This window comes from Mustela lutreola, chromosome 8 (genome assembly GCF_030435805.1).
Source record: "Mustela lutreola isolate mMusLut2 chromosome 8, mMusLut2.pri, whole genome shotgun sequence".
Classification (NCBI taxonomy): domain Eukaryota; kingdom Metazoa; phylum Chordata; class Mammalia; order Carnivora; family Mustelidae; genus Mustela; species Mustela lutreola.
In genome coordinates, this window is record NC_081297.1 from 41,147,905 (window position 1) to 41,388,659 (window position 240,755).

Below are 240,755 nucleotides of genomic sequence, written 5' to 3' on the forward strand. Positions count from 1 at the left end.
AGGTTTTGACTTTGAACTCTAAAAAAAACATGGTAGATACCTTCACTCATAGACTTTCTATTTTTGCATAGCTCTAGTCTGTGAAAGAGAAAAGTTGCAAAAGATATAGATAATTGTCAATTTAATTGCAATAATTTCAGTTCCAAATTCTGTGTGGTTATCTAAAACTACCTGGTGAAATATTAGTTGTATATTCCCTTTAGTGAAAATAGTGCTAAATGTTGTGTTATATATTCAGAAATTTACTATAACATATCCCAATAAGAGAATTTGTAGATCAGTTACCACAGTGTACCCACTCCTGCCAATTTTGCAGCAGCAATTTGCCCTGTAGCCAAGAGCAAAAACCTTTCAGTATAATCTGGATTTACAAGGTAAATTTTTAAATAGTCAAAAATAGATCTCCCTTCCACCCCGCCACACCTAACTTTTTCTATAGAGGGATAACAAGTGCTTAAAGGACTTAGATGGGGTATCTGGCTGGTTCAGTTGGTAGAGCATACAACTCTTGATCTCAGGGTCATGAGTTCAAGCCCCATGTTGGGCGTAAAGCTTATTTTAAATGAATGAATGAATGAATGAATGGCTTAGAGAGACTCCAGTCAGTGTTGTACCCAGCTCCACTCTCCCCTACATGTCTTCCCTCTTTTGCTATCTTCTGCCAAGGAAGAAGGGATCCAGCATTAGGCTAGCTTTTCTTGCATTTTACCTTGACAGATCATCAGTAACATCAAGCAGTCTTATCTCACAACCTTGGAAAGTTCTATTACTCTTGCAGATTTTCTTCAGAGATCTCCATCATCCAAGCCCAACCCTCTATGACAACATTACTAAATTCACCTAATCATCTAGTCAGTGCTGAACACTGAACTAAAATGCAAGGATCAGAGGGAAATCAAAGACAGCTTTTCTTTTTCTTTTTAAATATTTTATTTACTTATTTGTCAGAAACAGACAGAGAAAGCACAAGCAGGGGGAGCAGCAGGAAGAGGGAGAAGCAGTTTCCCTGCTGAGCAGGGAACCCGATGCAGGACTCAGTCCCGGGACTCTGGGATCATGACCTGAGCTGAAGACAGACACTTAACCAACTGAGCCACCCAGGCATCCCAAAGGCAGCTTTTTCTGTAACAGGATGGAGCTTAAGCCACCACCAGAGTCAACAGTGAATAAGTTTCAAGTTCCAACATCACTGACATTACAGGAACTTGGAAAGCTTACCACTCTGTCTTAAATTTTTCCTCCCTAAAGTCTAACGTTTTACTATTTCTTGCTTATAGAGTTGTTATTGTTGTTGTTTTTTAACTATGGAATGTTTCATGAATTTGTGGGTCATTCTTGCGCAGGGGCCATGCTACTCATAGAGCATTTTAAAATAATAAAGAGCTATTGAGTTTTTCTGAACAAAATAAGCAAACAAAACAAAACTAAAACTAAAAACAGCTAACTCCAATTTTCCAAAGGATTTATGAAATAATCAACTTCAATGCCAGATGCTAACTGCAGGCACACCAGACACTGGGAAATGTGTAAGTGGAATGGTATTGTGAATGCCTTGTGGAAGGGCCAGTGATTCAGAAATCCCCACTAGAGAAGAGCATTAGAAATTTTTAAAAATGTTTACACCTTACATTAGCATCCCCAAATCTAACAAAATATGTACAAGATCTAATATAAGGAACACTATGAAGCTCTGATGAATGAAATAAAAGGAGAACTAATAAATGCAGAGATATTCCATGTTCATGATTAAGAAGACTCAATACTGTCAAGATTTCAGTTGTTCCCAATTTGATCCACAGACTCAGTGTAATCTCAATCAAAGTCCTAGCAATTTGTAGATATTGACACACTGATTTTAAAGTTTATTTAAAGAAGCGAAAGACCCAGAATAGCCAACACAATATTGATGGAGAACAAAGTCAAAAGATTGACACTACCTGATCTCAAGACTTACTATAAAGCTACAATAATCAAGACAGTATGGTATTGATGAAAGAAAAAACAAATAGATCAAAAGAACTAAGAGAGCCCAAACATAAATTCATGTAAGTATAGTCAACTGATCTGCAACAAAGGAGCAAAGACAATACAATGAACAAAGATAGTCTTTTCAAAAAACAGTGCTAAAACAACTGGATATCCTCATGCAAAAAAAAGAATCTAGACACAGACCTTATACCTTTCACAAAAATCAACTGAAAATAGATAGCAGAGCTAAATGTTAAGATGAAAAACTATAAAACTCCTAGAAGATAATATAAGAGAAAAACCTAGATGATCTTGAGTATGGAAGTAAGTTTTTAGATAAGCACCAAAGGTACAATCCATGAAAGAAATAATTGATATCTTGGAATTCATTAAAATTAAAAACTTCGAATTGCAAAAGAAAGTATCAAGAGAATGAGAAGGCAAGCCATGCACTGGGAGAAAACATTTGCAAAAGACACATCTGATAAAGAATTATCCAAGGGCACGTGGGTGGTTCAGTGATTAGGCGTCTGCCTTCAGCTCGGGTCATGATCCCAGGGTCCTGGGATAGAGCCCCACATCAGGGTCCCGGCTCAGTGGGAAGCCTCATTTCTCTCTCCCACTCCCCTTGTTGTGTTCCTGATCTCGTTGTCTATCTCTGTGTCAAATAAATAAATAAATAAAGACATACAAATGGCTATCAGACACATGAAAAAATGTTCATCATCACTAGCCATCAGGGAGATTCAAATTAAAACCACAGTTAGAATGGCCAAAATTAGCAAGACAGGAAACAACATGTGTTGGAGAGGATGTGGAGAAAGGGGAACCCTCTTCCACTGTTGGTGGGAATGCAAGTTGGTGCAGCCTCTTTGGAGAACAGTGTGGAGATTCCTCAAGAAATTAAAAATAGAACTTCCCTATGACCCTGCCATTGCACTCCTGGGTATTTACCCCAAAGATACAGATGTAGTGAAAAGAAGGGCCATCTGTACCCCAATGTTTATAGCAGCAATGGCCATGGTCGCCAAACTGTGGAAGGAACCAAGATGCCCTTCAACGGATGAATGGATAAGGAAGATGTGGTCCATATATACTATGGAGTATTATGCCTCCATCAGAAAGGACGAATACCCAACTTTTGTAGCAACATGGACGGGACTGGAAGAGATTATGCTGAGTGAAATAAGTCAAGCAGAGAGAGTCAATTATCATATGGTTTCACTTATTTGTGGAGCATAACAAATAGCATGGAGGACATGGGGAGTTAGAGAGAAGGGGGTTGGGGTAAATTGGAAGGGGAGGTGAATCATGAGAGACTGGACTCTGAAAAACATTCTGAGGGGTTTGAAGTGGCAGGGGGGGGTGGGAGATCGGGGTACCAGGTGGTGGGTATTATAGAGGGCACGGATTGCATAGAGCACTGGGTGTGGTGAAAAAATAATGATACTGTTATGCTGAAAATAAATAAATTTAAAACAAACCTAGAAAATCTTTTAAAAAATTATTATCCAAAATATACAAAGAACCCTTATAAAAAGGACTCAAATAAGAAAGAAAACAAATAATTCAGTTAAAAAAAAAAATGGACCATAGACCATAACAGACCCCTCTCAAAGAAGGTATTCAGATGAAAAATAAGCATATGAAAAGATGTTCCACATCATCATCACAGGGAAATTCAAATTAAAACAACAATGATGGGGTGCCTGGGTGGCTCAGTGGGTTAAAGCCTCTGGCTTCAGCTCAGGTCATGATCCCAGGGTCCTGGGATCGAGCCCCACATAGGGCTCTCTGCTCATCAGGGAGCCTGCTTTCCCTTCCTCTCTCTCTGCCTGCCTCTCTGCCTACTTGTGATCTCTGTCTGTCAAATAAATAAATAAAATCTTTAAAAACAAAAACAACAACAACAATGAGGGATGCCTGGATGGCTCAGTCCGTTAAGCATCTGCCTTTGGCTCAAGTCCTGATCCCAGGGTACTAGGATCTAGTCCCACCTTGGGCTCCTCGCTCAGCAGGGAGCCTACTTCTCCCTCTGCCTGGCTGCTCTGCCTACTTGTGCACTCTCTGACAAATAAATAAAATCTTAAAATAAATAAATAAATAAAAGGAGATGCCACTGTACACCTGTAAAAATGGCCAAAATCTTGAACAGTGACAACATCAAATGCCAGCAAGGACGAGGAGCAATAGGAACTCTCATCCACTGTTAGTGGGAATGCAAAATGGTATACCCACTTTAAAAGAGAGTTTGGCATTCTTTTACAAAACTAAATTTACTCTTAGCATATGATCCAGCAATCATGTTCTGTGGTATTTACCCAAAGGTAAATTTATTTACAAAAACCTGTACATGGTTGTTTATAGCAGCTTTATTCACAGTTGGCAAAACTTAGAAGCCACCAATATCTCCTTCAGTAGATGAGTGGATAAATAAAGTGTGGTATATTCGGACAATGGATTACTACTCAGTGCTAAAAAGAGATGAGCTATCAAGTCATGAAAAGACATGAAGGAATCTTAAATGCATATTACTAAGTGAAAGAAGCCAATCTGAAAAGGTTTTATACTATTTTATTCCAACTGTACAACATTCTGAAAAAGGCAAAACTATAGAGACAGTAATCACAATAAAAAGATCTGTGGTTGCCAGGGGTTAGGCGATGAACAAGCAGAGCACAGAGGAGTTTTAGAGCAATGAAAAATATGATACTAGAATGATTGATGCATATCATTATATATTTGTCCAAACCCATAAATATGTAATACCAAGAATGAACTATAGGACAAATTATGTGGGCAACAATGATGTATCAGTGTAGTTATAACAACTGTTATTAACCTTGGCAGGGGATGTTGATGATGGACAGGCTATGCATGTGTAGGGACAGGGAAATCTCTGTACCTTTCCCTCAATTTTAATATGAACCTAAAACTGCTCTAAATAAGTAAAGTCTTACAGTGCCTGGCTGGCTAAGACTGTTAGTCAGTTGGTGGAGCATGCAACTTTTGATCTTGAGGTTGTGAGTTCAAGTCCTGCATTAGATATACAGATGACTTTATTAATTTTTCTAAAATTTATTTGAGAGATGGGGGGCCTGGGTGGCTCAGTCGGTTAAACGTCTGCCTTCAGCTTGGGTCATGGTCCCAAGGTCCTGGGATGGAGCCCCACATCAGGCTCCCTGCTTAGCCGGGAGTCTTCTCCCTCTGTCTGCTGCTCCCCCTGCTTGTGCACGCTCTCTCTCTCTCTCTCTGACAAATAAATGAAATCTTAAAAAAATATTATTTGAGAAAGAGAAAGAGAGCATGAGAGAGCAAACACAAGCAAGGGGGAAAGGCAGGGGGAGAGGGAGGAGCAGGCTCCCTGCTAAGCAAAGAGCCCAACTTGGGGCTCAATCCCAGGACCCAGGATCATGACTGAGTTGAAAGCAGATACCTAACCAACTGAGTCACTCGGATACCCCTAGAGATGATTAAAAAAAAAATAAAATCGTTCATGACTTTAAAAAAAAATCTTTTTTAAAAAAGTAAAGTCTTAATCAAAAGAAAAAAACTCATATCTTTAATCCAGTATTTCCAGTATTTTAAATCAAATATTCACAAACATGGGCAAGACTTATGTAGAAAAATTTTTATTACAGTTATATGAAATCAATAAAAATGGGAAATAACTCAAATATTCCATAAGAAATTATGATACATTCATAAGCTGAAATATTATGTAGTATTTAAAGTAATGTTCTTATTTTTTTTTAAGATTTTATTTATTTATTTGACACAGAGAGAGGCAGAGAGGTAGGCAGAGAGAGAAAAGCAAACTCCCCACAGAGCAGAAAGCCCAATGCAGGCCTTGATCCCAGGACCCTAAGACCATGACCTGAGCCAAAGGCAGAGACTTAACCCACTGAGCCACCTAGGCACCCTAAAATAATGTTTTTAAAGAACTGTAATGGAGGGTAAAATTCTTACAAGGTTATTTTAAATGAAAAGCATACATACACGGTCTTTAATTATACATACATGGTCTTTGTCTTAGTTCATTCGAGCTGCAATAACAGAATAACATAGACTGGGTGGCTTATTAATAACAGAAATTCATTTCTCATAGTTTCTCAGAGTTGGAGAGGTCCAAGATCCCCAAGGATCACGAAGTCCCATGACTGGTGAAGATTCGTAGACAGTAAGCATTCCTCTCCATGAATTCTTACATGGCAAAAGGGGCAGAGAGCTCTCTGAAGTCTCTTTTACAAGGGCATTATTCCCATTCATGAGGGCACAGCGTCCATGACCTAATCACTTTCCAGAGGCCCCACTTCCAAATACCATCACTTGGAGTTTAGATTTCAACATATGAACTTGGTAGTGACACAAACATTCAGTCTATGGAAGTCTTAGTTTAATGATAACAAGAAAAAGACTGGAGAGAGTGCCTGGGTGGCTCAGTCCATTAAGCATCTGCCTTCAGCTCAGGTCATGATCCTGGAGTCCCAGGATAGAGTTCTGCATTGGGCTTCCTGCTTAGCAGAGAGTTTGCTTCTCCCTCTGACCCTCCCCCATCTCATTATCTCTTTCTCACTCTCACTTTCTCAAATAAATAAACAAAATCTTTTAAAAAGACAGGAAAAAATAGGAATATTAATCATAATTTTCTTTGGATGATAGGATTATGGATGATTTTTATTTCTTTATGTTTCTGTATTTTTCAAGGGTTTTTTTTTTTTTTTTTAAGATTTGTTTATTTATTTTAGAGAGAGAGAGAGCATGAGTGGGAGGGGCAGAGGGAAAGGGATAGAGAATCTCAAGCAGACTCCATGCTGAGCTTGGAGCACAACGCTGGGCTCAGTCTCAGGACCCTGAGATCACAATCTGAACCAAAACCAAGAGTTGGATACTCAGCCAACTGTGCCACCTGAGCACCTCTCAAGTTTTCTAAAATAAACACCTTATTTCTTTTTATTGATTTTTATCAAATTTTATTTATTTATTTGACAGAGAGAGCGAGGGAGGGAACACAAGTGGGTGGAGTGGGAGAGGGAGAAGCGGGCTTCCTACTGAGCAGAGAGCCAGATGCGCAGCTAGATCCTAGGAACCTGGGACTATGACCTGAGCTGAAGGTAGACACTTAATGACTGGCGCCCCAGCATCTTATTTCTTTTTAAAAACAATGGAAATAGGGGCGCCTGGGTGGCTCAGTGGGTTAAAGCCTCTGCCTTTAGCTCAGGTCATGATCCCAGGGTCCTGGGATCGAGTCCCACATCGGGCTCTCTGCTTTAGCAGGGAGCCTGCTTCCTCCTCTCTCTCTGCCTGCCTCTGCCTGCTTGTGGTCTCTGTCTGTCAAATAAATAAATAAAATCTTTTAAAAAAATGGAAATAGAAAAAAGTAGTAAATGAGAAGTAGAAGAAATTATCAGTGATTCTGGACATCCCAGGAAGTTTTCCCTAATATCCACTTGGGCCAAACCCTGATGGCCTCATGCCCTCCACTATCATGTCACACAGAACTGGGTGGCAATTCCAGTTTTACCACTTATCTACATGAATAGCCTTGCACAAGCAAGTAACTTATTTTGTGGGCTTTTATGTTCTTAATTTATAAAAGTGATGTAAAATCTTGTAGGTTGACGGGAGGATTAAATGAAATAACCCATGAAAAGCCCAGGAATATTGTCTGAACTCAGTAAAAATGTATACCCTCCCTTATTCTGGAAGTAGAGCAAAACATCTGCAGATAGGTGGGTGGAATAGACATTGATGCAGAGTTCTAGTGAATGAAGGACTCAGGACATCAAGCAGGTACCACCTCTGCACTACAACCCTGATCTTCTCAATAGCCTGATCCTCATATTAAAGACTACGGAAATGAGGGGAACACATTAATGAGGCAGACAATGATATGATTAAGGGATAACCCTTGTGACAAACAAGAGCCCTTTCTTCAAGTCATCAGGCAAGGGTCTGCCCTCTTCCGAGAGTGCTGACAGGAGTCAATCTGCTTTTGACTACAGAGCCAAGATGGATATCATACTGAAGCCAATGGTCCTTGAAGACAAAATAATCTCTAAGGCTTCTTTCTGCTCTAATTATAATGCTATAATTATAATAAGCAAATGCTGGTAGGAATTTATTCAAATCTATCCAGTCTTCCATCTTTAAGTGCTTGGCAGGTTTCTTTCAAGTTCCATGGGCTATGACAATCCAGGGGGCATTGTTTGGGAGTGTGAAATAAGATCACTTTAAACTCCAGCAGCAGGAGCTCTTCTCAGAGTAAAGGAGAAAGGTCTAGGTCCTGAGCCCTTGAGAGGCTTCCTGCAACTGCACCCTTCCCCCAGGGAGTCAAGCACTAATCTCCATTTAGCAGGATTCCCTAGGGCAGGGGGCTTTAAATTATGGCTGGAAATTCCAAGCCTTAAAATGCTAGTGTGTGTGTGTTGAGATGGCCATTGGGGAGCAGGGGAGGGAAAGAATCCCAAAGGAGGAAGGAGGGTTTGGTTTTGGTTTTGGCTGGAGGCTAAAAAACAGACATTCTGGACAGTACCATTCAGGAACTCCACTTCTCTTAGCTCCCTTGTGGTCAGCAGATCCCAGGAGAATCTATCACGTCATCACTCATCTGTTACCTTTTCCCCACTGCCTTCCTCAGCCACCATCAAGCCTCCCGCTCCTGGTCACCATAGCAACCGGGACGAGCCAGCATCCAGCTCTGCCGCACTGACTTCCCCAACCCCAGCTGAGATGCAGCAGTGAGGACAAGAAGCGAGAGGCAGACACACAGGATCTAGGTCCTTCCTTGTTGCCCCGACTGTGAATCCCTGGACCCTGGGAGAGAGTTGCGGAGAAGGGACAAGGGGGAGAAACAGCTGTACCTTGGAGCCTCCCGATGCCGACCTCCGGTGCGGGGTCCAGCGCGAAGGTGGAGTGGGCAGCACTGAACGTGTGTGCTGCCATAGCCGCGGCACCTGTACACCGAGGACCAACCGACTCTGGAGAGCCAGCATCTGTTACTTATCGAGGAGATGCCCTTTGAAGCCCTAATCGGTGAGTACCATCAAGTTTTCCTTTGGGTGAACAATCTCTGAAATGACAAGGTTATATGTTTTGATTACTGCCTTTAAGAAAAAAAAATCATATTTTTAAATTGCTTATGATTGGAAAGCATTTTCCCTTCTGACATCTTTGGGTTTCTGGGAATTGTTATTTCCTTCTCCCTTTAAATGCGCTACTCCCTTAACCAGTGGGAGCTACACTCCAGTCTGTGTCCCCATTACCGCAGAACACCCCACTGGTGCAGATACCAAGTATCACAAATAAACACTCCAAAGGCTATCCGAGAAGCAGCAGGGCTCCGTTTCCCAGCACCTTCATCCCATTTGCTTTGCGTTCTTATCCTACAATCAAAGAAATAACGTCCTCAGGCAAACCGGTGGCATGCCAGATGTCAGAGGAATGCCAGGAAGTCCTTGTTCCTTTCTGGTGAGCTCAAGGAAATGAATCCATTACCTCAGCGAGAAGAAACAATTGTTACACGAGGAGAGAAATCCACTTCATGCCAGTAGGGGGCGCGAGCGCTTGCCTGCGCGGCTAAGTACACAGCCCAAAGGCCACACAGACACAGAGACACGTGTGTACCGGGAGGCTGCGGGGGGATGGAGGGCACTCCTTCTCCTGGAGATTTTTAACAAAAGGATGGGCAAATTCATTCCTTCTTGGAAGCACAGGGAAGCGCCAGATGGCTTCTAGGGGACTGCATCTTGTTTTTAGAATTGAATGATTACGACTCCGTGGCAAAATACTGTGTATTAAGTCCTTTCCTTGCCAGACTACCCTTCCCATTACTCTCCACCCCTCCCTCGAAAAAAAAGCTTTGTTATTGGCCTAGCACTGTAATCAACTACTTAGAGTTTTCATTGTTATTAAGATTCCTTTCAAGGGAAAGGTGAAATCTTGTTAAAAGGTAAACAGAAGGCGGAACTGTTGGGTCCTTGCCTCACTGTTCAGTGGTTCTCCGCTGGCCGCCGGTTGGAACACCTGGGGAACTTGAAAAAAAAAATACTGATTCCTGGGTCTCATCCCCAGAGATTCTGACTTAATTGGTCTGGGACACAGCCTAAGCTGTGGGCTTTTTAGAGGCTACGAGGTGATGCTAATGAACTAAGTTTGCAATCCACCATTCCAATTGATTAGGATGACATTTTTCCAGTTGAATTTGATAGTTAAACTAAGTCTCTCAAAGAAGCTACTTCTGTGGGGCACAGTATATAATTGTTGTGAATGCCTAGAAGCTACAAGCTGAGACAGATGGCAGGGATCTAGCTGCCCAAAGGGCTCAGAATGAAGGTGATATTTCAGATGTGGGTGGGAGCAAGCATCTCTTTCAGAATAGGTTCTGTCACTAACTGAAATGTTCTGATTTATATTCCAGGGCAAGGGGAGAGATGTGTGTTTTTGCAAGTCTGTAGGGTGAAAGCCATGGCTCCCGGTAGATTTATAGGCTTTATGTCTGCTGATACTAATCAGGGTCACATGTGTAAATCTTCCCCCCACTGCAAGGAGAATGGACGTGGAGGGAAGAGGAGGGGTTTAGAATGCAGTGGTCACTCTGAAAAAGGGAGAAACAATAATAAGATCACTTAAGAATCATAAAATCTTATTCTTCTCAGGCTGAAACCCCTTCCAAAGGGCTTGAACTCCTCCTAAGCTTAAGGGGTATCCGAACATCTTAGGTTCCCTGAAAATTCAGGCATCAGCTCTGCAAGTACCACTGCAAACAGGAGGGCAAACCTTGCAGGAGGTTTTTCCAATGCTCACATGGTAATATTATCTCATGAATATTCATAAATTCTGTGAAGCAGGTGGGAGGCAGAAACTACACAGCAATACCTAAGGTCCTCAAGGAGATTAGGTAAGACCTCAAAACTCTGGGCATGAGAAGTTCAGATTTTAAATACTTTATTAAGTATCATTTACCAGCCTGGAGTCAGAAATTCACCCATCATGGCTGTCTTTTGTTCCTGCTTTAATTTTGGTTAGAAAAATGATTACGGCCTCCTTGAGGGATAAAAGTACTATATCTTCTGAAACCCTCAGCAAGCCTCATTCACCAAATAAAAAGGCAAGAGAACTCAGATTCTGTTTAAAGATCATACAAGCTACCTGATGTGGATCACAAAGCCTAATGTGCCAGGGCCACTGAGGGAGTAACTGGGAGGTACTTCCTGACCACAGAAACACCACACTGCTACACGGGATTATTTGTATGCCTGCATTCTCAGGCTCTGCCCTCCACAAGTCCTTCCCTAATACCTCTCTCCAAGCAACCCAAGACAGTTGTAACCACCTCCATCCTGCCCTTTAGTCATTGTTTTTCTAGTCTGTGCACAGCCATATACACAACACTATTTGTTCCCTCTTGGAGTCCATCTGACCACCCCCCTCCCCTGAGACAATGCCTTCCCTTACCTGCCATGGGTCTCCCCCAGGCTTCCTCCAGCATTCACTTGTCAAGTCAGGCCATAGGCATGCTTAACCTTGCCTGCTCTTAGCTCTCTCAGCTGAACTGGAGCTACTTTCCACTAATTCCACATGAGGGACCGCTCCCGGTGGCTTATGCTACCTCAGACCCAAGGCCCTCCCCCAACAGACCACCTTAGAGCTGATTCTAGAAGACCTTTTTATCCCGGGTGTGTTGATACAACTTCTGTTCCTCTTATGTTGTACTGCTCTTTTGAGATTGAACAAAACCTTTAATTTAAAGTATTTTGAATACTACAAAACAAACCTTTGGAACTCAAAAAAAAAAAAGCACACACTAGAATTCCATGCATAGCTATATACTGTATGATTCCATTTACATGACGTTCTGGAAAAGACAAAAAAAAAAAAAAAAAATTTAGCAATTACCAGGAACTGGAGGTGTGGGGGAGAAGTTGACTACAAAGGGGAACAAGGAGAGTTTGAGGATAATAGAGGTATTTTACAGTGGCATATATTTGTTAAAAGCCAGAGCCTTACACTAAAAAGAGTACATTTTTAATATGTAAATTATATCTCCATAAACTTGACGGGGGTGGGGGTGAACTCCTTGGATAAATTCAGGGTCCATAAAAAGAAATTCACTCACTTGAGGAAGTAAATGAGCAAACAAACACATAGATATGTGTTTGTTTTGACAGCGATCAAAAGTGAAAATTATAACACTGTGCTACTCTTTTATTTTTTGCTAATGATTAGCAAATTTTAAAAACTGGGGCACCTGGGTGGCTCAGTTGGTTAAAGGTCTGCCTTCAGCTCTGGTCATGATCCTGAAGTCCCTTAATCTCCCTGTTCAGCCTGTAGTCTGCTTCTCTCTCTCCCTTTGTTCCTCCTCCCCACTCATGCGCGTGCGCTCTCTCTCTCTCTCTCTCTGGCTCACTCTCAAATAAATAAATATACAATCTTAAAAAAAAAAAAGTAACATAATGCCATTGAGGGGGCAATAAGATTGCATTGCTTATTGTGTGTTGCAGTGTAAATTGGTAAAATTAGGGGGGGATGGAAGATGATCATATATAGGAAAAGTTCTAAAAGTACTATATCCTGGAATTTTTCTCAAAACAGTTTTTAAATAAATATTTTAAAAATTCCAAATGCATGAAAGATATCCTCTAGTGTGCTACCTTAAAAAAAAAAAAAAAAAAAAGAAAGAAATAGCTGAAATGTCCAACATTGGAGGAATAATGAAAAAATTCATGGTACATCAACACAATGGAATATTTTGCCTTCATAACAAAAGCTTAAATCCAGAGACAAGTAGAAAGAAACATGGAAGAGATTTATGATTAAATCGATGACAAAATATAAAATAGCAAGCATTCCATGTTTGTAGCTTTTTTTTTTTAAAGATTTTATTTATTTATTTGACAGAGAGAGTGACAGCAAGAGAGGGAACACAAGCAGGGAGAGTGGAAGAGGGAGAAGCACGCTTCCCACAGAGCAGGGAGGCCAATGCAGTACTCAAGCCCACCTGAGATCATGACCTGAGCCGAAGGCAAACACCCAATGACTGAGCCACCCAGGTGTCCCTCATGTTTGTAATTTAAAATAACTGTGTACCTGGAAGCCAAAAATCCTCACGTGCGAGTTACTGTGCTAAACTGAGGTACTATAGATGATTTTTAAGTTTTAAAAATTCATTATTCATTTGCTGTTATACATTGCCATCTCATTAATAAAGAACTCTCAAGGGGCACCTGGGTGGCTCAGTGGGTTAAAGCCTCTGTCTTCGTGTCAGGTCATGATCCCAGGGTTCTGGGATCGAGCCCCTCAAGTCTGCTGAGCAGAGAGCCTGCTTCCCTTCCTCCCTCTCTGCCTGCCTCTCTGCCTACTTGTGATCTCTGTCTGTCAAATAAATAAATAATATCTTAAAAAAAAAAAAAAGAATTCTCAAACCTTCAAGATAGAAAGAAGTACATGTGGAGGAGAAAAAAAATCCCATAAATTATAATATTACAATGTAGAATGTTGTTTTCTTGGCTCTAGAAACCAGAGAAATAATGAGAGTCACAATTATGTTGAATAAGCTCAAGCTGTATAGATTTTTGTTCATTCTTGTTATGAGCTAATGTCAGTTTTGGTAAATTCCTTGCTGATGGCAAGCAGTTTGTCAATATCTGCTTGACTGAATAATTAGGTCTTTTAGTTGTGTTTTTCACCATCTCAAACCTAGGAAAACCTGAATTTATCTCTGAAGAAGCATCAGAAATCTTAGTACAAATAACACTTTTTCCTTATCTATATATTGTGAGAGGACTTTAATTTTTCCAGCATAGTGAATGCCATCTTTGGGTTCCCCCCTCCATTAAAATAATTATAAGATCACTTTAAGGAATGTCTGGTTGGCTTAGTTGGTAGAGCATGCAAGTCTTGATCTTGGGGTTGTGAGTTCGAGCCCCATATTGGATGTAGAGATTACTTAAAAATTTTTAAAAAGAATTATAAACTAATTTTAACTAGGTCACAGCTCTGAAGAGAAAGACAGGGTGTAGCTTGGATAGAAATCTGGAGAAATTTTCTTAGAAATTTGCCTAATGTAGATGTTTAAATGATGGAGCTGTTTTATTTGAGGTGAGAAGGAGAGTGGGGGCAAAAAGAAAACCAACAACTTAGAAAACCTGCTCTTTTGGGGTGCCTGGGTGGCTCAGTCGGTTGTGTCTGCCTTTGGCTCGGGTTGTTATCCTGGGGTCTTGGGATGGAGTCCTTCATCGGGCTCCCCGCTCCATTGGGAGTATGCTTTTCCCTTTCCCTCTGCCCCTCCCCCTGCTCATGGTTTTATATGTGCACTCTCTCTCTCTCTCTCTCTCAAATACATAAAATCTTTAAAAAGAAAGAAAGAAAAAAGAAAAGAAGGAAGGAAGGAAGGAAGGAAAAGAAAACCTGCTCTTTCTCTTCTAGGCTCTAGCACCTTCAGACCAAATGGCCTAGTGTATCATTTCTGCCTCCCCACCTTAACCTTTGGTTTGCTGTGTAACCTAAAGATAGACATTTAGTGTCTCTGTGCCTCATTTCCATATCCTTAAGAGGAATGAAAATTTTTGTCTCTTCCTTTTCCAAAGGCAGGTTGGGTGGAAGATTTAGATTATATGCATATTTATGTACCCCCTCTGCTCTTTTTCCTAAGGGTGTCTGCATTTTCTGATAGACCTTCCACAGACAGGACATCAGGACACAGGTGGAGGACAGAGATATGAGGGAAACCTCCATAAACAAAACTGTGTGTGTGTGTGTGTGTGTGTGTGTGTGTGTGTGTAAAAGAGCGAAGGACAGAGGGAGAGAGAAATTGTACTTGAATCAAGTCAGAAGCAATAATCTTTGGACTAAAAAAAGAATCGATTTGTTGAACTAACCCTACAGAGATAATAATTTTCATTTTTAGGGAAATAACATTAATATGTATTAAGCACATACTCCAGGCCACTGCCTTCGTGTACATTATTTCCATCAACCCTCAACAAATCTCTGAAATAAGCATTATTTTTCCCATTTTTCTGATTTAGAGGGAATTGCTGCAATTTGGAGACATTAATGTAACCGGGGTTTTATGCAGAAAAGTGGGGATTTGAGTTCATTTTTCTCTCAGGACAAAACCTGCTCTATTATGCCTCCATGTCAGATAGACTTGGGCTAAGATAGCTTAGTCCATTCATTAGCTGTGTAACCTTGGGCAAGTTTTTTAACATCTCTGAAGTTCAATTACCTTGTATTAAAATAGAGATAATAATGACACAAAACTAGGTTCTTAAGAAGGTTATCTCATACCTTGTTTTGTTTTGTTTTGTTTTGTGGTTGCAAACATCAGAGATAGAATTTACGGCTAACTTTGGGGAGTGGTGGGAGAAATTTATTGGAAGAAGATGAATTAGCTAACATAAATGAATGAAAAGTATACTACCAGATCTTGCTAAGGATGAGAAACAGGGCTGCTAAGGGGATCTAGAGAGTAGAGAGAGAACCAGTTTCCTTCTTCAGGATATTCACAACGGGATGTAACAGCTTAGGTCAATTTCAGTATTTGTGTCTTTCCATAACACTGAAATTCGAAGAAAAGAAGTCAGCCTGGCCTTGGCTGGGCTGTGTGCTGTCTACCTCACAGGTGAACAAGATGCTTAGGCTGACATGCCCACAGGCCTGCATGCAGCAGGGAAAGGAAATTCCCACAGAAGATATAGGTGTTGTTCCCCGAGAGAGGGCCTGGGTGCTGAGTAGGCACAAGTCAGTGATACCCACCACGGAACTGATCCAGGTCCTGGCACAGAGGAACAGTCTGTGAATGCTTGCTGCTGGCGTTCTCACATCACTTTCTGTAAGATAGCAGTTCCAGATCAGCAAATTGTGGTATAACAGTAATCCTGAAATCTATTTCAGTGTTCTCCATATGTGTGCTATGTTAGGCACATGTAGAAGATGGTATTTGACCAGTACCCTGGGGTGAACTGACAAGGTACTCCTGCAGGAAGAGGCTAGATGGAAGGCTCGGGCCACTGCTGGTCCTACCTGGCAGCCCTGAGAGCTGAGGGCATCACAATGTGGCACCCATTAGTGACACACTGGTAACAAAGCTTAAGCTTATATAATAGAGCTTTCAAACTACCCACCATTACCTAGTCTCAACTCAGCTTACACCACCTTTCCTCCTCCCAATTTTTTTTTTTTTGAAGATTTTATTTATTAATTTGAGAGAGAGAGAGAACGAGAGCATGAGAGCGCATGAGAAGGGGGAGGTCAGGGGGCAGAGGGAAGAGCAGACTCCTCACCAAGCAGGGAGCCCCAAGCAGGGCTTGATCCCAGGACTCCAGGATCAAGACCTGAGCTGGGGGCAGTCACCCAGGCGCCCCCCTTCTTCCCAAATTTCTCATGAGGCTTCCCAGTAGGCAGGCAGGAGTTGAAGTCAATAGTGGTGACCCAGAGTCATCTTCAGTCTCCACTCCTTCCTTAGGGCTTTCACAGTCAGGAATTCAAGATTTGCAGAAAATCAAAGTAACTTCTCTTGCAGATAAGGTTTAGGGATATTTGGCCTAAGGGGCCTAAACTATCTTAGAGATTTTATTTTGCTGAAGCCAATGATTTTGCAATGATATACTCTCTGGGACTGCACTGAGGCACGCTGCAGCTCTTGTTGAAGCAAATAGGCTGGGTTTCCCAGCAGGACAAGACGTTGGCCATACAAAAGATGGCCACGATTGTGGAGGCAGCCAGAGCACGCAAAGACTGTGTAAAGTTGAAAACATGTGATGCCCTTCTCATTCCTTTTTCTCTTTTTTTTTTGGGGGGGGTGCTGTTTGAGGAGGAGGCTGTTGAGGAAGAGGAGGCTGTTGTTTTTATTTTTTCTCATTACAAAAGCATGTTCCATAGTCCATTCTTTCCCAAAATGAAAAAGCACAAATAAGCAAAAAGAAGAAAATCTCATACCCTACCCATCCCTTGCTTTACTTAGATGTTAACATGTTAATATTTATCCTTTCAAATTAGATATCTATAGATAAAGATATCTATATCTATATATCTATATATATAGATAGATATATACACAGAGATATCTATATATCTATATATATAGATGTGTGTGTGTGTAGACATATATATAATTTTTGGTAAATTTTTCTTATATGTGGCTGCATATGAAGCAATTAGTCCAGAAAAATCCTGTTATCAATATTTGCCATGTTTCTAGAGACTTCCAAGAACTTGGTCTGAGTTGGATTAGAGAAGAGCCTTCTTGCACTAGTTTCCTAAAACTCTATTTTGATGATGATTACAATGTGGTAACCATAGATGTTATTTTGCAGCAACTTTAATGATTAGAGATTTCTTCTATAGACTATACTGGTTTCAGTTTGCTTACACGTAGATAGAATTTCTGACCGCAAACGTACGGACCAATGAGCTGGGACAAACACTTCTTAATTTTTTGACATTGTATTATGGAAAATTGATGCAAAAATAGATTTGCAATTTTTCAAGTTGTGTTTAAACTTTTTCCTAGCATGGTGAAACTTGCAAATCAGGAGTTAGTTATATTTAATTAGTTAAAAGATTTCTAACTTTTTAAAACCCCACTATGAAATGTTAGCCTAGGGATAAACCCCAGAACCGAGGATGTATTCCAGTTCTTGGACATCCCAATCTATGATTCCCTTTTCTCCAGAAGACTGGGTTATTTCAAACCAGTCTTTGGTATAGAAGAGGAGAGGAGCAAGGGCATCAAGTTTTTCATCTCATGTCTTCATAGGTCTATATGACAATGCATGTAGCCCAGGAATCAAAATTGTACCAAACCATCCTCTTCTTCCCTCTTGATTCTCTTATCCTATAGAGAGAGAAGAGAGCATTCTGAGTCTGTCCGGCATCCTAGAAAACTTTATGCTACACATAGCTTGGGATTTCCCTGGAGATGGCTTCAAGATAAGTACCTCCTGGAGTCATGATGCACTTAACTAGCAGTGGTAATGGGTGTGATATTTGGACTACAGAATCTCCCCACAACTAGTGTTTCAGTCAGCATTTTTTGCATTGCCAGTGACAGAAAGCTGACAAAATCTGATTTACGCTTAAAAAAAAAGGTGGGGGGAGTATTTACTATTTCATATAACTGGCTTCCCATGAAACTTGATTCAAGGCTCACATACGTGACCAAATCCAACTTTGCTTCTCTCCATTTCTCAGCTCCACTCCTTCAGGTTTTTTCCTCCTGCAGGCAAAGTCTACCTCATGGCCCCAGATGGCTGCCAGCAACTTCCAGTGCTACCTGCATCCCACTTCAAGTTCAGAGAAGGGTTGTGATTACTTCCAGCCAAACTACACTGAAAATGGGGAGAGGTAAATTCTTCCATGAGAAATTAGGCTGTCGATAGCTGGAGAAAAGGACTTTATGTAGGGGCAACCACAAAACAGAAAGCTCAAGGACACGAAAGCTAAGCAGGAGCTGAGAGTCACGTTGAGTGGACTGGTGAACCACTCAGTACTGGAGGATGGGCTGCCAGCTTGGCCTGTCTTGGATTTATCCCCATCACAGAATTGGGTCTTATTGAAGAAGCACAAACTGATTTTAATATTGGCCTGTACTAATGGTGACACATTTTACAGCTGAAAAAATTTCTATGCATGGATTTGTCACCCATTTCAAAGTTATAGTGTATAGATTTATGTGTTATTTTGAGCCATCTGTTCCACTACCATTTTTATTGGTTCAGGTAAAATGACACTGAGTTTATCTGAGCTCTGATCATTTGAACAAATTCTACTCTGATTTTTCTATCATTTTTCAGGGATTTGGGAGAAGGGTTGTTAAATGGAGGAAAAGGGAAACACTCATTTTCCTGTTTAGTTTCAGGGCACTTGGAAGGAAAAATATATATTCACCACTTTTTTTTTTTTTTAAGATTTTTAATTTATTTATCTGACAGACAGAGATCACAAGTAGGCAGAGAGGCAGGCAGAGAGGAAGGGAAGCAGGCTCCCCGCCGAGCACAGAGCCCGATGCAGGGCTCGATCCCAGGACCCCGGGATCATGACCTGAGCCGAAGGCAGAGGCTTCAACCCACTGAGCCACCCAGGTGCCCCTATATTTACCACTTTGATAGGTAAAAATACATTATAATAATTGAAACAACGAGATGTTCTTCATCTGTTCAACTGACAAGGATTACAAAAGAAGAGAAATGCCCAGGATTGGTGAGGGTTCAGAGAAATAGCCCCTTCATAGCTTACTGGTGGGAAAGTAACTGGTGTAAACTTCCTGAAAGACAACTTGCCAATATATATGGAACACTTAAAAATGTGCATGACCTTTGACCAAGGAATTGTGTTTCTAGAAATACTAGGAAATAATCATAGCATATATAAACATTTATATATGTGGATAATCTTTGAAGTTACATATATAATGGAAAATTGGAAATAATCTTTATGACTAAAAAGAAAATCTTGGTTAAATAACTTAAAGTATATTCATTTAAAGTGCAGTCACTTAAAGTCATGTATTAGAATAATATTTATTGGAATGGGAAAATTCCTAGTCTATTGTTATGGAGAAAGTAGACTGCAGAGGAGTTTGATTAAATTTTGTTTAAAAGATACATACAAGGGGCGCCTGGGTGGCTCAGTGGGTTAAGCCGCTGCCTTCGGCTCAGGTCATGATCTCAGGGTCCTGGGATCGAGTCCCGCATCGGGCTCTCTGCTTGGCAGGGAGCCTGCTTCCTCCTCTCTCTCTCTGCCTGCCTCTGTGCCTCTATGCCTACTTGTGATCTCTGTCAAATAAATAAATAAAATCTTAAAAAAAAAAAAGATACATACAAAAAAGACATGCACAAATACACAAAGAAAATACAGGAAAAATACATGGAAATAGTAACAGTGATAAGCTGTTAAGGGTAATGAGTAATTTTAACTTTTTGTAAGTCTCTGTATTAAAAGTTTTTTAACAATGAACATGTATTACTTTTGAAATCAGAATTTTTTTTTCTTAAAAGTAAGACAGAATTTAAAAAAAACTAAGACAGAATACACCATAATTCTTTGGCCAAATCATGGGTTGATATTATCCCCCCCCTACTGTTTGGTACATGTCCTGTTATTTCTGGGTACCCTCCATTTTTCCACCTTCCTCCCCAATACAGAGGCCATCTCCCCCACTCTACCCTTTCCCAGAAGCCTGTCCAGTGCTCTTCATCCTACTCTAAAGGACATGCTTTCCGACATGAGCTTGCAGTCAGCTTGGGAATGGAATCCTGTCACATAATTTGAGGAGTTTGGGCTGACCCATTCCTCACCAAATGAATTTGATGTTTATCTCCCTCTCCACTTGGAGAGTACAGGCTTCATTTGCGATCAGTCAGGAAAACCCCACACAACCTGACAGTCCTTTGCTCCTGGTAGGTGCCCACTAAATGTTAGAGTGCATAAAGGAAACACTTAGATAAACAGAGGTTGTTTTTTTTTTTTAAAGATTTCATTTATTTATTTGACAGAGATCACAAGTAGGCAGAGAGAGGAGGGAAGCAGGCTCCCCGCCGAGCAGAGAGCCCGATGCAGGACTCGATCCCAGGACCCTGAGATCATGACCTGAGCCAAAGGCAGAGGCTTTAACCCACTGAGCCACTGAGCCACCCAGGTGCCCCAGCAGTGGGAGTGAAAATTAACTGGACTGACTAGCCCTGGGCCAGGCAGAGATGGAAACAGAAGTATTGCCTTCAGAATTATCAGGCTTAGTTTTCTTGATGATATTAAAAGTTTACTGGCTCCCACATCATTTTGCGAGGTGGTCCACCCCTGTGAGGATTTCTGCAGTTTAAAAAGAATGAGATCATTAGCCCAGCTTACATTTTCAGGGCTGTGTTACAAGTGTCAGTGGAGCAGAGTACTTTACTAAACAGCAACTAGGAAACTTCCCAGAATCTGTAAGCAGCAGCAGCCCTGCACATAGAAATCCCTTCCTCCTGGGCGCAGGGCTGATTGTATCTCCAGGTACTTCAGGCAGTGGTGGGGGTTACGGGCAGTTTTTGTTGCCCTTTGCTACTGAGTTTGCCAGGTGTGTCAAAGGCATAATCTCAGAGATAGAATATAAACACGACAGTAGAGAGAAAAGCTTAGTGCTTCTCACTACTTGTAGAAGCCTTCCTTGACTTGTTTTCCACCCACTGTCAGCACTGGTGCCCTTCTCCCTGGATTCCATGCTGGGGGGTTTGCTGTTATTTTTTCCCGTGTTGCTTATAAATTGCTCTCTACTGGTTATATGTGAAAAGACTGTGTTCACTCAGGGAGCAGGGATTTCAGTGGGGAGAAAATGACAACTTGGAAAACCAGACTTCATTATTGAACACTCTTGTCACCAGAGTTAAACTGGTCAGCATTTCTGAGCTGAAGTTTTCTCCTCACTGCAGACAAACTGCTCGTAACCTTCCTGACATGGTTATTTTGAGGCTGAAATGGTATTATAGGTATAGACATGTAAAAAATGATATAAGTGTATGACATTATCTTTTGAATGGAATGCTGTAGCTTCTTAAGAAATAGGAGATAGTGGGGTGCCTGGGTGGCTCAGTGGGTTGAGCCTCTGCCTTTGGCTCGGGTCGTGATCTCAGGGTCCTGGGATTGGGCCCCCTCAAGCTCTTTGCTCAGCGGGGAGCCTGCTTCCTCCTCTCTCTCTGGTACGTCTCTGCCTGCTTGTGATCTCTGTCTGTCAAATAAATAAAATCTTAAAAAAAAAATAGGAGATAGTATTGCACTATGGGTTTGTGAAGGTAGAAATGACAGACCTCAACATGTGTACTTGGGCAAATCAGCTTCTTTAAGGCTCATTTTCTCTCCATAAAACAGGAATAATAATAGCACTTCACAGAGTTCATGTGATGGTGAAATGAAATTATACATACAGAGCATTTCCCAATAGTACTTAGCACATAGTAAGCATTTAATGAACGTAAGCAGCTGCTGCTGCTGCTGAAAATGAATGAGAGAGGAAACTATATTAATAAAAATTGCATACTGGGGCAGAAACTCAGGGTTATGGTGGCACTGAGCAGAAATGGGAGCTCTATAAGCTCACAGCTTCTGTTAACTAACCTGGGAGTTCAAGGAGAGACTAGACTTTCTAGAACTCACTGAATAATAGTTGGAAGATGAGTTGGGGGTGGGGTGGGGCCTGGATAGTGGAGCTATTAGAAAAGTATCCCTAACACCTCATATAATTTGGAAGAAGGTTGAGTGGATGTAGGATGAGCAGATGATGGAAGATTGAAAAGTTCTGAAAAATAAAGGTGGAGTTGGTCTGAAGTTTGGTGGCCAAAATGTTGGTCTAGCTGCTGGTATAAAGCTCTAAAATTGAGCAGAATAGGCCCCCAAGGGCTGTTTTCAAGTCTTGAATTTGACGTGTAGTGTGACTAAAAACAGAATTAGCCATGAATAGTTGAATGGTATGCCAGACACTTCAGATAGTGCTTCAGCCACTCTAATGAGAACTGCCCAGTGAGCTGTGTTGCTAAAAGTATGGATTCTGGACGCTTCAACAGGTGTAGTAATTACGAATTGAAACTTTTATACTGTGGAGGAAGAGAGAAGGAAGAAGAAAAGGTGACTCTTGTAAGAGTAGAAATTATGAGATATTTGTAGGGGGGAGTAGAGAGTTGGGGTGTTCACCACATATAAGAAAAATGCTTTGCTTTAAGAGAGGAGGGACAAAGAATATTGAATGTGTCTTTACACAAGATGGAGTCTATAGTGTTTGTATAATGTGTACTTTCAACTAGAAAGTGTATGTTCAACCAACGTTTTTTAAGATGGGGGAACATACCGAAAATTGAAGAATATATATAAATACTGGCAATCCCACGCAAAGGATTATAGGACCACAAAATATGAAAGGACCATCAAAGATCATTTCTAGTTCAATATTGTCATTGGATTAGATGAGGAAACGGAGGCCGAGAGATACAGAGTAACCTATCCAAAGTCACACACATATATCTGGTGCAATTCTCTCCATATCTTGTTTTAACTCTCTTACCCCCAAATTTGAGGAGCCCTTAAATTGTTTCCCGTCTGGATAAGATCAGGAAGAAAATTCTGGGTTTGTTTTGTGGCGGCTTTTGAGGGAAACAAACAAGTTCCCTTTAAACGCATCCTCTCTTCTCCCCATCTGGCAGGTTTGATATGCCCACCGCGTTTTTCCATTGGCCATTTTGTGTGGTTCCTTGCGCCCTTCCAGGATTCCCAACCAATCAACTCCTCCCTTTCTCACTTGGGCTGTGCTTTGAGGAATGTACCATATGGACCGTGCGGGGGGATAGAGAGGAGGAAGGGAGTGGCGACAGTCTATTTCTTTACCTTTTGCATATACCATTGAGGTTCTGGCAAAGCCTGAGCCTGCAGGTAGCAACAACGCCCTGAGGACGGGAACCACGTACCAGTTTCAGAGGCGCACTTAGATCTGTCGCCCCTGAGACTGGGGTCCTATAGCAAGGGCTGAAGGGCCGCAGCCCCCGCCCTCCCATGTGCCCGCCCAGCCTCCGGCGGCGGCGCCGCTGCTTCAGCTGCGGCCGCTGCTGTTGCCCGCGCGGACGCTGCGGCTGGCGCGCGGGGGCTGCGGCGCTGCGGGGCTGCGCGCCGGGAGCGGGGCTTGGCGACCCGGGCCGGCCAGGGGACGCCGGCGCCGGGGGACACACCAGCATGAGGCGAAGGTGAGGACCGGGGTTCGAGACCTAGACCGGCCCCAACCGTTCCGTGGGGGCCGCATCCCACCCGCGCCCTGAGCGCAGGGTTTCCGGGGTCCCCAAGGGTGACTCCAGAGCCGGCGAGAACCGCGACCAGACCTGTGGCTGAAGACCTTACCCGGGGTAGCCGGGAGGGCTCGGGACCCGCCGTGGACGCCTGGCGCCTCCTTCTGGCGGCCCCTTCGAGCCCTTTTCCTAGCGGGGCGGCGGAGTGGACGAGGAAGCTCCTCCTCGCGCTTCTCCGGCTCTCCCGACCCCTGTCCTTGACCTCCAGGAGTTGGATGTTCGGTCAAGTGTGGCCTCGCGTGCCCAGGAGTTCCAGGGGAGGCTGGCATTGGGGAAGCCAGGGGATTGGGGAGGCTTCCAGCGTCTGTGGGAGTGGGAAGGAGAGTGGCTGGGACTGAATTTTCTGAGGAAGCTTTGGGGGTGGGGGCGAAGATCTCTTATCTTAACCCAGGAGTGGTGGGGTCCCGAGGCTTGGAGATGGGGTGCGTTCTGCCCTGGCGCCCAGGCCCAGCCTCCGGGCCATTGGCCTTCCACTCGAGCTGGGGTATGGGACTCCTCTGTTGCATCGTGGCCGGGCTAGTGCTGGCTTCCAGGGCGGTAGGTCCTGTCTTGATCTGGAGTCTAACAGATGCTGAGTGTGGATTTCTGGGTCGCTCTGGGCAGGTGGCCATGAGAACCATGAAGTGCTTTTGCCTTTTGTTTTCTTAGGGTAGTGGTGGACTGGGTGAGATGATGGCAGCCACGTACGTCACTTATCTATGAGCCATTCCCCCTTGCCTAACTGCCTTACAAGGTGATAGTGTTATTGGAGGTCTGTGTGATACAACTGTGAATTCCTAGTTTAAAAACCACCTGGAGGAGCCCTTACACACATCAGAGACTTGCCTTGTGTTAGCAGAAAACCAGACGTAGTGATAGTCTTTGCAGGTTCTGGCATGGATGGTAAACTAGTCATCACAATTGTTTGTTGGGCCCCTCAGGCAAGGCCTCTACCTTATCCCATTAAGGGGCATGGATTAGCCCTATGTCTTGGCTGGTTTTTTCTCCGGAGGTTTAATTCAGGGAAAGCGTTTCCAAGAATCCATGCAGATCACAGTTACTTTCTTTTAATGTTGGTGTTTAACACAGACATTAATTAAGGTTAACATGAAGTGCATTAATGCAGAGAATTGTGAACATCAGAACATCAGTATTTGGTCCCATTTGACACTTTGCTGTGTGGGCAATCATGTAGGATGATGGTTTGTACCCCAAGGGTGAGAATGAGTTGGATTTTTTTTTTATTTATTTTTTATTTTATTATTTTTTTAAGATTTTATTTATTTATTTGTTTGACAGAGAGAGAAATCACAAGTAGGCAGAGAGGCAGGCAGAGAGGGGGGGGGGGGAAGCAGGCTCCCTGCCGAGCAGAGAGCCCGATGCGGGACTCGATCCCAGGACTCCGGGATCATGACCTGAGCCGAAGGCAGCGGCTTAACCCACTGAGCCACCCAGGCGCCCCAATGAGTTGGGTTTTATAGTGAGAAAGATATCTTATTTTGCATTGTTGCTGCTAGCAGGGAGGCTTTGCCCTCTCATTACCTGACCACCCAGATGCCAACTCATTATTGTGGTTGCTTTCTTCCTGTGAGCACATCTGTAAAGAGCCTGGAAGAGAGTAGTATACATTCTGGGTTTGATTGTCAAATGTACTCTCAGGTCAGAAATTTGGCTCAGATTGTTTTAGCCCTTAGTGAATTCTTTCTTTCTTTCTTTCTTTTTTTAAGTTCTTTTTCTTTTTTAGAAAAGAAAAAAATTATTTTGACAGACAGAGATCACAAGTCGTCAGAGAGGCAGGCAGAGAGAGAGGGGGAAGCAGGCTCTCGACCCAGGGATCATGACCTGAGCTGAAGGCAGAGTCTTTAACCCACTGAGCCACCCAGGTGCCCCCCCTTAGTGAATTCTTATTGTGCTCTATGTTTTAAACATTTTTGAGCTTTTTTTGATAGTATATTAAATAACTGCAGTTAATTCCAGAATTATAGGAAAAACGTGGTTTGAGTATTCCTCTTGCAAAGAATCTTTAGGAATGTGGACCTGGTTCCTATCCAATTTACAGAGAAGGAACTAGGGTTTGGTAGGACCCTAAGTCGAAGGAGTGAGAGCAAGGCTGGCACTCAAACCTGGGCTGTCAGATCTCGAAGTGTGTGCTCTTAAATCCCAAGCTTTAGTGGTGACTAAAGGGCAGATGTCAGTCCCTAACTCTTGTTGCTGGTGCCTCCCTGGGGCCTGATGGCGCTGTGATCGTACTGGGCCTTTATTTTTCATTGATGTAAAGTTTTCACACCCTGGAATTTTTCTCGAGCCGGGGGCATTCTTCTAGCCAGGTGTAGGGTTGCTACTTTAGAAAAAATATTCAGAGCCAAAAAGGCATCTATATTTGGAGAGTAGGAAATACTTAATAAGACCAGAAGGTAAGAATAGGGACAGAGAGAATCAAGGTGGTTTGTGGGCAGGAAATTTGTGATTTTCTAACCCCGGGAATATCTTTACTACCCAGGCTTTTTAAACTTAGGCTGTGCATTGAAATTGTAAACTTGGAGACAGGGCAGCACTGGGCTAAAATCTGTGTAGTAAGGCTCTCAGTTTCTCGTTTAGATGGCAGAGTTGAAATTCTGATTCCTTTCCAGGCTTTAGCTTCTACAAATAATGCAGTAAGTTATGGGAATGATGGGGATATTGTTTGGAAATTCACCTAAACTCTTTGTGGACTTCCCCTTCCTTTCATGCTTCGCTCGCCCATCTTCAGTTCCACTTTTTCAGAATTCAGCTCTGATCCTATGGAGTTGGAATGGTGGAGGGTGTCAGGCTCTGTGATGTTTGGGATATACCAGTGGATAGAACATCCCTACCCCCGTGGGCTCTCTCTGCTGTACATGACTTGCTGTTGTCATGGTTTGGGCTTTAGCTGTCTTTGGATAAAAACTGGGGATGGAGGACAGGGAAACCATCACCACAAACCCTACAGTTCATTGATTTGTCATTGTGGAGTCAGAATTTCACAGAGAAAACTGCCAACTGCCACAATTTACAGAAAATGAACAGTGGTGATAATCAGATTACAGAAGGGTGGTGAAGTAGGACTGTTGGTTTGTACCTTGCTGAAAAGGAGAAGAAAGGCAGGAGTTTTTGGTAAGTATTAAGTTTTGTGATAAGAACAACTGGGTCTCCCTGCATCCTTCTTGCGTGGCTTGCTCAGTGTCTATCACAAGAAGGGAGAAACGAGCATGTCTTGGTGTGTGAATGGAAGTCAGGAAAGGAGTCTTTCTGCATTATATAGGTCTACAGAGGTCTCTTTAATTCTATCTCCAATGAAGGATCTGGTTTGGTTAACTCTGGAAGGAGAGAGACAGCCGAGTGGTTAACTAGTGGCTTTATTGACTTCTTTACTATTTTAAATAATAACTGAAAGGCACAGTGAAACTTTAGTTCCAGCCTTGTCCTCTCTTCTTCCCTGCTTTTTTTCCGTTGTTGATTTACATAAGTATGAAGGAAGGCTGAGTTTGGGGAAGTCTTCTCTTTGTCAGTGTTGGAACCTGAGAAGAGAGGAGGGGCAGAGTATCCATCTGAGGGAAGATCAAGAGTAGCAATACTTCTAGCTTCTGTAGCCCCTCTGGATTACACAACAAACCTTCAGCACAGACTGCTCCCAGCCTACAAAACTCTGACTTGTGAAGGTCCCAGCTGCACTCTTCCCTGTCTTCCCCCCAAGCTTCACCCACCTTCACCACCAAAGCTGCCTTTGATTGAGAATTGTTGGGTTTGTGAGTGGAAAAGGAAGAGAAGCAGGGAGAGTAACACAAGGATGATAATGATGTTGGCACTGGTAGCAGCAGCAGACACTTAGAGACAATTGACTGTGTACCAGGCTCTGCGTGGATGAACTCATTCAGTCCTCATAGCAGCTGTGGAGGGTAGATGCTGTTCCAATCCCAGCTTTCTGCATGAGGAATTCAAGGCCCAGGGAGTAGTGACTTATTGAATGTCTCACTTAGTGGTGGAGACGGACTGCGTATTTAGGTATTTGGTTCCAGATTTGTGCTCTCATGGACCAGTTAAGGGCAGCTGACTTGGGTAGACTTGTACCTAAGAGTTTTCTCTGGCCTGAAGGTCGCCTTTTCTCTCTTACAACCTGCCTTCCATTTTTATATTTAACCCCCTCTTTAATAATCTGAAATGCTATAGGAGAGATGCATTTAGGTTAAGTGGTATATTCCTTTAAAATTCGGACAGAGACAGAGAAGGTAATTCTGAAGCATGTAGAGGGGCCTAGGTGGGCTTCCAAAAAGGATACCTAAGACAGTGTACAGAGTCTTCAGGGACCCAGAGGCTGGACGATGGGATCTAGAAAGAGTACTCATTATAGCACTGCTCCCAGAAAAGATGAGGAACCTTTCCTTTCCCACCTCTACCTTTTTGCTTGGCATGGGTTGCTGATTCCCGAGACCTAGAACGTGAGCAAATCCTCTCACTGCCCTAGCTCAACTACTTTATGGATGATTTTAGTTTCATTTTCTAACTTAATTAAATAAACTAGTCTTGGGTCTTCACCATGTTTGGAACAGAACCTTTTACCCAGTTTGGTCATAACTGGTTAGGGTCATTTATTTCCCTGTGAAAAAGGAAAAGGGAAGTATTGTGACTAGTGGCAAGGACATGTGTCATTTTGTTTCCAAACAGGTTTTTCTCAAAACCAGACTTGCAGAGGAAGGGGGAAAAAAAATCAACCTCTGCCTTTGGCATTTTAAGCATCTTTAGACAAGTGAGTCCTGTGCACAGTTAGGTAGTAATACTTACTGAGTGTTACTGTGGGCCAAATACTGTGCCAAATGCTTTAATACACACACACATCATATCTAGTCTTCAGGTAGACACTCCTATTTTATCATAGGAAAAATGTTCCAGAGAGGGTAAGGTCCATAAACCCAGTAACTTGCAGAGGCTTGATGACTCTGAATCACCTCGTTGTAAGGAGCGAAAGGAAGAGAAAATGGCGAAGAAAAAGACAGTATTGGGCAGGGGAAAGAAATTCATAAGATGGCATCATGAATCAGCCCCCAGTATTTACTGTATACCTCAATGTACAGTAGGTGTACTGGATGGGGCACCAAGAAGCCTATGAATTCCAACCACCCTTGGGGAGCCAGGGAACAAAGAAGTTTCAGAACCTAAGAGTATTAGGTTACACTCTGGGACTTGGTTTTAGTATGGATTTATTGAGTGATTACTATATAATAAAGCAAGTGCCAGGTATTAAAACAATGTCTACCTCCGAGAGGTCACCAGATTTCTTAAGGCAAGCTGACTTGAATCCAGAAAACCATAGTGTGTTATTATAAGTGAATTCACTGGCCAGAGAGCCCTGCATGTGGAGTGGTGGGGAAAATTTATACTTACTGGCAAAATATTTCTTCTTGATTCAGTTTTGTTTATTTCATGCACATAAGATTGAGAATTTCTGAAATTTATCCACCCCTGTGGCTATTGTTTCTGGAATGTTTGTGTTTTAGCAAACAGAGGATCTTTTTGCAGGTCCTCTCTTGAGGATCAGCTCTACACCTTGGTTGCAGGAAAGACTGGGGCCACCTCCCTTTCCTGCAGGTTGCCCTTAGATCCATCACTACTGCAGATCTGTTGGGTTTGGTGCGCTTGTCCTTGCACAATCACTGCTCACTTGGAGGTATAGGTCTACTCCAACACACCAGTAGCCTTGCTAAAAGAGCATATTGCTGGGCTGTGCCCTTTCCAGGTGTTCTAACAGGTGTGAGAGCAGTCCTGAGCACGATGATGCTTTACCAATGCTTTGGGAATTAGATCAGACCATCTATTACCATCTACTACTGTGGCTCCTTTCTAACTCTAAGACCATATTACTGTGCCAGCAGTGACCTGGGCACCCAGTGGTAGCCTTGTAGTGATTGGTATCCGCCAGCCCTCCTACTCCTCCTCTTCCTTCCATATCTTCTTGTCATGTGCTATATTTGAAAGCTGATATATTGTGGAAAAGGCCTAAAGGGGCTTCTTATTGCTTGATATGCTTAGTGAGATTGTTTTTGTTCGTGTTTTAATCTTTTATAAGGCCTTTGGATCACTATGATCAGGTCCATTCAAGTAGAAAGTACATACATCTCCTGGACATTAAGTTGACCCAGTTTGGTAATAACACTTAGCATCCTTCACATGCTGCTCATGAAAAGCTCTCTCTGTCCATGACCAGTGGCTCAGAGAAGGGTTCATCAGTTTAAAGGTATCCCTTGCGTTAGGCATACTTGATGTATGGAAATTGTATTGACCTCCAAAATATAATAGTGTGTGTCTGTACTTCTTAGCTTCAAATTTAATTCTTCACAGTAAAGGAATTTTGCAACAGAATTCTCTCTCTAGGAATTTAAAATTTTACTTTTTCTGTGTACAACTTTTTCACGCAGTCTGATCTTCCACCATTGGTGGAAATAACTGCATCACTTACCTGCTGGGACCCTCCCCAACCCCCAGTATGCATGCAGCTGCAGAGCCACGGAAGTTACTGGGCTCGCCTTTACAGGTTCCCAGGCCTATCACCCCGGCTCGGTGTGACAGACAGAACCAGATGCTGTTATGGCCATCAGTCAGGGCATATCCTGGCACTGCCTGGATGGCCAGCTTTGGCTTATGCACAATTCAGTTGCACACCAGGATTCATCTGGACCATCTCTGTCTGTGCTGCCTCACTCGACTCCATGCGCACTTTTCTATCATGCTTGTCTCCAGGTTATTTCTGCAGGCTTTCATGAGGCCCAAATGCTTGGCCAAAGGTGATAGGCAAGAAAATGCAAAGTGAAGTGTAGATTGTTCCTGGCTAATGGGCCAAGGGCTTTTGGCTAAAAACCTTGCATACATTGAAGTATGGGACAAGTGGGAAAGGAACTAATATATCAGGAGTCTACTTCATAAAAACACTTGATGACATAATCTCCTTTGATTCTTAAACAACAGTTAAGTATATGGTACCCATTTAACAGGTTGGGAAATGTGAGACTCAAGGAAGTGAGATGACTTGCCTGATCGATATCTCTCATTTGGTGAATGGTGGAGCTAAATTAGATTAAAAAGACCAAAATGTGGAGTGGTTAAGATCATGAACACTGGAGGGGCACCTAGGTGGCTCAGTCAATTAAGCATTTGCCATCAGCCCAAGTCATCCTGGGGTCCTGGGATCGAGCCCCACATTGGGCTCTCTGCAGAGCGGGGAGTTTCCCTCACTCTCTCTTTCCCTCTTCCTGCCACTCTGCCTACTTGTGCCCTCTCTCTCTGTCAAATAAATAAATCTTAAAAAAAAAAAAATGAACATTGGAACTAGACTGTTCTACAACATTTACTAGGGTGTGTGACTTTGGGTGTGTACTTTAACCTCCTTGGGGCTCAGTTTCTTAATCTGTGCAGGGGCACAACAATCCTATTCACTTTATTTGGTCATAAGCATGTGGAATTCTGCCAGGTACCTATTGAGCATCCTATTTATTAGCTGTACGGTTAGTGACTGTTGCTTATGAAACTTGGAGCTAAATACTGAGACACTGGGTTTCTTCTCCTCCAGGGACAGAGCCTGTGTGGGTTCATGCTTAATATCAAAGTACCCCCAAATGCCCCCTGCTCTCAACCATTAGCAACTATTTAGACTTCCTGGAATAATTTGTTCATTAATTTGTCATCTGCTGGGCTCTTCTTCCTCCTGTTGCACTATGCTGGGTATTAGGGCAGGGCACAGATTTGTGGAAATGTATGAACTTACCCTGTTCTTGATGAATGCATCTGCTTCAGAAGATACGGTATAATTGTTAAAAAAAAAAAACGTCTGGGGGAAGAGGAAAGAAAAGCAATGACGTACCAAAGTGGCACAGGCAGGTGACTCCAATTGTAAGGACAATAACCACAGCTGACACTTGAATAACATGGTTTTGAACCGTGTAGGTCCACTTACATGCAGCTTTTTTTTTCTTTTCCTTTTTTTTTTTTTTTTTCTGTAAGTGCATTCTGGTACTACAGATGTATTTTTCCTAGGATTTTCTTCATAACATTTTCTCTGGTTTATTTTATTCTAAGAATATAGTGCATAATGCATATAATATACAAAATATGTCTTAACTGTTTATCAGTAAAGCTTCTGGTCAACAGTAGGACACTATTGGCTAAGTTTTGGGAGAGTCAAAAGTTATACACAGATTTTCAACTGTAGGGAGATTAGCACCCTCAACCTTCCATTGTTAAGAGTCAGCTGTATTGTCCATCCTGCAAGTTAGATGGTACTGTATCGTCCCTGCTTTGTAGATGAGGACTCAGAGATACAAGTGTCTTGTCCAAGGGCACACAGCAGGTGAGTGGGAAGAGCCTGGGGTTGGTACCCTAGTTGACACTGACTCACCTGGGCCCGGTCATTGGTAAGATCGTCCAGGTGCTGCTGTGAGCAAAGCTTGGGTTGAGAGTGAGCAGGATGCCTTCCCAGCAGTGAGGAGGCCAGCCTGACTGGCTTGCAGTTGAGTTCAGGGTTTGTGGACTGCTGTGCCACGTTCTGTCTGGGTGTTGGGAGATGAGTAAGACATGTTCTTTGCCCTCTTAGAATTGTGCTGTAGCTGGGGAGACAGACACACAAATAGATGATTTCAGTGTAGTGTGGTAAGAGCTGTGATGAGGGTAAGTATAGGGTGCTGTGGAAGCCAAGGGAAGGGAACCAGGAAATGCTTCCAGAGTCTTGAAAAGGTACGCTTAGCAGCTGAAGGCAAGAAGAGTTTTCTAAAAGGCAGAGGGCGGCATGAACAAAGGCATGGCCTTTGTGGGATTTTCTTGCTAAAAGCAAGTTTATTCACCTGTTCTGATGGATACCACGGGACCAGGTGAAGTTTACAGGCAACACTAGAGGTGTTGGAACGCAGAGTAATAGTGTGGAAATAGTGTTTTGTGTCCATTAATCTGGTGGAGGCAGGAAAGATGAAAGTCAAGCAAGACCACCTGTGGGAGGAGTCGGCAAACTTATCTGCAAAGGGTCAGAGAGTAAGTATTTTAGGTTTCAGTGGGCCATGTGGTCTCTGATGCAGCTACTTAGCTGCTGTCATAGTAGGAAAGCAGCCTGGTGGGAAAGCAGCCGCAGACAGTTAGTAAACAAATCCGCATGGCTATGTGCCAACAAAGCTTTACTTGTGACCCTCCAAATTGAATTTCATAAAATGCTCACATGTCTCAAAATAGTCTTTGATTTTTCTCCCCTGAGCCATTTAAAAATATAAAACCCTTCTTTGTTTGCAGGTTGGATTTGTCCCACAAGTCCTGGTTTGCCCACCCTGAGTGATTGGTAGTAATTCAGGTGTGACAGGACAGGGAACTGAAATAGGTAGTTGGCAATAGAAATAGAGAGGAAGGGACTTGGTGCCAAAGACATTTTGGAAAGAGGACATTGATTAGATGGAAGAGATAAGGGAAGAGAAGAGCCCCAGATGAGGCTGAAGCTTCAGGTTTTGTGGCTTCCCACCCTCTTTGGTAAAATTGGCCCCATTTTTCATGTGCTGAGAATATGACTTGATTCGGGAGAAAAACCCGAGAGCTTGACTTGATGATGCTAGAGAAGAGCCCAGAGATAGCGGCTGCCTTATGTGATCCCTAACTTCTGTCAGCATTGTTAATTGTTCCAGTTTTTTCCCCAAGAGCGTCACTGTGCCAGACTCCTCTGCTGCCTTGGCCTCTGGGTGCTTTAGGTGAGAGATGGCTCCAGCTATAACTGGGAGAGCATGGGCACCTGTTTGACGGGGCACAGGTGAAGTTCCTTTGTTGGAGAACTTCCTTTTATATACTTTCACACAGAGAAGTTGCAAGAGCAGCCACCTTCTATCTGTTACCTAGGTCTATTAAATGAGATTTTAATAATTATTTACATTCTGTCCCATTCGCTGTTTTATTCTCTCCCCACTCTTCTCCCACTTTTTCCTGACCCATTTGAAAGTTGGTGACATTCTGCCCCCTTTGCCACTAAATACTTCAGCATGAATTTATCAAAGAAAAGGTAACCACAGTGTGGTGGTCAACATCTAATGGTGGTTTCTGGAGCTAACACACCTCTAATAGCTGTTACTCATAGACTATCTGCCATATGTAAGGAATGATGCTGTCATTCCCCTGACAGTTGCAGACACAGACACCTACCTGGCTTTGGGGACCCACACTCCCTGCAGTAGCAGTTCTCTAGGACTCATGCTTGGGCTGGTCCCTGGGTTTCTCCAAAAGGAGAAGCAGCCCCAGGGCTGCAAGGTCACTTGGTGTCTTGAGCTGCTGAGCTGCCGGAGGGCAGGCACTTTACTCCTGCCATTTCCTGATGCCTTCATGAGAAAGCTCTTCTCTGAAATGGAGCACAGCTGCCACAGCACCCAAACTCTCACTTACGGTTACAAACATATTCTTTTTCTTGGCTTTTTTCTCTTCCATTGCTCCCCAGCCTATGGAAAATGATTCTTTTAGAGTGGATTTTGTTTCAGGCTTGATTGGGGTGGAGTGGGGGAGGAATTAAATTGGAGTCATTTATTTTGGGAATAAAATGGGAGGGAAAACTATATTATCTTTTCTGGCTTAGAGCAAAAGGGGATTTTCTTTTTTCCAGACTGAAACCAGAAATAGGGAAATACTTGATGCATACTCTTTAGTTCCTTATCAGTAGTGATAGCTTGTTGAGTTCCATGGGAACTATGGAAAAAGGAATCTGGAAATTCTGCCCCCAATGAGAAAGGAATAAAGGGAAGGCTTTTATCTTAGTGTAACATGGGTGTCTCATTCCATTTACCCAAGTTCTGTATGACTTAACTGAATGCTTGGTCTTTGCCAGTGTGGATGTGATTGGGACCCTTCACTGTGTTCAGTCATTACTGACCTTCAGAGAGCCCATTCTTGAAATCCAGGACATCTGAAATCTGAGAGTCAGGAGTCTTCAGAGCCTTAGATCTGCGAGGCCTTGTGCTGGCCTTGGGGTGGGGGGCGGGTCACAAAGGAGGATGAAGGTGTCAGGTGCCTCTGCATTCCCTCATCTCCCAATCTACACGAGAAAACCTTGACTCAGCTGTTGTGCAGTTAGCTCAAGTGAATCACTTAATGGTTCTGTGTCACGGTTTTGCCATTTGTAAAGTGGAGAGATACTGTCTCTTAGCCATTTAGAGGGACACCCTGGAGGGGCACCGGGATGGCTCAGTTAATTAAGTGTCTGCTTTCGGCTCAGGTCATGATCCTAGGGTCCTGGGAACAGAGCCCCTTGTCAGGCTCCCCCCCTCTGGAGGGTGAGGGGGTTGGAGGGAGAAGCCTGCTTCTCCCTCTCCCTTTGCTCCTCCCCCTGCTTGTGCTCTCTCTTGCTCTCAAATAATTAAATCAAAATTTTAAAGGAGCATCCTGGAGATAAAATTTGAGTATAACATTTGCAGGTTTGCTTGGAAACAAACTACGAGTACTATTTACATGCTGACATTTTCATAGGAGCACCCTTACTTAACACAGGTGGAGGTTACTGCTTACCACTAGTATAGGAGGACTGATGGTCACAGATGTCCAAAGCTGCCCTCACGGGATCTGCTTGTCTTCTTTGTGGTTTATGGAATCCACAAAGGCAAGGCAGGCAGATTCAGTAAACAGTCATTTAAAAGTACTAGGGACATACAAAGAGGGTAGAAGTCACAGGCTCTGTTTGTGGAGTTCACAGTTCATCTGGGAAGTCAAGATAAATAGTAAAAGAGCAGTTAGTGAACAGCAAGCAAATACAGAGAATCCATGTATGTAAACCATATATTCTGCTGCTCAAAAAGCAGTGGGTATTATTCCCTTTGCTCCCTGTGCTCTAGCTTCTCTGGGTGTCGTGCTGTTCCTTGGACATCCCAGGCATGCCCTGCCTCAGACCTTTCCCCAGACTGTTTGTTCTCTGTGAAGCAGGCTTCCCTACGATGTACACAGTTGACCTCCTTAGTCTCTGCCTGCCTTTGGTCACATGTTACCTTCTTTATGAAAGCTACTCATGCCACCCAGTCTGAAATTTCAGTGTGTCCCCAGTATTCTAAATTCCTTTCATCCTGTTTTTTCTTTTTTACCAGAGTACTTAAACCACCCTCTAGCATGTTTTACTTCTGTTTATGGAGAGGCACAGTAGCCTGGGCTCTGGGACCAGACCGCTTTGGTATAAGTCTTGGCTTCACCACTTATTTCTTATGTGAACTTGGGTAGATTATGGAACCCTTTTAGTCTTAGTTTCCTCATTTGTAAGAATAATACCTAACTCAGAGAATTTTTTTGAGCATCAAATGAATTAATATTTATTGAATGCTTAGCCTAACACCTGTCATGGAGTAAGCACTATATGAGTGTTTGATGAATACAGTTTTTATTGTCAAATGAAATTGCATGAGGTCACAGGGCTTCATCTGTTTTGTCCTCTAATGTATCCCTAGCATTTAGAATAGGGCCAGGCAGGAAGAAGGCAGTACGTGCATGTTCAGTGAATGAAGAGGTTGTGGAGAAGTTGGTCTGGAAAGGGGAGTAGTGAGGTGTGGGCAGCGTTGTGGATGACAGGCCAACCTGGGATCCCATTCCAGCCAGCTCTGCACTCTGTAATCTTGGACCAGGGTCTTAATCTCTCCAAGGCTTGAGCTCTCATTTCCCTTGCAGAGTTGTTAGCAGAATTAAATGAAAGAATATGCATTTAAGGGCCAAGCACGATACTGGCCTGGCTGGTAGCAGATGGTCCATAAATGTTCTTTTCCTTCCTCAGCACCCCTGGAAGAAGTGAGTCAGTGAAGGAAGCTGGTTGTTAGGGAGGAGCAGGGGAAATCCTGAGTTTAGGTGCAGAGAAGAGGAACAAAAACAAGATATTCGATAAAGATGTGACCATCACCAACACGCTGGACTGAAGTGCTTAGTTAGAAGGGGCTGTTCCTTGTCAAGCTTTGATGTTAAGATGAGAAGTGTAGGGTTTTGTTTGTTTTGTTTTGTTTTTTGTAACTTTGTTTTGCTGCAATTTCAGAAAAGTGCAAGCATAGTGTAAGGAACTCTTTTTTACGCAGAACCATCAGTTTTCATTTTGTACCATTTGCCTTTCACATTTTTCTTTCTCTCCATATGAATTAAAGACATTGTATTCCTTGTCCACTAAATAGTTAAGTCTTTATCTCCTAGGAAGAGGAATATTCTCTTAGATTTTTGATAGGAAGCTTTAGGTTCTTAAATAGGGTAGTGGCACTCTGAAAAGTACCTGGGGAAGATGGGCTAGAGCCTGATGAGCAGGCAGTTTAGGGTAACTTCCCCTGGTGGATAATGAAGACATATTGATGAACAGAAATGTGAAAAGGGAGATAGACCTAGGAGATATATAGGGAGTCTTGGGTATGTTACAGCTGGGGACGAGGTGAAAATGATAACCAAGGGGAAAGGAGGGCTCATATGTAGCAGGGCTGCTGTCTGGGGAGGAGAGCAGCATGCATAATATGAAAAAGCAAATTCAGCTTTATTTTATGCTTGGGAAAATGAAACCTCACTCCTGGCTTTGTTCATGTTATTCAGTCTACAGAAGATAAAGGTCCACCAAATCCTGGCTGATGCAGTAGAGTCTATCTCCTACAGACTTAGAGGAGCAGCTGTGACAGGCTTGTATTGTCAAAGGCATAGAGATACACAGTGTGATCTGAAGGACACTGCAGTTGCTGAGAGCTGGGGAAGTACTTTAGGCTTTGTTTGCCATGAAAATAGTAAGTAGAGATGAGCATTCAGATAGTCCGATGGAGATCTAGGAGTTATTAGTGACAAAGACAGTTGATATTGTGTGGGGACAATGATGAGAAGCCAGGGACCAAAACCAGCTTTGGTGAAGTGATCTACAGCGAACCAAGGAGAGGGACGATGACCAGAGAAAGAAACTTAAAGGGAGGGTAACAACATTGATGTAAAAAGAAGTAGCATTTAGGAGGACCCAAACTGAGCTAAAAGAGATCCAGGGAGTCGGTGAGTAAGCTCCCAACAGTTCCCAATGCCAGCCCAGTACCTTCTGGGGCCTGGAGATACTTGCTGGACTGTTTTTTCCAGAGTAGGAGCCAGAACTCATGAGCTTTAAGGAACACCCTGTGAATAATGCCACCCAGGGTGCTAAACCAAATTAGACTGTTAAAGGATTTTAAATTAACTTCCCAGTGCCTAAGTGTGTTGTGGAAGAAATCTCAGGGAGAATTTATCAAAAATATCTTACTTCTGGGCGCCTGGGTGGCTCAGTGGGTTAAGCCGCTGCCTTCGGCTCAGGTCATGATCTCAGGGTCCTGGGATCGAGTCCCGCATCGGGCTCTCTGCTCAGCAGGGAGCCTGCTTCCCTTCCTCTCTCTCTACCTGCCTCTCCATCTACTTGTGATTTCTCTCTGTCAAATAAATAAATAAAATCTTTAAAAAAAAAAAATATCTTACTTCTGAGCTTATACTAAGTATTAAAAGATCTCCTTGAAGATAATGTGTTACATGGAGCATTCTGCTACTCTCTCTGGCATTCAGAATTCTCAGGTACAGTAAAATCTTGTTATAGGAAAGTCTTGATTCCCTCTAGAAAAGCAGACTCTTAAGTAACTATTAGAGATCATGCTTTGTTTCCATGAATATGCATGAGTGCCTTTTGTGTACTAAACACTGGGAATATAGTAGGATCATGGCCTGCCTTTTCAGGAATTTTGCAGGTTGGTTGATAAGTACAGCCATTATTAAAAATTTTATAAACTTACAATTGAATATATTAAAAACAAGGGTAATAAATACTCAACATTCATCTCTTCCTCATTAATTTAGCACAAACAATGCTCTGTGTTTCTTCTATCCATATGGTTGAGATACTCTGTAATAGGTGAGCTATGGTGCATTTCTTCCCAGCTCAGCGCCCATGCTAAGAGATGTCAAGTTGGTAGCTTGAAATTGACCATGATGGGAGTATATATTCCATGGAAACAAACAGCACTAAAAACCAGGGCCTGATTTATTATTTTGTTCATTGCCTAAGAAAGTGATGGAGAAAATGTTAACATTTGCTGTTCAAACCTAGTGTTGTTTTTTTCCTAAGATTTTATTTTATTTTATTTTTTAAAAGATTTTATTTATTTATTTATTTATTTGACAGACAGAGATCATAAGTAGGCAGAGAGGCAGGCAGAGAGAGAGGAGGAAGCAGGCTCCCTGCTGAGCTGAGAGCCTGATGCGATGTGGGGCTCGATCCCAGGACCCCGGGATCATGACCTGAGCTGAAGGTAGAGGCTTTAACCCACTGAGCCACCCAGGTACCCCCTAAGATTTTATTTTTAAGTCATCTCAGCACCCAGTGTGGGGCTCAGACTCACAGCCTCAAGATTGAGAGTTCCATGCTCTACCGACTGAGCCAGCCAAACTTAGTGTTCCATGTCTAGAGCTATTTTACTGTGAATTAATATGAGAAATTGATGAAATATTCATCTAGTGTTTGAAAGCTAGGGTCCAGTTCAGCAAGGAAGTTGCTCATATCCTGTTTGATATACATACATCTTTCTTGTATTGTTCCAATTTTATTTTACTCCTTAAAGTAAAAGAAAATATCAACATTCACCTATTAGTTGAATCCATGAGTTGGTTATAGATATATGAATTAGACAAAAATCTGTGACAGCAATCTGTAAGAATCAATTGGCTATATGGAATTTACAGTAGAGAGTATTATATATTTTATTACTATATACTTTAGTATATATTTATTACTATTCTGTATATTTTGTTGTATGCTATACATTTTTATATCAGTAAAATTTATTATTAAAATTATTGAAATTTATTATAAATGTAAATATATGTTCACATAAATATACCTGTAAAGACATGAGCATGTTTTGGGGAATAGGCGGTTAAGCAATTACCAGCACCCCACCCTAGTCAGTTAAATAAACACTGCCTTCATGGTGTTCGCAGTTTAGTGGGAGAGACAAGTGTAGTCACAGAGATACTTAAGTCTGTGAAGGACCTGCAGGAAGGATCAGTGCAGGGTCCAGGGAAAGTGTGGGACAGAGTACTTCATCAGGGCTGGAGTAGGGAGGTGGAAAAGGCCTTCCAGGGAAAAGGATACAGAAGTTGAGCACAGACAGCTGGCAGCTGGGGAGTGGAGGAGGGCCTGGGGCAGAGTGAACAGTTTAGGCCTGCAGGAGGTTTGTGGGCTTGAAGAGTAAACTTGAGACTGAAGCAGAATGATAAGAAAGAAGGAGAGGGCAGTTCTGGAAAGAAAGGTGGGTGTGGACCACATTGTGTGGGTGCTTGCTGTAGATCATGTGAAAGTCGTGGTAACAATTTAAGGATTCTGCTTTTAGGCTGTTTGGCAACTGAGATGCCAACATTATTTTGGCAGACTAATGTGGTTTAAGAAATAAGAAAAAGAGGCATTAATAATATTTTTATTATTCTTAATAATATATGCATTATAAAAATAATATATAATATATTTTAAATATTTTTTTGTGACTAAATACTTAAAGTTGACAAATATGAATTATCCACTTATTATATGTAGGACTTGGTGCTAATGGTTTTCTTTTTTTTTTTTTTTTTAATTTTTTTTATTAACATGTAATAAATTATTTGCTTCAGGGATACAGGTCTGTGAATCATCAGGCTTACACAGTTAACAGCCCTCACCATAGACACATACCCTCCCCAATGTCCATAACCCCATCCCTTTCCCCCCATCCCCCAGCAACCCTCAGTTCATTTCCTGAGATTGAGTCTTTTATGGTTTGTCTCCCTCCCCAGTCCCATCTGTTTCATTTTTTTCCCCTCCCTACCCTCCCATCACCCCCCCAAATTCCTCAGGTGCTAATGGTTTTCAAGGAGACAAATCATTAACACTGTCCTTACCTACCAGGAGTGTGTTGCAGGTGGGGACGAGCAGAAACACCTACAATTAACTGTAGTATAAGGTGGCTTTAAATAAATGCTGTGGAGGAAGCAATTAATTCTGATTGTAGGATAGGGAAGGCCATATGGACAAGGCAGGATAGTTAGTTTTGCAATAATTTATTTGGGGGACCCCAGGAGAATATCCTGCTTTTGACCAAAGACTTTTACTGTCTCTATTTCCTGATTTATCCCCATTACCCACTGCCCTGGAGTTTCAGCTTACATCATGAATGCCAGTTCTGCCTCCAACCAGGCTGCTAGAGAGGGACCACATCCCAGACTTCCCTCCCATTACTTGGAGCATCTGACCAGGAGCTCATGTTATGTGCTTTCAGAAATATTTGTTGGCTTTGTATGTTCATCAGCAAAGCATCTTAGAATCCAGGTTTAGAAGAAACTTTAGACTGAAAATATCAGCTTCATGTGCAGGGGCTGTCCTGGGCTGGAGAAGGTGGTACGGCAGGGCTCCTGGCTTCTCTAGGCTGGGACTTGTCTCACGGAAGTCACTGAATGCAGTGGCGAATTCCTCTAATGAAATCTTTGGTGAAAGACTCAACATTTCTTTCTTTTCTTTTTAAGATTTTATTTATTTGACAGACAGAGATCACAAGCAGGAAAGAGAGGCAGGCAGAGAGGGAGAGGAGGGAGCAGGCTCTCCGCGGAGCAGAGAGCCTGATGTGGGGCTCGATCCCAGGACCTGATCATGACCTGAGCCAAAAGCAGAGGCTTTAACCCACTGAGCCACCCAGGCACCCCAAGACCCAACATTTCTATTATCTTTATTTAACCAACATTTATTGATTACCTACTGTGTGCCAGGACCTTGAGCTAATAACCCTTGTTCTCAGTTGGGTTTTTTTCTTTTTTTTTTTTTAACAGCTTTATTATATAATTCACATACCATTCATTTCATTCATTCAGATTATACAATTCAGTGGTTGCTAGTGTAATCAGAGAGTTTATAACCATCATTCCAATCAATGCTAGAACATTTTTGTCATCCCCCAAAGAGGCCGTCTACCCATAGCACTGACTGTTTACTTATCTCCAGTGCCCCTCCTTCTAGGCAGCCACTAGTCAACTTTGCTGTCTCTGTAAATTTGTTATTCTGGATATTTCATATAAATGGAATCACACAATATGTGGTCTTTTGTGAATAGCTTCTTTCATTTAGTATAGTGTTTTAAAGTTCATCCTTGTTGTAGCATGCATGAGAATTTTATTCCTTTTTATGGCCAAACATTCCATTTTATGGATAGACTCCATTTATCCATTCAGCAGTTCTGCTATGGGCTATTTTGAGTAATGCTGCAGTGAATGTTCATGTACGAGTTTTTGTGTGGACATATGTTTTCATTTCTCTTGTTTATTTATGTACCTAGGGGTGAAATTGCTGGATCAGATGGTAACTCTGTGTTTAACATTTTGAGAAAGTGCCTACCTATTTCCAAAAGTAGTTGCACTATTTTGCATTCCTACCAGAAATGTGTAAGGGTTCCAGTCTCACCACATCTCATCCCCACTTTCTATTATCTGTCTTTTTTAGTATAGCCATCGGGGTGGATGTGAAGCCCTATTTCATTGTCGTTTTGATTTGCATTTCCGTAGTGGTTAATGATTTTGAGTGTCTTTTCATGTGCTTATTGGCCATTTGTGTATCTTCTTTGGAAAACTACCTATTCAAATCCTTTTCCCATTTTAAAATTTAGATTACTTTTTATTATTGAGTTGTAAGAGTTTTTTATATATTCTAGATAAAGTTCCTTATCTGATACACAATTTACAAATATTTTACCCCATTCTGTGGGTTGTCTTTTCAGTTTCTTAATGGTATTCTTCTTGCTTTGAAGCATAAAAGTTTAATTAATTTTGGTGAGTCAAATTTGCCCTCAGTTCTTGAGTAAACCCAGATTTATATGACAGATTTCTATGCTTTCAGGTATTTGTTATATTTAACAAGTCTTTGTTGAATAGTTTATAGCCAGTTTTATAACCTTTAATACTTGCAACTTCTTAACGTGGTGAGATTTATAGCTTTTATTTATTTTTTAAATTTTTAAAGATTTATTTATTTGAGAGAGAACGCGCACAAAGAGTGAACATGTGAGCACGTGCTCATGAGCTGGGGGGTGGGGCAGAATGAGAAGGAGAGAGAGAGAGAGAGAGAGAGTCCAGGCAGGCTCCGTGCTCATGGGGCTCCATCTCACAACCCTGAGGTTAATGACCTAGCCAAAATCAAAAGAATTGGTAGCTTAGCCAACTGAGCCACCCAGGTACCCCTGTTTTAGCTTTTAGAAACTTAAAACCCTCTGAAAGCAAAGACTAAGGCATATAGACTGTTTATAGCATTTTAATCACCATATCGCTGGTAAAAATACAGCCATAGGCTGATGACTACTGAACCCATTGGGGCCAGGCTTCTGGGAGTAGTTGGATGTTGAACCGAAGAATATTGAGATTGTATTTAAGCACAGGCCAGGAAAATGGAGCATTGTTATTTCCTATTGTAATTTTAACTCCTTTGTGTTATCTAACAAGATTTTCGGCTATATTTACTCTATAAGGCAAGGCATTTAATAATAAGAAGTCCATCTGGGTTATGTAAATATGTTAACAGAGTGAAATACTTAAACTACCTTCTACCTGCTTCCCTACAGAATATTTTAGTTGTCTACCTTCTGCTTATATCGTTCAGACAGGACTAAAGACGTTTTACTTTCATAATAATGTTAGTTCTGTTGCCTGTTTTATTTGTTACCTCCTCTGAGCCACCTAGCACTTCCAGGATGGTATATACTGTCTCCTGTCAATGAGGGAGCAAGCTCAGGGGGCATGCAGCAGGTGCTGTTTCTTGTCCAAGATCACATTCCTCCTAGTAGGTAGGAATGCTGGGGTCCCTTTGGGGGGACATACTGGGGATTACTTGCAAATATGGTATTTCAGAGCCTCATTTGTTTTGTATCCCTTTAGCTCTCTTTATAAGGTATTTCCCTTTCTAAGTTTGGATAAATGAATGTGTGAAGTTTCTTCCTTTGCATGTAATCTGAATAAGTAGGTATAAATCATGCAGCTGGGGGCTGGGAGTGTGTGGAACATAAGAACAAAAATATGAGAGGGAGAGGACACCTGATTAATAATCAGGAATAGTGGAGAAGACAAGAAGTTCTGTCTTCCCATCTTCAAGAAAGTAGTGGGAATTTATGAACTAGGAAGTGAATCAAGTAGGCTGTAAGGCAATTTAGATTCTTAGGCTTGTTCACTTCTTGTTACCCTGAGGTATCAGAATGCTTGGGTGTCTTTAGCAAGTGCAATTTTGAAACAAAGCCTGGTTCCATATTCCTACTTTGAATTGGGCTGCCTGGGATCAAGTGGATTATAGTGGGTGATGATACTATCTTAGATTGCTCTAGCCTTTGTCTTCCATAGAACCATGCCATATGGTTTTGTGATTACAAGGTCAACCTGAGACTGACAGTTCTTTCAAAGAAGTCACTCTCGGAATGTTTTTGAACCTGTGACACTTTGGCCTCTTTGCCTACTTCATTCTTAGTGAGGGCAGATACTTTGATGATGGACATGATGTGGTTAAGACTCCAAATTTGGACTGCCTGGATTAAGTTCCATCTTTTACTACTTAGAACTATGTGACCTTGGGGCGCCTGGGTGGCTCAGTGGGTTAAGCTGCTGCCTTCGGCTCAGGTCATGATCTCAGAGTCCTGGGATCGAGTCCCGCATCGGGCTCTCTGCTCAGCAGAGAGCCTGCTTCCCTCTCTCTCTCTCTGCCTGCCTCTCCATCTACTTGTGATTTCTCTCTGTCAAATAAACAAATAAAATCTTTAAAAAAAAAAAAAAAAAAAACTATGTGACCTTGAGTATATTACTACATTTCTATCTCTTCACCTATAAAATGTGTATATTAGTACCTATCTCATGGAACTTTGGAGAATTAAAGGAAATCCTGTGTGATGTTCAGAGAACAGCATACAGTATAGTGCTCATCACATAGTAAGCACACATTAAATGTTAGCTGCTATTACTTGTCTTTGCTGTTGCTGTGAAATGACCAAAACGTTAATTTGGACCCAGCTTTTGTAAATAAAGTGGGCAGTTAGGTTGGGTAGCAGTATTTTTGGTAAAACATGAAGTGTGAAAATAAATAGCAATCTCTGTAGTTCCTATTTATTAAGCACCTCCTGTCTGTTAGGCCCTATAGTGTAGGCTCTTACTCATACTTCCTCAGTTAGTTCTGATGGTGGTCATGCAGGGTGGTTGATCAGCATTGTTGAGGGACATGGTCACAGTTCGACAGCTGCTCAGTGTGGAGCAGCTAGTCTTGGTCACACAGCTCTCAGAAGCCGGGCTTTCTCTTGACTATACTGTATTGCTTCCCTTGTCTCTGTTCACCTTGGCAGCCAAAGTAACAGGAAAGTCTTTATTTTCCATGAGCCTGTAATTTTGGTTATGCACACAAGCCATAGCCCAGAGGGAGGTAAGATTTCCAGGGTATAACTTTTTTTAGGTGAGTCTTTTCCATTGTGATGATTGAACAGTGAGGAGAGGAGGACCTCGGTCGATCTGTCTTTTAAAAAGGCCCATGGTCATCCATTTCAAGCCAGGTGGCTATTAGTTCTCCTGGCACTCACAGCCTTAATTAACTGCCACCACTGGCTGGGGGATGAATGTGGAAGGGGGTTCTTGCCCCATCCTCCATGGTCATAACATATAGGTCTCAGGATGAGTGCAGGGTCTGGATGACCCTTCCTGTGTCCTGTCTCTCTTTGGAAGGAACATGGGCTCAGTTACATATTCCCTAGAAATAAGTCTCTTATCAGATATATGATTTGCAGAAATCTTTTCCCATTCTCTAGATTGTCTTTTCACTTTTTTGATGGATGTCCTTTGAAACCCAGCATTCCCTTGCCACCCCTCCATTTCTTGTCCACCCCCTGCCCTGTTTCCCATAAGGTGAGGCTTTGCAAGCGTTGGGATGCCACAACATGCAAAAGAAGGTAGTAGCACCCACTCCCTGCCACCCACATACACTTCCTTTCATTTTAAAATAACACAACCAAAGAAGAGTTAAGATTAAAGACCCATTGTTAAGTAGGCATGGAATAAGAGTGAAGTTCTGCCCCAAAGAATCCGAGACTGCAGAGAGTGGTCGAGGGCCCAGCGCCGCCTGATGTGGGCAGTCCAGGTGAGCTGTGAGCTGAGCGCAGGCGCAGCCTCCCTGGCGCTAAGGGGCGGGGCCACAGGGCGGTTGAGCCGCAGGTATGTGCTGGTGGCACAGGGGCTGCCCGGGGAGTGGAGCATGGTAGGTTGCTTTGGGTCTGGCACTGCCAAAGACTACATGGGCTGGTGGTTCAGGTTACAGTTGCTGTGGGAACTGTGACCTTTGAGTTTCCTGGCTTATGCATGGAATTTCAGTTGCATAATACTACAACAACTTGGATTTTTTCCCCCCTTCTTGCCGTTCTTGACATTTAATTTTTTTATCCCAGTGAATGGGATCCATAGCTCTTTGCCTCTCCTTCCCTTGGGGCAGACAGTTTCACTCACTTTACTTCTCCTGCTTCCTCTGAGTGTGCCAGGGAAGAGAGTAGCCTTGGCCCTTGGCCTGTGAGAATCTTCCTCTTGTCTCCAAGCAAGGCCCTGAGGTTGGGGTGAGCCGGCCTGGAGCAGCCTGTGTGGGGGACTGCTGTATGTTTTAGGGTGGGCTCAGTTGTCCCTGTGTGCTTATTTCTCTCAAATGGACTTTGCTCGTTTCTACTTCTGCACCTCCATTTACACTATTCCCCATGCCTCGAGTATCCTCTGCAGGTGGCTTAGTTAGATACTCCATAGACTTCAGTTTCTACTTGAGTCCCACTCTCTTTTGGAAACCTGTTGTCACAGTAGCCTAAAATTATGCCACTTTCCAGTGAACTGTATATGACTTGAATGTTTCATTTGGCATTTAATCAGATATTGCCTTCGGATATTTTTCTTATCTCGAGAACATTTGTCATTTGGGGTGAAGTAGTCTGGTTTCTTTTTTCTACAAACCAGATTATAAGATTCTTGAGGGCCAAGATTTTAAGTCATTGCATTGCTTATTAAATGGTCACTGGTTTATATGTGATTTGGTGAATTAAGTGTGTATTTTCTTAATGTTTGAGAATGGAGAATGGAGCTGGTAGCTACAAAGGGAGAAAAACAAGGTCCTTACATCCAGAGTCTTCAAGATGCCTAGCCTTGCCTGGGGTGGTATGGCTGGCCACATTTTCCTTGCCAACCTCTTATTTCTCTCCCAGTGAACTCTAAGCCCAGTTACAGAAAGTAAATGGCCTTGGTTCGTGGAAGGCCCAAGTCGGTTGTCACCAGACAACCGGTGCACATGTGCTTCCTTCTGCCCCCAGAGAAAGTGCCTAAATTCACTTAGCACCATCCTTCTGGGCTCGAGTAGGATAATACTTCCTTTCCTGACCACCTCAGCCAGGGAGGTCCCTTCTGTTATTCTCCCTTACATTCACTTTTGTTTTCCACCACAGACTTTTTTGTAGTACATAAGTATAAACTTACTTGTTTATGTGTTGACACTTCTCTTTTGATGGTTATGTCCACCACTGTATTTCCATTTCTGGCGCATAGGAGACCTAGCACTTTGCTCACATTCTATACTCATTCAGACCCAGTACAATGCCTCATGTTTGATAGCCTCATTGGAAATGCTTAAATGATTGGGCATTCTTACAGAAATGTATGTACTTTTTTTTTAAGGGAAAGAAAGGGGAAAATGGTGATTTATCCTGTGATCTATCAGCTTTGGTTGGTCTGCAGTAGACAGGCCTTAGGACCTACCCAGGATCCCTCTCTTGAGATAAAAATAGGAACATCTTTGATCCTGGCAAAGTGTATTTGCTTTTTTTCCTTTCTTTCTCTTTTTCTGTCATCTTCCCTCCCTCCTTTTTTGACTTGTCTAATAAATGAGTTAAGGCAGCTTTGGCTGTCTATCTGTTCTGTACTGTGAGGAGGGAGAGGCAGGACTGTTATTCTATTCCCTATTCTGTGGAATTCAGGACACTTTTTGCGGGGGACCTTTGGGATGCTAACTTTTTTCTAAGCTCTTAGAATTGAATTTGAGAAGCAGCCTTTACTATGCACCAGAACGGCTATGAGAAGGCGCTGCTCGTCCACTTTCTTCAGATTTCCCTGCGGCAAATTGGTGTGGGTATGTGTGCTTTTCCTAATCTGTTAGGGTGGATTTAACATCTTCACTTTCCCAGGTATTGGATCCTGTATATGACTTGCCTTTGAAAATGTTTAAGTAAAGAACCTAATGTCTCCAAAGTACTAGTACTTCAAGTTCTTCAGGAAAGAAAGAAGTGCTCTGTAATCTCCGAGTATAATTATTAATCAGACTTTCCTTTGGTCCACTTCTCTGCCCTGGGTTTGCCTTCTGCTGCTGCTTAGGCTGCCAGGATTAACATACGGAAAGTAACTGGATCATCTTTCCCAACCCCCCTCCTGGCATGGTGGCACAGACTGTGGATAAACATTCTGAGTGACTGTCCTCAGTTTGAGGAGTGGCAGCGGTCTGAGTGAATGCTCTGGCACAGAGTCTTTGGTTCCTCTGGATGGCTGTCTCTGCCTCTGCCCGCCTTCAGTCCTGCATGCCATTTTCAGCTGCCTCTGACACCCACTTTTCTCAGCCAGACAAGAAGAGAGGGGACTAGTTCTCCTTCAGTAGGCCCTCTTGTGTTGTTGAATATAAGCTGGGAGTGGGTACCAAGTTCTAAACCTGTTTTTCAGTCCATCCTTCAGTGAGCAATTAACCCAATCAACTGACCATGGGTCCTACACCTCAAGGGTCTCCATTCTCCACCCCAGCCTGCACTGGGCAGGATCCCTCTAGGAGTCAGATAAAGAAGCTTCTGCAATTGGAACTGTGTCCCTTTTATTGTAGCAGACTGTCTTATTTGTTTTTAAACTTTAGTTTTCACTTCTTTTTTTTTTTTTTTAAAGATTTTATTTTATTTATTTGACAGACAGATCACAAGAAGTCAGAGAGGCAGGCAGAGAGAGAGAAGGGAGGAAGCAGGCTCCCTGCTGAGCAGAGAGCCCGATGCGATGCAGGGCTCGATCCTGAGCCAAAGGCAGATGCTTTAACCCACTGAGCCACCCAGGCGCCCCTAGTTTTCACTTCTTAAAAAGCATCAGATTTCAGTAAGATCATACATATATTTTTATTTATTTATTTATTTTTTTAAGTAATCTCTACACCCAATGCGGGCTTGAACTCATGACCCCGAGATCAAGAGTCATTCGCTCCACCAACTGGGCCAGCCAGGCACCCCCCTCGTAGATGTATTTTTTAAATTTCAGATATATGTATTTTAATGCAGGCTGCATGCCTAGCACTGAGCCCAGTGAAGGGCGTGAACTCACTACCCTGCGACTGAGATCGGAGCAGAAATTAAAAAAATGGGACGCTCAACTGACTGAGCCACTCAGGCACCCACCTCCTTGTACATATACTTTTTAAACAATCCAAATTCAGAAGCAGAATTTGATCACTTCCCCTTCATTGGCTTTTCCTGTGTCCCTTCCTCCCTCTTACAAAGTCCTATTGCGTAGTGCTTATTATGTTCCTAGCACACAGTAGGTGCTTTAATAGTTCTTAAGTTGGAGGTGGTGGGAAGAGGTACCATATAATTTAGCAGGATTCACCAAAATGTAGGAAAAAGTTTTATTTACTGTTTTCCCTGTTTGTTTTTTATCTTGTCCTCTATTTCAGCACTGTTCTCTACTTTGAGGCAGTGAGTCCTAAACTGTGTTCCATAGACTGTTAAGATGTGTTCTAGAGAAAATTAAAACATTTCTTAATAAGATAATTTTACTTATTTTGTAGTGGTGAGAATTTTGTTTATGAAGTTTTAAAAACAGATTGTTTTCTGCAACAGTTAATTTATCTATGAGACCTTTTGATTTGTGGTTAATAGAATACAACTTTATCCAAAATGTGGTTGAATTCATAGTTTGGATCACTAGGCACTTAAATTTGTTGTCCCTTGCTAATCTAAGTGCCCCTAAGACCTCTTGAGCTCCTTTAGTATTCTTTTTTAAGTTTTAGTGTGGAACTGTTCTGTGGCCAAATCTGCTTGAAAAATGGTGGACCAGCATGGAACCAGCCTTACCTTTAAGATTACCTTGTGGGTTTTGAATAGTCATGGTGATCACTGAATTCTCTGGTCTGTGTTGGAAATGTCCTAGGCACTTCAAAGAGGTTGCCTCTTTTGAGCCTTACCTCAAAATATTTATGTTCCAGGAGTTAAATAGTATTGGATCTCTGTTTCACAGTGGGGAAATGTAGGCTTAGGAAGCCTTGACTATCCAAGGGTATAGTAAATGGTGGATCCCAGATTCCAGGATTAACATCCAGATCTATGGGATTCCAAAGCCTGTTTCCACAGTAGCCTCTGACATCTATACTGCTCATATTTTGAGAAGCTCTGTCTCTTCAGTATTGAGAGTCTAAACTTTGTGCTAAGGTTACTGTCCTTCCCTCCATTTTCCCACATCACCATTCCCAGAAAGGCAGGCTTCACTACTTTGATTTGTTGCTGTATCTCTCCTTTGCCCATCATGCTGATTTTCTTATGTTCCTTCCTGTCCCCTTCTCTCTGCCCATCTCCCCCTTACTCATCCTTCAGGATCTCCTCAGATCTGTCTTTCTTTCTATGAAACTTGCTTGGATCTACTTACTTTTACAAGCACTATTTTTTATTATCATAGTTAAATGTTTATTGTAATTAAGTTAGTTGCATGTTTATTGAATTGAATCTATTAGAAGTTTGTAGTCCAATCTCTACCCTGCTTCTGAACTCCTGTTGTCAGTAATCCACATGCTGTAGGCAGTGACCATTTGTGTGTGTTAATGGCCTGAGCTTGGTTTGAGTTAGTGCCATCTCAAACATACATATTCTGCTTTTTTTGCAATATGTAGTTGCTGTTGTGATTAACAACATGTAAATTCATTGGAAAATGTTGAATTCATGGTGCATTTTTCATGGTAGGTTTTTTTGTATTGTTAGGCATTTTTTTTTTTAATCGGCAGGTTATAAAGAATAGCCTATATTGCATAACAACAATAACAAAATAGTTGATGATAAAAAGGAGTCATCATGCCTCCCACCCTCCGCCACCAGAACTGGGAACTGCTGGCTATCCTCTCCATTTGGCATGTATGTATTTTTTTTTGTATTTTTAGTTATTTTATGTGTTGCCTTACCTGCTTAGCTAGATTATAAGCCCTCTGAGTATGGGCCCTTGGAGCACTTGCACATAATTAGTGTCCAGGAAATATATACAGGTTTGATTTAATCTTGAAATCTTATTTTCCTTGTTTCTCTACCCATCTCACTGTATTTTATTTTCTTGAGCTCCCTCTTCTCGTCCAGTTGGTTTTTTAAAAAGTTTTTATTTATTTATTTGACAGAGATCACAAGTAGGTAGAGAGGCAGGCAGAGAGGGAGGGAGGGAAGCAGGCTCCCCACTGAGCAGAGAGCCCGATGTTGGTCTCCATCCCAGAACCCTGAGATCATGACCCGAGCCAAAGGCAGGGGCTTAACCCACTGAGCCACCCAGGCGCCCCTTGTCCAGTTTTTATAAAGAATCCCTAACCTCTAATAACTTCCCATCACTGCATTGCAATTACTTGTTGAGCTCCAACTGCACATTCAGCAGGCGTTTGGCTAGGCTGCGGGCAGATGCATTATCATTTACATAATTATTTGTGGAGCATTTTGCAGGCATCGTGGAAAATACCTTAGAAATGCATTCTCTCATTTACTTGGTAGAAATACCCTATTACGTAGGCACTGTTTCTGTATGCATTTTACAAGTGACTTATGTAAGAATTGGATAGCCGAGGGTGCAGCAGTCCGCATCCAATCTCACTCAGACTCCCAACCCAGTACTTGGAGGCCTTCTAACATCTGCATCTCCCAAGGATCCGGCATGGCTGTTCCCCTAAGGAATTTTCCACTGGGGAAATAGAAACAATGGCAAGCTATACTGCTTGGTTAAGAGTAAGTATCAAATTGTCTAGAACTGTGAAGGAGCTCAGAGGCGGAGGGACGCAGGCAGAACCGGAGGAGCTGAGGAGCTGCACAGAGGGGCCCGTTTTCTGCTAGGGTCTGAATATGGTGGAATTTGGGTGCGGGACTGCCATGAGCCAAGGCCTGAGGAAAATGTGCTGAGCGGCAGCGGGGGCAGGGATGGGCATGGGGCTGGCCCAGCTGGAGGGCACAGTATCTCAGAGAAAGTGGGAGAGGAGACTGGGTGACTAGAGCCAGCAAATCTGTTGATTTTTGAGCAGGAAGTGACAGGGTGAATTTTCTGTTTTAGAGCCACAAGGTTGGCAGCAGATGGCAGATTGCTCATGGCACAATTGTTGCCTTCATTCTCTTGTATAGTTCTCCTTTCTTAAGGCTTCCTTCCCTGTGTGCCCCTGGGACCTAGGGTCACCTCTTCTGGTCCCAAGAGTAGGGTCACCTCTTCTGGTCCCATGCTGGTTGATTAAACAGTCTCAGAGTGAAAAGGTACTGAACACGGAGGTCAGAGACCTAGATTTGACTGCTGGGCAGTAGTTCACTGGCTAGACAAATTATCTAACTTTTTTTCATTCTCTTTTCTCCCTCCATCTGTGATCTGCAGATAATAGTAACAACTAAGAGTTGTTCCAGGATCAAGAGACTAACAGATATAAATACAGAGGCTGTTTAATAGTCTAGTGGTTCCAGAATTTCTGGGATCAAGTGCCAACTCTGTCAACTTACTGTGTGACTTTGGGCAAATTTCTGAACCTCTCTGTGTCTTCCTTTCGTTATCTATAAAATCAGGCTACTTCACAATGAGAATTAAATGTGGAAAGCTAGGTCAGTGGATAGTATCTAGCTCTTATACAATACTGGCACGTGGTGATGTGATTAATAAAGCAGAGCTGCTGTCATTATTATCATCTTCATCACCACTGTCACCACAGTAGTCAATATGGAGTATGTGCTTTCTTTACAGCAGGAAACCAATGAAGAAAGCCTCTAAAATATATAGTAAGAAACTCCCTCTAATTAAACTGGAGAAATATATGTCTTTCATTCTGATTATAGAGATATATGTCTTCATCACTTCTCTCCTTTTTTTTTTTTTTTTTTTTTTCAAGAAAGATTTTTATTTGAGAGAGAGGGCACACATGAGAGAGAGAAAGAGCATGAGCCGGGGATGGGCAAAGGGAGAGGGACAAGCAGAGTTCCAGCTGAGCAGGGAGCCCGATGTAAGATTCGATCCCAGGACCCTGAGATAATGACCTGACCCAAAGACAGATACTTAACCATCTGAGCCACCCAGGTGCCCCCAGTGCTTCTCTTAAGCAGTACCATATATCCATCTTCCCCCAATTTTGGGATCTTTTGGAGATTCCAGGTATTACTGAAATTCTTTAAGAAGTCACAACTTGCAAAGTTGGAATCACAACTTTTTCTCAGACATAGAATTATTTCCTTCTTTTTTAAATAAAAAGAGGGGAGGAGGGAAAGGAGAGAGGAGAATGCCTGGATTTGCTTGGGCCACACAGTTCTCTCTCTGTCAGAGGTCTTCCTACCTCTGAGTGAGAGGCAGGGGCCGTCATGGGACAAGGCCAGCCCTGCTGGATCTGTCCTGGGACTGAGTGGCACTGAGGCGCCCATAGGGAGTTCAGGGCCTGCTTTGTAACCCTTGAGCTACAGTGTTTTTGCTTAGGAATCTTTCCCCTCCCTTTGTCCCAGACCTAGACTAGCACGTGGAGCTTTAGCAGTGCAGTTACATTCAGCAGCCAAGGCCAGTACATTCTGGCTGCAGCTTCTAAAAGACCCCAACCCCTTGGTCTTGAATCAGCAATTATGTCTGAGTCTTGACTATATCTGTGTGGAGCAATTCTTTCCCTTTTTTTTTTTTTTTTTTTTTTTTAAATACCCAAAACTCAAATTGTTGGACCTTGTCCTTTGCAGATGAAGTGAGAGTTGTTTTCTGAGGACTGGTTCATACCAGAAACCAGCTGCTTTTAAATTGCTATAGATCTTTAAAAAGACAGTTTATTTGTGGACCAAATTCCCTACCCACAGAACCTTGATGTCTGTAGGATTCTCGTGAAGACTGTGACACTGTTGAGGTGGGTGACAGCTGGCAAAGGTACATGAGTTTGGTTTTAAGACTATAATCTCATGTAGGGTCAGAACCTTGTGGAGCTAATCCCTTTGACCCCCCCCCCCCCCACACACACACACATTATAGTTGGTAAAATGTGTGGATTTGTGCCATGGACTGAAATGGTGAACAAAACCCAAATGCATACATTAGGCATATGGGCAGATGATCAAACGAAAGTAAAGACTTATCATTTGGGAGCCTCTGGCATTGGCAGTGGTGTCTTACATGGAACGATGCCCTTGATTAGCAGTTACTTTGTAAAGGGCCAAAAGACTGGGCTGTGTATACTTGGCCTCAACTGTGCAAGATAAAAATGCAATCAGAAGGATATGATAGGAGAACAGCCTTTTGGAGGGAGTGCTGGGTGCTGAAGAAAGCAGGGTGACAGAATGATAGCAACAGGCTTTGCCTCCAACTTTGCCTTTCTTGGATTTGCACTGGCTCTGAGGGGGGGAGGCTGATTTTTTTTGGGTAACGACTGGCTCTTTTCTTCATTCTTGTTAGAACATGGAATTCCAACTCCAATAATAATAATACTATTTGAATTAATTTCATTTATGTCCTATAGATTTGGATTAGAAAGTACATAGATCTCCATCTGGTTTTGGGGAAGTCTAGAAGAAAGTCTCTTTTATACTATGTTGGCTATAATTGCCTTTGCATTAAAAAAAATCTGTGACGGGGTCAGATTTTGCCATGTATTATAAATGCAGTAAAGATGGGGATAGTGTCTTTAAAAATGTCCCCAGGACATTTTTAGGGGTGCCTGTGTGGCTCCCCAGCCATTCTTAATGTCCCAACTCTTGAACTAAGCTCGGGTCTTGATCCCAGCCAGGGTGGTGAGTTCAAGCCCTGCCTTGGCCTCCATGCTGGGCAAGGAACCTACTTAAAAAAAAAAAAGAAGTGTCCATAAAACCTTCTAGATATTTGACCCTCAGCTAGTTAGTTAGTAGGTGAAGAGGTTACTTGTCTGAAGCTAGGACCGTCTTATCTTGAAAGGCTGATAATGGAGTGTGTGGTATTTTATTTGGGTGTGGGTTAGGATGGGATGGGAGGTGGCAAATAAGACGGTCCTAGCTCTACTGTGGCCCCTTCAGTGTGTGTGGCTATGTCCTCAGTAGAGCACAACTTGCCAGGTTTGTGGATACTCCTGAGGTTCAAGGGGCGGGGAGGGAGCTGGGGTGAGTGAAGAGTTTTCCTTAGTGCCAGTGGAGTGATAGGTATCCTTCAAGCTCCAGCCCACTGTCCTCATCTCTTCGGGTTGCCACAGAGGGAAGATGGTGCTTGGCCATAGTGAGGTAAAAGGATGGGGAAAGTAGGCCCATCAAATGTTAACAACTGTTGTGTTTTACTGTTTGGGAAATAGGAATTTTAAGATCTTTTCCTCCATATTTATGTAAATGGAGCAGACAGACTAATTGCTGTGAAAGTGTGGAGATGGCTGTCATTCGGTCTCATGCATAGAAGACTAATGGAGTCTTCCTTTAAACATTCTGTTTTTAGGGGATGTTTGGGTGGCTCAGTCTGTTAAGCATCTGCCTTTGGCTCAGGTCGTGACCCCAGGGTCCTGGGATTGAGCCCCTCATCAGGTTCCTTGCTCAGCGGGGAGCCTGTTTCTCCCAATGCCTGCTGCTCCCCTTATTTGTGCTCTCTCCCTCTCTCTGACAAGTAAATAAATAAAATCTTTAAAAAATAAAAAAATAAAACATTCACATTTAGGACAGTTGTAGGTAAAGTTAAGGCATTGACTGGAATATGGACGTATTTGTCAGCCTTCCTGCCTTTGAATAGGATGCAGATGATAAAGTCAGCAGTTGATTTGTATAACCTCTATATCTTATCTGCTTTGTTATTTCTTTCTTCAGAATGTCTTTGGAAACTGCTTATCTCTAGCACCTAAAACTATATCTGCATAATTTGTTCTCAGTATTTGTTAAATGACCTTCCCTTTTAAAATTTCGGTTCCCACTGCCACAGCTCCAATCCGGTTCCCATCTATTAGGTGCCCAAGAGATTGCATGGGCTCCTGGACATTGCTTGGCTGAGGTTCCATCTTGCTTCTTACCACCCTCCTGGCTGTGGCCAGGCCATTCTGCTGCTTTGAGGCTGGGCTGCTCCTCTATGGCCCCTGTCATATGGCTCCTCTCTTACATGGCTTCAGACGCTCATAGGGAACTTCTCACCCTCCTCCTAGTCTCCTGCATGTGTTCTGCTAAGTCCTTCTTCTAATCCTGTCTCTGCCTTCTCTTCCCAGTCTTCCCGAATCATAACCATCCTAACCCTGATAGCCTGGCCATACAGTTTTAGGATGTGTTTGCTTGTTTGCTGGGGTACATGTGTTAGTTTTTCTCTGACTGGATTGTAAGCTTCTTGAGGGTAGGGATATTGTCTTGTATGTACTACTTTTTTTTTTTTTTTTTTTTTTTTTTGTATGTACTACTTTCATCAGCCAGCATACATTGGTCACATTGTGAGCATTATGAACACTTAAACTTACCACTTTCGTAGTCATTGGCCTAGAAAATAATCAGCAAGAAGCACTGTCCTACCTTTGCCCCGTTTTAAATTCTTTTTATTTATTTATTTATTTATTTATTTATATTTATTTATTTTTTTAAAAGATTTTATTTATTTATCAGAGGTGGGGGGAGAGCGAGCACAGGCAGACAGAATGGCAGGCAGAGGCAGAGGGAGAAGCAGGCTCCCTGCTGAGCAAGGAGCCCGATGCGGGACTCGATCCCAGGACACTGGGATCATGACCTGAGCCGAAGGCAGCTGCTTAACCAACTGAGCCACCCAGGCGTCCCTTATTTATTTATTTTTTGTATGGCTTGTCTTTCTCAGGTTGAATATTCAGGACATAGCTTATGTGGATTTGTAAGAAACCCCAAATAGTATGTTTTTATTTTTTATTATTATTTTTTTCCAAACAGTTTTTAAACAGCTTTTTAGGGGTGCCTGGGTGGCTCAGTGGTTAAAGCCTCTGCCTTCAGCTCAGGTCATGATCTTAGGGTCCTGGGATCGAGCCCCGTATTGGGCTTTCTGCTCAGCAGGGAGCCTGCTTCCTCCTCTCTCTCTGCCTGCCTCTCTGCCTACTTGTGATCTCTATCTGTCAAATGAATAAATAAAATCTTTAAAAAAATAAACAGCTTTTTAAGGATGAATCTCACAGAAATGCAAAGTACCCTTTTGGTCTTTGGAAGGTGAGGGGGTAGAGGAGAGGAGTAGCTCTAGATGAGTGATACAGTGGTATTAGTGGTGGCAGCAGGGGTGGCCTGGGAGGCCTTCGTTTGAGCAGGAGATGCTCTAGAATATCTGAGGGCAGGCACAGCCTGAGTGAGAGTGGGTTTGGGGTACAGACCCTCAACCTGTCTCTTGACTTACCCTTCTTATCTCCTGTTATTTCCTACCTCCACCCCCAATTCTGTACCACCTCCTGCCATTATTGCCTCCTCAAGTAACACAAAGTGTGGGGAAAAGACCCTAGTAGTTGGGTATGTACTAAGAATATGGGTTTCTGCTTTATTTGGAGCTCCATTGAGCTGTCCTGGGCCCATTCGGGATTGGTAAGGAGTTCCAGGAGCAGATTTGAGGATGTGAGACCGTGTGCCCGTCCACCTAGGGAGGGTTCCTGGTTTTGAGAATGCAGGAGGCAAAGTTGGGGGTGAGAGGCTGGATCTGGAGAGGATGCCCTGTGGTCAGATCTGGAGCATGGGAGAGGATCTCTGCCAGGTGACCTTCTTCCCCTTCAGGGGACACACACAGTGAGAATGGCCACGGGATTATTTCCCTATTTCACTGCCTCTACTAGGACCCAGAAGGGGTGAGCTTTATATGTTGTCCTTTTGTTAGGTGGTTCTTCATTTATCTTTTTAGTTCTTCGTGCCCAAGCTCTTTGGATGCTCCATTAGCAAGTCCTGTCAACTCCACTTTCCTGTTTGGACTCAGAACCTAACTACAACCTGCACTGATACTTCTTTAGGCCAAGCCACTATCACCTAGTTCCTGGAGTTTCGCAGTAACCTCTAAATCAGTTTCCCTGCTCCCCGCTTTTTACCCCTAGACGTGTTGTCAACACAGCAGCCAGAGGGTTCCTCTGAAGATCTGACTGCACTCTCATCATTCTTCCTTGCTCACACCTCTGCAGTGTCTCCCCCTGGTGCCCCAGTAGAAGCTGAACCCCTCGCTGTGGCCAACAAGGCTTCACACAGCCAGATTGCCTCTTGTATGTCATGACCCCCTCTTCAGTCCATATGCTGCTCCCTTGCCTCCAAGGCTGCCCCACCCCCAGGTGATCCGGGATTTGCCCCTTTCTTTCTTTGCTGTGCTCTGTTTCCTCACAGGCTTCCCAAACCGAATGGTTAACCATGCCACCTCCTACCCAACCCACCCCCAGGGCTTTCTAGCCTCCTTCATACTCTCTTCTTCCTCCCTAGCGTGTCTTTCCGTCCAATATATCAGGGTCCACCTGCATGTTGTCTGTCCCCCTGTAGAATGAAAGCTCCACAAGGGCAGGAATGTTTTCTTGTTCACTGTTCTGTCCCCAGTGCCAGGCGCACAGGGAGTGAACAGTACATATTTGGTGGCTTCATTCAGTTATTCTGCACCCATTAGGCACTAGGCCCACACATACACACAGACACACACACATAGACGCTACGCACACAGGAATAAGACAGGAATTTTGTTACCCTCCCCTTCCCCTAATGAGCTCACCGCCTGGTGAGGAGCAAACAGTGAAGTAATACCAGTGAAGTGAAAGTAATACTGAAGGAGAGATAAATAAATTTCTATGAGGATAAGGAGGAAACTGGCTGGGGTGGGGGAGGGAGAGGGGCTGGGAGAGCGGCACAGATTCTCTCAACTCTGAGGCTAGCTTACCTAAACACATTCTGCTGTTCTTTGTGCACATCTGCTTTCCCCCTTCCCCCTTCTCAGCTTCCATTTGCTAATCAATCAACAAATACTAAATGCTTTTTTGTGTTCATTTGTGCACTTGTAAACACTGGAATACTACTAGATCTTGAAAGCAGGGAAGGTAGCATGAGTTTTTTCATCTTTATGCCAAATGAGTCCAATTCCTTTAACCTTCCCTTATAAGGTCGGTCTTCTAACCAGTTAATCTTTTTTTTTTTTTTTCCTGTACCCTTTCCAGTTTTGTTTTTTTTTTTTCCATCTTTGTTTATCTTTGTTTTTCTGTCCTAGAAGGATCACATCCCTACCAGGAGGAATTTTACCTTCTTATGCTACCTAGTATTTTACTAGCAAAACCCCCCTCCTGCCTTCTCCAAACAGTAGGTAGTCATTGTAAATCACTATTGGTGCCAGCTGCATTTAGGGCCATACCTTCATGTAAAACAGGCCCCAGGGCTTGGGCTTCTACCACCTAAGCCCCATTCTTATGGCCAGTTCTGGCCCTACTGGCTGCAGCCATGGTATGATCTACTCGCCCAAGGACAGTTCCATTTTACCTGTTGAGGGTTATCTTTGGCTCTTGGGGTGGAGAAGCACATCTGTTTCAGCTTTAACAAAAGAGGGTGGGGTGTCAGGCTGGTAGGAGACACCTTTGGAAGGAGGACAGAGCTGAGCTGTAGCTCTGTTTTCCTTTCTTCTGTAACCACCTCCGGCCATTTGTTACCATCATCAGCACTGTAGAGAGTATTCATTCAACTGAGGCTCTGTCAGGCATTTCATTTGCGGGAGCATAATACAATTAACAACATGTCCTGAAAAGTGAACCCTAATAAGGGTGAGTCTTGGTTGGTGAGTTAATGAACTGAAGGTTTTGAAATTCACTGAGATTTGGATTGGTAGGGCTTTTCTGCAGGAGGTAATATTAGAAGATAAACTAGCCTAAAACTGTTAGAAATTGATTATAATGGGGTTTGCATTATTTTAATTGGTGAGGAAAATCTAGTTTTGTATCATCTAGGGTTCACTGCAGAGATCAGATCATGCCACCTTAGTGAATCAGTTTTTTCTGAGATTTCGGTTATGGATAATGTGGAATATTTAGTTCCTTGGGGGTGAATCTTCCTTCATCTTAGCTTCCCAGGAAAAGCTCTGCTCTTACTAGATGAAACTGCAGCCAAAGCTGTGTTTTTGTAAGCAGGTACCAGTTGAAAAGATGCCAGGTAGAGTCTGTTCTGTCTCCATATGCAAAACTGTATACCATTTTATCTCCTTTGGAGCTTCCTTTGGTAAGTAAAGGGCTTCTTTTAAGGTCAGTGGTGTCAGTTAGGATTAGTTTCAGTTGGGAATTGCAAAATATGGCTGAAACGTGAAGGTTTTCTCCATTATGTAAAAGAAGCCTAGAGGTAGGAAGCCCAGAGCCAGTATGGCCAGTTCCATGGGCATCAGGACTTTAGCTAGGATAATAGAAGTTCTTCTGTGTTAGCTACAATATGTGGGTCCACTCCATGGATACATAGGTGAGAATTTAACTTGACCTAACTCTACTATCCTGGTGCATGATTTCCATCATTTAGGTTACTCATGGTCAAATGTAGCTGCTGGAGCTCCAGCCATCATATTTCTGTTTCCAGGGAAAACACAAAAGGGAAGAAATGAAGAAAGACAAAAAGTTGTTCTCCCATGTGAGAAAACACCTTGAAAGGAGTCTTTCTGGAAGGCTCACACATTTCTACTTGTATCTCCTTAGCCAACACTTAAGAAAACGTGATATAGTTGGCTTTAAGGAAGGCTGTAAAGTGTGACTTTGTAACATTGCTAATAAAACTGTAGTTCTACTTTTTTTTTTTTTTTTTAAGATTTTGTATTTACTCATTTGAGACAGCACAAGCAGGAGGGAGGGTCAGAAGGAGAAAGAGAAGCAAACTTCTCACTGGGCAGGGAGCCCAACAGAGGGCTTGATCCCAAGACCCCAGGATCACAACTCCAGACGAAGGCAGACACTTAACCAAGTGAGACACCAGGCGCCCCTGGAGTTATGTTATTAAAAAAGAAATCTTGGGGTGCCTGGGTGGCTCAGTGGGTTAAGCCACTGCCTTTGGCTCAGTTCATGATCCCAGCATCCTGGGATCGAGCCCCATATCGGGCTCTCTGCTCAGCAGGGAGCTTGCTTCCCTTCCTCTCCCTCTGCCTGCCTCTCTGCCTACTTCTTATCTCTGTCAAATAAATAAATAAAATCTTAAAAAAAAGAAAAAAAGAAAGAAATCTTTGCCCTAGTCGGTATGTCTAACTTTTCTGCCCTGTCTCCCATGGACACGGAGAACTGAACATATAAGTACATAGTGGTCCTTTCTCCTGATTCTGTACTTGCATCTCTCCTTTTAGCCAAATAATAATGTAATTGCAGGAGTTGGTTGGAAGCTGGTTGGGTGAAAGAATATGAGTATTTCTGTGGGTAACCGCTCAGTTAGTAGCTGTGGTAGCAGTGCAGGCTGGGGCATACTGGGGAGGTAGCTTTTCTTATGTCTCTGGGTTCTTCCTGTTCTCTCTCAATTTTGCTTTGTTTAGAAGTTGTGATCTTGACGTGAAACCTTTTTAGCTCCTTTTCTTAGCTTACAATCACAGGACCTCCGGGGGATTGGGCACTAGCTAGGTGAGCACACAGCGCTTTGGATCATGTGGATTAAGCCAGTGCAGAACACGAGAGGGTGGTGTGTGTATTTGTGTGCTTTCCTTGCAAATTCTCTCTGCAGCTGCATCTCCTGAAGAGATCAGGGATTACAGAAGATGCATTCTCAAAGGTCCTTCTTCCTGCTTATTTTCTCCCCTTTTGTACATAAATACTCACAAATGCTGGTTAATGGGCCAGGATTTGGGTTTATGGCTAAAAATCTGAAATCCTGAAATTCTCTGGACCCAAGTCCTCAGGAAACCTGGATCATATACTCAGCTAAGTGAGCGAGTTGAGATCTTTTGGGTCTTTTCCAGATTGAATCCTCAGCAGTTCTGTGATGTCAACTCGGGGCTTTTGGGGCATGAGATCTATTTCCACGTTCCAGGCCTAACTGGAAGTTGTCCGGAAATTGTCACTGACACATTGAGATGCATAGCAAATGGGGCTGTCAGGGGAAATGTGGGGTTCATCTTAGAAAGCACTGGTCCCAGCAGCAGCTTGGCAAAGTGTTAATTTGTGAGAATTAAGTTGGTGTATTATGGGACGGTAGTAGGTGGGACTAAGTGTGTGAGTGAGTGGAGGAGACTGGCTTGGCTCTTAGATTTTCATTGGTTCTCAGCTGGCAGCCTTTTAAGAAACCGTCTGTTTCCCCTGCTGTGCACAGTCTTTCAGTGGTAGGTCTGTCTTGGGTGAGCAAGTCACTGCTAATTCCTCAGCATACTGTTATTTACATCCCCTCCTGAGCATGACAGAAAGAAGCTTCTCTGTAGAGAGGATGGGTGAGCATGGATTTGACAGGAACAAAGGGATGGGGGGTGAGGCAGACGCATCTATAGCTTAGGTTAGGGTTGGGATGGAACAGGGCTGTACTCCAGTCTGATCCTTTGATTCTGTGTGGTCCTTGCCTCTATGCTGTCCCAAACCAGGGGGATTTTGAAGAATGGGCAGGGAGAGAAAATGATTATAGCTAATAGCCACCATTTGTTGAGAGCTTACTATAGGCTAGGCATTAAATAAATAAGTAAGTAAGTAAATAGGCATTAAGTAAATAAATACATTGTCATTAAATCCTTAACAAGAATCTTATGATGGGATTTAATTTGAGAGAGCTGGAGTGACTTGATTAGTCACATAGCTTAATAAGTAGCAGAACTGGGATTTCAGTCTCATTCTGTTTGATTCAAAGCTTGTGCCCTTAACCGTATCAGGTTTTTGCTTCCCCCTCTTTCTTTCATTTATTCAGCAAGTGTTTGAGTGCTCATTCTGTTCCAAGCACTGTTCTAGGTGCTGCAGAATAGCAGTGAGCCAAACAGCTAACAGTCCTTGCTCTCACAGAGCTTCTGATTCCGCAAGGGGTTATTTCCCACCTTCTTTCACAAGTAGTTTCCTGTATTCCATCTTTTCATCCCCATATATTCTATAAATATCACACACACAGGATGTTCCTTAAGTGACTCTTCTTTTTCTCAAATACTAGAACAAGGGTTTTCTTGTTTGTTAGATATTGGGATATTGATCCCTACTCCCGCCTCCACCTGTTATCAAAGCCCATCATTGGGACAGTGAGCACTTTCGGGAGGCCTGGGGGTGCTCAGGAGTTTATCTGTGCCTGGGATCTGGCTTTGCCTGTCAGGTCAGTTCCTTTCTTTTCCAGGGAAAGGTATGCCTGACTTAGGTGGATAGAGTTCTTTGTCTTCCCTCCCCTCCCCCACCCCCAGAAATTGTTTTTTGAGGTGGCTAAGAGTGAAAGTCAAGAAATCAGTGATAAAAATAAATAAAAAAATAAAATCAGTGATAATGTTGATTCTTGCTGTGAGCTGCCCTTTGGGCTGATCTCAGAGGTTCTTGTGTTCAATTTATTTTAGCTAGTCAGTCCCCCACCCCATCCCCAGCATCTGCTTTAGGCCTTATGGATATAAGCTGGAAAAAAGAGAAGGTTAGCTGGATGTTTTTATCTGCCTTCAGATCAGATTCAGGTACCTAGAGACAGACGACTTCTTGATTCAGGAGAAAGAGGAGGGAAGATAACAGGAGATTAATTTATACCTGCAGTATAAACAATGCAGTTATGGGCTTAGAGTAAGTATATTCATCTTGTGTTCATGAGATCTAGTGAATGAAGAATTTTGAATTTGACATTGCCATCAATTTTCTGATGTTAGGCATACACAACAGGGAAACTCCAAATTCACAGGGAAACTCCAAATTCCTCTGTGGACTGTGTTTGGATCCAGCTGGGTAGAAAATGGACAGGAGACCTCTCAGAGCCTTAGCTGGGACTGTCCTGGCTACAGAGTACTAAGAGGACCTTGAAGAAAGTCAGTTGTCTCTTTCTTTAGGAGTTACAAATGAGTATTAATGTATTCCCATTAGAAAAAAGAGCTTCCTAGAAATTATAAGAATGTTCTCTCCCAAAAAAAAAAAAAAAAAAAAAAAAAAAAATGCTCTCTCCCTTCCCTGGTCCCTCTGAAACCATCAAGACCTGACTGAGATCACATCTCGGAATTGGTATCTGAGGACCAGGGCATAGGCCTGTAGCAGGAGGGGAGCTTTGGGACACTCACACCTAAAGCAAGTTTGGGGAATGCAGTGGCTTCCATGGCTATTGCTTAGTAAAGCCACCTGAGACAATGGAGGGGTTCCCTGGAAATAGGAACACACTGATGTTGCTGCCCCCAATGTGCTGAATATCATCCATGTGGGTGAATTGGAATGTAGATCCAGGAAAGAGGGTAAGTCGTGGCCAGCTGGCCCATCAGGCACAGGTGGTGTGACAGTGGGGCAAGGCTGTGCCCAGTTCCCACTCCCCCCAAATGCATACAGGTTGGCTTAGTTCTCCCTCCTCATCTCCAGAATTGAAGCACATTTTAAAAGCCTGGGAGAGTGGAATGTGATAAGAGATTTGAAGAGGAGGCATGCTACCTTTGCATGTCAGAGCTGGTCACTTAACTCCGGACATTTATAATCTGGATGCTGGAGTTTCCTTGATGGTGCCACAAAGAAATGAAAACACAAGATTGTTGGAAGAGTCTGGAAAGAAGTGCATGGGGTATTGGGGTGGCTGGGGGCCACCCACCCCTATTTCAGTCAGAGAAGTTGTTACCTGTTATAGATAGATGTCGGGCACTAGCCGCTAACAAAATCTTTAATTGCTTAGCTAGTACAGTCCTGTCTTTTTACAAAAAAGGAATCTGAATCTTTCCCCAAATGAGTGTTTTATCCAAGGTTTTACAGTCTAATGAGCCACTGAGTCAGTGTTGGAATCCTGTTGCTGTGCTTGCAATCAATTTGTGCTTGGGTTTTCATGTGTCAGATAACACAAGTAGAGAGCGAAGTGTTTTGACTCCTATAGGGCTTCTTTAGAAAATATTACAATATTGATTCTCATGAAGTGAATTAGTAGATTGCTTTCTTATTTTCCCGTAACAGAGAAATGTTTGACTTCATGGCAACCTTTAGTGGTCATTTTATTCCTCAAAAGTCATGTACAGGTGGTACTATATTCTTAAAATAAAGTCATCTAGAAGAAAGAAAATCATAAGAATGAGTACCTGGGTGGCTCAGTTCGTTAAGCATCCGGCTCCTGATTTTGGCTCAGGTCATGATCTCAGGGTCGTGAGATCAGGCCGTACATTGGGCTCCTCCCTCAGTGGGGAGTCTGCTTGAGATTCTCTTCCTCACCCCCACCCCCACCCAAATAAATAAATAAATCTTTTTTTAAAAAGAAAATTGTAAAGAAACAAAAATAAATTTACAGCACTGTATTGTAAAAAATCCACATTATGAACCCACATAGTTCAAACCCATGTTATTCAAGAATCAAACTGTTATTTAGTATTTGACCTTAAACAAGGCCATGGTTTCTTCTTTGTGCTTTGAGTGTCTCCTTTTTTTTTTTTTTTTAAGATTTTATTTGTTTATTTTGGAGAGAGAGTGCGAGTGCTTGCATACACATACATGAGCGTGGAAGGGGCAGAGGGAGAGAAAGAATCTCAGGCAGACTCTGCTGAGTGCAAGCCCCATGCAGGACTCAGTCCCATGACCCTGAGATCACAACCCGAGCTGAGACCAAGAGTCAGTTGCTTAATTGAGTGAGCCACCGAGGCAGCCCATTTTTCCTTTCGTAAAAAAAAAAGGGATAGTAAACACTAGATAGATACAATGGAGTACTGACATAAAAGGAAGAGTGTCATAAAGGGTCTCTTATTTTTCAGAACTCTAGGAGTAAGGAATTGGGTTTTTATAGTGCTTTACAACTTATGAAGCATTTTCACATACATTGCCAAATTTGACTCCTAATAGCTTGGATTATAATTTCTGTTTTGTAAACGTGAAAATGGCTTTAGGGAGGTTATAGAGCTTAGTAAATGACAGAACCCTGATTCAGATCCCTGTTTCTAATTCTGAATACAGTGCTTCCCTGCCACACTACCCTGCCTCTTCCCAAACACAATGTGCACACTGTGTGACCTTTCCTTACATCTGGGCATTCATTTCTGTTTGCTGAGGAATTCATTGGGAAAAGGCAGTGCCACTTTGTCTGAAACAGCAGAGGAAATGACCCAGCCAGGAAGCTGGGCCACATCACCAGATGGCATAGTTGGAGAGACCACTATTCTAGCCCTTCTCTTGGGAGATCTGTGTTAGGAGGCCAACATAGGGTGGGGCTGACAGTGGGGTTTGCTTTCCTGTTCATTATGGGATGGTAAGTATTTAAAACTGTCTTGTGAAACATTCTTTGGCTAGTGGCTGAGTGTGTGCCAAAGTTCATGGCTCTAAACTTCTGAGCATCACCAAGTAGCTGAGTAGTTGGGGCTGCCTTCTGTAAGATATTTATCTTGGTGTTACCTTTATTAGATCAACAAACTAAAGTCATTCCCTACCTCGAACTTATTCTCAGGCCAGTCAGTAAGAAGCTCAGGGTTCTTCAAAGAGAATGAAGGCTCGTAATTCCTAGGAATTAAGTGGTGATACAGTTTAGGAGTTTTTTATCTTTTTTTAAAATAGACATCTGTACCCTGAATGACCTGTGTGTCTGTGCTTCTTCTTTCCTGGAGTTTGTTTCGTTTTTCCCTCCATCTTAAATATCATTTTGGGGGACACCTGGGTGGCACCAACTGTTAAGTGTCTGACTCTTGATCTCAGCTGAGGTCTTGATCTCAGGGTCATGAGGTCAAACCCTGCATTTGGCTGCACGCAGGTATGGGGCATACTTAAAAAATATTTATATTTATACATATATATATATATATATATATATATATATATATAATGCACATTTTCTTTCTTCCCAACACTCCACCCTAGACTTCTCCAATTTTTTTTTAAGAGTTTATTTATTTATTTGACAAATAGAGATCACAAGTAGGCAGAGAGGCAGGCAGAGAGCGAGAGGGAAGCAGGCTCCCCGCTAAGCAGAGAGCCCAATGCGGGGCTTGATCCCATGACCTGAGCCTAAGGCAGAGGCTTTAACCCACTGAGCCACCCAGGCGCCCCAGACTTCTCCAGTTCTACTCAGTCCTTTAAGGGCTCTGTTTCTAATTTACTTCTTTACCTTTTCTAGACCACGCCAGCCCAGAAAGACCTTTGAAATACTCTAGCTCCTTGATCACAGCATGTTAGAAACATAGCGCCAGGGGTGCCCCCTCTCAGTCTATTATGTGTCTGCCTTTGGCTCAGGTTGTGATCTCAGGGTCCTGGGATCAAGCCCTGCACCAGGCTTCTTGCTCAGCGGGGAGTCTGCTTCTGCCTCTCCCCTCTAGTTGTACTTGCTCACGCTCATAAATATATTCATATCAATATAGAAAATTTGTCAGAGCCTGTATGGATCATATAAGAGATGTGACATGCGTACTCATAAAAATTTACTGCTAAAGGTTAAAAAAATGTGAGCGAGGACACAAATTTGAGTCCACCAGGTGAAGCAGTATTTGCGGAAGAGGCATATAGGCATTGGAGCCAGCCATGTTTCTGTAGGTGGAGTCTCCCAACTTCATCACTTGCTGTCTGTGTGTGTCCTGGGGGAGTTTGTCCCTTCATTGGATTCTTGTTCATCTTTGAATTATCTTCTGTTTTATAAAAGGGATAAAACAGAGATAACTTTCTTAAGAGTCATGTTACAACTACGCTCCCTTGTATTGTTTTATGATTTCCAGGATAGGTCATAAGCTCCTGAGAAATAAGGTTCCAGTCTTGTGTATTTGACTTCCCTAAGAATGCTCGTCCCAGGAAGGAATGCCTGGTATTAAATGCTATTCAGCTGGTGTGTGAGGACGTGGGAGGAGCAGGAGCTTGACAAGGGAGAACACTGCTGCTTGCTAGCCCTGCCTTGGAATACCATGCCCATCCCATCTCCCCCTCTCCCACCTAGTAGTTATTCTTTTACAGATCCATGCACAAAGCAGACTACTGAAAGGTGAACTCTGGTCTAAATAGCTGTCTTGGGAGCTCTCAGAAATAGATATAGAGGGGTGCCTGGGTGGCTCAGTGGGTTAAAGCCTCTGCCTTCAGCTCAAGTCGTGATCCCAGCGTCCTGGGATCGAGCCCCACATAGGGCTCTCTGCCCAGCCGGGAGCCTGCTTCCCCGCCTCTCTCTGCCTGCCTCTCCGCCTACTTGTGATCTCTCTCTTTGTGTCTGTCAAATAAACAAAATCTTTTTAAAAAAAAATAGGTATAGGGGGCGCCTGGGTGGCTCAGTGGGGTAAGCCTCTGCCTTCGGCTCAGGTCATGATCCCAGGGGTCTGGGATCGAGTCCCGCATTGGGCTCTCTGCTCGGCAGGGAGCCTGCTTCTCCTCATCTCTCTCTCTGTCTGTCTCTCTGCCTATTTGTGATCTCTCTCTCTGTCAAATAAATAAATAAAATCTTAAAAAAAAATAGGTATAGAAAGCCAACAAGATTGTGGCAACACAAAACGTCTTCCTGCAAGCTCTTATATATACTTCTGCACAGGGCAGGGAGGGGAGTAAGGGCTTGTCAGATTTCCAACTAATTTGTCCTTCAATGGCAAGCAGCAGAAGGAGAGATGGATGGTATAAGCATCTGGTAGATCAGCTTGGGACCTGTTAAGCTATTGTGCATTTACTTTGTTAGAGCAGAGACTTGGGGACTTCAGAGACCTTAGAGCTGATGGCCGAGATCCACATTGACAGGTTGTGTTTTACTTTTTGCTGTTGAACACGTGGTATCTGTCTGGAGCCAGGCAGGGTGTATGTGAATGTGTCACAAATACGCTTCTGGCTCTTTGAAGGTGAAAATCATTAAGGTTACCAGGGGGACCATCATAATCTTTTACTCTTGATTCAAAATAAAACAGAGGAAATGCCTTGTTTTCAGCATTGAATGTCTGGCCTTGTTACAAATCATGTTAAAAACTTTTAATTTTGAAGGGATTGAGACAGCTTCCTAATACTTGTAATTTTACAACGACAAGCCAATGAAAATTGACATTTCTCTTCACATTGGTGATTTTTGTAACAGCTGTGTGTATATGATACCCTGAGGTTTAGTAGAAGGAGGGCCTTATCTTGGAGTTAGCATGAGGCTGCTGTATCAGAGTGTCTCCCTGTTACCTCAAAGGATTTCTTTCCTCTGAATTAGCTGCTTGTTAAGGGTGAGGCTGACTGTGTGATTGGAGTAGTTAGGTTGGTGGGCGGCCTTCAGGTTGAGTAGTTGTCTTGGCTGCTTCAGCCTTGCCCACCGGGGTGCGGATTGCAAGATTACTGTGTGCAGGAGCTGTGGGCTGGCCTGAGAGAACAAAGAGGAGAATGTCGGCCAATCGAGCTGTGTGGTACAGCAAGGGTTGTTCTGCTCTTAGATGGACAACAAACAACTTACGTACAGTCTTTCTCTTCTGAAGTCATATTCCTACTTTCTTTGTGATTTAAAAAATTTCTCCTCTCCCACTTTTACTCCAGGCTCCTCAGTCCGTATTCTTTAAAGTCTGAAGGGTGGGGAGGTGGTATCAGGGCTGCCACAGCCTCACCTTCCCACATGGTGTCAGGAGCCTGTGCTCCAGCCAGAGCCGTTTGCTGGAGCGCAGAGAGCGGGGCGCCCCTAGGGAAGAAGGAAGGAAGGACCAGAGGCTAAAAATAGGCAGCTTGGAAGAACCTGCTTACTGTTCTTTCAGGTCAGATGTGGTCCTCCCATGACAACCTAGCTTGGAGTATAGTGATGGTTTTGGAATAAAGAAGAGGAAATAAATCACCTCTCATTGAAAGAAAGAGAGAGAGAGAAGGAGGGAAGGGAGAGAGAGATAAAGGGAGGGAGGGAAGGAAGAAAGGAAGGAAGGAAGGAAAGAAAGAAATAATCATAAAATACAAGCTTTTGCAAGAAAGGAAAAGGAAAGAAAAAAGAAAAGAAAGAAACATCACCACAAAGTATAGACTTTTACTGTATGTTCCAGATAAAAGGAACTTTCCCAAATGGCCTGATGGTTTTGGATGTGTGTCCCCTGAAGTTCTGGGGATATATGTGTTTGGGAATGTGTGCGTGCACGTGTCCATGCGTGCCTGGCACTAAAAGGGTTCATTGTGTCAGATGCTGAGACATTCTGGGACTGTGGGTAGGTGTTCTCACAGAGGTTTTTCTCAAGAGATCTTTTGCACATATAAAGAAAGATGTGTCCCATTTATAAGGCAACTCTCCTTATACTGAATGGAAGAAACTCCCCTGGGTTGTGTTTGTACCGTAAATACACAGTCTGGGTCATTGTTTCTTTCACACAGGAGGCATACCAGATGCAGAACAGAGGATCAAAAAGCGAGCTGTGTCAGCTACTCCCGTCCCTCCCTTTTCAGTCCTTTTAAAAAATGGTGGTCTCCTCCCCGCACCACCCCTGGCCTCCCCCCACCCCCCACCCCCAACCATAGAAAACGAAATCTTCCCTGAACTCCCTCCCAGACTATCTAGCAGGTGCAAAAGTTGCTGATTCAAGCTGGTGAGAGTCCCTTCTACTCTCCCTGGGATAGCTGAAGGGGACTTCAAGGGAAACAATAGAAAGTCCTTGAGATGCTTTAGGTCATTTATACCTGCTTGCCATATCTTCCTTCTAAATAAACGGTACCGTTTTTCTGAGGGAGAATTTTCTATCCTGACTTTCAGACCAGATTTCTAATAACTTAAAAATAAGGCTATTGCTTGTATATGCCCTTCTGCTCTTGTTTCTGCCTTTTCCTGTAACCTGAGAAAGTAGCTGTACTCTTCAGCAAACTGACCCCAGCCCTGATCCTACCCTGACATGGCTCGTGGCCCGACCTTCCACTGGGCTGGGCACTAATGAAGTCCTTGTGTGGTGTTGGCCTCTATGACTCATTTCATTCCTTTTATCTTTGTCTGTTAGCTAAATATATCTGTTTCTTTCTCTCACCCTTTCTCTGATCTCTGGGCAGAAGATGAACTTTGTCTATGGTCTTCGATGTAGGGGGGCTGGACTAGAAAGGCATTCTTGGTAGGTGTGGGAGCATGTGGTAGAACTGGGGCACATTGATGCTGCTGGCAGGCTTGCGGCAGGGGAACCCCACTGCTCTCACAGAACTCCTCTCCCTGGGTGTTGTGGTCCACATTACCCCATGACATCCAAGTCACAAGGCATAGCTTCTCTGGTAAAAGAAAGCATTTCCTCCTGTGAATTTTGCTGTTTTACTTGGGGGGAAATGTGGGAATATCAATGATTGAGGATCTTCTTAAGGGTCGGCTTTTTTTCTGCCACAGGTGACTGTCCTGCGGTGGGTGGGGATGCACTTGGGACTCACAGAAGATGGTGGTACTACCGTCTGTGGGGTAAGCTAGCCAAGGACCCTGCTTTCACATTGGGCCAGGGTGAACCTCAGTGTGAGCCCAGAGCCCACAGCGTCCTTGAATGCAGACTTTCATGTATATTAGTGGCTGAGGAAAAGGAAGCACAAGCCATTGGGTAGTTTTAAGACCTAGGCTATCAGCTGGCAGTTCTGAGCCCAACCGGGGAAGGAAGTACGGAGACAAATGGAACTCTCACCCAGCAAGAGAAACAACTTTTGGAAGAAAGTAAAGACAGAAATGGCAATGTGAGAGAAAAGCTGAATGTTCTCTTCTGGAAGTCAGGGAGAATCACAGTTGACAGCAGTCATCCCTAAAAGGCTAGAGTAAGTCTAGCCTGAACCTAATATTAGATTATATCGACTGACTTAATCTTATCTAGTCATACTGTTTAAAAAAATGGAGTCCCATTGAGACATTTATATTTAATGGCATTCGATACTATATTTATCATAGAGTAAGTTTTAAGAGCTCAGAGGGGTGTAGTGATATTATCAGAAATAAATAGGGCAGTGATTTCCCAGTAACTCCTCCCCCTTCTACCAGCATGGTGTGCCTGGCTCTCAGAGGGCTATTTGAGGGCCCAGCAGCCTCTGCTTCTCTTAATATGTTCAGTTGTACCCTATTTTCATTTAAAAATGCAGTTCCTCCTACATGCTTTCTCATACAGAGTCATGTGAACGTAGTGCCCATCTCTTGCAACCTAGTCGCTCTGGCCTTTAATCAGAGTTGAGTGCTTGTTCTCCTTGCTGCTTGGCTGTGTCCAGCAGTCTCAGCTTGTAGAGTCCCAGGAGAGCTGGCGCACACGTTGCTGGGCAGACTTTGCATGGAATGTTGCCCTCGTGCCATTAGCCAAAGCGGAGGCTGCTCTCTCTGCCTCCAACCTTATTGTTCAGGACTTAATGTAATAATATGCTTGAACAGGCGGAGAGACTGCATTAGCTTGGCTCTGCAATTGTAAACAATATTTGCTCTGTGAGTTTTCTCCTTCACCCTGTACTCTCCTGGATCCCTGTGCCCCCTACCACCAACACCCCCTCTCTTCTTGCATATTCTAACCTTGGCTAAACAGCTTCATTCATAAGATGGTCAGTGTTTTCTGGGAGGAAAATGTACTGAAAATAACCAGGTCCCCAGAACCTCCAGCTGTCATGCACCGCTAAGAACAGCTTTGTTTCTGGGTAGAGATTTAATTAATGTCTAGATAAGCAAAGTATTTTCCTTATATTTCCCACTCCCTTTGCTACTTTGAAATCCTGCTTGAAAACACATACATATGCACTCGCGCACTCTCAGGTAACAACAAACAACTTTCCTAAAACTGACAGCCTCCTTGGCAGGGAGCACTGGGAAGATTCCATTCAGTGCCTCCCAGAACAAAGGCTTCTGTGTCAGTCTTGCCAGGAGTGGAAGGTGGAGAGGGACAGGTATAGGGGCCTAGATGGTCTTTACTTACACGTAGGGAATTGCGGAGTTTCTATATTTTTTCCATAGACAAGTTTTTCTCCCTCTACTTCTCACTTTCTCCTGTAGTTTAACACAAAAACAGGGTAAAAGAAAACCCTTCCTCACACCTGCACCATCTTTGACAGTCATTATGGTTGGCTTCCTTCACAGAACCTGCTCCACCTTCTCTGTGTTGATTGGTGGCTGATGATGTCATGGCATAAAACTCAAACTGATTGTTTTCTCTGTGGGCCAGGACGAAAAACAGCAGACAGCAGAGCTCTTGCTCTGTTGTCTCCTCCAGTTCATGCTCTCAAATGAGATGGAAAAAGGTGGGAGCAGAGCCATGGCAACAGATCACTTTGATTTACTCATCAAGCTCAGTCTCCAGCACGTGGAATAGGGAAGCTTCTCATATATGGAAAGAGCCTTTGTTTTTTCCCAAGAGGACCTACTGCTTTTTGCACAGAAGAGATTTTGATCCTTTTTGCTTTAAATCTGTTTAAGGGATGGATAGAGGTATTTTCAAGGAAACTATATTGGCCAAAGAAAGGATAGTAATAGGAGTTAATTTCAGGAAAATAAATAATAATTGGAAAAATTTCACTTGGTTCCTCACAGAACTTGGCAACTCTTGCTGTCAGCATGCTTCTGTCATGGAAGTAAACTTCAGCTCTATAACGACAACTCTAGTATGTGAATTAAGGGGATGGTACAACCTCAGAGTGTTACATCTGATCTGAAGAGCCCAAGGAAGAGAAGTTACATGTGATTCTAGTCTTGAATGGACTTGATGAGATTCACTTTCACCTTGGACCTTCCTGGGCCTACTGTGGTACAGGCAGAGCAGTTAGGCCTGGCCTGAATCTGGGGTGGGACCCATCAGACTTGAACCTTCAGGACTGCCTTGGTTGACATCAGGGGTTGGGCTCACCTTATACTGTGCAGCAGAATTACCAGCATTAATAGACCCTTGTCATCTATAGCTGCTCAAAACATCTGGAAGCCTAGGGGAGAGTCTAGGCTCCTTCAGGGGCTTCTGCCACAGATAGCACCAATGAGTGAAGCATCTAAACAAAGCTCTGTCTTTCGTCAGGTATCCACTGACGACGGTCTTCAGACTTGGTAAGGTCGCTGAGCATGTGAAAGCCTTTCCCCTTAGATTTTACACATTACCTCAGGACATATTTTTTCAACCTACCTTTCTTTTTTCAGAGTTGTGGTCATACTTGAATTACCACTAACCTTAATGACCATTTCCAAAAAGATTGACCGGAAAAGTCACACCACTCTGGTAAGTGGAGGAGGTGAGGCATATCTGACAGGAGGCATCATTGGTAGGACAGAGGCCTGGATAGGAGTCCCTCCCAACCCACAGAGCTGTCCTTGGTGGGGGCAGTCTATATTTACTCTCACTGAAGCACCCAGGACTTTGATTTGTTGATTTGTTGGACAAAAGGAAACTCTAAAGCTGGCCTGGCAACCACAGTCACTCACATACAGTCTTCTTCACCCACTTGGATTGTGCTTAATTCTGTGCTTCCCTGCAAACATACAATCACTGGGCTATCTTTAGATACGTTGCAGTGTAACTTCACCCCAGGAGAGACAGAACATTACAGCTGGTTTACATTTTCCTGAACAAAACATACACACTGAAAGATTAGGCACACCATTTCCTTGAGCTGTGTGGAATATTACTCATTTCTTTGCTGGGAAGCTCCCTTTTTGTTAATGTTATTTTAAGTTTGGGGATAGTAGAGATTTTTCAAATATGTGATTGACATGAATGTAAGGGAGAAGGCCTACTCGAAGGTAGATAAGCCTTTCATTATTCAGCCAGATGTGTGTTGCATTCCTAAATTTGCCTTCTGTTTCCTTTCTTCTCAACTTTGGTGGCTCAGCAGAATCATGGTGTGGGGAGAGTGACATATACCTACCCATCCCACCACAGAGATTCAGATTGGATTGATCCGGGATAGGGCCTGAACGTTGGTAAATGTTGTCAAGTTTCTTGATGAGTCTAATGAATAAATAGCTGATCTGAAGAGTATAGTAAAATGTACCCCCAGAATGGTACATTTGAAGTACGTGGTAGTTTCTTTCCCATCATCAAATTCTTAATCATCAAATAATTCTTTCTAATAGTTGAGAATTGCCTACATTTTCTGAGCAGTGACACCTGTTGCTCTGGTGTGGCATTTGACGGCTCAACTTACTTCTTCTTTCCTTCTTTTAACTTCCATCTTTGCAAGGGAACCCCTTGTCTTCTGGGAGGAACCCAGTCATAGTCTGCTGAGGGCATCTCTCTGAGCCCCAGATTTCTCCAGAAAAACTGCGAATGGGGAAGTGCTTTAAATGCTCAAGGCTCTGGCCTGCTGTTACCACTCTCCACTGATGGAAGGCTTTGTCTCCCCTCCTGGGAATGGCTGGGTTTTCAACTTGGCTAAGTAGACAGTGTTTTTGTTCACTTCTTCAGGCCAGAGAAAAATGGTGTAGAACAGCTCTTTGCCTCATTTTACCCCACAGTAACCAAAATGAAGACTCAATATATAAGTCTAAGAGAACCAGAATTGTGGGGAACAGTCAGTGTTGAGTACAAGCACCTGCTGTACCTGTGATCAAGTGGGGGGAAGAAGTGCTCTACCTGGTTCAGTTGTCTGGTGGCCTCTGAGCACAGTTGGGTGTCTTGTACACTTTTAGTGTGCAGGTGGGAGGGAGTAGGTTGGCCCATCATTCTTTCAGAGTTCTGACCTGATTGTGGGAGTTTGCATGGCTTTTGGCTGGTTTTGTGTAATTTATTACACTGTGATTTAATAGCTCTCTGAGCATTTGGCACTAACCTGTTGGAGGCAGAATTTATGGCTTTTTCTTGGAGAAGAAATTAGCCCATTGTTTGAGAAAATGTTCTTTAACTCCTTAAGTATTCACTACCTCATTTCTATGCCTTTCTCTACCTAGTTTCCCTTTCTGAGCCCCTCTGTAGCTGCCACTGCTCTTGTATTTATACAGATTTGAGTTTATACTACCTTTGCCTCTTTCCTGTGATAAGCAATTTTTTTTTCTTTTATTCCCAGGTATGTTATGTTCTTTGTATCTTCTACCACTGGACTTGACTGTTTCATGGAACTAGTCCTTTGCTGTTCCCTTTGATCTTCAGGTTTGATTTGCCTTTTCTAATGTTGTGTTGTACAGATTAACAACCTTCATCAGGATCAGTTCTCTTCTTTGTGGGCTGATTCACAAATACTTTTCACCTGTGTGAAATCTTGTTTTTGAAGTGGTGTTCAACTGGCCCAGAAAGACCAAATATTAAAATGGCAGCTAATGAGGGGTACCTGGGTGGCTCATTCAGTTAATCATCCGAGTCTTGATTTTGGCTCAGGTCATGATCTCAGGGTTGTGAGATTGAGCCCCACATCAGGCTCCACACTGGGTATGGAGGCTGTTTAAGATTCTTCTCCCTCTACCCTCCCTCACCCAAATTCTGTCCCTCTCCCTCTGCCTTGCCCACCCCCGTGCAGTTAATAGAAAAAATCCGACCTTGGGAGTCGCATGGTTGGCACAGTGTGTTAAGGCTCTGCCTTCAGCTCAGGTCATGATCTCAGGATCCTGGGATCAAGCCCCATGTTGGGCTCTCTGCTCAGCGGAGAACCTGCTTCCCCCTCCCTCTCTGCCTGTCTCTCTGCCTGCTTGTGATCTCTCTCTCTCTCTCTCTGTGTCATATAAATAAATAAAATCTTAAAAGAAAAAAAGAAAAAAATCAGACCTTGGTTCTGAAATGTCCAGGTATCCTATAAGATGGTAGACAGGTGAAATCTGGAAGACACCATGGAAATCAGTGGACTCCAAGCATATTGCCTCTTAATAAGTACCTACTTGGAAAGACTACAGAGGATATGCCTTAGGAGAAAGTTCAGTTCAAGCAAGAATAGGGAGAAAGCTCTGGGAAATGAGGCTGTATATGTAGGGGAGTTGGTTGGGTATGGAGTGATAGTTATAGAATGCACAATGGCCAGATTTGAGGCTTGAAGGTAAGAGAAGGAACAAGGAAGTTCAGGGCATTATGGGAAGAAAAGTTTGGTAACATAAGAAGCACAGGAGTATTCCCCATTTGGTGTTGACTATTGAAAGTAAGGTATTCAGTAAATTTTGTATCAGTTCCATTGAGGAAGAGTGAGCACTAGCCCTACTGATAATCTTTATTTATTTTTTTTATAAACATGTATTTTTATCCCCAGGGGTACAGGTCTGTGAATCACCAGGTTTACACACTTCACAGCACTCACCAAAGCACATACCCTCCCCAATGTCCATAACCTCACCCCCCTTCTCCTAACCCCCCTCCCCCCAGCAACCCTCAGTTTGTTTTGTAAGATTAAGAGTCACTTACGGTTTGTCTCCCTCCCAATCCCATCTTGTTTCATTGATTCTTCTCCTACCCACTTAAGCCCCCATGTTGCATCCCCACTTCCTCATCTACGGCCATGCCACCCTGAACGCGCCCGATCTCATCTGATCTCGGAAGCTAAGCAGGGTCGGGCCTGGTTAGTACTTGGATGGGAGCCTTACTGATAATCTTGATGACTTTTTATTCCCTTTATTCAAATCCAACCATAGTAATCGAGTGATCATCAGTATTAACAATCCCTTATTGAATAGAGATATATAGGATTTGAAATTTTTAATATTAGAAAGATATAATGTGATCAATTTTAGATCATTGGTTTATCATTAAATGTAACATTTCATTCTCATCAAATAAATTATGTAGCTCAGTTTAACTAGAGCAACAATCCTAACATTTAAACTTTTTTAAATTTAATTTTATTTATTTATTTGACAGAGAGAGATTAGGCAGAGAGGCAGGCAGAGAGGAAGGAGGAAGCAGGCTCTCTGCTGAGCCAAAAGCCCAACGCGGGGCTCAATCCCAGGACGCCAAGACCATGACCAGAGCCAAAGGCTTAACCCACTGAGCCATGCAGGCGCCCCCCCTCAACATTTTAAAAATTTAAAAAATTTAAAAAATTTTTAAATATTACATGCTTTTTATTGAAATATAGTTGACATACAATGTTATATTTAGTTTCACATAGTGATTCAACAGTTCAGTACATTACTCAGTGCTCACCAAGATAAGTAATAATCACCATCTGTCATCATACAACATTATGACAATATTATTGACAATATTCCCTATGCTGTGCTTTTCATCTCCATGACTTATTTCATTTTTAAAATTTCTTAGCTCATTTCAGTACCTATTTTCAGTAATCAAATAATATATTAACATATTAGTCTTTTAAGAGAATACAAAGGAAGCCTGATTATTTGCTTTTGGGGTCCTAATCTGGAGTGTGTAGGTTCCTTCCAGGAAAAGGAAGTTCATGACATGGTTTAGCCCAAATTAATATTGGCATTTGGATGCAAAATATGTTAATAAAGATGATTAGCTTCTCAGTCATTGGATACCTCTCATATATGGTCTTTGGGAACTTTTTGAATATGGTGGCTGGGAGCAGAAAGAATTCCAATGTTTATAGGCTTCCTGGAAAAATGTCATCTCAATATTACTTATTAACATATTTACAATGTTATGGAAGACAGTGCAGAAAATTTCAATATCATGTGTTATCACATTCTTTATAAACTTCATCTGTCCCAGGCTTTTTTTGCTAATTAATGATTTGAGGATATTCAGTTGGGTCCTTTTGCCCAGAAGTCAGGTTAATGTATAGATTTAAACATCTTTTGAAATAACATTAACTATTTTATTTTCCCTGTAACTCTATTTTGATAATTGACAAAGTCAGTGATTGTAATCAGGAATAGGTTACTTAGGTGGTGACTTACTGGTTTTGTAATTGGAAGTTTGTATTTCTTAATTCCCTTCACCTATTTTGCTTGTCATCTGTACCTCGCTGCCCCTACAACCACCACTTTCTTTTCTTTATTCAAGCATCTGTGTGTTTGTTCATTTATTTTATTTTTATTCTTCACATATAAGTGAAATCATCTGGTATTTGTCTCTGACTTAATTCATCTACCATAATACCCTCTTAGGTCCATTGTCACAAATGGCAAGACTTCATTTTTATGGCTGAGTAGTACATATATTTTTATAACTTGTGATTAAGTAAATTTACTATTTCCTTTGTCTTGAAAATATAGCATATATGTATACTTTATTTAAAAGGCAAAGGTGAGACGCGCCTGGGTGGTTCAGTGGGTTAAAACCTCTGCTTTTGGCTCAGGTCATGATCCCAGGGTCTTGGGATCGAGCCCCATATCAGGCTCTCTGCTTAGCGGGAAGCCTGCTTCCTCCTCTCTCTCTCTGCCTGCCTCTCTGCCTACTTGTGATTTCTGTCTGTCAAATAAATAAATAAAATCTTTTAAAAATTTTTTTAAAAAGGCAAAGGTGAAAATCTTTAAAGATTTTGCAAATAATATATTTATAATTTGATTATTTCATTTTGCCAATAAAGGAAGAAAAATTCATTGTATGTTTGGTAGTGGGGGTTGGAGAAGAACCTTTAGACCTTGGCATTTCTTTGCCAGCCTTTTGTCCTTGGCCTCCGAGTTATAAAGCCCAGGGCCTTCTGTAGTGATCTTATAGGCATGTTCTGACCTAGGAGCAGAACAGGATTGCTGATAGTGATGACATGACTTCTAGGGCTACTTGGAGGAGTATTAGTATCTTCAGTAAATATAATAACATGTTCCTATGTTTCCTTAAAGTGTGTTCAGATGTTTTCTGAACGGGTGTCACCTGTTTCCAAGGTGCCTTGAGTGAGGTAACTTTCTGATAGTAGACAAGGCAGTAGTGGGTAGGACTGTTTGACTTCGGAGAGGGCAGTCGCTCTAATTTAATATAAAGATAGGAGCCTAGTTTCTCAAGTCTCTCTCCAGCCAGGAAGTAGTTCTCATTTCTAATTATGATTAGAAGTGAAGTGATTACAATTTCAGAATTGTAGAGACAGATGGGTCTGTCCTTGACAAGGTACACAGAGTTGAATCTGAGCCCTTTTACCTGGCGAATTTGCTGCCCATAGTCCAGATCGGCACTCATGGGCTTCATGGCCTATCTCATGGTGTTTGCTCTCCTTGATGTAAGTCAGGGGTGCGTGGCCATCACTGGCTCCGAGAGGGCCTTTGTGTGAGTAGTGTGTGCATGCCGCTCCTTACCAGGTGTATATTTTTCTGAGTGGGGTTGTAGCCACATTTCAGCCCCATCCATTCCCCTCTTTAACTGGGGAGCTCGCAGTGTTCCACGCGGTGGCCAGGGGTTGGGGAGCAGGAGCCCGGTATTTACTTGGAATCATGATCTGTAGTGACTGTATGGATGGATATTTATCCTTCATTAACTTGTTACCCAAATGGTTTTTGCTGTAAGTGCTTAATGTCCTTGAGATTTCAGCTAGAGCCAGGAGCACTGGTGGGAACACAAGGCAGAAGTGGCCTCACTCTCTGCTCAGCTTCCATTTAGTCAGTTAGTCTCCAGTCATCTGATTATCAAAGCATCGTCTTAGAGCAAGGGATTCCTAATTCATCTTGACATCCAAATCTTTTGTCTAAAACTGTATTTGGCACCAGAGTATAGCACAGTTAGCTCTCGGGTTTGATGTCGTTAGGGGCCTCATTGTAAGGAAACTACCTCCCACCCCCCATCCCCCATCTTTCCCTCAGCAGTGGTTGGAGCTGAACCCTGCTGTGCTTGGTGGTATAATAAATCATGATATCAAATGTCTAAGGTTTGGAACGACTTCCTTTCCCATTGGGTGCTCTGGTCGCCCTTCAGAGGTCTATGTTTGTATTCCATTTTTGACGCATTAGACTTCTTGGGGAAGAGATGGGATAATTTGGGCTTCAGAGTAATGCACTCCTGGGTTTGAATGTTACCATTTTCAGCTTATTAGCTGGACAGGTTAATTATCCTCTGATTTTCAGTTTTCTCATGTGCAAAGTGAGAATCATAAGAGGTCTTGTAGGGCTCTTGTGAAGATCAAATTAAAAGATTTCTGTGAAGTGCCAGCATACAATGTTTGGCACATAGGAAAGTTCAGTAAATGGTGACAGTTGTTATAATCAACAAGAAATAGGCCAATAAACCTCTTAAGCCTCATCCTTCCAAAGCACAGAGTATTTGTAAAATCTTACTCTTGGCTTGAAATCTGATTGCTGCGACCATTTATAAGAGGGAGAAGAGAATATATGAGTTTTGGTTTTTAAAGTTTGTTTGGTTTACTCCTATCTTAACTGCTTTAATGCTGGGAATAGGACATGCTCCTTGTCCCTGGGAACTTAGAGATCTGGGAGACAGTCATAAACTGGTTATACTGGAGTATAACTAACCTTATAGGTACCATGATAGAAGTCATTGTGGGATACGGCAAAGTAAGCAATCCATCTTTGATAGTGAGCATCCTTTTTTTTTTCCCCTGCTTTGGGCTAAACTTGTCTTCTTACAGTAAGTAAGTACAGGACTGAAGTAGATGGGGAAGGCTACTTTGATATTATCTAATTTAAATTGTTGTCCTTGGAGGGTTGATGAGTCCTTGGAAGGACCTTGGGCTTGCTTAAAAGTATGATATAAAGAAGCAGAGGGAGAATAATGGAGAGACTTTAACCTTTAAATTGCAGTGGTATTGGTAGCTTTTTGTGTGACTCAGGACAACTTATTTCATCTTTAACAACTATTTTCTCTGGCCGTCAAGAGGAGGACATTAGCATCTGCCTTCCATACTCAACTGTGCAGGGAGTAAGTAGTGTAATATATGTGAAAGTGCTTTAAGAAGCAGGAAATGCTACCTATATGGTGGTGTGGTTGAGAGCAGTATATAGACAGACATCACTCCCGTGTTGTATTGTATTGTGTTGTATTTTTTCAGTGTTCCAAGACTCCATTTTCTTTGTAGAGGAAGATGGCACTGAGAATCAGCTAGAGAGAGAGAGAGGAAAAAAAAAAAAGAATTAGAGAGGAAACCTGTGGAAATGTTCAAGACTGAGCACATGGTGTTCCCTCTTCTTGTCCTTTAGACCTCTGCTTTAAGTTACCTACTCAGAAGAGCTTCCATGACCAACTTATTTTAGGGCCCCTCCTATTATTCTGAGTCAGAGAATCTGCATCTCCTTCCTGGCACTCATATTTTGTAATGATATGCTTGTTTGCTTACTTGTTTTCTGTCCATATGCTCCATAGGCAGTAAACTTCCTCTGCTGAGGTGGGAGCCCAGTGTGGGGCTCAATCCCAGGCTCATGATCTGAGCCAAAGGCAGATGCTTAACCAGCTGATCCACCCAGGCACCCTGTATTTAAATTTTCATAACAGTAAACTTCCTCGGCCTGACATACACTGCAAACTCAACAAATAATTTGATGAATGAGGTGAAAGGGGGCAAGACCTCTTGGTCTTCTGCCTGGAAAATAGCTGCTTTGGGAATGCCCGGGTAGACATCTCATTCTTTTGTAGGTACAACCAGAGGCAGGGTGTCTGTGCCTGAGACTGCTGTTGCACCTCCCGATTGCAGGTTCTAAATGCCACAGGCTGGATTTGTGACTCATCTCTCCCCTTCTCCCACATGTCCCTTTCTACCCATTTAGAGACCCCTAAACTCATGTGCACATTGAATTTGGTGACTCTCCCTTGGAAAGTGAAAACTTACTCTGAACTGTGGAACTTGGTTCCAGGGAGTTGAGAGCTTGCCAGGCAGGGAGCATGTGTCCTATTTACTATTTATAAAGTGTACCACCCTGGCTCTTGGTCAGAGGCCGCACCCCTTGGGTTCCCAGCTGTCTATCCCCATCTTATGCCAAGTAGCATTGTGTCAAGTTCTTCCTTGGTATGTGAGGCATAGTGTAAGTTTCATTCATGTATGCTGCTGGATGCCCCTCAGATTGCAGTTCTCTTAGGACCCTGAAGAGATGCCCTTTTTTGGTTTATTTTTTGACTTTTTTAAAAAATTAATTATTTTTATTAACTATAATGTATCATTTGCCCCAGGGGTGCAGGTCTGTGAATCATCAGGCTTACACATTGCACAGCACTCACCATATCACGTACCTTCCCCAATGTCCATCACCCAGCCACCCTATACCTACCGCCACCCCAGCAACCCTCAGTTTGTTTTGTGAGTTTAAGAGTCTCTTGTGATGAGGCACCTGGATAGCTCAATGGGTTAAAGCCTCTGCCTTTGGCTCAGGTCATGATCCCAGGGTACTGGGATCGAGCCCTTTCAGGCTCTCTGCTCAGCAGGGAGCCTGCTTCCTCCTCTCTCTCTCTGCCTGCCAAATAAATAAATAAAACCTTTTTAAAAAAATTTTTTTAAAGAGTCTCTTATGGTTTGTCTCCCTCCCAATCCCTTCGTTTTGACTTTTTTTTTTTTTTTTTTTTAATTTGCACTCAAAGGCAGACGCTCCATGATCGAACCACCCAGGCACCCCTGCAACTAAAATTTTTATATATGTAAATATCTGTATGTGTCTGACTGGGTTCAGTTGGAAGTTGAGCTACTGTGAATTTGGGTTATAAAGGATTTATTACAGAAATTCATGAAATTAGACCTTACTCGATTGAGGGAAGAGCTAGGAAAGCGAAGGTCCAAAGTGGGGCATTGGAATCAGAGAAGAGTCACTAGCGAGTCTGCCTGAAGCATCAGCATAAGAGGACAAGTCAGAGGCTACAGGGAAGTCTGAGAAGTCTGCCGCATCTGTTTCTGGGGTGGAGCCACCTACAGAGCTTTGTGGGAAGCCATAGCCTCTAGGCAGCTACTATCCATTCTGGTCTACAGCCAGTTGTCTGGTGGTGGATCAGAGGGTCAACAGTGAGACGGAAGAACAGTATAGGGGAGAACAAGGACCTGCTGGAACCTGCCAGGGATCTCTGTCTCTGTCCATTACCACATTTGACTGCTAAGACCTTCAGAGAGTAATGGCCACTGATTCAGTACCATTTTCCAAATCTCATGCAAGTTCCTTTTTTGGCCATCTCTAACTTGGAACCCTAACTGGGGATTCTGGGGAACATAGTTCCCAGCTTAACTAAGCTGACACAGCACTGTCCAGCACACCATCCAGATCAGGATTCTAAAGGCCCCCTCCTGCCCCTTCCCAGACTGTAATACCACCCCATCACTTACAGTCATTTTTTAAAAATTATTTATTTATTTATTTATTCATTCATTCATGAAAGACAGAGAGGGGCAGAGGGAGAAGCAGGCTCCACGCAGAGCAGGGAACCCAATGTGGGACTTGATCCCAGGACCGTGGGGTCAGGACCTGAGCTGAAGGCAGACGCCTTAGCCAACTGAGCCACCCAGGCACCCTGCAGTCATTATTTTGACTGACTTCTGCACATAGATTTGAATTGCATTTGCTTATGATTGTTATATAAATGGAGTCGTGCAGTATGATCCTTTTGTGTGTCTGCCTTCTTTGCTCACCATTAATCTGTGAGTTCATCTGTGTTGTTACACGTTGCAGTGGTTCGTTCTTTTTCACTGCTGCATAGTATTCTAGTATAGGAGTATAACTGCTGCTTATTTCTCATTTTGCTATTTTTGGTCATTTGGGTGGTTTCCAGTTTGGGGGTATTATGAATAAAGCTGCTATAAACATTCTTATATTTATCTTTTGATCAACATAGACATTTTATTTTTTTTGGATGTATTTCCAAGAATAGAATTTCAGAGGCTTATATGATTAAAGGGATGTTTAGCTTCAGGAACTACTGCTGAACAGTCTGCAAGGTGGTTGTGCCAGTTCACACTGAGTATCTGAGAGTTCAGGTGTTCCATATCCTTTTCTACCCCTGGTATTATCTGTCTTTGATTTTAGTCATTCTAATGGATGTGTGATAGTATCTCATTGTGGTTTTGCTTGATCTCTTCCGGATAACTAATGATATTGGGTGCCTGTTCATATGCTTTTTGGCAACTCGGATATCTTCTTTTGTGAAGTACCTGGTCAGATCTTAGCTCCTTCTTCACTGGATGTCTACATCTTTCTTATTCGTTTGTACAAATCCTTTGCATCTTCTGGATATGAGATTTTTCTGTTACAGGTAGCCCTTTAGTTTTAAGGAGGCATGTTCCTTCTGAAACAGTGAATAGGTGGGGCTTCAGGCATGTTTGAAGAGGGAAGCCTTTGGAAAAAATGTGTTTATTTATTGCTCTTTTCTCAGGGAATTAATACAGTTCAGGACTGGAAATTAGCAACCCAACCTACATGTGGTTTTAAAAATAAAATATAGGACCCACAGATATTTCTGTTGCTTTTTAAAAATACAGTTTATCTTGAGCACTCAAAATACATACACACAAGCCAAAAATTTAATTCATTCCATAAAGCTTTGAATGTTACTTGTGGATCTGACTCAGCTAAAAGCTGAGGATAGAAACCTGGCTATGAAACTCGCTATCCCCTAGGAGCTTAGAATCCAGTGGTAGGTATTTGAGGAGTAGAGGAGAGATCTATACCTAGGAAGAAGGGAAGAGCAAAAAAGTTGGGCAGAGAAGCGCTCAGAGAAAATGTGGAAAGGGAGCCCTGATGGACTAGTAGGTTCATATTTATCATCAACCTCGGTTTAGAGAAGATTGAAGGAGGTCAAATGTGTGTGCATGGGTGGGCATGCATGTTGTAAGCTCTGAAAACAAAATGTACAGGAAAGAGCATAGCATGTTTCTGGAGCAGCCAGCAGATGTGAATGCCTGAAGCATGGGGCACATGAAGGCAGATGTAGAGAGTGATGAGGATGAGGTTGAAGCCGGGGCTAGCATGGGGGGGCAGCCAAGGAGTTTAGTCTTTCAGGAAGATGGTGTCTTTCAGAGTATGAAAACAAGAGAGTGGCATGATTCGATTTGTTTAGGAAGATCACTTTGAAAGAAATGTGGTATATGAACTGGAATTTCAAACTTGAGACAGGGTCTGTAAACTTGTACAGCTGTGTTCATAGCAGCATTATTGACAATAACCAAAAGATAGAAACAACCCAAGTGTCTAAGGATGGATGAATGTACACAGATGGTAGAACATTATTCAGCCATAAAAAGGAATGAAGTTCTGGTACATGCTACATTGTCAATAAACATTTGAAAATGTTATGCTGAGTGAAGCAAACCAGGAAGAGGAGGGCAAATATATCTTCTACTTATATATGAGGTAACTTTGAATAGGCAGATCCGTAGAGAAAGCTGAATAGAGATTACCAGGGGGTGGAGGGGAGGGAACATGGGGAGTCACTGTTTAATGCATTACAGAGTTTCTGTTGGGGGTGATGAGAGGAGTTCTGAAAATAGCGGTAATTGTTATTCAACTTTGTGAATTTACTTAATGCCGCTGAATTGTATACCTTATAAAATGGCTAAAGTGATCAATTTTATGAGACACACACACATGCACGCACCTTCCCACAAAAAATAAAAAACCTACCTTGAGGCAGGATCTGCATCTAGGAGATCTAAAGGTGTGTTTTGACTGTTGTAGGAATTAATGTAGAGATAATGAACTTCAAGGCAATGAATTTGAATAGGAAGGGATATGTGAGAGTAATTTAGGAAGACCAAATGGGAATGAATGTATTTTGTACTGTCCTGTGTTCCCTCCAGTACTTAGTATAGTATAATCCTCATCTCCCTTTTTTTCGCCAATGAGAACTTGGGAAGACAGATATGGAGGCTGACACCTGGATTCTGGCTTTGCTGGGTGGCAGTTTTATACGAGGATTACAATTCAGGGTTGGGGGCGGGTGGACAAGTTTGGAAGAGACAATGAAGAGTTCTGTTTCGAGTACTTGAGTTGGAGCGCCCTGACATATTCTGATGGAGATGTCCAGGAGGGAGTTACAAAATTGGTGCAGAATGAAATAAAAGAAAAAGTCAAGGGTAGAGTCCTGGGAGCTCTCATTATTTCTCGGTGTGGCAGAAGTCAGAGGAGCAACCCGAGAGAAACCAGGGGAGGAGAGTTCAGTTGTGTAGTCCTCTGTCTTTTGCTGGATTAGCCTTCTGATTGTTCTCAATAGAGTCATACTTCTCTCTTGGGGTATTCCCTCAGCAAGCCTGATTGTTCTTTGGAGGGCCCGCACCTCTAGAGTGCTGAAGATGAGTATAGTAAAATGCACTCAGGGAAGTGTATTCATGTCTAAGCAATTCAGTTGTGTATTTGGGAGTTGTGGACCTGTAGCCTTCTAACCTTTCCTGATTTTCTGATTCAGTTGTCCCTTCACTGCTTCTTTTTTTTTTTTTTAACCCTGCATATGAAGAAAAATTGATGGCTTTTGACCAACATCAATCTCAGGATAAAAGACATCTGTAAAACCCTACAATCCCATGGATAAAATTAAGATGCCTGTATGTTTATGGTTTTCAAAAAGGTTAATGCATTTTTTTCATAAATTTCAATTATTTTGTTTGATCAGTGGTTTGGAAAATTATTGGGTTTGGGATTCAAGACCTCTTGTTTTACACTGTGCTTTTGAAAGCACACAGCTTTCAGGAGGGAAGTGATAGTGTCTCCTTCAAGATTTAATTGAGATCTGTTTGATTCTTTTGCCCTAGTACTCAAAATCTGTCCGATGAAAAGAGATTTGTGTAATAGTACTACTGATACATCACTGGGGAAGGGTGCCAGAAAATGTAAACAGATTAAGGTAGTCTTCCTTTTAGTTTGGGAACCACTATTCGCAGCATTTGTTACTTCTTTAAAAAAAAAAAAAAAATTGTGTAAGGTTCCACGTCCCTCAAACTAAGCCCAGCCAAGTGCTTTTCAGACAAGACGGCTGTGATTTCTCTTCTGTGGCTTGCTCTGAGTTCCTTTCCAGATGCTGAATTGGCAGCAATAGCAAATGGATACTAACATCTTTCTTCATATTCTTTAGCCTCTTAAACTAAGCCATAATCATCTTCAGGTTTGGGAGTTATTAAAAAGCCTCCCTGAAGTGATGGAAATGTTCTGAAACTAAGTTTAGTGGTGATGGTTGCATAGCTTGGTAAATTTACTAAAAATCATTGAATTGTACACTTAAAGCAAGTGATTCTTTGTGTATGTAAGTTATACCTCACCAAAGTTGTTTAGAAAAACATCCCTTCCAATCCTGAGCACTGCAACCATTTCTCCTGCCTAAATGCTACTCTTTTCAGGCAACCAAAGCCCTACTCAAAGTCCTCTTGGCTCTTGGCCAAGTACTGGAGGGTTCTCTCAGGACTCTGGCACAGGTTGTGGCTCTTGCCTGGCTCCTCTCCACTTGCTCTGCCCAGTGCATCCAGCACCTAACCTGGTTGAACTACCAGCCAATTCTGTTTCTTTTGTGAGGCTAAAAGGTGAGCAGTTCAGGCTCTCTAGGGCCAGTTACTCAGTTTGTGGTTTATTCTGAACTGATGCCTCTTGTTTTCCCTTGCTGCTTGATCTTTTTACTGCTGTTAACACCTAGGTTACAGGGTAAGCAGACTATTTCAGTGCAACTAGAACCTTGCAATATGGCCCTTCTCAGCGGTTCCATTTGAAGGTTCAGTGGGAAGAAAGGTTAAGTAATGTTTCCAGTTGTCTGTATATTTTCTAACCTCTTTATCCTCTTCTGCTTTCCTCCCCAAGTTGTCTAGATGACTGAAAATGAGGTGAAAACATTTTCCTGCCTTCACCCCAAATTTCACTCTACCTAGTTGAATTGCAGCAAAGTTTGTTTCATATTGGGTGATTACTGACTTTCTCTTCCAGAGCCATAAGTTATGAGGGCAGGGGTCCTATGTACCTTCACTGTTACGAGTGGGAATTGAGGCTTTAATACAAACAGGTGGGTTAAATTGCCACACAGGAAGTGGGCAGCCAGAGCACAAAGCAAGACTGCCCAGTTTGATGTCATCCTACTGTGAAAATTATTGAGTTCCTGCCATCCTCACACTGTACTTGGAGGTTCTCTGGTGCTTCCGGTCAGGTGTCTTTGGAAATATAAGGTTGTTAGTTAAGGGTCTTTTTTTAACACTTAGTGTTTATGTCTGTCGTGCCCAGTATTTGGATCAAATACAGATTTAAGTTAGAATGCTTTCTTTTTTCTGTCCCAAAGTGAGTGATATTTCTTCAGGTGGTATACCTAATACTCAAAAGGGGAACTTTAGAGGGTGAGATGCACCCCCTTCAGCTTGTAATGCTTGCTGTTGAGTAGTCTTGACTCGTGACTACATGCATAGAAGTCTCAGTTTGTGAAAGGGCAGGTGGCATCCTTTGGTGCCTTCCTCCCAAGGATGGCTTCCCTGGAGTCTGCCTAAGCCACAATGGTGAGAGGGTCAAGTAGTAAGTAACACTTTATAATAGCCCCTAGGGAGCATTTGGGTTCTCTCAGTTTCTAGATTTCAGTCCATGGAGCAAGCCAAAGTGTTTACCTTCTAAATGCCAGAGCCAGCAGGTCAATTAGCAGTTGTCCTATGTCTGTAATAAATTAGGCAAGGATTTTAGAAAATCAGGCAGTGGGCAAGGAATAGCTTTTAACCTCATACTGTGCTGCTGCCAAACCAGAGAAGACTGCCTGGTGGCAGCCCTGTGCCTCTTGGCGGTGTTGGAGTTTTAGGACAGGAATGGATGGGGAATATAGTTTTTAGGCCCTTTCAGGGCTATATCACCTCAACTCTAAACTCATTGGCACTAAAGTAAGTAAAGATTAATTAATACTCTGTAGAAAAACTTCATAGGTTGCTGGCTTTGAGCTCTAAGTAGTGGAATTTTGGAGCCTAAAGGCCCTGTGTCAGTTGGTTTTTGATGATTGGTCTTTGGGAGAGTAGAAACTAATGTGTCAGCAGTACTTCAGCACCCCCTTGGACAGGGTGGGGGGGTCATTCCCAGGGGCTGGGGGTGGTGCAAGTAGGTAGTAGCTGTGGGCTATACACTTTGAAGACCCTGCCAGAGTGTTGCTTAGGGAATTTTTAATATTGCTGAAACATAAAAAAGAATTTTGTTACTCCCTTTCTTTGGATGTTTCATTTCTAATCAAATAGACTCTTTCCCATGTGAAGGAGTTAGAGATACAGCTGTGGGAGTGATCATCTGATGTCAGAGCTCAACAAGACTCAGAGTAGAGTAGGGGTTAGCCTTGAGCATTTGATACAGAGAAGACTGTCTCGCTGGGAAAATTATGCCTCAGTTCCATACCCTTTTAAGCTAATTCAGAAGGGAAAGTATATTTTATAGAGATGGTTTAAAATTAGCCCTCTCGGTTTATTTCTGCTTTGGAGAGAACAACTGCAGTTTTTTCTAATGAAAGTGGTTGAAGAAACCATGGCCTTAGAGCCAGGTAGCCCCATCTCCTGTGGCCCAGAGCCGAGGCAGATCTAGTTGGTTGGCTTGGTTCAGGGATTTGAGGTGGAGGGGGCACACCTAACTTGCTGGGAAATCAGGATCTCTTTTTTGCTGTCAGCCTCCTGAAACAGCTTCTCTTAGCACTCCTGAGTTACAGCCACTCTTCTCATACTTCACTTGCTTTGTCTTTCCCTTCCTTCCCCTTTCCCATCTCCAAGAACCCTAGGGGGCATCGTTTTTTCTTTAAATGCTTTAATTTGAGAGCTTCAAAGCCACAATTCCAGTAACTTAGGGATCATTTGTATCTGAAAAAGGGTAATACCATTCTGGAATGTGAATTGAAAGTAGTGATCCTTTTTATAATCAGGAACTGTCCAGAGATGGCCACTTGTCTTTCTCTCACACCCTAAATCAATAACAAGTCAATAACAAACAAATCGTCACACAAATACCTTTTTCCCTTTTCTATACTTCTGTGACATTAAACACTGTGGCCCAAGTAAGCCTTTCATTTATGTTTTTTCTGCTTTTCCACAAACATGTGTACTAAGTGCAATAAAAATGAATTACTCTTCCTCCTAACTAACATCGCATGAGTAATAAGTAGACAGAAATGGACATAATTCCAGAGCCATTGGTAAGTGTTGAAAGAGATGTATGTACCAAGGTGAGAAGAGACACAGAGGAGGAAGTGATGAACTTTGACAGGGGGTGGGTGGGTAGGTTGGGTCATTTCAAGTGGACAGGGAGAAAGGGCATACTAGGCAAAGGGGAATGACATAAACAAAGTTCAAGAAGTTTGTAAGAGTGTGGTACATCCCAGTAACTGCAAGTATGACTGAAGAAAATGGTTTGTGTTTGGAAGCGTAGGAAAGAAGGCTGGTGTTACATCTTGGTGGACCTTCTGAACCTTGCTGATGGTTTGGATTATTTCCTAAATATAGTGGAGGGTTGTAATATCACATCAGAGGCAAAGAATCACACTTGCTCTTAAACAAGAACACTTTGGCACTCGTGGAGGGTGGATCGGAAGGGAATTAAGATTCAAAGGCTGGGGCACCTGGGTGGCTCAGTCAGTTAAATGTCTGCCTTTAGCTCCGGTCATGATCCCAGGGTCCTGGGATCAAGCCCTGCTCAGCAAGGAGTCTGCTCCCCTCCGCACTTTTGCTTGCCCTCTCACTCTCCGTCTCTCAAATAAATAAATAAATAAATAAAATCTTTTTTTTTTTTTTTTTTTTTTTAAGATTTTACTTATTTATTTGACCGAAAGAGAAAGCAAGTAGGCAGAGAGGGGGAAGCAGGTTCCCTACTGAGCAGAGAGCCCGATGCGGGGCTCGATTCCAGGACCCTGAGACCATGACCTGAGCCAAAGGCAGAGGCTTAACCCACTGAGCCACCCAGGCGACCCTAAAGTCTTAAAAAACAAACAAACAAAAAAAAAAAAAGATTAAATAGCTATTATAATACAGTCCAAGCTAGACATTGTGGATGCTTTTACCACCATAATGGTAGTGAGTATTAACTCTATAAATAGAAGTCCTAGAGAGTTAGAATCAGTGGGACTTTGCTTTTGGTTGATTGGATTGAGAGGTGAAGACAGAGAAGGGTCTGAGATGATTTCCATTTGATTTGTGGATGGTTGTAGCGTTAGTCTGTATAAGATGGTGTAAATTGGGGGAGGAGAGCAGAAATTTGGATTCCTCAGTCTGAGGTAATACGGGATATCTAGGTGAGGATACTTAGCATTTGGACCTCAGCAAGGTCACAAAAGATAAAAGTTTAGGGGTCATCCAATTTTATGAAAGACAGGAACACATGATGAAATCATTAGAGCCATTTGAGAGAGATGAGCAGCAGTGAGAATAGTAGTAGGAGAAGCAGGAGATAGAGCCAGGGGAGGGGCAGTTTCTAAGAAGAGCTACTGAGAGGGAACAAGTAAGATAAGGATTGAAGTGTCTGAGCCTTTCACAATTAGGAAGCTATTGTCAATCTCGGTGGAGTGATGGAGACAGAAGCCAGATTGAAGAGGGAATGAAAAGATGGACAGAGGAGTCACTAAGAAGTCATGAAGTGGTAACAGAAAAGTCGACTGCTTTTCCAGGAACCTCAGTTATGAAAGCAGGTGGGAGAGATTGGTAGGTTGGCGGGCATACTGGTTTCATGGCCGGAGTGGGGGGTGGGGGTGTCTATGTCTGCGTGTAAGATGGAGAGACTCCAGCATATTGGCAGGCTAACGGAGAAGTAAGCTGGTAGTGAAGAAGTTTAAAATGTGACACATGGATGGTGGTGATGGTTTATAAACATATGGGTGTACTTAATGCTACCAAGCTGTACACTTACAAATGCTTAAAATGGGGAAATGTGCGCCAGTAGATGGACCCAGATTCAGAGGAGAACCACGTGGATGGGCTGGGCAGCCTCTGGCTGGTGGGACTTTTCTCTGAGATAGGGGAGCAGGAGGGTGAGGGCATCCTTTACTCTTTTCTTGACCATGTGAGAGGCAAGAGCATTGAGAGTGGAAGGGGTTATGGAGTGGGGGACCTGAGAACACAGAGCCAGGGGTACAGGAACCAGAGTGGGTGCCACGAAAGAATTGCTGGATAGGATTGAGGCCCTACCTGTGGTTGGATGTGATGGTGTGGTATGGCCACATCAGGCTGCATGGCTGACTTTTTAATTTTTTCTCTCCAGCAGCTTAGAAAAGTTTTTATCCCATCTCTATTCCACTTCTGAAGCTGGTATTTCAAGTGTCACACTATCTGTCTGTGTTTGCCTCCCTACCTCTCCACCTAATCTCTGGGCAGCCTTATCAGAAAAGCTGGTGAATAGTGAAACGCATTATCACCCTTGGCTCCCCTTTGTTATCCTGCCTTAAGTGAAAAAGTGCTGCCTTTTCAGACACCCTGGGCTTAAGACAGGTTGGTGGTTTTCTGATGCAGATTTAAAAACTACACGCGGCAACTTGGATTTAGAAATATTATGGCTGCTTCCCTTATCTCTCGGGAAGTGGGCTGGGGCCTGTTGTATAGCATTTCATGCCACTGATACCACTCTTCTAAAACCCAGTTTCTTTTTATAGGGGACTGTGGCTTTGAACCTGTTTGGCTGTTGAAAGAAAGCTGTCTCTAGGTCTTGGCTCCTGTCCTGCTCTCCTCTACACCTTGCAGGTCCTGAGCTGGGTGCAGTGGCCTCCTGGGCAGGGCCTGGATAAGGCAGGTCTAGTGGTCATGTGGAAGGACCAAATCATCAGAGCAGAGGGTAAAAACCATCTGGATTTCTCCTTGTGGGATTGATTCCCTGATCTCTGTATGTGTATTCCTCCTCCTACCCTGATGGCATTTGCCCAAAGATACTCAATCCGTTTTCATTTGATATGATTTACATCTCAAATCTTAACAGAATTCTGCCTTGGCAGGCTGGAGAAGTGTATTTACCTATTCACTTACAGTGAAGGCCACGCTAGAGAGGTGACATTTGAATAAATACCCAAGGGTAGTGAAGGAGTTAACTGTGTTCCTGTCAGCTCCATCAGAAGACTTCTGCCCTTGAAGGTGAGAGTGTTTTTCCCTCTGTTCACTGTATTATTTCAAGAACCTAGAAAAGTTCTCAGCACATAACGGCTGCTCAGTTCTTTTTGTATGCATGAATGGTCTGAGGGAAGAGTATTTCAGACAAAGGGAGCAGCTAGTGCAACGATTGAGGTGTGTGTCTGATGTGTATGAGGGACAGCAAAGGGGCTAGTCTGGCTGAGGGAGTGTGCACGATGGGTAGCAAGAAGAGGTTAGGAGAGGGGTAAGGTGTGTCTGGGGTGTAGATTTTAGGGCTCCCTGAGACCTTTTCAGGGCATCCATTAGGTGTTTTACAAGAATTCTAAGATGATATTATTTGCCTTTTCTACTCTTTTATACTCCTGAGTGTACAGTGGAGTTTTCTGGAGGCTACATGATATGTGTGTGTTGCAACAGATGGAATGTAATATGGGAATCCAGCTATCTTCATTAGACAGACATTAAGGAGCTTTGCAAAAATGTAAAAACATCACTAAATTTTGTTTTGGAAAATATTTTTTGTTTTGTATAAAATATGTTAATTATGTGGCTATATAATGGATTGTTATTTTTTAATGAATTAATAACTATTGAAATTATTTTTTCTTTTAACCTTAAATACATTAAATATAGATAGATCTTTGGGCCCTCAATATTTTTAAGAGTATAAAGGAACCTTGAGACCAAAATTATGTGAAATACTGCTACAAGGTCTTGTAGGCCATTATAAAAATAGTTGTTTTTTCCCCAAGATGGCAGCTATAGCCATGGCTCTGGCTGAGTCAAACAAAATGAAATTCATTGAAAGTAGTTAAAAGGTTCTGAGGGGTCTTGAAAACAAAGCACATAAGTATAGGGTTAGGGAGACACATTTTAGAATAATAAGAATTTGGAGATGTACTATACAGTATATATCAACAGTTCAGGGTACATTTCAGTCAAGCTCTTTACTTTTTTTTTATTGGGCCTCCATTCCGCTGGAGGAGGTAGACAGTAACCAAATAAACCACATACTATGTCAAGTGATAACAAATGCCAGAGGAAAAATAAAGCAAGGGTGATAGGAGATTGGTGTTCTTTCATGTAGGTGGTCAGGAAAGGTTTGATTAAGTAGGTGGTATTTGAGCAAAGATCTGAAGAAAGTAGGGAAGAAAGCGTGTAGCTGTCTGGGTGGAGATCACCAGGCAAGAGACAAGGAAGGTCAGAGACTCGGGTGCACAGCCTGCTGAGGGTGCTTGATGAACAGGAAGAGGCCAGTCTAGCTAGAGCCCAAGGAATGTAAGGGAGAGTGATAGGACATAAACAAGGAGATACGGAAGTGGGGACAGGCTGCTCAAGGCCTTAGAGGCCATTGTAAGGACTTTGGATTTAGCTATAGGGTGGGAAGCCATTGGAGCATCTGAGCAGAGGTGTATCACCTGATTTGACTCACGTTTAAGTGAAAGCTAGGGCTGCTGTGTAGAAAATATTCGGGGTTGGGGAGCAGAATTTGGACAGTGGAAGGGGAGAGAGGCTATTGCAGTAATCCAAGTAAGAGATGATCATGACTTTGGTAAAGGTGGTAAAAGAAGAGATGGTGAAAAGTGGTTGGATTGGCTCTGTGTTTTGAAGATAGGCCAAAGTTACTGAGAAACTGAACATGAAATGTGACAGAAATTAGGATAATTTTAAGGTTTTTGGATTGAGTGAGTAGGTAGAAGGTGGTATCATTTGCTAAGATGCAGAATACTGAGGAAGAAGCACATTGAGGGTAGGAATGGGAACCAAGTACTTGGTTTTGTGTATGTTAAGTTTGAGATGCCTGTCATATATCCAGGTAAAAGGTGTCAAATAAACAATTGGTTATACAAGTTCAGAAGAGCAAAATAAATATTGGAGCACCATCAACTATCTCTACTATGAAATGGTGCTTAAAGCCATGGGACTGGAGGGTTTTCAAAGTGAATTGTGTCTCCTTAATGGGTCATGAAATCAATACAGTGGGGATCAGTAATTTTTTTTAAGTGAAATAGAATACAAAACATCAGAATATCTCAGTAGTAAGGGTAAACTGTGAAAGTTTAAAAAATAATACCTACAGAGAGATAACTGTGTGTACAATTTAAAAATTTTAAGCCATCAATGATCTTTAGGGAGTAGATGTAGATTGAGAAGAGTACCCAAAACGAGGTGATCCTGTGGCTCTTTCAACATGCAGCAGATGGCAGTGTGTGAGGGACCAGCAGAGGACACAGGGAAGTGGCTAGTGAGGCAGGAGGAGAACCAAGAGAGTGGTGTCCTAGAGGCAAAGAAGAGGGTTGATCAGCTGTGACTCACACTGCAGATAGGTTGCGGACACAAGGATTGAGAATTGGCTGTTAGATTTGACAGTAGGGAAATGATGCACTTCCTTGATGAGACATTTCCATGGAGTGGTCGGGATCAAGCTAATTGCTGTAGGTTCAAAAGAAAGTGGAGAAGAAAAAGTGACCACATGCAGTTCTTTCTGGGAGTGGAGTAAGCTAGTCAGAGGACATGGGAATAGGGGATGGTTTTTAAAAATGAGAGAGAGGTGTTATGTTGACGGAGATTTTGGGGGAGGAGGTTAATGTGGGTGAGAGGGACCAGTGTAGGAGGCCATGTAGTTGATAGGAGGGGATGGGATTGGGTGCACAGATGGAGGGTTGCTTCAGGTCAGCATGTAGATAATGGTCTGCTCACTGTTACAGGACGAAATGCAGATGAGATGGGTATAGACATTAATGATGGGAGTTTGTCAAAGAATGCTAAAGAAGGTAAACTGAAAACCATGTCAAAATTTATTTATTTATTTTTTTAAAGATTTTATTTATTTATTTGATAGACAAGAGATCACAAGTAGGCAGAGAAGCAGGCAGAGAGAGAGGAAGAAGCAGGCTCCCTGCAGAGCAGAGAGCCCGATGTGAGGCTCGATCCCAGGACCCTGGGATCATGACCTGAGCCGAAGACAGAGGCTTTAACCCACTGAGCCACCCAGGTGCCCCTCCATGTCAAAATTTAAACAGTTGACGGAGAATGTGTAGATAGCAAATATTTGGAAGGTTGTTGCGTAAAAGAGAGGAACTAGTTTTGTTCTGGATGTCGCTTAGGGGGACATTTTGGATCACTGGGTAAAAAAAATGATGGGCAGAATGATTTTGGTCTTCTACATAGAAATTGAGTCCTTGGGAAATTAGCATTTCAAGCAGATAGAAGATGGTGAAGACTACTTCCTAAGATAGAAAGTTGCCTGTCATTGGAGGTGTTTCTGTGTTGTGGCTGTTGTACAGAAGATGCAAGTGTGGGATGGCTGGCTAGGTTAGATGATCTTTCAGATCCTACCCAGCCTTGACCATTGTGTATTTTGTGATTCGTGGTAACTGGTAGTAGGCAGACTGTACAACTGCGAAACCCCAAATTCTGTTCCAGGTTAATCTCTTGCCAGTTGTTTGTATGTTCTGGGAATGGTCTGGCTGCAGGTCTGCCCCTGGGGGAGGCAGATCATTAAGATGTGACAGAGTGAGTGCCTTTACAGGACCTCGAATTTTTCCCAGCAGCTCTACAGTCATCTTTATGGGGGTGTTTGTGTCCCTTTGGACATAAACACAACGTTGGTGTTGTCTGAGCCCCTGTGCTTAGTTGACCCTACCCAGCACTCTGCCCAGGTGTCAGCCAGATTATTTCCTGAGTCTGCAGAGGGTGTACCTGGCTTGGTGTCCCCTTTAGTCAGCAAAACCTCATTGAACATCTGTTGTGTTCCTAGAACTGGTGCATAGAACTGAACAAAGTAGATGCGAGTGCACCCCCTTGTAGAAGAGCAGCTTTTGGGTTGTGCTTTCCTACAACCTCAGTGAGCCTTTCTCCCGGCCAGAGGCCCTTCATCACCCTGAGAGCCCGGGTCTTTGTAACTCAGTGCTGTCCTCTTAGTAGTGGGTAGGTTGAGGTTCACCTTCTGTAGTGCCCTGAATTCTTACAATGCATGGGATGGCAGTAGAGGATTCAAACATTCTTTGTAATGGGCTTCTCAAAGGTGTTGCTGTTGGCTGGGGTGGGAGAGCCTCCTGAAGAATGCAGACTGATAAGAACTCTGCTAGTACTATTTTAGTTGCTTTGCCCTTCAGCAGCCAATGGGAAGAATTGCTGGAAACCAGACCGCCCTTACTGCCATTTATGAAAGGGCTCCATTTCAAAGGAGCAGATGCAGCGATAACTTGTGAGAAGAAAAAGAATCGTGCATTGTGTATCCTTACTAAATTTGCTTGAAACTGCCTGCCGGTAGCTGAGCAGTGACCTTCGTAACAGGCAGGGTCTGTCTGTGATCTGTGTGTACACCTGCAGGTTCTGGCTCTTGGGCAGCAAGGGGCTGGGAGCATGCTTTCCAATGCGCCTTTATTTCTCCAGCTGTGTTCTCAGGTGGTTTCTCATAGAGGTGAGGCTTTGGGCTCTGAAGTAGACAGCTCAGGATGCAAAATACAGCTGCATTACTTTCTTGCCGTGTGGCCTTTAAAGCTCTTCAACTTGAGGGGCGCCTGGGTGGCTAAGAGGGTTAAGCCTCTGCCTTCAGCCCAGGTCATGATCTCAGGGTCCTGGGATCAAGCCCTGCATTGGGTTCTCTGCTCGGCGGGGAGCCTGCTTCCCCTCTTCTTTCTGCTTGCTGCTCTACCTACTTGTGATCTCTCTCCCTCTGTCAAATAAATAAAATCTTTAAAATAAATAAATAAATAAAGCTCTTCAACTTGAAGTTTCCCCATCTGTAAATGGAGGGAATGGATTCTACCTCAGAGGATTGAGGTGAAGATGCAAATACCTGACAGCTAGTAACTGTTCGTGCAGTTCGTTAGCTATTTTTACCGTTATTGATGGAAATCCATCTTTCTTGTTTTAATACTTAAGTTTGGTAGGAACTTACACAGATCTTATCTAGCCCTCCACCATTATCATACCTTCCAGAACAGATGGAATGGAGAGGGTGCAGAGCAATGATGGAACAAAGAAAGTTTTGAAACATTTTTCTTTTCAAAAAACAAAGCTGTCTGAGCACTCGAGTCCTAGTATGTGAGCCATTTATTTAGCTGGAGTATAACCTTTTGTTGCCGGGATTGTAAACAACTGGTTAATAATAACTACTGCCACTTACAGGGTCCTGCCGTGTGCCTGGCACTGCTGAACATTTCACATTCATTACTTCAGTTCCTGCAAAACTCTGTGATCTCGTGGGTATTACTTCATTTTGTAGATGAGGAAACTATTAATTATAAGAAACCAGCCTCAGGGATTGTTCTTTTTAGACTGGAGGGGGGCATTGTTCTTTTTAACTCCTTGTTTTTCTGGTGTAAAATAAAGTTAGAGAAGGTGTAACACCAAAGATAGGGCCTTAACCATGTCTTCAGAATTAGAGACTTAAAGAGAGCACAGAGATCACATTGTCCAGGCTCTTTCTCAGATCTCTCTAGAGAGGGTCATAACAAAGGATAAAGTGGTATGAGAATTCATAACAAAAGTGCTACATTTTTTTTTTTACTTAAAAATTTTTTTGAATTCATTTTTTCCTATTTATTTTTTAAGAGATATATTTATTTATTCATTTGCGAGAGAGTGTGCAAGCCTGAATGGGGGTTGGGTCAGAGGGAGAGGGAGAAGCAGGCTCCCACTGAGCAGGGATCCCCAACGCAGAACTTGATCCCAAGACCTCGGGATCATGACCTGAGACAAAGGCAGACTCTTAACCAACTGAACCACCTAGGTGCCCCTCCTATTTATTTTATTTATTTTTATATCATGATAAATGTTCTCTTTAATCCCTACCCCCTACTTCCTTATCTCCCCACCTCCCCTCTGGAAAAAAAAATTACTAAACATAATAAAAACATGAGTGACAGTCAATAGAAAAAAAATAGCACATGTACAAACCCAGGAATTATAATAGAGTATAATATAACTTAGTGTAATAAACTTAATAGGCAAAATACTGAATAAATACTGGTTTTTAGAGCAAGAGACGATAAAAAAATGGGCAAGAAAATATGAGAAAACTTTCAGAAATGAGTTCTAAAAATGTTGAAATTAAAAACTAAACAACTGGGCGCCTGGGTGGCTCAGTGGGTTAAGCCGCTGCCTTCGGCTCAGGTCATGATCTCAGGGTCCTGGGATCGAGTCCCACATCGGGTTCTCTGCTCAGCAGGGGCCTGCTTCCCTCTCTCTCTCTCTGCCTGCCTCTCCATCTACTTGTGATTTCTCTCTGTCAAATAAATAAATAAAATCTTTAAAAAAAAAAAAAAAAAAAAAAAAAAAAAAAAAAAAAAAACTAAACAACTGATTAGAGAAAATGAATAAATCTAAGCATTAAGGGATTATCTAGAATACAGTATATTGAACAAGGGGAAAATATTTTTTTTATTCAAGTAGAATTAACATACAATGTTACATTAGTTTCAGGTATACAGTATAATTTAGCAGTTCTATGCATTTCTCAGTGTTCGTCAAGATAAGGGTAGTCTTAATTTCCTTTATCTGTTTCACCCACACAGCTCCCCTGTTGCAACCACTAGTTTGTTCTCTGTATTTGAGTCTCTTTTTTTTTTTTGTCTTTTTTGTTTGTTCATTTGTTTTGTTTCTTAAATTCCGCATATGAGTGAAAGCATATAGTATTTGTCTTTCTCTCACTTATGTCACTTAGCATTATACCTTCTAGAACCATCCATCTTGCTGCAAATGACAAGATTTAATTATTTTTTATGGTTGAGTTATACTTCCTGGTATATATCCCTCACATCATCTTGATCCAGCCATCTATGGATGGATACTTGGGTTGCTTCCATATCTTGAAAAGTGCTACATTCTTGCTAGTGTCTCTTAGGACATCACTCTCTGTCCAGGCTGACCTTTGCATTTTTAGATACAACTTTTTTGGTAGCAAGGTAGAAGTCTCTGTAACATGTATCCAGTTCTCTTCCACCTTCCCCAGACATGCAGGCCAAGGCCAGTGCTTTTCCCCAGGACTGGTCCTTCCAGTGTGGAGTTTCTGGGCTCCCATACTGAATCCCTTGAGGAGATTCTGTTCCCCTCATCAGCTCCAAAGAAACTGTGTTTCCACTACAGGTCAGGCTCTAGCTACAAAGACCTGGGCCCTACCATAAGGAAGCTCTTAGTGGAGGAGGGAGCCATTTATGTAATGACTTTGTGAACTGAGTGTTGCAGGTGAGTAATACAGTATGACTAAAGAGTAGATCTAGGGTTTGGGGAAGGGCACGAGGTAGGGTGGAGACTGGTTTCATGTGTCCTCAGCATCTTGCTGAGTGTCAGTTTGATGCTAAATAGGACGGGAAGTCAGAAACAAGCTGAGGACAGACTAGTGCAGAAACAACAATGGAGGAGAAAGACCACTTTCCCAATTGTATTTTGGGCTTGCTTCCTAGGTACCTGCAGAACTTTAGATAAGGCTGTGAGAGAGAAGCCACTGGTTCCCGAGATGAGAAATAGTAGGAAGCGACAAGGAGTCTCATTCCCAGACTGTCTGGTTCAGTCAGCTCATTGCCTCCTGAGGTGACGGCCTCAGTGTTCCCATCCACAGATTATAGTAGCCTGAGTGGTCTTTGTTGCAGAAAGACTGATGAAGAGCTCAAGGCACTTGGAAACTTTGGTCTTTTGTTTCTGAGACAAAACACACAGGAATCTCTATAATCTGAAGCGCAGTTTTCATCCAAGTTTCCTCCTAATCACATTCCAAAACCTGCCTTCCTGTAGATCTACTTACTGCTAAGATCCTTTCAGACAAGTCACAGCTCTGACTGAATGGGTTAGGGAAAGAAGCATTTCTTAGATTCCTTAATAAGATTCAGAGATTTACACATCTGCTGGTATAGTGATGCTGCAGTGGCTAGGGAGAAAATTAAACTTGACTCGGGTTTCATACTCTTTTTTTTTTTTTTTTTTTTTTTTTTTTTTTTTTTTTTTAAGAGAGGGAGAGGGAGATTCCTAAGCAGTCTCCACACGGGGTATGGAGCCCGACGCGGGGTCCAGTCCCAAGACCCTATATCGTGACCTGAGCCAAAACCAAGAGTCAGACACTTAACTAACTGAGCCACCCAGGCGTCCCTGGTTTCATACTCTTAAAGTGTAATTCCTACTTTATTGTTTTGTTTCTCTTTCCCTTACCTATTTTTTTAAGGATTTTATTTATTTATTTGAGCAAGAGAGAGAGAGAATGAGTGGGAGATCGGGAGGGGCAGAGGGTGGGGGAGAAGGAGACTCCCCGCTGAGCATGGAGTCTGAAACGGGACTCAATCTCAGGACCCTGGGGTCAGGACTGGAGCCAGAGGCAGCTGCATAACCAAGTGAGCCACCCAGGATGCCCCTCCCTTTTCTTTCTTTCTTCCTGTTTTTTTTTTTTTTTTTTTAAGATTTTATTCATTTATTTGACAGAGTTCACAAGTAGGCAGAGAGGCAGGCAGGGGCGGGGGTGGGAGAAGCAGGCTCCCTGCTGAGCAGAGGATGTGGGACTCAATCCCAGGACCCTGAGATCATGACCTGAGCTAAAGGCAGAGGCTTAACCCACTGAGCCACCCAGGCGCCTGCTCCCTTTTCTATCTTTAAAGATAGTTCTCCCCTCCTACAAATACTCATCCACCTACTCGAAGTTAAAGATTGAGTGTTCTCATAACCAGCCATGAGTCAGTGACAGCTTTTTACTCTTGTAAATAGAAACATAAATTCTGTTCTGCATGCACTTCATATGCTGCCTCTCCAGCATTTTCCTCCACAGCCAAGGAATGTGGAAGGTTTCTGAGTCAGCAGTCAGCTGCCACGGGACAAAATATGCAGGATATAGTCCACTGGCAGAAATTGTACCAGTGCCCTGGAAACCTGGCATCATCTCCTCTTCCTCTTCCCTCCTCAGATTCCTCACTTCCCATTTCCCTTCCTTCTACACCTTGGCTTTTCAGTCCCCAGGATTTCTGGCCCCCTCTGGCCAGGTTTCCTGGTCTTTAGGTTCCTGTAATTACGAATACAGAATTTTCCCAGGATACTAGGATGTTTGGCACACAGGGATGGTCCAGGAGAGGCCAGGAGAAGCAGGATCTGAGTTGACCTTCAGGAATGAGGGAAATGAGGGTGACAACAGGAATGGCCCTTTTGCAGTTCTCCCCAGCTGCTCTCAGAATGAATCAGAATGCCAAATTCCCCTTGCTAAGTGACACAGTCCCAGTCCAACAGAGGTACAGAGTAATGCTGTAGCACTTGGGAGTATCTTCCTGCTGTGGTCATTTGGCTTGCAAAGTAGGAAAAGTGAGGCAACCCAGGGGAATTAATCTTGTGTACTCTTACCTTGGGTGCTTGTCGCATTGTTCCAGGAACCAACTTACCTCTATTTATCTGTTGTCATTAGTGACCTGCAGGTCGAAATCCCTTAGACTGTGCATTTAATACTTGACTGCTGCTTGTGAGCAGACTGTGTGCAGCTGTCTGGGAGCTGTGGCTGAAACCCGAAAGTCAACAGAAGGATTGGGGGCCAGTTATTAATGAAGGTGTTCATCTGGGGTGGAGGTTGGTTTGGAAACTCTCTGTGGTGGTTAGTGGCTCTGTGGAAGTGAATATTTCAGAGTGGGCGACAGCCAACCAAGGAGGTATTAGTGTACAAAGCAAAATTTTTCTTTGAAAATAAATGCCCAAGACACTTTAGGGAGTTGTAAGCTTAAGATAGGCATTATGACAGAGGAAAGGCTTTTAGAAATAATGTTGCAGGAATTTTTTTAAAGATTTTATTTGTTTGAGTGGGAGAGAAAGAGCGCCTGCATGCATGCAAGCGAGGGGTTGGGGGCAGTGGGAGAGGAAGAGAATCTCCAGCAGACTCCACACTCAACGTGGAGCCAAACTCGGGACTTGATCTCAGGACCCTGGGATCACGACCCAAGCCAAAACCAAGACACAGATGCTTAACCAACTGAGCCACCCAGGTGCCCCATAGTTGCAGGATTTTTAATGTGTTGGTTTCAGCAAGAACATCCTGCTACTGAGTGCTCCAAATGCTGGCAAGGAGTGGGAGGTGACTGCTTTTTAGGAACAAAAAGAAATCATTTTCTTCTTTGACAAGAGGCAGAGTGATCAGACCAGGTGTTTTCAAGGCTTTCCAAATATTATGACTCTGGTGGAGTCAAAGTCGACTATGAACAGAGGTCGGGCATGCAGGTTCAGGATTGCAAAATGCTGTCTGTTTGCCAGAAATGCAAATAAAGCCACAGAAATCTACACAAGGAAGGCAAGAGGCAGTCACTCTGGGACCTTTGTTTCCAGTCATCAGTTGTTACCTGTTACCCTTCTGCCTTTGGATAGACATGTCTTTTTTCTGCTCTTGCAAGACCTCTTTTTACTACGTACCATTTCTAAGATAAGCCTTGGCATGTAAGAAAAAGAATGGGCTCTTTGTAGGAATTTTAAAATACTTCTCTTGATGCATATTGTTTCCTAGAATAAACTTTTATTTAGGAGGACCTGGAGGTTAGTTCCAGTTAATTCCGTTTCTTGATGGACTCTTGGCCAAGTGGCTATTGAGACAAGCTGTGTTTTGTAGCAGTGTAGTTTTCCTATCGAGAGCCAGGAGAGGTTGTTGAGTAAGTATATATCTGAGATGAGAAGTCAAGTCAGTGTGTTCTGGGTGAAGAGTGCCGGGTCTGACATAAAGGGAGAGTGTCTGTTCTCAGTGGATAGCTATTGTTTTCTCCCACGAAGCTTAAGACAGGTCTCTTCTTGATGTGGTTTAGCCTTATAATATCATGGTAAAGAATAGAGACGAAGGATGTTACTTCTTCACAAGGGGGGATTCTGTTGCACAGACGCTTACCCAGTGTAAGAGCTTTGGGACAGAACATGGTCTCATCCACGTCCAGAGCTTGGTGCCTTCTTCTGACAGTTGATTTCTTCAGCACATACAGTTTGATGGTTCCCAGTACTCTTGGGTTGCTTCTCTAAAAACTGAGTGAGTCACTTCTTACCTCTGTATCCCTCCTGACCACAGTGGATCTGTTCTGTTTCTCCCCATCTCCAAGAGTGAGTCTTCTTTAAAGCAAAGTTTTAGTGCAGCCCTGTTTGTCACACTAGTAGCAAGTGTGACACTAGTGTCACACACTAGTGTGCCTATGATGGAGCTAGTTCAGACCAGAACACCAGGAGTGAGCACTGTGACCGTGAGGATTTTCTTAGTACTAAATTCGGAGAACTTCAGAATTGGAAGAAGAGTTTAGGGACCATCCAGTGTAACCCCCTTGTCACACCAGGGAAAATCGAGACCTGGTAAGGCAAAGTAACTTGCCCAAGGTCATGCAACCAATATCTGGCACAGGGGGCTCGGAGCTATATAAGTGCTCATCTCCTTGCTCTCACCTGCTTCTCTGTTCTTACTGTGCCTTAGTTTTCACTCTTGGCCCTTTGCCTCCTACCTCCCAGTAGGAGTTCTAAGTTGTGATGATACATGCGTGAAACGTGTTACAAAAATGATGAAACAGACTCAAGGGAGTGAGTGCATTAGAGGAGCATGTAAAGTGCCTTCTCCCATCTTAAAGCTTCTGTCCAGCAAACATAGGGTGGTTGATGTGTAGGTGTTTTTGATAAGTGGAAAGTGTAGACATTATCATTACTTTCAGATATGTTTGTGGGCAAAATGAAATGGCTGTAAAGTCTGCCCACCCTGCTATGTACCACACACAGGGGCAGGACTTTAAAACCCTTGGCAGCTTCTGAACTTTGTGCTTCTTAGACTGATATGACACTGCCCTTTTCTTCTCCTCAGACCTCTCTCCACTGTGCCTCACAATCTTGTTTAGAGAGCTCATCTTTCTCTACCAATTTCTTACAAGTTGACGAGTCCCAGATCTCACCCAGGGCCCACGGGCTCTCTCTTCCCATTGGCTCTCCTTGTGTGATTGTACCACTTTTGAAGATGCAACTACCATCTGTATGCTAATGACTTCTGAATCTGGGCCTGGGTTCCCGGCTCCTCCCCGAGCTTCAAATACTGCCTAGCAAGTACCTCTCTTAAGGCAGCTCAGACATAATAAGCCAAAGGGTACTCACTACTCTCCCCTCATAAATGAGTTCTTCTATTTTCTGCTATTTTTAATTCATTGGCTTGGTGTCATTATTTACTCTGTGGCCTAAGCTGGAAACCCAAAAATCATTCTTGAGTCTTTCATCTGTAAAAGTCACTCACTCACAAGCCTTCCTACTTTATTTCTTTTCTTTTTTTTTTTTAGATTTTATTTATTTATTTGTAAGAGAGAGAGAGAGTGAGAGCGAGCACAGGCAGACAGAGTGGAAGGCAGAGTCAGAGGGAGAAGCAGGCTCCCCGCGGAGCAAGGAGCCCGACGTGGGACTCGATCCCAGGATGCCGGGATCATGACCCAAGCCGAAGGCAGCTGCTTAACCAACTGAGCCACCCAGGCGTCCCTCTACTTTATTTCTTTTCCTACCTTCCACACTTCTTCCCTGCCTGGCTAACACTGACTTACCCTGAAAGACTCACCTGTCACCTTTCAGAGGTTCATCTTCAGCGAGGACCCACTACAATTAGGTACTCATCATCTTCGTTCCGAAATCCCTTACACCTCTCTCTCTAATGACACTTAGCAAAGTACGTTTAACATTGTATTTATGAGTCTGTCTCACCCACTAAGCTGTAAGACCCTTGAAAGCAACATTGTCTTACTCATCTTTCCATCCCTAGTGTCACAGATAGTGCCTGGAATTCAGAAGATATAGGATATACATTTGTTGAATAAATGACTGTGATACTTCAGAACTTCATCTGAGAAGGAGCTATCTCTCCTAAAAAAACGTTTATAGGTAGAAATTTGGATTTGCTAACGATTCCTTTTTATTTCTTTATTTTTGTTAGATTAATGTGACAGAATCAAGTGGATCAACAGCCATCCCACTGCCCCCTTTGTTGGGGGGTGCTGAGAGTGGGGAAGGATGGAGGACAGTAAGAACGAGACGATGAATCGCGCTCACATCCTCTTTGACCGGTTTGTGCAGGCCACCACCTGCAAGGGGACCCTCAAGGCCTTCCAAGAGCTCTGTGACCACCTAGAACTGAAGCCTAAGGACTACCGCTCCTTTTATCACAAGCTCAAGTCCAAGCTTAACTACTGGAAAGCCAAAGCGCTGTGGGCAAAGTTGGACAAGCGGGGCAGCCACAAAGACTACAAAAAGGGAAAAGCGTGCACTAACACCAAGGTAAGGGTTCGGTTTCTCCCAGACCTTGGGGTCACTGACCTAAGGATTTAGCCACAAGAGAAAAGATTGTGAGGACAAGTAGGCCAAAGAAAGGGATTGAGTAGTGGTAGACCAGGTGAGAACTAGATAGTCTAGCAGAGACTTAGTACAGAAAGTCAGACTCACAGAGTCTGTGTTCAGTTGACTGTTCCATATCCCAGACCCTGTTCTTATTTCATGTATTCACATTGAACAGAGTTTTAGCTATTTAAGTACAACCCTGAAGTCAAGTGATATAGGAACTTTTTTTCCCCCGCTGAGAGCTCTGTTTTGAATTTCACACTGTTAGGAGGATGCAGGTTGCTTAGCAAAGAAAAAGCCATGCCATGTTAGCATCCTGTCTGAACATGGTTTCGTGGTGCCTGGCATGTCATCTTTATAAAGTCGTCATTCCATACTCAGTGACTAATATGGTCTAGATAGTATTTGCTAACTTGGGGATCTGCCACAATCTTCAGACCTCTTTTCATCCATATTCCAAAGGTTTGTTTTGATAAACAAGGGCTTTGTGAGCCAAAATATTTCTTTTGCTTTCTTCATGATCTAGGGAAATAGAGTTTTCATGAAATAGCTGAGGTATTCAGTCACCTGTGCAGGGGGTAGGAACAGGGAAGTGAGAAGGGACAGTCTATTTCCTGCTTTCCTCCTTATGTGAAAACACCTTCTTTTGAGAAATTTGGAAAAAACTAGCAGAGAAACGAAATTGCAAATGAAACGAATAGACTTCATGACTAGATTATTAATGTCCTTTGATGAGCTTTAATTTGCCCTGTGTGGAGACCTAGAGACCCTTCCCCTGCGGGTTTGCCTCTAGTAGATACTCATCAGCAAAATCCAAGAAATTCAGAGACGCATGATTGAGTGCGGTGTTTTATTAAGAATAATACAAATTAGTTAAGTGTCCATTCTCACCTTGAGTACTCCTCTAGAATATGGGTTTTTAACATCATTTCCCTGGATTTTCAATCCTAAGATGGTGATTTTAGAACTCTTTTTAGCATATAAAACTTGGGCTCTTGGAAGTTGCCTTCTGGGAATCCTTGAGTGGTAGATTCATTTCAGGACTCTGAGCTATGTATTTAATAATCTGTGTCTCCTTGGACAGAAATCTGCTTGACTTAGAAACCCTTCAGAATGTCCTCTCCTGTTAATAAAAGGTGACATGTGATTTTTCGAGTCATTCATTGAAACGATGACCACTTCAGTATATTGCAGACCTACAAGGTGAACCCATGCTGGGTTTATGTGAAGCACTAACAGTTAACAGTCTCCTCTGTCCATAACATTCACCAGCTTTCCTCTCAAGCCACTGCTCTCCTGTGACCCAGACAGGTCTGAAGATTTCTTAGGTGAATAGCCTAACTTGGAGGCTCTAGGGAATGATGGTTATCAGATCATGAAACTGTTACAGAAATGTGAGCTTTCCTAAGAGGTTCTGCCTTTGCCCTGAAATCAGATGTGTTTTTCAGTGTCTCATCATTGGAGCTGGGCCCTGTGGTCTTCGTACAGCCATTGATTTATCCTTATTGGGAGCTAAGGTGGTTGTTATTGAGAAACGAGATGCCTTCTCCCGCAACAATGTCTTGCATCTCTGGCCATTCACCATACATGATCTGCGAGGTCTGGGTGCCAAGAAGTTCTATGGCAAGTTCTGTGCTGGAGCTATCGACCATATCAGTAAGTAAAACTAGTCCTCCTGCAGGATCCCACGCCTGCCCCCTACCCACTTGTTCAATAGAAAGAGCTTATTTGAGGAATTCATACTCAATAGCCCAATTTGTTTTGGTATCATTAACGTCCACTGTGCTTGGAATCAAAATACCTGTGATGCGGTGGTTTATAACCTAGGACTCTTACCTGCAGCACAAGTGTTATCTCCTATGACATGAACTTAACTTAAGAATTTCTAAAGTTAGGTCTTGAATGCTTCCTGAGCACTTGCAGTGGGTGGGATGGGCATTGGTCCAGCCTAGGAAACACTACCAGTTTGAGCCTTGACCCTCTGGTGGTTCTTAGGCCATTGGAAAAAGCACAAAGCATGAGGCTCTCTCTAACGTGATATGATAGATACTCTACTAATGTAAGGACAAAATGCTGTGGCATCAGTACTGGGGAAAGCACAGTTTTAGAAGCAACCTCCTAGTTTAGTCACCAATGGCAAATCAGTAATGAGATTCATTTGGTTAGGTGATTCTCGTGAGGTCTACAGTGTGGATAACTCTGGCTGAAATTTTGTCATCTCCAAGCTCAACTTGGACCTGTGCTTCTCTGAGATCCTATAGAGTAGATACAGGTCAGTGCAGACAGTGGTTTTCTCTCCATGACTGTCAAGTGGCGTGTCTGAAAGGTGATGGAGAATAGACGATGTCTACATTATGAAGTTTTGAGTCTTGTTTATTAATCATTGTAAATGATTCCAGGAGATTCTTATCAAGGAACTTTTGTTCTGAGCTCCTCCAGATGTGTCCTGCAAATACATCAAACCGTTGGACTGTTTGCTCTTCGTAGTGGTTGTGCCAGTTCACCAAACATTGGCCGGCAGCTGCCACAGTCCATTGACAGAGGAAGCACTCTGCCCATCTGTTGGGCTATAATATGTAAAGCATCTTGGAATCTAGTTGTCTGCAAATATTAAATGTGTGCTAGAAGGGGATTTAATGAGCCTTTAGGAGTGTGACTCAGAAGGGTGGTGGTTGTGATAAGCTGGGACAGAAAACCAAGATGACTTAGGTGAGGACCTGTACGCACCACATTAGTCAGAGGCTGCAGGTGAGATTGGTCTTAAGAGAGGACCAAGGTCATTTGATTTGTCTGGATTTGTCTGCCTTATGTGGAATTTGTTTCGGAGCTGAGAGAGTCCTACATCGGGGACTAAATTTTTATCTCAGTAGACCTGGGGCTGCTACCATGTCTGACACTTAGTAGTCACTCATTAGACACAGAATAAATAAATCTTGCTGTGATAAGGAGCAAGATTTTCACTCATTTTGAGCCTCAGTTTCTGTGCCTGTAAAACAGTGGTGGGAGAGGGAATGGTAAAAGACTAAGGCTGGATGAAGGTTTCCCCTTCTCACTTTATAAGAGAGTATTAGATCAGGATGAAAGGGAGATGCTGTGGGAATCTCAGGAAGTCATGCAGCCCTTTTGTATCAAACTGGAAAACCCACTGCAGGGCGCACACATTTTGCCTTCTATGGTAAATCCCTTGTCCTGTCAGGATAGTGGATTCCGCTAGATGACTGTGGCTCTGATGGATTCGGGGGAAGATGGAAAAGAAGGTCTCTGGTTGGCCACAATCTGTGTTGTCTCAGAGCTTTAGGTTGTTTTGAACACCCAGCCCAAAAGGTCGGCGTGGCCTTGCATGTCTTTTTAGAACATCTCTTGCACTGAATTGTATTTGCCCTTAAAAAAAAAAGAAAGAAAGAAAGAAAGAAGCTATAGACTGTGGCTTGGAAAATATCTCCAGCTACGGGAGGCTTTGAGAATCTGGATAAACTGTGTTGGTGGGCGGGTAAGAATCCAAGCAGTAATTGCTGACTAATACTCTCCTTTTAGTGTGCCCTCACTGGTATCATCTTTTTGTTCCTGCAGGTATCCGTCAGCTTCAACTAATACTTTTGAAAGTCGCCCTGATCCTGGGCATTGAGATCCATGTCAATGTGGAATTCCAAGGTCTTGTACAGCCTCCTGAGGACCAAGAAAATGAACGTGAGTTAGGTTGAACAAATGAAGGAAAGATAAAAGGGCATGGAGTGTGTGAGAAAAAGATGAGCTCAATGGAGAAAAGTATAAGAATCTGTGGGTTGTTTTCAGAACTAGTTAAAGAGGTTTCTTCAGTTGTACAGCCTATCTCTTTCAAGGAACTTTTGGCTTAATGAGGAGGCTTTTGACATAGTATTAGATGTTGCAAGCACTTGTATTCATTATAACAAATTATGTTGTGGGGAATATTCTTTTGTGAGCCTTTTCCAAGGCTTTTTTCCCTGTGTTTTGTATCCCATGCTTTTACTCCTAGTGTTTTCACTTTGGGGTTTTGTGCAGTTTGTATCTAGAGGTGTCTTAGGTGTATGAATATAGTCTGGGTAATGACCTTCATTTTGGTCCACAGGGATAGGTTGGCGGGCACTGGTCCACCCCAAAACCCATCCTGTGTCAGAATATGAGTTTGAAGTGATCATCGGAGGGGATGGCCGTAGGAACACCTTGGAAGGTATTGGTCAATGCTGCTTTACCTGGTTCACAGCAGAGTGAAGGATGACCCCCACCCACCACCCAGCCCTGTGGGGAGAGTTTGTATCATCAAAGAATCCACATTCCTTAGTATCTGTTTATGTGTGCTATCTATTCTCACTGAATGATAGACCCAGCCTTGCACTAGCCAACTAGTATTTGGGTTCTCTTCTTACAGGGCACCCTTGTTAGGGCACTAAGAGGTAATTAATTGGTTGACACTGCAGGATTATATCTGTGTTTAGAAAACTGGTGTCTTCCTTTTCTTTCTCTTCTTTTTTTTTTTTTTTTTTTTTCTTTTCTTTCTTTCTTTCTTTCTTTCTTTCATTGGAATCCATTGCACTGAGTAGTATTCTGGTCAGTTAGATTTCACATTGTTAGTGCGTGGGAGACTTTGACTTCCTTCCTGAAATTCATGTATTTTTTGGCAGGTAAACACCTTATTTTCAGATAGAGAAGAATTGCCCTAAAATTTTCCCATTGATTCCCATCCCAAATGTTCCCCGATGTCTTCATCAACACCTGTTCCTGTTTGAGGTGATTGTCCTTCTTCTCTAGAGAGCCTTGGTCTCCTCTGAAAATTTCTTTCCTTCCAGGATTTCGCCGGAAGGAATTTCGTGGCAAGCTGGCCATTGCCATTACAGCAAATTTTATTAACCGAAATACAACAGCAGAAGCCAAAGTGGAGGAGATCAGTGGAGTGGCTTTTATATTCAACCAAAAATTTTTCCAGGAACTGAGGGAAGCCACAGGTTGGTGTAGATATCTCCAAAGCAATAGGGATAGAATTTTTTTTTTTTTTTTTTTTTTTAAAGATTTATTTATTTATTTATTTGACAGAGAGAGATTACAAGTAGGCAGAGAGAGAGAGAGAGAGAGAGAAGGAAGCAGGCTCCCTGCTGAGCAGAGAGCCCGATGCGGGACTCGATCCCAGGACCCTGAGATCATGACCTGAGCCGAAGGCAGCGGCTTAACCCACTGAGCCACCCAGGCGCCCTAGGGATAGAATTTAAATAACTACTTGTGATCTTTCTCTCAGAGGGTTTGGTAGAGTGGGTGGTCATTGGCATTATTGCTATTGTTTGCCCCGCTGCTCGCTCTTTCTCTAGTGCTTTCCTTACCACTGTCTCCTCTTCTAGTGTTCTTTATCCTCTTTACAGTGACAGGGCTGCTCGGGGCTTAGTTTCTATTTATTCGTTTGTTTTTAAGGGGCTGTTCTGCCTTTTGCCAACTCTTCTCCAACCCTCTCCACTATACTGTGGCTCTAAGTGATGGTGCTCGATGCAGTAAGCTACTGATGGGTAGTTCTCTGGTTTTCTAGAACCTGACTTTAGATACTGAGTATACAGTCTCCTGGAGTTCCAGTTTGGGCATGAAGTAAACCACGTGCTAGATAGGAATGAGATTATTGTATGATAGCTTTTGAATAAATTAACTTATTTTGCTGCTGCAAAACTGTGCATCAGATTTCATTTCTCTGTTTTCTCGAACATGATTGCTTTCCATTATATCTGTTTTTTAGATTATTGAATTATTATTGAATTAAAAACATCAGTAGTTCACGCTCTGCTTCCAGACAGAAGAGCAGAGGTGATTCTCGCTGTTGCTTTGATGACTATCAAGATGTTTAACTTGAAAACTAACCCTGACCTCTTACTGGAAGTTGACCTTTCTTTTTCTTCCAGTCCTTCTATTTCTGCTTACTATTGATCATGGTTTTTAGGATAACTTAGGGTATCAAGTGAATTACAGAGCAGTGCAGGTATAAACATAGCTCCCCCTCTTCTCATGAACAGAATATGCAGGAAGAAAGAATCTGGGCTCAGACATCTTTTTATTTTCACTTTCTCTGCCTAGAGTGTTACAGCCTGGTCTCTGTGGACACGTATAAACATTCTGGCTGCCCTAACGTACCTTCATTTCAGCAAGCCCATATGTGACAGATTTGCTTTCTGGTTGCAGGTATCGACTTGGAGAATATTGTCTACTACAAAGATGACACACACTATTTTGTTATGACAGCCAAAAAGCAGAGTTTGCTAGACAAAGGGGTGATACTGCATGTGAGTAATGGATTTCTTTCAAATCTCTTTTTATGTTGTACTAGGTAATGTGACCACTAAGAGAAAGAATTTTATTGTCTGATGAGTTTTTCCTGCAAGGGAAGGAAAATGAGCACCCAGTTCATCTCCTGGAAACATGTACTCCTCTAATGTTTTTTAGTTTAACTTCTAAAAATTCTTTTGTTATGGAGAATTTCAGATGTAAACAAAAGTAGAGAGAATCATATAGTGAACCCCCCCCCACCTTGCCCACTATCTCGCTTTAACAATTGTCAACACATGGCCAGTTTTATTTCAGTAGTACCTCACCCACTCCCCATTCCTGCCATTGGATTGTTCTAAAGCAAATCTCAGATCTCAGTTATTTTGGATACCCAGTTAAATTTTAGGAGATTTGGTATGTCATTATAACTAATTCTGCATATGACTGATTAGTAGTTGGTTAATAGGTCATCTTTTGGGATAGGGTAGTAGGGGGAAGGGAGTTTGACTTGGAAGTCTGAGAATGGTTCTGGTTTTACTGCAGTTATGTCTCAGAAGTCTAGGGAACACTGGCTGGATCAAGGTATATTTAGACCTCTTCTTGACCTAACAATCATGAGAGGTCTGCTTCAGCCTTTTTTCCAGGTGGATTATTGTATGACATTCCCTGAGGTGATGAACAGAATATGAAATCACAGAACCACAGGATAGGTGGTTCTTTAAGGAGAGTCTCTTAAGTCTTCTATGGTGCTCAGTCTGAATCAGAATTACTATTCCCATGTGATGACTTGGAAGGAAGAGGCACCAGATGTGCTGATTCAGGCCTCTACAGGTCTTACCACAGACTCCTGGCTGAAGTTCAGGGTGCCTTTGTCTCTGCAGCACTGAGTTATACTGTTGCCATATCTGAGAGCAGCATTGGGGGCAAGCCAGTGAACACGTGCCTGCTGCACAGCCTCTTCCCAGTCACAGACCTCATTATCTGTTTCTCAGCCTTGAGCTCCTTTATGTACGTGAGGAGAAGCAGGACAGAACAGTTCATGCAGCCCATTCTGCCAAAAGCATAAGCAAGATGGCAAGATGTACTTGGTTTAAAGCTGTATCAGTAAGAAATAGCCAGTAAACCCGGGGGTAAGCTGTGGACTAAATTAAGACAAATCTATCATCTTAGGCAAAATAGTGGTTATTAGTTGAAATTATTGTTTTATTGTGCTTCACAGTTAGTGCTTTTTATTTATTTGTTTTTACAAAATTGAGGGTTTGTGGCATCCTCGCACTGAACAAGAGAATTGGTGCAATTTTTCCAAAAGCACTTGCTCATTTCATGTTTCTGTGTTATATTTTGGTAATTCTTGACAGTACTTCAGGCATTTTCATTATTATATTTGTTATGGTGCTCTGTGATCAGAGATTATAACTTGCTGAAAACTCCAATAATGGTTAGCATTTTTTAGCAATAAAGTATTTTTTAGTTAAGGTAGGTTCATTGTATTTTTACACATAATGCTACTGCACACTTTTTACAGCATAGTATAAATATAACTTATATTTACTGGGAAACAAAAAAAACTCATTTGACTGCAAGTTCTGACATTCACTTTATTGTGACATTCACATTGTGGTGATCTGACACTGAACTTGCAGTATCTTGAAGGCATACCGATATACAGGAACAGTCTAGAATGCCCAGACCTGATACACTTTTGCTTTTTGTTTATTCTTCTAGAAGGCAGGGACCATGTTTCTATGTGTGCTGCTAATACTAAACCAGTTGTAGTCACTTACTCGATGTTGAACAAACATGGTTTCAAGGACCAACTTGAGTATTTGTGTTTTGACTGTTAACATCTTGTAGTGGTAGCTGGAAGTACCATCAGGGACACTTGGAAACAAACCATAGGCCCCACTTTAGGAGAATAGAGATCTGGCTCAGTTAGCCAGGAAATCTCCAAAACCAAAAAGGAATTTTTCACTCCTTTATGTGGAAAGCCCATTTTCCTCTCATCATTGTTTTTCTTTGTTGGTGGGTTTCTATGGAGTCTTTCAGAATCTTATTTTGAAAACCTCTGTTCCATTTTCAGTGTATTTCTTCTCACCCCCTGGCTACTGTTGCTCCCACCTCACATCTTTTTGGCACTAGAGCTTTCAGGTGCATCCTTTGGGTTTGATGAATTACACAATGCTGAGTATTTCATATGTTCCCATTTGCCCGAAGCTATTTGCTATCCAGAAGATAACAATTGCCAATATAACATAAATTATAAAATACGTTTTCAATTTAGAAAGTACCATCACATAAATTATTTTATTTGGTATTCAAAACAACCCCATGAGTTGAATTAGGCAAGATTAAAGAAGTATGACATGCCCAAAGGAAATGGAAACACCAGGCAGCAAACCTGTGCTCTTTTAGAAACAGTCTCCCCCATGGGGCACCCAGGTGGCTCAGTTGGTTGAGCATCTGACTCTTGATTTTGGCTTAGGTCACAATCTTAGGGTAGTGGGGTCATCAGTTTTCATGCTCAGCAGGGAGTCTACTTGGGATTCTGTCTCTCTCCCTCTCGCCCTCCCCATCCCCACCAGGCTCTCTATCTCTCTCAAATAAATAAATAAATAAATATTTTTTATAAATTTATTTATTTATTTACTTATTTATTTATTAAAAGAAAGTCACCTGGGTGGCTAAGACAGTCAAACATTTACCTTCAGCTCAGCTCAGGTCATGATCCCAAGGTCCTAGCCTACCCAGTGGGGAGCCTGCTTCTCCTCCTCCCTCTGTACCCGCCCCTTCCTGTGCTGTCTCTCTGCTTTCTCTCTCTCAAATAAATAAATAATCTTTTTTTAAAAATAAATAAATAAAAAATTTTTCAAAGGAAACAGCCTCCCCTTTTGTCTTTCATTTATGTAGAAGACTTGTTTTGGAATATGAAATCACTTTAGGAAGAAGGGAAAGGCTGTGAAACTAGCTTACATCTGACATGTATAGTGTGGCTCTAGCGGGGCTTTTCCTTTGACCCTCTTCTCTCTCTGGAGACAGGACTACGCTGACACAGAGCTCTTGCTTTCCCGGGAGAATGTGGACCAAGAGGCTCTGCTGAACTATGCCAGGGAGGCGGCTGACTTCTCCACTCAGCAGCAGCTGCCATCTCTGGATTTTGCCATCAATCACTACGGGCAGCCTGATGTGGCCATGTTCGACTTCACTTGTATGTATGCCTCTGAGAATGCTGCCTTGGTGCGGGAGCAGAATGGACACCAGTTACTAGTGGCCCTGGTTGGGGACAGCCTCCTAGAGGTGAGTGGTAAGGACGGCAGCACTTTATAGTAGAGGCAGTAGTAAGGAAGCAGTGATAATGAGGAACAACGGGAGTATCCCAGGTTGCAGAGCAAGTGCCTATAGCATGGTGCAGCAGAGGTAGACTCCCTGCAGAGATACCCCAGGAAGTAAGGAGGTTGCTCACTATGGATGGAAGCTCTGCAGCTTTTGTGATTTGTTCTGCCGGCTTATGAACAGTTGCTAAATAGTACCGTCAACAACAGACTTTCTCTCTTAGTTTAGTTTCCCTCTATTAAAAGGTAATTTATTTTTATTCTTTGTTTTCTGTTCCTTCATAGCCTTTTTGGCCAATGGGGACAGGAATAGCCCGAGGATTTCTAGCTGCTATGGACTCAGCCTGGATGGTACGAAGTTGGTCTCTAGGAACAAGCCCCTTGGAGGTCCTGGCCGAGAGGTAATGGGAAGTAGCCACAGGTCCCTTTCCTGGGAGTGATGATTGGTTTGCTCCTCAAGCAGAATACAGGTTTTCTTCCTTCTCTCTCTCTCTCTCTCCTGCTTTCTTAATTAAAGATGTTTTCATATTTAAGAGAAGAAAAGCAAGATAATGATTAAAGTCATAGATATGTAAAGACTATCTAATTTAAGTGCTCTTATTTCTTTCCAAATTAAATTCATTACTGACAGATGGTATCTGAATCTTTGTATTCCTTTAAGGAATAGTATTTGTTACCTTTATGGCAGTCACACGAACAAATACATAAGCATAGTACATTAAATCTTCCCATCCTTAAAGTAGAAAGACTTGCACTAATGAAATCAGTGTGGTAGCAGGGGACATACCAGGGGGACATAAGAAAAGAAATACGAAGTGACTTTGGATTCAAAAGAAAATCCCAAATTGCTTGCAAATATTTCTTAAACTTTCAAATGTCAGATATGTTGAAGCAGATTATTGCATATGAGGTAAGAATCCTAGGATTTGTTTGCTAATAAAGAACAAATGCCCTGACCAGAAAAACTAGAGAAATAAGATTTCCTGGGTGTAGTCTGTGGTTGATAGCATTTTAAGTCTGTTATCTAAGGTACTCTGGGCAAGTTTAGTGGCAAGTTCTTTTTTCATCTGTGGTTTTCTTAAATATTGGCCTACTTGAAAAAACAAAAGAGTAAATTATTTGCCTTTTAAATTAGAATCAGGCTTTTTATCCCAACCCACCATGATGTACTTGCTCTTGCTACTGGTCCTCAACCAGTCCAGTGCCTGTGGAATCACTGGAGTAGTGGAATGGGAGCAAGGGCTGATGTAGGTTTGGATAAAAATGGCCAATGATGAAGACTTGTCATATCCTTCAGATTATTTGGGATATTGACAGAAAATAGGAATATTATCAAAGGAGAAGGAGATATGTATGGTGCTTGTCACTGCTCTGAGTAAATTGTTGTATGTTCTTGCAGAGAAAGCATTTATAGGTTGCTGCCTCAGACCACCCCTGAGAATGTGAGTAAAAACTTCAGCCAATACAGCATTGACCCTGTCACCAGATACCCCAACATTAACGTCAACTTCCTCCGCCCGAGCCAGGTAAGAGCCTTCTAGTCAGTTATCTACATCTAAGCCCATATTCAGGACGGATCAGACCTCTGAAACACTGAAATATGTCTGTTAATACCGTATACATACACTCCGTTCATAATCCAAGTAGATGTCTCCCTGGAATGGTATCACTTTCCCTCAGTGGATTGAGCAGCTAAGGGAGGGAGTTGGTGAATGACTTGCCAGAAGATCCCATGTTACCAAATCCAGGATCCAGGACTTTGTCCAGGGCTTTCTCATTCAAGCTGCATGTTGTAAGGGAGAGAGTACTTGCTCACTACTCAGGAAATGGGACTTCTTGCATTATTGCTGCCCATCACTTTGATGTGGATTTGTCATCCCGTCTTCTCTGAACCCCAGTTTCTTCATCAATAAAGTGGAGGTGATAGTCCTGCTATTCACGAGACCATTGTGAGGGCAAATGAGATTGTTCACTTGAACAGACTTTGAAAATTAGTACCTTCTGTGCAAGTTAAAGATACTATTGGTCAGTTCTGTTACACTGCTGAGTCATTTCTCACAATCTCTAAAGCCTTAAAATTGCATTGAGAATGACATTTGACAAAGCGCTATAATCCCAAAGAACCCAACTGTTTTTAGAAAGCGGCCCGTTCAACATATTTGCCTCTGTACTTGTATAATTTTTTATTTACTTTCTAGCTGAAGTTTATGGCTCTAAGCCTTCTGTATACCTCTATTTAAGGGGCCTGTGAGACCTGCTATCAATGGGCAGTATTAATGGTTCAATAGTGACTATCAAGGGGCCCTCCTTGGCTGAGTAGCTAATTTTTAGCACAACTTTTTTACACTAACCTGTATTTGTTTACATGTAACCCCACCACATTCCAGAAAGGATTTAAAGGTCATTGTCTTAGCTTTTATCTGAACTTTGCCCAACCTGCTATCTTAGTCTTTCATTTTGCTCTCAGGTGGGAACTTGTTAAGTGGTGTTTGATTTTCCTTCTTAACTTTCTGCCAGGTGCGCCATTTATACGATACTGGGGAAACAAAAGATATTCATCTGGAAATGGAGAACCTGGTGAATTCTCGAACTACCCCAAAGTTGACTCGCAATGGTGAGTTCTGGCAATGGCCTATTAAATGCGAGTACCCTATTCAGAGAAGTCTGTACTTACTGAGCTGGTAGTGCACACAGTACTGTATAAGGCCATGAATCTCAACTGGGGTGATTTTGGCCCCCGGGGAACATATGGTAGCATTTGCAGACATTTTAGATTGTCATGACTGGGGGAGGGTGCTAAACCTCCTACAGTGCACAGGTCAGCTCCCCACAACAAAGAATTGCCTAGCCAGAAATGTCGGGAATATCAGGGCAGAACCCAGAGAAATCAGGTATAAATGCTGTTGAGAGAGAGGAAGTGAGCACACATCCACACCAACTAAGGTTTCTCGGGGAGACTTTAGGAAAAAGCAGTGGTGTTTTAGCTGAGTACTACAACATTGCCAGGATACAGTTATGAGGGATAAAAGCCATTCCATATTTTGTGTTCACTGAAGGGCCCCTGTAGATTTTTTTAAAAGGAGAGCAAAATGAATGTACCTAGTCAGCTACATGGAAGATGGGATGGAGAAGGGAAATGCGAGAGGCAGGGCCACTAGTTAGAAGTACATTGTAGCAGTCAAGCTAACGGCGGTGAAGGCCTGAATCTGATGCTCATGTCGAGGATGGACAAGGGAGTGGAGCGTAGTTAGAACTCTGACTTTGGAGCCAGGTGCAACTGTGTCACAATTTAAGCTTTGCCATTTGTGAAATTTGTGGGCCAGAACAGGTTATTTTGCACTTCTGAACTTTGGTTTTCTTGTCTGTTAAATGGGTGTAAGAAATAGCTACTTCCACCATGCTCACAAATGGCAGCCATTTTGTCATTGTCGTTATTCATTATGCAAGTGAGAGTATATTCAAGAGCCAGAAACAATAGGCATCAGCAGTTTGGTTGCATGGGCAAGAGATGGTTGCAGGTGGTGCCGCCATCAGTTTGGACAAGGAAGCAGGAGGATAGAAGGTTTGAGTCTGTTTTAAGTTTGACATGTTATTGCAATATCAGGGTGGATTTCACAACTAACAGGCAGTTGGAAGCATTTTTGTCTATGTCCACTCAGGTGTCATCTACTTGAAAGCAGGCAGTAAACCTTTGTCACTATCATTTTAGAGCCTGGAATGTTGAAGTTGCCCAGTACCTGTTGGGTTGGTGTTAAAACAGATTTGGGAGACATCTGAACAAAGTTAATTTCTGAAGTAAATTTCTGATTTATGATGATAACAGCAGGAGTGTTTCTCTATATAGTTTTAGAATACATTTTCACTGAAAGATTTAAATGAAACAGGGTTTTTATGATACACAGTTTTTTGTTTTGTTTTGTTTTGTTTTTTATAAAGATTTTATTTATTTATTTGACAGAGAGAGATCACAAGTAGGCAGAGAGGCAGGCAGAGAGAGAGGAGGAAGCAGACTCCCTGCTGAGCAGAGAGCCCGATGCAGGACTCGATTCCAGGACCCTGAGATCATGACCTGAGCCGAAGGCAGCGGCTTAACCCACCGAGCCACCCAGGCGCCCCCACAGTTTTTATCTTATGTTCCCAAGTCACTAAATGACTTCATACAAGGTTAGATATTTCCAGCTGCCAAAGGTAAGAGAGCAGACATTCTTGGACACAGATAGGAATTCACAGATTGTTCTAAATGCTCCATATCAGAGCTCCTCTGATGCAGTTAAGAAAAATGGACTTTTAGAAATGCCATCCATGTTCAAGAAGACACAGCAGTGAACTGGAAAACATTCAAGTGTATGTGTTGATGTGTTCACTTTTTCAAGTTGTGATCATTTATAATATGGAGTGCCAGTCCTGGCCTGGGGGACTGTTCTGGTCCAGGGTCTTTGGCCTTGCCATTGTAATCCTACGGAGTTTGTTCATTTGCCAAATCACTCTATACCCTGGAACATGTAAGAGTGGGCTTTGTGCATTATTGATTTAACGTATTGCTAGAGAGAACAGACTCTTTACTGCTGTATTCCTCCCAATATAATTTGAAGGGAAGGAGCTTCTTCAGCTAGCTGCCAAGCCGCGCTTCTAGACCTTCTTTAGGTGGGGGTAACAGGTCAGTAGATGGTGATCTTCCAGCTAAGTCAGTATCCAAGAGTGCTGCAGGGACCCTGGGCTTCAGGACCAGCAGATCCAGATCATTCCTCTTGTGACTTATCATTCTATTAGAGGGACTGGTGTTGACATCAGATACTGGGTAAATTTGGTAGTTTCTTATCTACCTAAAATTCCACTATTATGATACCAATTACGTAGCTTTTTACTTTTGAAAAACAGTGATAACTGTTTCGTTCCTGCCTTTAGTAAGTTTTTAAACTGGTATGTGTACTACAAGGAGGATCCTACATCAATACTACCAGGTGACCACACTTCTGATGGTTTTTTTGTTGTTGTTTTAGAGTCTGTAGCTCGTTCAAGCAAACTGCTGGGTTGGTGCCAAAGGCAGACAGATGGCTATGCAGGGGTAAATGTGACAGATCTCACTATGTCTTGGAAAAGTGGACTGGCCTTATGTGCGATCATCCATAGATACCGCCCTGATCTGATGTAAGTTGTGACAAACTTTGTGTTTCATTTTGTATTTGCTCAGGATCTCAGAGTGTTTTGCTATCAGGTAACCAAATTTTGCATTTCTTCCTAGAATGAGATACATAGCAAGATACTTTTTTCTAGGAGGCAGTGATTAATTTCAAGTTAGTTATATTTAAAACTTGTGTCAAGCATCGTGTAGCTGAATCCAGCTGAAGTTTTAAGAATCACAGCACTCAGAAGGTCAAAAACTAGTTTTAATACCCACCTGGGCCTATTAACATCACACAAAGGAAAACTCTGTTTATTGGCCCCAGGTTGAACTCTTCATTTCGGCCAGCTATTTCCCAGATGCTGGTGGTCATAAGGAAAACCTCACTAGAACATTTGGCTGGCTGAAGGCAAGTATGTCACTACCAAGAAACTCGAAAGCAGTGAATACTTACCAATTTATCATGGTTCATTGGTATTTTCTCTGTTAAGAATTGTGCCTTTTGCAAATATACTATGCCCAGGCCCATAAGATTCAGGCCACCTTAACTCGCTTATATCAGTGACACCCTCTTTTTTGGCCATTCTTTACTCACCTAAATGCAAAATCACTACAGTAGGATGACCCCAGGTCAATTACAGAGACCAGTGCCTTCAGATTTCTCCCATAGGCATTCGTTACCATGGAAGCCAAACAGAAAGATCCAGAAACAGGAGAAAAGACTGTTGAATTATTTTGGCTGCCTGTCCTTTTCATTAGGGCCCAAATTTGTGCATTTGCTTTAATGATTGCTTAAGGAAACCTAAGAAACATAGTTCCTGTTTATATTAGGTTATAAATTAATAAGGCCAGAGCTACTAGAAACTGCTTTACATATATGGTTTTGGAATAAGAATTTCTGATTTATTTAGATAAAGCTAAGTGATCTCCAGTGCTCCTGTCCCATAGGTAATGCAAAGGTTGGTAAATGAATGTAGGGTTCCCCCCTCCCCCATCAAGAAAGGACAGGAGAAGAAAAAGGAGTACTTTCAGAAGGATTGTGATGAATGGCAGAAGACTGGGTGAATCTGTTCTCTTCCAAAGGGAAGGCAGGAAAGAAAAGGAGGTGGAGGCAAAAGGAGCTGAAGGGAAGCTAGCAGGTGAGGTTAGGGGGTGGTAGAGGGAGAAGGCTGCCTGCAGAAGGTCTAGGGAAGTTCCATGTAACAGATACAAAGCAGCGGGGGTAGGTGATTTGGCACCGTTTAGACTACAATAAGGTCATTCAGGATGAGGCCTTCCTGGTTTGATAGACTTAATCTATAAAGAAAAAGCATTTAGAAAAATGAAAACCTTGCTACAGAGTCAGTAGTAAGTTAACACAAAATAAGGCCTGCCAGTTGATCTGAAATCACCCCTTAAAGAAGAATGGTCTCCGTCTTTACTTCATTGAATGGCAAGAAGTTTGAGACACAGCGGAAAGTGTTTATTCATTTAAGTACTTGGGAAAACGGGAAATTTAGCCTCAGAAACATCTTTTGAGGAAGGTTTTGGAATTTCCCTTCATATAGAAGGCTGAATAAGATTTACCAGAGCTGATTGAGTGCATCAACAGCTCGTCTGGTCCAAATGACACAGCGAGTGATAGTCCTAAGCCTTTAGAAGCAGTCTGATCCAAATAGGATATCATCATTATCGAGCATTAGTGTAATATGTACAGATCACATACAAGGGACAAGAGGATACATATTAAAGATAGTTCCTATTCTTGGGCTTACCTATTAGTAAGAAGTTTACATTATTGGGAAAATGAGAGTAGTTCTTCAACTTTTCCCTCCTTTTTTACTTTCTGGGTAGATCTTTAGTCATCACCCTCCTTGAGGGTGATTTGCATTTTATTGGTGTAAGGGAGGAGACCAAAAGGGGAGAAGAGCAGGTTGGCTCTCAAATTGCAGTAAACCCCGCACCCTGGATTTTAGCTGGAAGACGAAGAAAATGATGATGACTCTACTGATACTGTGTTTTCTGGCCTGAGGATAAGCAACCCTTCTTATGTTTTTCTCCTTCTGTTTTTCTTAGAGATTTTGATTCTTTGGATGAGCAAAATGTGGAGAAGAATAACCAGCTGGCCTTTGATATTGCTGAGAAGGAATTGGGCATTTCTCCCATTATGACAGGCAAAGAAATGGCCTCGGTGGGGGAGCCTGACAAGCTTTCTATGGTGATGTACCTGACTCAGTTCTATGAGATGTTCAAGGACTCACTCCCGTCCAGTGGTAAGGGCTGGCGGGCACGGATATGGAAGGCCTCCATTTTTTCTGTTTTTCCTGGCTTTTCTTTTTTCCCTTCTAACCACGTCCTTCATTAGTACCACCAGAAGCAAACCTGCACTTACTCTGTATTATTATTGGTTGGCAGTCTGGGTAAGGCCCTGGAACTTTGCTCCATTATTTTTTCCTTCTTGACTAGTGTGTTCTCAGCCATTATTTCTTTCCCCAAATCTTTCTCACTAAGTCTATGGGTTTGCAAAAATCATTCCTTTGCAAAATGTTTTCCTTGACTCTGCTACTTCCTTACACCCTTCCTCTCAGAGCCAGCCTTTTTTAAAAAAGTGGTTTGTTCTTAGTAGGACCTCTGCCTCCTAAGGCCTAAACTTCGCAACACTTTGAGACCTGGCTTCTTCTTCTTTTTTTTTTTTAAGATTTTATTTGGCAGATCACAAGTAGGCAGAGAGGCAGGTAGAGAGAGACGGGGGAAGCAGGCTCCCTACTGAGGAGAGAGCCTGAACATGACCTGAGCTGAAGGCAGAGGCTTTAACCCACTGAGCCACCCAGGCACCCCCCGGCTTCTGTTTTAACTGCTCTTCCAAAAACTATTTACAGTCGTGAAGAATCATCGAATTTGCATTCTTTTCTCCTTTTTGCTTCTCTCACTCACTTGGCTTTTCTGCATTATTCAGCACTATGGAATGGTATTCTTTTTCTTGAAATTCTCTCTTCTCATTGGCCTCTGTGGTCCTGTACTTGTTTTAGCTTCATTCTCTTTCTTCTGTAACTGTTCCTTTTCTGGCTTCTCTCTCTTCTCCAACCTTTTAGTGTTTTTCCAAGTCTTTGGCCCTTAGCCTGCTGCCTCAGTCTACCAAAATGCTACCAAAAATATTCCTGTTATCATTTATTGTCCCTTGAAGTAAGTCAGTACACATATTGCTTTAGAGTGTTGACCATGGTACCCAACCTGGATTTACTTCCCAGTACTTGCACCTGTTTGACCTTAGGCAAGTTACTAAATTTCCCTGTGCCTCAGTTTCGCCATCCATAAACTGGATTTTATGTACATATAACATGAAACTGATGAGCTAAAGAGAGTGTTTGGCAAACAGGCATTTAATATCAGCAGTATATTATTCATTTTGATTACTTTTTAAATTACTGTTATTACTAATAAAATATTGCAATCCATAGAGTTTGTGGTTCCACAGTGTCTTCTAGCCTGTGTACTCTTACAGATGTCCGTAGCTTTTTCTGATCAGATATGCAGTTCTTACAACAGGAATCCACAACTCTCAAATCAAATCCCTGTTTAGGGAGAGCCTTCCTCTTATGTGTGCCTGTGTACATGGTTGCCTGCATCATCAAAGCCAATGACCCTGAGCTATGTACCCTTCCTCCCTTTCTCCCTCTACCTTGAAGTTTTTATCACAACAGTGAGGCTTTAGCAGTCTTTTGTAACTAACAATCATAGGCAGATTCCAATGTTTGAAAAGCGAAAAGTGGAGGGTTTTGTGACTGTAGTGGATTGGAAAAAAGAGTTGGTTTTGTTAACATGGATGGAGAAGAAAGCTCAACATTCAGACCATAGTGTGCATTTCTTTACTGAGTTCCTTTTGCTTTTGTCAGAGCAGATGAACCTTTATTTATTTTTTTTTTAAGATTTTTTATTTATTTCTTTGTCAGAGAGCGAGCGAGAGCGAGCACAGGCAGACAGAGTGGAAGGCAGAGTCAGAGGGAGAAGCAGGAAGCAGGCTCCCCACGGAGCAAGGAGCCTGATGTGGGACTCGATCCCAGGACGCTGGGATCATGACCTGAGCCGAAGGCAGCTGCTTAACCAACTGAGCCACCCAGGCATCCCGCAGATGAACCTTTAAAGTTTTCTGGGGTTCTGTGAGCCACCTGCAAGGAGTGTAGTTCTGGTCAGTACTTTGAAGCCCCCTCCAGGGCTGTGCTCAACATTACTTCCTGTTCACAGATGCCCTGGACCTAAATGCCGAGGACAAAGCAGTTCTTATAGCCAGCACCAAATCCCCCATCTCCTTCCTCAGCAAACTTGGGCAGACCATCTCTCGGAAGCGTTCTCCCAAGGTAAATAGAGGAGGGTTTTGACCTGCTACAAAGCTATAGGTGAGATATGGTGACTAGGATAATGCAGTCTCCCTCCTCTCTTGATATAGGATAAAAAGGAAAAGGACTTGGATGGTGCTGGAAAGAGGAGAAAGACTAGTCAATCAGAAGAGGTAAGATTTAGCTGGGATTTGCTAGAATGGTCATACTGAATTGCCCATTGGGGCTGAAATTAATTTCCAAATTGATATTGCTAGATCTTTTCATATTCATTTTTATGAGAATTTCTGAGAGCAGCTGCTTTTTCAGCAGGCTCTTGCCTTTGTACAGCGTTTTGGAGAGCATCTAAGGAAGCATACACACACGTGTGTGCACTAGTGCTTTCCTCTCTCTTCAGAATTTTACATTTTGCTGGGGGCAGTGGCTTTCTTGAGATAGGACAACACCAGCCCAAGTCCAGGTACCTCTTTATACTGCCCCATGCACCAAAAGTCTTGCTGACTGCCTCTGGAGTTTAGAACCTTGAAGAGAGCTGTTAAGCTTAACTAAAGCAAAAATAGCAGCTGCCATGCCAGGCACTGGCTGTACTCCTTTGAGGGAAGGGCATCTGTGGAGGACTTCTTAACCAAGGCCAGTTCTTGGGTGTTGGTGTTTGTCAGGAGGATGTGCCCCGTGGTTACAGAGGAGGAAGGCCCACACTGGTGAGCACCCTGACGGACAGGAGGATGGATGTGGCCCTTGGCAATCAGAACAAAGTGAAGTACATGGCGACCCAGTTGTTGGCCAAATTTGAAGAGAATGCACCCCCACAGTCCACTGGCATGAGGAGACAGGTAAGCCCCACTTCGTATCTCACCCATCCATGCTTGGTCTGGCCATATAAGAAGGAGGGATCTTAGTCAAATGAAGTGGGACAGGGTGTGTCTCAGCCGAGCGTTCACACCCTCATGACTGTGTCTGGTTTTCTCCTTGTCTGACTGTGGCCGAGAAAAGCTTTTGATAAGCTCCTCCCATGCTTTCAGCACTGCTTTCTCCTCACCATTCATGTCTGAGGTGTCTGTGGCAAAAATCCAGAAGAGGGATTTGAAGTTTTATAAATGTCTATACATATTTATATGCTCACATATGTGCACAATTCGAATTATTAAAGAGATAGATGCTTACTGAGGAAAATGCTGGAGAAAATAATAAAGGTAATCAAAACACCTCTAATTCTGTTAACATTTTTTTATATTTCTTTCTTGTCTGTTTTCAGTGCATTTTTGTTTTTATAGTTGAGGTCATTTGGAAGATACACTTTCTGTTCTGCTTTGTTCACGTAACTTTGGGCATATTCCCATGTTGTTCCAAACTCTACAAGCATCTTCCAATACATGTGTGTCCGTGCTTTTCTTAACTCTTCCTCTGGTGTTGGATGTTTTTGATGTTGTTCATCTTTCATGATGAAGTATAAAGATAAAAAATGTTCTTGTGAGAAATCTTCTTTTGTGTGTTGTGGATGGTTTTCATAGGCTATCCTTGAACTAGGTCAGGAATTATGAACATTTTAAAGAGTCATCATGGATACTAACTTGAGAGTGCTAGACAGGAGCATTTGACTTGAGATGTCTTTGTTAGGTCATCCCTCCCCTCTTGCTTGTTTGAAAGTCACTGAGACTTCTTATAAGAGGAGGTGCTGGGATTTGGAGATAAGCACAGGAAGTTTCTGACAGAGCTCCCAGTGACCTGAGAGAACATCCAAAGGAAAGGGAGCCCATTCTTTTTATTGTTTTACTCTCTTTCTTCAGCTTTTTCCATACATATCAGCCATTGTTCCAAGGTTCAGGGGTGAGGGGGGTACTGACTTTGCTTGGAGTCTGGCCAGAATTAACTTCTTCCCACATTTAGCCTTTGGTTATTAATTTTTACACTCCAGTCGTATGTATTGTGGCTCATAGAGAGGAATAAATACTGTTCATTGGTAGACATCTGAGGTTGCAGCTCTGGCAACTGTGGGATCTGCCCCATCTCAGGAGGTCTGGAAAGCTCTCCTTGGGAGGAAGTTTGCCCCTAAGAGAAGGTTGTGTTCCTCATTTTGAGTAGAAAGTTTAGTTTTCCAAACCAGAATTAGTAGTTTAGGTTCAGAGCTTTGAGCTAGGGAAGAGGAGAGTGAAAATTACAGCTTCTGATTTCATTTTTTTCCTTTTGCATTTGCTTTTGGTTTGTGGGGTGGGGTATTTTATTTCCTTTGTAAATGTAACTTTCTAAGAATTAATTCTGTGTCTGTTCCCACTCCCTCCTCATAGATGTGTGTCTGTCCACCATTATCTTTTTTGTGTCTTCTCCTACCTTAATGTATTTTATTTTGTTTTGTCTCCATGTCCTGTCCCCCACCCATACTTGGCCTGTGTGTCACAGCCGACACAAGAGCGTGGGGTCAGCCAGCCGTCCTGCTGCCTACCTGAGCAGGGTCACCCTGCTCCCACCCCCCAGTGGAAACAGGTAAAGGAGCTGTCCAGGGGCCAAAATGGGTGCTGCTTCCCTGGGCCTTCCCAACCTGCTCATCCCTCAGAGCCAGCCAGGGCTGAGGCCTACACTTTAGAATCCTAGCTCCCAAGGACAGGAAGCTTTTGTACTCATTTGAGTAGCAGCTTTGGGGAACGGTTTAACAGACAGTGCTAATTGTATTGCTTGATTTGTTTAACTCCTTGGGATTTGAGAAATTAGTTAAAAGAGTGGGGGTAATTTGGTGTTGAAATTAGCTGAAGCTCTGTGGGAAGTTGTTCCAGGTACCTTAGCTTCTCCACTTTACCACTGTAACCTTTGACCCAAGTTGACTTTTTGCTTACATGTGTCCTTGTAACTAATGGAGGGAGAATCCTGAACTCAGCAAGGCTGAGAATTGGGGCAGTAGAGCCTTTCATGTTAAATAGGGAAATGTTAGCCAAGAAATATCTTGAACTATGATTTTTATTTGTTTCAGACCCTCAACAGAGATGATCATGGGCATTTTCTTGGCGTTTTATCTCCATTTAACATATACCTTGAAAATTTTCAGTAAAGTTTTTACAGGATCTCCTAGAAGGCTGCGTCTAAGCAGTATTGGATAGGACAGAAGAAGTGAGTGGAGGGATGTCAGCTGGTTGATAATAGGAAACCCTTTAGTAGCATTGGGGCCTCTACTGTATTTTCTCCCAAGTCACAGTTGAGCAAAGTCCTGCTCTAGTAAGTATAGCCTGGATTCTCTGTCTTGTGGTTTGGTATCATCTAGGACTAAGATTCTGAGAGCTCAGGTGAGCTGACTCTTGATTTCTTCTTGTGCTATAGAGTGCCAGCTATTGCTGGGAGGTGCTGGGGAGTGGCAAATGGATTTTATTTGAATTACATTCAGGGCAAAAGTTCCTTTCTAACCTCTTTTAAATAATATGCCACATTGAAGGCAGGCTCCAGGAGGCTGAGATGGAAGCTGGGGAACAATGTTCATACTCACAACAGAAGCCAAGCTGCTTCTTCCTCTGTGTTTGGAGGACGTCTTCTGGAAAACAAACAAAACTCATTGGAAAACCCGTTTTATTTTCTTACCCTTTGCCTTGAAGTCTAGGTGGAATGTATGATTGGAAAGGTAATTTTTAGTTGAGGATCTGCTAAAGGAGAAAGTGAACTCTAGATACCCCCAAACTCTGGATTCTGACAGTATTTATCAAGGTCACCTGACATAGGAAGAGCAAAGGGGAAGGGAAGTCAGTTGTAACACGTGTAGTGGATGAACAGATGACTTTAAATGTCACATGCCCAGAGCAGCTTTGGGTTGGCTTGCTGGGAAGTCTCGAGGGTAGTAAGTGTGACCAAGGAGCCTGGCTCAGCCAAGCCTCTGTCCCCGTGAAGAGCGGCATGTCAGCTCATCACCTGATGGAGCTGTACTGAAGGGGCATCAGGAGCTTGGTGTTGGTGGGCCTGCTTGTGTTTCTCCTATTCATGAAGTATCTGATGGCCTCTGACCTTGTGCACGGTGCTACATGGAGACATAACAGCTAGGTTATGGGTAATTTATGAAGTAAAATATTGCTCAGCTCTACAAGCAGCAGAATAGAGCCCTTGAAGTCAAACCTGGCTTCTCTGGAGTGGGCACCAGAGATTACAGTTGGAAGGAGTATCTGGGTAGATCTTGGTAAGTGAAAAACGATGAGCCATGAAAATCCTATTAGATCGTTGCTGGATAGAGTTGGGAATTGTAAATTTACTTCATTATGAAAGAACTGTAACTCACAGTTACATGTAATTTTTCCTCAACACTAAATCAGGGATGGCATTATGAGTCTTGGCGCTGTCAGTTTATCTCCTGAGAGAACAGGAACATGCTGGTGTTCCAGAAACATGGGAACAGAGGAACTCCGGTGGGGTGCTCCAGTGGCCCTCTGCTTCTGACTCATCCTGATGATGGCCTTCATTAGCTCCCTTTAGGAATGAGGGGCTTACCAGCCAGACCTTACAGTGACTCACTTTCTGTTTCTCTTGAAGAGATTTTACTTGAGGCAGGAGGTTGTGGCAAAGCAATCACTGGTGGCTGAGGTGGCATGAGGATCAGTTTTAACTTCAGTCATGGTATAGAAGAGGGAAAATGAATAATAGTTGGCTTGCCAGTGGCTTCTCTTTTTTACCTTCCTATATAAATAAACACTTTGGCTCTTCCCTCCCCACCCCTCTGCCATTTGTTCTCAGAAATGGGTCCAGCAGGCAAACTCTGCATATTAACCAGTCTTGATTTGGAAGTAAATTGTCGTGAGAGGTGGGAACAAACCGGGGAGGAGGGGTCTGTTTCCCCGGGCCCTACAAGTTCCACACCTTCTTCTCCCTCCTGGGCTCCCCCTGTGTGCTGCCCCACGTGGTCATTGTGGGCATGAGGAAATGGAGGATTCCTCTGGTCTGGAAATAAGTAACTGTTTCTTAAGCACCGAAAAGTTCTGTAAGTCACAGATGTATAAGGGAATACAATGGAGAGGGGGAGAATGGGGAAATAATCCATGGATATATATAGTGTTCAGTTAGTGACAGATATACTTATTTTCTTATATTCTGTTTCCTGTACTTTCTTCTATCTCCCTGGTGGTTTTCCAGAACCTTTTAAGTGCACTCCAGAGGCTGAGGAGAGGGAAGCCATGGCAGGGTGTTGTCTCAGTTGGCACTCAGGGAGCATGCTGCTTTGCTGCTGGTGGGTGTACAGGTGACCGAGCCCTCAGGGGCGGGTCTACACACTCCCCTCGTGATGGTCGGCCTGTGTGCCCTTTCTCTCTACCTACATCTGAGCTCATTTCTTCTATCCTCAACTTCCCTGATAAAACCAACAAAGGATATATCCTTGATCCCTGGCATTTAGAAAGTATTACATGCAAGTTCTGTCCCAAGACCAGCTGCAGAGATGACCCATGTGATCTGCACTTACCAGATAGCACAGTCACTGACTGTGACTAGCCATCTTCCCTGACCACACAGCAATTGTCATGGAGGACAGAGAGGCACGGGAGGGATGTCTTTGGTAAATGCTCTTAATCCTTCTAGAACCAGCCTAAATGTGGCCCCTGTTTCACCAATGTTCTCTCTATTTGTGTCTGTTGGTGTAAAAGCGACTGGAAAAGGAGCATTCTCGGACCTGCCCCAAAAAAGTGATCACGCTCTCTCCTTCCCCTACTCCACCTCCCTGTGGGGCGCGTGGCAGCCAGCAGGTGATCTTCTCTGCATGCTCCGTGGTCCTCGTTTCTGTCTTCCTGCCTGCCTGCCTGTGTAGGTGGCTAGGGTGGAGACCAAATCAGGATTCCATCTTTTCAGAACTAACAATTAAAAAACAGAAAGAGCATTTGTAGCAGAAGCAACCTTATTACTACAAATGAGCAATTCCAGATCAGACCCCAGGATGGCACATAATACATTCAAACCCTGGCTGGTTGAATCTAGTCCCATATCATAGGAAAACAATTATGCAAGCACAGACTAAAACTATATTTGTCGCAGATGCAAAGTCCAAAAGCCCTGAAGAGCAGCACATTTTTATGTAACCTCATTTAAAGCAGCCACTTTTGTCTTGCTACCCAAGGAGGTATATTTAGATGGTCTTTTGGAAGGCTTTTATAGGGCCTCACTTTATGAGTTTTGTTCTTTCTGATTTTGAGAGCCCTGCTTCTTGCTTATCCAACTTGTGCTAGCAAACACCTGCCCTTCCTGTCTACCCTACTCACACTCCGGGAAGTTCACTTTAAAAATGCTTTCAGAGCAGTTAACCACAGACATGATTAAAGGGGACAACAAGGATACTTATATAAAGTACATTTATAGAATATATATTGACCTTTGTAGGATATCTGTATAAAATAAAATACTAATTTTAAAGGCAGGAGCTATGGAAAGACATTTTCTCAACTAAGGTGGCTTATTTAAAAGGTGATCCCTAGTAATGTGTCTGAAAAGACCCATACTGTGTTCCTGGGTCTAAGAACTGAGCCACTATATGTTTAGCGATTTTGCTGTGCCTTATCTCTACTAAGAACTAACACTTAGATCCAGGTGGTAGTCTCAGCCCTTCCTGTGTTATCTCATCCAATTCTCACAGTAACCCTACAAGGCAGGTACTATTATCACTTCCATTTTACAGATGAGGAGACTGAGGCATAGGATAGGGAGGCCAAAGCCCTTGGTACAAGTTCATACAGTAAGTAATGGAGCCAGGAGTCGAATCTGGGGTGTGACTTGAGCCCAAGCTCTGGCCTCATCCTGCCTGTGGAGACAACGTGCTCATGGCCCCCATTACCAGCTTTGGATTAGTTTTTCCACCAGCACACGGCCATAAGCTGAATCCTCAGAAGTAATCCAAAGAGTGATAAGAGTAGCCTTTCTTTTCTCTGTGTGATTGCTGATAGTGGTTTCCTCAGGTTGGTGGTAGCAGCCATATGCCTGTCTTCCGGATTTCCATCCCTGTCACGTACATATTCCTGTTGACTGAAAATGCTTCCAGTCATTGTCCATGTCTCCCTTTAACAAATAATGCTCTGGTCCCGTATTCCTATTCAGGGACCACTCCCCACCCTGGAGTTTCCTCTGGACTGTTGTAATGGCCATTTGTTCCAGCCAGTTTCCATCTCCCCACCTTTCCTTTCTAATGTCTTGTTGTGGAAAACTTCACCCTCCTAACCAGCCTCTCCTATTGAGCCTTCTATTTAATGCCTCTGATCTTGTGCCACTGTGTGAAAGAAATACGTTTGTCCCACTTTGGTACTAACCATAGTTCTTTATATCTGTGGCTGACCTCACTGGAGGCCAGTTGGACAGAGTGCTGGACAAGGGGTTGTCCTAGGGTTATGGGATTTGATATAGATGGGATTGTAGTTACCTGGGGTGGGGATATGTCAGGTGCAGGGAATATGTGTTGAAATGAATTCTGAATTTCTGGCACTGTCACTTAGTAGGTCCACATAGAACATGTGGATGGAGCTTAAGTTTCTACTTTGTTGCCAACAGACATACAGGGATCTTGATGCTGACAGCCGTGGCAAGCAGAGTCCCCATCAGGAGAGGGTAAAAGAGCATGAACTATGGCATGGGATGCTGAGGGCCAAACAGATGGGGCACGCTGTGGGGGGTGGGCAGAGGGAAGGTGGGGATGGTCCCTGCTCCCCTTGCTTTCTGCACATTCTTGTCACCCAGCCAAGAGCAAGAATTCTTGTTGCTAACCACATTGACCTGTGTAAATAGCATTCACAGGAGAGCATTCATCTGCCCAGTATTCAGATCAATAAGCAGATGGCATTTGCTTCTATCTTTTGACATTCTGGGGTCTAGAAGTAGAAATACTGAGAGAGCCAAAGCTCTTACTGGTGTGGGGATTTTCTAAGTATGAAGAGGGTGGAGAGGAAGGAAGGCGGTGACAAGATGGGGTACGTAGTGAAAAGCTTCAGCTATTCTTTTCTGAAAAACTGAAGGGGCAATTACTGATGACCCCTGGACATCGTATCATTTGACAAACAGCAGAGATACCCCTTTTAAAAAGCCTGCTTATTTTATGAAGCTTTGGGGGTTGTTGTTACCCTTAAACCCAGTCCCTGAGTTGGTATAGCTCTGCAGCAAAAGTGAAGAATCATCTTTTAATTTCGCATGGGCCTTTTTCTTTTATTTTTGCCACTCTTTCTGCTTTTGCTCTCTGAGAAATAGAGTCACAGCTAAGGAAGCTAGTACTATCTCCTTAGGCCCTGTCACCAGGCGAGAAGCAGATAGGCTGTGTGTTGTCAGGACCACGCAGGGATTGGTGCTGGGTGAGAGAGAAGAGGCCGGAGTGGAGGTGGAAAGAGGACATCCCTTTCACCTCCTCACACACAGCCTTGCTCTGCCTCCTTCTCTTCTGCTGGGGCTGCTTCCTTCCACAAGCACTGCGTGCGCCCGGCCTCTTTCTTTCTTCTTCCTAGGCTATATTCCTCTCAAAAAAGAAAAGTAGGCATTTCCTGGGGACGGGCAAGCCCTACATTTCAGGGAATTCATACTTAAAGGAGGTCCTGATGATTTTTCATGAAACAGAGCCTAAGCAAAGAAGAACAGAGGGAAGTGTGTCAAGGAAAAGGAGAGATGGGCAGGGAGAAGCTATCAGACGTCTGGGGCTGCAGTGCCCAGAGGAAAGGTCGCATTTTCCCAATGAGCTGATTTCCAGATTCTTCACGGCAGCATTCCTGTCTAGATACCTTTAAGAGTTACGTTTATGTTCTCTTCCAGGATTTTCTCTCCACTGTTCCATAATCTTGCCTGTGCACTCATCTGCTCCCTCACCCTCCCGCCCCAGTCTTCTCATCACCTTCACTGCTTTGCCTTCTTTGGGGGAGCAACCTTCTGTCTTGTTTCTCTGTGGTGGGTGGTGCTCTTCTACAGAGATCGCCAACACCCCCCCCCCCCAACCCCTGCCTTGGGTTTATGTTTCTGAGCCTGCCCTGCATGTTGAGTGAGCTGGCAGAGCATATGGAGCAGGGGTGGTTACACTCTATGTTGCCACCCATTCAAGCTATGAAGTTAGTGGGGAGCACTGAACTGGGGGTGCCATGGATCTGCTTGGAGCTAGAGGGCAGAGGGCGTGATATCTACCGTGATAGTACCTCTTTCCTCTACCCTGCACATACTTTATCCTGAACCTGTTAGGAAACTAAGCAGTTATCACTTGCCAGAGCTTTTAGCCCTCTTCTTCCTCTTCTGGCGACTGGATGGCTCTTGGCTGCACAGGTCATGGAGGATCGTGGCTTACTTTTGTTACACATGCTGCATGCAGTCTGTAGGAAACTTGGGATCTTTTCTCCTGATCACTGCTGGGATTTGGCTGGCTCGCTGGCAGGCAGAGTTTCTCTGAGCACTGGCAGTAGGAAGAGGCAAAGCCACCTTTCTGGCCTTTATGGAGAAGGAGTCAGCTTCACTCGAGATTTGCTATCTCTGTTCACTGTTTATAAGATGGTAGAATCTCCTTCTGCCCAGGAGAGTTTCCAGCTCACGCCAGTGAGGGGCCCTGCAGAGCATAAAGAGTGTGTGTGTGAGCAGGACACCACCTTTGCCCTCTCCCCGCCTCCTGGCTGGTAGTGTTTTCCACTTGGGGTGGATTGAGTAAAAACCACCAAACAGGAGAAGACAAGGCTTTCAGAGGAAGCTCACAACTAGAGTGACCGTGTTCCAGAGTGAGCTTCACTTTAAGCACGAGGCGAGGGTGAGCTAAAAGCAGAATGGAAGGCTTGAATGCGCCATTAATGCTTTTGGGAGCTAAGAATATTTCTTTACTTCATTTACTATTTAGATAAAGGTCTAAAACTCCCGAATTCCGTACACTCAGGTCAGTATGTAACTTTTTATTTAATATTTCCTTTGATTTTTTTTTTCTCCATCTTGTATTTTGTAGCCAGAGCCTGAACCTTCTCGTCGATTTTTTGTTGACCAGTGGGAGCTTTCTCTTAGTCTCCGCTCTTCCAACCGCCCTGCCTCTCCCTCCTCTGACTCCCTCCGACAGGTAGCACAGCCTGGAACTTGGCAATGCTCTTTCTTCTTCAGCCTCTCCTCAGTTCATCTACACAAATGTTGTGTAGCCCAATGAGGTTGCAGTGCTATTAACTTTGGCCTGTCTTCTGTGGGAATCCACGTGTGTGTGTGTGTGTCCGTCTCTCTGTTTTGCATATGAGGTCTGTAGGCATACACCAAAGTTACAGAGGCTGCTAGCTTTCATTGCATCAAATTCTGTCAAATAAACCCACTTTTATAATATTTTAGGTATATCAAATAAAAATAAATATTTTTTAGCCATTAGCTTTTTAAATTCCAGGTGTCCTCATATTAATACGTATGACAAAATATGAGCCATAGTGTAATTAAATCTCTTCCATGGAGTGGTGATTATGCAGTATTGTGGGTGCCTCTTGAATTGTAATTGTTTGAAAAATGAGCCCTGCTATTTCCTACAATGGAACTGATCCAACTATAGAGTAGTTTAGAGAGCAATTGGCGGGTCTTTTTGCCCTTTCTGTTTATGTTTCCTGTTCTCGAGCAGTCTATGCAGTACGTGTGCGGAAGCATATGCATGTGTGGTGGCAAAAGTGTAAGTCCAACAATTGCTACAGTTAATCTATTTCTTAAGAGAGGGGAGAAGGAACCCATCTGTTTTTCGTGCCAGAAAAAATAGAACTTGAGTCTCCACCTCTTTTGAGGGGATGCTTGTCAATATTACCACATCGCTGAGAACTGAATGTGACCAGTACCTTTGTACGCGGGCAGCCCTGGGCTGTATTTGCTGAATATGCCGGTTCCTGGTGGGAGGAAAGGGTCCTGGCTGAACAGTGAGGACCCTGGGCTTGCTTGGCATTCCAGCCTCGTGTGTGACATCTGGTCTGTGCTCTCACTTACTTTCTGCAGAATGAAGTGCAATTTCCCGTACCCTCAGTGTCAGCTAACTATCAGCTCAGCTCTGCCTGGTGCCAGTCCGTTCCAGGCACGAGCTTCCCTGATAGCTCTCAGCAAAAGAAGATTTAGATTTTAGAGCCACTTGTTTTTCTCGACTACTAATCGGTATAAGCTGTGGAGTTAATGAGCAAGTGGCACCAGTCCTTGGAAACCTCCCTTATTTTAAATTGAAAAACAGAATTGACTCCTTGGTTCCAACAGAACCTTGGAGAATTGTTTGCTCACTTGGGCTTATTCTCGTAGAGTTCACACGGAGTTAGTTTTCCCCCAGAGTGCTTCTCTTCTTTGTCCCTGCCCAGCCTTGGCCATGCCGTTGCTCAGGCTAGCAGTTCTCGTACATATGGGTTGGTGTGTATTGTCTATTCACACCACTTCCTAATGGGGTTGTGGACATCCCCAAGACAACGGACCTGGTGTGTTTCTCAGTCAGAATGAGAGGACTCCTCAAACCCGGCCTGCAGCTGTCCTATTGCACATAATTTACGAGAGGGAGTATCACACACACAGCGTGTCCTGACCATCTCCACGTGGAAGGGTGGCTGTGGAGCCTCTAAAGGATGGCCGGCAAGGCTTTGACCTCATTCTCTCGGGACAGGCTCAAAGCGAGGCTGCCTAGCAGGAAGGCTTACAATCGAAATTTGGTAGGTTCTTGTTACTTCTTCCACATTGCTAGAAAGAGGACTGAATTGGTTGGATATTTTCTTTTCTCTTTTTTTCAACCTATGAAAAAATAATCCCTCCTGGACTAAAATGCATTCTGATTTCCCAAAACTATACCGAGCCACTTGTCTGCATGGCTGCGCATGTTAGATTCCTGAAGCCGAGTTTAAGAAGCCCAGCCCAGTAGTGTGTAGTGCCCGGATAGAACACATACATGTCAACAGGAAGAATGGGCCAAGAAGGATTCTACAGATGAATTTCAGGAATATTTGATGCATGTGACAGGTTATGAGTGAAACAGTAATAGAAGGAAGGTGATCATCACTAATAATACTAGGCTGTTGGCATCTTTTACCCAAGTGGAGAGTCAGCCTTGCAGGAGTGAGCTTGGTTTCTTTCTAAATGAGGAAATAACTTCCCAAGCCCTCCCCAGACCCAGCTTGAAACATGCTGTTCATCTGGACATTTGCCGTCTTGGTAGGAGTTGTTCCTCTTGCATTCTTTATATGTAATTTGAGTCACTAGGATATAGGCCCTTCTTATTCCATTCTATATTTGTTTCCTTCCTGTCTTCCCACCTCCCTGAACTATATATTCCAAAAAGACATGAAAGACTATTCTCCCTTATTGAATTTAATTATTCCTGCAGCCATTATTCTTACCAATGCTGCTATATCTGTGTGGACAAGGACACCCGTTTTTCTTAACACCAAGTTTCCCTGCTTGTGGGCACTGTGTTGGCATGGTTTGCTGCTGCACCTTGTATTCATTTTATACCTTTCAAAGATTTTTTTTCCCTGTCTTCTTAATTTATTTATTTTTTTCCTTCTCATTTCCCTTCATTCTGGTCATTTTATAATCTCCAACCAATAGAAGTATATAAAGATGTACACGGGCGGAGTGAGCTCATTGGCTGAGCAGATAGCCAATCAGCTTCAAAGGAAAGAACAGCCCAAAACCCTTCTAGACAAGAAGGAACTGGTAAGAGATGTATTAAGGGCACTGTCTGTCTAGATATAGCACAGCTGTGGCAAATAAACCTGGTTAATTCTAAGTAGCTTAGTAACATATCTAGCCAATATCTGCCATGTGGTAATTTTTTTTTTTAAGGTTGTCGGAATTTTGTAACTAAATTTCTAGGACTGAGTGGTTGTTTAGAATGTCGTGTGGAAAAACGTACTTAGTATCTCTAAAAGTGATTGCTCTAGAGTCCAGGGGACCCAGATTGCTGTAGAACCATGTGAACACTGAAGAGGTATTTTTATGCTACCTTCTAAACAGAGTTCTGTCAAAATAATTTGGTTTGATTGTTGTGCAGTTCTGTAAAACCAACTGGGGTTCCCTCTGAACTGTTGGTTAACATCAATTCAGAGTCTGCCTTCTGCAGCTTGCTGCATAGAAGGCACATGTAACAGTCACAGCTATAGCTCTGCTGTGTTGTGGAAGAGCCAGTAGCAGAGGGAGCCAGCTTAGTCTGTTTCAAAGCACAGTTGCACAGTGAGGGTTGGTTTCACATTTGGAGAAGTCATGCACCTCCTGGAGGTGAGCCTGAGAAGTGTTGCCCTGACATGCCTCCCACCGCCCCCTGTTACAGGGCTCGATAAAGAAGGAGTTCCCACAGAACTTGGGAGGCAGTGACACGTGCTATTTCTGCCGGAAGCGGGTCTACGTGATGGAGAGGCTGAGTGCTGAGGGCAAGTTCTTCCATCGGAGCTGCTTCAAATGCGAGTACTGCGCCACCACCCTGCGCCTCTCTGCCTATGCCTATGACATCGAGGACGGTAAGTTCATTTGCACTTGAGGCCATACTTAGAAACTGGGCCTAGGGACGCTATTTTCCACGTGAGCTGATCTTAGGGCCTCTTTACTGCGTTCTTATATATATACATTTTTCTGCCTCTCTTAACCCTTCCCATCCATCTCCCTCTACTCTTTCTTTTTTCTCTGAGACTCCTTCTTATAAATATTTCCCTAAAGTCACCAGGCCGTAGCATAGAATTACTCAGCAGTGGTGGTAATGAGAATGGCATGTGTTTACCTAAATCACTTCCCTGGCTTCATAGACACTTGTTCTTACTTCAGGGTGGGATCTTAAAATAAAAGGGACACAAAGAGGATAAGGCTTTTTTTTTTTTTTTTTTAATATTTTATAAACATATATTTTTAACCCCAGGGGTACAGGTCTGTGAATCGCCAGGTTTACACACTTCACAGCACTCAGCAAAGCACATACCCTCCCCAATGTCCATAACCCCACCCCGCCTTCTCCCAACCCCCCCTCCCCCCAGCAACCCTCTGTTTTGTGAGATTAAGAGTCACTTGTGGTTTATCTCCCTTCCAATCCCATCTTGTTTCATTTATTCTTCTCCTACCCCCTTAAGCCCCCATGTTGCATCACCACTTCCTCATATCAGGGAGATCATATGATAGTTGTCTTTCTCCACTTGATTTATTTCGCTAAGCATGATACGCTCTAGTTCCATCCACGTCGTCGCAAATGGCAAGATTTCATTTCTTTTGATGGCTGCATAGTATTCCATTGTGTGTATATACCACATCTTCTTTAGAGGATAAGGCTTTTCTTGTCTTTACTTTAGGGAAGGGGAAATCACAGATCTGTCAGAGTCCTATCTCTTGTCACAGATCAGTGACAGCCTGGATCTCATGCCGCCTGGATTCTCACACTTTGCTTCTGAAGGATGTCGCTCTCTAGCATCAGTGTATCTCTGATGAATTGAGAGCTTGTTGAACAGGATCTAAATCTAATTTACCAGAGTGTTCAAGCCCTCGCCTTTTGTGGCATGTATTGTTTTTATAATGAAAGACCTTAATGGAGCAGAAAGTGGGGAATTATGCAAATGGATGACAAAGCCTGACAGACAGATAGAGGCAGACTGGCATGCCTGTCATTTGAAAACTCTTTAAGATTAATTGAACTGGTCACCAAAGACATTGATGATTACTGTACTCCTGCCTGTGGAGTGCTGAAGGAACTTCATGAGAGGCAGTCTTACTGATTCAAAAGTAATGAAAACACCTAGATTAACAGGAGTCCTCACAGAGGTGGCATTATATGACCCCTTTTTGGAATCTCTGACCCGATTCCAATCTAGGAGTGGGGGGAGTCCCCTACCCCCCAAGCCCCATAACACCAGGCAATTCTCTGACACCAACAGAGTGTATGAGAGTTCAGCTCAATTCTGACCCTATCAACTCTGCCCAGCGATAGTATCGCATTCCACAGGTTAAGCAGGCCTGGAAGACTGCACCTCACTCCCCACTTAAGACACCAGTCACAAGGGGCGCCTGGGTGGCTCAGTGGGTTAAGCCGCTGCCTTCGGCTCAGGTCATGATCTCAGGGTCCTGGGATCGAGTCCCGCATCGGGCTCTCTGCTCGGCGGGGAGTCTGCTTTCTCCTCTCTCTCTCTCTGCCTGGCTCTCTGCCTACTTGTGATCTCTCTCTATCAAATAAATAAATAGAATCTTTAAAAAAAAAAAAAAAAAAAAAGACACCAGTCACAAGCCCCAGGCTGTTACTTGTGCTTCTGACCCATCAACTGCAGATTGGAGGTTCCAGTGACCTCTTCCCTAGGTTCTTTTCATTTGCTAGAGCAGCTCACAGAACTCAGGAAAACACTTAGGTTTACCAGTTTGCTAAAGACTATGATAAAAGCTATAAATCAATAGCCACATGGAAAGATACATAGGGCAAGGTTTGGAAAAAGGGCATAGAGCTTTCATGGGGCACCTTTCCAGGGACGCACTACTCTCCCTGCAGCTCAGCGTGTTCACCAACCCAGAAATTCTCTGAACCCCATCCTCTTGGGTTTTTACAGAGGTTTCATTGCAGTCATGTTTGACTAAATTATTGGGCATTGTTTGATTCAAACTCCAGTCTTCTCCCCTGGAGAGTTGGGGTACCCTCTAATCCCACGGTTCGTCCTTCTGGCAACCAACCCCTGCCCTTGGGTGGGGTCTAAAGGTCACCTTAATTATTACAGCAAAAGATGCCTTTATCTAGGAAATTTCAAGTATTTGGAACTGAGTCAGGAACTGTGGACCTTGACCAAATGTATATGAGAAATATATTTGGTTTTCTGATACGTGTGTCTTATAAATTACAGTATTGTACATCCATTACTACGTTGGTAGGTAATTTTTGACTGAGGAGATAGTAAGATGGTGTCACATAGGAGAGGGAGTCACCTATGAGTCACCTCAGTCATCCAGGCTCTGCTAATAATGGATAAATAGGTAGCTCTGTCAGAAGGAGCAGTAAAGGAGCCAAAGTGATGAACTGAGAAAAGCCAACTCTTTCCATGATGATACCTGCCTTTTGTAACATTAGTAAAAAGCACCACCTTGTGAGGGAAGAGTTCAGACAGTTACCTAAATAACAAAAGTATATCCTTAGGTATCAGATTTTCTCTGGCACCATTCCACACACACATGTGCTCTTTCGGTAATGCCTTTGACCTCCAAGGATAGGGGTTGGCAGGTGGAGCCCACCAGTGTCTTTTAACTGTCCTTAATGCTCAGGTTATTTTAGTTAGCCTTTTACTGAAGTCTGTCTGGAAAGAAGATTCTTCAAGGTCCAGCCAATAGATCCCCATTGATTGTGTACTCATCTCTGCCACATTCTCTTGAGGATGCAGACAAAAGGTAAAATGTTCCCCAAGGAGCTTACATTCTGATGGGCCTGATAAGACAAGGGCACACGGAGCAACAACAAATGATGAAGAGTATATAATTAAGGGCTCAGAGACAAAATACAGATTCTAACTTTGCAGAAGTTCAAAGGAAGAAGAAATCACTGAAGCTTCCCAGTTTTTAGGAATGACTGAACTGACCTTAGGCTAGACTCTGAGAGACAATAAGTAAATATAAAATGTCTCAGTGGAGGAAGAGAGGGCATGCCAGACAAGAGAACGACAGAATGACAGGAGCACAGATGGGAATGAGCGTGACATTGGGAGCAGATGAGGCAGGCCAGGTTGGTTGAGTGCATTGTTCACACTGGCGGGGAGGACAACAGATCTAAACCAATTCCCCAAATTCTAACCCCAGCCCCTCCACAGAGGACAGGTGAACTAGAGAAAAGAATGGAATTTTAGGGATCCTGAAATTTTAGTCTGTTCTTTATCTACATTACTGTGTGACTCAGAAATCTAACTGAAGCGCCTCAGATAAGAAAAAGACGGGGAAGTCATAGGTCATTTATAGGAGAAAAGAAGTAACCCAGGCACTGTGGTGGCCCCTCTAACACATACCATGTCCTTCCATCCTCACAACAACCCTATACAGTATCACAGTAACCCTATATAGTAACTAGTTACATTTGCAATTTTACAAATCCAGAAAGCAAATTTGGAGAAGTCATAAGTTCCTTGTTCAAGTTCACCCAAAACTAGTAAGTGCTGGTTTACACTAAATGACCTCTGGGATCCCTCCAGGTCAGATGTTCTGGAATTAGTGACTCTGTGCCTGTGTCAGCTCCACACTGGCAAATTGAGAATCATTTCAGCTCTTTTAAAAGGATGCAGTCTGCCCTAAAACTAAGCTCCTCTTTCTCTTGCCAAATACTAGTTTATTTCCAACTGCTTCCAAGTCTTAAGACAATGACTCTAAATCAGACAGTGTTTCAGGTCTTAAACTTCCATCTCAAGGAGAGAAAACCCACTATCTGCTAAGGTGGTCCGAGAAGGGCCAGCATCGGTAGCGACAAGCCTGAAATAGTCCACTGCTCTCTGTCTCTTCGAGTACCAACTGCCCTGATCACCCTTTGCATCTTCCTCCGGGACTACCGGTCTCCCTGCCTCCACCATTGCCTGCTATGGCCTGCTTCCACAAAGCAACTGAGGGATCTTAAAAGATATAAATCAGATCTTTCCAGCCTCCTGCTTTATACCCTTACCATCTGCTGTAGTCCAAATAGAATCCGTTTAGGCTGAGAGCTTTGCTTGTCTACCCCAGCCTACATTTCCTCTCTGCTACCAGCTATCCCCTAGCTCGCTCTACTCCTGCCACATTGGTTTCTTTCCATTTCATAAACCTGATTAGGCTGCTGCTACCTTGGAACTTTGCTCTAGCTGTCTCTTCTCCTGGAATGCACTTCCTCCTAATCTTCACAGGATGGGCTTCTTGTCCTTCACAGCTTCGCTTACATAGTCCCTCCCCAGAGAGGCATTTGCAGACCTCCCAATCTGTGGTACTCATCACTACCTGGTGCTTATTTACACATTTTCAGCTCTTCTGAGCAGAGACTAGTCTGTCTTCTTGACTGAACATTCTCGGTGTTTAGATTAGTACCAGTCCTATGATGGCATTCAGTGAGCTGTTGAATGAATGAGTCATGGCCCATTATGCCTTAATCTTGCCCTTTAGCCATTTGTTTCCTCTAATTTCTTTTTCCAGTCACTCCCATATTTAATTACCAAGATTTAATTTATTTAGACCATCTAAAATCAATGGCTTGGCAGAATCAACCATAATTTGCGGTTAGTTTATAACATTAGTGTGGCCGTATTCACTGATAGAGACGGACATCATAGAGTAGTGACTAAATGTACAGATTTTGGAGCCAGGCTTCCCAGGTTCAAATCTTCTGTGAAGTTCAGAGTGGGGGCACTTGGGGCAGGTTGCTTAACCCTTCTGTGCCTCACCTGGAAAAAGGTGGAGAGTAACAATATCTACCTTATTGTGTTCTGAGGACTAAATGTGTTGGCAGATGTTACAATAGTTATGATATTATCTGGCACACGGTAAATATTAGATAAAATTAGCTCTTTTTGTTATTAATCAAAGAAGCAAAAAGTACCATCAAATTGAGCTTCAGAAAGGGTTTGAGGAGATATTGAGTACCTGCACATAATATGATTTCTCATTTACTTATCTCATTCTATGAGTATTATCTTCATATTCTACGTGAAGAGACATGTTTCAAAGTGCTAAATAGTTCACATGGCTATTGAGTGGTTGAGACAGTATTTAAACTGAGATCTGACTTCAGTGCTCATGTTCCTTCCATCACATGATACTACCTTTTTAGAGAAAACAATTTTCTGGACTTTTCCTGAAAATTAGCTTTTGGTTAGGTTTGGGACTTGCTTTGAAACCTAAACGTCTTTTCTTTATTAATTTAGGATACTCTAGCAGAATTCAGTGAGGACTCCCTGGAGTTCAGCCTATTGAGTTGTATTTTAAAACCTAGGATTCTGGGGCACCTGGGTGGTTCAGTCATTGGGCGTCTGCCTTCGGCTCATGATCTTTGGGTCATGATCCCAGGGTCCTGGGATTGAGCCCTGCATTGGGCTCCCTGCTCAGCAGAAAGCCTGCTTCTCCCTCTCGCACTCCACCAGCTTGTGTTCCCTCTCTTGTGTGTCTCTCTCTGTCAAATAATAAATAAAATCTTAAAAAAATATAATAAAATAAAACCTAGGATTCTACTTTAGTAGAAGAAAGCAAACTAATGCAGGAAAAAAAAATAGAAGAAAGGAATGAAAGTAACTATAACTGTAGTTATCTGATACTGTAATAAAACAAGACTATGCCACCCAGGCACCCCAGGAGCATTCTTTAAAAAGAATAAGGTACAGGCGCCTGGGTGGCTCAGTCAGTTAGTTGAGCATCTGCCTTCAGCTAAAATCATGACCCTGGAGTCCTGGGATTAAATCCCTCATCGGGCTCCCTGCTTGGCAGGGAGTTTGCTTCTCCCTCTGCCCCTTGCCCTACTCATGTTCTCTCTCTCATGCTCTGTCTCTCTCTCAAATAAGTAAAATTTTAAAAAGAAAGACAAAACAGACAAAAAAGTAGTCTGTGATCCAAGCACTAATAAATTCTGTCTTGCCCTTACTAAATTTTATCTTCCCCAAAATTCACAAAAGGGAGAGGTGCCTGGGTGGCTCAGTCAGTTAAGCATCTGCTTTAGGCTTAGGTCATGATCCCAGTGTCCTGGGATCATGCCCAGCATCAGGCTCCCTACTCACTGGAGAGCCTGCTTTTCCTTCTCCCTCTGCCACTCTCCTTACTTAAGCTCTCTCTCTTAAAAATTCTAATAAAAACTTATAAAAATTAAAATCTTTCTTAAAATTCACAAAAGTGAAATGGTTTATTACAGATTATAAGAGATTTTTGTCTAAGCTGAAAAAAATAACTCATAATTCAACAACCCTTGTAGAGAAATCAGTAGTGAGACTGATGGTCCTTTGGCCATCAGTGTTCCTGACAATAGATGTAGTGTCTCTGAGTTCTGGTTGTGTGCCAAGAGCTGATAGGAAATTCTATTTCAGAAAGCATGCTATATAATGAATATTATTTGAAATTATGAAATCCATAAACTACATTTTTCTAAAATATTTAATCAGTGTTGGGAGGCAGGGTACAGGTAAAAGAAGACAGAAGTCAGTTACTTTGAAGGAAAAGAGGAATGATACAGTAATCAGAGCACCAGCTCTGGAAAAGAAAGGCCATCTCACCTTTATTTCTTTTGACTTTTATGTCCTCCCCCTTTTTTCCCTAGATTTATTGAGCTATAGTTGACACATAACAGTATTTAAGTCTGAGGTATACAGTGTGTTGATTTATACTTTTATAAACTGTAAAATTATTACCATCATAGTATTAGGTACCATCTGCATTGTATCACATAGTTCCTAATTCTTTTTTGTGGTGACAATCTTCTCTTTTTTAAAAGATTTGTTTGTTTTGTTTGTTTATTTATTTATTGAGAAAGAGCAAGCAAACAAGCATGCATGTACACACACGTACCCACAGGTCAGTGGGGGAGGGAGAGAGAGAATCTCAAGCAGACACTCCACTCCCTCTAACCACCCCCCCACCACCATGCTCCTCTGAGCATAGAGCCTAGCACAGGGCTCAATCTAACCCTGAGATCACAACCCAAGCCAAAACCAAGAGTTAGATGCCCAAGTGACTGAGCCACTCATGTGCCCCTATGGTGAGAACTTTTAAGGTCCATTTCCTTAGCAACATTCAAGTATATAATACTGTATGATTAACTATAACCACTATGCTGTGCATTGGATCCCTGAGCTTATTAATCTTATAACTGGAAGTTTCTACTCTTTGACCAATATCTCATCATATTCCCCACCCCTTAACCCCTGGCATCCTCCGTTCTGCTCTCTGTTTCTTGGAGTTTGTCTTCTTTAGATTCTTCATTTAAGTGAGGTCACACAGTGTTTGTCTTTCACTGTCTGACTTCACTCAGCATAGTGCCTTCAGGGTCTATCCAAGTTATTAAAAATGACAGGATTTCCTTCTTTCTCATAGCTGGATAATATTCTTTTGTGTCCATGTACCACATCTTTGTTATCCATTCACTCATTGACAGACACTTAAGTTTATTTCTATATTTTGGCCGTTGTAATGCTGTAATGAACATCAGAGTGCAGATAGCTCAATAAGATTCTGATTTTCAGTTTCTTTATCTACCCAGAAGTAGATTTCTTTTGACTTTTATGTCCTTCCCCTTTTTTCATTTATTGAGGAACTTCCATACTGCCGTCTGTAAGGGCCGCACCAGTTTACATTCCCACCAGAAGTTCATGAAGATTCCCTTTTCTCCACACCTTCACTAACACTTAACTCTTCTCTTTTTAATGATGGCCATTATGACTGGTTTGAGGGGATATCCTGTGGTTTTGATTTGCATTTCCCTAATGACTAGTGATGTTGAGCACCTTTTAATCTACCTGTTGGACATTTGCAAGCCTTTTTTGGAAAGCTATCTCTTCAATTCTGCCCATTTTTTAAAATCAGGTTGTTAGTTTTTTTGTTGTTGAGTCGTAGGAGTTCTTTATATATTTGGATATTAACCACTTGTTGGATATATGATTTGAATTTTCTCTCATTCTGTAAGGAGAAATACTGCCTTTTCATTTTGTTGATTGTTTCCTTAACTGTGCAGAAGCTTTTTATTTTGATGTAGTCCCACTTGTAGAGATTTTACTTCTATTGCTTGTGCTTTTGCTGTCATATCTAAGAAATCATTCCTGAAACCAGTGTCAAGTTTCTTTTCCCGTTTTCTTGTGGTTTTGTGGTTTCAGGCCTTACACTTAAATCTTTAATCCATTTCAAGTTCGTTTTTGTAAGCGGTATAATATAGAGATACACTTACATTCTTCTGCATGTGGTTGTCCAGTTTTCCCAACACCATTTATAGAAGAGACCATCCTTGTCCCATCAAGTATGCTTGGCTCTTTTCTCAAACTGGGGTTTATTTCTGCATGTTCCATTGGTCTGTGTGTCTGTTTTTATGCCAATAAAAACATGTTGATTACTATAGCTTTGTGATAGAGTTTGAAATCAAGAATTATGATGCTTCTGGCTTTGTTCTCAATATTGCCTTAGCTGTTGAGGGTCTTTTGTAGCTCCATATAAATTTTAAGATTTTTTTCTACCTCTGTGAAAAATGGCCTTGGAATTTTGATGGAAATTGCATTGAATCTCTAGATGGTTTGGGGTATTATGGACATTTTAATATTAATTCATCCAGTCCACAAACATGGATATTTTTCCATTTGTTTGTGTCCTCTTCAGTCTCTCTTATCAAGGTCTTGTAGTTTTCAGTGTGTTGATCTTTTACTTCCTTGATTACATTTATTCCTAAGTATTTTATTTTTTTGATGCTAGTGTGAAAGAGATTGTTCTCTTTACTTTTTCAGATATTTGGTTGTTAATGTGTAGAAACAATTGCTTTCTTTGTGTTGATTTTTTATCCTGCAATTTTACTGAGTTATTGATTAGTTCTGGTGGTATTTTGCTGGGGTCTAGGCTAGGATTTTCTACATACAAGATCATATCATCCTCAAACAAAGACAGTTTTATTCTTTCCTTTCTTACTTGGATGCCTTTTATTTCTTTCTCTTACATGATTACTCCGGCTAGGACTTTTAGCACTTTGTTGAATAGGAGTGGTGAGAATGGGCATCCTTGTGTTCCAAATCTGAGAGGAAAGGTTTTCAGCCCTTCAGCTTTGAGAATGATGTTGGCTATGGGTTTGTTGTATATGGTCTTTATTGTACTGAGGTGTGTGTTACTTCTATAACCCAGTCTGTTGAGTGTTTTTATCATGAAAAGGTGTTACACTTTGTCAAATGCTTTTTCTGCATCTGTTGAGATCACATGGTTTTTATCTTTCATTCTGTTCATGTGGTATATCACGTTTACTGATCTGTGTGTATTCAAACGTCCTTGTATTCCAGGGATAAATCCCACTTTGTTGTGGTGAGTGATTGTTTTACTGTGCTGCCGAACTGGGTTTGCTAGTATTTTGTTGAGAATTTTTGCATCTGTGTTCATCAGGGATATTTGTCTGTGATTTTCTTGTTGTGTCCTTATCTATTGTGGTATCAGGGTAATGCTTTCATTGTAAAATAAGTTTGGGAGTATTCCTTCCTGTTTGATATTTTGGAAGAGTTTGAGAAAGATTGCTGTTAATTGTTCTTTAAATATTCGGTGGAATTCACCAGTGAAGCCATCTGGTCCTGAACTTTTCTGTTTGGGAAGGATTTTGATTACTGATTCACTCTCCTCACTCAGTATTGGTCTATTCAGATCTTCTCTGTCTTCATGATTTTGTCTTGGTATGTTATATGTTTTTAGAACTCTGTTCATTTCTTATAGGTTATCCAGCTTTTGGTGTATAATTATACATAGTAGCTTCTCACAATCCTTTGTATTTCTGTGGTATCAGTTGTAATGCCTCCTCTTTCATTGCTGATTTTACTTTTTTGAGTCTTCTGTTTTCTGAATTAGTATAGTAAAGTCTTGTGAATTTTGCTTATCTTTTCAAAAAGCCAGCCCTTAGTTTCCATCAATCTTTTTTCCTGATTTTCTGGTTAGTTTCTCTTATTTTAACTTTGAGAACAAGAAAGTTCATTTGTCAAAGGAGTAACCTCTGCAAATGAAAAGGATAAATGGGATTACTTCTGTTTCAACAGTTTCTATAGTAGGGTCTATCCTTTAATTTTCATAAGCCTTGGCTCTTTAAAGTGGGAGTAAGGAAAGAGCCAGGAAAAAAATGACCCTTTGTGACTGACTCCCACTACCGGTGTCATGGGAAAAGCCAAGATCATTGTTTTTCAAACTTTAGACCACACCTGCAAAAGAAAATGCATGTTTCATTAGGGCTCAGTAAACACATATAGACACAACTAAAAGCTGTCGGGACTGATACTTAACTCTGATTAGGCTGCTGTGCACTTGACTGCCTGTTACTGCTTCATTCTATTCGTAGTCCATCGCAGGATTGTTTGGTTTGGTTTGGTATTGTTTTTTAATGCTGGTTGTGACCCACTATGGGGTCATAAGGCTGGCTTGTGGATGGTTGCAGCAGAGGGGGTCCTGTCAGAGCCAGTGCTCCATGCTGCCCCACCCCCTGCAGCCTTCACGCCTCCACCCTGCGCTTATGTTCATTCTTGGTTTCCCCAGAAATGCTACTCCCAGCTTTCCATGTGACCACATCTTTGTTCTGCACACACTGCCACTTTGTTCACTGGCCCTGCCATGCAAGCTTCACATCTTTCCTCTGGACGCTGATTGGGTGATAGCTCAATGGCCTTCACATATCCAAAAGAAATCCCCTCCCCCTTCAGGCAAAGGGGAGAGGAGGGCTGAAATCAAAGTTTATGGGGAGGGTTTGGCCTCCCTGGACAAGAAGCCTAGGCAGTGGTGACAGTAACCTGTGGCTAGAGGAGATAGACAGGAGTGTGCTGAGACAAAGGAATCAAGTTCAGAATTAAGAGTCTCGCTCACTTCCTTTTCCCCCTGCGTCTTGCTGCCTACAGGTAAATTCTACTGCAAACCACACTACTGTTATCGACTCTCCGGCTCCGCACAGAGGAAGAGACCGGCAGTGGCTCCTCTCTCTGGAAAGGTAATGGTGATCCATCAGTAGGTGGGGGAAAAGCAGCAGGTGCATTTTAGCATGGTGACAGGTGAGGGTGTGGTTAGCTGGGCCTGCGAAACAGCCACTAACTTGCCCTTCTTGTGAATGGGAAGGGCCTGAGAGACGGTCACAGTCCAATTGGGGAGGAAACCCACTTTTCAAGTATAATCTTGATACTGCATTTCACTAAGGTGATGTTCCATCCACCACCTGAGTTGGATTTATTTGAGAGATTGTGTTAGGCCCTCCTTTTTACACTCTATAAAGAAGACTTCAGGGCGCCTGGGTGGCTCAGTGGGTTAAGCCGCTGCCTTCAGCTCAGGTCATGATCTCAGGGTCCTGGGATCGAGTCCCACATCGGGCTCTCTGCTCAGCAGGGAGCCTGCTTCCTCCTCTCTCTCTCTGACTACTTGTGATCTCTCTCTGTCAAATACATAAAATCTTTGAAAAAAAAAAAGAAAAGAAGACTTCAGTCATTGTAAAAAGCCTCCTTCTGAGAGAAGGACACCCTGCAAAGGAACTTGGCTGTAAATAATCTGCTCTGCTGGTCAATTCCTTTCACTTTCTTTATTCTGTGAATTACTTATCTAAGTTCCTTTATCCTTCTTACTTTTTTCTCTCTTTTTTTTTTTTTTTGACCGAGAGTAGCTCCTCCACTTGTCATTGTCCAAGTGAACCGGCTATTCCCTTCATAACAAGATGTTCCCTTGTCAGCATGCAGGCTGACTAACCCGTCCTGGAGGGGCTTTTGTTGACTGCAGAGGGACCTGTGGGGAAGGGAAACTTATTCCAAGATGGACCTAGATTTTGACTCCTGGTGATTTCTCCATGAATTATGTCCTGGGTTTTTAAAGAAAGACTGTGAGAAATACGGTCTGGATTGACTGGTGAGAGCAGCGAACTAGCCAGGCAGGGGCCATTGTCTTCTGAGATTTGAGTGCTTCGGTCAGTCACTCTTCTTCTTCTCGTGGACTTTCCTAGGAAGCCAGAGAAGCCCTACAGGATGGCCCCACTGTGGACACAAGTGGACAGGCCAGCACCATCGCCAGCCCTGCTGAGAGAACTCCAGGTAGCCTCACTTCCTTGTTTGGCTGGGTGGTGCGTCACTCTCTCGGCCTCTGTGACAAGGCCAAGGGGATGAGCCAGCACCTCCAAAGCAACATTTCTTCGATTGGGCATCAAGTGGCCCAAAACCCTTTGGACTCCTTTTTCATGTGCCAGCTGCTTGCATTCGGAGTCCCCTTTCTCTATGGCCTGTCGGAGGTGCTGGTACAAATCAGAGGGGAGTTTCACTTGCAGGCCGTGAGCCAGTAGGGGCGCCATCTGGTAAGCGGGATCACCTGAACTTCAGGAATGTCTGTTCACAACCTCAGAGTATTGTTGCCAGAGCTTGGGAGGCTGCCCACACCTCTTAAGTGTGTCTTAACACTGAGGTGGTTGGTCCAGGCCCTGCCCAGATAGACAGGAATTCAGAACAGACTGCTTGCCAGAGTCTCAGGGCCTTCTTATTTTGGACTCCTTGGACAGCATGGAATTGTAATAAGGCCACATGATCTAGATTTATGTTCACCTAAACTTGAAATTCTTGCATCCTGTCCCCTATTTGGGTATCTACATAAGCTGACACTATACTTCTATTTGATGTGTAACCACTATAGGCCATGCCCTGTCCTAATCACTTTGGGGCATTTGAACTTGTAATGAGGACCAAACCCTAATTTGTTCAATTTCCCCTAATCATTTCCTTGTGTCAGGAAGTGAATGACACTATCCCTACCTCTGAAAACGTTTATTCTGGTTTTCAGCTCATGGGCTCATGGACATTAGGCTTATTGTGAAGAATTGTAGTTTTTCCCTTAAAATTGCCTCTCTCTCTGCTCCATGTCAAGCCAGCCCATGAGATATGTCCCCAGTTCCACAAACTGCTGGAACTGGTCCCAGTACCCCCCAGTGAAGCCACAGACTGTATACAATCCAGGGTCTTCGTGTAGGTGAGAGAGGAAGTCAGTGGGCCATGTTTCTGCTTCTCACACCTTCTGTGTCTTTCACAACAGATAGAGCTCAAGCAGCCATTTACAAACTTGAAAATTACCATATAAAAACTAAAGATCATCCCAATTTCTAATGCTAGAACCTGTGGAGCAGGAGTTGGCAGTGAAATTTCCATAATGGGAAAAGAGAATGATCCACTCCACTTTCAGATGACAGGTTTTCAGAGTTGCTTCCCTCCCTGTGCTTAAGAATTAGAGAAAGGGAGAATGTGCCCAGGGAGGGCAGTGATTTGGAGGGTAAGACCCAGCAAACCCCAGCTGAGCTAGGTGAATTCAGCTTCTGCTCCCATGTGTGCCCTTTTTAAAATCTGGGGAAGCTTTTTTTTTTTTTTTTTTTCCGGGAAGCTTTTTAAGTGCCCTGCAATTTGGACCAACATTTTATAGCAATGTTTAAGCCACAAATGACTTTGAAATGTATAGCTTCAAAGCCCTTTACAATCTGTCTTTTCCATGAAATGCTGGCAGCCTTTTGCAGTTGACACTCTCAGAGCACCAGGGGGAAGTACTGGTAGCGAAGACAGAGTCTTCAACTGTGGGGTCTAGAATGTGCATTTGACCAGGTGAGAACACCCTCTCATCAATCTGGGCCTTGTTCCAGCAGAGATGGATTTCCCAAGGAACTTGGCTACTCAGTAAAACAACTCAGAGAAATGAAACTTTCCTTTTGGGTATCAAGTACAGAACATTCTTTTTAAAAAAATCTAAACACAATGAAGTTCAGGTTGTTTCTGAGCATGCCAAGTTTGTTCACTTTCCCATGTGGTTCAGTTTGCCATTCTTACTGTCTAGTTTGAAAGCGTAATGGATTTAGAGTTGCTATAGAGAAGAATATTCTGTAAAGCAAGGAGAGAAGGTAAGAGTCTGACAGTGTCATTAAAGACTCAGCCAAGAAAGAATCAAGTCCCTGAGGATGTCTCAGCCCCTATGGTTCATGATTCTGAAGGTGACTTGCCTGTTCTAGCACAAGGGGTTCAAGTTGTGCATCCCAAAGGAAACCCTGCTCGAACCCTAACATGAATGAGGCACGCACTGTCCTCCCACTTGAAGGCAGCTGAGGGTTAATGGGGTTCAGTTCGTATCTGCCTCTGGGGACTTTTGGAAATGACAGTGCTGAGTCTGAACGTGCTCCAAAGCCCCAGCACTTCCCCTATGAGGTATCTAATTCTTGCTAGCCTCTATAGAAAAGGAACAGAATTATGGGTGGTATTTTATAGTTGGCATGAAGTAGGTTTCTTTTTTTCTTTTGATAGGGATGTCTTTCTCTAAATCCCACACTAAACCTTTGATTGATTTGGGATTTCCTTTTGAAAAGCTTCAGAAAAACTCAGGTATTTCAGGGTTTCAGAATATGTCCTTGATAAGTCATTAACCCAGATCCATGGTACATCTCCTCTCCTGTACTATAGACAAGAAGAAGCTGCGAATGAATGAACTTGATTTCACTGTGTATAAATAGGCCATCCTCCTAGATGCATATCCTCCAGAAGGCAGAGCTGGAAAAGCTATGGCCAAAGCTGGCACTTAAGCCTACTGTGCATTATCTCTGGGCCACCTCTGTATTTGTGGCAATGCCTTCTTTTCCCTTATGTGCTTGTCCCCTTATGCCAAAATTACTGCTGTTGCCAAAAAATCCCAGACAACTCACAAGTTGAAAGAACCTATTCCAGCCTGCTTTGCAGTGTTGTCTCTCTCTGATAACCTAATCTGTAACTGCTGCTAATTTAGTGTTTGGAGGAGGACATGGTTTACAGTACTGTTGTATATATTGTGCTTTTAATATAGAAACCCTCCTTTCTGTTCCCCAAATCTGTAAATGCTTTTTTTCCAAGATTCTTCTACTTAACTACTATAAATTAATGGACCTGGCACAGATTTTCTACCCTGGCCTCCTGGTACCTACTCTGACTTTAAGTAAAGTTGGGAAAACAACAGGTAGAGAAAAAAAAATCCCAAATTATATATTTTCTCCTTGGACATAAGACCCTCAATTGCAGAATCCCCTTTACATTTCATATAGAGAATAATAAAAAATGAAACATAAAGATTATGGGGAATCATAAGGGAAGAGAAGAAAGCTTTTCTTGTAGTACAGGTTAGAGAGTGGGATGGAAAGGACGATCTTAACTTGAAAAGCTGCCTAATAATTAACAAGAGGCAAGCATCTGCTCCCTGTCCCTAGACAGCCCTTGTATGATCACTTTTAAGTTCTATAGTTTGGGTGCTAAATGGACCAGAATAGCCATGCGATACAAGGAATGTCATGCAATCCTGGGGTTCCTGCCTGTCAGGACGAAGTTAGAGAGTCTCACTGCTTCCCAAGCCCTCTTCCCTTATAGGCATTTCTGGAAAACCTCTCAGTAGAGCAAAGAGAATTGTGCAGTCCAGCGTAACTCCCCAGCCCTCCCCCAAGAGTCATAGTTTGATGGTAATGTGCAAATATTTATACATATACACATGTATGTTTATATAGGTATAATTTCATAAGACAAGTAGATATTTATCTATCATGGCCTAAATAATTATAACCATACTAATGAAGCTGTTTCTGAAGCTTCTTTTTCCTGGGTTCTGGAAACCAAGGGAGCTTTTACAATGGGGAATCATGCCACTGGCCTGGCTTAGAGTCAGGTCAGGGTTTGGAGGGAACAGAGCAGGCCAGCACATGTGTGGAGGTGGAGACTTTGGGGACAGGGCATGGGTATCTCAGAAAAGGAGCAGTACCCGGCCCCAACCTCAGAAAGTTGACTTACAAGCAGACTAGGAAAGCAGGGGTTCTGTTGCTCATGGACTACCACAGAGAGGCAGACCCCCTGCCACTCCCGTTTTGCTTCCAGGCTTCTCTATCAGTTCCCCTGGCTTAGTTACTGCAGCTTCCTTCTGTCTCTTGGTGTTTGGTGTGTCTCTGTAGGGAAGTGGATCGTTCTTAGTCCCTCCTAAATGGGCCTCAGCATGGCCTGGAATGCCCGCCCAGTGGATTAAGGGCTTCCCTTTTTTCTGGGCCATTCAGCTTGAGGGTGGAGGTCAGGATAGAGGTGGGGGGTGGCAGCCAGCCGGTTCCCACGGCCGTGGTACAAAGAGGCCATAGCGAGGGAGGATGCACTGTGCCAAGGAACACATCACCTGTCTGCTTCTGGCCTTCCCTGTAGCCTTTACGTTTGCCCTTGTTTTTAATCTGTGCTGTGAGTTTTTGGTGTGTTTCTTTGTGAGTTTTTTAATTTAATTGTGTAACTTTGTTTTTGCCATTACTGTGAAACTAAGGTGTTGTGCTTTTAATTTTTTTTAACAAATGTTACCATTCTTATTTAAGAGAATAAATTCCAAACAATCTTCGGGTTTCTGAGTTTTTCTTTTCCTTCCCTTTCTCCTGTTTGGAGGGTGGGAAAGGGGTTAGCTTAGGCAGATCTCAAGAGTGGGCCTGAAGGCCATTGTGCCTAAGGACTGTCGCTTCTGAGGTAGAGTCAGGAGAGAGTGTGGATGTAGTAAAAATGGGGGAATGGGGTGTTTACACCTAAAATACAGATGGTCGTTAACAGAAGGGCCTCTGTCCATGGGGGTTGGCATGGTGGAAGACATTTTGTTCTGTAGCAGCTGCAGGTAGAAGAGACCGAAAAGGTGCCACCTGTGCCCCATAGGCAGGCAGGCAGCATGAGGGACTTGAGGGCTAGAGCAGGTGGAGGGATAGAAATTCATGTGGAGCCCATGTCTGCCATGGGGACACGGAACCAGAAGCTTGCCCTTCCTGTTCCTGCCTCTGGCAGGCCACTTGGGGAACTGGGAGCAGTTATGTGTCTCTCCTCTGCTTTGAGGCTTTTGCCTAAGGCACAGTGACCTCACTCCTGGTGACACTGAAGGTTTTCTGTTCTCTCCAACTGATGTCCCTCTCATGCTGTCTCTGCTGTCACCTGCACACTGAGCTAGGATATCCAGTTCTGCTTAGCCACTCACCCTCAAGCCAGGAGAGATGAGCCTGTTGCCTTCTCCCACACATTGCTCTGACCTTAGCAGTGGTTGCTTCTTGTGTCGTGTTAGCACGCCAGCCACAGTGGCACAGCCCAGCTTTGGTGCCACATTGGGCCAAAAAAGGGCACCAGGTAGGGGAGCACTCCGCACCAACTCTGCTCCCACTGACTCTAGGAAATTGGGTATCTATTGTTAAAAAGGCTGCGGAGCCTCCTCTACTCAGAAGCAGCCCACTTAGGACTCTGGGTTCTCAGGCTTACCCACAGAATAGAGAAACCGAGTGCTGGGTTCTCTTGATATCTAGATTATCAGATTCCCCTGTCAGGGAGGGTCTGTATCCTTCCATAGCTTCCAGTTCTGTCAGAACACTGTTTGTACCATTTTAATCCTCAAAGCATTCCTGCAACAGAGAATTTGAGCCCTCATTCCCACTCCCCACCCAAGTCTATAGTCTTTTGCACCCCTGTCTCTGAAATAAGTCTCTCAGTATCCTGGTGCCTACAAAAGGCTAAGAGGAAAAGAACTGGGATGTGGGGGATGCAATAAGTGACAGTGAATAATTGACTAAGAATCGATAAGGCTAGATCTACATATATAATTGAAGAATTTTAGACCTTTGCTTCTGTTGTCTGTCCCATGCCCCAGTAATAAAAGGGGAGGAAAGCCAAGATTGTTTAGAACAGGATACTGAAGCATCTAACAGGAAGGCAGTGACAATGAATGTGATTCTGTGCCACCCATTGTGAAGACCCTGGACGAGTCCCTTTGGGTCCCAGTTTCTTTCTGAAACTTCTTAAAATCCATCCCCCTGCTTCTCTTTAATAAGTTCCCTGGAGATGTCCGTAATTGAGATACTCCCTAGGAGAATCCTGTGGTGTAGACGTGGAAGCAGTACAGGCAATGAAAATGGGCCACTCTCTATTTTCATACTGAAAAATAGGGCAAGATAAGGCCATGTAGGACCCAGGTCCTACAAGTGTCCCCCTTGAAGTACAAATAAAAGAAAAATGCCCAGGTGGGGCTGTCTTAAATGTAACAGCCAGGCATAGATGTCAGGAAGAAGCCTCCCTGAATCCCATCCCCTTTCACAAAGCTTCAGAACCTTATCCAGACTCCAAAACCAGTCTTTACCTTGGAACTCCGATCCAGCCAAGCACCCAGCAAGTGCCAACAAGTAGATTCGTCATAATGAAATGAGGGGGAGGGACATCAGATTGGCGCTCCCTATCTTGGTTAAGCCATAGGGTTGCTGTGTTCTTTGCTGTGTTCTTCTCTAACTCCTCTCTCTCTCTCTCTCTCTCTCTTTCTTTCTCTTTCTCTCATCACTGCCCACAATTCTCAGCTGTGTGTTGGCTGCTGATGCCTCTTTCTTCACAATTGCTCCTTGTCTCTTCAACATGTACATTCTGGAGGGGGTAGGCTTTTGGGCAGAAATACCTTCCATACACCTGAGAAGAGAGGCGGGGCTCCAGCATATGTGACTCTCCTTCAATTACTTCCAGGTTTCACTAGCCACGTGAGCACCATTTCCTTTTTTACTTCCTGTGGATCAACTGCCGCATAACTTTGTGTAGTTAATGAACATTTTGAATATTTCTAAGGCAGTTCTGTGGCCCTTCAAGAAGGACAATGGGCAAAAGTTTGAGTCACTGCCAACACCCAAACCCTAACTCAGGCTAACTAAACTCAACCTTGCCTTTGATGTTGTTCTTTTCCTCCAAATCTATATGTACACGTGTAGCCAGAGGGCTCCCAAAATGTGAAGAAGACTCCCAGCCCTCAGAGAGGGCCCTTATTGACATGAAAGGGGGAGTTTGGGGAACATACTTCAACAGAAAGGGAGTCTAGGGCCCCAGCTCTGCCTGGCTACAGAACAGAGTCTCTTGGGGCCATGCTAGGAGAATTACTAGAAAAATTCTTACAATTGAGTCAGAATTTCTATTGGCCTCTTAGGTTTCCTTTACCTCTTCTTGCTTATTTACCCAGCTTGTGTGATTATGCATTAATCACATGAAACTGTTCCAAGTGTGCCTATTAAGTGATTGAATTCCTTATTCTGTACTTTTGTAAAATATCAGGGTTATTGCCATTTTATCACTTATTTCGTAGTTTAGCCTTATTTTGTTTAGGTCCTTGCCTGACATTATAGGTCTTTCGTAATTATTTCATAGTAAGTCACCCTGTTACCAGAAGAACTTTATACCCAGGGCCACCTGCTTCTCTTAAGGTTCAAGAGCTGTCTTCCCTGTACCCTGTGTCCTAGTGTTCCTGGGCCTCTACCAAAGACACCTCCCTGAAAAAAGAGTTCAGTTACTAAAGACCACCACTACCAGGCAAGGTCCTACAGGTACCAGAGGAACTCAGGACCTCGATGAGTTTTGGTTTCCTCAACAAATAGGACAAAATCAGAGCTGTTTCACTGGTGAGACCTAAATAAATATGTTTTCCTTCCGTCCTCATGTTCTTTCAAGGTTAATAAAACCAGGAATACTATGAAAATAAATTCCAGGGAGGGTAATCCTCTTTTTTTTTTTTTTTTTTTTTTTTTTTAAAGATTTTATTTATTTATTTATTTGACAGAGAGAGAGATCACAAGTAGGCGGAGAGTCAGGCAGAGAGAGAGAGAGAGAAGCAGGCTCCCACTGAGCAAAGAGCCCGATGCGGGGCTCGATCCCAGGACCCTGAGATCATGACCTGAGCCGAAGGCAGCGGCTTAATCCACTGAGCCACCCAGGCGCCCCAATCCTCTTGACATTAAGTAGCTGCTCAGAGATCAGACCTGACACTAAAAAGTGGGATTAGGCAACCTTAGGGAGAAGAGTTTGTCTCCAAAAAGCTAAACCACAGTGTGTTTCTTTTTTTTTTTTTTAAAGATTTTATTTATTTATTTGACAGGCAGAGATCACAAGTAGGCAGAGAGGCAGGCAGAGAGAGAGAGAGGGAAGCAGGCTCCCTGCTGAGCAGAGAGCCCGATGCGGGACTCGATCCCAGGACCCTGAGATCATGACCAGAGCCGAAGGCAGCGGCTTAACCCACTGAGCCACCCAGGCGCCCCCACAGTGTGTTTCTTAGACTGAGTTCAACCCCTTAACCAAAGAATAGCTGATATTGACTGTAATAGGATTATAACAGCTTATTTATTCATGTTTCCCTGTTTTCTAGAAATAAATCAGGATCTAGAAAGATCAGATTAGAGAGGGACCAGCTATAAAATCCCTCCAAACAGTTTACCAACAAGAGACATATTTGAGTTAGTAGGTTCTTCTTTTAGAAGTAAATATTCTCAGGGCACCTGGGCGGCTCAGTTAGTTAAGCTTCCAACTATTGGTTTCAGCTCAGGTCATGTCATGATCTCATGGTTGTGAGATCGAGCCCTATGTTGGGCTCTGCGCTTAGCGCTGAGGCTGCTTGAGATGCTTTCTCCCTCTCCCCCTGCCCCCTGCTGTGCTCATGCTCACTTTCTTGCTCTCTTTCTTCTTGTTCCCTCTCAAATAAGTAAATCTTTATTTAAAAAAAAAAAAAAAGTACATATTCTCTCCTAGAGTTTAGTCTAAAGTGAGTTACTCTAAACCAGCTATTTGCTTGTCTTTTACCTGTTTCACCTTTCTTGGGAATTAATATTGGTAGAGAAGCCTAGGAACATGGGGACACAGAGTGCAGGGAAGACAGCTCCAGGGCTGTCCAAATCTCAGTGAAGGGTTTTGTAACCTCAGAGAAGTAGGTGGCACTGGATATCTGGGGTAACTGGTAACAGGGAATTGATGGCCTGCAGGAGTTAACAGCTGAAGTCTTAAGGGCTTTGCCATACTGCTGAGAGCTGGCAACCATCCAGCTCTGGAACCATCCTCCATGCTGCTGGAAATACAGTGCCAAAGGGTCGTCTATATTTATAGTCAAGGGAGCCCCCTTGTCTCCGAAGTCTTTTCCTCAAATAAAAATAGAAATTAAAACTCATAGTATGCTAACTCCTGTCATTTCCTCCCTGTGATTACTACCAGCCAGTTTACCATCATAGTGTTTGTTGTATACTAACTCATAGTCGTGATGTAATAACCAGTTTACCATCATAGTGTTTGTTGTATACTAACACATAGTCGTGATGTAATAACACAGCACCTCCTGTGTCCTGGGCACTGTCCAGGAGCTTTCTGTGTAGCCGTCATGTAATCTGCACAGGAGCTTGTGAGGGAAGTGTCATTTTACAGATGAGGAAACAGGCAGACAGAAGTCAAGCAAACTTGGTCAAGGCTGCATAGCTAATCAGTACAAAGTCAGGATAGAATCATACGAAAGATATGAGAGCATTGTTCATGCACTGTGCCCTACAGCTGCCCTTCTTCTGCTCTCGAACCTCTCCTGTCAGTACTTGGTAAGAGGCAAAAACACTGTTTAGCTACACAAATAAGATTAAAAAAAAAAAAAAAAAAAGGTGAATTCCCTGTATAAATCAGTGTATGCATTTGATTATTTCTGAAAAACATGCCCCCTGCCCCCAGTTTCCTGGGCAGTAATCCCAGGGCTAGGAATGTGTCTTTGGACATATATTAGTTGGGGGCACCTCGTGGCTCATTCAGTTGAGTGTCTGACTCTTGATTTCTGCTGCTGTGATCTCAGGGTTATGGGATCAGGCCCCTCATGGGGCTCTGTGCTCAGTATGGAGTCTGCTTGTCCTGCTCCCCCATCCCAACCTGTGCATGCACTTTCTCTTTCTCTTAAATAAATAAATACAATCTAAAAAATAAAAAAAGATACTAAAGAGAAAGTTGTTTCATCACTGATGTGTAAGGAGAGAAAGTCATCAAAAGAAATTGAGGGGCGCCTGGGTGGCTCAGTGGGTTAAGCCGCTGCCTTCGGCTCAGGTCATGATCTCAGGGTCCTGGGATCGAGGCCCGCATCGGGCTCTCTGCTCAGCAGGGAGCCTGCTTCCCTCTCTCTCTCTCTCTGCCTGCCTCTCCATCTACTTGTGATTTCTCTCTGTCAAATAAATAAATAAAATCTTTAAAAAAAAAAAAAAAAAAGAAATTGAGGAAGAGAATAATAATCACTGAATCAACTATAAGTAATACAAAATGGACTCCCTCTTCATTTTCCCCATGTCAGCTCTCATTGCTCGTCACAAATAGAATCAAGCCTAAAGCTGATTATTAAGAGTAAGCCCAGAACTGGAATGTATCCCTCCAAATGGAACGTACCCTGCCAACAGCCTAGAGGAGATGGGATTCTGTTCAGGGGGGATGTTTCTTGTTCTCTGGGCCCCAGTGTAACTGCTTCTAACTTATAAATCTTTCAGCTTATCCTCTGTCTCTGCTGGCTCGTTTGATTGTCCTTTTTAAAAAGGCCTCATGATGTTTGAGCTGCCTGACATGTTTATTATAATTGTCATTCATTGTCCCCATAGGAAAACACCTGCCTGGCCCTGGGTGGAGTTAAGGCTCATCAGTGTTGACATTTGGGTCTGGATAACTCTTTTTATGTGGAGGGCTGGCCTATGTATTGTGGGATATTTGGCAATATATCTGGCCTCTTCCCATTAGATGTCAGAACACACCACCTCCCAAGGGTGTGATGACCAAAGCTGTCTCCAGCCATTGCTAAATCATCACTGAGGAAAAAAGGGTGTGACACTGACATGCAATTAATGTCAAATTTATTGTTTCCAGTAGGAGATCAGGAAAGAGGGTGAGCGAGAATAATGAAAGTGATACAGAACCATTTTGGAGCCTTACAGGAGTGCCTCTAAACCTTACTGCCTCCCCCTGTGAAAATCATGAGCACCTGTGTCCCAACAGTGTACTTATTTACATGAGGGTACCCCACTAATACTGCATGTGCTATTGGACATTTACAAGACATTTTAGAAAGCAGGGTAAAAAATTAAGAATGAAGATCTAGTGTTTCTCTTCTCTACCCCAATGAATTAATTGTCCCTGTACCCTCAGAATGTACTCATCCTTCTGTGGAGATCATAGCCTCAGAGCATTGGCCTGGGTCTAAGTGGAACAAAAAGAGTTCTTAATAACAGAAAATGCTAATTTGAGTTCCAGCTCTGCAGCCTGTTGTCCTTGTCATCTTTGGTCATTAACTTCTCTGAGCCTCCATTTCCCTAACTTAACGAAATTATAAAATGAAAAAAATGCAACCTTTTTCTTTCTACTCCATAAGATTGTTGTGAATCTCAAATAAGCTAAAATATATAGAAATTTGTTTATTCAAAAGCATTACAAGAACATCAAGTATTATTACCATTGGTAGGGATCCCAGAAAATTCTGGAGTAATCAGAGTGAGAAAGTGAGTTAGGACTGTTCTCTATTCTCTGACTAAGGGTCTCCTGCTCTGGTCTGTGCATCCTTTGGGATTAGCACAAGAAGCTCCACTGGGTTGTATTCTAACTGGCAGAGGCTTAGGGGAACGGAACAGTAAGAAGGGCTTGGCTCTCTATAGTCTTCAGCAGAATGATCTGGGGGGAGTTGACCTGCACTGAATGCCAGGTTTTTTGAAGTATTGTTAAGACTCTACAAATGGGGCGCCTGGGTGGCTCAGTGGGTTAAGCCGCTGCCTTCGGCTCAGGTCATGATCTCAGGGTCCTGGGATCGAGTCCCGCATCGGGCTCTCTGCTCAGCAGGGAGCCTGCTTCCTCCTCTCTCTCTCTCTGCCTGCCTCTCTGCCTGCTTGTGATCTCTCTCTGTCAAATAAATAAATAAAATATTTAAAAAAAAAAAAAAAAAAAAAGACTCTACAAGTGCTTGGCTAAATTTGGCATTGCTTTTTTTCTTAGCCTGCATGGATGGGATGTGAAGTCACCTACTAATTCCATGATACCCTGGGGGCTCTTCACTATAGTAACGAAAGTAAAAACAATCCTAGATAGGGTTTACATTTTGAACTAAATTTTGAACATCTAACCCAAAAGTCAGGACTGACCAGGAGTCAGTTAGCCGTATCTTGGGCAGAACTAGGGTTATACATGGTCCTAGGCATGTCTGCCTCTGTGTTGCTTTGACCCACAGCCCCTGCCCCTACCCCCCCACCACAGGCCTCATTGCTTACGTTGTGACCCTTTTGCAGAAGATATGAGAAGAGGGCGTCTGATTTCTTCTAGGAATCAGTGCATGGAAGGGCATTTTATGGGTGACCAGAGAGCACTGGTCATTAGTAGGGGCTATCTGACCCTCTCTGAGCACTGGCTCAGTGCTCAGTGCCCCTATTCCATCAGCCTTTTATGGCCCTGTCCCCAGGCATGAAGGTTTTCCAGGCCAGGTCTCTGTGACCTTCAAACAGATGAAAAGAAAAGTGTAACTGTTATAGATATGAGTATCAAGTGGTAGTTGCAGGCATTGCTGGAGGAGATTTTAATTACTTTCCAAAAATGTATCTTCAGCTAAGAGAATGCTGTGTATGAGGTTTTGTGTCCTTACGGAGGAACCTATTTGAGAGAGGCTTTTGTGGGGATGTGGGTTTGTCCTTACTGATAGTCTGATGATAGACAGAGCCCCCGGAAGTTGAAAATCACTTTCCTGGCTGAGCAGCTGGCCATGTGTAGGCCACCTCGGAGCCAGCTTTGGACACAGTCTTGACTGAAGGGCTCTGGCACTGTGCTCTGGAGAGGAGGAAGGACTGGAATTTCAACCTGGCATCTTGGAAAAAGCACACCCAGTTTGGAATGCCTCGCCTGCAAACTCATGGTCCTTCTCTGCCTTCCACCTTTCCTCTCTGCCTCTTGTTCTTAGGTCTGCTCTTCTGGTAAGCAAGCTGCTGCCTCTAACTAGACTACTCTCTACTGGGAAGTACAGCCATCAGTTTTGGACATCAGATTCTTTGAGGTAGACTCTTCAAACAGCCTTAACGCATGGTCTTCTAAAACGCTGGCGACCTTGTAGGAATTTCTCTTTTTCTCTGGTGCTAAGGGAAGAGTTGCTGTTTTACACGTTTACCCCTTTCACTGGTTCTATCTCTTGTTTGTTCATGGGGCCTTGCACAGCATCCAGCTGCTTGGGAGCCAGAGGCCTTAAAGTTTCTGCATTAGGTTGAGGAAACAGACCGTACATAATATATTCAACTAACTTCCTAAATTATATTGTGATATTCTAGTTTAGGCCTTTTATGCTGGTCATTTATTCAAAACATGTTATTGACATACCCACAGGCATCAGAAACACAAAGATGACTGGAATAATTCCCGTCCGTAGCAGAGCCTCTGGTTTCTGGGTGCATTCAGACCAGTGAACAGGAGATAGATACATGAAAGAGTCCTTCAGGAGGACAGAAGTAGAGCCTATAGGCAGAATTGGGAAGCAATAGGCAGAAGTAGGAGAGAAGGGATGGTCTTAGCTTACCTTGTTGAACCATCCTTCTCTTTACCTGCCTCAGGATTTCAGAGGTCAGCCCCACAGCTGGATTGATTTCACAGCTTATATATACTTAATTATACAGAATCTCATGGGTTATGAGGCACGTATATAAACTAATAGGTTAAAATATTCTGCTCAAGGCCCATTGCACAACAGTTAACCCTTCTGAGATTTTACCCTCAGGAATGTGAAGGTGGGCAGCCAGAGAAGGAAGGTAGAATATTGCTAGAGCACAGCTCTCCTGAGACTTAAGAGAAAAGACAGCCAGAGCTCTGTGCTTTGGACATGCCCACCACTTCCCAACACCCAAGAGGTCACCAGTTAGTAGGCTGACCCCACTGATTATGAAGGAGCAAGTCGAGTTTCATCTGTGAGATAGTACAACAAATGAGAAGTACATTGTCAAGAGAGCTACATGATACACTGGTAAGAACTTTTGTAATAAAAACTAGGGTATATACTTTAAGATAAACCCCTTTGCCTTGGCCAGATGTACCAGGATTTCCATCTGCCAAAAAGGTGCCTTTGGAACATACCCTAATAGTAGCAGGAAAAACAATTTAACATTAGTAAATGAACTTAAGGGTAAAAGTTTCATGGGATCACACAGATCAAGAGCAGAGGCTATGGACGGTGGAGAAAGGGCCACTCAGTAGCCTGCTAAAGGGAGGGAAGTGCCCTTAGCATTCCTGAGAGACTGTCCCAGTCTGCAGGAGTCCCCATTCTCATGTGGATGGTTATCTCTGGTGCTGTTCTGATTTGTTCCTTGTTGGGTTTTTCCCTTACTGATTTTTGTCGTGTAATATTTAGCACAGAATTTCCCAACTCTTGGTCATTAAATATCTCCAAAGCAATTGAGCTTCCCCTTGAATCCACATAATCTACTTTTCTCTGTACCCCACATAAAAATACAGTTACCCCATGAAGAATAAATTGTTCATGAGTAAAGGGCAATTAACAATTCCGTCCCACATGGTTTAGTGGAACAAGCTCAAGCTTTGGCGTAATAGAGCCCTGGGTTTAGTCTTGGGTCTGCCTCCTTTGAACCTCTGAGCATGTTACTCACCATCACAGAGACTCAGGTGTCATAGTGGTAACAACCGTGACTGGCTAGCATGATGTGACAGGCACTGCCAGCGTGTGCAGCATAGCTGTCGCGGTGATTGACACAGGCAGCTCTCTTTATTCCTCCATCACCCCTGCTCCACAAGTAGATTCTGTAAACTCCTCTTCCCTGTCAGCAGGAAGCCAGAGAAGAGTCTATCGGAGGGTGAGTGTTTACGGGTAGAAGCCCTCCTTTCTTTGGTCTCCAAAGCAAGGGGATCCCTTTCCACAGACAGCTGCGGTGCTTGTAGAATGGTTAGTGCCCCCTCAGAATGAGAAATCTCTGCAAAAAGTATAAAAAACCATGAGCCCAGTCAAGCAGGGTCTGATAAGACAAATGACCTGAGGGGCTAAAGAGGGAGAGAGCCCAAACGGGTAGTTCCAAGCACCAACAAACATGCAAAGAAAGGCCTTTTATCAGCCCTAGTAAATCTTTACTCCCTAAATGGGGTTCTAGGCTGGGAGTGACCTCCTGATCCTCTCAGAGGTACCAGATCGAGCAGTAAGGAGGTCTCTGAGGCAGGTGACCTATTCCGTTATTTTGTTTCTAAGCCAGGATGACACTGAATTGGCGTGGTGCGTGCTCTGCCTGCCTTTCAGGCCACTGAGCAAAAACACATAGAGGAACTATAGCTCAAAACAAGATGGACGGAGTGGGTTAATATCCACGGTGACTTCTAATTAGGACCAGCCTGGCTCAAGTTACCAGGGTCCAACTGCAGCCTAATACATTCCAAAAGGAAGCAGGGCCCAGGCCCCAGGCTTTGTCCCACATAGGAAAACGTGTCTGGGCTGGACGGTGGTGGTTCTGTTTTAGACTAGCCACCACTTCAGATGGCTTCATCCTCCTTTCCCAGTGGATGAAGAAGCATGGGAGAATATAGTTTCAGTATCGTTTCTAACAAGAGCAGGGAGAAAACATAATTAGGACACAAATTCCCCCTCATAGCCTTGTAAGGATTAGGGTTCTGTGTGAGGAGGGGTATGCTAATTTCCCAGGGTGATTTTGTGAATGTTTCTGAGACCAGTGAACAAGGCAACATAAAAGTCACTTTGACCAGTTTTGCAGTGGGTCCAGGAATTTTGATTTATACTGCCAGCCTGGTAATTCTTTCTTCAGGAGGCTTCATCTTCCTTAACACCTCCTTGAGACCTTGTAGCTCAGACCTAGTTCATGGTCTGGTGCTTTCTTTTATGCCAGATCATGGACAGGCCAGGCTTTGCACGGATGTGTGAGGAGGCCATCTGAAATGATTTTCGTTCATCCTTCTTAAAAAAGAAATCGCAACAAAAATATCCAGTAACTTGTTCAGGGAAACAGAAGTAAAAATGAGCAACCTTAAGGGAGAATCTCTATATTCCAAAATGGCAAAGGGTGCTTTTCTTCTCAAATGGTACCAATCATTTCAAATCACAGGGCCATCTCTTATTAGAACATGGCCACAGTTGACACCTTTTGATACCCTGGGTCATTGGTCTCTCCCAGCAGATAGGTGACACCCATAGTCCATCAGAGTACAGGCTCTTCAAAGGCAGAAATCTTGCCTATGTTGCCTGATGTACGCCCAAGTGCCTAGCACGGTGCCTGGCTGGAAATAGCTATTCCATAAATAATTGTTTAATGTACAGTTGAGTGAATGAATCCGAGCATCCATTCAGTTTACGGGTGTGGGAAATATGATGAAAATCCATCCTGAATCTCAGTTCACTGTGCCTTTTCCTAAAGTCCTTTTTAGACTTTCAGATTCCATTCAAGCTTTCCCAAGCTTATAGAGAAGGAAAGGAAAAAAGAAGGGGAAGCAGGCCAGACATGAACATGGTGCAGGGCGAGAAGCCCTCATATGTTCCAGTCTCTTAGCTGACATCCTTCACGATCACCTGAAGTCCTTCAGTGTGCTGGGCTGCTGGCCACCACCGCAGGAGGGAAAGGGGGAAGAAGAGCCTCCCGGGGAGGATTGGGAGGGCTCGCCTCTTCGGTGTCATCGTGTCCCTCTCATCCCTTCAGGAATCGGACAGACACAAACAACTGCTTTTGGCGGCTCTTGCACATCAGCTGAGAGCAGGTTGTTCTGTTAGGAAAAATATTTCTTTCAGGATGATGTATGGTCCTCGTGCCGGCAGTGACTGTTCCAAAACAGAGAGTCCTGGGGTCAGACCCAGAGCCTTTTTCCTATTTAGGAGACGACCCAGATCCTGGGAGCCGTTTCCTTCTGGTATGTGTGAAGCTGGAATTGGCCTCCCGTGACCTGAGATCTGACTTAGTGAGGACGCGGCCTTGGAAATCATTTCAAAACTTTCACCCGTGTTGAGCTGGAAAGTCCCTGTGTAGTTGCTGTTGCGCTGAAGCGTGTGAAGTGGAGGCCAGGTGGGCCCTGGCCAGGCAGCCTGACCCCACTGCTTTGCCTCTCACTTGCCAAACCCACATCTGTCAGCTATTTTTACAGCTGCGCTCCGATAGCCTTTGCTTCCACGTGCCCTTCATAGAGAGGGGGAGGTCCTGTGTCTGTCACTGTTATAGCCACTGCCTGGGCCCCCTCCACTCTTCCTTCCTTTGATACTGTAGTTTATCATTGCCACCTGGTTAATGCAGCACGTAGCCCCTTGCCATATCACAGAGAACCAAACATGCTGCTTTTGTTGATTTTTTTTTTTTTTTTTAATCCCTGTGGCGTTTTGAGGTTATGGGCTAGGAATGTTAAGCATATTTTGGCAGTTGGTGAATTTTGGATACTTGCCGAGTATCCTCTGAGGTGCCACATTCCCTTTGGGAAAACAGAACCTCCCTGGAGCCTCGGCCCTCAGGGAGATGTAATGCCATGCTCATGTTGCTCAAAGCTCTGGGTGTGTCTAGCTCCATGTGGACATGGACCCAGTGGGCATAGGAAGACTGGAACAATGAGGCGACTCTCTTCCTTCCACCTCAGTTCTTACCAATTCTCCAGTGGGACCCTTCTAACAGTTTTCATGAAAAAGCATTTTTTCTCTGTAGGACTGATATATGAATGATCTGAATAGTTCTGAGAGCCTCTCGTTTCGCTTTTGTTGATTGTGGCCAAGGCCAGAATTAAGTCAACATTTCCCCTCCCTAAAGCCCTAGACTCTGCGTTTGGTCTGCCAAGTTCTGTTACTTGATGATTACTCCACAGAGCTTATAGAAACCCCAGAGAAATAACTTTGGAAGGAGGACAGAATGTCATTGCAAATGCCAGATCCTGTGCTCTAAGATGCTTTCATATAGTTCTGTGTCCCTCATGTTGAAAATTATAGTGGGGAACAGATAACGGTGAGGAGTCCCAAAGGGGAAAGCAGAACAGGACTGTGTGGATTAACGCTGCCCTCCTTGGATTCAGATCTTGGCTCCACTGCCCACTAGCTTTGTGACCTTGGGCAGGTTGGTTAATGTCTCTGAATTTCAGTTACCTCATTTGCAAACTACTACCTAGCTCCTCGGATTTTCTTTAAAGCTGGTTAGGCTAACACCATATTCCTCCACAAAGTCTTTCTTGACTCCCCTGGGGGGTGGAGCTGCCCTTTTAGGCGCTCCCGTAGTTCCACCGTGCGGCATGAGCTGTGGTATGGGATACAGCATACTGCCAAGACCCCTGAGCGAGACTGTCTCTTCTGTGACTAGTCTACAGCTCTTTAAGAGTAGAGAGTGTTTTAAATCTGCTTTGTTTCCCAAGGTTCTAGTTGAATTTCTGGCAAACGGTATGGTTTTTACCTGCTAAAAACAGGCGTCACTTCTGGAGTGTTTCTTTCCGTGAGTATATTTGTTCAGTCCACCTTGATATCACTTGTATCTGAGTTGATGAGTGTTAGTTGTTTGTTACTCCTGAAGTGATCATTCTTGTTCTTTCTTCTTTCCCTAGGTAAAAGATATACTGGTTTTTACTCTTTATCTGTGGAGTTCCCCAAAATTTTATACTTGGGTAGTGGCTTCACATTTATTTCACTTTCTTATTTGCTTTCTGTTTAAGGGCATTTGTCAAAAATACATGATGGGAAGGAAAATATCAAATGATACTCTAGTCAGGGAATCCTTAGCCTTCTCGTGTTTGTCATGCTGGGTTTTGCTGAGGGGAAGGAGCAAAAGACAACAGGGAGACGGCTATTTGGAAACGATGAGCTGATTCGGGTAGAGCTGGGGGCCAGATGTGGGGAATGCTATAGGGGCTTCCACCTGCTCTGCTCCCTTGCCTCCCTACCTATTCTTCCAGATGCCCTGATCCTGCATCATAGCTTATACTTCAGGGGCCCTGAGGTCTGCGTTGAAGAATGGACCAGGGATGTATAAAATGTCCCAATGGGGTTTATAAAAACTAGGACAGGTGGGCATTGCACAGGGCCCTAGGGAGCCCAAGGATTCATTTCATGACCCCATCATTAGAAGTTTCGTAGATAAATGTTTCCTGGGTCTTATTTATAGTAAAGGCTGTCTAGTAAATTTGAAAGATGCTATTTGGTGGAAGATCCAGGTAAATCTGACAGATATGCTAAGACTTTATTCTGTGACTGCTTGGACACACAGAAAGTTCTTTCTAATGACAATATAGAGAGATCCAGAACATTGTACACAACAAAAGTGCCAGGCTTCCAGAAGATTTTCTGTGGACCTGTTGTGTCCCAAAAACTACTAACTCAATAGTCCCACCGCTTTCCTTTAGTCCTACATTACAGAGATTCTGGCTTTCCCCTGATAGCCCATCTGTTACCCAACACCAGGTCAATATGATGTCGCCTGCTAAAGCCCAGTGTCCTCTCTCAGAGCTTAGAATGTCATCAAAGGCCACATGGGCCCTATTCCCACCCCGGTCTCTTCTCTTCCTTACCGCGTTAAGAATACTGCCACTAGAAGATCTAATAATACCAACCGGCCATTACAGGCCATTGTACCTTAACTGTCGCTGTACCCTCTGCCCAAAACTCTCTTCCCATCTTTGTCACGTGACTCTTGCTCACAATCCAGAGCAAATGGACACAACCTACCTACACAAAAATACACACTAAGAATGTTACTGGACATCAGTTATAGCACTTAACCTGTAGTTGCTGGATTCTGCCCAAGTGCAGGGTTTAAGTAGAAGAGAAAGATGATGGGTTCGGGTGCATGAGAGTCGGCACACACACGTACTTACGTATATATGTATATAATTCCATCCTGCATTTATAATAATCTAGTAGGAGTTGAGGGTTGTCCTCATTTATAGATCAGGAAATGAGCTCTTGGAAGTTACGTAATTTTCTTAAGATCCTTCAGGTCACTCGTGGTCACAGGTGTCTAGCCTGGATTTGTCTGATGCTAAATATAAACCTACGTCATATTACAGTGAAGACATAGAGTAAAGAATAAATACAGTGGGCCTCTTCTGACCCAATCTGGGATAAAAAGGCACATCAAAAAAAAATAATGATGGATATTAAGGAGGGCACGTGTTGTGATGAGCACTGGGTGTTATATGCAACTAATGAATTGTTGAACACATCAAAAACTAAGGTACTACTATATGCTGGCTAACTGAACATAATAAAAAAAATAATGATGAAGGAGTTAATAAGGAGGGAGACAGGGAAATTTCCAGATTAAGGGAGATGAAGAAAACACGGCAAATACAACACTTAAGTTTTTGAAAATCCGTAAGTCATGTTGGTACTCAAAAAAAAAGAAATGGGAAAAGTTCTTTGCAAAGAATGACAATGGAGAAGGAATGATACAATTTTTAAAATCCCTGTTCATCAATCGGTACTAAAACTCCTGGGTGGAAGGATAGTGGGGTAGGATAGTCCCATGGTTTGTACGTATCAACTCCATGGATTACTTATTAATTACAAAAGGGGAAAATACCTCTTTACAACGGAAAGATGGTTGGGCACCACTTTAACCAAGCAGTCAAGCTGATGTCACCAAGAATGAGACAACCTGGGTGCCTGGGTGGCTCAGTCATTAAGTGTCTGCCTTTGGTTCAGGTCATGATCTCCGGGTCTTGGGATCAAGCCTCACATTGGGCTCCTTGTTCAGTGGGGAGCCTGCTTCTCCTTTTGCCACTCCCCCTGCTTGTACTCTCTCTCTCTCATTTCTGTCTCTGTCTCTCTCTCAATAAATAAATAAATATGGGGGGGGGTTAAAGAAGTGTGAGGCAACCGGACCATATTCCTTCTGTGTGCCGTGGAAGGGGCACAGGATCACCCACGTGGTGTTCTTCCTAGATGGGAAGTGTTTACCATGAATCTAATCACAAGGAGATAGACAAACCCACTACGTGACAAGTTCTGCAAGCAGCTAGCCCGGACGCCTCCATGGATCAGCCAGAAGCAGTGCATGAACCTTGACTGGGTCCTGGGTCATCAGGGGGTGGGCAGCTGGCAGGACCCCCCCTTCTCAGTGGAAGCTGAGGTGGGCGTGGTCGGTGAGAAGCTCCTCCTTAGGGTCCAACCCAAGTCCCCTTTCCTCCTCCTCCCCAGTCACCATCACCTCTTCCCTCCGCTGTGCATGGATTCAGGGCTGATGGAGAAGAGTCAGCCTGGGGCAGCCATCTCGGAGCATGACTGGGACAGTCATCTCAGGGCAGATGTGCTGTCTTCCTGTTTCTCCTGCTCAGGGAAGGGTTGCCGCTCTCACCCTGCAGTCCTTTCCTGGCCTGTGTGACCTCATGGACTCCCTGTCTGGCCCCCATCCCTCCTTTCACTGAAATGAGCGGTGACTGCCATGGATGCCTTAGATATCCTTCTGTTGGCGCCTCCTCCTTCCCCGCATACCCCCTCCATCCCTCACCACTTGTGGTCATTTCCCACTTTGCTTGTCTTATAGGTTCAAGTGTGAATGGTCTGGAAGAGCCTAGCATTGCCAAGAGACTCAGGGGCACTCCTGAACGGATCGAGCTGGAGAACTACCGCCTGTCTGTGAAACAGGCCGTGGAGCTGGAGGAGGTGCCCGAGGAGACACAGGCCGAGCACAACCTGAGCAGCGCGCTGGACAAAGGTGCAGAGGAAGACGTGGCCAGCAGGTCAGCCTGTGCCCGGGGGCTGCAGCCCGTTTTCTTGTGTGTTGCTTCATACCTGTGGTTTGTCCTGGCAGCCCCTTCCCCAGATGAATGTACCTACGGGGTGAGGCAGCACCGTATCCCCGGCAGGGGACCTGGGTGCCACCTACCAGCTATGTGACAATAGGCAAGTCATATAACCTCTCTGTGCCTCCATTTCCTCATCTGTGAAATGAAGGCAGTGCTAGGAGTTGCCTCACACAGTTGCTGTGAGGGTTAAATAGTAAGAAGCGTTGGAAACAGTATGTGGCATGCCTGTTGATGGCAGTTGCCTTTATTACCCCTTTGCATGGCACCAGACCATTTCCAGAGGACTTCTGTATCCATTATCTCACTTGGTCATCACCTCCCTTGGTCATCCTTGCCAAAGTCCTGTGAAGTAGGCCAGAGCATACATCTTACCACTCCATAATTACGGAGACTGCTGGTGACTAATACTAGGATCGAGGGTTGACTAAGACTCAGACTCAGGTTTCCTGGATCCAAGTTCAGGATTCTTCCTGTTTTCCCTACTGCCTGCTAATCTCCCCCTTTCCATGCAGTCCCCTGTCTCTTTATCTCATTAGCCAGTAAGAATCACAACCCATGGGACGTAATTCAGAGATTTCAATAAGTATTTCTTGGACACCTACCATGGGCTTAACACTTTGCCATTCATTGAGAAGGTAACAGAACAAAAATGACAGTCCCCGCTCCTGCCCTTGGGCTGTTGACAGGTTCACTGGAGGGACAAACCATGCGCAGAGGGACAACCAGAGGCCTGAAGCAGTGCGCTGGGTCAGTGGCAGGGGTGTCAGGGTTGGAATGAGGGGCTCCTGCTATGACCCCAGGTCGCCCGGCAATCTTAGGGAAGCCACCTCACCTCTCCAGGCTTCTTCCTTCCTCCTCTAGCTGAGATGGAAGGTAAGTAAGGTAAAGAGGTAAAGAGTAGAGCAGAGAGCCTGTGTCCCAAGGCCGTAGACACAGCCAGTGGTTTTTTGGCGTGGCCATGCCAGTGTTTTCGTGATGTTTCAGTGAGTGATGCCTGAAGGGAACATGCGCCCTGCAGCCCCCACAGGCCTCCTGAGTCCACTGTCTTTGCCCCAGGGCCTCACATTCATTACTACCCAGGTCTGCCAGAGTCAGTACAGGATTCAGAGTGCTCCATGGAAGATGATCAGGGCCACCAATAGAGAACAAGATGAAAGATGGTGTAAAATCACTATCAGTCAGACTGTCCTGCAGGGCTTCTGGGATGAGAGCACCCATGGTGTCTCCCAGACTGGTGGAGGCTTTCCATTAACACTGAGACACACACTGGGTAATGTATAGCCAAGATTTGCATTCCTAAAAAGTTCCCAGGTGATGTTGTTGTCTAGGGACCACACTTTTCAAACCACTGCTCTAAATCTCCCAAATTTCCCTGATGATAAGGGCCACCTGGGACACTTGGTACCAAAGTAAATCCTGGACCCTCCCCTGGAGTAACTGAGTCGGTGGGCTTGAGGTAGGAACCAGGAGTACCTGTTTTGAACACACACACTGCGTGAGTCTTATGGGTGTCCTGATTTAGTTTACCTAAGCAGGCACTACTGGCCCAGACCTGATTAGCTCCATGACCCTTCCTTGAAGTAGGGGAGGGAGGAACATCTTCCAAAGGACACCCTAGAAATAGTACTTTTATTTTCTCTGGGAGAGAACAGGTGCCTAAAGACAAAAGAAAACTAGGGGTTTTCTTTGTTTATTATAAGATATTACTTATTTATTTGAGAGAGAGAGAAGGGGAGAGTACAGAAGGAGAGACAGAGGAAGAAATAGACTCCCTGCTGAGCAGAGAGCCCAATGCGGGGCTCAATCCTAGGACCCTGAGATCATGACCTGAGCTGAAGGCAGATGCCTAATGGTCTAGGCCACCCAGGTGCCTGGAAAACTAGCTTTATGATTTTAGTTGCTGGGCAACTTCATCCCAGGCGATGAAGATGGCTTGGGCGGCACCCATCTGGTGAGAGCCTCAAGTCAGTGAGGGCTAGAGCAAACAGGTGCCCTTTACAGATGGGGCAGCCAGATCACAGAGGACTCCCCAAAAGTCCATGACAGGCAAGTGCTAGTTTTGTGACGGCTAGTTGTGGTGGAAGAGGCTTGGCCCTCCATTGGAGTAACGCGATAAGGAGAAGCCCCTTCTTCAAGGTTGACATAAATAAGTGGAAATTCCTGACTGGTCCTCTCTCTCCCTCACCCTTCCCAGTGGTCTTCTCTCTCCCTCACCGCTTCTCCAGCAGAGGCAGTAATGGGAGCCGTCGCTGAGCAGGATGCTGCTTTCAGCACGGATTAAGTTTCCATCGTGCCACGATAGCTGGACAACATCCATCTTCTCAAGCAGTGTGCCGAGCGGTGGAGTGTGTATACAGTTGTCAGAGCGGATGAGATCTAGGAGTGGGTACTCGGATATCTAGAGAGGATTCATTTAAAAATGAAAAACCACGATTTCCTATTTTCCCTTGAAAACCACCCAAGAACTTCAAGTGGTATTTCGCACAGCAGTCTGCCTCAGTCACCGTAGGGCCTGCCCAGATTTCCAGTCTCCACTTTCTGAAGTTGGACCCAGGCAAGCAGGAGATGGTCATGGTCTTTTTCCAGGGTTTGGCATCCTGACAGCTGCCAGTGGCTGAAGAACTCTTGGGTTCTTGGCGAACCATCCAAGAGGGCGCAGTGTGACAAGGGTGTGGACACTGGTGGGAATCTTGACCTCTCACCCAACCTCTTTAAGGTTCACTGGCCTCATTTGTGACAGTGGGGATGTTAATATGTCCTAGAGTCCTAGAGTTATCGTGTCCTAGGGTTAATGGGTAATTAAATGACCTAATTCATGTGAAGTGTTTTGTGCCACATGGCACTTTTTAGAGCTCAGGGGGCATTCACCATCACTGTTACTATCCTTGGCCCTTCCCTCCTGGCATGGCAGACTCTCTATTCAGCACATTTAAGTGTGGAGCAAATCTTGTTTTTTTAGAATCTTGTCCACATGCCTGCTGGTCTGGCTTCCTCCTTCCAGGCTCCATCATAGCCTCAATGAGAAGAAACTCAGGGAAAGTGCTTTAAGATCAGGGATTGGAAGTACCATAGCAGGGAGGATTTTTGCAAGATGTTCTTCTAACTGAAAGGGTCTACTCCTTTTGATGGACTTCAGAGGTCTCATCTCCATGACACCTGTGAATTTAGGCAGCAGCTTGCCCTGGCTTTGCCTCTTTGGACTGTGCAAGGCCGCGTGGTAAGCCCTGCAGCGAGCCAAGCAGACCTGTCCCTGCTCTCAGAGAGCATGCAGTCCAGGGGGACCCACCCACATCGAATAGTCACACAAAGCAATTGACTGTTTCAAATGCAGAAACAGACACCTGTCATGATGGAATGCTGATCTCGAGGACTGCATTTTCTGGCCCTCATCTCTCCTAGGAAACTATAAATTGAGAGGTCGCCCCCTCTTCCCAAAAGGACAGAGAAGTTGGTTGACTGTGTTGTATTTTGTTCTGGTGTGTAGCAGCAGTTCTCCACACTTAAAAAGTTTCTAGGCTGACTCCAGGTGGTCGGGGGTGGTCTACCTCACTACACATTCCTTCTCTTCCCCCTTTCTCCTCGCCTTTTCAAAGTCCAGACCCAGAAATTCAGGCACTGATGACAGCCAGAAAATGAGACTGGGCCTACTGAATTTGCGCTATGAATCTTGCATGACTTAAGGAGCCTATTAAGACTCAGAGAACGGCTCCAGGGCCCCAGGGAGATGATGGCCTAGGAAGGAACATTTGGCAACACCTGTCCATCTTCACAAAGGGAGCAAGTCTGGTTGCCTATCTCAGATTTCCAGAAGCAATGTAGCCAGGCCTCTCAGAAATGGACTGAGAGCTGGTAGCTTTTGAAGAGAGGCAAGTGTTGGCCTTCCCACCTGATTTTTTATGCTCTGTGCCTCACTCACTATTTTCCTGTGGTCTTTGAGCTATCATAAAACTAGCCAGTGTGGCACTCAGAGCTGTATGTGGGGCCCCATTGTCTCATCATGGAGCCCAGTGCCACCACCCTCATGACAGGGCACAGTACAAGGAGCCGGGAAGCTGCAGTGAGGGCCCGTTGAGTCTGCTGACTCCTGGGGTAACCTTCTGACTGTGAAGGAAGGGCAAGCTGGCCTGCCTTCTGCCCAAGTGAATTTTTAATACATTTACATAAGATTTAAGATGAGCATAGGAGGCATTCTTATCTTTATTTCATGTTGGAAAGATGTTAGGTGATCTATGTCGGGTTATACGTTGTTAAGTAGTAAGAAAGTAAACAAGTGAGGACACAAAAGTAAGGCAAAAATAATACTTAAGTAAGTCGTGAAAAAGAGTCAAAGTCCAGATGCCAAGCTTTCTATGGCCCAATTTCTTATATTTACTCACCTTGAACTACCTCCTCTCAACCCTTCATCCCCCTACAGTAATGTTGTACCTTCTTTTATCATTGCCGTGTTTGCATCTTATCTCCCCTGAAGAATGAGGCTCTTTTCTTTGTTTTTCTTTCTTTCTTTTTTTTTTTTTTTTTTTTTTTAATTTATTTGTCAGAGAGAGAGCACAGGCAGACAGAGTGGCAGGCAGAGTCAGAGGGAGAAGCAGGCTCCCTGCCGAGCAAGGAGCCCGATGCAGGACTCGATCCCAGGATGCCAGGATCATGACCTGAGCCGAAGGCAGCCGCTTAACCAACTGAACCACCCAGGCGTCCCTGAGGCTCTTTTCTATGTCACCCTTGTATCCTCTGCAATGTCTAGGAAGTGCATTACAAGTAGAAGATGCTCAGTAAGTTTTCAAGGGGGCTGAATGAATGAGTGAACAAAGTAGCATTCACTAAAGGGAGCTGCTTGCAGTAAGGAACAGACTCCCTTTATTTTTGTACCTAACTTTAATAGGTGAACTTTAATAGGCACTCAGAAATGTTCATTGAATGAATGAAGGAACGAGTAAACAGAGTAAACGAGTAAACAGATACAGATACGTGAATAGCCAGAATCCCAGAGTGTAACACAAACATGAAAATCAGGAAAGTGCCTGACCTTCACAACATTTCTCTGAGGCAGGTATTAACATTCCCGCCTTACTGACAAGGATGCTGAAGCTCAGCTATAGTCAGCTCAAGGTCATACAGCTGGTGAGGAGCAGAGCCAGTGTAGGCCTGTGAGAATCAGCCACCTGAGAAGTCATGGGCACACAGCCTCCTGGACTGACCTCCCTTCTGACCCGGCCAGAGTATGGGCATTCCCAAAACCACCCTCGAGTTCATTAACTTGTTAGAAGGATGCCCAGAACCTGCCAAAAGGCTTATACTCATGGTTATGATTTAATTATAGGGAAGGATACTGATTGAAGTCAGCCAGGTGAAGAAGTACACAGAGCAGAGTCCGAGAAAGTATGGACATGGAGCTCCCATCAGCCTCTCCCTGTGGAGTCAGGGCTGTGTTACTTTCTTGGTATTAATGTGTGACAAATCCCATGTAGTATTACTCACCCAAGCCTCGATATTCAGAGATTTATTGGGGCTCCATTACCTAGGCATTGATGGACTGATTTTCTACGTGGTATGATTGATTTCAGTCTCCAGGCCAACTAGTACCGCATGACTCAAACCTCCATCCTAAATCATACGTCTTTCGGATGTGGTCAGCCCTCCCCCTAAATCACATTATTAGACTGTCCACCATGACCCAAGGATTCCAGGGAAATAAATACATTCCCATCAGGCAGGACCTCCCAGGGGCTTAGAGTTGACCTCCCAGGCCCCAAGACAAAGGCCAGACCATCTGTTTAAGCAAGGTGAAATTCTTTACTGCACAGGTACGACTAGTGCTGGGGGTGGGGTATTATGGACCTTATCGCACTATATTCACTGATGCCCTCTCCACGTGCACTGTCCCGCTCCAGGCAGGGAGAGAGCAGCCCACTGTCACAGGAAGACGGGACCAGACCTCAGCCTCATGTGCAATGCCTCTGGGGTTTGGCTTTCTCGTGCCAGAGGTTGGCACATGCCACATTTTTCCCAGCCCAGTCAACTACACATTTCTCACTGAGGGCAGAGCCTCTCCCGAAAAAGACTTGGGGAATTATCGGACCGTGAAATAGGTCTGAGGAGCTTCATTTGTGTGGTGCTGATTGGGTTTTTCTCCTGCTCTGCAGCCCCGTGGTAGGGCATTGAATTTTATTCTTGTACCACCTGTTGACAGCTCACTCTGCCGGCCAGGGAAGAGGGTACAGATGCTCCGGGGCCATGGCTCTGAGGGCAGTGGTCCAGGATTTGGGCTTGCATAAGTCACAGCTAGTGTCTCGCAGCATTTAGTGCTCCTTCCCTTTTCCAGCTGAGCTCTAGACTGCGTGCCATCAAGGGAGAATGGCTGGTGGTCAAGGGTGATGACCCCAGGGATGTGATGTTTTTTTCCATGCCCTCCCCATACCCCCTGTTCTGTAACTTCAGCGGACAGTGCCTTTGCTGCCTTGTTATGCTGCCTTGTTAACTGCGTGTTCACCATGGTATCGTACTCTGGGCATGGCATGTCAGGAACACTGTGGAACTGAATGCACAGCCTTCACTCCAGCACACACACCTTGATGGCTAACCCGTCTGTGGCTAAGACTTCAGTTCACGCCTCTTGGAAGCAGCTCTTTCTCACCGTGGTTCCCACGAGAGCCTTCCAACCCTGAGTCAAGTAGAATTGAGGTCCTCAATAAATAAAAATTTATTTAAACCAAAAAGTAGGTCATGATGAAAGTACACTTTCTCTCCATTCTTGATTCCCTTGGGTCATGGGTTCATATCAAAATGAGCCCATGCCCCTACTATCTCTGAGGGCCTCTAAGACTAAACTTGTTGGAGTTGCTATTCACTGAACAGAGCGCACCGCCAGACTGGGCTGTTGGCTCATGTGGCTTTATGTCGGGGTTACCCATACGTGTGTGTTTTCTCTGGCCCTCTACTCACTCTCCTTCCCCTCGTGTGTCTTACCTGGGCAGGGAAGCACGCTGCACCCCTCCGTGCCTGTCCTCTCCCCCTTCCTGCCCAGCAGTTGCTTTGCTGGGACAGTTTGCCTCTGGTTGTGACTTTTTTTTTTTTTTTTTTAAGATTTTATGTATTTATTTGACAGAGAGAGATCACAGTAGGTAGAGAGGCAGGCAGAGAGAGGGGAAGGGAAGGAAGCAGGCCCCCGCTGAGCAGAGAGCCTGATGCGGGACTCGATCCCAGGACCCTGAGATCATGACCTGAGCCGAAGGCAGCGGCTCAACCCACTGAGCCACCCAGGCGCCCCTGGTTGTGACTTTTAACTGTCTACTCACTTTGGTTGTGTGGTTGTTTCCCCTACAGCAGTTCTGAGTCCGAGATGGAGGAAGAGGAGGAGGAGGAGGAAGAGGAGCCCCCTCTGCCCCCCTCAGATCTGGGCGGTGTTCCTTGGAAGGAGGCTGTGAGGATCCATGCTCTTCTGAAAGGAAAGAGTGAAGAGGAACTAGAGGCCTCAAAGAGCTACGGCCCTGGGAATGAAGAGGAGGAGGAGGAAGAGGAATATGAAGAGGAGGAGGAGGAGGAGGAAGAATATGAGGAGGAAGAGGAAGAATCTAGTGAAGGTCAGAAAAAAAAATCTCTTCTCCTAACTCTGACCCTGTCCCACCCCTGAGGCAGCCTGTTCTGTTCTTGAGTAAGGTTTCTGTTGCACATGGACTGGAGTCTGACACACAGATCTGCCTCCCCCAGCCCCAGAGATCATCCTTCCTGCCTCTCTCTGACCTTAGTTTCGGGGGGCAGAGGAGGCCATTGACAGTGGAAATAATGTCCATTGTGCACATTCTGGGGAGAAATTGGAAGTGGAAGGCAGAGGGTCAGCAGATGGACTTCGTCCAAAATAGGTTACTCATTCTCCTGTCCTCATTTTTGCTCTTTTTTTCCCTTTAGTTTCTGCTAAAAGAAATTTATTTTAATAAAGAAAAGGAATTTGCTTTCAAGAGGTTTCCTGGACTCAGAGTCCAGGACACTGGAGGCTGCAGAGCATTGACTCTCACTCTGCTCGGAGCTGTTGTCACTGAGGAGGGGCTAGGAGCCCACTAGACAGGGTTCAGTTCATGGCAGGTAGTAACGTGTTTGGATCAGTGTCCTGAGAAGGAGCATCTGTTCCAGCACTTGGTCTGGTTGGCTCTGAAATGTTCTCTTGCCTTGAACTTGAAATGTTTCAATTCTGCCCCCATCTCTGGCTGTGTGTGTCCTTGAGTGATGAGGAAGAACTTGGTGGGCCTCCTTTTCTTGCCTCTGTAAGAGAGAGGCTCATTCTTTCCCTTCCTTGGCTGCCCAGAAGTCTGGTGGGTGGTGAAGAAGAAACTAGGGCAGATAGAGACCTGAGCTCCCCTGACAGCAGTGCCTATCATCTCACAGCTGTGCTCTCTCCAGAGCACATGGGGGAAGGGAAGGACATGGGCCTTTAAAGCACCCATCCCTCCCAGCCATTGTTAGAGGAGCGCATTAATTTGGGACAGCTCTGGGCCTCTTCGAGTTGGCAATAGATTTCTCTGCCGCTCTTCTGCTTACCTCTGCTCCTCCTGGAATTCATGTCCTTCGCGGCCCAGACCCCATCCCCCAGTCTGGCCCAGGGAAGGTCCGAGTGCTAACCAGATGCAGAGCCCTTCCCAGACAGGGTGCATGGTACTGAGATGGTCCTGAGAGCTGTGTAACTCCGAGACCCTAGTGAGGCAGGGCAGGCAAGAGGAAAGACAGCCTCCTCCTGCCCCCAAGCTGCCTGATGCCAGTGGGAATGGTCAGAGGCCAGGTACTTCCTCAGGTCCCTGAGGGGCTTCTCTAGACCTAGTTCTCCTGCACTCTTCCCTCCAAAGACAGAGGGTGGGGGAGGCCCACAGAGGCAGCCCTTGGTGGCCTGACCCTCTCTCCCTCCTTCTGATGAGAAATGAATAAGATCTGTGGAAGAAGGAGGTAGGCCCTGGGCCAGGAAGCCAGTGTCTTGAGTTCTCCAGTCTGCCATGTCTGCAGAACCATGGTTGGCTCAGTCTCAGGGCTGTCCCCTCGTCCCTGTTCATCACAGGGGCCATCAGGCTCACAGGACATCCGGGAAAAAGATATTTTGTTTGTATCATTTCAGACATCATTCTCTTCATCTGGTGATTCATATGCTTAGTGGCTTTAGCCCCAGACACAGCTTAAGTCAAAGTCTGTACCCTTTGCAGGAGAGTTTAGCTGTGCTTTCGTCCCTGCAGACTTAATTTCCTGCATCTGGAACTAGCGTCAAGACCCAGCCCGCAGGGATGTGCTTTAACTGGAGAAATACCTACCGACAAATTCACCCCAACCCTGGGGCCTGTGTTCCTAGCCCATGGTGTTTGTATCTTCTGAGCAGTGGACTTCGATGGCTGTGTAGACAGTAACAGAATGGTCTTGCCTTGCACCTGAAGATAACTCTTCTCTATTCTCTTTCCTCCCTTCCATGCTCTCTTCTCTGTTTATCCCCATGCGGGGTTCTTGATGCTGTGTTTTTGGGTGTCTGGCTCCCCCTGCTGTAAAAGGGGAGTACTGCCCCTGGGACAGAGAACTCCTGCAAGGCCAGTGGCTCCAGCAGCTGTCAAAGGAAGAAGCTACGGGTACACGTAAAGGTACCCGCTCTGCCCATTGCCCACCTTCTACCCTGGCTCCCTAACAGCCATCCAGAATCTGCCTTCAAGAGCAGGTCCCACATGAAAAGATCTGTGCTTTATAAAGCTGTGCTGACAGACTTTGGCATATGCCTAGCTTGGCACCTGTCCCTGGGCCCAGCCTTCATGGATGGTCACCTGCACAATAGCATGTAAGACAGAGGAGAAGCGAGGGGCAGTCAGAGGAGAAGATTCCAGAAGATCCTTATTGAATGTGGCCCCATTTGTGCCCCTCGTATGCTTTGCTATAAGCCCTCTGCTTTAGCGAACACCTTCTAACGTAGAGAACCTCCCGTTGCAGTCATAGTGGCCATAAGTGGCAGAGCCGGCACAGCAGAGGGGCCCAGAACCCCCCGCCATTGTGCCTTGTCACATTTCCCCTAAAATCCGGCTCCTGTGTCCCCAAGGCTACATTTATGACAGGAAGCAGCACACTATCTGGGGAGAAGACTCACTGTCTTCTCTTTGTTGCTTAGAAGATGAAGACGGGGTCCACGTTTTTCTCTGACTGACCTTCCTTAGTCGTCTGCCATTCGAGCTGTTGGGTGACTTTGCTGTGATTCAGTGCCATCCAACACCGTAAAGGCCGGTTGACCTGAGGAAACAAATCTGTGGAGACCAGCAGGTTCAAAGGGAGCATGCATGCAGGCCTACCACCCCACATTTAACATAGCACACTGCCTGCACCACATTCGCTGCTCTTAGTGTTACTTCCTGTCCAGACCACATTCTCCATTGTTTAAAAATGAAGAGGTTGTGTGGTAGGGAAGCCAAAGCCAAACTGTCCAGGTAGACTGTTGAGAGTGGGCTCCCATCAGGAGTCCCAGAGTCCTTCAGATCAGGTGGCACCTGCTCTTGCTGCCTGAATAGCCACCCTCCCTCCTGAAGCATCCCCTCTCCAAGTTGCTGGCTATCCCTTTATTCTCACCCTGCTGTATGGCATGGTCCAAGCTCTGAAGACAGGCAGTTTACAGGGCAGGGGCTGCATGTATAGTCCTTGGGCTCTGGCAGCAAGAATCAGTGGAAGGGCTGCTGGTCAATTCTCCTTTAGCTGAAAAGGCAGGTCTTATGTCCAGAGAGGAGCAGTGGGGCACCAAATGGAGTTTTAAGGAAAAGGGCCTTGACCTCAGAAAAAGCAAAGAGGTATTGTTTTATTCCTGCCCACGAGCTCCCAAAACTTTGGGGATTTACAGGATAGAGCTCTGCTTCGTCTCCCAGCCATTGCCTCCCCAAACTCCATTTCTTCCCTATAGCCGTGTCCCTGCCACAGACCAGCATGCAGCATGAGACCTATTATGGAAGGGGGATTTTTTTTTCTCTCTCTCTAACTGCAAAAGATAAACACTAAAGGACCAACAAAGTAAGTTTCTGTCCTGTGTGAGTTAGCTGGTTCCTGACAGAACGATACTGTCCCATCCCACTTTTCTCTTGTCACTTGGCTTGAATCTCAAAGAAGAAGCTGTCAGCATGACAGGTGGCGGTAAGCACCACGCTGTGTGACACAGAAGGGACATGAATGGTGCATTCTCTAGGATCTCACACTGTGCTGGGTGACAGAGCTGAGTACTCAGGACCTGGAGGGATGGCCCTTCGGAGGGCAGTTGTAACCTTCCTTTTTTTCTGACTTGGCATTTGGGTCTCTCAAATGCAGAGAAGATGAAAAGAGCATCAGAAAGGAGAGTTCTTTTTGGAGTTGTAATGTATGGTTCTCTTTATTGAAATTACAGTATAAGTGAAGCTTAAAACAACTAAATCAAGTTGAACAAGTGGAAATCGTGTGTGTGTGTGTGTGTGTGTGTGTGTGTACACGCACATGTGTTCTCAGTTTTTGCCTCTTTCTGATTCAAACTGATCCTGGCAAATACAGTAACTTTTCTTTCTGTTTCCTTTCCTGTGGTATTCCATCCCCTCCTTTCCTTGATTGTTTATTTTCTGCTTCCTTCCTCCATCATCTCTCCCTTCCTCATTTCTCCCACTTCTGACCCTGGTATACTAGTCGGGAGCCAGAGGCTACAGCAGATCATAAATCCGGCCGACCCCTTGGAGATCCAGGCTGATGTGCACTGGACACATATTCGAGAGAAAGAGGAGGAGGAGCGAATGGTACCAACCTCTGAGTCCTCCACTTCTAGAGGTAACTGTTTCAAAATCCAAGGTCCCAATGCCCCTCAGAGCACCTTCCCCTCATTGTTGTAGAGGACTCTTCTGTCAGGACCAAAGCCTTCAGTTTGATAAAAACGTAAGAGCCAATGAACCATTTTATTTTCCTGATGTTAATTGTGACCACTACCCTTAGCTATTGTTTGAGGATATGTAAAGTTCTCTGTAGGTTAAGAGGTTATGAGCTCTTTCTTCATGGTTGCAAAATAGTAAAATGAACTTGACCTTGGGAAAACCAAGACTTTGCTTTCTGTCCCTGTATGACCAGACAGGATTACTCTGTCCACTTGGTAAAATGTTCTGGTGCTTTCCTTGTGTGGTGTGTGTCTGAGTGTGAATGTACATTGGTAGGACAGGGTGGGGCAGTATATTTTGAACTGAAATGAAGTTTGTTTTTTTTTTTAAAGATTTTATTTATTTATTGGACAGAGAGAGGGATCACAAGTAGACAGAGAGGCAGGCAGAGAGAGGAGGAAGCAGGCTCCCCGCTGAGCAGAGAGCCCGATGTGGGGCTCCATCCCAGCACCCTGGGATCATGACCCGAGCCGAAGGCAGAGGCCCAACCCACTGAGCCACCCAGGCGCCCCTGAAATGAAGTTTTAAGAAGAGATTTAGATCCAGGAGGCCTTTAGAGTAGATAGTATAATGTCCAGCTCTAGGTCTCAGGTGAGATGGTCTGTGTTCTACAGTAGGGTGAAGACGAACTTTAACCTCACTTCTTCAAGGAATAGCAAGCAATAAAAGGGGAACATGGAGACTGGTGAGAGCTATGTCAGCTGCCATGTCATTCTCCACACCTTCCCACCTCAGCATACCCACTGTCCAAATATGGAACCTTGGTGTCATCAACCTCTGTCTCTCACTCACTTGTCTTCATGCTTCCATTCAGCGCCTGACGGGGCCACACACCCTGTAAGGCTAAATAGATAAAACGGGTGCTCCCTGCCTTCCTGAAGTTTAGCCCTTTGGGACATGTGATCCTCCCCAGCCCCAAGTCTTCACCTATAGACAAGACCAACCTCTGTTAACTACTCTGCAGCAGCATAAATACTCAGCGGGAGTGACAAGAGAGACCCTGCTGACCAGAGACATCAGACTGGCCTGCAGCCATGGGCTCTGCAGCCTTGAGCCGCCGTTGACCCTCCCTGTGTTTTCTCTCCTTTTCTCATCCCGAATACCCATCTTGTAGGCTTACAACAGGACTCTGACCCCTCGTCATTGGCTGACAGGCCTCTGGCTTGTAATGTCTCTCAGTTTCTCTTCTGTTTGGGGGCTCTAGGATGACCTCAGTTCTCCTCACGGGGACCACACATTCCTGTGTAACTTTGTATCTATCGTCTGTTTTAAATTCAGTGCCTGACCTTCCCTCCATACGCCGCGCAGCCGTGCAGGCCTGGCTGGAGACAGTCTCCGGAGGTAGTCTGGTGATGTTTGTTCGCTCTCCATTCAACATAACCACTCTCTCTCGGCAGCTCTGCTGGTACCTTAACACTAGAATTCTGGTCCTGCTGCTCGTGCATGCCAAGGTTGGCGGGGTGGGGGGGGGCACATGCATGCCTCACTCAGGAAGCCCGTCCTTGCATGGACCAGATGCGCACCCCACACCCTTCAAGGAAGATCTGGAGGAGAGCGATAGCATAGACAGAACTAACTAAACTTTCATTGTTATTACTATTAATAAAGGTTGAGTAAAGGCCACATCCGAGGGAACATTTTTAGCAGTGATTTTTAAAGTCTGTAGGAATTAAGTTATGTAGCAATTGGGTATGAAAGTGGAGGAATCAGTTAATATTCCACAAACCCACAGAAGTCCAGAGAAGGAGACAGTCAGTAGTCAGGGATGGGGGGCTGGGGAACAGAGGATTGGTGGATATTATCCAGCTCAAAGTAGAGGGACAAGCTGGGTATAACTAGACGTAGTGCCCCCTGGGTCTGCCTACTGAGATGTGGGGTCTCTTTAAATACTTAGACCAAGAGATAGCTCAGAAACCTCAGTTGTCCTTCCTGACCTTTGCTGGAGAGGTGTTTCTCAACACAGACGATACCAGTGTTCAGCGAGGGCAGGACTATTCTCTCTCATTGTGGGACATTTAACTTCCTTGGTCTTGGCTCTCAAAACGTCAGCCGTGCAGCCCCAGCCATCCAGACAACAACAAAAAAAAGCCCTACACACTCTCAAATTCCACTTGAAGAAGGGCAGCATGGCCCCCCGGTTGAGAACTCGGGTCCTGGTGGTTGCTTCTGGGGTGGGTAGGATTGGTGCTCATGGATCTCTACCAGCAGCCCAGCCCATTGTCCTCACTCTCAGCAGGAGAAGTGGACACAGGCATGCAAGTCACAGAGCCACAGGGAGAGCTGGGCCTGTGCACAGAGCTGCTGCACGTCCCTCCTAGTTAGTCAGGTCTCCCAGGATGCTCAGAGAAGGCCGAGGTGTCAGGACTTCCTCCCTAGCAGCTGAAATAAAGCAAAAGCTACATATGTCTATGATTCTCAGCTTCCATAGTGTGTGGCAGCTTCTAGCACTCTGCTCTCCATCTTAACCTGGGTTTAATCTCCCAATTCCATCCCTCCAGCTGCGTTTCTCCACTATCTTCTGCTGCTGCGTTGATATTTCTCACTTGTTTGTTTTTTAATATATGTGACAATTGTTCCTTTCAAGGTGCTCCCAAGGACTGTAGACTTAGTAACTTTCTGACTCTACAACAGACATTTCTTAGTAGCAGCTCTGAGTCGGAGAACCACTGGGGCTGGAGTCAGGCTAACATGGGGCATTGTGACTGGAGTCCTATCGTGGTCTCCTTTGTGCTCACATCTGGTGCACTTGCCGACAGAAATATAAATTACCATCTTGAGGTCCCAGCACTCATAGATTCATTTGAGCATGCATGTTGGGCACATTGGGCCCTAATGGGATGAGCCCCAGTTCCATTTCCACTGGGTTGGGTGACAGCCAAAGGAGAAAAAGGCTGGGTGAAGAGAGGTGTCTGTGTCCCCACCTTTTCAGAAATGGGGTCATGAAACCATGAGCTTGTTATCCACGCAGGAAGCTCAGGTTTGAGGAGGCATAGACTTTTGTGATCCTCAGAAATCCCACTTCTTAGTGTTTGATGAACTGAAACAGCAATGTTACCCCACAAAGCTTTTCAACCTGTGGAAATAACTGAGTAGTTTTACCCCCAGTATTTTTCCCAACAAATACCACCGTCACAGGAAAGCATCGTGGGATTACCAGATCTACCGGCTGCCCTGGTATCTCAAACTAGGAACGTAACATTAACTATTTGCTAGCTTAGAACTTATTCTGGAACTCTCTCATCTTTCCCCATAGTCCATTCTGAATGGTTCTCCGGAATTAGATGGAAGTCACACCTTATTTTTAATAAGTGTACGAAAGCTCTTATATAGCTTAAGGAATTCTTTTCATTGTTGTTGTTTTTTGAGAAAGTGTGTGTCTGCAACTGTGCCAGCAAGCGAAGGTGGGGGGCACTTGCAAGACGGGGAGAGAGAATCTTGAACAGGCTCCATGCCCAGTGTGGAGCAAAATGTGGGGCTCGATCTCACCACCCTGAGATCATACCTGAGCCGAAATCAAGAGTCAGACATTCAACTGACTAAGCCACCCAGGTGCCCCAAAGAGTTATGTATATAATATCTTTAACAAAAACTCCTATGACTAGGGCAAGTCAGCATCATCTTCAGAGTGCCCCTTTCCTTGTCTTCCCCACGCCACCTCCAGATAGTCTCTTGATTTTTTTCACACTGAGACCTTGGTGTCTGCACTCACCGTGCACATGCCATAGCAGGGGTACAGATTCATGAGGCTGGACAGTGAGGAGACCAGTGACTTGAGAGGACCTGGTCCTTGCACAGCCTCTCGTGGCACCACCTTTGAAGAAATCTCCCCAGCTCTACCACAGCCAGTGTCCCTGCTGCCCACCCAACCCCCTTGGGATTAGATCTCCAGCTCTTGGATTTGCAGATCTAAGCATAACCCCTGTTTCTGAAGCGAGAACCATTAGGATTGTTTGGAGAGTGGCTGTGCTTCAGACCCTAGAAGAAGCCCTTAGGACCCCTGCTGGATGGGCAGTGTCAGTCTCGGGGAGCATGGGGATCTCAGGGCACCCTTTAAAGGAGCCCATGTTGCTTTCTTAATTGCTTTTCTTACTCCAGACTGTTAGTGTGAGTTCCAAGTGTGCAGAGTTTGTGTGTGTGTGTGTGTGTATTTAGGGGCTGGTTCCTCCTGAGGAAAATGAAGTCAACGAGTGCTTTGCTTCATTCTGCAGCACCAAAAGGCTACTCTTGAGTCTAGAAAATGAACTTTACATATCCCCTCAACCTCTCCCTCATGCTTAAAAAAAAAAAAAAAAAAAATCATTTCTCTGAATGATCCCAGAGCTGCAACCTCTGCTGTTGGAGAGGGAAGGTAGGTGTCCTCAGAGGACTTGGTGGTCACTCGGGATTTCACCTAACAGCACTGCGGCTGTTAGATGGGGCCATGTGGCCATGAGCAGGTAGTCTCCGTTTCCCCCAGTCCCTCTAGAGTATCAGTGTGAGGACTCAGTGCCTTGTGCCATGTAATGCAGTCCAGAGAGTGCTGTTGCTGCTGGATCTGCAGCCGGGTATCTGCTGGGCCTGGAGAAGCAGTGTCTCCCCCCTGACCTCACACCGAGGAGCTTACAGCAGCCCTGGGGAGGAGGATTGATGCCCAGACCTGGCAGTGCTAGTCCCAGGTGTTCAGGAAGGGCTCCGGGGCCTCGCCAGCACCCAAACTGCTTTTAGCTCCCCCAAGTCTGGCTGATGTCTGCTGTGGGGTTCAAATCCAGACACTTGAGAATCCATCTCCTCGCTTCTTGAGGTCTTTGCATTGCAGCCCTGGGAAGACCAGCACTCATTTACACCGGCATAGGCAGTTTCTCTGTTCGTCTGTCTGTCCTTTTCTTCCTTCCTTTGAACGTTTCTGCTTTACAGTCCCATTTGATGAGAATGACCTGGAGGAAGATGTGGACTCGGAGCCGGCAGAGATAGAAGGGGAGGCAGCGGAGAATGGGGACACAGGGGACACTGGTGCTGAGCTGGATGATGGTACGGGGGACCCCAGAGCCTCCCCTCTCCACTGTGCTGACCACCCTCTTCCCCACTGTGTGATTGCAACTCAGGAAGGATAATATACGTTAAAGCAATAGCAAGGCAGTCAGTCTCCTGGTCACGTTCTTTGTTCTGGCAGTAACTGGGATGTGTGTCATTCCGCCCCTAAGCCAGCAGCCAGCAGAGCCTGCATCAGTAAGTTGTGGTTGAGAAGCTGAACAGACTAGGTGCTTTAGACAAGGGCCTCCAATTCAGTGGATGTCCTCTGAAAGGTAGCTACAAGAGGATGGTGTTTTAAGAATTATAGTCTGGTTGGCTGGGGAAGAAGAGGCAGGGACTAGCCTGGGAGAAATGAGGTGAATCCAGGCAAGACTGTGAAGGAACATGGTCATTGCAGTGGTGTTGGAGGAAACACAGACCATTGGTGAGTTCACAAAGCAAGGCCTGCCCTTCACAGGCACGTGCCCTATGTTTCTTTCTGTTCTGGTCCATCGGATGCCATCTTGGGCAATTAAAAAGAAAATGGAGCACCGCAGGCTTTGATGAGAGCACCATGTTGCAGAGACTTTGGGCCGAGTCTCTCAGAAGCTTGGCAGGGACCAGCAGGCAGGGCCCAGCCAGGGCACAGAGCCAGGACTAGACCTTAAGCCGAGATGTTGGTTTGGCTGCTTTCTGGGGATGATAGGAGACTCAGAAAGAAGCGGAACCTCACTCAGGTGGGCTATGCTCTCCCTTCCCTCCGGCAGATCAGCACTGGTCTGATGAGATCCCATCGGATGCTGAAACGGAGCTTCGCATGCAACACCGGGCAGCCTTGGAGGCAGAGCTGGAGCTGAGAGTATCAGAAAACGAGGACGAACAACCTGCCCCCACACCAGGGTACCAGGAGAGAAGTAAGTCCCTGTCTCAGGAAAAGCTGCTTCCAGAATTCCCACTGCAAGGATGAGAACAGCCCCCAGGACACAGGTCACCAGAGTAGAGCCAGAGCAGACCTGGAGCAGAGCCTGCAAATGGCAAACAGCTCTGCTTGCTGTCCTCCTGCCCCATGCATGGACCCTGCATGTAGCTTTGGCCTTTCTATGTGTGCTGTGGAGCCGGGAAAGGGTAGGAGGTACACCTCCAAGCTGGACACAGATCACACACACAGGAACAAAAGTCCACACTTCCAGCGTGAGCAGAGGTGGCATCCAGGGACTCTGTGGGAATGCACTTTCCTGCTGCTGGCAGACAGTGTCGCCCCCCCCCCACCCCACCCCCCGCTCCGCAGAGCTGGCTGGGAGAGGAACCCTCAGGGGAGGCAGGGAGTACTTCCTGTTTAACCCTCTGTCTGTTCTGTTCAGGTCCTGCCCAGGTCCCCAGCCCTACCCCGTCCCCAGAGGAGCAAGCTGGTCTGCTCTCCCCAGGCCACAACCCTGTGGCAGAGGTAAGGGCTCAGGGCTCATTGTCCGGGACAGAACTGATTGGGACCCTGAGTGGATATAGTAAGTCTTCGTTTTAGGGCCCTTGCTGTGAACCCATATTTTGGCTTCTTGTGCTTAGTGGAGCTGCTAAAAACAGGAGTGGCCTTGGGGATCCAGCTTAGTCCTCACCATGAGGACAAGGCAGTCTAGGCAGCATCTCCCTAACCCAGCGCTATACCAGTCCCAGATCTGAGTCATCCCACCACTGTGTCAGTCTTCTGTCATACCATACCATTTCAAAAGTAAATTTAGGTTAACACAGTAATTTGGGTGGAATCATCAGTTTGATAGGACAGATGTGTTTGTTTCTTAGTATAAAATGAATGTCTGACTGAGTTTTAAAATTGAAAACATCCACCCAGATTACCAGTGGTACATGAACCACACATTGGAGAATGGTACGTAAAAGGATTGCCACAGTGTCCTGTGGAATAGGTTTTGGGAAATGCTATCTGGAGGACAGATTTGGGAAGGAGGCCAAACTCAAGACCTGGGTTGGCCTGATTTGGTCTTTGAGATTCTAAAAAGCAGGTGAATTTGGTGATTTCATTCGTGAAATTGGGGGAACTTTGCTGAGACTAACGGGTGGGTGATAGAAGAATTTGTGCTGGAATATATGGATCTTTGAGTTTCCTGGGAAGGACAATTTGTAGTATAGACTATAAAAATATATATATATAGCTGTTTTAAATCTTACCATGTGGGCCTCTGTCTTCATACATCAGAGTTCTTGGGGTCCATAGTCAGGAGAGCTGGCTCCTTCAGTGTGCTTTGGGCAGTGTCCATTTCAGTGCACAAGGAATGTAGGATGTGTATGTGTTTGAGATGAACCAAACCCTGAAAGCTGAGTCTGTTGAGCAAAGTAGAGTGGCTTTAAAGATTGAACAAATAGAGCGGAGAGTGAGAGAGTGTGTCCTGGAGCCATTTCAATGACAGCCTAAAGGAGAGGGAGAGGAATTTACTTCATAAACACAGGCCCTTTGAGAGAGAACTTGCCAGTGGGTTTCTTCTGACCATTGAACCCTTCCTTCTAAGCAGCTTCTATCTTCCTTTTCTGTAGGGGGCCCAAATCCCACCTGTCTCTGTTGCTACCAAGGTGAAATTGCCTGAGGACAGCCTTTTCCCTGAACCTTTGCTCCCCAAAGTGAAGCCCAAAGCGGAATTGCCCACTGACCAGAGGGCTATGCGCTCTCCTATCCGATTGCAGCCGGTGGCTCTGCCGGAAGCCAGGACACCTACCTCCCCAGTTAGCACACAGCGCCTGTCACCATTGGCCACCTCCACCCCCACCACCACCCAGCTCCCCATTTGTTCCCAGCCTCAGCCTTCCTCTGAGGCCACTGTCCCATCCCCCACCAATTCCCCCATATGTTTCCAGCCTGTTCCAGCCAAAACAGCCATCCCTGTGGCTTCCCTCCCCTTGAAGAACCAAGGGGACACCAAGGATAGACTGGGTTGCCCTCTAGCTGTGGATGAGGCCCTGAAACGGAATGACCTGGTGGCAGAGTTCTGGATGAAGAGCGCTGAGATCCGCCGCAGCCTCGGGCTTACCCCTATAGATCGGAGCAAGGTGTCTGAGTCCAGCTTCCCCTCACCTACCTTTAAACCAGTGTCCCTAAAATCCTATTCAGTTGAGAAGTCTCCTCAGAGTGAGGGGCTCCAGCTTCTAAAACTTCCACCTGTTCCTAAGAGGCTAGGCCTGCCGAAGCCTGATGGTGACCAGCCCTCCCTACCAACCCCCAAGTCCCCATCTGACAGAGAGCTGAAAAGCTCCCATGAAGAGAAAAGAGATCTGTCAAGCAGCTCTGGGCTGGGCCTTCATGGGAGCTCCTCCAACATGAAAACCTTGGGCAGCCAGAGCTTCAACACCTCGGACTCCACCATGCTCACTCCACCTTCAAGCCCACCCCCACCCCCACCCCAGGATGAGGAGCCTGCAACTCTTCGAAGGAAGCTATATCAGACTTATGAGCATAAGGAGACCAAGCCCAAGGCCTCAGTGATCCCACCCTCACCACCTGCCTCCTTTATGCGGACCCCCCGAGAGCCTGCCCAGCCCCCTCGAGAGGAGGTGCGGAAGTCGTTTGTGGAGAGTGTGGACGAGATCCCCTTTGCCGATGATGTGGAGGATACCTATGATGACAAGACAGAGGACTCGAGTCTACAGGAGAAGTTCTTCACACCCCCTTCCTACTGGCCCCGCACGGAGAGGCCCCTCAACCCACCCCTAGCCAAGGAGAATGGTAGGTTGCCTACTCTGGAGAGTGGGATCCAACCACAGAAGAGGGGCCTGCCCGTAGTCTCTCCAGAAGCCAAGGAACTGGCTGAGGAGCGCATGCGAGCCAGGGAGAAGTCTGTGAAGAGCCAGGCGTTGAGAGACGCTATGGCCAAGCAGCTGAGTAGGATGAAGGAGATGGAGATGGCAGCTGGGACCTCCAGGCCCCCAGGAGGCACCTCCCGCAAAGCTTCCTCAGTTCCCTCCAAAGGAAAAGATCTCCGCCCCGAGTCCCCTAAACGCCCAGTTCTCAAAGGTCCCAGGGAGCCCACCCTGAAGCACGAAGCCACTTGTGAGGAGGTCCTCTCCCCGCCATCGGACTCAGGGGGTCTCGATGGTTCAGTCACCTCATCCGAGGGCTCCAGTGGGAAGAGCAAGAAGAGATCGTCACTCTTCTCCCCCCGCAGAAACAAGAAAGAGAAGAAGTCCAAAGGTGAGGGCCGGCCCCCAGAGAAGCCCAGCCCAAACCTCCTCGAGGAAGCCACTGCCAAGCCCAAGTCCTTGTGGAAGTCAGTCTTTTCTGGGTACAAAAAGGACAAGAAGAAGAAGGGCGATGACAAGTCCTGTTCCAGCACCCCTTCCAGTGGTGCCACTGTGGACTCGGGCAAGCATAGGATGTCTCCCATCGTGAAAGCAGGTATGTCAGCACCAGGGGACCCCTCCTGGGGCAGGAAGTAAGGGGTGTGTCCTCCATCACCAGTTCTTCTCAGAAGATCCATTTCTCCTGCTGCTTGCCTGAGGGTTCTTAGGAGCGATGCTAACGGGGTAAATAAGAAGGAAGCCGAACCATGGGCTCACAGGGCATATTCCACATGATGGAATCATTGTAAAACCCAGCTTGGCACTGAGTAAGGGAGATTTGGGCAGTGTGCACCCGTCACCCGGTCCCAGAGCAGGGCCTGATTCTGAGCACAGTGGAGCGTGGCACTGCAGGGAGGCTCCAGGTGGGCTGTCCTCCAGACACTGTATATTCAGTGGTCGCACTGCCCCTGCCGGCACAGGGGTCAGCTTCCAAGCTCCTGGCTCCCTAGCCTAGGTTAAGAGCTCCTCAAACTGGGAAGAAGTCCACCCTCTCCTTGATTCCTCTGGGCGACACGTGCATGCAGAATTTGGGAAAGCACCGTGGTGTCCTTGGTTTGCCTCTTCTCTCCATCCCCTTAGAGCTGCAGCTGCGGCACCAGCTGAGCTTCTCGGAGGACTCAGACCTCTCCAGTGACGACATCCTCGAGAGGTCCTCCCAGAAGTCCAGGCGAGAGGTATGTAGGGTCAAGCTCAGCCCAAACCTCTGGGTAGTCTTGGTGGGCATTCCAGCCCAGGGTGGAACCCAGTGGCCTCCTCGGATTGCCCAGTGGACCCCGGGCTGAATGCTCATAAAGGGAGTGCTTCTCTTGGGCTTCTTTTAACAGCTGGGGCTTATTTGTTTCAATGGCAAGAGTTCCTGTGTTTCTTTCTTGGGAAGAAGACAGAGACATTCATGCTCAAAGATTCACTCGATTTTTAGCAAGCTGCTGGTGTCATCCATTTGTTCTTTTGTCCTCAGAATTCCCATGGGGAGTAGCATCCGCCAGTGTCCAGAGTGACAGCAGAAGGGTTTTCTGCCTAGATCTGGTGGAGGTTGGGACACGGACGATGGGTTTAGGCAGTAGATGGAGGCTGAGTCACTAAGGAGTGCACCCTGTCATCCTGCCTGCTTTGTACATTTGTGGGTTAGAGAGGAATTTTTGCTATTAAAGAACCAGTCCAGGAAACTGACCTGGATTCTGTGCTGAATAGGACACTCTGGATTTGACTTGGTTCCTCTTACTGCCCCAGGAATGGGAGCTGAGGTGGCTGCTCAGCTCTCCTCAGAGCGAACCTGCAAGGTGGAGGCCTCTTGGATATTTATCCAATCTTCTGATTTCTAAGGGCTCTTGTAGCTCTGTTGTAGATCCATGAAGTTGGAGGAGGGAGTGGGATTAGAGAAAGTTCTAGCAGGGCATCAGCATCACTGAGACAGTGATGGGGTGGGGAGGACAGTCTAGAAAGGCCTGGGCAGCACAGAGGGGCAGTTGACGCTGCACCGTCTCCACTGTCCAGTCTGGGACACACTCTCAGCCTCCTGTCCCAGGCGACAGCCCAGCTATCTTCAGCTCCCTTTCCTGAATGACAGGTGTCCCCAGAGTGTTATATAGCCTTCTTTATAAGGCTTTCCAGGACTTGAATTTGAGTCTGCTTCTCTGTTGGCTTCCAAGGAGTTGCCACGGCAGATCTGAGCCTCACACATGTCTGGTCAGTAAAGATGGCTTTAGCTAGTCCCCTCCCCCCATCCCGCTTCACCTTCAACAACTTGGCACACTGGAGGAAACCCATCTTTTAGTTCTCCTCTCATACTTGGTCTGTTGGCCTCCCTGGCTATGCCAGCTATTTAGCTGTCCACTCCCTTAGGACACCTGAACAGTCAGGCCTCCAATCCCACCTGTCCCTGCCAGGCCAGCACTGAGTTAGGGTAGGGACCCTGTATGCTGGCTCTCTCCCAGGAGCCTAGCTTCGTGGGTCTCCTATCAAGTGCTCCCCATTGTACTTTCCCAGGCAGCAGCATTACTATGACATTGGGACTAAGAACTGCTTCTGGATATGTACATGGGTCCCCCAACATGTGCCAATACTGGAGACTGGTGCTGCCTACTGATCAGAAACTCCCATCCATGGTTGCTTTTGTGGTCAGTTTCTCCACTGTTTCTCAGTTAAATGAAACATCCCAGCAGAACGCAGAATGGCAGGCTGCCCAAGCTGGCCATGCCCAGGCTTTCTTCCTGGTGATATGTGTCACTGAGGACAGCCTCCCCTTGGGGCCCTGCTGACCTGAGGCACACAGGGAGCTCTTCCCTTCTATGTGACCAACAAGTCATGGCCCCCACTCCTAGACTCCCAGAATCAGAGGCATGGGGGCTTCACATTGCGTGTGTGCCCCTACAGGACCTTTTGCTGGAGGCTGAGCAAGGAATACTAAAGACAAAGCTGAGCCTAGGACGTGTTGACTTGAATCCTACCAAAGTGTGGGGTCGGCCTGGGGGAGAGTGGACACTGTATTCTCAAGGATGGACACTAAAACAGGAAAACAAAAATAGCCATGCTGGACACTTTGGAATAATTAAGTGAATTTGGTCACAGATGGTATAGTATGTGTAGATATGCAGTGTTACCACATCCGTGCTAAGTTGCTTGTAAGACATTAAGGTACTGTAGTCATGTAGGAAAATGTCTCTGTTCTCAAGAAGTACATGCTAAAATTTGTAGGCACAAAAAATGCCTACAAATGACTGCCCCCATAAAAAGATTATATATAAATATATACAAAAAGATATGTATAATATCAAGTATGTAGCAAAATGGTCAAGTTTAGCAAATCTAAGCAAAGGTGTTCATTGTTCTCTTCCAACTTTTCCTAGGTTTGGAAATTTTCAGAGCAGGAAGTGAAGGGAGTGGGGACCCCTAAAGGGACCACGGGGTCAGGAGAGAGCATCTGCGGGAAGTGGTTCCCCTTGCCTCACAGACCCATCTCTGAGTCAGGCATCTGGGAAACAAGTGCCTGAGTTTTGCTTCACAGTACATCATTAGTTTCTGACGTAGTGTTCAGTGATTCATTATTTCCGTGTAACACCCAATGCTCATTATAACACGTGTGGTGACTAACATAACACAACAACAAAAATAATAATAACATAAAATAAAATACAAACAACAAAAAAACACCTAAAATTGAAAATAACTTACTTTTATTTAAAATGTTAACTTAGAAAAATTAAGATAATACAGACAAAATCTATATATCACCTGTTACACTACCAACAAAAGATCATTCACATTTGTCTCTTTTCTTTGCCTGAGGCTAACTTTAAATATAAGTGATGCATGCGTCTTAACATCTGTGGCACAGCCACAGGCATGTGCCTTTGCTCTGGGACAGGCCCTAGTCCCCGTGTCGCAGCAGAAGCAGCAGCTTCTCTCAGTACACCACAGATGTGTCATGATTTCTCTCCTCGAGTCGCTGCCTCTGCTGAGTTGGTACCTGCCCTCCTCTGCCAGAGGCCAGTCAGGGACTGTCCCCACTCCCTTTACTTTTTACAACAGCCGCAGGTGCTACTCCTTAGGTCATGGTTACATAGTTCCTATGGAGTGATTCACATGTGGTTTGGGGAACTCATCCATCTTCTGTTCATTTAGCTGATTTGTTCTAATAATGAGATTCATCCTCTCACTCTGTTTGTGGGAGACATGAGTCAGTCTGAGGCAGATATATGTGCCTGAGATATTTTTGGCTATTATCAGTGCCCTTTCACTGGGCATAATCAAGAAATGGTCCCCACCCCCACCCAGGATTTCTGGGGGGCCCACTAGGAACCCACCTGGCCCACACTGCCAGGAGAGAGCCTTTTGGAAGAGAACATCAGGTTTGCTTTGTATCTTTGTCTCTGTGTGCCCAGCAACGGAATTTCCCATCACCAGTGCCCCACCCTCCCACTGGGCTGAAAGAAGTCGTCTGAATTTCCACAGGCAGATGGGTTACTGAAGGAGAAATGGCATCTGTAACCATACATTTATACAGCTTTAGTTTATGCTGTACAAGGGAGAGTGAAGAGAGAAGAGAAGTTTAGGGCATAGTGAGGATGAAGCTGTCTTCTCAATAGAAAAGTGAACCCAATCCTTTTCTCAAAACCCGGGTTCACAGAGACTCTGCTGCAGGATCTGTATCCCCAGGTCCCTCACTTACGCAGTCCTGTGTGACATTGTGAAAAATAATCACATGTTTTAGTCTTTAGTCTCGCCTGTTTGTTTTAAACTTCTAACTGATTTTGCTCCATTTCTGTGTTCTATTTTTAATTTTTTAATTGTTATTATTACTATTCTGTTTTGTTTTCCGTTGCCATCCCCTTAAAAGTCGATTTATGTACCACTCGCCTTGGCATTCAGGAGATCCTATGCATCAAAGGTAGTATCTCATGGCCATGGCTGGTCATTGTTGCATGCGTGTCTGTGATTAACCACCCGGAGCTGCGCCCAGCCCTGGCCCTCCGGCCACATCCTCACTAACTGTTCACACATGCATGGAGCAGTAGCCAACACTGGCAGCAGAACTTTCTTTAGCTGTGTCATGGCAGAGGAAGGGAAGACGCCCTACTCTTGACTGGCTGGAGTGCATGTGGTCATTTCACTCCAGGGCTGCCCCCTTGGGGACTGGGCACCACAGGGTTGGGGAGTTCGTGAGCCCTCAGCTCCATGAACTGCAAGGGGAAGTGCTTAGGGCACTAGAACAGCACAATGTTCCTTGAGGACTTAGCTGCTCAGTTGGCCCTCCACTGTCCTTGAGCTCTTAAAATAAAGATTAGTAGACTACACTCCTGAGTTGAATTTGGAAGTCTCTTTTCAAATCTATCAAAGTCTCTCTCTTTTTTTTCCTCGGAGGAAATGAAGATGTTAGGAATAGAGGCAAACCCCTCAGCATTTGCCTCTTGGTGGTTGCTCAGTGTTAACACAAGGCATCTGACCCTGCCTTGCACCCTCAGTGCCCACATTTGCAGGTGGAGCTGCTCAGGCGGTTGTGTCCGTGAATTGGCCCTGGGTTTGGCCTGTTGCCTCCTGAGGGCTCATTAGCAGGGGCTGAAATTGCCCTGCCAGACCACCTCCTCCCTTCTCTCAGCAGCTGACTGCTGCCCCTGGGCAGACCCTGGGGGCGTTCCTAGTTCACCTCCGGATATCCCTTCTTCAGACCACATTAGTTAGCTTGGGGTGCACTCAGACTTAAAAATAGAAGCATCCCCATTTTCTCTACTTTTTTAAATGTTACTTCCTAGAGAACCTTATAAATATCACTCGTCTGAAGGAATTGGCATTTGATGTTAAACAAGAAAATAAAAGGATCCTGATTTTTCTTTTTCCTTTCCCTGAATGCCTTCAAGAAGCAGGAGGCTTGTGGGAACTAATTATATTTTTACCTCCAGAAAGTCTTAAAAAGAGCCGACATCCTTCCATTGGAAATAGGTGATCTCTGTGATAAAGGAGCATATGACCCTCGGTCCCTTTAACTTCCTAGCTGTTGGTCCCCACTGAGCCTCCTGTCCCTGCCACAGTGGGGAGGTATCTCATTTGTGGTGCTTTAGCTGTACCCTGTAGCAGTTAGGGCTCCAGCAAGGACAAGCGTCAGTGAAGCCTCTGGCCAAGCTGCAGCCCGGGAGTCTGCCCATGGGCATTCTGCTGAAAGGCAGCTCCAACCAAGGGGAAGTGCTCTCCATGCCCAGGCCTGCTGCATATCACTGAGGAAATCTCTCTCATTTTCTCCAGCCAAGAACTTACACAGAGGAGGAACTGAACGCCAAGCTGACCCGGCGTGTGCAGAAGGCAGCTCGGAGACAAGCCAAGCAAGAGGAGCTGAAGCGGCTACACCGAGCCCAGGTAAGATCACTGGAGGGGCCACAGCTCCTGGGTGGGAAAGAGCCTCTCTCCAACATGCTTGTCTTCGCCCATGACTCGGGAGGGTAAAGAGGACAGAACAGAGGTAGACGGGGTGTCCCTGATATCTGAGAGGACAGCCCCAATGTGTCAGGTCACAAGCCTCTGGCTTGATGAAACTACAGAAGCCTTATTTTTATGGAGTTCTTGATAGAAAAGGAAGAGCTGGGCTTTGAGTTTCTTCCTAAATTCCTTGCTCTGGTGTCATCCTTGTGAAGTCAACTAGTTCAGTTGTGAGGATTGTCCTTGAGAGGCCATCTATGACCTGTCAGCCTCTGCTGGGCCTGGGATTTCCAGGTCAGAGCTGTCCTCCAGGCCTCAGCCTCTGTCTTCAGGCCTCACAGAACCTAGACCATTCCAGATTTTCTTTCTGAAACAAAAAATAATTCCTTTTATAAAGTATTAAAGAGCATTACAGGGGTGCCTGGGTGGCTCAGTGGGCTAAGTCTCTGCCTTCAGCTCAGGTCATGTTCTCAGGGTCCTGGGATCGAGCCCCGCATCGGGCTCTCTGCTCAGCAGGGAGCCTGCTTCCTCCTCTCTGACTACTTGTGATCTCTGTCTGTCAAATAAATAAATAAAATCTTAAAAAAAAAAGAATATTACAATAAGGTTTTGTAATAAGTTTGTGTATATATAGTTGTATTCATATCAGTACACTAATCAAAAGCTATAAACAACGAAAAACATTAACAGCAAACCCAAATACCAAGGTATTTCTCTGAATTTTCATGTTTAGCAAGCATCAGAAACCACCAGTATTTTAGTCCTTTTCTTGAACATTCTTCTGTATCCACATTCTCTGCACTGATTGGATCCTTGGATTTTACTTCATTTTGTGTGTGCCATTTTCCAGATATATGTCATGGGCTGCTGCTTTGGGGGTTGAATGTCCTTCTAGTATCCATGATTAGTTCCCCCATAGCACAGGGAAATTTCTCACTGTATGCTTCCCCACAGATTCTAGCACACTGCTCCATTCTGGATTTTTCTTTTAATCTTCTAGATTTTTTTAACCTTTTTTTTTTTACCTTTTTTTTTTTAATCTTGCAGTGTGCTCTAGGAACCCCTACAAGTGCTTTAGCAACCTCACTGTTGGCAGTACTTAGGATGCAGTACCTCAGTCCCTGCTGCAGGGGCTGACATCACCTCCAGGGTCTGAGCTGCCTGCCGAGACACGGACACCACACGCTGTGTGCTTACTAACGACAGGCCCTGGGGGATTCGACGCAGGGGGGCTTCCCTCCCCACTCCGGGCTTAATGCCTGTGGACCAAAGCCTTTCCAGCTTTCAGACCTAATTTGTTTCTCTTCCTGTTTGTGTTTGTACAGTTTAGTTGTCCTCCTGAAAGCTAGGAGATGAGAGAAAGAGGGGCGCTCACACTGTTCTGTTTTCCTGTAGATTATCCAGCGGCAGCTGGAGCAGGTGGAGGAGAAGCAGAGGCAGCTGGAGGAAAGAGGGGTTGCCGTGGAGAAGGCGCTCCGTGGTGAAGCAGGTATTGTCTGGGTCTCCTTTGTGAGGGGGTTTGTTCCTAAAGGAAAGGCCCTGCCCCCACCCACCCATGGTAGGCTACTCTTTTGTCACCTGTGTAGAATTCAGCTGGGTTCAGCAGGGTTCTCTGGGGCCCTTCATCACTGAGACTGGGGCTTCCTATTAAGCAAAAGAAAAGGAAAGCCTCTCCATTTGGGACTGCCCCAAGGCCTGGACTTGTTCTTCTGCCCTCTTGGAGGGTTTGCTGTTTATCTATAGAACCAACTCTCAGTCCGCTTCACATGTTGATGGCAAGCACTGGGCCGCCTCCTCTCTTCTTCCTCCTTTCGCCCTCCCTGCCTTCGTTTCCTCTAGAAGAAAAGAGCTGGGTATGAGGGACACTGTACCACAAGGAGCCATCACAGAACTGCATGAGTGGGTCCCCCAGCCGGTTTCCCATACCACCTCCTGTGTTTAGTTTTGTGGGCTCCCTCTCCCACTCAGACTCAGAGAATGGGAGGACACATGCCCCGCAGAGCCCTCACCACCTCCTCCAGTGTGAATCCGGGCTCTGTATCTCCCAGAAGCTGGTCACTCGGAGCAAGGGACAGGCTCGGGGGATGGTGGTGAGCCAGCACAAGGTAGACACGGGAATGGCTTTGAGGGTCACACACTCAGTGGCTTCCGTGCCCAGGGAAGAGCTGCGAATGTAGTGCTCTGTGGTGAAGCACTGTTCATCCAAGAAGCCTGTGAGGTGGGTTCAGCACAGTGGGGCCCACGGAAGCAAGAAGTACCTGAGTCATCCCTGGTCCCAAGGGTCAGGAAGAAGCCCTGTTGGTTCAGGACCTTCAAACCAGTGGGCCAACCCCAACTACAGGCCCAACTCAGGCACGGAGTGACTGATCTCTGCTTTCTCAAGAGTTCATGAGTCTTGGTCCAACCTCAGGATGGGGAAACCTCCCTGTCTTTGTAGAAAGCACAGGCCTCCAGGGTCAGCAATCAATTTGTGAGGCTGGGGGTAAAGAAAGGAGGTGACCTGACTTTGCAAGTAACCCCTTATCCCTTAACCTAGCGTGGCAGAGGGACAGGGCGCTACATCTCCTGGCAGGCAGGCTCTCTGTAAACTGAAGAACCAGTAGGAGGCAGCAGGAATGGGGCCAGTTGCTGCCCCATCTCGGATCTTACTGAGCTGACCTCACAGGAAGTGCCAGATGTCCAGATGAATTCGTAGAGTTCTATGGATGGGTGGGAGCAAAGGTGCGGGCATAGAAGAAGATCTTTCCGGGCCCTTCAAGGCCTAGGTATTGCAGCTGAACAGTTGACTCAGTGATAACCTTCAGGTGAAGAGATGGCATGGGGAGAAAGATGAGGATGTGATGTTCTTGGTTTTGTGCCTTACCTGATGCCGGAGTTACTGCTTGAAGCCACCAAATGAGATGCAAAAAGTTGAACCACTGAGCAGCCTGTAAGCCAGAAGCCTGGGACGTGTGACTGCAAGGCAAGCACTGGCCCATGTTGATGAGTGGAGATTCGGGTTCACCTCAGAGGGTCTCCAGGCTTCCAGATGAAGCTGTGATGTCCCCCGCCATCCCTGTTTTGACTCCCTGCCCCGCATGCGCTTCCTTGGCCTCCTGAGTTAAGCCTCACCACCCAGAGGGAGTTAGCCTAAGCTCAGCAGGGATGCCCTCCCCAACTGTAATAGGACTCACAGGGTCCTACCCCCGTGGCTTTCTCTTCTTGCAGATGTCAGGAGGGAGCCTTCTTATCCTTCCCCACAGATTACTTCTGTGAAATGGAAAATGAGGGATAGATCTTCCAACACATAGTCAGAGTAACTCAGTAGGCTTGTGTACCTCCATTTCATTATTAGTCCTCCATTTCATTCAAGTCCTCAAGGAAGACAGCCTGCGCTGCCTCTTCATGGGGTTCTGAGGTTCAGGTGGGCCACCCCAGGGCTAATGGTTTCCGCAAAGCACTTCTGTACTTGTTGGAGGCTGTGCGGTTCGAGACTGTGGCCTTGCTTCAGTGTGTCTAGAACAGGCCATGTTACTCAAGCTGCTGACTGCCAGGGGGTCATAGAAACTTCCTTTGAAGACTGGTATGCGAGCTTGCCAAAATTCCCCTTTCTAGTTGTTTAGATAATTACCTTGCCATAAAAATAAACAACCAGGACTTCATTTAAGTCAGTGGTTTTCCAACTTGTTTCAAACTGTGAGTTTAAGTTTAAATCAAAAAGAACCACTCTGGAATGTTGATGAGCACCAATTTGGAAACACAGGTTAGAGTAGAGAACTGCATGTGATAATGGGCCTCAGCCTCTGGTCCATCCCCAGGGCCAGCGTAGAGAACATCCTGACACAGGGAGTTGCGGAAATGGCAACAGTGTTTGAACAGTTCACTCGGAGATCTCAGGATACATGTGGTTTAAGTCGCCTCCATCTCAGAAGCCGAAGGTGGGAGCAGTAGGAATTGTTTACACAGTTGACTCACTACTAAATCAAGCAGTAGTTCATATTCCTTATAAAGAGTAGATCTAGAGAAAGTCTCCCAAGCGTGCAGTAAACCCAAATGCCAGCTCTGCTGTGCTATCACGGCCTGGATGTTACCCTCCTCCAGGACCGCAATGTGACAGGAGCTGCTCCGACAGGCTGGGTTTCCCTGCACAATGGTTCCCCAGGATGCTGCCCCGTACAGCTGTTTGCTCCTTGCAAGGCAGAACTTAAATAAATACATAACGATAGCCTCTTCCCTAACACATTTTCAGGGAGTACAGATCCTTGCATGTGCAGGGCAGAGGAAACTTGGTCCTGAGAGCCTCAGAAAAGCGAGTTTCCCTGATAGCACAGATGGACATGTTGATGGTCTTTAGTGGGTTAACATCGGCATAGCAGACTTCTGAATGTGATGTGTCTTATGTAAGAATTAAAGGAGTTCAATGTATTTGCAAGTCAGGTAGTTGGGAGATCACTGGAATAGCACTCAAAGAGCCCAAAGGTCTCGCAGAACAGTTTGAAAACCACTGTTCTAGTCCGAATTCTTATAAGCAAAGCTATATCAAAACACCTTCATCCATTGCTTCTCGGCCTTTTGGCTAAGATCAAGTGTTGTAACAAGTTCTTATCAGTTTAATATCTGATACATCCTCTATCCGAGGACAATGTATTAAATGGATTTTTAGAGCAGGGAGATGGAATAGGAGCTTGCTCCATCCACTCTACTCATTGACCTGGTATTGCCATATTTCCAGGAATGGTAAAAAAACAAAACAAAAAAAAAACCCTTCATCCAGATACAGATTTGCCCTGTTTTTAAAGACAGACTTTGGTGGCTCCGTTAAATTTCCCCATGAGGCATTTGGGAAATTCTCAGGATATAGCAGCTCTTACCATAAGAATGTATTTCCAGACATACTTTTTTCCTTTTCTTATTCTAAGTACCTCCCTTGTAAGATTTGCCTCTTGTCAGTAGTCCCAGTGGCCCTGTTCCTACTTGGCCAAGTTCATCTTTGAGGATGAACTGTGACCACTGGCTGTCCTTTCTCTCCTGCTTCTGCATTCTGTTCCTCTTGTTAGTCTGGTTGCTCCTGGCTGAGTCCTTAAGGAGATAATCTCAGCTGAGCATGGCAGTTTGGAGTCTCCAGCCATGCTGGCTGGCCCCTTTCCTGAGGGTGCACAGTTGACTGAGCCTGCCATCCTGCCTCGCTCAAGGCACCCCAGTTTCCGTAGCTCTCTGAGGGGCCAGTCTGTTTGGCCAGGCTGCCCTTCCAGATGAGAAATCTGATGCAGACCTGCCATCCATTGAGAGATTGCTCTCAATCTGTCTAAAGCTCATGTGTATCTGGACCATAGTGGTTAGGTTCAGAGCCTGCAAGCCTAGGGCAGCGGGGATTTCTGGGCTAGAGTACCGGAGAAGCCCTTTTTATTTCTGGAACCACGTTGCAAGTTTTATCTACTGCATCAGCCTTGAGCACCAGTTGAAAAACCATTCCAGAATTACATTCTACTTTGTGGTATGGCCATTCTTAAAGGGGGATCCCTCATGTGGAACAGAAAGCTGTCAGAATCAGCATGCACACTGAGAGATCTGGAGGCAAAGGGTAATGAGGTGCAGCTGCCTTTTGTTGTACTCTGCATTTGCTTATGATTCTGGGAGGACGAGGACTGCCCAACCAAGCCCAGCCCCTCAGCAGTGCCCAAGCTCTGCATCTCAAGAAGGCAGCCTCCTTGCTGAGCAGCCCCGTGGAGCTGAAAGGCAAGGAGAGCCTGAGGCCGGCAGACCTCCAAGAGCCTTAGGGCAAATAGTGACTTCTGCTTTTAAAGAGAAGTTGACTGAATTTGGAGCCTAACCTCAGAAGAAACAGGATCTCCTTCATCTCAAACCTGTTCAATAAAAGCGGTTCCGCAAGGAGTTTGACAGCTGAGCCGTGGGGTCCCTGGTGAATTCTTGGGAGAGCTCTGACTGCTTTTAAACCTAAGGCTTGGTGACCTTGCAGAGCTTTCCTACAGTGTTCACATCTCGCCTTCGGCCCCTCAGCCTGGGGCTGCTAATATTCAAAAGTAGTAAGTAGCCCCTGATGTGCCCTTGAATTTTTAAAAAGTCTTCGTTAGATACAGTTAACTTCCAGCAGGCCAGGACTCCCAGCAAAGCCAAGGCCTCTGTCCTGTCCTAACTGCTCAGAGGTACGGACAGCAGCCACGTGGTTAATTGGTGGTTTACTATATCACCTATGGGTTTAGCCAGCTCTCTGTTCCACCACCAGAGAGTTTACAGCCGCAGCACGTGTGTGTGTGTGTGTGTGTGTGTGTGTGTGTGTGTGTGTAGTGCACTGCCAGAGAGATGCATGCTTTCCAGCTGTCTCTCCTCGCCCTCTTGCTGCATCTCCGTGTTTTCTATGCCTCATGTCATTGATTGCTTTGGGTCTGGGGGCACAAGAGGGTTATCTGATCCAGTAACTCTCTCTTCACCAATTCCTTGTTGTAGACTATTGGGGAGAGTCTTATTACAGTGACCTCATCGACTTGCATCTGGGTGGTATGTATAGCGGCGGCGTCTGTTGCTGGCACTAACCCTGCTGACCCCCTTCCCACCCACGGTCCCCGGTCCCTGCTCACAAACAACAAGAAGAAATCAACCCGATAACCAACTGGCAAAAGCACAGGCCCTTTTCCAGCACATTTAGAGCAGCATGCTGGATCTTCCGCATTGTCCAGAGGGAGATTTGAGAGTGCCTTTGCTTCCCCACAGTATTTTAGTTTTTTATCATGGAAGTTCACCTGCCCTTACCCATCTGTGTCTCATCTGCATCCCGGTCCCTCTGATACTGTTTAGTCATCTGACAGTAACACACATGCACACGCACTCACATGCACTCATTCTGGTTTTCCCTCTCTCTCTGTCCGCACCCTGCCCCCACTGAAACATGGCCTCTGCCCTGATCTCATTCCCATTCCTTATAACTTGTAGAAATCACATCCAGTAGGACTCTCCCTGCCACTCATAACTCAGAAGCCAAACATGTAGAGAATTCAGCCTCACCTGTTTTCATGAGGGTGTGTTCATGTTTCCCCTAAAAGATCCAAGTGTGTGGGAAACATGTCAGTTATGATTTATGCCCAAATTCACTGAACTTGAGGCTGTGTTGACAGATGGCTATAATAATGTCCCTCCCTCCTTTTTGTGTCATGGAACTTACTTGCTGTTCTTTTCAGTGAACATATGAAAATTCTAAGGCAGTAGTTCTCAAAGTGTGGGCTCTGGGCCAGCAGCATCAACAACATTACTTGGTAGCTTACTAGAAAGGCAAATTCCCCAGCCTTACCCCAGATCTTCTGAATCAGAAACTCTAGAGGTGAGGCCTGGTTCTCTGTGTTTTAACAGACCTTCCAGGTGATTCTCATGCCCCCTAAAGCAGGAGAACCACTACCTTAAAGGAATTCACCATTTTTGAAGTCTTGGCTGTACAGAGCTCACCACTTGTTTTAGATTAGAGTGGTAATGAAGCCATGAGTCTCATTTCTAGACTTTGGGCAGTTTTGTCAAGAGGAGAGCCATGCCGCTGCTCCTGAGGTTAGCCAGGGGAGCTGCGGGCTCCTGGGATGAGCGGCCCGACCTCTTCACCTCCCATTACAGGCTCCTTGCCTAGAAGTGGTCTTAAAACAGAAGAACCAGCAAAGATTATTCTCTGCCATTTTTTGCCATAATCCCATCCTTTTAAGAGTCACTCTCATTTACAAGCAAAGGGCCTAATTCTGTGATCCCTACTGTATGACAGTGCCATATTCTTAGAGAACCTCAAGCACTAAGGGAACAGGCTCTTGGCCTCAGGTAGGTTGGGTTGCTCATCTCTGCTCTCTGTTTTCCATCCCCAGGTTGCCACAGATTCCCACCCCTCTGCAAACCCCCTCAGTGCCCAGGGCTTCTGGTGTGTTCAGAGACTTCATACTCGTGGCCACTGATGTTGTAAAAGGGCCGCTGCTTGCATTCCACTTAACAAATCCTGTTTCCTCTCTAATAGCCTCAACTCCCTTCCCCATCTCCTCCTAACATGCCCTGGGGTTGGGGGGCAGTGTTCATGTCAATCCAAAAGGAATCTCCTGTGTCTGAAAGAGAGTCTCATTAATTCAGAATCTCCTGGAAAAAACTGTCAAAACCCATTTCTTTACAATTATATTCATCTTCCCTCCAGCTCAAGATCTGTTGCCACACTGATCACCTCATGTGCCTAAAGTTTTGTTTTCTTTACCCCATGCTTGAGGGAGGAAATGTACTTGGCTGTTTTCAGTTCTCTGCCTTGATAGCTACTAGCCTCTCAGATTTATAATTCCAACAGATTTCAGGGGAAAAGGAAATAAGTAGAAAAAAGAAACCCTGGGGTATCTTCTGAGTTATAAAATATGTCACCATCAAATGCCTTCTAGCCCCTGCTACTTGGTTCTCATCAACTCAGTACTTCCTCTTTTGCCAGCTCAGTATGATTTCAGTGTTAAATTTAGACTTCTCTGTAGTTCCACTCACCACACAGAGGCTGTTACTATCCAGCCAATGAAGCAGGAAAGAACCGTCCATTCTGAAGGTAGTCCTTTATAACCCAGGCACAGATCAAGGACCCTCTGGCCCCTGTTCCTGCCGAGCTCCAAGAGGAAAACAGATGCCAGAGTTAGGTCCCTTTTTGGTTTCTGCTGATGCTTCATTCTTAAAATACTTGGTAATATTCGTTGTTGGGGGGATGGAGGGTTGCCCTTTTAAAATCTGGTGCCTGGGGGCGCCTGGGTGGCTCAGTGGGTTAAGCCGCTGCCTTCGGCTCAGGTCATGATCTCAGGGTCCTGGGATCGAGTCCCGCATCGGGCTCTCTGCTCAGCAGAGAGCCTGCTTCCCTCTCTCTCTCTCTGCCTGCTTCTCCGACTACTTGTGATTTCTCTCTGTCAAATAAATAAATAAAATCTTTAAAAAAAAAAAAAAAAAAAAAATAAAATCTGGTGCCTGAATTGTAGAGCCTGATTGCTTCTCTCCTCTTACATCCCCACAAGGCCACAGGGCAACCCATTGCTGGACCCAGCACCAATCTTAGTTCTCAAGTTGAATGAGACAAAGCTCCAGGCAGTGTCCAGGTGTTGAAAATTCCATACCCTGCCCAGAGGAGACCAGACTACTGATCCCTGCCCTACATTCTGCCCAGTAAACTCTGTCGCTTTAGTAGGATCTTTCAGTGGCTCTCAGCTAACTATTTTAAGGTTCCAGACTTATATTAAAAGTCTTTTGGGGGCACGTGCGTGGCTCAGTCAGTTAAGTGTCCAACTCCTGATTTCAGCTTAGGTCATGATCTCAGGGTCGTGAGGTCAAGCCCCACATTGGGCTCTATGCTAGGCCTAGAGCCTGCTTAAGCTTCTCCCCCTTGCCCTCTGCCCTTTCCTACCCTCGCATGCACGTGCACTCTCTCTTTTCCAAATGAACAAAAAAAATCACTTTTTGAGCCACAGAGTATAGAAAATAAAGATATCTTCTTCACATAGTTGAATCTTGGTGATTTCAAAAGACACCATTAGAAAAACACATAGTGAACCCTGGACCAGAGAGGTGACCCCAGGTGACCTCACTCCCCTTCCCTTTTCTTCTCCAGACACTGAGCAGGCTCTCCCTAACTGGTCCACCCACCACGTTTTGTTGCAGCACTAGGACAGATAGATGACTGGAAATCCTTAGATAAAAATGGCCTCTCTCCAAAAGAACTTTCAATTTAAAATATATACCTAATTTCTCATTTTTGAAGATTTCCCCACCTGTATGTGTCAAAGGGAAATTGAAAGAATAGGAACAGTTTAGAAATGTAACAGAAAGGCCTGAAGGTCTTTCATTGTTGCTGATGAGAGGCACAGGGAGGCCTAGCCCAGGCCTACTCACTTCCCTCCCTTCCTGTTTTATTTGCTTTCCTTAATTTGATGTTGGTACATTTTTTTATTTGTCTGTTTGGTCTGCTCATTATTAGCCTTGCTGTTTTTGCTTAGGAACTTTAAAATTCTTAAGATTTCAAATCCAGCATTTTAGCGTGTGTGTGTGTGTGTGTGTGTGTGTTTCTAAGTGTACATATTAGATCTCCATCCTTACCTGTTTTTTTCCTTTTCTTTGGTGGGGAGCTTCAGTTATTCCCCAACCTAGAGATTCATTCTACACTGAGTTTTTATAACACAAGGCACATCTTAGGCCTGGCTATGTATGTAGACTGGGGCTACTAGACCAGAAGGCTTCCACCCTATTATGTTGCGTGCTTACAACTCAGCAGCATTGCAAACTAGCCAACTTGATTCCCTCTGGGTTTGGAATTGGCCGCGTCATCCTTGCTGTGCAAAAGCTGCCTGCCTCAAGTCAGGAGCGTGGCATTGATACCGAGGAGTTAGAATAGGCAACCAAACATCTGGTCAGTCTTACCTTGCTTCAGGCTACATAACCTCAACTACACAGAAAAGAACATCAATGAAAGCCTCATTCCTTATACCTGAATCACCAAGAAATTCTCCCAGTCTTGGACTCTCTAGAAGTTTAATCTGGTAGATTGAGCTTGGAAATGAAAGATGATGCCCCTGATGATCCTTACCAAAAGATAAAAAACATTCTGGTTGTATCTGTAAGCATGAATTGTAAAAAAAAAGTTATGCTACAGTGCTAGGGAAGCTATCCACAGATAGAGTGGCATTACTGTCAAAAACCAGGCTGAGAAATGAGAGCCCCACCCAGGCAAGATGACGGCCGCAAAGCCTGGCCCACAGAGACAGGCCCAGGGCTACCATAGCAGGAAAATGGAACCACGAAATAGGACCAAGAAATAAGCATTCCTGTGTCCTATCCAGGACACCTTGGAGCTTGTTCAAAGGCCAAAAGGAAGTGGAAAAGGATCTCTTCCTTTATGTGGGATTTTCCAAAAAATGTAGCTGAAAGGAGGTAGTCTAACCCAGGGCTACTTTATGGATTTTCATACGTGAAAAAGCTATCAAAAAGTGTATCAAAAGGTGTTGGAATGGGGAGACTATTTTGAGTCTATGAGAGGATGATATTCCTATGGTGTTTGTGAGGTAATTGTTTGGAATTCTGCCTTTTCCTGTGAAAATGCAGTTGTAAGTGATGGCTCAGCTTATAAAAAGCCCATTTTCCTCATAATGTCTCTAGTGCACAGTACAAGGCTATCACTTTCTAGACTATAACCATAATCCCATGGGGAAATACAGCAGTCCATGCTGGTACTTCTGGAATGTACATTTGTCCCTATCCCATCTGTCTAGACCCTCATCCTCGTCTACCAAGTGCTGTCAGTAGAGACTCAAGCTTTAACCCTGGGGTGAGGGCTCCTTTGTCCAACAATAGGAACTGGGAGCCTGTATGGTAGGAGGAGATAAGTACCTGGGTTGAGGCAGATGCCCACAGCTGTTCCTGAGCTCCAGAACAGACCTAAACATCCCCTTTATTTTTGTCCAGGAATCCTTGAGACTGACCCACCAGCTTGCTCCCAGACCAGCCCTGGACCACATGAGAGGCAGGGCCTAGAGTGAGGTGTCCTGGCAGGTCAGGGCCAAGTGATAGTATGGGGAACACCCCCAACCTAGGATTCAGGTCCTAGCTTCACCGCGTGCCCAGCAAGGTCACTTATCTCTCTGAGCCTCTGCAGAATGACGGAAGGAAAGGCTGATGCTGCCGCCTTCCCAGGCCTGGCCTTCTGAGTAGGGTCTACATGGGACTCCTCCATCTCCTGGTTGCTTCCAGGAGCTACCATTTGTTAGCTTTGCCTCGAGCCTTTGTGGGCCATTTCCAGAAGGCAGACAGACTCTTGGTTCAGAATGGGAAAGGAGGATGTGGGCTTTAGTCAGGCAGTGCCACATTTAACTGCTCAGAGCCTCAGAGCCCTCTTTTGGAAATAGAGCTGGTACACCTGGCCAGGTAGCCACCCGGAAGCAGGGTAAGGCTCAGACGAAGTAGCACTTGTGAGCATGTTTTGAAATGAAAGCAGGATTCATGTGTATCACATGCAGCACACTGACTCTACATTGTGCTGTCAGTGGCCATCTGCACTGCCCCCACGTCAAGATGAGTGGCACTAAAGAACGTACCAAAAGGAAACCTGTGGTGTTCAGTTTGCTGCCAAGATAGAAGGTGGGGCAGGCTAGCTTGCAGCATCTAGAGGGCAGGCAGAGCAGTCAAGGATGAGAGTGTAGAACTGATGGTGAGAAGCCTCCAACCAGGACCAGATTCTGGGTTTGCTCAGATGGTCTGACTTGAGGTCCAGGGAACACAGGGATATCTGGAGAAGTGATCACTGTGGTACCCATTGCAAAGACACAGAAACCTACTGCCCTGACATCTTAAAATAATCATAACAAAAGTTTTAAAGACTTGTGTTTGCCACAAGCTTGACAACATCTTTGTTCTTAGAACTAGTGGACCAAATCATCTATTTCTCACATCTCCAAAAAAGGCAAACAAAATACACTCAAAATCAGCACCTCTGTGTTTCCCTGGTGTGCTCATTTCAGATTCAAGTCCTAGCAGAACTCCCCTCATTTAAATGATTTTTTCTCCTTGATTTCTTATTTTTAAAACAATATTTATTGGGTATTTTTTCTGATTATAAAAGTAGTATACATTACTACTTGGACTTTGGAGCACAGAGGAAAGTCTGGAGAAGATAGTCCTAACCATGCATCCTGTCTGCTCAGCCCAGCTCCTCTCAGAGGGGTGGCCCACTCCCATTCTGCATTCTGTCTATTACTATGACAATGCCTTCTCCTTTTTTATACTTTTTTTAACACTTCCTTTCCCTGATGTCCCCCTTACTAATTTCATTTTCAAATTTCTGTTCTGAATATCCTGTTATCTCGTATTGTCTTCTGTATTGGAAAGGGTGTATGAGGATGTGGTCTACATAAAAGGAACTAAAAGTTACATTTTGTGATATCCAGAAAGTACATATGTGCAAGTACATGGGCTCCACTATGCTGGCTGTGCATCATGTCCCCATCCCTTGCTAACAGCTGCGGACACCATTCCACCCCACACCAGTCTATCTGCATAACACCAGTACCAGGAAGCCACAGACATTGTTCATCGCCATTGTCTTAGTTGTCCAGGTGTTCTGAGCGCCATAGAGTCTACACTTTGAAACAAGGAAGGTTGGATATGGATCAGCCCTGAGCAGAGAAAGGAGCCCTTCTCCCTTCCCCTAGCCACATTTGTTTAGAACCCTGGATGTGATCAACATTGTAGACATGCATGCACACCCACAAACAAGTCTCTGGCTTTAGTTTTGAAGTTTTACCCGACACCAGATTCACTGTTCACAAAGCACTATGAGGAAGGGTTAAAAAGAAAGGGAAAATGTGGTACCTGCGTTTGCAAAGCAGAAGGGCTCCTTGGCCAGTAGGTTGTCTATTGGGCCTTCCTGTTGACTGAAACAGAGCTATTTCTTAAACTCTGCTTCAATCCTAAAACCACCCCTGCTCTCTCCAGTCCTGAGGCCATTTCTCTGAGCCTGTGTCTCCTGTGTGCCCTGGTGGTTCTGTGATGGTCCCTTGCTGGGCTCCTCCCCTTCTCCCTCTCCCTGAGTAACTGTCAGGTCTCCCTCAGTCCTAGGCATGTCTCTCTGCGCCCTGTCTTCTCTCAGTTGCCCCGTCCATGACTCTTACCAGCATTGTTACTGTGAGTTTTCGATATGTCCTGTCAGCTCACCCCCTTTGGTTTTCCAGTCCAAAGTGTGACAGCCTTCCCCCAGCTGTGCTATTGGAGATTTCTGGAGATTCTGGAGATTCTGGAGATGGAGGGGCAGAAGAAAAGAGGGTGGTTGGCTCTCCCTGGTACATGGTGGGGGGATATGATGCGGACCAGGGGAAGTCGTTTCTGTGTGGATATGTTTCCCTCAATTTGTCCTGGCTCAGAATTCACAGCACTGTAGAGTGGGCCCTGGAAGCCTTCCCCAGATGAGGCACTACCTCCATAGACTCAGAGCTGCTTTCTGGGGGCCTGGTAATCTAGTGGTGGCAGACCCCTCCTCACCTGTTACATTCTCCAAGGCCAGTTGTATGTGGAGCGCAATGCGTCTATGGTGACATCGTAGAATGTTTCACACGGGTTTGGTTGGTGACATGAAATTATCACCGGCAAACCTAGGAGCAGTGTTGGGCACAGATTTAATCATGGACTCTTCCACAGAGGTAGGCTGACCAGTCCCAGGGGCTTTGGGCATTTTTGAGGAGGGAACCCAACACCCAAAACCCAAAGGCTACCATATGATGGTATCCCAATGTCTCCACCCTCACAGTAAGGAACAGAGGAAGAAGGAGCAACCCACTCAACCCCAGAGCCTCCCACCATTGCCAGGAAGCACATGCATTCTTTTTTTAAGCCACACACCTGATGCCTGGGTCTGCCCTTGTTCAGTTTCCATGCTGAAAAAAGGACTTAATTCATTTGTAGACTTTGTTTCCCTTGTTTCTGCTTTTCCATTTCTTGTATTTTTTTTCTTTTCCTCCTGTTGTTCCTTTCTCACTTCTTATGCTTTTTGTCCTCTGCTTGTTTTTTATTTCACCTTCTCCCTGTCCCTCTCCACTTCCAAACTCCTCTTCCTCCTCTTCCTTTTTGTCTTTCTTCGTCTCCTTCTCCTCCTTTTCCTTGTTTGGTCCTTTTTGAAGTTGAGCCCAGTGGCGGGACTCCACGGCGTAGACCTCTCTCCTTCTGCCCTTGCTGTGTCCAGGAAGGTAACGTAACTCCCCCAACCTCATCCCCACTGCCTCTCAGCGGTCATAGCAACACTAGCCAAACAGGGACCCAAAACCCAGCTATTTCTCTTTTTCTCTGACACTCGATAGCCTTGTTACAAAATTCCATGAGTATGTGGCAGTTTCTTACAAGGTACAGTATCCCTTTGACTGTCTTGGGGAGGACTGGGGTACAGAGGGAAACCAGAGAGCCTCCAGGTACTGGCCTTTCAGGCTATAGCTGAAGCATCCCATGATGTTGTGCCACCATTCATGGTGGGACTTCTCAGACTCAAATCGAGCAGATAGAGGGGACACACGGGTGAGGAACCTCCTACCTGTGTGGCAGAGATTTGTATCGGTGGAGTCGAGGAATACTGTCCTTACAAAGACTGGTCTACAAATGCCCCCAAGTTCTTTTCCCAAAAACAACAAAAACAAACAAACAAAACCACTAAATGCAAACTTTTCTACCCTGTGTCTTGCTGAGTGTGTGTGTGTATTTTCTTTTTAAGTTTGTCTGATTTAAAGTCTGTTGTGGTGATAAGATTGTTGTTGAAAAGGCATGTGGGAAGGGGAAAGGGGAGTGTGGTCGTGACTAACCCTTGCTAACCTCTTAACCCTGCTCTTCATGGCGCTCACATTTGACTTTCACCCACCCCGCCATATACCTTTGCTCATCAGCTGTGAACAGTCTCTACCATAGCTCATGAGCAGTGTTCAGATGTCTCCCAGTGGAATTTTTGTCCCTGCTCATGGGGAGGCGGGAAGGAGGGAGAGACTTCCCAGTGCATTCCCAGCTTGCCGCACTGGACAGCTTGCATGCCTCAGGGCTCCATCTTCCATGCCATGTGGGCACACTGTGCAGAGACGCTCAGAAAGGAATGCATGGAACTGAGCTGTGGGCTGCTCTGAAAGCCAAAGGACCAAGTCTATTGGGTCGGGTAAGGAGAACTTGTGTCCCCAGACACTCCAGCACTCCACAGAGGCAGGCTCGGCTGGTCAGGAGGGAGTTTCTGCCTTGCAGAGTAGGACTCAGGGACAGGCCTCCACCTTGGGAGCACAGCCACACGTGTACCTGGGCTCTGCATACACTAACCCCCGCTTGTGTGAGTGCTATTCGTTTCTGCCTCTCCAGAATGTGGCCCCATTGAAAGACTAACTGGCTTGGGCCTCCTGCGTGTCAAGCAAACAACACAGCAGAGAGTTGTCTTTGAACAGTGTGCAAGGAAGTCAGGTGGGAAGAATATAGGAAAACAGTGAGTAAGGAGCTTGACAGAGGAGCGTTGTCCCACCTGAGGGTGTATTCCATATGTTTCTGGGTCTGGTCTTAACAGGATAGGACATCCACCCAAGTGAGTCATAAAACGGAAGGCACTTGGAAAGATCTCCCAGTCCAGTGCCTCTTAACCTGGGACCCACAGGGGAACTTCAGGGAGCCCACGAACACCCTGAAGTTCTGTATAAAATTGTTGGACATGTAGACATGTATTTTTCTAGGAAGAGTGTCCCTGGATTTCCTGAGATTCCCAGAATGGTTTGAAATCCAAAAATATTGAAGACCACTGATAGAGTCTGTCTTTTGCTTTAGGCAGGACCACACTATTGCCGTGAGTTTCTTTGTGTTCCAAGGAAAAGGAGTTTGTTCTCTCCTTGGGTGGTCTGATTCCTTGGAAAGTTCTTCCTACTGTTCTGCTGCCTCAGTTAAGCCCCACAGGGTCAGGCTGCCACTGATGGAGATGGAGTTTTCAGCTATGTGTGAGTGCAGAGCACTAGCCCCAGAAACTGCTGGGTCAGAGCAGAGGGCACTGCCTGATTTCCTAGTGGCTGTTCTCTCTGCCCTTGGTGAGAAGCCTGACAGCCATCCTGGGAGGTACTACTGCATTTACCATGCAGGATTCCTCAGGGGAGCGTTTGTCAGGAAGCCCAATAAAGCCACAATTTGAGAAAAGCCATCTCCCTAACCAGGAACTAAAGAAACAGGCAGACATCAGTACCAGTGGCCCAGACAGGGGCAGGAGCTGGGTCAGTGAGGGTACTTTCAAAGGAGGGGTAAGTGCAGTTTATAAACTTGCATTTGCCTGGTTCACGAGACTGCTTTTCTTAAAGCAGATCTAGTACCCAGCTAGTACCATACAGATAGGAAATGAGTGGGGAAAAAGGGTAAAGAGAGGACAAAGCACTTCAGACCTACCAAGAGCAATCCATTGAGCAGGAGGGGTCCAGACAGGCTGGAATCAGGTTCCTGGGGGGGTGTGGGCTGGGCCTGGGAAGGAGAGGTGGAGAGCACAGACTCTATTAGACTCTGGGGCACCGCGCCCCCCTTCCATGGCTGTAGGCAAACTTTGGACCTGGCTTGGGAGTGTTCCGGCAGCATCCTGTTCGGCTCTCTTTGCACATTTGCCCCTGTGTGATGACTCCTGCCGGCCGGGGAAGACGGCAGACGCTTGCTGCACCTGACGCACCCTCTCTCTTGGCAGGCATGGGCAAGAAAGATGACCCCAAGCTGATGCAGGAGTGGTTCAAGTTGGTGCAAGAGAAAAATGCCATGGTGCGCTATGAGTCGGAGTTGATGATCTTGTGAGTAGCCTTTGGGTGGGGACCCAGCCAAGGGGGGCCATCAGCTCAGCCCCTGTCACAGCAGGAGTGCAGCTTCTTCCTAATTTAGGGGATGAGGAGATATGGCCCCCAAGTCAACGTGCTTATCTCCTTCTCTCCTCTCCTCCTCTCCTCTCCCGCCCCCCTCCCTTCCCCAATGCCAGTGCCCGGGAGCTGGAACTGGAAGACCGGCAGAGCCGACTGCAGCAGGAACTACGGGAGCGGATGGCAGTGGAAGGTAAGCGGGGAGCAGGACTCGGGACCACCGGGGAAAGCTGGGTGTGGGCCTGCTGCCTCCTGGCCCTAGAGACCTAATGTCTTTGGCCACTGCCCAGATCACCTGAAAACTGAGGAGGAGTTGTCAGAGGAGAAGAAGATCTTGAACGAGATGCTGGAGGTGGTGGAACAGAGAGATGCCCTCGTGGCCCTGCTCGAGGAGCAGCGACTCCGGGAAAAAGAAGAGGACAAGGACCTGGAAGCCGTCATGTTGTCCAAGGGCTTCAGCCTGAACTGGTCCTGAGCTCCAGCTGTGCTCCGGCTGGCTGGTCTGTGGCATCCACCTGACCCAGGCTGGGTTCTTCCAAACCACCCAGATGAAAGATCTCTCAGAAGGCCTGGCACCTCCTGGGAGTTTACATGCAAATGTCTATGTGCCTCTTGAAAAGTGGGTCAAGGTCTATGCTCTGGGGAACCCCAGTTGAAGATGATTATCTGAGGTGACTCAGCCTCCTTGGAAGGGGCCCACCCTGACTCCCTGCTCCAGTGAGAGAGAGGAATATTTGACACGTGAAGTGGGAATAAAGAAAACCTGCCTGCTCCCCGAGGCTCCACAGTGGCTGGTGCTCCTCCTTCTACAAGAAGAGACAAGAGAAGAAATCTGCTCGCTGTCTGTCAAAACCACAGCCACCAGAGTGCACCTCCACGGAGCGGAAGGGACGGCAATCTTCTTCATGCTTCCTGAAGCACCACCAAAGAAATGAAGAGGACACCCCGATGACGGGGACAAGATGGGAAGCAAGCCCGGGGAGGGGGGCAGTGGCCCTCAGGTGACCACCTACCCCAGCATCACAGGGGAAGCTGGAGATGGGCTGGCTCCGGAATTCATGTTGCAAGTAAGGAGGACCCAGGAGGGGTCTGCCCCCCGGCCCCCTGCACCGCACACTGGACCCCTCATGGCCAGATGCCCCAGGCCTCTCTCTGGCTTTGACCTGAGAGGCCTGTGGACTACTGCATTCTGCTTTGAATTCACAACAATTTTCACACTGGAAAATACTGATTTGGGGGGACAGGATGAGGCCCTGCATTTCTAGCCCCCAGTTGACAGACAGGCGTCATTACCGTTCAGCGCCTCACGTCGGGGTAGGAGATTATCTTTTTCCCTGACATTTTTCCTGTGTTTGCACATTGAGATGAAGCTGTCAGCCTAGCAAGATGCTCAGCCGCTTCGGACCCTTTTTGTCAATTAACTTATTTTTTTAATACTTGAAAAGAAGTAACTTCCTTTTTATATCTTTACTAGAGACACTGATCACTTGGCACCCGGTGTGGGAGTGACGGATGTGTCTGCCGCGTCCACCTACATGGTCCCATCCCGACCTGACTGAACACTGTCCCAGCCGTCTATTTATTAGCCTTCTTCAGAGTGTCACTGACCCAGTTGGCATCAGGGAGCAGCTGAGACCCCTGCGTGGGTTCTTGCTCCTAGCTCTCCTGTCCCCTCCTATACTGGGTGTCCACCCCTCCTCCTCCACCCAGCCCACCCTCACTGTGGTACCAAACTTCGTGTCTGCACCACTCATTTGTCTAAGGGTACATTTCAGCACTGTTGGAGGCCAGGCCAAAGGGCACAGATGCCACTCGCCTCTTCCTGTTGACCCTGGCTCTGAAGAACCCACTTTTTTTTCTCCGTTTTAGTGCCAGGGTTTCACCTCCCCTCAGCACATTTATTATGAAAGGTGAGCCCTTTTCCAGGCTGGCAGTGTATGCCAGGACCTTGTAATCCATCTGGCTGCTGAGAATTCCCTCAGCCCAGCCTCATAGCCAACCAGACAGAGATGCAGATGTTGGAATTGAGGTTGGTCTCTCACAGTTGACTCCACCCCAAACCTCCTGTGTAACCCTATCTTCATGGAAGGCCAGGGATAATGAACACCATGGAACTGGCTCCTTGAGTCAAACTGCTCATTTCTCATAGTTGAGCCAGAGACCGACATCATCCGGCTAGCTCACAGAGCCACAGTGGGGAAGACCTGGTGACTGACAGGCAGTCAGCCCAGGGAGGGTTCCTGCTTGGGCGGGGCCATTCTGGAAGGGGCCTCTGGTGGACTTCTGGTGGAGAGGGGCTGGTGGAGGGCGAACAGAGGCCTGGCAGCTCTTCAGGGCAGCCTAGATCAGGTGTCTGCGCCAACCTTGGCACTTCCATGGGAGCCCCACCATGCCTCAACTTGAACCTTCATTCCTAGTACAAAGGAGCAGAGAACCTGTCTCACTCTTCACTTTGTCCAAAAGCTGCCATGGCTCTCCTGTGGAAACGCAGGAGGGGTGCTGCTAGCAACCGTCACAGCTCTGACTCCTTCGCTTCCTGTTTTCCGATGAGGTGGAGTGTCCACAATTATTCTTATTCTTAACAAGGCAAGAGGAGGGTGTTCTAGATTCTTCCTTTAAACCTCAGCCTTCCGGTAAAATTGAACTTGAGACAGGACTTTCATCGCCTGTGTGGCCTTGTCCCTAACCCTCTTCGTCTCCTGAATGCCACCGGAACTGGACCAGCCCCCCAAAGAGCCGCCTCCATCCCTCGAGGCTTTTGCAAACCCCAGAACAAGGCAGTGCTGTGCCAAGTGGCGGCTACAGGATGGGGCCGCAGGGAGATGCTGTTAGTGGCCTCATGTGGTGGGAATGCCACATGGGACCGTGCGCCCCACTGCCGGCCGGGACGGTTAGCCTCTTAACACTACTGCATTCCTGTGAAGCACACCCAGTGACCTGCGATTACTAGAAAGGGGACTGAAGACCTTCCAGAGAAGCTTCTAAAATCCACAAGCCTCCAACATGTGCCCTAGTTCTCCGCTCTCCACAGTGTTCCTTCCAGCTCTTGCAGCACACCTTTCCTTTAAAGCTCCCGTTTTATAACCACTAGTTTGCAGTTTATTTTAGAACCCTGGTGACATGCTGCATGAAATGTTTTCCAACTCTGGAAACGCATGCAGCTCCAGGCAACTGTTCTTCCCCAGACTGAAGTCCCCTTCAAGGCAGGGGATGCAGGAAATGAAATGCCAGAGTTTGAGTGAGCCCAAACACAAGGCCGATACGATGGGCAACCAGCTCCCCATCACCAGAGGGAAAGCAGCAGGCATCTCCATTCCTGAGTCTGTGGGCCTCTGTGTGGGGTTCTCACCCTGTTTGAGTGATGTCTTTGGGCTTTTGCCCCCAGAAACCATCTTCCAGTTGCTTTTGACCAGCAATGATAGGTTATTCTTTTTCATTTCAGAAGAGAAGAAATTTTTCAGTGGGGCAGGAGTTAGAGTTCAAAGGAAAACATTTGAAAGGTGGTAATAACCAAGCTGCAAAGGGGAATGGGCCGTTTTCTGCGCAATAAAAGTTTTTCAAAGAAATACAGAGTGTATTTCTTAAGTCATTTTACCAGACTTGGCCATGAGCCAGGATGTAGTTCCACATTCCAGCACCTGCCTTTTGCAGGTAGATGGTGTCCACTCAAGTCATTTAGATGTCTGGCACATGTATGAGTGTGTGTACAAGCTTGTTTAAAGAACACAACTCCATAGTATTGTGGCTCAGCCATCAACTGCTGTCATTTGAGAAAATGCATAAAACAACTTAGTGTCATAGACGCTGTTCTTCAGAACCAGGCCCCAGTTACCCTCTAAAAGAGAAGAAGCATGTTCTGTGAAAGCAAGAGTCTTCAAGTTGGTGTGGTCCTGTGCCCCTGGCAGCATTCCTTGCCAGTCCTGCTGCCACCCTGGCCTCTGTCCTTTGACACAGCTGACCAGGGAGCCCAGTGGCATGGGGTCAGCAGCCTCTGGGCCTTAATCATTTAGATGTGTCAGTGTCTACGAGGATATTCAGCATAGGGTCTTAGAGAGATGCTATCACCCTTCTTTGGACTGGAATCATCCCCAAGAGATTAAAGGGAACAATCCTGGCCAGCTCTTCTCTCTTGGCTACAAGAAGCCTCTTGGGTTTGTCTCCAAATGGAGACACATTCCAGCTCTTCCCCTCCCTTGGTGTGATGACTTTGTCATCGCCCAACAGCTAATCCCAAAGGCACATGTCTCCCTCTGGCGCAGTAACGGCAGCAGGGAGAGACAAAATGGCAATAAATGGGTGGAGGTGAGGGTTGTCCAGCCTAGAGCCAACTGCCATGGAAGCTGGTTCCCAGAGCCTTTCAGCTTTGCCAGCTATCTCTCTCTGACACAGACGTGGACATCTCAGGCAGAAAAGACAGAACTAGCTCAAGTGAACATTGTGTGGCTATGGTACATGCCATAGCCCTATGCCTTGGGGAAGGCTGGAGTTCAGTAGTCATCACCTGTGCTGATCTCAGTCACCTTTTGTTCCTCAGAGGGGCTTTGATTAGAGCTGGAAACAGGCAGGATTTGGCCACAGTTCACAGCAGCCCCAGGTGGCAGGAGATGATGATTGCTAGTTTTAGGCAGGTAACCAGAAAGACTGCCCAAGCCTCCACGCAAGTGCCACCGCAGAAGCACATCCTCTCTTTCCTTCCAAGAAACAACCAGGTCTTATTGCTCCGCAATCCCTCCTGAACCCTGAATCTTCCTGGTCCCTTCTTAGGAATCAGAGTGAAAAATGGCAAACGGAGAGAATGTGCCATTTTATTTGATGAGCTGGCCAGACTGGCCCTCTTTCGGAGAATCACCTTCTCCTGTTGGGTTACCTGCTCGGAAGATTCTCCGCCCCGCCCCGCCCCTCCCCCCCCAGCATTGCTCAGTGAAGAGGGTAAGAAAATCCTCTTAGCTGAGACATCAGCCCGGGGGACAGAGCTGCACCTCAGATGCTAAAACAAAGAGCCTGTTAAACCAGGTGCCCAGGGTCACACAGGCCTTTCATGGACACTCCCAGATGGATCTCCTGTCGCTGCCGAGCTTCACCAGGGAGCCTGGAGTCCTCACTTCTGTGGGTAGGCCCTGTGTGCCAGCTGCCTCTGCCTGGGAAGCCACCTGTTACCGAGACCTAAGTGGAAGAGGAGACAGTGTCCCACAGTGCACGCACGATTCACACGCACGTGCACACACACGAGCACCTTCCTTTTCATGGTCAGCATGGCCTTTCTGAACCAGAGTGGACATCTGGCTCTAAAGAAGGCTGGATTTAAGCCTTTGAACCCAGAAAGGACTAGCCTGGAGCATGAAAGACCTCGGTTTCATGGGCCGGTCTCTGAAGTAGGCAGGTGGAGCATTCCACCAGACCCAGGGGAAGGGGCGTTTGGAGTCCCCAGTGCAGGTGTGGCGCTGCCTCACACAGCTTGTGAGATGAGAAGGAGGTTGCTGGTGTCTGTCCACACGTGAGAGAGCGGTAAGGAAAGGGAGTTAGACAAGATTAAGGTTAGCATTCAGACATGAGACTCGTTCCTGTCTCTTCTCTGACTTCAGAGGAAGCCTGAGGCTTATCATTTAACTGGTGGGTCCTCCCTCCTTGTTAACCAGCCCACAGGATCCATGGGAGGGCAAAACATTGAAGGGTTTGAGATTCTTGAATCAGGGCTTTTGTAGATGGACAGACGCCTTTCTTGATAGTAACTAATATTGAAGGAAGGCAGTCCCAGCTCCTCTAGGGGCTGTCTCCTTCCTACCCAAGTTCATCTCACATCTATCTGGTGAGCCAACAGAGTTGTGCGTTTATTTTTAGTTACTTAGAATGCTGGGCTGAACCTTCTGTTTGCTCTCAGGAACTTATCTTACACAGTACAGTTGCTATAGACAGGCAATGTTCACAGAACCTTCAGCTGGGCCACTGAGGGGTGCTCGCCTGAGGCTGGACAATGCTGAGCCTGAGTCAGCACTCAGTGCCTTACTGGGAACAAACCAGCACTCTCAGCTCAGGGGGACACCCTGCCTTTTCCCTCCTGCCTCCTACAGCCACCAGCCACCTCCACCTCCACCTTCATCTTAAGGTAGCTCCACCAAACCTACTCTCCCCGCAAGGGCTCCAGGGGACATGTCGTGGGTCCCTGGTCTTCCAGAGTCATTATCAAGGATAAGGAATTCATCCAGGTAAAGGCTAGGTTATGTTAGTGTTACAATGCTGATTGAGAGCCAAAAGAACAAGGGTTCATTCATACATGACCAGAGGCAGCTGGCACACCAAGCAATGAGAAAGTGAATGTTTCTTAGCAAAAAGGCCCGGCAGAATACTCAAGTTTAGGCACTGTGGCCTTCAGGTTGTCTCCCCAAGAGCTTGAATGCCAGGTCTTACCTGTGGGAAAAAAACACAAGCAGCACCTAACAGCCAACAGTCCCCTTTCCCCAGCTGCATTTTATTTAACAGTTTTTTAAAATCTGTATTTAAAGAATTAAGTACCATTTTTAAAATGTAACCAGGGCCAGACTTACTTGGTGCCATCCTCCCTATTCGGACAGAATACTGTTTCTGGCCCTAGTAATTAATGTCTCAAGTCTTCATCACCTGTTAAGGTCACCTATAAAAATCTGGGTGGAGAAGGCCATGCCTGAGGCTGAAGGATGCTGGCCTTGGGTCAGCATTTGGTGCCTTATACCCGTGGGGAAAAACCAGCACTCAACTTGGGGAGACCCCCTCTTTTCCCTAATGCCTCATCTACAGCCCAGGGGATCAGAGTTGGTAGAGCCTTAACTCACCCCAGAGTGAGTGTCTCTTCTGAGTGAATCACCCCACCATGGCCTGGGCCCCTGTTCCTGGAAGATGCAGAGAGCAGACCCAGGACCCTGCCAAGTTTTCCTATGGGAAGATACTTGGAAGAAGCATCAAGAAAAGACAAGTCTTCTGCAACACCGTGCCGGAGGAAAGTGGGGAGAGGGGTGTGCCCACCGCACTGACTGCAGGGCTTGACGTCGATGTGTACACTGAGTTCAGGCCTCTGTGTGTGAAGAGCCATGCCCACCTTGTTCATGAAGTTTAGAGTCTTGAGTGGGAAGGAACGAGGGAAACAAGTAGTAACTTTTCTTCAGTTTTGTGTAGGGGAGTGCACATTTACCCTCCAGCTGTTTGCACTCCTGTGGCCAACAACCAAAATAAAGTCAGTCATTGTTTTTTTCTTTTGTGTGGAAGAGGATCATTTCTTCCCTCCTTGAGGTGCCCCCCTCCTAGCCTGTCCTTTGGCGGGGTTCGTATTTATGGGGGTGGGGTGGAGGGAGGGCGGTGAGCTGTGTTGCTGCTTGTTCCTCCTATCTCCTCCCACTCATCCCCACCTTCCACCCCACCCCATCCCGCTCCAGTCTTTCTACCTGCCCCCCACAATTTTGTTTGGATTGGAAAAAAAAACAGGAGAATATTCCTGCCTCTCTTTCCCTTGATCTTACTATGTATCTTGAAAGAAAAGAGCAAACAGAAAAATTGTCTTTCTGCCCTAGCTGAGGATCGCACTTGCCCCTCCCCGCCCCCCAACATCTGCTTTCTCATCTCTGGGTGAGCATGGGAAGTTTTGCTGAAGCACAGTGGTGGGGGGGGGTGCCTAATGGAGAAAGGGTACCTTTGCTGTTGGAGAAGGTAGGATGGGAGGGGTCTTAAGGGCAATAAAAAGAAGACATGGCTTCAAAACCTAGCTCCATGATCAGGAAACTAGGAACCTGATGAAGGAGAAGGGCATCGGTGGGTTGACCCTGGAGGAGGCCTTAATCAGCAGAATGAATTGGATGGCACTGAAGGGGAGGGTGCCTATTGGCCTCTCCAGGGTGGGCAGCCTGGCAGCCTGGTCCCCTTGCCTACCCAGCCTGGGGAGTACGTACATTCTGCTCCTACCTAGGCCAGGGGCACCTGGCTGACTCAGTGGAGCGTGCAGTTCTTGATCCTGAGGTTGTAAGTTCAAGCCCCACATTGGATATAGGGATTACTTAAAAATAAAATATTAAACTAAAAAAAAAACAAAAAAATTTGAAGTCAGTGAAGAACTTCTTGTATAAAGCAAGTGGAAGCAACGGGATTTTCAGGCCTCCTACCCCAAACTCCATACTTCCTTCTCCCTGGAGAGGTATTCTCCAAGGACCCTGGGGGAGAACAGAGACTCTCTGTGGATTGGGCCATGATAGCAGGAGCAGCTGCCTGCTTGTCTCCAGGGGGTGGTGGCTGACAAGAATGCTGACAAGTCTCCTTCAGCTGAGGTGAGGCTGTGCCCCTGGACCTGGCAACTGAGAAGGGCTTAAACATTAACAGATGTGTTTGGGCCTTCACGGGCCTAGGAACTGATCTTGGCTTTGAGAGCCCATAACTAAGTTCAGCCGGGGAGAGTCTGCTGTAGTTTTCATCACAGCAAATGGTGTCTACAGCAGCGCTATGAATATTCTTGGTCCTGTGGATTTGGAGAGGTCTGCTGTTGAAAACATTTCCCATCCATTTTTCCCACCAAGCCAATACAGTGGTCTTCCCTAGCCCCCTCCCCTTTCCCTTACGCTCCTCTAAAGGTGATCCCAAGAGTCTTAACCCCTTCTTTCCCCCACCTCCAACCAGGAGAAAGTTCTTGATTGGAGGCCACGTGGCTGTGTGAAACGAGCACTGGACCAGGAGTCCGTTCTGGTGTCTGGCTGAGCATGGCCACTGCCTGGCTGGCTGAACTTGGATGTGGCTCCCCAAACCTATTATCTACACTTGAAATGAGAAAGTCACCTTCACTCTCTGCCCCGTGAAGTGTTGTGGGGCTGCGAAGAAATCGGAGATGCCGAGTGCTCAGAGTTTTAGTGGGCCCTATGCCTGTCCCTCTGTGGCTGCTGAGTCACAGTGGCACACCATTCACCAGAGCCACACGGAAGCGCTCCCCTCCACGTGTAACCCGGGCCCCCACCCACAAGCAGATGTGCTGGTGACCCGGGAGGTGGGGGAGGTGCTCCTAGCCTTGTGCCCGTGACAGGAGCTGGCCCGGCAGCAGCTGCTCTAAGTCTGCTGTCCCGGAAGTGAGTGATGACATCTGAAGCTGAGTGTGGCATTGGCAGGAAAGGACATCACAGGGTTGGGTTGGATGCCAGAAAGCCAGCGTAGGAACAAAGAACCAGAAACTTCTTGTGACGTGAGGCAGGTATCTCTTGCCTTCGTGATTCCAAGCCCAGCTCCAGCTCCGGTGTGCCTGGATCCATCGCAGTGAGAGTCACGGCCCTCCCCTCAGACAACACCCAATTTCATATACGCTCTGCCACATGGCACTCTTCACCTGCGTCTTTGAGCAGAATTCTGAACACTGATCTTCCCTCTTCCTCAATATCCCTCCCTCTGACAAACTGCCATGTAAAACATTCAGACCAATCATGGCCAGGCCCCTACTCCACTCTGGGGCCCCCACGCCCTTCCCTTGGCTTGGTGGGATTCAGCCAACAGTCAGTGAGCTAACTTCAGGAAGAGCAGCCACAAGGCAAAGGAGATTGTAAGGAGCACATGACCTGGCCAGCCCTGGCGTTAAACAATGGAGGACCCAGCTCTTTGGCAGAGTCAGCCCACCTTCCCCAGGAAACTCCTGTCTGCTTCCTGCTCCTGGACCCCATTCTGACCAAATCCAGACTCTGGAATGGGACATTCTGGGTTCTCTAGCCCTTTGGGCCTAAGGGCCTAAGTCAGCCCCCTGAAAGCCTGCTATGAGTCCCTAACTGGGAGCCTCAGTGGCAACGGTTGGTTGTTGACTCAAGAGAAAGGTCCAGAGTGCTAAGGTAATACTGGAAATCCCAGACTGGTTGTTAAGCCCATTGCAGGCACTGAGTCGAAGCTGGGTCAGAGCCAGCATCTCACAGCTTCCCCTGGGCCGTATCTGCCAACATATACCAGGCAGGGCTGGGGTGGGTGGAGGAAGCGCCTGACGTTTTCCAGTGCTGACAGTCCACGTGTACTAGACTGTGGGTATGAACACAAACTTGGCCCCACAGGCCGGGGTCCTGGAGGTAGTCACCTTTCCCCTCTCCTCCAGCAGGAGTTGTTTGGTGTTCCTCCCTCTAGACCCTCTTGCCTTCCAAGCCCCATATCCTTTAGAGCCTAGACTCTGTGTTGGTGAGAAAGCACTTGGACACTTTCCCACCAGGCACGTGTATGCAGCTCCTGCCCCCTGTATACACACGTCCCAGCACAGGGGAGTCATGCCTCCATGGAAACCACTGTTCCCTGCCGCCTGGCACTTTCCTTCAGCTCCCCCGGGCCTCCCACGTTGGCCTCTCTTACAGCACCTTAACCCCACTCTCTGTCCCCACCTGTCGGCCCAGGATCCAGCGTGGGTGGTGAGCCCCTGGCCTGAGCTATGGTGGAGTCCTGAGTCAGGCACAGAGCAGAAGCTCTGAGCTACTTACTCACTTGGGTCTAGAAATAAGGAAATAAGCCAGCCGTCATGTTCTTCTTGCCTCCATTAGCTGACTGTTGGTTTAGAAAGCCCCGGAGGGCTCAGGTGCACTTAGCCTCTAGTCCTATCCCAGAGTGGGGACTAATGGACAACTAACTGTGTTCGTGGTATGCTGAGCAGTGCCAGGGCACCTCCCCCATCCCTGAGGTCACACCCTCGCCTCTCGTTCACCACTCCAGACCTCAACTGTCAGATTCCATTCCTGAGGTGAGGGCGATGGGGGTGTCTGGGATGAGAAGAGCCTTGACTTCACGGCTTCAGAATCTGCTGGATGCATCACAGCTGTGGGCTTTCATGAGCACTGGGAAAAGAGGAGGAAGTGGTATTTGTGGGCTTGTGGAAACCCTGACCCTAAAATTGGCACCTCTGGAGAGGCTAGGCTTGGGGTTGCTCGTGGGAAGTAGGCACCAGAAGGTAGAGCATGAGCCCATCTTGCCATCCAGATCCCCAACCCCATATGGACTTGTCTCTGGGGGATGTCAAAGGTTCTGCCTCCTGCAGTTTGAGGGGACAAGATCCCATCAAAGCAGGCACAAGAAATGATTCAGTCAACATGCACGTGCAATATGCCAGACACCAGAAATCAAATGCAACAAGGCAACCACGGGCAAGTGCTCTCAGATCTCAGTTGACAAGGCCCAGGGGCACTGGCCTACTACCCTCCTTCATCCCTTTAGTTTCCAGGGCGAGGCACCTGAGGTCTATTGAGAGCGGAGAGGCAATACTGGACACCAACCCTGCTGGGAAATGAGAGACACCTAGAGAAAAAGTTCGTCATCAAGTCCAGGTGTGTACAGGGCAAACCAGTGAGGGAGAGGCTGTGGAGGCAGCTCGGAAGGTGACAGAGGAAGGAAGGGGACAGGGGTACAAGCAGGCAGTCCCTCTCCTCTCCTTCCTTCCTCTTCGTGCCCCTTCAGAAACCCCAGCAACAGAGCTCCTACTCCCTGAATCACATCCCTGCTCCCTGGCCTCGGACTCCCAGCCAGGAGACTTCACCTGCACAGAGATGCTCCGGAGCCTCTGAAGGGATGGACGCCAAGTAATAATGGCAATGGCAGCCATTTACTGAGACCTTCCTATTGTGCCAGACACCATGCCTGAGACTTTTTCATATTTCATATATTTAAAATGCAACTTTGAAATATGTGCTATCATTTTCTTTGATGCTTAGGAAATAGGAAATCAAGAAACTTGTCCTGGGGCCTCAGCTTTCTTGGGAGTAGCTGCTGGCCTCCTTGTTTGCAAACCCAGGAATGCCAACGACTTCACACCAGATTTCTGTGTGTTCTGAGACCTTGCCCTGCTCATTCTGACTTAATGCCTAACACATAGCTCTTCCCCTTCCTTGCCATTTGAGAGGCAGTAATGAGAGCATAAACACAGTACCAGTCACTGTATTTAGAGGCATTATTATCCCCATTTTGTTGTTGAGCCTCAGAGCAATTAGGTATCATGCTAGGGCCCCAGAGCTAGTAAAGAACAGAGCTGAGAAAGCAAACTGCAAAGGCTGAGCTCCTTTTTTTTTTTTTTAAGATTATATTTATTTATTTGACAGAGAGAGATCACAAGTAGACAGAGAGGCTGTCAGCGAGAGAGAGGGAAGCAAGCTCCCCACTGAGCAGAGAGCCTGATGCAGGACCCGATCCCAGGACCCTGAGATCATGACCCGAGCAGAAGGCAGTGGCTTAACCCACTGAGCCACCCAGGCGCCCCAAAGGCTGAGCTCTTAACCACTATGCAAAAGACTTGCCAGCCTCCCTCTGACCCTCCCTGGGCAGTCTGCCCAGATCCCTCCAGTCCACACACTGCCTCTACCCTCTAAATGCCCCAACACCTCTGGTCTGGGCCACATGCTGACTCCTCAATGCATCCATGTGTCTTGCAGAGTTCTCTGCTGTCCCCTGCCCAGCAAAGCTGATTACTAAGCTAAGCTATGGTCCCTTCCAACTTCACAACTTTGCCTCTTCTCACTTTCCTCTCTCCAGCACCCTCCCCATCTAAACCTATCCTCTAGGATGGCTCAGAAACTCTTTCACATGTTTACAAAGGATAAAAACACACGGGCGCCTGGTTGGCTCCCTGGGTATAGAGTGTGCAACTCTTGATCTTAGGGTCATGAGTTCGAGCCCCACATTGGGTGTAGATGTTGCTTAAAAATAAAATATTTGGGGGAGGCGGAGTCAAGATGGCGGAGAAGTAGCACGCTGAGACTACTTCAGCTAGCCTGAGATCAGCTAGATAGCTTATCTAAAGATTGCAAACACCTGAAAATCCATCGGCAGATCGAAGAGAAGAAGAACAGCAATTCTGGAAACAGAAAAACAACCACTTTCTTTTTTTTTTTTTTTTTTTTTTTAAAGATTTTATTTATTTATTTGACAGAGAGAAATCACAAATAGATGGAGAGGCAGGCAGAGAGAGAGAGAGGGAAGCAGGCTCCCTGCTGAGCAGAGAGCCCGATGCGGGACTCGATCACAGGACCTGAGATCATGACCTGAGCCGAAGGCAGTGGCTTAACCCACTGAGCCACCCAGGCGCCCCAACAACCACTTTCTGAAAGGTAGGACTGGCGGAGACGTGAATCCAAAACAACGGGAAGACAGACCCCGGGGGGAGGGGCCGGCTCCTGGCCAGCTGCGGAGCAACGGCGCACAAAATCAGGACTTTTAAAAGTCTGTTCCGCTGAGGGACATCGCTACAGAGGCTAAACCGGGACGAAGCCCACGTGGGGTCAGCGTGGCCTCAGGTCCCGCAGGGTCACAGAAGGATCGGGGGTGTCTGAGTGTCGCAGAGCTTGCGGGTATTGGAACGGGAAAGCGGCTACAGAGACAGAGCCGACAGTAAGCTCACAGCTCGGTGTTACCTTGAACCAGTCGCAGGCTCGGTGAGCTGGGAGCACGGCCGGAGGTCAGGCAGACGGGAGTAACTGGGCGCTGTTCTCTGAGGGCGCACTGAGGAGTGGGACCCCGGGCTCTCGGCTCCTCCAGGCCGGAGACCAGGAGGCCACCATTTGTATTCCTGTCCTCCGGAACTCTACGGAAAGCGCTCAGGGAACAAAAGCTCCTGAAAGCAAACCCCAGCGGATTACTCACCCCAGCCCCTGATAAGGGCGGTGCAATTCTGCCTGGAGCAAAGACACTTGAGAATCACTACAACAGGCCCCTCCCCAAGAAGATCAACAAGAAATCCAGCCAAGACCAAGTTCACCTACCAAGGAGTGCGGTTTCAATACCAAGGAGAGCAGCAGAATTCCAGAGGAGGAGAAAGCAAAGCACGGAACTCATGGCTTTCTCCCTGTGATTTTTTTTAGTCTTGCAGTTAATTTAATTTTTTTCTTTTTCATTTTTTGTTTTTTTTTTCTCGCCTTGTGGTAAAATTTTTTTTTAACTTTTACCCTTTTCTTTTTTAACGTTTTTTAACTAGTTTATCTAATATATATTTTTTCTTTTTTATATTTTTCTTTATTTGTTTTTTTTTTAATTCTTTTCTTTACCTTTCTTTTTTGTTCTTTCTTCCTTTTTAAACTTCTTTTTATCCCCTTTCTCCCCCCTCACGATTTGGGATCTCTTCTGATCTGGTTAAAGCATATTTTCCTGGGGTTGTTGCCACCCTTTTAGTATTTTACTTGCTCCTTCATATACTCGCATCTGGACAAAATGACAAGACGGAAAAATTCACCACAAAAAAAAGAACAAGAGGCAGTACCGAAGGCTAGGGACCTAATCAATACAGACATTGGTAATATGTCAGATCTAGAGTTCAGAATGACAATTCTCAAGGTTCTAGCCGGGCTCGAAAAAGGCATGGAAGATATTAGAGAAACACTCTCGGGAGATATAAAAGCCCTTTCTGGAGAAATAAAAGAACTAAAATCTAACCAAGTTGAAATAAAAAAATCTATTAATGAGGTGCAATCAAAAATGGAGGATCTCACTGCTAGGATAAATGAGGCAGAAGAAAGAATTAGTGATATAGAAGACCAAATGACAGAGAATAAAGAAGCTGAGCAAAAGAGGGACAAACAGCTACTGGACCACGAGGGGAGAATTCGAGAGATAAGTGACACCATAAGACGAAACAACATTAGAATAATTGGGATTCCAGAAGAAGAGAGAATTATTGGGGAGAATTTCCCCAATATGGCAAAGGGAATGAGCATCAAAATTCAGGAGGTTCAGAGAACGCCCCTCAAAATCAATAAGAATAGGCCCACACCCCGTCACCTAATAGTAAAATTTACAAGTCTCAGTGACAAAGAGAAAATCCTGAAAGCAGCCTGGGAAAAGAAGTCTGTAACATACAATGGTAAAAATATTAGATTGGCAGCTGACTTATCCACAAAGACCTGGCAGGCCAGAAAGAGCTGGCATGATATTTTCAGAGCACTAAACGAGAAAAACATGCAGCCAAGAATACTATATCCAGCTAGGCTATCATTGAAAATAGAAGGAGAGATTAAAAGCTTCCAGGACAAACAAAAACTGAAAGAATTTGCAAACACCAAATCAGCTCTACAGGAAATATTGAAAGGGGTCCTCTAAGCAAAGAGAGAGCCTACAAGTGGTAGATCAGAAAGGAACAGAGACTATATACAGTAACAGTCACCTTACAGGCAATACAATGGCACTAAATTCATATCTCTCAATAGTTACCCTGAATGTTAATGGGCTAAATGCCCCTGTCAAAAGACACAGGGTATTAGAATGGATAAAAAAACAAAACCCATCTATATGTTGCCTCCAAGAAACTCATTTTAAGCCCTAAGACACCTCCAGATTTAAAGTGAGGGGGTGGAAACGAATTTACTATGCTAATGGACATCAGAAGAAAGCAGGAGTGGCAATCCTTATATCAGATCAATTAGATTTTAAGCCAAAGACTATAATAAGAGATGAGGAAGGACACTATATCATACTCAAAGGGTCTGTCCAACAAGAAGATCTAACAATTTTAAATATCTATGCCCCCAACGTGGGAGCAGCCAACTATATAAACCAATTAATAACAAAATCAAAGAAACACATCAACAATAATACAATAATAGTAGAGGACTTTAACACTCCCCTCACTAAAATGGACAGATCATCCAAGCAAAAGATCAGCAAGGAAATAAAGGCCTTAAATGACACACTGGACCAGATGGACATCACAGATATATTCAGAACATGTCATCCCAAAGCACCAGAATACACATTCTTCTCTAGTGCACATGGAACATTCTCCAGAATAGATCACATCCTCGGTCCTAAATCAGGACTCCATTGGTATCAAAAGATTGGGATCATTCCCTGCATATTTTCAGACCACAATGCTCTAAAGCTAGAACTCAACCACAAAAGGAAGTTTGGAAAGAACCCAAATACATGGAGACTAAACAGCATCCTTCTAAAGAATGAATGGGTCAACCAGGAAGTTAAAGAAGAATTGAAAAAAATCATGGAAACAAATGACAATGAAAATACAACGGTTCAAAATCTATGGGACACAACAAAGGCAGTCCTGAGAGGAAAATATATAGCGGTACAAGCCTTTCTCAAGAAACAAGAAAGGTTTCAGGTACACAACCTAACCCTACACCTAAAGGAGCTAGAGAAAGAACAAGAAAGAAACCCTAAGTGAGCAGGAGAAGAGAAATCATAAAGATAAGAGCAGAAATCAATGAAATAGAAACCAAAAAAACAATAGAACAAATCAACGAAACTAGGAGCTGGTTCTTTAAAAGAATTAATAAAATTGATAAACCCCTGGCCCGACTTATCAAAAAGAAAAGAGAAAGGACCCAAATAAATAAAATCATGAATGAAAGAGGAGAGATCACAACTAACACCAAAGAAATACAAACTATTATAAGAACATATATGAGCAACTCTACGCCAACAAATTTGACAATCTGGAAGAAATGGATGCATTCCTAGAAACATATAAACTACCACAACTGAACCAGGAAGAAATAGAAAGCCTGAACAGACCCATAACCAGTAAAGAGATTGAAACAGTCATTAAAAATCTCCAAACAAACAAAAGCCCAGGGCCAGACGGCTTCCCGGGGGAATTCTACCAAACATTTAAAGAAGAACTAATTCCTATTCTCCTGAAACTGTTCCAAAAAATTGAAATGGAAGGAAAACTTCCAAACTCATTTTACGAGGCCAGCATCACCTTGATCCCAAAACCAGACAAGGACCCCATCAAAAAAGAGAGCTATAGACCAATATCCTTGATGAACACAGATGCAAAAATTCTCACCAAAATACTAGCCAATAGGATTCAACAGTACATTAAAAGGATTATTCACCACGACAACGTGGGATTTATTCCAGGGCTGCAAGGTTGGTTCAACATCCGCAAATCAGTCAATGTGATACAAAACATCAATAAAAGAAAAAACAAGAACCATATGATACTCTCAATAGATGCTGAAAAAGCATTTGACAAAGTACAGCATCCCTTCCTGATCAAAACTCTTCAAAGTGTAGGGATAGAGGGCACATACCTCAATATCATCAAAGCCATCTATGAAAAACCCACCGCAAATACCATTCTCAATGGAGAAAAACTGAAAGCTTTTCTGCTAAGGTCAGGAACACGGCAGGGATGTCCATTATCACCACTGCTATTCAACATAGTACTAGAGGTCCTAGCCTCAGCAATCAGACAACAAAAGGAAATTAAAGGCATCCAAATCGGCAAAGAAGAAGTCAAATTATCACTCTTCGCAGATGATATGATACTACATGTGGAAAACCCAAAAGACTCCACTCCAAAACTGCTAGAACTTGTACAGGAATTCAGTAAAGTGTCAGGATATAAAATCAATGCACAGAAATCAGTTGCATTTCTCTACACCAACAACAAGACAGAAGAAAGAGAAATTAAGGAGTCAATCCCATTTACAATTGCACCCAAAACCATAGGATACCTAGGAATAAACCTAACCAAAGAGGCACAGAATCTATACTCAGAAAACTATAGAGTACTCATGAAAGAAATTGAGGAAGACACAAAAAAGTGGGAAAATGTTCCATGCTCCTGGATTGGAAGAATAAATATTGTGAAAATGTCTATGCTACCTAAAGCAATCTACACATTTAATGCAATTCCTATCAAAGTACCATCCATCTTTTTCAAAGAAATGGAACAAATAATTCTAAAATTTATATGGAACCAGAAAAGACCTCAAATAGCCAAAGGGATATTGAAAAAGAAAGCCAACGTTGGTGACATCACAATTCCGGACTTCAAGCTCTATTACAAAGCTGTCATCATCAAGACAGCATGGTACTGGCACAAAAACAGACACATAGATCAATGGAACAGAATAGAGAGCCCAGAAATAGACCCTCAACTCTACAGTCAACTAATCTTCAACAAAGCAGGAAAGAATGTCCAATGGAAAAAAGACAGCCTCTTCAATAAATGGTGCTGGGAAAATTGGACAGCCACATGCAGAAAAATGAAATTGGACCATTTCCTTACACCACACACGAAAATAGACTCAAAATGGATGAAGGACCTCAATGTGCGAAAGGAATCCATCAAAATCCTTGAGGAGAACACAGGCAGCAACCTCTTCAACCTCAGCCGCAGCAACATCTTCCTAGGAACATCGCCAAAGGCAAGGGAAGCAAGGGCAAAAATGAACGATTGGGATTTCATCAAGATCAAAAGCTTTTGCACAGCAAAGGAAACAGTTAACAAAATCGAAAGACAACTGACAGAATGGGAGAAGATATTTGCAAACGACATATCAGATAAAGGACTAGTGTCCAGAATCTATAAAGAACTTAGCAAACTCAACACCCAAAGAACAAATAATCCAATCAAGAAATGGGCAGAGGACATGAACAGACATTTCTGCAAAGAAGACATCCAGATGGCCAACAGACACATGAAAAAGTGCTCCATATCACTCGGCATCAGGGAAATACAAATCAAAACCACAATGAGATATCACCTCACACCAGTCAGAATGGCTAAAAGCAACAAGTCAGGAAATGACAGATGCTGGCGAGGATGCGGAGAAAGGGGAACCCTCCTCCACTGTTGGTGGGAATGCAAGCTGGTGCAGCCACTCTGGAAAACAGCATGGAGGTTCCTCAAAATGTTGAAAATAGAACTGCCCTATGACCCAGCAATTGCACTATTGGGTATTTACCCTAAAGATACAAATGTAGTGATCCAAAGGGGCACATGCACCCGAATGTTTATAGCAGCAATGTCCACAATAGCCAAACTATGGAAAGAACCTAGATGTCCATCAACAGATGAATGGATCAAGAAGATGTGGTATATATACACAATGGAATACTATGCAGCCATCAAAAGAAATGAAATCTTGCCATTTGCGACAACATGGATGGAACTAGAGCGTATCATGCTTAGCAAAATAAGTCAAACAGAGATAGACAACTATCATATGATCTCCCTGATATGAGGAAGTGGTGATGCAACATGGGGGCTTAAGTGGGTAGAAGAAGAATCAATGAAACAAGATGGAATTGGGAGGGAGACAAACCATAAGTGACTCTTAATCTCACAAAACAAACTGAGGGTTGCTGGGGGGAGGGGGGTTGGGAGAAGGGAGTGGGATTATGGACATTGGGGAGGGTATGTGCTTTGGTGAGTGCTGTGAAGTGTGTAAACCTGCTGTGAAGTGTGTAAACCTGTACCCCTGGGGATAAAAATATATGTTTATAAAAAATAAAAAATTAAAAAAATAAATATTTGGGGCACCTGGGTGGCTCAGTTGGTTGAGAAGCTAACTCTTGGTTTTAGTTCAGGTCATGAATCTCAGGCTTGTGAGATTGAGCCCCGAGTTGGCCCCACACTCAGTGGAGAATCTACTTAAGTATTCTCCCTCTCCCTCTCCCTCTGCCCCTCGCCTGAACTAGCTTGCTGACTCGTTCATGCTCTCTCTCTTACAAATGAATAAATAAATCTTTAAAAAAATAACAAAAAAATAAGGGGCACCTGGGTGGCTCAGTGGGTTAAGCTTCTGCCTTTGGTTCAGGTCATGATCTCAAGGTCCTGGGATCAAGCCCCTCTTCAGGCTCCCTGCTCAGCAGGGAGCCTGCTTCCCCCCCACCTGCCGCCTGCCTCTTTGCCTACTTGTGATCTCTGTCTGTCAAATAAATAAATAAAATCTTTAAAAATAAATAAATAAATAAATAAATAAATAAAACCTTTAAAACAAAAAAACGGGCACTTGGATGGCTCAGTCTGTTAAGTGTCTGCCTTCGGCTCAGGTCATGATCTCGGGGTCCTGGGGTCAAGTCCTAAATCTGGCTCCGGCTCAGCTGGAAGTCTGCTTCTCCCTCTCCCTCAGCCCCTCCCCTCTGCTTGTGTGCTGTTTCTCTCTCACTGGCTCGTACTTTCTCAAATAAATAAAATCTTCTTAAAAAAAAAAAAAAAAGAATAAAAACAGGGCGCCTGGGGGGCTCTGTCTGTTGGGCGTCTGCCTTCAGCTTGGGTCATGGTCCCAAGGTCCTGGCATTGAGCCCCAAGCAAGGCTCCCTGCTCCATCAGGAGTCTGCTTCTCCCTCTCCCTCTGCCTGCTGCTCCCCGTTTGTTCTCTCTCTCTGTCAAATAAATAGAAAAAATCTTTAAAAAAAAAAAGAATAAAAAAATATGAATAGTGAAAACAACCTTGAGAAAGAAGCATGGGGGATTGCCTTAACTATAGTATGACCTAATGCGAAGCCATAATAGTAAAAACCATGGAGTGTGGCTAGAAGGACCAGAAGACTGATGGCATCCCAAAAGGAGCACTCAGAGGGACCATGGAAACTTGGGTTGTGAATAAGGAGGCCCCCTGAATTAATAGGAAACATGAAATGTTTTGTGAAGGGTGTTTGAAAAGAAAATTGACTTACAATATAGAGAAAATGAAAACAGTCTCCTGTGTAACACTACATATAAATATAAACTGGGATGAATCAAAGACATAAAACTGCAAATTTATAAGCTAGAAAAAAATGTAGAAGAAATCTTTGACCTATAGAGAAAGGACTTCTTTTTTTCCCACGGTTTTATTGAGATATAATTGTGGTGCCACAATATAACATTGTGGCGGTTTCACACTTGAAGTATGTGAATATATTCACATATGCATATATTGTGCAATGATCACTACACTAAATTTAGTTAACATCCATCACCTCACATAGTTACAACTTTTTTTTTTTTAAGATTTTATTTGTTATTCATTTGACAGAGATCACAAGTAGTCAGAGAGGCAGGCAGAGAGAGAAGAAGGGAAGCAGGCTCCCTGCTCAGCAAAGAGCCCGACACGGAGCTTGATCCCAGGATCCTGGGATCATAACCTGAGCTGAAGGCAGAGGCTTTAACCCACTGAGCACCCAGGCACCCCCATAGTTACAACTTTTTAAAAAGATTTTATTTATTTATTTGAGAGACAGAGCAAGCATGAGAGGGGGAGGGTCAGAGGGAGAATCAGACTCCCCGCTGAGCATGGAGCCCAATGCGGGACTCAGTCCCAGGACTCCAGGATCATGACCTGAGCCGAAGGCAGACACTTCAGCGACTGAGCCACCTAGGCACCCAGTTACAATTTTTTTGTTATGATGAGGACTAGATTTATTCCCCTAGCAACTTCCAAATATACAGTACAATGTTCTTAGCTCAAGTCCTCATGCTCTATCTGACATCCCCAGAACTTATTTATCTTGTAACTAGAAGTTGTACCTTTTGATATTCTTTGCCCACTTGACCCAACACTGACCCCCTGCCCCTGGAGGCCACCATCTGTTCTGTTTCTGTGAATTCAGCTTTGGAGTTTTTTAAGATTCCACTTGTGAGATCATATGGTATTTCTCTTTCTCTGTCTGACTTATCTCACTTAGCATAATATCCTCCTGGTCCATCCACGTTGTTGGAAACAGTAACATTTTCTTCTTTTTTATGGCTAATAGTGTGTGTGTGTGTGTGTGTGTGTGTGTGTGTGTGTCTGTGTGAGACATTTTCTTAATCCATTCATATGCCCATGGATGCTTCAGAGTTTTCATGTCCTGGCTATCGCATATGATGCTGCAGTGAACCAGGGGTGCAGATATCTCTTTGTGATAGTGATTTCATTTCCTTCGAATAAATACCCAGAATTGGGATTGCTGGATCATACGATAGCTCTATTTTTAATTTTTTCGAGGAACCTCCATACTGTTCCATATTCCCAGCAACAGTGCGCAAGGGTTCCCTTTTTCCATGTTCTCAACAACATTTATCTCTTGTTTTTTTGATGATAGCCATTCTAACAGGTGGGAGGTGATATTTCACCGTAGTTTTTATTTGTATTTCCCTGATGATTGGCAATGTTGAGCACCTTTTAATCTATCTCTTGGCCATTTGCATAACTTCTTTGGAAAAATGGCTAATAACTTCCTCTGCCTATTTTTAAATTGTATTCTTTGGGACGCCTGGGTGGCTCAGTCAGTTAAGCGGCTGCCTTCTGCTCAGGTCATGATCCCAGTGTCCTAGGATCGAGTCCCACATCAGGCTCCTTGCTCGGCAGGGAGCCTGCTTCTCCCTCTTTATAGGTTTGTTTTTGTTTATTTGTTTGCTTTGCTATTGAGTTGTATGAATTCTTTATATATTTGGATATTAACTCCTTATCAGATATATGATTTGCAAATATTTTCTCTCATTCTGTAGGTTGCCTTTTCATTTTGTTGATGATTTCCTTTGCTGCGCAGAAGCTTTTCAGTTCGATGTAGTCCCACTTGCATATTTTATTTTCTTCTTTTTCTTTCAAAGATTTTATTTATTTATTTGACAGAGAGAAATCACAAGTAGATGGAGAGGCAGGCAGAGAGAAAGAGAGAGAGGGAAGCAGGCTCCCCGCTGAGCAGAGAGCCCGATGCGGGACTCGATCCCAGGACCCCGAGACCACGACCCGAGCGAAGGCAGCGGCCCAACCCACCGAGCCACCCAGGTGCCCCCCACTTGCATATTTTTTGCTTTTGTTGCCTTTGTTTTTGGTGTCAGACACAGAAAGCCATTGCCAGGATCAATGTGAAGGAGCTTATTCTCTATGTTTTCTTCCAATAATTGTATGGTTTCAAGTCTTACCTTCAAGTCTTTAATCCATTTTGAGTTGATTTTTGTGCATGGGGTAAGAGAGAGGTCCATTTTAATTCTCTTGTACGTGGAAATCCAGTTTTCCTTATATTTTTTATTCCCTACACTTTTTTAAAAAAGATTTTATTTATTTATTGAGAGAGAGAGAGAAAACATGAGCAGGGGGGTGGCAGAGGGAGAAGCAGACTCCCCATTGAGCAGGGAGCCTGATGCCAGACTTGAAGCCAGGACCCTGAGATCACTACCTGAACTAAAGGCAGACGCTCAACTGACTGAACCACCCAGGCGCTCTTTTTCCCCACACTTTTTTTAATTATCTTTTCCACATTGAGTATTTTTAGGTCCTTTGTTGAAAATTAATTGATCATTTATGTGTGTATTTATTTCTGGGCTCAATATTCTGTTCCAATGATGTATGTATCTGTATTTATACAAATACCATACTGTTTTGATTATTGTAGCTTTGTAATATAGTTTGAAATCATTACACATGATGCCTCCAGCCTTGTTCTTCTTTCTCAAGATTGCTTTGGCTAAATTGGGTCTTTTGTAGTTCCATACAGATTTTAGGATTGTTTTTTCTATTTCTATGAAAAATGCCATTGGAATTTTGATAGAGATTGCATTGAATTTGTAGATTGCTTTTGGGTAGTATGGCCATTTTTACAATACTAATTTTTCTAATCCATGACCATAGACTATCTTTTCATTTATTTGTGCCTTCTTCAATGTTCTGTAGTTTCCAGTGTATCAATCTTCTACCTCCTTGGTTAAATTTATTCCTAGGTGTTTTATCCCATGTTTTTACATTCTCAAAATGTAAAAGA

General features: G+C 44.6%; 1 protein-coding gene, 1 long non-coding RNA gene, 1 other non-coding gene and 1 pseudogene across 11 annotated transcripts; 3 read left to right on the forward strand and 1 right to left on the reverse strand.

The window, feature by feature from the left end:
• The first annotated feature begins 23,499 nt into the window (after positions 1–23,499).
• On the forward strand, positions 23,500–220,909 carry MICAL3 (microtubule associated monooxygenase, calponin and LIM domain containing 3). 9 transcript variants are annotated; one of them, XM_059184302.1, is made up of 42 exons: positions 73,345–73,852; positions 73,943–74,021; positions 106,436–106,776; positions 108,285–108,492; positions 110,407–110,523; positions 110,924–111,025; positions 111,642–111,797; positions 113,008–113,108; positions 116,128–116,385; positions 116,706–116,821; positions 117,820–117,946; positions 118,938–119,034; positions 121,421–121,568; positions 123,598–123,794; positions 125,764–125,876; positions 125,966–126,028; positions 126,515–126,688; positions 128,253–128,336; positions 131,456–131,554; positions 133,341–133,397; positions 135,742–135,849; positions 138,327–138,434; positions 139,048–139,234; positions 150,263–150,351; positions 151,345–151,432; positions 172,633–172,828; positions 180,215–180,471; positions 184,532–184,669; positions 186,049–186,111; positions 189,664–189,777; positions 190,527–190,673; positions 191,121–191,203; positions 192,301–194,152; positions 194,677–194,771; positions 198,434–198,484; positions 199,834–199,944; positions 201,400–201,493; positions 206,449–206,499; positions 214,635–214,700; positions 217,181–217,280; positions 217,463–217,536; positions 217,634–220,909. In XM_059184302.1, exons 3-42 carry the CDS (start codon positions 106,513–106,515, stop codon positions 217,816–217,818), a joined length of 6,738 nt encoding a protein of 2,245 aa, XP_059040285.1. In that variant the 5' UTR covers positions 73,345–73,852; positions 73,943–74,021; positions 106,436–106,512; the 3' UTR covers positions 217,819–220,909. The 9 variants fall into 9 exon arrangements, with proteins under 9 accessions (XP_059040286.1, XP_059040287.1, XP_059040288.1 ...); XM_059184303.1 differs by lacking the exons at positions 73,345–73,852; positions 73,943–74,021; positions 206,449–206,499 and adding an exon at positions 23,500–23,672; XM_059184304.1 differs by lacking the exons at positions 73,345–73,852; positions 73,943–74,021; positions 206,449–206,499; positions 214,635–214,700 and adding an exon at positions 23,501–23,672.
• Positions 77,205–77,323, forward strand: LOC131839922 (5S ribosomal RNA; annotated as a pseudogene).
• On the forward strand, positions 204,540–204,731 carry LOC131840096 (U2 spliceosomal RNA). Its single transcript, XR_009357205.1, has one exon. It is a non-coding gene; the product is annotated as a U2 spliceosomal RNA (small nuclear RNA).
• Positions 213,128–217,181, reverse strand: LOC131838341 (uncharacterized). Its single transcript, XR_009356567.1, has 4 exons — positions 216,895–217,181; positions 214,000–214,109; positions 213,633–213,754; positions 213,128–213,395 (listed from the first exon to the last, which is right to left on the reverse strand). It is a non-coding gene; the product is annotated as an uncharacterized LOC131838341 (long non-coding RNA).
• Positions 220,910–240,755: the final 19,846 nt, after the last annotated feature.

Coding starts and splice junctions, on each gene's coding strand:
- MICAL3 (XM_059184302.1), top strand. CDS start 106,513: ATGGAGGACAGTAAGAACGAGACGATGAATCGCGCTCACATCCTCTTT. Junction 139,235..150,262: donor TGCCTATGACATCGAGGACG/GTAAGTTCATTT, acceptor TGCTGCCTACAG/GTAAATTCTACTGCAAACCA. Junction 184,670..186,048: donor TGAGTCCTCCACTTCTAGAG/GTAACTGTTTCA, acceptor TTTTAAATTCAG/TGCCTGACCTTCCCTCCATA.